The sequence below is a fragment of the Leucopleurus acutus genome (assembly GCF_964270905.1).
Source record: "Leucopleurus acutus genome assembly, chromosome: 4".
NCBI lineage: Eukaryota > Metazoa > Chordata > Mammalia > Artiodactyla > Delphinidae > Leucopleurus > Leucopleurus acutus.
In genome coordinates this window covers 135782203-136070560 of record NC_139146.1, presented here as the reverse complement: position 1 = coordinate 136070560, position 288358 = coordinate 135782203, and the positions used below count along the sequence as shown (strand labels likewise).

At 41.2% G+C, this 288358-nt stretch overlaps 1 protein-coding gene and 1 pseudogene across 2 annotated transcripts; one reads left to right on the top strand and one right to left on the bottom strand.

The window, feature by feature from the left end:
• Positions 1-45601: 45601 nt before the first annotated feature.
• RNF150 (ring finger protein 150) lies at positions 45602-281602 on the bottom strand (the record flags this gene model as incomplete). Its single annotated transcript, XM_082838513.1, has 7 exons — positions 45602-45720; positions 87484-87694; positions 93134-93230; positions 116137-116219; positions 117629-117700; positions 128530-128780; positions 281107-281602. The coding sequence occupies 7 exons, from the start codon at positions 281600-281602 to the stop codon at positions 45602-45604; spliced, it is 1329 nt and encodes a 442-aa protein (XP_082694639.1).
• Positions 137736-140052, top strand: LOC309961346 (ATP-dependent RNA helicase DDX50-like; annotated as a pseudogene). The gene is made up of 2 exons: positions 137736-137831; positions 137943-140052. The product of its transcript is annotated as an ATP-dependent RNA helicase DDX50-like (transcript).
• Positions 281603-288358: the final 6756 nt, after the last annotated feature.

The following is a 288358-nucleotide window of genomic DNA, read 5'->3' as shown; positions in this document are numbered from 1 at the left end:
TCAAGGATAAGCTACCAGGGACTTCCCTGGTGGTGCAGTGGTTAAGAATTCGCCTGCCAATGCAGGGGACACGGGTTCGAGCCCTGGTCCACGAAGATCCCACATGCCGCGGAGCAACTAAGCCTGTGAGCCACAACTACTGAGCCCGCACGCCACAACTACTGAAGCCCGCGCGCCTAGAGCCTGTGCTCCACAACAAGAGAAGCCATTGCAATGAGAAGCCCGTGCACTGCAAGGAAGAGTATTCCCCACTAGCCGCAACTAGAGAAAGCCCACGCGCATCAGTGAAGACCCAACGCAGCCCCAAAACAAATAAATAAATTAAAAAAAAAAAGTGACTATAAAAAAAAAAAAGGGATAAGCTACAAGATGGGCATCTCTACCAACCAGACCAGCAAAACAGAGACTGCAGAGTGTAACACCAATGACAAAATCCAAACTTCCATGTGGGACAACATTCTTCAACCACAAACCCTAAGTACCTCCAGGAAATATTGTAGGACATTTAAAGAAGTGTATAGTAAACACTTGGTAAGTGTTAACCATGTTACAGGCACTGTGTTAAACACTTTATAAACATTATCTCATTTAATCCTCTCAAGATCCTGTGTGGGTAGGTTCTGTTACTACCGTTATTTATAAAGAAGATGGACCTGGGAGACGGTAAGTAACTTACCCAAGTGACAGAGCAAGGACTTGAACTCATGGTGTGATCCCTTCCCACCTCTCTGATTTTATACCCTTACCAGGTGGGCCCTCTCTCGCTCTCTTTTTCAGAGCCCAGGTGGTCTCTTGGTCACCGCACTGAACTTCTGGCTCTTGCTCCTAAAGCCAAGTACACTCTCTTCTAAGGCCTGAGCACATGCTGGTCCCTCGGCCTAGACTCATCTTCCCTCAGATAACACGTGGATTTCTCCCTCCCTTCACCCAGGTCTCAGTTCAAATATCAGCTTTTCGATAAGGTCTTCTTTAATTCTCCTATCTATAATGGCATCCCCAACACTTGCCAATTTTCTTTTTTTTTTTTTTGCGGTACGCAGTCCTCTCACGGTTGTGGCCTCTCCCGTTGCGGAGCACAGGCTCCGGACGCGCAGGCTCAGCGGCCATGGCTCACGGGCCCAGCCGCTCCGCGGCATGTGGGATCTTCCCGGACCGGGGCACGAACCCGTGTCCCCTGCATCGGCAGGCGGACTCTCAACCACTGCGCCACCAGGGAAGCCCTTAGAGATAATTTTTTCAGCCAGGACTTCTGCCCCCAACTCCACCCTGTGACTGGCAACTTAATATCTCCACTTGGCTGTCAGTCAGCTTCCTCAAACTCCCTGAGGTTCTACCCCAAAGGGAGCTCAGATCCCTCAGATCCTGCCTTACCCCAATGTGCTGTTCCTGCATTCTTCCTCATTTCAGTTAATGGCAACCCTATTCTTCTGATCCCTTGAAGAAAAACCTTAGAGTCACTTTTCACGTCTTTCCTTTTCTCACACTTCCTACCCAAACTGTCAGCAAATCCTACTCTCTACCTGCAGCAGATATCCTGGCTTCAACCACTTCTCACAGCCTCTACCCCTGCCTCCTGTCCTACTCACCTTTGCTTCTCACCTGGATTATTGCAAGAATCTCTTAACTGATCTCCTTGCTTCTGGCCCAAGTCTCTTTGTTCCCCCACAGAGCAGCCAAAGTGATCCTCTTAAAATATTAGTCAGATCACATCACTTGTCTGCTCAAAACCCACCAATAGGCTTCTATCTCACTTCGTAAGAGCCAGAGCCCTCCCAGTGGGCCAGTATCTCTGCACTGTCTGTGCTTACCTTTCTGACCTCCTAGATAACTGGAATAAGTAACTGCAATATCTGTTGGAAGAATGAATGAATTCACAGCAAGATCTGCTCAGTCATCTGTTTGTTATCTGTCTTTCTCCACCTGAATGTAAACACCATGAATGTAGAGACTTGCACGTAGTAGGTACCCAATAAATATTGATAAGATGAATGAACGTCTGACTATCTGAACTCAGACTATCTGACTATGAAGACATCCGCTTACCCCACTGTACACCACATCGTAGAACAGCTGAACTTCAGGGCTCTCTGGTTTTATGATACACTCCGAACCTTCCCCGCATCATCATTTTTCATTTCTCCCCAGCCATTTGACACTATATTACCCTGCTTTCCTCTCTTAAAAGAGATTTCACGGTGTTAAGTTTTCCTTCTATGCTAATGGTTACCAAACTCAGAATTTCAGGTTCCAGACCTGAATTTTCAAACAGCTGCTGTGATGAAACGTGGTCCTTGAGAACAAAGTAAAAAAACTCTTGCCATGTTCCAGCACACAGTGTGCACCCAATCAAGGTTAGTTCCCGTTCCTTTCTTAGGACACAGAAAAGGTGCACATCGGTTCCACTTTACGCTGGGGTGCAGATGCGGGAGGCGGGGGACCAGGAGTGGGGTGGCTCTTCGGCCAGCAGAACATCTCCATTTTATTTTATGCCTGCCCTGTAGGCTTCGCCTCACTTGCATCAACCTGCAGAATGTGGAAGTGAAAAATCTGTCTCTGGCCACCCTGCCCCTGCTTAGGCACTCCTACTTCCTTCCTCTTCGCTGTAAGATTAGGTGCTCTTCCTCCCTGGACAGGAGGCACACGCACGTCTTTTGGGCATGTTCTTGAGTGTTTCAGCAGAAGCAGACTTCCAGCCACCTCCCGCTAGCTCCGTGATGCAAGTCACATCACTTTTTTCCTTTTGGTAAAAATCAGTTCCTCATCTGTAGAATGGGTACACTATTCACTCTATGTTGTGAGGTTCAAATTATATAATAGGATGCAGTAGTACTTTAAAGATATTAGGCATATACACTTTTTATTTATATTGAAATAAAAGTATTCTATGAGAAAACAGAAAAGTGGTTGCCAGGGGTTGGGAGGGGGGGAAATAGGGAGAAGTTGGTAAAAGGGTACAAACCTTCAGCTATCAGGTGAATAAGGTCTCAGACTGTCATATAAAGCATGGTGACTATAGTTGATAAGACTGTATTGTATAATTGAAATTTGCTAAGGAGGCAGAACTTAAATGCTCTCACCAAAGGGGAAAAAGAAAAGAAAAGAAAAAAGACAAATATGTGAGGTGATGGATATGTTAGTTAACTAGATGGAGGTATTCTTTCATAACATATATATATATATATCAAATCACCACAATGTACACTTGGACTAACAATTTTATATGTCAGTTATACCTCAATAAAGCTGAAATTTAAAACGTAATAAAATAAGAAAGTGTAGCCCTTATAGTCTATGAAATTCTTCTATAGTGTGTAAACTAGTCTTACCTCAGAAACACAAGTACCGGCACAGTTGTTAAGAATCGGCCTGCCAATGCAGGGGACACAGGTTCGAACCCTGGTCCGGGAAGATCCCACATGCTGCAGAGCAACTAAACCCGTGAGCCACAACTACTGAGCCCCCGTGCCACAACTACTGAAGCCTGCATGCCTAGAGCCCGTGCTCTGCAAGAAAGAGAAGCCACCGCAATGAGAAGCCCCTGCACCACAATGAAGAGTAGCCCCCGCTCGCTGCAACTAGAGAAAGCCCACGCGCAACAAAGACACAATGCAGCCAAAAATAAATAAATAAAATTTTAAAAAAAAGAAAGAAAGAAACTATGAGATTAAAAAAAAGAAACACAAGTATATGCCTCTTGGAGTAAAAAGTTGCATTGCTTCCTCCACCTTGAGCCCTCCAAAGAGCATTTACTGTAATTCGAGACTTTCCCCCCCAATATTTCTAGGACCTTTATAGAGAAAGAGGAAAGAGTAGAATTTTTTCCAATTTGAGGCCTGTTCTGAATTTTCTTCTCACAGCTCCATCTTGCTTCCATTAATTTTTAAAAGTTTTGTGGTTGTTACCAGTAAGACATAATAAAATATTTTTAAAAGATATAAAGAAAAAAAACACCATGCATTAGTTTCCTACGGCTGCTGTAACAAATCATCACGAACTTGGTGCCTGAACATGTCACACGTTTAGTGTGGTAGTTCTCATAGTTCTGGAGGCCAGAAGTTCAGTATCAGTTTCTCTGGGCTAAAGTGAAGGTACCACAGGGCTGTGCTCCCTCTGGAGTCTCTAGGGGAGAGAATGTTTCCTTGCCTTTTGCAGTTTTTGGTGGCTGCTGGCATTTCTTGGTCCATGGCCTCTTCCTTGTTCTTCAAAGCCAGCAATTGAACATCTTCAAATCTTGCTTTTGTCATCATCACATCTAGTTTCTCTTCGCTGTCAAATCTTCCTCTGCCTCCCTCTCAGAACGACACTTGTGATTGCATTTACAGCCCACCTGAATGTTCCAGGATAATCTCTCCATCACAAGATATTAAATTTAATCACATCTACAAAACCCCCTTCCTCTATAAGATAATATTCACAGAATACAGGGATTATGACCTGGATTATCTTTGGGGTCATTATTCGGCCTACCACAGAAAGGATGCCTTTTTTTTTTTTTAAGTCCAGAACTTTTAAATCAACTAGAAAACTTTTGTAAATCAACTATACTTCAATTTTTTTAAAAAGTTCAAAAAATTTTGTGCTAAATAATAATAGTAATAGTAATACTTATATAGTGCATTCTATGTGCTGGACATGTTTTAAGTGTGTGTGTGTGTATGTAACCATTTTTTTCTCACCTTAAAGATTTTTGACTCAGTTCTTTTTTTTTTTGGCTGCGTTGGGTCTTTGTTGCTGCATGCAGGCTTTTCTCTAGTTGCAGCGATCGGGGGTTAATAACAAAGTCCGTGTGCTACAACTACTGAGCTTGTGCTCTAGAGCCCAAGAGCCACAACTACTGAAGCCCGCGTACCTAGGCCCACGCTCTGCAACAAGAGAAGCCATGGCAATGAGAAGCCCACGCACTGCAACAGAGTAGCCCCAGCTCGTCGCAGTGCAAGAGACCCTTTGGCCCACCTACATCATCCACTTAATTTTCTACTAGTAAAAGAATTTAGTTATTCCAGTAATAGCAGTGAAATATTATTAGAGCAACTGAGAGGGAAGGGAGAGGTGGAAGGATTGTCTGTCCATTTGTGTTTACAATAGAAGTAGAATCATTTAAACTTGAAACGCCCTGTCTACCTACCTTAAAGTATATTTACAGGGAAGTTATAAGCCAAAAAAAAAGTTGATGCAACTGTTTAACAAACCTCAGTTAATTAGATAACCAACAATAAACTATGTGGATAGCAATGAAGCTAAACTAATGGGACTTGGTAGCTACATGAACGAAAAAGTGTCATAATAGAAAATACAGCCATCTCAGAATAACACTGATGATAAGATGTGCTTCCTGAAAGCATCAGGAATTCCAACCCACACTTATGGGGGTGCATGAGCAAGAGGAAATTTGATACGTTAACAAGTATTATGTAGCAAGCAGTCTACTGAATTACAGTCCTTAGTACACTGTAGACTATGCTAATTTTCACTACGAACACTGATTTTATGAATACTTGGAGACTTACTGTAACTAGGAAGTCTTGATAATAATGATGATGAAAACACATTTTTGAGCCCTTACTATGTGGCAAGCACTGTGCTAAATACCACAGTGCATTAATAGGAATTATGAATCTGAAGCACAGCGAAGTTAAGTAACTTACTTCAAGTTACACAGCTGAAAAATAGTGGAACTGGTAAAGGAACGCAGGCAGCCCTTATGGATAAAAATGAAAGGCTATGCAACAATTTGGAACAATCTTTGAGAATCGTCGTTTTGGATATTTAGACCACTGCTTCTTCCAGAGTTGATATTAAAACCATAAGCACTTTTTCTGACCTCTACTCAAGCGACTTTAGAATTGGATTATAATTACTCATTTACTCATAGATTTCCTCCATTCAATTGTCAGCTCCTGGAGATCAGAGAACTCATCTTGTTCTTTTTGTTTTCTAAGGCCCTTGCAAAAGGTCTCGCACCGAGGAATGGCTCAATACATGTCACACTCTTCCTTTAATTGTTTCACATAGCAGAGCTGACCACTATGTTTTACTTCTCTGCTGATCACAACATTTTATTTTAGTAAATATGTATTCAACCCTCTAGCCACGTGTCACCCTCAGGCATGGTGATAGAGTGCTGGTAAACTTACACACGATGCCTGCCCTCAACAAGTTTGCATCTAGTGGGGGAGACAGACGCTGAAGGAGCCATTAATATGATACAGTGATAAGAAAAGTAGGAATGCCATCTAAGCGTACAGTAAAGGGGCGGATTCTAAAGAAAGGTCAAGAGAGACTTGGGAACTGTTTATGGTTGAACGCTGAAAGCTGAGTGGTGGTGAAGTCAGATGGAAGAGGGATGGAGTGGTGGAGAGGTTGGAGAGTGTCCTAGGTGGGAGACAGTGTGTTGAAGGTGCACACATAAGAAGCACAAAACTAATACAACTTCATCAAGTTCTTCAGCTTCAGCACAAGAGGGAGAAAGGCCACGGAGAGGCTGGGGGATTAGGGAAGGGCCAGCTTTGAGAGGGACATGTGTTAAGAGTAGGACTTTGTCCCAAGGCACTAGGAAAGCACTGGGGGGTATTAAACAAGGTTAGCGTCTTGATAGGATTTACATTCAAAATGATTTCACTTGCTGCCGTGCAGAGAATGGCTTGTAAGAAGCAAAATGGAAGGCAGGGAGACCAGTTAGAAGTTATCGCAGAGGTCCAGGTGGTCCAGGTGATGGAGCATGGTGATGGCAGGGATGGAGAGGAGCTTCAGAAGCAAATGCCTAGGCAGCCGAGAAGGTCAACCAAGCTCCTAATTAAAGCATTAGAGCAAGACTTTCTCCAACTGCCTCATTATTCTTACTTTCTGTGATCTTTGAGAGAAAAGAGTATTGGCTTAGTATTCTTCGGATTCTAAACGTCATCCTTAAGGTCAAGGGAGCAGCTTCATCTCCACAGTGAAGATGAACTGTCAGCTGTGGGTTGGGGGGTGACTGAGGGCTGAACATGGTAGTTTTCAACCAGAGCCGTGCATCCAAATCACCTGTAGAGCCCAGGGTCCCATCCCAGGTCTACTGACTCACACTCTCTAGGTTTTTTTTTTTTTAATGAAGTATAGTTGACTCACATTATATTCGTTTCAGAGGTGCTTTAGATACCCTTTGATTAAGAATTTTGTGTCTAGGGTGGTTAGTACTGAGGGTCTGAACAGGGCTTTTCAGAGAGTACTGATGTGGGAATTAACAAGAAAGTATAATTTCCAGGACTCGGCAACCAATTGCATGCGACACACAAAAAAGGGGGGCTCCATCGGTAAAGATACTTGCAATCGCCCTGCAGGCCCACTGCAACCCGGGCAGTGCTTTTATGAGGGCTGGATAAAGCCACCCCTCTGGGCACCAGGCTGGCTTGCAGCCCCCATAGGACAGGTTCTCCTGTCCAGTCAACAGTCGTATGTGGCAGTCCTGATTTCCCACCTGGAGACTGGAGACCTCGGTGGCATAGAAGGCGGGCTGGTGAGCAAAGAGGCTGGGAGGTTCAGTCTGGGTCATGGTGTGCCTGAGTGGTAGTAGAATAGCCACCTACCTGCAGGTATAGCTGGGAAGTGAAGATGGGGGCTACTGCCTATTTAAGACCAAAGATGATGCTGAGAGCTGTCAGCATAGTGCAAAGGCCAAAGGCCAGACATTGATATTGTAAGGTGGGATCTTAAACTGCACCGCGAAACAGAGGAAAGCTTCAAGTGAGCTTTATTAGGGAGCGCTCCCGGGCGAGGTTCACTGGTCCGAGAGAAAGGGGCCAGAGAAGTCGCACCCGGGCAAGTTGGGCAAGATTTTATAGGGGAAGAAGGGAAAGGGGTGTGGTGAATCTGGGAGGGCGCAGGGTATTCCTTATTTGGTGGTCTTTTCGGGTATCCTGGGGGACCGTTGGTCCCGCCCCTGGAAAGGCGGGAAGGCTGGGCTGGGTTCAAAGTCCCCAGGTCAGTTCCTGGAACTGGGTGGTCCGGAATGTCTCCAGGGCAGTTTCTGGAACTGGGTGGTCTGGAATGTCTCCAGGGCAGTTTCTGGAACTGGGTGGTCCGGAGAATTTCAGTCTGATGCAACCTGTGAATCTGACTGTGTTCCCCTGCCTCGGGCCAGTTGGCCTTACAGATATTGGCAAAGGGAAGATTGTAGATAGAAACAGGGTTCCCTATTACTTAAGTGTAACTGGTGGCAGCTAAATGCACTGGGAATAAACAATCACTTGGGTAGTAACCAATAATAGAACAGAATTTCCTCCCCCAAACTTAAAAGTTAATTTCCTGAAACTTAGCCTAAAAATGATATAGAAAGAAATTCTATGGTTGGGTAACTTAAAGGCCTTAGGGGAAAAATAGGACAGAGGAACTGACCTTGTAGGAAATTACAAATGTCACGTTTTCTAAACTCAAACAATGGAGGGCACACTTACTAAACAGTCCACTGCTGACATTAAACGTGGGCACAGGACAATTAATTGCCTGTGGAACCTCCTGCTTGCTAGACATTTTTAAGGATTTCTCCCCCACTTCATGGAGATGCTCATAAATTCATTTTGCATTATTGCAGATACTGTTTACTGGCATTTTAAGATATATTTGCTTTTTCCCTTTGTTTAGTTTCCTGCTCAGGTGTCCAGTCCCTGCTGACTGGGAGTCGTTTTCCCCCTGCTTCCTGGAATAACTCGGATGTTTGTGAAGGAACATTTGCATAACTGAGGAGGTTATTTCTCAAACTCCTCTACTTAGTCACAGGGTCATAAACAATTCATTAGAAGAGCATTGCCACGGGTTCTGTTCAGTTCCTCTTAGAGGTTTCAGTTCTTTTCCTCTGCAGATAACAGCTAATAACAATCAACACTTGTTGATCAGTTCCCTGTGCCGAGTGCCGGGCTTGGTGTTTTATATACACTGTGCTGTGTACCCTTAACAGTAACATGGTGAGGTGGCTAGTATTATTATTTTTTTAATGTGTTGAAGTATAGTAGAGTTGATTTACAATGTTCTGTGAATTTCTGCTGCACAGGAAAGTGGCTCTTCTCCTCACATTCGAACCCAACCCATTGTTCAAGGCACAGCTCTGTGCCGACTCTTCTAAGAAAGCGGCCTCTGCGGCCCCGGGCCAGGGGCTTCTCCCCTACTTTCTCTACACTCCTGTGGGACTTGGCGTCTCTCCCACATCACACACCCTCGTAACTTGTCTTAGACCCATCGCTTCAGGTGGTGAGCCTCGTCCTTGAGAAGACTTGAGTGAACAGGTTCCTTGCACTGTGTTCTCCATGGGCAGGTCCAGGCCAGTGCTGGGCCCAAAACTGGTTCTTGGAAATGACTTGTTGACTTAGGAGGGTGCCTTTCCTCTCCCGTCACACCTCCGTGCCTCGGTTATGAGGAGCCATTCGGAGGTAGGACACCAGGCTAGCTCAGCAGACCTTGTGTAAGCTTTCAATTAGGTCCCTCCATGGCGATTTTCTTTTGTTTTGTTTTTTTGGTGGTGTTTTTGGTTTGTTTTCTTTTTCTTATTTTACCCTCTGTTATGTTTCTTTTTAAATTTTTTCTTTATTTTTTCTTCTGAGATTTAATGCTATATTAAATTAAAAAACATAGATTATCATAATTGTTGGATTTTGTTAAGAATTTCACCTTTATCTTACAAAGCATCCTCCATTTTTTTTTTCCTATTTTAATGGGGTTTTATTTGCCCTAAACTGAACATGAATGATGTTTTTCTAAACCTCATAACCAGAAGGGGAACGTTTGGAACAGGGCAAGATGGGTGATTAGTCAGCGTTTTACAGAGAAACAGAACTAACAGGATATGTTTTTATATATCTCTATCTATATATGAGAGAGGGAGAGAGAGAGAGATTGATTTTGAGGAATTGGCTCCCACAGTTCTGGAGGCTTGGGAAGACCAAAATCTGCAGAGGAGGCTGGCAGGTTGGAATCTCAGGGAAGAGTTGCAGTCCAAGTTCAAAGGCAGTCTGCTAGCAGAATTCCTTCTTGCTCTGGGGAGATCAGTCTTTGTTCTATTAAGGCCTTCAAATGATTGGATGAGGCCCACTGACACAGATAATCTGCTTTGTTCAGACTCCATGGATTTAAATGTTAATCTCAGCAAACAAACAAAAAAACAGCCTCGCAGGAATATCCAAATAACGTTTGACCAAATATCTGGGCACCACGTGGCCCAACCAAATTGACACCTAAAATGAACCGTCACAATGGGAGAAAGAGAGGAGAGGTATGACGTTTCCTTTCAAACAGGGAGCTTCACCCACCCCCTGCTGGATTGAGTAACAAATAGAAGCTTTAGTGAACAGGCTTCTTAGAAATATTTTCTTATGAGACTAGGAAACAAATAAACTGAGCTCTCTAAATGGGAGAAGGTCAAAAGGAAGAGATGCCGTTCAGATCCAGGCTGCTGATTTTTACAGGGAGATGAACAGATGGGAAGACTTCCTGGTGAGAACATAAGGCACCTCTCTTTGGGGAGCTGGAGACAGCTTTTGGAGGAACCTCAGAGCCTCAGCCTGACTCGAGGCTCTTTCCAGACACCAGTGACCCCAGACCCAGCTAGTGGCCTCTTCTGCAGCCTGCATCTGCCCCTAGCAGTCCCCTTAGAGAAGCAGGCTTTGGGCCGAGAGTGCCTCGCGCCCTGCAGAGCCCCAGCTGTCTCACCCCTGCCACTGAGAGGCAGTCCTGGTTTCCCCTCCTCCGCCCAAGCAGATCCTCCTCTGACGCATCGCTGCTAGTGGTTTTAATAAATACTTGGACTTGCTTGTGTGCATCAAACAGTATAGCTCTAACATAGCTGTAGTTCAAAATCAGGTATCCCTTAATTGTTGAAAATGATGTCTCCTAGGGGGGAAAGTGGTGGGGAGGGGGGGTGGGGTAGGATGAATTGGGAGAGTGGGATTGACATATATACACTAATATGTATAAAATAGAGAACTAATAAGAGCCTGCTGTATAAAAAAATAAAAAAAATAAAATTCAAAAAAAAATCTTCTAACTATGCTGTCTATAAAGTAAATAACATTTTTTTCTGGTTTACTTCCATCACAAACACTTAGAGGTGTTCCTGAGAGAATAAACCAATCTGATTAGTAAAGAAAACCTAAGGCCTGTGAAATTCTTTGGAAAGGAATGCAATGTGACAACTATAAATTCCTTGGTTGAGAACACGTAAGAATTTAAAAACTGATATTTTATATAAAACTATGTAAAAATAGTTCAACAATATATATATATTTTTGTGCAGTACGCGGGCCTCTCACTGTCGTGGCCTCTCCCGTTGCGGAGCACAGGCTCCCGACGCGCAGGCTCAGCGGCCATGGCTCACGGGCCCAGCTGCTCCACGGCATGTGGGATCCTCCCGGACCGGGGCACGAACCCGTGTCCCCTGCATCGGCAGGCGGACTCTCAACCACTCCACCACCAGGGGAGCCCCAACAATAAAATTTAACAAGCATTCCCCTCTGCTCCTTTGGTTTATGAGCCTCTTGTGTCCATCTATGTCTCTGACTGCAATTTGTCAGTTCCTTTAACTCTTTTTTTTTTCCCATATAACCATCAATGATTTTATTTATTTATTTGGAGGGGGGTTGCACCACTTGAGGGTTCTTAGTTCCCAGACCAGGGATCAAACCTGTGTCCCTGCAGTGGAAGTGCAGAGGCCTAACCACTGGACGGCCAGGGAATTTCCACAATTCCTTTAACTCTTATTTTTCTATATTCTTCCACCAAAATTTTTCCGTAGTCCCCCCAATTTTACCATTCATTCTTTCCTTTTCTTACTCTACTCTTTTCAGGCGACCTTATTCATTCTCATACATTTTCTGCACCCAGACTCACGTTTTGAATTGAATTCCAGCTTAAAATTTCCAAGTGCCTGTCAGACATCTGCATCTGAACGTCCCACAGCTGGCCCTAACACAACATGCCTAAACTTGAGCTTGTTATCTGACCTGTCAATCTGCTCCTTCTACTGTATTATTGACTTCAGTTAAGAATATTACCATCCAGGGGCTTCCCTGGTGGCCCAGTGGTTGAGAATCTGCCTGCTAATGCAGGGGACATGGGTTCGAGCCCTCGTCTGGGAGGATCCCACATGCCGCGGAGCGGCTGGGCCCGTGAGCCACAACTACTGAGCCTGCACGTCTGGAGCCTGTGCTCCACAACGGGAGAGGCCGCGATAGTGAGAGGCCCGCGCACCGCGATGAAGAGTGGCCCCCGCTCACCACCACTAGAGAAAGCCTTGCACAGAAACGAAGACCCAACACAGCCAAAAATAAATAAATAAATAAACTCCTACCCCCAACATCTTCTTAAAAAAAAAAAAAAAAAAGAATATTCCCATCCATGCTAGACTTCAAGCTGGAAAGTCTGGACTTATGTTTACTCATCCCTACCCTTTGCTCTCTTCCTAACCCCCTCCTTAGAGTCTGTTACGAAAGTCTACCATTTCTAACTTTGCAGTATCTTTTGAATTCCTTCCTTTTTGTTTTCTTTTATTCCTTTTCTGTCTTTTCTATCACTTTTCCCCTATCTAAAAAAATCATCTCAGACAGTATCATGTTATTAGTTCTAGTCTTTAACCAACTGCTTTCTTTTTTTTTTTTCATTGCTGCGTGGGCTTTCTCTAGTTGCGGCGAGCGGGGGCTACTCTTCATTGCGGTGTGCAGGCTTCTCACTGCGGTGGCTTCTCTTGTTGTGGAGCATGAGCTCTAGGCACACGGGCTTCAGTAGTTGTGGCACGTGGGCTCAGTAGTTGTAGCGCGAGGGCTTAGTTGCTCCGCGGCATGTGGGATCTTCCCAGACCAGGGCTCAAACCCGTGTCCCCTGCATTGGCAGGCGAATTCTTAACCACTGCACCACCTAGTAAGTCCAAACCAACTGCTTTCTAAAATACACAGCTGAACTTGCTACTTCCTTTAACGTTTTTTTTTTTTTAATGGCTTTCCATGGCCATGAGGGGACTGTGTAGATTGGCAAGAGATTTCATAGTCATTGCACTCTGGCTAGTCCTTTGCAGTTTATCTCCTATATTACCTATTATGCAACCCACAGTCTGACCGTTTGCCTATTTGGCATTTTCCCAAAGTTCTTTATATAGTCTTATCTCTATGTCTTTGTTCATGCTGCTCCCTCTACCTGTAACATACAGAAAACCTGTAAGTGCCGTAAGGAATAAGGAAACAGGAGTGATCGCCATTGTCTGGTATCATCAGCAGAACATTTCCTTGAAGAGATGGATCTGCATTGGGGGATAATGTGGCATTTAATGTTGGATGTTCATGGTGGGGAGAGATACAGAAGATACTACATATCAGGGGGAGTTTGAAAATCTATTCTTTACCATTCTGTTTTGGATCTTTTAACTTTGGGCCAACTCCTTTATCTCACAGAACCTCAGTTTCACCTACTAAAACGGGGGAACAGAGAGCACCATTTCAGCTAAGAATAATAATACCCCTCTAGGATAGATACTGTGTTAGGCTCTCTGAAGGCTGATGCTAAATGGAAAACAACAGAGCACAAAATCGAATAAGACCCTTGTCCCTACCACTGAGGAGATTCGTTATCCAAAACAACAGCTAAAACAACAGCACTCCTGAAGCTGTGAAACCTACCAGCCTTCACTCTTAAAACACCAACCCTCCCCTTAGGTCACCCCGAAAAGTCTGCCTTTTCTGATTTCTCTTCCCCTTCAACACCATTTTGGTGTTCACTTGAACTTGATGGTCCTCCTTTGAAAATACTAGAGGCAGCCTCATGATTTCATTTGCCGCATTCAGACACTTAACAACTACCTTTTCTCTTGTTGGATGACAGATTGTGCATATTCCTCCAGGAATCTGTTGTCTTAAAAAAACCCACTTGACTTCCATGTCATCTTAAGGTGAAAAGCTCATAGGATTGGTGTGGGTAAAAGATCTTGAAACCATGGCGCCTGGTTACCGATGATCTGTGGACATCGGCAAGCTAACTCCTCCCTTTGCTATTTTTGGAGCAAAGACTCACTGTCAGTTCAGTAACACAGGATAACTGCTTAAGGGCCAACCACAGGCACAGGGCAGAGCAGAGTTTCCTACCAGTTGGGTGGTTACCAAGAATAATTCAGGACACTTGCTAAGCAAGGCCAGGCGTCATCTTCCTACACACTTCATTTCAGTATCAGCTGTTTCAGTTTCTAACACACAAAAGCAGGGGCAATGTATGGAAAGAGCACACTTGTTTGCCAGTTAGAGCACTTTTTGTTTTTCTGACCGTGGTTGGCTCAGTTCCCCTAATTTGATTCCGTTTGTGCAGACCATGCTTCACAGTGAGTAGGGGGCCCTGACCTTGCAGGCCCCCGACATGGCTCTGGCTCCATGGCGGGACCTGGCCTCATCTTCACCCCGAAGCTGCCATCCACTTGTTAAAAGGCGCAGTCCCCTCACAGGAAGCTAGTGCTATGGAGAGCCACATTTAGATGTAGGAAGCAGGGGTCCCAGGACCCTTTTAACACTTGCCTTATATTAATAATGTCTTTACATTTGTATCTGAAATATATGTTAAAAAGCACTTTTGAGTTGTGAAACCTGTTTGATCTCCATAAGAATCATGTTAACAGCAAGGATTATTATTTCCAGAGTCCACAAATGGAGAAACATGGTTGGCTGAATCTGCAGATGTGGAAGCAGCAGACACAGAGGGCAGACTGTACTTATAATTTACTTATTCTCTTCACTCTTCACTGTCTGTCTCCCCTCTGCTTAAATCTAAATTCCACAGGGTGGGGATCTTCGTTTTCTTCTCTGCTGTGTCCCCAAAGCCTAGACTAATGCCTGGCACAGAGGTGGCGCTCAATAAATATTTGTTGAATGAATGAACTGAGCCCCTTCAGTTCCAGGCTTCCTTTTTAGGCTCCACTTCGTAGTTTGGGAAAATTTTCATGAAGGAACAGAGATGCAGAGAAAAGCAGTGATGCTCTTAGCTGTGACTATTGGTTCTCCCAAAGGGAATTAGGTTTAATTTGTTCCTAGGGCTAAGAAATGAGATGTGATTAGTAAATGGAAAATTGGTCAGTGATGGACGTGTGGCCATCATTTTCTCCTCCTCATTCTTTCTTCCATGTAGTCAGTCCCACAGCTGCCTGGTTTTCACTCTGTCTTCTCGAGTCTTTGCAGGCTGAGCAGGCCGGGTAATGAGAGCCTGGGGTTGCCTGGTGATTTGGATTGAGTTGTGTCTAATTAGAACAGAATCAGCAGCCCTTACCCTTTATCCCCCAAAGAATGAGGAGATGCTGGGAAGCAACAATTGCATTCCCCAAGCAGTTCAGAAAGTTTAAGGCTGCTGTTTCTTTCCAGGCCTTGCAGATAATAGGAAGTGGTTACGGGAAGTGAAGTTACTCTGGCTGACCTCACCTTTTCGGTTTAAATTTGTTCTCACTTGTCTTATTCACTTCATGCTCAATGGCTTTGAATTAAGCATAATTCTTTAGCTAAGCCCTTACCATTTTAATGGGTGGGGAGCCTGTTACAAAAGCTTTACTTCATGATTGAACTAAGTTCACACACAAACACATCCAGAGGTTGATGGAAAAACAAAAAACAAACCAAAAAGCAGATCTCTGCTTCTCTCCTGTGGCAGCTTTAGTCTACACAGAGTCCACTTCAGAAGGAAGTAAAGAATCATTCACTTTTGTTTCCCTATCTTCTCTCCTCTCTGTCTACCCTCAAAGTCTCACTTCTGCTTCTTCCTCTCTGGCCTGGGTGGCCATTCTTTTTTTTTTTTTTTTTTCCAATTCATCTGGTTTTCCCTTGGAAGTAGTGTCCGGTTGTTATCAAACCAAATTGGTTTGCCCAACGTGCAACAAACCAAAATGCTGAGACGCTGAGATTTGCAGCAGAGAAAGGGTTTATTCACAAGGCTGCCAAGAGAGGAGATGGTGGAACAAATCTCAGATCCACCTCCTCGAAGGTGAGGGGCTTGAGATATTTATGGAATAAAGAAGCAGGGTGGTCTTAAGCATGGGGAAACGTAGGGGGAAATTGAGGCAATTGGTGTGCTATGCAGGTGTATCTGAATTATGTGCTTCTTTGTGGGATGGATGTTCATAAATGGGGGTGCTTAGCATGATCTGAGGGTGGAGTTTTTGAACCTCCGACATCAAAAGGTCATTCGTTGGACACCTGAGCAGGTCCAGTTTTATGGTCAGTGGTCCCAACCAGTGTTAACCAACTCCAGCTCACTAGATACAGCTGACTCCAAGATCCTGGAAAACAACCTGGGCAAACATCTTATTATTTAGGCTATGAGAAGCTTGGAGGGTATGCAATTTGCAACAAAATAATGAAAGTGAGCTTGGTCAGTGAAGGCAGACTACAAGCAGAGGGTTTTTTTTTTTAATATAAATTTATTTATTTATTTATTTTTGGCTGAGTTGGGTCCTTGTTGCTGTGCGCGGGCTTCTCATTGGGTTGGCTTCTCTTGTTGTGGAGCATGGGCTCTAGGCACGCGAGCTTCAGTAGCTGTGGCTCATGGGCTCCAGAGCACAGGCTCAGTAGTTGTGGCACTCGGGCTTAGGTGCTCCTTGGCATGTGAGATCTTCCCGGACCAGGGCTCGAACCCATGTCCCCTGCATTGGCAGGCAGATTCTTAACCACTGCACCACCAGGGAAGCCCGCAGAGGGGTTTTTAACAAGCTGTAAGACAAGCTCAAGAATTTGTGTTAGTAATGAGTTCACCCTATGGGGCATGGTTTCAAAGTCACAAGCAGATAATAAAGGAATGAAGAGAAAGGATCTTTGAGGTCCAGATTTGCTCCTGGTAAGACTCACCACATGGTAGCAGAACACTATGTGTATCTTTTTTCTTTGCCTTATCAAGAATTCCCTTCTTTTATATATATGTGTGTATGTATGTGTGTGTGTGTGTATATATATATATATTAGAATGAGGCAGGACCCAGAAATGAGGCAGACATATATCCTCTCACAAGAAGAGGGTGAAAGGGGAGAAAATCCCTCCTGCCATATAAATCTGAATGAAATTAATTCTTTAATTCTAGTGGGTAAGAGCTTTCTTTAGGTAGCTAGAAGTGCTTGGAAAAGACAAAGTCATGTTTTGGAAGATAAATTGCCAAGTGGGGGAAAAAAAACAGGCTAAAAATAAAATGTGATGACAAAAATTAAAAATTATCATGAATAGAAAATATCTTTGTCATTCTGATGGGCAAAAAAGTGAAATTTTATTATTGTTTTAAACCGCATTTCTTGGAGGCTGAGCATTTTTCCACGTTTGCTAATCTGTTGCATTTCTTCTCTTGTGTCATGTCTGATAAGTTTTAAAGGAGGCATTTGAAACCACCTAAGGACATCTTAAGAGGAATGTTTCAATAAATCTTAGTATATAATTAACAATTGCATTTTATGTGGCCATTACTGATTTTTTGTTGGTTTTGTTGTCCTTTTAGGGCTGTAGGTGTACAGAATTTAGAGGTCTATATGCCTCAGTTAACAGCAATCTATACTCATTCGTCCATGTAAGGCATTTTCTTTATTTTATTTAATCTTATTATTTCCCCCTTCATCTCTGTATTAGTTTCCTGTGGCTACTATAACAAATTAGCACAAATTTAATGGCCTAAAACAGTAGAGATTTATTCTCACAGTTCTGGAGGCCAGAAGTCCAAAATCACTATCATTAGGTTGAAATTAAGGCATCATCAGAGCCACATTCTCTCCAGAAGCTTTAAGAGAGCCTCTTCCAGTTTCTGGTGGCTATCGGCCTTCCTTAGCTTATGGCCACATCACTCTGTTCTTCAAGGGCAGCATCTTCGAACCTCTCTCTGCTCTATCTTTGTATTACCTCCTCTTTTGTGTGTGTCAAATCTCCCTCTGCCATAGAAAAACTTTGTTTCTTTTTTTTTTAATTTATTTTTAATTTATATTTATTTTTGGCTGTGTTGGGTCTTCGTTGCTGCGCACGGGCTTCTCTAGTTGTGGCGAGCGGGGGCTATTCTAGTGTGGCGAGCGGGGGCTACTCTTTGTTGCGGTGTGCGGGCTTCTCATTGTGGTGGCTTCTCTTGTTGTGGAGCACGGGCTCTAGGTGCGTGGGTTTCAGCAGTTGTGGCACACGGGCTCAGTAGTTGTGGCTCGTGGGCTCTAGGGCACAGGTTCAGTAGTTGTGGCGCATGGGCTTAGTTGCTCCACAGCATATGGGATCCTCCCGGACCAGGGCTCGAACCCGTGTCCCCTGCATTGGCAGGCGGATTTTTAACCACTGCACCAGCAGGGAAGTTCCTCTGTTTCTTATTTTCCCTGCTCTGAGAGAATCTGCAAGAAGCAGCACATTTTTTCGTTTTAATGGCTAAAGCAGGTTTTTGCTTTTTCTTTAATTGTAGTATAGTTAATTTACAATGTTGTGTTAGTTTCAAGTGTACAGCCAAGTGATTCAGTTAAACACACACACATAAATATATTCTTTTTCAGATTCTTTTCCATTATAGGTTATTACAAGATACTGAGTATAGTTTCCAGTGCTAAACAGTAGGTCCTGTTGTTTATCTATTTTATATGTAATAGTATGTAGATGTTAACCCCAAACTCCTAATTTATCTCCCCACCCCCTCCTGATATCCCCTTTGGTAACCATAAGATTGTTTTCTACGTCTGTGAGTCTATTTCTGTTTTGTAAATAAGTTCGTTTTTATCATTTTTTAAGATTCCACATACAAGTGATATCATATGATACTTGTCTTTCTCTGTCTGACTTATTTCACTTAGTATGATAGTTTCTAAGTTCATCCATGTTGCTGCACATGGCATTATTTCATTCTTTTTCATGGCTGAGTAATACTCCAGTGTGTGTGTGTGTGTGTGTGTGTGTGTGTGTGTGTGTGTGTGTGTATCACATCTTCTTTATCCATTCCTCTGTCCATGTATATTTAGGTTGCTGCAGCACGTTTTTTGCACCCTGCAAAGCTGGCTGGGGGTAAGAAATAAATTAGCAGTATGGCAACAATTTAGTTTCAAGAAGAACTTAGGTCCTCCTCCTGCCAGAAAAATGTGGAGTCGATACAGAGTTCTCTCTGTGTGTAGCACTGCCTTCTAAAATTGGGGAAAATCACTGAAAAGACATCAACATGTGATGAATGAGAAGCTGACCAAAAGAGGTCATCTGCATTAAAAGAAGAGCTTGTGCCTTTTGAAATCTTGAAACCTGGCCTGGTTGAGCAGTAGCTGCCCTCTCCTAATCCAGTTGACTTCTCCCATTTCACCATTTGGGGTAGCTGGCATTCCCTGATGTCTTGGGAATATGGCCAGTCTTGGTCTGGTTCCATCCTACTGAAGATTCTCTGCAAGCAAGTTCTGGAAAACTTCAATTTCCTTATTCTAGTAAACAGTTTACTATCTGTGCTTTGATGTGTATATGAGACAATCCCTGTGTCAGTTGAACAGAGTTTGTGGGAAGGACAAGAGCTTGAAAAGCTTGACATTGACCTGTGTTCAGAAAATAACAAATCTAGGAAGAAGAGATTGCTTTCCACTTTGATGAAAGTCATCACATCTGCCTCTAAGCATCTCTACCTCAGCTTAGAAAACTGTCACAATCTCTAAAAGTACATTTATCCTGACCTAAGACCTGAGACCTGGAGCAGGTTAAGGGGTATATAGAGTCCAATCATAGATGTTAACTCTCAGTAAGAATTGCCTAGAATAGCCGATTCTTATCAATATGAATAGCCTAGACAGACAAGAAGAGTATGAACATAATTCAGAATAAAATCAGGTGGAGAATGGAGTGAGTAGTAGAATCCAGGCAAGAGGTCAAGAGGCAGAAAAATCCAAGAGAGGCGGGAACATCCATCTACTCGAAGCAGGAGGCAGTGATAAGTATGGTAGGACTTGAATCCAAGTTCGTGGACTGCAGAGGATGAGTCCCTGTTGTGACAGTGACTATGAGAGGAGCTTGGCTCCCCAGCAGAGACATTGACAGGTTTGCCTGCCTGTCTCCAGCCCTAGATCTGGTGTCCTGCCCAAACTTTCTGGCCAATGAGCAATCCCAGCCTGCAGACGTTGTCCTCTGCTCTCTTGCCATGGGAGCTCCAGCAGGGTCTGCATTGAGGGTTACCAAGCTTAAGTCACCTATCATAGCTGTCAGTTTTTAACCTGTCATAATTAATTTATTCCCACCCCAGACACCTGCTCTGGATTCCACCCCATACTCCTGTTCTCCACCTACTCTGCTTCCCAAAGGTATTCCTTTAAGTAAGTACAAGGTTGTATTAGTTATCAACTCCGTCATAACAAATCATCCCCAAACATAGTGCCTTAAATGAATAACATTGTTTTGCTCACAAATCTGTGATCTCGCAAGGTTTGGCAAGAACAAGTCATCTTTGCTAGGCAGCTTGAAGACCGTGAGCTGGATTTGTCTGAAATCTTTGCTCACAGATGTCTGGTGCCTGGGCTGGGAAGATAAGAACAGCTGGGGCTAGGTCATCTGGGGCTCCCCAGGCATCACCCTCTCTATCTCTATTCAGTCTTTCTACACGATGGCTTCAAGATAGCCCACCTTCATACATATCAGCTCAAGGCTTCCAAGTTGCATGTCCCCAAAGAGAAATCCCAGCAGAGGCTGTATTGCCTTTTACGACTTAATCTTGGAAGTCACGTAACATCCCTTCTTAGGCATCCCACCGGTTGAAGCAATTCCAGAGGTCCCAAAGTGTCGAAGTTCACATTGTAAGTAGAACTATGGGATTGGCTATACATTGTTGTGGCCGTCTTTGGAAAATACACTCTGCTATAGGTTCATGGAACGGCCAGCATTTTAATTTTTCTTTTTTTAAATTTTAACGCATCTCTGTGAATTCCCTGGTGGTCCAGTGGTTAGGACTCTGTGCTTTCACTCCTGAAGGCCCGGGTTCAATCCCTGGTCGGGGAACTCAGATCCCGCAAGCCGTGTGGCCTGGGAAACAAACAAACACAAAAGGATCCGTATGTATACCAAAGAGTGGAACAGGTTAGAAGCAGTTACTTCTACTAAAAAAACATGCAGTAGTACTTCTACTACTAAATTTTGAAATGTAGCTTTCATAACTTGCCACCGGAGAGCAGATGGACAGGGTAGTCGGTCATTAAAGGAGGTTTTAAATGGAGGGCTCAGATGCAGCATTATAGAGGCTTGTTTCCTCAGCCCTGAATGTTCAAGAAAGGCATTGCTGAGCATTACATACCATCAGATCAGCTAGCTAGGGGCTCGTAATCAGTTTGTGAGACCCCAGGTAATTTCTCCCTCCTTCTCTTCCTTTTCCACTCATCTGGGTGGTCAACACTATCATTTGAAAGCAGAGGAAGCTAGGAAGCCACTCGTTCCTGGACTTCAAGGGCAAAGAAAGGACACTGCTACGTGTGGAGACTGCTTCACCTGGGGCATGTTACTTCATCTGAGTCTTTCCTTTGCGAGAATACTGTTTATAATATTTCTTTTTTTTCATTTTTTAAAATTGAAGTATTTCAATTGATGTACAATATTACATAAGTTACAGGTGTACAACATAGTGATTCACAACTTTTAAAAGTTATATTCCATTTATAGTTACTAAAAAATACTGGCTGTATTCCCTTTGTTGTGCAATATATCCTTGTAGCTTATTTATCTTATACATAATAGTTTGTATCTCTTAATCCCCTATTCCTATCTTGCCCCTCTTGAGAGCTGTTTCTGACCATCCTTAACATTGAAAACAGTTGTACTTCTGAGCAATTGATTAGGATTTATGTATGGACAATGTGAATTGCATAACTGACCGGGTTTCCCTTTCTTTATAGGTTAAAACTTCCTTTGTGATCTCCGCTAGCCCGTTTATGCATGTGTTTTGAACACTTTTTTTAAAAAATTGGAGTATAGTTGATTTATAATATTTCAGGTATACAGCAAAATGATTCAGTTATATATATATATATTTTTCTTCATTCAGTTATATACATATATACGCATATATATATATATATATATATACACACACACACACACATTCTTCTCAGGATTCTTTTCTATTATAGGTTATTACAAGATATTGAATATAATTCCCTGTGCTTTACAGTAGGTCCTTGTTGTTTATCTATTTTTATATAGTAGTGTGTATCTGTTAATCCCAAATTCCTAATTTATGCCCTCCTCCCACAGTGTTCAGTATACTTTAAATTTGTTTCATCCCTGACTCCATTTTTTTTAATCCTTGGAAAAACTATGAAGGAGTATTTTTTTCTCCATCCCTATTTTTCTTCTTTTTCATTTATATCGTCATTTCATTAAATATAACTTTTTCTTTCATTATAAAATAAGTCATTTACTTATTGAAAATTGAGAAATGAAAAGGCATAAAGAAAAAATGAAAACCACCCATAATTTCACTAATCATAACATTAAGATTTGGATGTGCCGGTATAAACTGTGTCATGGTATTTGTGCTTCGTATTTAGCAACATCCCATCTCTTTTCCACTTATTTTCTGATATCTTGCTGTAGTTTATGAATCTCTTTAAGTGCTCTTAAGTCCTTTCTGAAACAACACGTACTGTACATAAGTAAATGAACAAACTAACAACCATGGCTCTCCAGCCTGTTATGAGGATCAGGTGAGATAATGAAAACAGAAGTTTTATGTAAGCTGGGGGGCAGGGCACGCATAAGAGATAATCTATTCTGGTATCAGCTTGCTGCAGTATTTGGTAAAATTATGTATTCTTTATAATTAAAAATATTAGTGGTTTTAATTATATGCGAGCTTTCTGCTCCCATTCCAGCAAAAAGTAAACATTTTGGGAAACCGCCCCTTCACTGGCAATTCATTCCTTCACAGCCATCCGCCTAAATTAAGATGGTCATAGGGTAATGATTCTTATTGACCGTGGTTGCCAAGGTTACAACTGCTTATAACAGTTAAGTAAACCTACGTCTTAATCCTGCTGCTTGATGCTTCTGCGCCAATCCCCTCCTCTTGCTTTTTTGTGTTCCCTCCATCTCCTGCTGGGTGACTTTGGCAAAACGTACAAAATGTGCTCTTCCCTCTTTCTTTGCCCTGCCCTGTCTGTTGCACAACCCTCCCCCCGCTCCCTAGTCCCCTCTCTGCCACCTACACCTCTCCATCCTATGACCTAGTCCCACTGGGTCTTAACTTTCAGAAGGTAGGGATCTGATAACCACATCTCCCCCTTCCCTTCTCCCACCCTAGGTGATCCAAATGGATTTTAATAGGAAACTACTGGAAATCTAGGGTTTCAAGACTCAAAGAGCTAATCTCTAGTGAAGGAACTTCAGACACAACATTGTTTTTAGCTTGGTCACTGAGAAAAGTGTGCTGCAATCTTCACTGTTAGTGGAGTTCCATTTTTTTCTTTGTAATCCTTTTCAGTTTTTTTTCTTGTAGACCCTGTCGTTAGGAGTTGTGGCACAGCCATTTTCACTAACCAAATATTCTTTTGTCCACATTTTCCTGGCCCCCTTGCAATTCGGTAAGTTCTTGTTACAAGTTCTAACCAATGGGCTATGAGTCAGGTGATGTGTGTCACTTCTGGGATGAAGCATTTTCGAGTTGGTACGTGACCCCTCCCTACCAGCAATTCTTTGCTGGAGATTGAAGGTGTGTTGTAGAAAGAGGAGCTACAAAGAGCCTCCATCAGCTGGAGTGATTGATGGAGCAGAGGGCCTCACAAACTCACATTGGACATGTAATATGAATGAGAGGTAAACTTCTGTTGTGTTGAGCCATTGAAATTTTAGTGTCGTTTGTCAACGTATACTAGCCTATCCTGACTGAAATGAGGGTATACAAGTTCATATCTTCTAATTTCTGTTGCTTCTTTCTCATATGAAATGTTCCACTTTTTTTTTAATAGTCTTCATACAAATTTCTATCTTTTATGGTATTAGTATATCATTTTCTTTCAGTAATCGTTGCCTGATAAATCTTTTGCTTCTCTTGGTTATCAGCCTTTCTGTATTAAATTTGTATATCTCTTGTAAATAGCATAGCACTGGATTTGAGGATCTTCGCCTTTTATTTGTGTTTATTGTGACTATTGATATATGGATTTATTTTTGCTATCCTATTTACCATGTTCTCTTTGTTTCTAATTTTTCTGTTTTCTGCCTTCCATTGAGCCAAGTTTTCTTGTTGAATTGTTTTTTCTGTATCAGTGTTAAAGTCATGCAATTTTCATTCTATTCTTCTAGGCGTTATCCTTGAATTATTAATGCATATATCAACTTTCTTTTCCCCTAATAATTCTACATTTAAACAATAAGAACCCTCTCTCAAAGGGTTCTTTGAAAAAGAAAAAAAAAAGAGTATCCTGTTTTGATTTTAATTTGTGTTTCCTTAATGATTAATAATGTTGAACATCTTTTCATGTGCTTATTTGCCATCTATGTACTTTCTTCAGCAAAATGTCTCTTCATGCCTTTTGCCCATGTTTAATCGGAATGTTTGTTTCTTTATTGTTGAGTTTTGAGAGTTGTTGATCTATACTAATCCTTTGTTGGATACATGGTTTGCAAGTATTTTCTCCCACTCTGCAGTTTGTCTTTTCATCCTTTTATAGGGTCTTCTATAAAACAAAAGTTTTTAATTTTGATGAAGTCCAATTTATCAATTTTTTTCTCTTATGGATCATGATTTTAGTATAAAGTCTATAATTCTTTCCCTTGTTACCCTTTAGACTCTGATTAAACACATGCAACATTCTTTATGTCTCTTACTTTACTTCTTTATCAGCAATCTTTTTGTCACACCATCCTTTGTTGTGGATAGTTATTTAAATTTTTCCAGTTTATGTATCTGTCTAACCTGGTGTTAAAAGTATTTGTTGAATTTCAAATTTTAGTTGTGTTATTTCTTTTCTTTTTTTTTTTTTTTTTTTTGCGGTACATGGGCATCTCACTGTTGTGGCGTCTCCCGTTGCAGAGCACAGGCTCTGGACGCGCAGGCTCAGCGGCCATGCCTCACGGGCCCAGCCACTCCGCGGCACGTGGGATCCTCCCGGACCAGGGTACGAACCCGTGGCCCCTGCATCGGCAGGCGGACTCTCAACCACTGCGCCACCAGGGAAGCCCTATTTCTTTTGTTTTTAAATAAATAAATAAATTAGTTAATTTGGCCGTGTTGGGTCTTAGTTGAGGCACACGGACTCTCTAGTTGTGGCACATGGGCTCAAGAGCATGGGCTCCTTAGTTGCGGTGTGTGGGCTTAGTTGCCCTGTGGCATGTGGGATCTCAGTTCCCCAACCAGGGATCGAACCCATGTCCCCTGCATTGGATGGCAGATTCTTAACCACTGGACCACCAGGGAAACCCTAATTTTGGTTATTTTATTTATTTCTAAAAGTTACATTTGATTCTTTTGAAAATCTGTCTTATACTTTAACTATAAAACCATAAATCTGTTTACAGTTTCTCTTTCTCTTCAGAGACTAATTTTTAAACAAAAATTTAAACATAGTTACTTAATATATAATTACATTATATACTAGATTATATAATTCCAAGATTTGAAGCCTTTGCAATTCTGTTCCTGTAGTCTATAGTTTCCACTGGATATCACTTATGGCATTTATTTTTATTATGCATCTGGTTATCTTTTTTTTTTCATAAATTTTTTTTTTTTTTTAGATGTTGGGGGTAGGAGTTTATTAATTAATTTATTTATTTTTGCAGTGTTGGATCTTTGTTTCTGTGCGAGGGCTTTCTCTAGTTGTGGCGAGCGGGGGCCACTCTTCATCGCGGTGCACAGGGCCTCTCACTATTGCGGCCTCTCTTGTTGTGGAGCACAGGCTCCAGACGCGCAGGCTCAGTAGTTGTGGCTCACGGGCCCAGTTGCACCGCGGTATGTGGGATCCTTCCAGACCAGGGCTCGAACTCGTGTCCCCTGCACTAGCAGGCAGACTCTCAACCACTGCACCACCAGGGAAGCCCCATCTGGTTATCTTTGACTTAATCTTGGATTTGAAAAATTTATTGGATAAATTATCAGAGGCCTAACAGGAAATTGGCTTTTCTCAGAAAGGATTTACATTTGATTCTGCCAGACACTTGAAGGTACTACCAGTTTAAGACAACTCCAGACCAAATTCAAGACTTGAAATTTACGGGAAGATAAAGCAGACACAGCAGAGTTTAACCAGGAGGCAGGCAACTCTGTGCCAGGACTGGTCTATGTGGGGTATAGCCCTTTGCAGCCTAGATGATTACAGGGTGAATCTCCTATTAGACTTCCTATTTTATGTGGTCTTTGGGGGGGCTTTGACTTCTCTCTTCTACTCTCTAGAAGGTCACGAAAATGAAAATCCAATACTTTTATGGTGAATAACTACTCCCAGATCAAAAGAAGCTTCTGTCTTTCTTTGTACCTCTGGGATCCTGATTTCCCTTCATTGCAGGCCTGGTAATTCCTTACTATCTTGTCAGTCCTTTGATTCTTTTAAGATGTATGATATACATATAATCTATATTTATTTATATTTTATCCCGTTTTATTTATTTATTTATATGGCTGTGCTGCACTGCTCTCGGGATCTTAGTTCCCCGACCAGGGATTGAACCTGGGCCCTCAGCAGTGAAAGCACGGAGTCCTAAACACTGGACCACCAGCAAATTCCCTACTTTATCCCATTTTAAAAATAAGTTTTTACCAGGAGCATTGGTCTGAATAACTTAACTCAGCATTTCAGAAAATGGGATGGGTTTTATTAAGAGTGTATATGTCATAGAACCTACACATTGTGGGCAAAGATACTCTCTTTTATTATTTGTCTCTCTGGCTTCACTTCCTCTGAGGCCAGCAGGAATGGGTTTTTATCTCATCAGAAGTAGTAAATTCTGAAATCCAAGTGCTGTTTTTCTGAGACTGTGTGTGTGGTATAGGATAAATGAATAATTAATAGATATTGTCATTCTATCATTGCTTGTGTCCTTGAGATTCAGGACTCTCATTATAGAATAAAAAATATGCATACAGATGTAATAGAGAAGTCGTTAAAAGCTTTGTAGTACAAAACTTGGAATGGAAGTGTCGATATAAACTCAGGAGGTATTTTTTTTCTTTTTCTTTTAAAAATTGTGTATAACTCTGAAGAGGCATAGGAACAATAACCAAGCCAGTAGCAATGAGGATTATTAGTGTCCAATGACATATTATTTCTTAGAGCTGTGACAAATTCCATCTTTGGGGCAGGAAATGTACAAGATGATTCTGGAACATTTCGTTATACCAGAGAGTGGGAAAGCTCTCGAAGACTAGTGATATCATCGAAGAAGGACTTAGGAGTCAACTCAAAGAGACTCCCAGTGGCCAAAGATAGGACAACTTGAGCTTCTCACAGCTAAAGGAGTATCCTCATTGGTGTAGAGGATACTTTGCAGCTTAGCAGAGTCCTACACAGGGCATGGCTTTCCCTGGCATCCCTTATACAATAGATTTCTCTCTCTTTGGGACCTTGCTTTGCTAGGGGGACGCTGAGTTGAGTCTGGAGCTGAGTTTTCCAGGTCCCTGGTTTAATAATAATACCCTGCCTCACCTGAATTAATACTTCATGTCCTCTTCATCAACACTGGCATCCTGGGAGATATTTCTCTAGAAAATATGCCCCTCTGATGACCCGTCTCAAATATGACAAAATTTTTGCTTTATGTCGTCTAATCTCTTATTCTTTTCTATTATTTTCTCCCATATTTTGCAGCTAACGTTGAAGTGCTTTGCTTACATTACATTCACCCAATCTCCCAAATAGCCTGATATATAATACTCAAACATTACTAATTCTAATTCCTGGGTAAAATGTTTTTTTTTTTTTCTTGGATGAAAAGAGTAAAACAGGTAGTTGGGAGCTGGACAGCTGGCAGGTACCTTGTCGATCCTTCAGACATTTATTGCACAAATACATATAGAAGACCTGTTCTGAGCCAGGTCCTGTGCTGGGCACTGAGATACACGGAGAATAAAACCATGAACCTTAATCTTAAGGAAAGTGCAATCTAGAGAGGAAAATCAATACCAATCTAACAATCACATAAGTGAATTATTAATGCTGAACACTGTTCAGTGCTATGTTTAGCACACTCGGTTGACCTGTCGTTAGAGCTATGAAGGCAAAGTACAAGGTGCAATGTAAGCATTTAACAGGGCTACCTGACCTAGGAGTGAGAGAAGCTTCCTCCAAGGGAAAGCGGCTGAGCTGAGATCCAAAGGATGAATGGACGTGAACTAGAAGAAGGGGGGTGGGTGGGGCTGGAGCCCCTGGCATGAGTGGAGAGAGGTATGAGATAATTCTGGAGGTGTCAGGGCCAGATCATGCAGGATTTAGGAGGTCATGCTAAGGATTATGTACTGTACTTGGACTTAATAGAAATGGGAGGGCATTAAAGGATTTTAAGTGTGTGTGTGTGTGTGTGTGTGTGTAGGGGCTGCTCTTGCAACTATGTTTAAGGTAAAGAATTAAATGCATGAGCTATCTTGTGAAATGCTATATGGAATAAGATGATTTGTGGCCAATCACTGAAAAGATGCTACTCTAAGAACTTTCCTTCCACATGACTTTTCAGGAACACAGGTCTGGCTGGGGAGAAGGCATTTCTGTTTGTTTGGTTTTTTTTTAAGGGTATACTTTTATTTACTTTTTAAAATTAATTAATTAATTAATTTTTGGCTGCGTTGGGTCTTTGTTGCCGCGTGCGGGCTTTCTCTAGTTGTGGTGAGCAGGGGCTACTCTTCGTTGCAGTGCACAGGCTTGTCATTGCGGTGGCTTCTCTTGTTGCAGAGCACGGGCTCTAGGCGTGCCGGCTTCAGTAGTTGTGGCTCACGGGCTCTAGAGTGCAGGCTCAGTAGTTGTGGCGCACGGGCTTTGTTGCTCCGTGGCATGTGGGATATTCCTAGACCAGGGCTCGAGCCCGTGTCTCCTGCATTGGCAGAATTCTTAACCACTGTGCCACCAGGGAAGTCCAAGACATTTCTAGTTCTGTCATTTCTAACCTGCTTTTCAACGGCGGATATATGGTTTCAGTAATACATAGGCCTAAGGGTTCTGTTTTCTAGTTTAGTCCAATACACTTTCTTCCTTCTCTGAAACACTCACTACCTCGACCATGTTGGTTGGTGGTATCTAGTTCCCCATTCCGACTGTACAAGTGTTACTGGAGAAGATTTCTGAATAGTTATTCTTTCTCAAAGTTACCCTGCAAACTCTGTTACAAGCAGAATCCACACACCGCTATTCTCCATCCCCAGGTCTCCTTTTCCATTCGATGGTCAACAGAGCCCCCTACTGGGAGAAACAGCTCAACGACATAAATGCCAACACAAAGGGCAAGTGTCTCTAACGTTTGTTGCATTTGTGTGTGTGGTTTACTATTCAGTGTTAAATGTAATTACTGTGACCAGCTGAGAAAACTACTCATTACACTTGTAATCACTCTAAAATATAATTACAAATGATTAGCTTCTCATTCCGTGCATTTTCCAATGACTCTGGATTGAAGAGTCTTTGTAACAATTAATACAAATCACAGATTTATAGTCTGGAAAAATCTGGAATTGATGTTGAGCAATAATTTGGTCCAGTCTCCTGCTTCAAGAACATCTAACCTCTTCAGGATACTGAGTTCTCTCTTCTATTCCAAAAATTTCCGGAGAAGGACACACCACAATAGCATCAAAAACCAATTTCTGTGTTTCTAGCAATCCACTGGGTTCATATATTTGATAAAAATATCTCTTTTAAAATAAACTTATTTTAGAATAGTTTTAGACTTACAGAAAAGTTATACAGATAGTTCCTGTTTTCCCTCACCTAGTTTTCCCTGTTAAGATCTGACATCACCCTGGTACATTTGTCACAATTAAGAGTCAACACCAGTATATTACTATGGACTAAACTCCAGCCTGTTTTCGGATTTCACTAGTTTTTCCCTAATGCCCTTTTTTGTCCCAGGATCCCATCCCGGATACTACATTACATTTCATTGTCTTGTCTTCTTAGGCGTCTCTGATCTCTGAGAGTTTTTGTGATTTACTTTTTGATGATCTTGACAGTTTTGATAGTATCGGTCATTGATTCGGAAGAAAGGTTTTGGGAGGAAGATCACAATGGTAAAGTAACACTTTTATTACATCATACACAGGGACTCACTAGCAACATGACATCACTGTTGAGGGTAGTTTTGATCTCCTGGCTGAGGTAGTGTCAGATTTCTCCACTGAAAAACAAAGACACTTTGCTGTTGTCGTTTTAAATTTAAAACTCTTCCCTCTTATTTTACAGAGCTAGAGAAACTTGTCAGCTTTCCCTTCAGAAGAGAACAGCTTTTAGGAGCCAGAAAGACTTGGGTATATGAGCAGTCTGCCACTTACTACCTGTGTGATCTTGGACACGTTACTTCCTAAGCTTCACTATTAGAATTTGTAAAATGGGCATAATGACGGCACTTTCCTCACTTGCTGGGTGATGGTGAGGACCAAATGACACGATGCAATAAAATCACTCACTGAAGACCTGGCGCACAAACATGCAACTCACTCTGAAACTCAAGTCCTCGCCGTAATTACTGATGTTAACGTGATAGCAGCGATCATATTAACATTATGTATTTCTCTAAAGTCACTGTGGAGTTTGTTTTTCATTGTCAGTAGCAGCAATTTCTCAGCATGCAATGCTTTGCATTAGCAATGCCGGCCTGGACTTGGGGCCTTTGGGCTCATAGGCTTGCTCTGTGGGAACAGCGGCCCCTGGTGGTGAGACGCGTGGTACTCCTCCTCTGGGCCTTTCCCTATGGTGACGCCCTTACAGACCAGTCACGAGCTGACTGTTCCCTGTGTGCCCCCTGGGCCCTGAGGATACATTGCTGAGCCAACAACAGATACAGAGTGGCTGTGGCCTTGCTAGTCAGGTGAAGATTGTTCTGATACAGAGAAAGAGGCGATGCAGGCAGTGTAAGACCATACTGGGCCCTGCGGGTAAAGTATGTGGATAGCCTTGATTACTCCTCCCCTCTGCAAGTCATGTAGTCCCAAGTGATAAAACATTTTCTGGATGAAATTCAGTCTCCTCCAAATCCATCATCCTACGATCAAAGCAGCCCAACTGAGTAATGATTTCACCTGTCCTCCTCTTCCCACTTTATTTTTGGAGGCTCTGCTGTTGGGCCCTGAAACAACTAGGATGGTGGTTTTCAAACTTTAGGGCCCATTAGAATCACCCAGAGGGCCCTTTACACACACATTTGGTATGCTTTTCCTGATACTTCCTATCTTGTCAATCTTTCTGAGTCTGACTTTGGACTCTGCCTCACTGTGGCTTGAGTGCTCGTGGGTTTTGAGATTTTTGATTATGAGTTCATATTCCTTTGAAACTTGGTTTGTAAGGGTTTATTTGCAGCCTGGGTTTAAGAGTATTCCTCCAGGGAGGATATGAGTTTGATTCTACCAAACATTTAGGGCAACTGTCAGTCTGGGCCCAATTTATTTTATTTTAATTTTATTATTATTTTAAAATTGAAGTATAGTTGATTTACAATATTGTGTTAGTTTCAGGTGTACACATAGTGATTCCGTATTTTTGCAGATTATATTCCACTATGGGTTATTACAAGATAATGGGTATAATTCCCTGTGCTATACAATACACCCTTGTTGCTTATCTATTTTACATATAGTAGTTTGTATCTAGTATCTATTTTATGTATAACAGTTTATAGTAGTAGTTTGCTTGTTAATCCCATACTCCTAATTTGTCCCTCCTTGCCTTCCCTCCCCCCTTTGGTAACCAAGAGTTTGTTTTCTACATTTGTGAGTCTGTTTCTGTTTGGTATATACATTTATTTATATATATATCCAGAAAAAATGAAAACACTAATTTGAAAAGATACATGTATTGCAATGTTCATAGCAGCACTATTTACAATAGCCAAGACATGGAAACAACCCAAGTGTCTATCAACAGATAAATGGATAAAGAAAATGTGATATATATATATATATACACATACATACATACATACAATGGAATATTACTCAGCCATAAAAAAGAATGAAATATTGCCATTTGCAGCAATGTGGACAGGCCTAGAGAATATTATGCTTAGTGAAAGAAGTCAGACAGAAGACAAATATCACTTATATTTGTAATCTAAAAAATAATATAAATGAATTATATACAAAACAGAAACAGTCTGGGCCCACTGTAAATCTGTGCCTTAGGTATTCAGATCACACGGGTGGCTGGATTCTGGTCCAGAGTGCATGAGAAGGGTTGTCCGTGGTTAGGGCATCTGGGATGAGAAGTGGGGTGGGGGGAAGGGTACTTTAGCGTTTCCCTCTTTATCTAGAACCAAGGCTACCACTGATAAACATCTGTCCTTACTCCTTCCAGCAGACGTGTGTTTTCTAGTTTATCTACTGAGGTTTTCCTAGTTTATTCGCAACTGTGGGTGCTGCTTTGGGGCTGGGGTCTCTGATTCTGACCCTGGACTTTGTCCCTGTCCCCTGCAGAAGCACAAACCCTTCCTGTGGCCTAATTTTGTGCAGCCCTTGAGCTAAGGACAGTTTTTACATTTTAAAAGGGTTGTTAAAAACAACGACAACAATGAAAGAAAGTGACAGAAATCATATATGGCTCACAAAGTGTAAAATATTTACCTGGCCTTTGACAGAAAAGATTTGTGGATCCCTAGACCTTCAGCGATCGGCATATACACCCAGGGAAAACTCCACGAATGGTGTTCATTTTCCCCTCTGGATAGGTAGTACTTTCTTATCGCTTCTGGCTTCCAAGAAATTTTCTTACTTTCCCACCAATTTAGCTACTCATCTTAAAGAAGATTTAAAAATATTTTGTCCAATGTTTTTAAATGTTCTACAGTTTGGGGGTTTTCTCTGGACATCTGGTTCCCCATAATATATGAAAAAGAATTCCACCCCTATAACCTTCTGTCAAGTAAGTCTCAGTGTCATAGCAGGCGCTAGAAGAAGGGCAGGCTGTTGACAGTGAGCCAGCTTTGGAAAGCACAACATCATAACTCATTTTATTTTGAAGGAGTGAGCACAGAGACGAATAACTCACATTGGGATCTTAAGGCAAGGAGCTTTCTCGCACGGCTAAAATTAGACAGTGTGCACTGGGACCCACCTTGTGGATGGTGTGTATGTGTTCACGCGTGTCCCTGCTTGGAGACCGTGGTCGCATCCATCCTATTTCTGTTTCCAGATTAGAATTGTTCCTGTTCAGGGAGTGTTTCCTGACTATACAACAATCTTCCTATCAATCTAATAAAATCCAACTTTCAGCTTTTCTAGCTTTCCGTTCCGGAGATTTTTGAGCTGTCTGGAGATGCTTCCATTTATGGAGGCAGTGCAGTGCAGCCCCAGGATCTCTGGCAAGGGGGTCGGGAAACCCAAGTTCCAGCCCTAACTCTGGCCCTGAATAATGTCCTCCCTTTTCTCCTCTTCCTCGTTTCAAATACAGAGAATAAAAGAGAGAGGAAAAAGAAAGTGATACGAGGCAAATGGACCACTTCTAACTTTATCTTTTGGGAGGCACTGTGTGTTATTAGATGGACACAGGGGTTTTGCTGGTTCAACATCAGGTCTGGACCCAATCTTATTCCCAGGTCTAACTCTACTGCGTTCTTACATTCTGTAATGAACTTCCCTGCACTCATATTTATTTATAGATTTGAAGTTATTCCAAAGCTCTGAATTATTATTATTTTTCTTCGAGATTTGAGACCCTTGGCTCCCATTAGCTCTACAATACCAACGACAGCTGTGTTGTGTATACAGCTCTCATAGCAACCAAGGACTATGCCCGCCAATGAAAACTGGCTCTGGTTTCTCCCCTGACTATTTAGTAAATGATCCTTAAGAACAAAGGAGGCAGGAACTTTAGAAGGAGGCACAGAGAGGGAGCCTAGCTTTGGGGGAGACGCGTCATGACTATGATCAGACCTCTGGATGGTCCCATGGGGACAGGGCAGGAGCGTCTTCCACAACAGAAAGGTCTGAGGGCTTTGGGGAGTTTGATTGTTACCTTCTAGGGTGCCAGCACATACAGGTTCCCCCCAGCTGGAGACTTTGGTGGCATCCTACCTGTGCCGTGCCTCGATGAAGGGAGAGCTAAGCACGGGGAGCAGAGGGCTCCCTTGGTCTTTGATGGAGCAGCCAAAAGCTCACTGTCCCTTGTTCTTACAGCCAAGAACAGAGTCACCGTGAGATCTGAGGGAGACCCTACCAATGAGTGGGATGAAATAACGTGCAAACTAATTTCTGTTGTTGGATCACAGAGGATGATGGAGTCATTGTTCTAAAACATCTCAGAAATAATGAAACCTCTCTCAGTCACTGAATTTCTCAGCAGTTGGTACCCTCACTCTTCTGTGTATAATAATTATCACAGAGCAGGAATAACCCACCTCCTCCCCCATCAGCCCCTTTTCCCCAATCTGGTACAATGTATCATTCAACCAAGGCAAGGAGATGAGCGGGGTACTGACATTGGTTTAGAAGGGATTGTGAGATTTACAAAAGAACATTTTTGTTCTCTTTGAATAGTGGTTTAGCTCCTATTACCCCAAACATAGGCATTAATAGACTAAGAATTGGGTGCTCAAGCTGGCCCAGCTGTCTTATTACATACAAAGTGCTGGGCAGTTTTACATTTTCCATTCTCAAAAGGACGGGTATGCTGCATGGCTTCTCAAAAGCCCAGGAAGTAGAGTGTCTAGGAGGGCAGGGCCTCCACTCCTGAATGAATGGTAAAGAAGCAATGCGGTCCGCCTGTTCCCTGCCGCACATGTGACTCTGAGGGCCCCTGGTGACCTGTCTCCCGGGCCATCTCTGCTCCAGGGGAAGCAGGCACCAGGCTGGCGGTGCAGGGTGTGCACGCAGACTTTTTCCTGTAAAAGTTGGAGCAGGGACAATGGTCTGAAGTGGGAAACAAGGTCCAGCAGCTTTGTTCTAGCTTGAAAACTTCCATGTTCCATGCAAGCGGTCTCGTCCAGTGTAGTGTTGAAAAATATGAAAGAGGGAGGATTCTGTCATCACTCAGCTTCAGGAAAAGTGGTGACTTAGTGGACCTGCTTGGAAGTTTTTTAATAGCTGGTATGTATTGTACAAAGCCTTATTCTAGCTGAGTTGACCTTGGGACTCTGCAGCTGAAGTTTCTAACATATCCTGGAATGTGTCCCACTGAACACATTTCCCAGTTTGGGAGTCCCTGCTCTGGAGGAGGGATTGTGGAGGAAGGAGTCAAGAGGGATGGTTTCTAGATCCTGGTAATAGCTTCCTACCCCAGATGGCAGCATCACTGGTGACAACAGTTGTCTGGGCAGATAAAAGTTGAGACCATGGAAGCATAAACAAAATTTAAAGGCCTCGTAATGTGGCACAATCATTATCGTTACCAATGATCCCCTTAGAATATCTTCTGACCTAGGAATTAAGCATGGACTGGCCTGGGGGCCAAGCCCATGTGATGCTTTGCAGCCATCCACATTCCTCACCTGGGCAGGAAGAAGCTCTGGGAGGCCAGGGCACTCAACATGGCTTGGCTTTTACCAGCACATAGTGTGCCATCCACAGCCCCTGGAGGTGTGCCCGGCCAGGGGGCAGGCTTCGTTCATAGGCCAAAGTGCACTTGGCATGCCCCATCCTGCCTGCTAGCACCTTGGATGGGCGAGACCCAGAGGCTCTAAGCCGCACCAGGACCTGCCAGTTTGAAGTGGGTAATAATAATGAATAGGGGCACCTGTCCTCTTTTTCATCTTCCTTTCCTACCTTCCCAGGTTGGCATTTCCCATCTTTTTAATTTTTGTAGCATTTTCTTGCTAATGTGAAGGAATTGCTATTTAAAATCCTTTAGAGGTAGACATGTAAATATAAAGAAGGACCTGGCTGCCCCAGCCCATCTGGTGGGCTCCACGGAGTAACCCTCCTTAGGGTGACCTGCCCACGATGGCTCAGATCAAGGGCTCAGTTCCTACCCAAGAGCACTTCAAGTGAATTCAGCAGCCATTCTTCTGCTGAGTTGCTCAAAATCTTTTAATTACTTCACTCAGGGGGACAGACCTAAGCAGAGGTCTTGGTACCTGTCATTTGACTTACCTGAGAGAAATAAAGAAGTTATTAAAAATCTCTCGCTCTTTTAACATAATCATGATTTGACGATAAATACCGATTTTTTTTTTTTTTTGGCTGTACCGTGCAGCATGCAGGATCTTAGTTCCCTGGCCAGGGATCGAACCTGTGCCCCCTGCAGTGGAAGCGCAGAGTCTTAACCCCTGGACCACCAGGTAAGTCCCTAAATATCAATGTTTTATAATCCACAGTGCCATCTCTAGAACTCCAGATGAGGCAACACAGTTAGGAAATATGGATGACACAAACACATACATCTGGTTCCAATTTATTAAAAAACAAAACCAAACGAAATTCTGCAATGAAATTTCCTGGAATTCACAATCCTTTTCAAATCTTCATAGTTGCATTTTTTTTTGAACCAGTACATAAGAACACGATTGCACTTATTTACACGATAGTCTTCTATCTAACAAAAATAGCCATGTTGTATGATTGAATGTTTCCAATTATTATCCTTAATATTTCATCACTAGCCCACATGAGACAAACAGCTTATGCTTTCCAAGCACAAAGAGAATACAATAAAGCAAGATAAAAGTCATGTCTCCTAATAGAAGACAAATCCCTTTAAAGACAGTTTTTTAAAACTTCCGTGTATTTCAAGAGATATATAAAGTGCTTTAGAAGGAGTAAGGTAGGTGCCTGAGGTGGGGAAGAGGGAAAGAGAAAGAGATTTATACAGAAAACAAAACAAAAACTAATAACTACACTGCCTTAACTAATCATTTAAATACGCCTGTGACTTTGTATAGAAGATGATGTTTGGGTAAAGCAGCTACATAATTCACTACTAAATTTTTCTAGCAATTAAGAGCTAACCAAAGTCCAAATAAAAAGTTACTCATGCAAATGCCATGAGGAATAACTTCGGTGATTTTGAGTCATGTGGCAAAAAAATCAAGGAAGCTCAGTCTCATCTGAATGTGGAGGGGATGGGTCAGGGATCATTATGTGTGGGAGCTGCAGGCTGGCCAGAAAGACCTCGAGGGGATGCTAAGTAAAATTCTACCGGTGACATCATCCGTTTTACAACGAAAGCACATAATTTGTGTTCAGGAGTGGAAAAAAGAAATCCACTGGATTTTTTTTTTGTTGCTAGTAGGGAGGGACTAGAGATTGATTGATGATGCCACGTCTGGACTATTTCTGAATGGAAGATTCATTCTTTGTAGGAGACATTATTTTTCCCCCCAGTGGAAATAATAATATGCTCTATACAAAGAGGTTTAAATAAGTTGTTGTTTTTTTTTTTTTCACATTAGTGAGCTGGCTATTGCTGGTCATGATCTGCAGTCCACAAAGTCAGTGTCACATATATACTGCTTGGGAGGCTCCCCTGGAAACTAGAATAATCCTACTCCCAGCTCATGAACATTTGAAAGAACAACACCCATTAGTTTTTCAGGAAATGAATGGAATGTAACTTTTCACAAGTACAAAATTACTTCATTTTCTAAATATAAGGGACATCCCACTATAAAAATAACAACCCTCCCTTCCCTCCCCCAACCCTACATCTCTTTCTAATTATAAAATGGTACAACCATTTCAGATTACTAATGTGAAAGCAGGAAGTAAATATATTATTATGTACATGTACAAAACACGTGAGTATTTCACACCATTTACATTCATATGAAAGAAGTCTGTTTATTGATCTTCCTTTGCAATCTGACAAGAAAAAAGTTGAGATAACGTTACAAAACAATTAGGCCCTTGCCTTATAACTCTGCACAAACATTCCAGCCAGAGGCATCTTCTTTGCAAACAGAGCAAACAATACTCTTTCAACATTCTGCAGAAGGAAGGGGCTGCTGACAGATCTTCCATGGGATCCTCCTCCAACTTTTCAGAGTTTGTGACATTCCTTCCTCTTTTGACAAATGTGGACCAAATTCTCAACTACTGAGGAAACTGTACGATGAAAGGCAAATCACTACTAGTTGTTGAGGAAATGGTGACCCTAGTCAAATTAGCTGGCTGAAAGAATAATGGTGAGAATTCCAGCAGAGGGCACCCTGCCCCTTTGCAATAACATCCCACTTAACACTAAGTACCATAGACGCCAACACAAACACAGGCTGAAAAGTCCTTTTGTTAATAGTCCTTCTTCCATTGCTCCACTATTACTACAGGCAACAGTTTGGTATTTTCTTCAAAAGAGCAGGATATGCTGTAATTAATGAGCTCTTATACATGAAAATTCTTTGGCTATTTAAAATCTTCACATTCTCAAAGAGAACAATATTCTGAGTTCAATAAAGCGCTCGACTTGTCTGAAACTTTTGAGGGAAAAGGGGACTAGACTTTCAAGATGGTGCGGTACTAAGGCCATGGTACATTTTGTTATATTTCTGGATTTAGTAAGGTCAATCACAAGCCTGCAAGAGAAAACCCCGTCTCACGGTTTCATTCGACCAAGCAAACCACCTTCCCTTTTATTTATGAGCACATTGTGAGAAAATTAAACTCGTCACTGGAAGAAACATGTGTCCATTTGGATGGTGATTGGTCTTTGGTTTATAGAGTACACATGGTCCCCACGTTTTTCCTGCTTCTCCAAGCCCTTCACTTCAGTAAGGATGACAAGACCACAGACATTCTGTCAAGCAATGACTTTAGGTAACTCAGGTTGAGCTACCTTCTCCACAGATTTTTCTCCCTCACTCTGTTCAGACCGGCAGAACCTCTGAAGAGATGTATATTCTTGCCTTATCATTATCCTTAACAAATATTTATCAGGTGGCCAGAGAGAGAATAGCTCGGTAGTAAGTACAAATGTTAACAGTAGCACAAGGATGAGGAGGTCTTTGATCATGGAGGTTCCTGAAGAAGCCACTTGATCATGAAGCATGCAAGGCAGGCAACATTCAGAGTATGTAAAGAGAGATGTAAATGACCTCAGCAGCTTCTCTGTAGAATGAGCATGTTTTGCAATTACAGGGCTTGATAATTAAGGGTCTACGTCCAGGATCTGGAATCACTGCTTGAGTTTTGGGATGGTTAATTTAGTGCCATCGAAAGGCTCAAAGGGGAGAGCACGGCTACTGATCTATTGACCTATGGGTTTTTATAAATTATCGTTCCTATTACAAAGGTCCTGGAGTTGTGAGATGGGGAGGGGATCAGGGAAAGGGAAGAGGTAAGTGATGAGAAACTCACACCTGCTTCTCAGAATTAATTTATTTTTCAGGTAATCCCAACCTTCTTTGCAATCAGGAGAGCGTTAAACTCCTTAAGATGTACACATTCCCCCAAACAGGTCATCTCTAAAGCTAGGGGATGCTCGTGGATTCGGGAAGAGCATCCACGTTCATACCCTTCCATCCTCTTTTCTGACTACCTGCGGGTAAGTATCCCCACCACCTTTTAATTGCCATCATCAAATGTACTTTTCAGTCCCGGCCATGCAAATAGCACAGAGGAGGGACTTCTGTGACTGCGGGGCACTCACTGCACAAAAATCTGTGTGTCTGTCACTTTAGGGGAATGGGTTTTTTTTTTTTTTTGGCCTCTTTTTCAGTCTTAAGGAAGAAGTGGCCTCTCAGATCACTTACAAAGAGCAAACTCTCGTGCCAAGACGCTAAGAAGCAGGAGTGGACATCAGATACGGTACAGCCCACATGTTTTTCCAAGAAGTCCTAACCCTGTGGTGGGAGGGCCTGTGGTGAACTCAGAAGGTCACAAATGCTAGAGGTGGAAGATAAGAGATTAGACAGCATTCTGGAATTGTTACCTTGCCATTATTTACCTCAGAGACTTTTCTGGCAAGGAACCCTTTAAAAAAAAAAAAGGCAATAGCTAGATTTGTGATAAAATTAGTGATATGAGAAGTGAAAATGAGGCAAACCCCATTACAGAAGAAGTTAATTTGCCTTTGTAGTCAACTGGTTTTCCTCATCAGAAGTGAAAAGATAGATACTGCCACACATTAAAAATCGCCAACAGGAACAATGATAATCAAAATAGTGACAACCCTATAGATCCAGAGCCGCTAAGGTGTTTTTTTTTTGTCCTGAAAGATGGGAAAAGGATGTGTGTGTGGGTGTGTGTACAAAGAAAGAGACAGGCAGTCAGAGAGATCCAGAGATAGAGAGAGACACACCCAGACAAAAAAGGGCAAGAAATCTAAGTGGGAGTCTATTAAAAAAACGCTACCAGAAGTGGACTTAGGGGCTCTATCTAGTATCACGGGGTGGGGGCTGGGTCCTCCCCCCCTCAGAGGCTGTGACTCTATCTCAGGTTTTCTGAAAGGGTTTTGATTTAATGAGGTTTCTTTGTTTTTGGTCAAGGTGATGCATTCAGTGGACAATTAAATGCCATTTATTTTTTATGCTCTGCAAGAATTTTCATCTAAACGTGATGAACATGATGCGAATTAAAGAGTCCCAAGATAGGCTATCTGTCATCATTTTTGGTTCTGAAAGGATGGCAGCTTCAGGGATGTCAGCGCACTAACTCTACTAGCCACTGGGTACCATGGTTTGATATGACCAAACCCAGACCCAGGAACATCCAGGATGTTTCCATCGGAATGAGGAAAATGCTCAAAACAAAACAAAACAAACAAAAACCTCTTTGGACAAAGGTTTGACACCATGGTCGTGATCATTACTAAGTGATGTCAGAAAAGATAGGTGCCTTTGCTACTTCTAACTTTCTACCTTCTCCAAACTCTCCACCACTCTCTGCCTAGATGATGGAGTTGACATTTTAGGAGTGACCAAACCCTAGAGATGAAATCAATATTCCTATGCTCTATTCGTGATCAGGGCTCAGCTCTTCCCAAAGGGACTGGCCACATAGGACGTAGCAATTCCTAGGGGGGACTCTCAGTTATTCTGAGGGAATGGAGATGCTCCTTTTCTTGCCCACAGCCTTGGGGTCTAAGGGGAATGCTTACTTCCAAGTTGAGATATGGCTTCTGAGTTGCAGGTGGTCATAATTCACCAACTTGGCACCAGACGGTCACAAGCCCCAAAGACTTCTTCTCTATTGAGAAGGCTACACACAAAGTGTTGTATTTGGAGTCAATATGTCCCTTCCCATTTTTTCCTCCCAAATCCAGGCATTTTAGCTATAGTGGTGGGACTGCAGGGTCCTGGGACCAGGAAAAGACCTTCTGCCAATCAGGAAGAAGGCGGACCGGGGGTTGAGGTAAAGTTGGATGGCTAGAGTCTGGATTTCTCTTTGGATCCTGAGTGCCACACATCAGTCCAAGGGCGGAAGTGAAGGATAAAATTTTGTCTCAGCACCAAATCAACATGCTTTGTGTGACTTTTTAAAAAACAACTGGTCAAGGAAGCAACAGAAAACGGTCATGGACATCAGTGGTGTGGTTAGAAAGATGCAGCAAAAATTTCAAAAAGGATGGTCCGCATATTTACTCATTAGAAAACAAATGGATCTCTGGGCCTCTCAGTAGGTGGCCTGGGTGGAGTCCAGTTCTTTCTGGAGGTAATTAGGTCTTAACCTTTTTACTCTGTGAGGGTCAGGGAATCTTGTGAGAATGTTGGAGAAGCTCTAGCCCTGCGCTGTCCAAGGTAGCCACGAGCCATGTGATGTGGCTGACAGCTGGAGAAATGGCCAGTCCGAACGGAGAGGTGTGTGAGTGTAAAGCATACGCTGCCCTTAGAAGATTTAGTACGGAAAAAGAACGTCAGGTATTTCGTGAGTACTTTTTACACTAATTACGTGTCAAAACAATAATATTGGCTTAAAGAAGGATATTATTAAAATTACTTTTACCTGTTTCCTTTTGCTTTTTAAAAATGTGGCCAGTAGAAAATTACATGTGGGACGTGTACTGTATTTCTGTTGAACAGTGCTGGTCTAGACACTAAAGAAAAATACACATCAAGTCTTCATACACCTCTAGAAGGTTCCCACACCCTTTGATACTCTTTGAGCTACCAGGGCCCCAGGTCAGAGTTTCTTCTTCGTTGGGGAGGAGGTGAAGCAGGCTGTGGAGGAAGGATTGTTTCCATTTTTTTTTTTTGAACACGTCCCACGCCAGTTAACCTTTTTTGTTGTTGTTTGTTTAAAACTACCAAAGCCATAAGAAAATTCTTCAGAAACAAACCTTCGGTAAAGGAGAAACTTCTAGGCTTAGCGAGTTTGCAGCAGAACCTCCTTGGGGTCAGGTCCACAGGCCTCAGATTGGCCGGCTGGGCCCCTCATCCCCTATGCAGCATCTTAAAGGGGCTCCTGGGCCACAGTGCACATAAGCACCCAATTCCTGATCTACCTGGTCGCTGGCAGGAAGCAAGAACACCCATCAATCCAAAAGGCATGTTCTCTCTGGGCATGGAATACAACTTATATTTCCTTTGCTGTTGAATTGTCCTTCTAATTCCCCTTGACTTAATACCAAAATTTGTTTTGGGCAAAGCTGACTGAAGGAGAGGTCGGCGGTGCAGGCCTTCGCTGACCAGGAAAAAGAAATACCTGGAGACGAAGAATTCCACACTGAGAACGAGGGTTTGAAAGTATCCAGAGACTGCAAACTCTGTGACTAAGTGTGGTTTTTGTTTTTATTTTGTTTGGCTGCGTTGGGTCATCGTTGCTGCGCGCGGGCTTTTCTCTAGTTGCGGCGAGCAGGGGCTACTCTTCGTTGTGGTGCATGGGCTTCTCACTGCAGTGGCTTCTCTTGTTGCGGAGCATGGGCTCTAGGTGCGCGGGCTTCAGTAGTTGTGGCACACGGGCTTCGGTAGTTGTGATTCGCAGGCTCTAGCGCACAGGCTCAGTAGTTGTGGTGCACGGGCCTAGTTGCTCTGCGGCACGTGGGATCTTCTTGGACCAGGGCTCAAACCCGTGTCCGCTGCATTGGCAGGCGGATTCTTAACCACTGAGCCACCAGGGAAGCCCTAAGTGTGGTTTTTAAAACAAGGCAAAACAAAACAACTCCTACTTGCACTTGAAATTCAGTCATTTAGATAGTCTCAGCCACGCAAGAGTGCCAAATCCCAAAAGCTGTTATATGTTACATGTCAAGTAACAGTGCCTCCCCAAGGTAGAAAGTCTGCTATATGTCATAGCTGTCTGTCAAAAATGGATCCCCCAGGGCTTCCCTGGTGGCGCAGTGGTTGAGAGTCCGCCTGCTGATGCAGGGGACGTGGGTTCGTGCCCCGGTCCGGGAAGATCCCACATGCCGCGGAGCGGCTGGGCCCGTGAGCCATGGCCGCTGAGCCTGCGCGTCTGGAGCCTGTGCTCCTCAATGGGAGAGGCCACAACAGTGAGAGGCCCGCAGAAAACAAAAACAAAAAGCATCCCCCGGCAAAATGCTCATTAGTGGTCCTAAGACCAGAAAGAGGCTTGGGCATCATCTTGTTAATCTCATTCACTTACAGATGGAGAAGCCGAGGCCCAGCACGCACGCTGCTCGTCTATGCCTCCTGACTCCTGGTTTGGCACTGCCTTCATGTCTCCCTGCCTGGAGACCCTGGATTTCATCACTGCAAGTGTTGGACTCCTAGAGAGAGGTGACATTTGTGAAGGTGGTGATCCTTTTCCTTGCTTTGCTGCCTACTTAGAAAGCGTCAAATAGGAAATTGTTCAAGGTGGTGAAAAAAGAGCAGCCAGGGGTCTCCCTTGACACATACACCGTGTTCCAGCAGGCAGCAAGCTCTTACAGCAGAACGAAACTCTGTTTTTGCATGAGTATGCATGTAGCGAGAAGAAGGGCCTCATCACATACATAAATAACTCAGTGAGAGAAGCTTTCTCTCCCAGGTAACCCACGCAGCAGCATGGCCTTTTGCGGATGTCGAGGTGGTCCAGAGAAGCTATTCACACTGCCTTAGTCATCCCTGCACCTGGAGAGTCTCAATGTATTACAAAACAGTGAAAAAAATAGCACACCTCTGTCAAAAAAAGAATGAAAACGAACAGTTTAAAAACACCGGTGGGGGGGCTTCCCTGGTGGTGCAGTGGTTGAGAGTCCGCCTGCCGATGCAGGGGCCACGGGTTCGTGCCCCGGTACGGGAAGATCCCACATGCCGCGGAGCGTCTGGGCCCGTGAGCCATGGCCGCTGAGCCTGAGCGTCCGGAGCCTGTGCTCCGCAGCGGGAGAGGCCACAACAGTGAGAGGCCGGTGTACCGCAAACAAACAAACAAACAAAAACACCGGTGGATTTTTAGAATTCACTTTGATACCTCGTTTCCTTTCCCTCTTTGTCTCTCTCAGTCAGGAGAAACTTGACATCAACAATTCCCATGCTGTACTTTTTAGATCAAATGGTTTATCAAATCACACCTCCCTCCTCACTTGGTATCTAGACGCAGTCAGGGGAGCCCTGGGAAGCAATTTCTTAAGGATTTACCTAAATCCTCCCTCGAGGTCTGGCGAGGTTGAACAGAAGCATATTGGAATTAAGGTAAGACCTAGATGCTACTGCAGCCCCCACTGTGTTGGATCCAAAGATGACTGGATCTTTTCTAAAGCTTCCATCTCCTGCAGAACGCATTTGTGGAGGTAACAAAAGACTGCTGTAGCCTTGGGGAAACAGACATTTTGCTTTCGGGAAGAGTATATGGTATCTGGTTTGAAAACTAGGCTTGCAGTCCCAGTGACGGACAAGCCCTACAGCCACAGAGAATGGCGCTAATGCCCTAGTGGGGACTTGTGGGTTCAGAATTTCAGCCAAAGACTGTTAAGAATCAGATGGATTGAAATGCCTCCCTAGAGCTTCCTTCTCAAGTCACGTGGGTCCTCAACAGAGCCTGGCAAGTGGAAGCCAGCGTGTGGAGCTAAAAAAAATGAGCAGTGGCCTCAGCAGATTCAGAGCTTGGTGTTGGGGTCTCTGGCAGCTGGCATTTCCAAGATCCACTTAAAAGAATTCAGATTCTAAACGAGAGCTGGCCTTAGACTGTTTCAAGGTGCTGAGGCACTTCCTAAAGCCATGCACACTTCATGCTGAGAGGTCAAGGCCATTAATCTCAGAGATGGAATACAAACTGGTCATAGCAGGAACTGAGGCTTCTAGACAGAACTCTGTACAAAAGCTGGAGTGAATCAAAGGAAAAACAAAAGAGTGAACTTAAACTACACACAGTCCTTAAAAAGAAAGCGCCAAAGAAATCAACAACATTCCCCAAATAGGAAAACAAGAAACTGAAATGAAACGAAGAAGCCCTAAAAGTGTCTTTTCAGTCTGTTTGAGGAACTTCGGAAGTGTGTGCCTACAAGGACATGGGAGAGAAAATCAGCTTTCGACGTCAAAGGTGCCGAGGCCATGAGCTGTTGTAGAGACGGAGAAACTGCGTCCTGATGAACGTGACTTTGGGTATTGCTTTTCAGTACCATTCTTGTGTGGAGTGCCCTGGAGTTGCCAAGGTGGTCTGGAGGTGCATGTGCCTGGTCCAGTCTTGGGGCACTCCTCCCTTCCTTCCCCTTGGGTCCTATCATCCCTTTTTTCTATATTCGCCATTTCAAGATTTCACCTCTTCGCAGTCTTGGTCGGTGGAAAGTTCTACGTCAGACAGTCCAACCTCCATTGCCATGATCAGCGAGATGTCAGAATCACTGCTTATAGCTGGTTCCTGCTCACCTGGTGGGGGGAAACAGAGTTCACAGTGAACACTGAGCTATGTCTTCAGATGCTGATTATTTCAATACAATTGCCTTTAATAACATTTCATTGAAGCCCAAGAGAAGGTGTTAGGCTACTTCGTAAAAAAAAAAGAAAAAAAGTCTAGTTAGAGACTTTTCTCACACTACATCCCCAAATAAACTCTAAATGGGTCAAGAAGTTAAATGTAAACAAAAGAAACTAATGAAGCCAGAGGAAAATATATCTTATAAGTATATATCTAAGTAGGAAGAAAATGTATCTAACATCTCTAAGTAAGGCAAGAAGTGCTACATGGAAAAGCAATTGAGCAATTCACAGATGAAAAGATTGATAAATGTATATAAAATGCTAAAAATATTTAAAACATGACAAAAAATATTTAAAACATGAAACATAAGATCAAAGGTATATGTCACACTGGGAATACCTGCAAAATTTTCACAGAGGATTGTATTCATGTTTTTGTTTTTTGAACTTTATTTTATTATTTTTTTTATACAGCAGGTTCTTATTAGTTATCCATTTTATACATATTAGTGTATATATGTCAATCCCAATCTCCCAATTCATCACACCACCATTCCCCCCCCCACCCCGCGCCACTTTCCCCCCTTGGTGTCCGTACGTTTGTTCTCTATATCTGTGTCTCAGTTTCTGCCCTGCAAACCAGTTCATCTGTACCATTTTTCTAGCTCCACATATATGCGTTAATATATGATATTTGTTTCTCTCTTTCTGACTTACTTCACTCTGCATGCTAGTCTCTAGATCCGTCCATGTCTCTACAAATGACCCAATTTTGTTCTTTTTTATGGCTGAGTAATATTACACTGTATATACGTACCACATCTTCTTTATCCATTCGTCTGTCGATGGGAATTTAGGTTGCTTCCATGACCTGGCTATTGTAAATAGTGCTGCAATGAACATTGGGGTGCATATGTCTTTTTGAATTATGGTTTTCTCTGGGTATATGACCAGTAGTGGGATTGCTGGGTCATATGGTAATTCTATTTTTAGTTTTTTAAGGAACCTCCATACTGTTCTGCATAGTGGCTGTATCAATTTACATTCCCACCAACAGTGCAAGAGGGTTCCCTTTTCTCCACACCCTCTCCAGCATTTGTTGTTTGTAGATTTTCAGATGATGCCCATTCTAACTGGTATGAGGTGATACCTCACTGTAGTTTTGATTTGCATTCCTCTAATAATTAGTGATGTTGAGCAGCTTTTCCTGTGCTTCTTGGCCATCTGTATGTCTTCTTTGCAGAAATGTCTGTTTAGGTCTTCTGCCCATTTTTGGATTGGGTTGTTTGTTTTTTTAATATTGAGCTGCATGAGCTGTTTATATATTTTGGAGGTTAATCCTTTGTCTGTTGATTCATTTGCAAATATTTTCTCCCATTTTGAGGGTTGTCTTTTTGTCTTGTTTATGGTTTCCTTTGCTGTGCAAAAGCTTTTAAGTTTCATTAGGTCCCATTTGTTTATTTTTATTTCCATTACTCCAGGAGGTGGATGAAAAAAGATCTTGCTATGATTTATGTCAAAGAGTGTTCTTCCTAAGTCTTTCTCTAAGAGTTTTATAGTGTCCGGTCTTACATTTAGGTCTCTAATCCATTTTGAGTTTATTTTTGTGTATGGTGTTAGGGAGTGTTCTAATTTCATTCTTTTACATGTAGCTGTCCAGTTTCCCCAGCACCACTTATTGAAGAGACTGTCTTTTCTCCATTGTATATCCTTGCCTCCTTTGTCATAGATGAGTTGACCATAGGTGTGTGGGTTTACCTCTGGGCTTTCTATCTTGTTCCATTGATCTATATTTTTCTGTTTGTGCCAGTACCATATTGTCTTGATTACTGTGGCTTTGTAATATAGTCTGAAGTCAGGGAGTCTGATTCCTCCAGCTCCGTTTTTTTCCCTCAAGACTGCTTTGGCTATTCGGGGTCTTTTGTGTCAGCATACAAACTTTAAGATTTTTTGTTCTAGTTCCTTAAAAAATGCCATTGGTAATTTGATAGGGATTGCTTTGAATCTGTAGATTGATTTGGGTAGTGTAGTCATTTTCACAATATTGATTCTTCCAGTCCAAGAACATGGTATATCTCTCCATATGTTGATATCATCTTTAATTTCTTTCATCAGAGTCTTATAGTTTTCTGCATACAGGTCTTTTGTCTCCCTCGGTAGGTTTATTCCTAGGTATTTTATTCTTTTTGTTGCAATGGTATATGGGAGTGTCTCCTTAATTTCTCTTTCAGATTTTTCATCATTAGTGTATAGGAATGCAAGAGATTTCTGTGCATTAACTTTGTATCCTGCAACTTGACCAAATTCATTGATTAGCTCTAGTAGTTTTCTGGTGGCATCTTTAGGATTCTTTACGTATAGTATCATGTCATCTGCAAACAGTGACAGCTTTACTTCTTCTTTTCCAATTTGTATTCCTTTTATTTCTTTTTCTTCTCTGATTGCCGTGGCTAGGACTTCCAAAACTATGTTGAATAATAGTGGTGAGAGTGGACATCTTTGTCTTGTTCCTGATCTTAGAGGAAATGCTTTCAGTTTTTCACCATTGAGAATGATGTTGGCTGTGGGTTTGTCATATATGGCCATTATTATGCTGAGGTAGGCTCTCTCTATGCCCACTTTCTGGAGAGGTTTTGTCATAAATGGGTGTTGAATTTTGTCAAAAGCTTTTTCTGCATCTATTGAGATGATCATATGGTTTTTATTCTTCAATTTGTTAATATGGTGTATCACGTTGACTGATTTGCATATATTGAAGAATCCTTGCATCGCTGGGATAAATCCCACTTGATCATGGTGTATGATCATTTTAATGTGTTGCTGGATTCTGTTTGCTACGATTTTGTTGAGGAGTTTTGCATCTTTATTCATCAGTGATATTGGTCTATAATTTTCTTTTTTTGTAGTATCTTTGTCTGGTTTTGGTATCAGGGTGACAGTGGCCTCATAGAATGAGTTTGGGAGTGTTCCTTCGTCTGCAATTTTTTGGAAGAGTTTGAGAAAGATGGGTGTTAGCTCTTCTCTAAATGTTTGATAGAATTCACCTGTGAAGCCATCTGGTCCTGGAATTTTGTTTGCTGGAAGATTTTAATCACAGTTTCAATTTCATCACTTGTGATTGGTCTGTTCCTATTTTCTGTTTCTTCCTGGTTCAGTCTTGGAAGGTTATACCTTTCTAAGAGTTTGTCCATTTCTTCCAGGTTGTCCATTTTATTGGCATAAAGTTGCTTGTAGTAGTCTCTTAGGATGCTTTGTATTTCTGCGGAGTCTGTTGTAACTTCTCCTTTTTCATTTCTAATTTTAATGATTTGAATCCTCTCCCTCTTTTTCTTGATGAGTCTGGCTAATGGTTTATCAATTTTGTTTATCTCCTCAAAGAACCAACTTTTATTTTTATTGATCTTTGCTATTGTTTTCTTTGTTTCTATTTCATTTATTTCTACTCTGATCATAATGGTTTCTTTCCTTCTACTAACTTTGGGTTTTGTTTATTCTTTTTTCTCTAGTTCCTTTATATATGAGGTTAGATTGTTTATTTGAGATTTTTCTTGTTTCTTGAGGTAGGATTGTATTGCTATAAACTTCCCTCTTAGAACTACTTTTGCTGCATCTCATAGCTTTTGGATCGTCATGATTTTGTCGTCATTTGTCTCTAGGTATTTTTTGATTTCCTCTTTGATTTCTTCAGTGATCTCTTGGTTATTTAGTAATGTATTGTTTAGCCTCCATGTTTTTGTGTTTTTTATGTTGTTTTCCCCTGTAATTGATTTCTAATCTCATAGTGTTGTGGTCAGAAAAGCTTCTTGATATGATTTCAGTTTTCTTAAATTTACTGAGGCTTGACTTGTGACCCAAGATGTGATCTATCCTGGAGAATGTTCCATGAGCACTTGAGAAGAAAGTGTAATCTGCTGTTTTTGGATGGAATGTCCTATAAATATCAATTAAATGTCTCTGCTCTATTGTGTTATTTAAAGCTTGTGTTTCCTTATTAATTTTCTGTTTGGATGATCTGTTCATTGGTGTAAGTGAGGTGTTAAAGTCCCCCACTATTATTGTGTTACTGTCGATTTCCTATTTTATAGCTGTTAGCAGTTGACTTATGTATTGAGGTGCTCCTATGTTGGGTGCATATATATTTATAATTGTTATATCTTCTTCTTGGATTGATCCCTTGATCATTATGTAGTGTCCTTCCTTGTCTCTTACAACTTTCTTTATTTTAAAGTCTATTTTATCTGAAATGAGTATTGCTACTCCAGCTTTCTTTTGATTTCCATTTGCATGGAATATCTTTTTCCATCCCCTCACTTTCAGTCTGAATGTGTCCTTAGGTCTGAAGTGGGTCTCTTGTAGACAGCATATATATGGGTCTTGTTTTTGTATCCATTCAGCAAGCATGTGTCTTTTGGTTGGAGCATTTAATCCATTCACGTTTAAGGTAATTATTGATATGTATGTTCCTATGACCATTTTCTTAACTGTTTTGGGTTTGTTTTTTTAGGTCTTTTCTTCTCTTGTGTTTCCCACTTAGAGAAGTTTCTTTAGCATTTGTTGTAGAGCTGGTTTGGTGGTGCTTAATTCTCTTAGCTTTTGCTTGTCTGTAAAGCTTTTGATTTCTCCATTGAATCTGAATGAGATCCTTGCTGGGTAGAGTAATCTTGGTTACTTTTATCACTTTAAATAAGTCATGCCACTGCCTCCTGGCTTATAGAGTTTCTGTTGAGAAATCAGCTGTTAACCTCATGGGAGTTACCTTGTATGTTATTTTTCATTTTTCCCTTACTGCTTTCAATAATTTTTCTTTGTCTTTAATTTTTGCCAATTTGATTACTATGTGTCTTGGCGTGTTTCTCCTTGGGTTTATCCTGTATGGGACTCTCTGCGCTTCCTGGACTTGGGTGGCTATTTCCTTTCCCATGTTAGGTAAGGTTTTTACTATAATCTCTTCAAATATTTTCTTGGGTCCTTTCTCTCTCTCTTCTCCTTCTGGGACCCCTATAATGCAAATGTTGTTGCGTTTAATGTTGTCCCAGACATCTCTTAGGCTGTCTTCATTTCTTTTCATTCTTTTTTCTTTATTCTGTTCTGCAGCAGTGAATTCCACCATTCTGTCTTCCAGGTCACTTATCCATCCTTCTGCCTCAGTTATTCTGCTATTGATTCCTTCTAGTATATTTTTCATTTCAGTTATTGTATTGCTCATCTGTTTGTTTGTTCTTTAATTCTTCTAGGTCTTCGTTAAAACATTTCTTGCATCTTCTCGATCTTTGCCTCCATTCTTTTTCTGAGGTCCTGGATCATCTTCACTATCATTATTCTGAATTCTTTTTCTGGAAGGTTGCCTATCTCCACTTCATTTAGTTGTTTTTCTGGGGTTTTATCTTGTTCCTTCATCTGGTACATAGCCCTCTGCCTTTTCATCTTGTCTATCTTTCTGTGAATGTGGTTTTTGTTCCACAGGCTGCAGGATTGTAGTTCTTGTTGCTTCTGCTGTCTGCCCTCTGGTGGATGAGGCTATCTAAGAGGCTTGTGCAAGTTTCTTGATGGGAGGGACTGGTGGTGGGTAGAGCTGACTGTTGCTCTGGTAGGCAGAGCTCAGTAAAACTTTAATCTGCTTGTTTGCTGATGGGTGGGGCTGAGTTCCCTCCGTGTTGGTTGTTTGGCCTGAGGCGACCCCACACTGGAGCCTGCCTGGGCTCTTTGGTGGGGCTAATGGCGGACTCTGGGAGGGCTCATGACAAGGAGTACTTCCCAGAACTTCTGCGGCCAGTGTCCTGTCCTCATGGTGAGACACAGCCACCCCCTGCCTCTGCAGGAGACCCTGTAACACTAGCAGGTAGGTCTGGTTCAGTCTCCTATGGGGGTCACTGCTCCTTCCCCTGGCTCCTGATGCGCACACCACTTTGCGTGTGCCCTCCCAGAGTGGAGTCTCTGTTTCTCCAGTCCTGTCAAAGTCCTGTAGTCAAATCCCGCTAACCTTCAAAGTCTGATTCTTTAGGAATTCCACCTCCCGTTGCCGGACCCCCAGGTTGGGAAGCCTGACGTGGGGCTCAGAGCCTTCACTCCAGTGGGTGGACTTCTGTGGTATAAGTGTTCTCCAGTTTGTGAGTCACCCACCCAGCAGTTATGGGATTTGATTTTATTGTGATTGCACCCCTCCTACCATCACACTGTGGCTTCTCCTTTGTCTTTGGATGTGGGGTATCTTTTTGGGTGCATTCCAGTGTCTTCCTGTCGATGATTGTTCAGCAGTTGGTTGTGATTCCAGTGCTCTTGCAAGAGGGAGTGAGAGCACGTCCTCTTACTCCGCCATCTTGAACCAATCTTTGAGGACTGTATTCTTAACAGAGAGCTTTTAAATAAATAAGAAAAACTAAGATTCCAACAGAAAAATTGGTAAAGGTTACTGTTATACAGTTCACAAAAAATGTAATATAAATGGACAATAAATATCAGGTAAAAAGAAGCTATTCTTATTTTTTATGAAATCTTCACTCTTTAAAAAAGAGTGTATTACAGTTAAGGGTACATTGAGGTAGGTATTTTGATCAACTGCACTCACAACTGTGAAATTTTCACTCAGTAATTTCATTTCCAGAATGCATTATAGAGAAATTATCAGAGATGCAAAACTATTCATTTAAGCATTATTTATAGCAGTAAAGCATGGCAAGAAGCCCAACAATAAATAATATCTCAGTAAACTATATTTCTTCTAAAGGACAATCTTCTGGTTATAATCACTAAAGTGATGTTTCCAGAGAGTTTGTAGTGCAGTGAAATCGACCGAGAAAGTTAAGTAGAAGCAAGAAAACCAAAAATGTTAATAAGAGTTGTCTCAAGTTTTAGTGTTTATAATTATTTTCTTTTCTTTAAAAAAATTTAGTTTTACTCCTAGCCATTCTTCAATGAACAGATATCATTCATTCACTCAAGACATAATTATTGAGTCCCTCCTATGTGCTAAGGCTTATGCTAACTGTAGGGATATAGGTGAGAGCGAGGCCGTTCCAGACCTCAAGGAGCTTACTGTCCAGTAGACAGGCAGACCATTTACTTGTCAATTACCACCGAACAGGACAAGCACTTTGCTGGAAGATGTACCGGTTTTATAGGAGCAGGTAATGGGGCTACATAACCATTTAGTGAATCAAAGAAGGCTTCCCACAGGCTGCGATATCTAAACTGAGTCCTATAGGATAACTTGTATTTTAGCCAGATGAATGAGAAAGATGAATCTTTTAAGCACTAGCAATAGCATGCACAGATGGCTGTAGGTGATAGGGAGCCTTGTGCAGACGGACATCAGACTGTATTTAAATATGACTGGGATGCAGAGGCAAGCTAGGGAGTATGAACAGGGAGGCTGGGGAGCTCAGCTGCCTAGAAGGCAGCTTTAAAACCAGAAGATCTTGTATGGTCCATTACCCTGCAGAAGAAGTACGCAATTAAAAGACCAACAAAACATTTAAGTGCTAAAGAATGCGGATGGTTATAATACACTTTTGCTCTCATAATCATTGATATAATTTATTTCATGTTGAAGTGCAGTTAAGAAAAATATATGAGTTTCATGAAGGGTAGTGAATTCTTCAGATGTTTAAAAGGAGACAAACAGAGAACTAACAAAGAGTTATGGTCTTAGAATCAGTTTTAGAGAAATGAGGTATTCCACAGGGATATACCTAAAGACTGAGATCTAAAATGTTTCCCAGACCCAAAAGTGCATGAGGTTCGTAGAAATGTAGACAGATCAATGGGTAGAATAAAACTTTGGAAGCAGATCTTGGAAGATAGAAGTACAGTATTTAGTCTTTGAAAATGGTGACATTCAACAAAAATTCAATAAAACTAGTCATTTAGAAAAAGGTGAAACTGGATTCCTGCCTCATACTGTATACATTCTAGGCTGGCTAAATATCTGTATCTTTATCTATGTCTGTATCCACATCCATATCTCTATCTGTATCTATACCTGTATGTATAGCCCATCTTTATTTTGTGTGTGTGGTACTTCCTTCCCATTTATCCTCCTCTCCAGAGCCATCTGGTACCTTCCATCCCTGACCTTTGGGGAATTCTTTGATGCAGACTAGGATGGCCCTCCCCTTCCTGCTTCGCACTTGTTTTCTCTGCAGGGCTGTGGCTTGCTGTTGTGTAGGCTGCACTCAGCACCACCTGGAGGAAGCTTTCACTCTGGAGGCTGAGTGAGCAGTGGGCACTGAATTTCAGCTGGATACAACCTGCATAGCCAGGGAAATGACCTCGCTCTGATTTTTAGGTCCACTAGGTCAATGACCCCTTATTTTTTTCCCAGTTGCCCAAATTTTGCCTTTGTCTCTTTTTTTTTTTTTTTGCGGTACACGGACCTCTCACTGTTGTGGCCTCTCCCATTGCGAAGCACAGGCTCCGGACGCGCAGGCCCAGCGGCCGTGGATCACGGGCCCAGCCGCTCCGCAGCATGCGGGATCCTCCCGGACCGGGGCACGAACCCGTGTCCCCTGCATCGGCAGGCGGACTCTCAACCACTGCGCCACCAGGGAAGCCCGCCTTTGTCTCTTTTTACATTTTCCCTGTCCATGTTGGTCTATGCCTTACAAACATCCCTTTGCTATAGTTTTTGTGAGGTTTTAGGAGTGGCTGGAAGTAATTTCATGTGTTCAATCCACTCTTTTTACTCAGTGCTCTCTGTAAGCATCACTTTTGCAATGAGAAAATTATATACTGAAAATTATATTTATGAGATCTGGGATCCTATCTTACTTTAGGAGATGGTATTCTAGTCTCGGCTATAAGTAACTACACATGTTACTTGGTATAAGTCACTTTCTCCTTTAGGACTAGAGTTTAAATGTCTATAAAATGAGAGTTTGTTCTAGATATCTTAGAGTCCTTTCCAGTTGTTACAGTTTATTCATGTATATGCTGATGCCAATCTAGCACAGTTCCTCATACATGGCAGGTGCTCAATAAATAATTATTTAATAGAATTCCCGGTGAGAAAGAGTTGTGTTTCTTTTGTCATAACCCTTCAACATGTTGCTTTCTATTAAAATTTTTTTTCCCTTAATCAAAAAGAAGGTTTGCTAGTGTATATTTAGTACAAGTATGTACTAAATGGGAGAAATCACTACTCTGAGGTGTAAAGAAACCTGAAATATTCTTATTCCTGGAGATAAAAAATGAGGGCCAAAGATATGGAAGCAACCTAAGTGTCCATCGACAGCTGAATGGATAAAGAAGATGTGATATATATACACATATACGTACAATGGAATACTACTCAGCTATAAAAAAGAATGAAATTTTGCCACTTGCAACAACATGGATAGACTGGGAGGGTGTTATGCTAAGTGAAATAAGTCAGACAGAGAAAGACAAATACTGTATGATATCACTTATATGCGAAATCTAAAAAATACAACAAAACTAGTGAATACAACAAAAAAGGAAGCAGACTCACAGAGAGAACAAACTAGTGGTTACCAGTGGGGGGAGGGGGAGGGTCATGATGTGGGGGGAGTGGGAGGCACAAACTACTGGGTGTAAGACAGGCTACAAGGATGTATTGTACAACACAAGGGAATATGGCCAATATTTTGTAATACCTGTAAATGGAGTGTAACCTTTAAAAATTATATAAAAAATTTTAAAAATGAGGGCTGTACTGTAGAGATATATTCTCTCCCTTCCCTTCCCCCTTCACCTGCCCCTCTTTCTCCTTCTCCTTCTTCTTGTTCTTGTTCTTTTGGGCAATAGTCCATGAACCAATTTAGTTCACAAGAAGCCAAAAATGACAGCTCACAAGTAAACTATAAGTCAACGGAAGAGCTCACCATGGAGTGATCTTATAGCTTTCATATGGAGCTAGTACAAAAGGAAGCACAGATGAGAGTTGACTTGTGTAGAGATAGCTTACTCTACCTGCAGCTTTTCACCTACACTCCTATCTTCTCAGCCACCAGCCTCAGCAGATTTCAAGGATTCATTCTCAGCGTGGTGTTTTCTAAATCGGAATGTGTGAATTGAAAAAGAAAAGGGCTGTGGGGACTGCTATAACTATGGGCTGTTGAATTCATGGGGCTATTTTGGAAATTGTCCTGCACTGCTCTAGGCAAAGATGAATTCAAACCAATAAAAATAGAGATTTTCCAAAAATGGTGCAATTTTCATGATGTGACATTGCATCAACCACAATATCTAATCATTTTCCATGCCAAAACTTAAAAAAATGATCTGAAGACATCTGAAGTTATTCTTTACTCTGTCCTGTGTTTTTAATTGAACTTGGTTTGCTCCATATATATATATTTTTTAGAAGATGCTGGGCGTAGGAGTTTATTAATTAATTTATTTTTGCTGTGCTGCGTCTTTCGTTTCTGTGAGAGGGCTTTCTTTAGTTGTGGCAAGTGGGGGCCACTCTTCATCGCCGTGCGCGGGCCTCTCACTATCGTGGCCTCTCCTGTTGCGGAGCACAGGCTCCAGATGTGCAGGCTCAGTAGTTGTGGCTCACGGGCCTAGCTGCTCCATGGTGTGTGGGATCTTCCCAGACCAGGGCTCGAACCCATGTCCCCTGCATTAGCAGGCAGATTCTCAACCACTGCACCACCAGGGAAGCCCTGCTTCATAATTTTTAAAAGCAGGGTTTTATCCTTTAATCAAGGCAGATGTTTTACTTTGAGGCCAAAATAATACAAATAAAAATGTTGACACTAAAACATTTAGAAGGTTCTCTGTAGGCGGTACTAACTGAGGAGTGTAAAGTAACAATTAACAATAATATAAATGTTCACCGAATTTTATCTTCTTCCCTGAAAAAGCTAATATAAAATGAATGCAAAAATAACATTGGCCTTTACTGAATTCTCACAATAACCCTTTGATGTGGGTATTATTATTCCTATTTCATAAACAAAAAAAAAGCCTTAGTCCCTTTGACACAGTAGTATAATACCTACTTGACACATTTTCCTCTCTTGGTTTCATGCATTGTAAGGACATTGAGAGAATTTAAACAGGGAGTAATATGATCTGCTTAATATTTTAAAGGAGCACTCTTGCTGTTAAGTGAAGAATGGATTGGTAGGTCAAGGGTGGAGATAATCCAGAAGAAACCACGGCAGCAAAACAGATGAAACATGGTGGTGGCTTGTTGTAATAGGAATGGAGGTAAGAGGACAAATTGAAGTGATAGTTTATTTTTTACTACTTTTTTATTTTTATACAACTTTAAAGGTTACTTTCCATTTACAGTTATTACAAAATAATGGCTATATTCCCTGTGTTGTGCAATACATCCTTGAGCCTATCTTATACCCAGCAGTTTGTGCCTCGATCCCCCACCCCTAAATTGCCCTTTAACCCCATCCCCACTGGTAAGCACTACTTTGTTCTCTATGAGTCTGCTTCTTTTACGTTTTATTGACTTCAGCATAGAGAAGGTATTTTGGTGGATTTAAAGACTGATCCCAAGTATCTAATGCTCCGTCTTGAATCTCTTTATCAATGTTAAAAAGCACCTGATTAGATGGTGAGCAGAAAACACTGTTTTAAATGGAGCTTTGTGACCGATTTTGTTGATCCATAACTACTGCTGTCACATATTTCCACATTTAATTCTAAGTAAAATCCATCAGTAGGCTAACTGTGGATAACCCAAAAATTCTTAGTGGCGGGATTTGTTTTTATTAATTCCATTTAGTCCATAAGTGATTAATATCTTTGGTTTATTCCTTTCCTCTTTAATACATAAAGTGTTACCTAAAGAGTCACAGGTTTCCCTTTGTGAAATGGACATTGCAGTTGTAGTTCTGCTGGGGGTTTGATATAACTGTCTATAACGGTGGGGCTGGATGACTTCAAGTTCCTTCCAACCTGAGATCTGGCCTGTCCTGTCTTGGGCATATCGGGCCTATCTTACTTCGCTGGCTCAGGGCCACCCATTGTCAACATTCCCATTTCAGGATCCCACCGCACTCTTTCAGAAGTAGGAGGCACTTGGTAAATGTTTGTAGCAGTGAAATTGAATTGAAGTCCCTCTGTGGACACATAGGGTGTCAAGTTTTATATTTTATTAACTAATAACAATATTAGTGCTTATTGTTAGTAATATGCCAGGGACTATGCTAAGTACTTTAAATAGATTGAATATTCACAATTAACCTATGACATAGGAAGAATTATTATTTCTATTTGCAGGTGATAAAAACTAAGGCTCGGAAAGGTACATGGCAGTAAGAGTTGGATCCAGAATTTACACCAAGGCCTGTCTGACACCAGCGTCCACAAACTGGACCATATCTGTACTTCAGAGTTGAGATTCTTAGCCTGAGGATTAGTGTGGACTTCTGGGGGAGTCCAGGTACTCAAAATTACATACACACTCCTGTGGTTATGTGCATTTATGCATTTTTCTGGTGAGAGGGTTTACTGTTACCAGATTCTTACAGAAACCACAAAAGGCTGAGAAGCATTCACTTAAGAGGTTTTCCATCCTGGGTAAGTTGAAGAACACATTGCTGCCTGCAACAAGAGTGGCTTGGCTTTCTATAAAAAAAATGCATCTTTTGGTTTACATTTCACTGACCATGTGTTTTACTAACTTGACAGGACACTTGTCATATGAAGTCACCGCTTCCCTACTTAATTGTTTCTATATGATGGTTATTCACAGCTAAAGCAGACAATTATCCATCCCAGAATGAGGTTTGCTATTTACTCTCCTGCCTGACTTATGAAAGGAGGCATAGAGCCGTAGCAGGCTGGAATAAGTCCCGTTCTGTTAGGAATGAACAAGCATTGCCCTCAGAGTAAGTGTTCTCTGTGTCGAGAGAAAATAAGGGAGGGATGAACATAGTCCCCCAGGTGTCCTGATTCTCCAGTAGGCTTGATGTTCACACGCTGGGAACTGTTCTGCATCACATGAAAGCTTATTTTTCCCCATGTACTTGAAAAATACGTTTTCAAGGAAAAAAAGCATCCTTCTCCGTTGCTACTGATGCTTATCTTTTTGAAAATAGGACATTTCCGATCACCCTGTATTATACAAAAGCACCACAGGGGAGACATACAACCAGACTGGCTGCCTTATAATATCGCTGTCTTTTCATTTCTTTTCAGAATGAAGGTTTTTTAGGGTTGGAGCACTGCTTATATACTCCCTGTCGTAATCTAAGCGGGAAAGTTAGTTTGATTTCAAACGCAGAGTGTTTCCAATAAGGAAAGGTATTCCTTTCACATGTGTTCCTTGCTTTTCTCTCTTTTGCTTAACAAGAATTTCTGGGGAGATAAACTTCCAGTTTCGTTTAAATTTTCCCTCTTATGAGTGGCTTCTGCTGTGAGAATGGTAGGCCTTTGTGTCACTTGCTTCAGAGGCTGTGCAATCATAATAGCTGGAGTGCAGGACTGCTTCCTATATTCCAGGCGTTGTTCTAAGCAATTACATGTTACGTATGTCATCCTTACAAGGATGCTCTGGAGTAGGTGGATGATTACCCCAATGACTGCTTCCCATTTTGCAGGTGAAGTCAACTTGTCCACGGTCAAAAACACAGAAAGAGGCAGAAATGGAATCCTGACCCAACAGCCAGTGCTGTTGACAGCTATGCTGTTCTGCAATGGCACAGCTGCTAGATTTCTATTTGCTGCTAGGTTGTTCCTAAAGACAATGCTTGGTCACCTTAGAGAACCAAGCATTCCAGGCTTACAATATAAATTCATCCACTTGGCCAAGTGACTCCTAGAATTGTTCAGATATAACTGGCACTTTTGCCCTTTTAAATGCTTCATAATTATAGACATGGCGAGCTCAAATCAGGAAAATTCTTTTTCCCCTGGGGACGTTTAAAGCATTGTTCTTATTCTGACTTGGTAAAGGAGAACTCCCTGGAAATCTGGATATTAAATAAGATCATAAGTTAGGATTTCACTCTCTGCTTTTATCTCTTCATCATCAGTTTTCTTTCCCTGTGACGCTTCACCCAGCAGGAGAAAGATTTTCTCCAACTGCTCAAACTCCTTATGATTTCATTAACAATTCTTTCATTGAGTAATTCCTTACTAAGAGCAAAAAGAAGGGATAATGTGATTTTTTGCATTAGTTTTACATTAGTTTTTGCAGGAAAGAAGGCAAAATCTAGTGAACATTTTATGTTGTTAATAGCTATTTTACAATTCCTAATTAGTACTACCCACGTAAAACCTTAAGCATTAAGCATAGTATCTGGTATATGGAAGGCTCTTGATAAATGTGAATATGACTGGAATGAAAAAAGAATAAAAAAGGGAATGCTACCAGATGGATTTAGAGAGATAGGCAGATACCATGCAGATATCCATTTCTGCAATTGTATAAAATTATCTATAGACTTCATTTATTCATTCATCAACTTATTTACCACTTATTTATTCAATAGGAATTTATTGAACATTTATTAGGTACACAGCACCATCGATGACCTTTGGAGGAAAAAAAAGATAAACTAAACACAGTCTCTGCTTTTAAACTGAATCTGATCTAGTAAAAGAAATCAGACTTGTGTCTACATAAGCTTAATAAAGGATGATATATGCTAAAAGAGAGGTATAAATAAAATGCAAACGAAACAGAAAGGTGAGGCAAATTTCACCTCCAACTGGGTAACCCAGAGGGTTCATGAAGTAGGTTACATGTAAACCAGCGGTGAGATCTGCTTAGCACTGGAAGTATGGAGATGAGGGGAGATGGCATTTCTTCCAGGAGAACCAGCTTGACTAGTTATCATCAGAGCACTTTACAAGGCAGGTGGATGTTTTGATCTGGCTGTAGCTTCGGATATGGAGAACCACAGCAAAGTGCCAGATCTGCTCCATAGGTACTGCGCCCCCTTTCTGCCCTCTGTGCTCTCGTTTCATAGGGAGCTAGAAGGCTGGGAACTGCATTTCCCAGACTCCTTTGCCAGCTGGCTTTCTCCTAGGTCCTGCCGAGGAGATTGGAAGGTGGGAGGAAGAGGGAGGCTTTTATGCTCTGGTTCAGGCAGGTCCCTGTGGGGTCCAGAAGTGGTGACAGTGCTTTCAGTAGAATCAGGAGACGAGGATCCTGATCACCTACTCAGTGCTGGCGGTCTCCCCAGGAGAAGCAAGACAGCTCCGGCAACATCAGAATGGTGGAAGCGTGCTCAGGAGCTCTGGGTAACACCCTCTTGCTCCTCCAGTCTTCCAAACTGTTTTTTTTTTCTTTTTTTTACATCTTTATTGGAGTATAATTGCTTTACAATGGTGTGTTAGTTTCTGCTTTATAACAAAGTGAATCAGTTATACATATACATATGTTCCCACATCTCTTCCCTCTTGCGTCTCCCTCCCACCCTCCCTATCCCACCCCCCTAGGTGGTCACAAAGCACCGAGCTGATCTCCCTGTGCTATGCGGCTGCTTCCTACTAGCTAGCTATTTTACGCCAAACTGTTTTTTTAAGTCAACTTTATTGAATCATAGTTTTGATGAGCTTTGAGGGACGTAATGCATGGATGTACTCTTGCAACCACCTTTACTATCCTGATGGTGTTTATTTGAAATGTTAAACACTTCTATTTCCCCCCAAAGCTTTTTCATGTCCTTTTATAGTCATTCCCTCCCCCTGTCCCTGGACCCAGCTAACACCTGATCTGCTTTTCTTTTTATAACTCTTATCAGTGTTTTTCAACATTGGTATAATTGATATTCAGGGCTGGAGAATTCTTCCTCGTAGGGGGGATGTCCTGGGAATTGCAGGATGATTCGTAGTATTCTTGGTCTCTATCCACTGAATGCCAATAGTGCTACCCCCTCCCCAGCTATGACAATCAGAAAGTCTCCAGACGTTGCCAAATGCCCCCCGGAGGGGCAAAATCACCCCCAGTGGAGAATTACGGCTCTAGATTAAGATGAATTTTCTATAATTTTATACACACGCAGTTTTACAGTATGTACTCTTCTGTGTCTGGTTCCCTTCACTCAGTATACTCATTGTGAAATCTATCCATGATGGTGCCTATCTCAATAGTTCACTCCTGTTTATTGCTGAACAGTGATCCACCATGTGTATACATCACATTTTGCTTATCCATTCATAAACTGATGAACATTTGAGTTATTTCCAGTTATTGGCTAATGTAAATAAAGCTGCTATGAACATTTGTGTGCAAGTCTTTTTGAGGGCATACATTTTCATTTCTCTTGGGTAAATACCTAGAAGTGCACTGCTGGGTCCATATGGTGGGTATATGTAACTATATAAGAAACAGTCAATTTTTTTTTTTTTCTGGTGGCAAAAAACCACAGCACATTAAATTCACTCTCAAAACAACTTCCAAGTATACAGTACAATATTGTTGACCACATGCACATTGTTGTGCCACAGATGCCCAGGACACCACCATCCTGCATGATTCCTGCAAGATAAGGGTCCAACTTCTTTCTTTTGCATATGGATTTCCAGTTTTCCCAACACCATTTGTCAAGAAGACTATCCTTCCCCATTGTGTGGTCTTGGCACCCTTGTCACAGAGCATTTGACCATATATGTGAGGGTTTATTTCTGGGCTCGCTATTCTGTTTCATTGGTCTATGTGTCTTTGTGCCATTTCTACCCTCTTCTGATTATGGTAGCTTTGTAATATACTTTGAAATCAGGAAGTGTGAGATCTCTAACTTTGTTGTTCTTTCTCAGGATTGTTTTGGCTATTCAGGGTCTTCTGAGATTCCATATGAAGTTTAGGATTTTTTCTTTTTTTTTACTTCTGCAAAAAATGCCATTGGGATTTTGATAGGGATTGCATTGAATCTATAGATTGCTCTGGGTAGTAGGAACATTTAACAATATTAAGTCTTCCAATCCACAAATAGGGGATGGCTTTCTATTTATTTGTGTCTTTTAAATTTCTTTCAGCAATGTTTTGTCGTTTTTAGTGTACAAGTCTTCCGTCTCCTCAGTTAAGTTTACTCCTAAATACTTTATTCTTTTTGATGTTATTGTAAATGAGATTGTTTTCTTAATCTCCTTTTAAGGTTATTCACTGTTAGTCTTTGGAAAATCAACTGGTTTTTGTGTGTTCTGTCAAATGCTTTTTCTGCATCAATTGAGATGATATTATTTTCATCCTTTGTTCTACTAAAGTGGTGTATCACATGCTGAGATCTTTGACCCGTTTTGAGTTAATTTTATTTTTCATTATTCTTATTATTTTTTTAATTTATTTTTAAATTTATTTTTGGCTGCGTTGAGTCTTCGTTGCTGGGTGTGGGCTTTCTCTAGTTGCGGCGAGCAGGGGTTACACTTTCTTGTGGTGCGCGGGCTTCTCACTGCAGTGGCTTCTCTTGTTGCAGAGCACGGGCTCTAGGCAAGTGGGATTCAGTAGTTGTGCCATTTGGGCTCAGTGGCTGTGGCCCATGGGCTCTGGAGCGCAGGCTCAGTAATTGTGGCACATGGGCTTAGTTGCTCCGCGGCATGTGGGATCTTCCCAGACCAGGGATTGAACCCGTGTCCCCTGCACTGGCAGGCAGATTCTTAACCATTGTGCCACCAGGGAAGTTCCTCGAGTTAATTTTATGTATGGTGCAAGATAAAGGCTAGTGTTTATGTTCTCCTGATATCTTTGTAATCAATTTCTTGCATTACATTCCCCTATTTTGAAACACTTAGAGAGATTTCCACTTTCCTGACTGGTCTCACTGTCAGGCATGGGGTTGGAGAGGTAGGCTGTACTAAAATAGAAGAGTGATTTGAATTCCAGGCTGAAATGTCATGACCTTAATGTACCTGGATTATATTATGTTTGTGCATAAAAAGTACTTGCTTAAATGAACTGGTGAAAATAAACAAGTTCAGTTTCCTTATCAGGAAAATAGTGATAATAATATTTTTGTAGCTGTAACGAGACCTGGTGTGTCTGTATGTACACACACCCCCATAGTGCTTCACTTCACAGTGCGTTTGGCACACGGTGTGCCAGATAACAGGGAGCTATTATTGTATTTAGTACATTTACTGAGAACTGCTTTATTTCTATCCCATTAAGCCTCTTGCCTTCCTTCTTTGTCTATCAAGGTCCTGATGGACAAAGGGTGTCCTTTCTTTCCCTGGCCACTACCTCACTGTTTCTGTAATGTTCTATTTCTTCAGTGGGATTCGATGTAGGTTGATGCATCAACATTTCATAAAGAGCTCATTTGCCATGTGACAGCCTTATCCCTCCTGCCGGTACAAGTGTCGCCCTGTTACAAGATAGTCCAACATAAGAGCAAGAAGAAACTAGAGAACAGGCTCTGATGGAAACCCAAGGTCTAGTTTAAAGTTCAAGCTGCAGAACATAGCAAAGTAGGGGATCCTTTACATCACTCCGGAAGGGGCTGGGGAGGGGAGGACAGAAACAGGAACACGGTTTCTTACACATACGTTTTTTAAAAGAAAGAAGCATTTTCAACAGTGAAACTGCTGAAATACAAGTCCTCAAGAAGAGCTTAAGCAAATTATAAGGTAAACAAACAGCTCAGCACTGAACTAGAGACACAACACTGCCATGAGCACACTGGAGTCCTGTATGCAGGCATCATTTTACATCAACCTGTTCTACTACCACAATCGATACAAGGTTTTTAACATAATTATTGTTTCTGACCATTCTGACCACCTACTTCCCCATAAAACACATGGAGAAGCCTGTTTAAAAAACGTCGACTGCAAGTCATTTGTTTAGAAGAACCCCAGACTGCTTCCAACGCCTCCAATAAATACTGCATAATTCACTTCTGGCTGGTTTGAGAACAGGTCACCACCTGGTGTTTTGGGGCGGGAGGGGGTGGGTTCAAAGTGGTGGCACTAATAAGCCCTCGAGAACTGCCAGACCCACTCTTAGCTAAAGAAAAGCAGCCTGATGTTTTGACCCAGAGCATGAGCAGGTATCGCAACAATAACTTACTGTGATTCACCTAGACGGATGTGTTTATATGCCTTCCTGGAAAACCTAATGGATTCTATCTGCAGCTTCTAATAGCAAAAGCCATGGGCCACTCATGCATGCTATCTAATCATAACCTAACCCATTCGTCTGGCTCACAGGATGCAATTTCTAGCTCTTTGTGTTTAGAACAAAACTCAGAATTTTAATCAATATTTGGCCATGCAATGGGAATCCCTTGGTATGAGTTTAGGGTGAGAATAAAAGGAGATGCAAATGAGGTAAGCTGTTCAACAAGGGTCGTAAAAGGGCAGAGGGAATAAGGGGGGACATTAAGCTGCCCGGGCATTGATATGGCAGGGGGCAACGAAGGTGGGAGGTGTGGGTGGGTACCAGTGCTGGTAGAAGATGGTAGGTTTGGGTCGGAAATACTCAACACACTTTTTCACAGCTCTTATTATTTTATCACCACCACCGTCCTCATCCATTACGTTTGCTTTTAGTTTATAATGTCTGTCCCACCTTTGAGTGTGTCTTACCGCAGGCTGCCTGAATCTCAGAAAAGTAAGCCGCTCTCTCAGGGTCTCCTGAAGAGCCAGGCAGTGGCCGACCTGGGACTTGAGCACAGCTCTCCCATTCCCGCTCTGGTGGTTTTTATGGTGCTCCACGAAGCCCTAGGGGTCTGCAGTGGGGGGAATCGGGGAGGCTGGATGATGAGGGCGATGATGATGAAGTTGACGATAGAAACTAGAACAAGGACAGCTGAAGCAGTTCTTCCCAAACCCATCTACCCCCCACCACTCCCCTAGCAGTGTAGCGATATTCAAAGGCAGATGACTAATTAATAGTGCAATGAATCTTCACTGAAATCATTTGTTAAACCCTCTCATTTACTTCATTAATCTGATCTTCATTGCCTTTGCTCCTGTGATCTCTATTTTCTGGAAAGCCAAAACAAAACAAAACAAAACTCTGGTAGCTATAATTAACTTCACCAAAGACATCTTCTTAAGGTGATCCAACGAGTGAGGGGGAAGTACCTGAACTTCACGAGATTCTGTGCTGGGCACTTTTCACTTATTTGCTCAAAAAAACCAAAGAGTTTAAACGTACATCTTCACTGCATCTGAAATGGACACCCATATTGAACTGTACACACAAAAGGGTTTGGCTACTAAAAACCCAAATAAAAAAGAAGGGTGTGGCCAAGTTCGGCCCTCCCCACAATGGCAGTTTGCATCCTAACTCGGTCTCTAGTAAGTGGGGGAGGGACTCTGGGTGACCCTCCTCCTGGCCCCTGAGGGTTTCTTCCCACTGCGGAGGGGTGCAGCCACAGGTTGGTGGGTTCTGTTGCCCACCACAATCCCCCCTTTCTCTGAAGAGCACCTGTAATCCAGAATACTCCTGATACCTGATTAACAGCACTGCCTTACATCGTTATTTAAATAAGTATCCATCCATTGATGATTTTCTCTTACCTAGAGCAGACTGTTAGCTCTAAGAGGGCAGACACTTGTTTTGCATAGATACTACCAAACTTCCATCCTCCACGCTATGCAAATAAAAGAAACATAATGGTTCTCACCTAAATGTATCGAATAAATGAATGGGAAGATCTGAAGAAATCATGTTTTCTTAAAAATAATTTCATTTTTATTTTATTTATATTTATTTATTTATTTTGGCTGCACAGCTTGTGGGATCTTAGTTCCCCGACCAGGGATCAAACCCACACCCTCGTTAGTGAAAGCGCAGCGTCCTAACCAGGGAATTCCCTCATGTTGGTTTTTTAAAGGCTAAAAACATTGGGGAGGGAGATTCCTACTCTTCTGATTTCAATGCTGCGTGGAATACATTCCACTAAGGCATCAGGCGAGCCCATAGAATAGGCTAAGGAAAACAAGATCTTGACCTCACAGCAAGTAAACCAAGGGATTCGTTTGTTAATATGGACCAGGAATCTTATTCTTGTTCTCCCCAACTCTTCCACCTTAGTCGGTATTTTCTGGTTTCTTATTTCTCTTTAATGGTTTCGAATTATACTCAGCACCTCCCTGAGAAGAAAGGCCCCCTCTGTAGATTCTGTCCCCGTGGCTGGCATAGGTAGGGGTGTGGCCAAGCCGGCTGTTTTGCCAGCAGCTTGTTAACCTTGAAAATGAGAGCTGAAAAGGTACCATTTATAGTTGGACGATTGTGACTGGGTAAACGTATTTACCATAAACACAGAATCAGGAAAATGAAAACCCAGCAGTGTTCTAGTATGAAGGATGAAACAGCTAAGACAGGGGTATTTCATTCTAATCTTTTTGCGGTACGCGGGCCTCTCACTGCTGTGGCCTCTCCCCTTGCGGAGCACAGGCTCCGGACGCGCAGGCTCAGCGGCCATGGCTCACGGGCCCAGCCGCTCCGCGGCATGTGGGATCTTCCCATGCCGGGGCACGAACCCATGTCCCCTGCATCAGCAGGCGGACTCTCAACCACTGAGCCACCAGGGAAGCCCCATCCTAATATTCTTAAATATGTATTCAAAGGCCAAATGCCCTGAACAAGCTTGTCGGGAGTTTCTGGAATTTAACATGGGGGTTAATGTCTTAGTATTTCCCCGCACCAGCCTGACAGGGATCATTCCTTCCTCTCTTTTGTAAACTAATGAAAGCTATACAAATCCCTTATGCAGACAAAGCCTTTAGCAGATCTGGCAAATGAGACCTATTTTTATAAAAGAGCACTTGGCAAAGTAACTGCTACTTTGTACACATCTGTTTTACATCTGTTAGAATAGAAATTTCTTCAGAGGAGGGGCAATTTTATCCTAGCTCAAAATAAGCATTAATAAATATTACACTAAATGGCTAACATCATTGGCAAATGGTTTCATTTAATTAATAAAACAGACTTTGAGATGAACCTCTGGTGAGGTCTTCTAGATAGTTTAAAAGTATTTTACAATGTCTCTTCCCCCTAGTTATTCGTAATATGTTTTGTGATTCTGCACAATAGAAAGTCATTTCAACATGTGGCCCATGTAGATTCTGAATTTTGAGTGTTTAAAAGAATCATGCTGCTGCTTTTTGGAATGATTATTGATGTTTATAATATATCTCCCCCGACTTTTTTTTTTACTCCATGGTTGATTTACGTATTTGTCTGGGACAGAGCTCCTGCCTAACTCCCTTTGATTGCTACAGGCTGCGTTTATCATTTTGCTAATGTTTCCCAGTAGCACATGACCAATGAACATTTTGAACTTGTATTTTTAAAGACTCTGCAGCCACAAGAATAGCCCACATCCCAAATAGGAGGTGCTCTATTGCTGGAAAGATCTTGCCATGTTCATTTTTTTTCCCTGCTTGCAAATATTTTATATTACTTTGCCAGAAGAAGAGCTGCCTGAGATTATTTCTAAACTCTCCTGTAATGTGGGGTGCTTTATCAAGAAAGTTAACATTTTACAATTATAAGGTAAATAAACAGCTCAGCGCTAAACTAGAGGCACAACACTGCCATGAGCACATTGGAGTCCCGTATGCAGGCATCAGTTTACATCAACCTGTTCTACTACCACAATCGTTTTAAGGTTTTTAACATAGTTATTGTTTCTGACCATTCTGACCACCTACTTCCCCATAAAACACATGGTACAGAGTGGTTAAAAAATTCATAAATCCCCAAACCTCATGTAACACACTCATCTGATGCTGAGCTAAGTCTCCATGGATACCAAGGGAGCATCTTCAATTCCAGGGAGGTCCCAGGGAGAGCAGACTCCCACCCCTGGGATCTGCAAGCCTGGCAAAAAGCAGAAAGGGTCCTTTGTTGATATTGTTCCTTAACCCACTAAGTCCCAGGCTTCCTTTGGTTTCTTCCACTCCCCCTAAGAAAAAATCTTCTGTAGAGGGACCAGGGGATGTGGACAGAGTGAGAGCTGGTTGGGATTTCTGAGACTCTTTGAGCATTTTCCCCTCAAAACATCGTTGACTGTAATTCCAGTATCGGGGTGGACACATTTTTCCTTTTTACAGCTGCATTTTTAGGGTCAGGGCTTCTCTAGGAGGAAGGATGCATATGTAGTCACTGAGAGATCCCTGGAGGTGGAAGATGAGCAGATCGTAAGTACAGACATGCAGCGCCGTAACGGCAAAGCCCCACCAATATGTCTCGGAGGATAAAAACTAAGAAATTAGCTATATACATTATGAGGATTAAGTCGCGGTTCCATACATTCCATAATTGTCATTGTTCATCAAGACAGAAAAATAAAAGCAAAGAAAGATAGAGTTCCTACCATTATTACCTCCTTCCAAGTGTTAAGCTCCCCAAATATATTTTTGACACTGTATCTTTGGTGGAAATTAATGCCACTCAGCAGCTACCAACTAATTAGAACAATTTTGCAGATCTTAGCTGCCAAGAACCCAAAGGAACTATAAACTGTAACCTTGTTGCCTTATCCTTTTCCATTTAGCAGTAATTTTATGACACTAAAGACCTCTTTCTTCAGTAAAATTACATATCTGAGAAACCCAATTGTGATTCTTTTCAGATTCATCTTTTGCTCTATTGGATCAAGGACTTGCTTTAGTATCTCAAATTGTTAAAGCATTTTCTCTACAGAAAACAATTCCTTTTACCAGTAGGCGATTCTTATGCTCATAATGTAAATGAATGCCCCCATCACAGCCTGTAGGTCACACATCAGGTACACAATGTTTCATGAGCAAAGGAGCAATTATTATAACAACAAAAAGACAATGGCCTCTGCCACCTAATAGCAATGTTGGCTGCTAGGATTAAACCTCCATCAAGATCACAAACAAGGCAGGACTGAAAAAAAAATGTACTTGTATTTTCTACGGAGTTTCTTTTGGCCTTGGGATCAATGTGACAGGGGCCAGTGGTCATCTTTATCACAGGCAGGGACAGACAGCGTGGGATCTATGAAGAAGGATCCAACCGAGGACCAATCACACAAAACCGCACTATTACGGTCAGTTGGGAAATTCACAAAGCTGAGTCAACAAGAAAGAGGGGAAGTGAGTTGGGTTGAAGAGAATGTTCCAACTCCAGTGCCCCTGAATGAAACTAATATCAGGGTAGATACAGACCACATTTAAATGGACTGTAGGGATACGACAACACTTCAGATGTGTGAGTCGTCCAAGTTCTGTCCTGCTTGGGCGGGCATTCTGGGATAGAGGCACATGTTTTCAAACTCTGGTTTTAGGAAGAATTGCGTAGGAAGCCTGGTGAGAATGACAGTTCTCAGCTCACCCCTGGAAATTGTCATTTAGCAGATCTGGGGTGGGGCCTGGGGTCTGCATTGTAATTATTATAGCCCAGGTAGGGGATCAGACCACACTTGAGAAGCTTCATTGTGCGGGAAGGAGCCTGGGCTTTGTAGAGGGATAAGAGCTCTCACGCCAGCCTGCCATCTACTCCACGTAAGACTTTTGATGAGGTTCCCGCACCGCTCTCCACTTCAGTTTCCTATATGTAAAGGAGTGATAGTAATTGTAAAGGTTAAATAAAATATGTAAAGGGAGTACTCTGCAAGATCCTTGGCCCATGGTATATGCTTAATAGTGTCTGAGTTCCCTCTGCCTCTTCCTCTGCCCCACAGATAATGAGAAAGAACGTTTTTCGAATGCTTTTAATGAACCAGAGGCTTTTCTAAGGCATTTTCATTACATCTAATCCCATGAGGTAGGTGTTCTTATTACTCCATTTTATGGGTGAGAAATAGAGACCAGAGAGGTTGAGCGACTGGCCCACGGTTACCCAGGCAGCAGGTGTCAGGGCCAGCCTTGACGTAGCTCTACTGCTGAGACCTTACGTTATTTTCAGGGGTATAAATTAGGGACGGGAAATTTCAAAGCCTCTCTCTGCTGTCTCATGAAGACCCACCCTTCACTTCCCAGCAGCTTTACCATCTGGCCATGTTCCTGATGCCTCGCCAGCTGAAGATGACACGCTCAGCGTGGACACAGGCACACACAATTGTGATTTAGCTGTCAAGTGTGTCGTTCTATTGTAGGGCACAGGTGCTGGGAATCACTGTACCTCAAACTAGGAACTGGCTTATTTGTAGGGGTGCGTTTCCTTTTCCCAGATATTAGACAGCCTTTAGAAACAAAAACCTATATAAATTTGGGGAGCTGTTCCCTTTCTGACGAGCTAAGTTGGAACCATGGTTTCATTTCCAGGAGGAATAAACTGAGTCATTTCCAGAAACTCCCATTACCTCTGCTGAGACATAGTTAACTACTGTGACACAAAGCTGCTGGTACTGAGTTGGATATATGTGCACATGTATGCCATCTAAACACAGAGACGTGTACGTGTGTGTAACCACTGTTTAGGCACTCTGCATGCTACATCTGATATGCAGGTATGAACGTGTGTATACGTGTGTGAGTGTGTGTAGAGGTAGGTGCAGGCGTGTTCTTGGCATACATACGTACCTACACGCTCATGTGTCTACACATGACACGTGTGTGTCCATGCATACGAGTGCTTATTTATTCCACTGCACACATTTGCTTCATCTCCATAACAGAGAAGATGTACGCCTCTGAATCCGTTGTGTTCCTGCTTAACCTTTGACTTCCAGATCCAATTTTCTAATTAACTCCCCATTTAAATAACAGTTGCGGTACTATTCTGGTATTATTTTTTTCTGAAAAACTTCATTCCACGGTTCCTGCTGCACAGCAGGAGTTTAAGGGCAGCCAATGCTTTCTTGTGCTGACAGCTCTGATAAAGGCATAAGTATTTAGATAAATGAATGATTGGTTTGACAAAAAAAGAAACTCGATGGCACTTGAGTCTATAAATCTACGAATCATTCCTCTCTGCTGGGAACATCAGTTACCAGTGAGAGTTTTAACTGTGTACATGGTTGCTTAAGAGACACACACGGTGGCCCTGCGCATGACTTTACCCATAGGTATTATTTTAATGAGACCTAACAGGACAGCTCAAAACAGTGATTGTCCCTGAGAAATCACTGCGTATGAAGGAAGTGTTTTTGCCCTGAGACTGTCCCTAAATTTGGGGTTGTAGAGCTGTGGTGACTGCAGAGCACATGCCTTGTCTTGGCGCTGCCCCAACTCAGGTCCAGCCGATTGCCGCCATCAGAGAATAAGGCCCAGAATGGCTGTTTCTTCCAACGTTTTCAAGTTGGAAATTCAGATCTGTATGGAAAACTCTGCCATATTTAAATGTTGGCTACTCACTGAACATTATCAGAAATTCTCAGGGCTAAACCCAGCCCATCTGCAGGCAGAAGGAGTCACGTGTGACATCGCTTTGCCCTCTCTGCCTAGAAAAATTTCCGGGAATCCCTGGAGATCTATTTCCTAGTGGATTGAGATGATGAGCGAAGGCCCTGAGGATTGGTGGTGGTGGTGTGTATATGGGCGTGCATGCATACCGTGTGAGCGCATGTGCACATATGTGTGTATATGTATGTGTGCATATGAGCGCGCAGGGAACCTGGCTTGATTCTCACCCTGGCATCCTGGTGCGTGCTCCACAGAAAGCCTCTGGAGCGAGGCGGAGGAACAGCTCCCCACCATCCTGGCATGCTGACTTATCCAGACCTAACTGATCACCACACCTGTGTCCTGGATGGAGCCGGCCAGGAGAGTTTGGCTCAACCACTGAACCGCAATATATTTTCTTTTCTTCAGAAGTTTCCCTGCAAATTTTTCCCCCAAATGGAGGAAGTGCGGTAACGACCACCCCCGCTGAAGCCGATGAGTTAGCTACTTCTGTATTTTAAAAGATCTCCTACTGGACTTTCTTGGCGGCGGGTGTGAGACACATGTGCTGAAAACTTGGAGGCTTATATCAAAGGATACTTCCAATATATATTTTTAAATTTAATTTAATTTATTTTTTTATACAGCAGGTTCTTATTAGTTATCCATTTTATACATATTAGTGTATATGTGTCAATCCCAATCTATACTCGTGCTTCTCTTCATGATCGAATGCATCTTTTGCCTTTTACTTTGAATATTTTTGCTCTGAGTCGTTCCCTGAGGTTTGACTTATGAACACAAAAAGAACATCAAGACTTGGCAAATCTGAAATTACTAGTTTATCCACAGATCATTCATCTGTTGGTCTGTATGCTCAAAGCACTCTCTAAGATTAGTGGGAGGGCTGCTGTCTGTTGAATATAACCAATACAGAGCCATGCATAGAAAGACATAATTATGGCTTTCTAGGAACTGACACTAATCGGTTGTTGATTGACTGATGGGCTGCCTAGTGATTATGCTGATAACTTGAGAGGTTCCTCTGTAAATGGTATTATAAGGACAGTCATTATTTTATTTGAGATCATGGTAATAAAGATTGCCGTTTATAACTCAGTAGTCCTCAAGTGATCAATTAGTGGAAAAGATAAATAACTAAAAGCGAGCATGCAGTTCTGGCTCAGGAAGTAAAGTAATCCTGGTAATTGAAGAAGAACAAGGTCATGTCAGCTTTCATCTCCGCGGGCAAATGATTAAGGATACAACCTAGAGCTATCGGGCCTTGGAATCCATCTGAGAAAGGTTTATAGATATTGTTATCAAGACATTTCCATGGAGCTAATAGGTACTTGTGATGTGTCCATCCAATGTGTGTTCTCATGCAGAGATGGTGTGCAAGGTGGGGAGAGAGCTAACATTTATGATTGATTGAGTGCCAGGCTCTGAGTCAGTCTACACATTGATTCATTTCATGCTTGCAATAAACCTGCAAGGTCGATTTTATTTGGACAATTTGTTTTTTTGGCCATGCCGTGCAGCATGTGGTATCTTAGTTCCCCAACCAGCAGAAGTGGAATCTTAACCACCGGACTGCCAGGGAAGTCCCTGGACAATTTTAAAGTTGAGGAAATTGAGGCCCAGGGATGTTATTCATTGAGCACAGCTACTCCGTCAGTGGCCAGCCAGGATTTGGGCCCAGATCTGCCCGATGCCAAAGACAACTTGGTTTCCCCAAGTCTAGATTTCCTCTCAGGAGGGTCATCTTCACTCATCACGGGTTAATATAAAGTAGGAAGAGGAGTGCCGATGGTGTAAAACAAAAAATGAAGAGCTTCATTTGAGCTGCAGTGGCTTCTGGGCACTTGGTTTGGTGACGTTCCCAGGACATTTGCAGAAATGGATGTACAGTCAGGCAGTAGAACCTTTCCCCATCATATCTCCCTTTGCTGCAATTTCTGTCACTTCGTCTCTCTATGCTGCTTTTAATCCCTCATTTGGGCTGTGTAGTCCCATATCAATAATGATAAATAATAAATCATCAACCCATTTCTACAAGGCATTAGTCTCCCTCCTTCCTTCTGATGGGGGACCAGTTCAGCATTTGTGCTCCCGTCACAAGGGGCAAGGGTCACAGTGTTGTCCCAGAGGAACTGGCTACAGGCAGGCCCGTCTGCTGGTGCCTTGGTCCAGCTTGAGTGTCCTGGGGAGAACATATACCTATTCTTTTCATTAGCAGACCAAACACAGACACATATTGGAACACAGTCTCTTCTACTTCGAACTACTGCTGTTGTTGGTTTCCTTTAAAATTCAGCCGATCCATTCATTTATTCTACTAATGTTACTGAGTCTAACTGTAGCCATAACCTGTGCTGTGCTTCAGAACATGAAAGTGAAAAGCCACAGTCCAAACCCTTTAAGGACCTACAAGTTCAGTGGGGTGACAGATGCTTTCTCAGGAAATAATAAGAGAGAGAACTGTTTGAAAGGAGATAATTCTAGAAGGATCACCAGTTCTGCTCAGAGTAGCAGAGAAGGCATCTCAGAGAATACCACAGAGGAGATGTGCCTGAAGGATGTGAAAGACTTGGCAGAAGAAGGGAGAAGAGTTGGGGGCTGTGTCTGGAACCACTAGTGGTTTAGAAATGCTTCCCTACAAAGCTTGCCAGCTGGGCGTGGCAAAAAATCATGGAGAGAGATGCAGAGGCCAAACGCTTAATGATTTGTTTAGATTAGCCAGCTTGAGATTTTAACCCATAGGGGATAAAAATGCTTTGAGCAAAACAGCAACAGGACTTCTACAGATGATTATCTAGGCAGCAGGATGAGGACAGACTGGAGGACGGTAAGACTAGAAACAGGGAGAGTGAAATGGCGGCCATGGCGAAAACCAAGGTCAGGGCTTCCCTGGTGGCGCAGTGGTTGAGAATCTGCCTGCCAATGCAGGGGACGCGGGTTCGAGCCCTGGTCTGGGAAGATCCCATGTGCCGCGGAGCAACTGGGCCCGTGAGCCACAATTACTGAGCCTGCGCTCCGCAACAAGAGAGGCCGCGACAGTGAGAGGCCCGCGCGCCGCGATGAAGAGTGGCCTCCGCTCGCCGCAACTAGAGAAAGCCCTCGCACAGAAACGAAGACCCAACACAGCCAGAAAAACAACAACAACAAAAAAAAACCAAGGTCAGAGGTGCTAAGGTCTTGTATTATAGCCATGCAGAGGGAAATGGCACATGGAGAAAGATTTAAAAGGCAGAATGAACATGGGTTGGTGATTATTTGACTATGAAAGGCAATAGAGTGAAAAGAATAGAGATAACCCCAAGTTTGTTAGCTTGAACACTGGAGAATGACTTCACTATAAAAACTAAGTCACTAATTTATCAAATAAACCTATGAACTGATATACTGAAAATATAACACAAATGTAGCATGCAAAAAGGAAATGCTCTTACAAGTTTGGTACCAAACATCTTCTGAAGCCAAGTATGCCATGCGAGGCCGTAGTTCTTCACCATAGTAAAAAGACATTTTGGGGGAGGGATGTTAATGCAAAGTGTGTGTTAAATAAGTAGATTAATTCTTCAGTGGCATGTAAATTGACTCTTTTTGTTTTTCCTTATTTTTAAACTTAATTTTTAAATCAAATTAATTTTTTGCCATTTTTTATTTCACAGCAAGAACATAGTTTAACAACAAATGCTACTGTATCTTTCAATATGGGGATTTTCACTGTGCTCTATTTTTTAATTTACTTTTATTTTTTAAATTTTTTTTTGCGGTACGCGGGCCTCTCACTGTTGTGGCCTCTCCCGCTGCAGAGCACAGGCTCCGGACGCGCAGGCTCAGCGGCCATAGCTCACGGGCCCAGCCGCTCCGCGGCATGTGGGATCTTCCCGGACCGGGGCACGAACCCGCGTCCCCTGCATCGGCAGGCGGACTCTCAACCACTGCGCCACCAGGGAAGCCCTGTGCTCTATTTTTTAATTTCCAAGAGCTCTTTCTCATTCTCAGAAAATTGCTATCATCTGTTTCTTTTCCATGGATGCAATATTATCACGTTTCCATCAGAATACAAATGGTAGTTTATAGAATTCTGTGATCTGAATTATCTTGTTTCCTTGGAGTTTACTTTTATCTGTTATGTTCTTTCTTTCTCTTAGATTTTGTGGCTTCTTGCAGTTCTCTAGCCGTCTTTGCCCTCCATTCATATTTGCAATGAGACATTATGGTTAAGCGTGCATGCCTACGTTGGCTTGCGAACTAGGGAAGGGACCTCACCTCAGTAAGGGCCTGAGGCAACTACAGGTGGCTCAGGATGGGGGAGCTAAACGCTCTTTACACAGTCTTTCACCTGATCTTTTGAGCACCACCGCATGCTACAGCCTTCCTACGTATCTGGTGCCCTATACTCTGAGCTAGCTGCAAAACTGCTAGCTTCTCATTGGCTCCAAACTAAGAAGGCACTCAGATTTCGGCTTTCCCCACTTCACTAAATGAACTTCCACTCATTTGTCTTCCAAAATTTGTTGACATATTGTCTGCTGTAATCTCTTCTCTATTCTTAGTGTCCATGTAGGTTTATACCTTTCATGAACCCTTTGGTGGGGCTTTGTGGGGTAGCAGAGATAAACCTGTGGGCTCAATCTGCCATGTATAGCCAGAATCTTGAGCAGATTCTAGATGATTCGTTTACCAAGAAGCCCAGTCCTGATGCCCTTGATTTAAAAATCATTCTCATACGGGCATGCTTTGATTCAATTTCTGACTCTGTACTATTAACTTGGAACAAGTGAGCTTTCCTGGCATTTCTTTACAGGGAACCAGTTTAAACTCGTGGTGGAATACTGGAAAGACAATTCGGCTGGGGCAAGAACTTGATTTAGCCCCTCTGCTTCAGTTTTTCCTTTTGGGATAGATGTTACTGTTTGTTTCTACTGTGCAGGAATGTTAGGAAGACAGAACAAGATATTATGGGTGAAGTACGCTTTGAGATCTTAGGAAGAATGATCAATCAATGAAAAAAAAATTAAGAAGCAATATAAACATGCAAAAAAAAAAAACCCTACGTGTAGATTTGGGACTAAATATCAAACTGTGTATTCACAACCATATGAATACATAAACACAGACACATAAGCACCTATACACCACTATCTACTGAAGAAATACAATGTTTTTTTCTAAGTATTGCTTGCCAATTGTCTAGGTTCAATATTAAAACAGAATAAAAGAGAGTTGCTCTGCATAATCTTTTGGTTTACATGACACATTTCTTCCTTGATGGCATCAATAATAACCATTATTGTTAAAATCAACATTAAAGGCTGTATATGTGTGTGCGTGCGTGTGTGTGTGTGTGTGTGTGTGTATTTGGATTTCAGATGTATTTTATTTTGTGTCATTTGAAAAATACTAGTCAGGACTCGCTAGATTCATTCAATGACCCACAGTTTGAAAAACAACTGATCTAGGGCGTGTTATTTTACCTTTGGAATCTATTTGCTTATCTATAAAATGCGGATGACAATCTCATGAGGTTATTAATATGGTCAAATAAGACACTCTATGTAGAGTACATATATGGTGCTGAGCACAAAGTTTGCACTCAATGAATGGTAACTGTTATTCGTACTGTTTTTAAGAACAAAGAAAATGAATAGGTCTGAGTCTGGGCATAGCCAGCATCTAGGCAGCCCAGGTAAGTACTGCTTAAGAGCCTTCTGGGAGTAGGAGGCTGTGATAGTCTGAGAACAGGGTCCACTGCACATGGGAATCCTAGGAGGATTCCGGGCTAGAGTTGTGCTGTTCCTCCAGCCAGCTACACCCTCTTGTCTTCTTTCCCATTCATTTTAGTTGAAGATGTACATAAAATCTGATCTGTAAGATAAGAGACTGGGCAGATGCTGCAGTCTCATAGCGACCCTCTAGAGTCTCAGAGGACACGGCAGTGGGGAGAGAGCCGAGGACACAGCTCCTTGCTAGGGTGGCTTCGTGGTGCTGGAAGGAGAGGGGTATCAGGAAGGACTTTAAGTGAGGATGCAAGGTCTTAAGTGACCTTTCCTGGTGAGACTTGGAAGGACACCAAGAGAGGGAGTGTAATTATGGAACTGGAAAGGATCTTAGAAATCAACTGCTGGTACAAGTGTCTCATTCGATAACTGATGAAATGAAAGTACAGAGAGGGTGAGTGACTTGCCCGAGGTCACACAGCTAACTGGAGGCCAAATCACACCTAAGGCGTCACTTTTTGTTTCTGGCTAGTTGTGTTTCCAGTACATCATCTTACCTCATGTAGCCCCAGTGATGTTCTGATAGTTACACTTTTTTTTTTTTTATTCTGAACTACTGAATTTCATTTCTGAAATATTTTGACTTATGGAACCCTGACTCTCTGAATTTTCAGAGCCAATTCTTATGTCAGCCAAAGGACATTTTCAGCTGTTCCCTGCTATCTTAATCTCCAAATGATGGACCTTCCCCCGCCTCTTCACCCCATGTGCTGTTCCAACACTGAAAAAGGGCTGCCCTGCCAGTTATGTTTCTTGCCATCAGCTGCCACCTCCCTGCTGAGATCCACGCTCAGGGTGTCAATATGTGGTAAAATGCAGGTCTGCTCAACAGCCCTTTCCCTAGCCCACTTTTGGAATGCTTACCAAAAGCGAGACAGCACTGGGAAGAATCAATCAAACTGGAGATGGTGCTATCAGTGCGTAACTCAGGACATCTGAGACAATCTCCCACAATGGATGGATTTTGTCTGCTTGGCCGGGCCACTTCATTTCAGGAGGACAAGTTTCTTCTGAGTGGACGGCGTGGTGTCACGCCCAGGATGAGTGCTCCCAGTGGCAATATATCTGTGGTCTAAACGGATGAGCTCTCTCACAGGCAGTCCGTGCATCTGCAGATCCTCAACACTCCCTTGTCAAAGGCACCAGACACACAGGCCAGGGAAACCCGGGGAGTCTGGCCCCGAGTGAGCTTTCTGAGGTCGCTGTGTGCTTTTAATTGAGGAGGAATGTTACCGCAAAAAAATCCAGTGGCTTGTGGATGGACTGATTGCCATCTGGGACAGTTGACGGTGAAGGCAAGTGCTTATCACAAAGATCTTTGCTCTTCAGAACAGCTGTTCCTCTCCTGAAGCCATCGTCGAGCTGGTGAGCTGGAAGGCTCAGAAACAAGGCGGGTATGTGACTGCAAGGACCTGGCACATCACGAGCTATGGAACAGTATCGCCATCTGCAAATGCTTCACTTTGTATGGAAGTAATTCACCGTGGCTGAAATATGTCCCGAAGGACGAACGACAGTGGGATCTGAAATCTTAGCTGGTTGGCCGATTCTGTTGTCTGCCACAATGGAAGAGGCTCACAGATCAAAGCAATAATCTTTCCAGGGCTAATGTGAATCTTATGGGCACCAAGGGAGATCATTCTTGTTGCGAGTTCCATCCAGCATATTTATCCAAAGGGGAGCTACTTTGCCAGTTCAGGCTTTGATGCAAGTCAAAAAAGCAGATGTGGCTACTCACTCTTGTCCTTTCTTATATACGCTGGGATGCTTTCTGTAGAGGTGTTGATTTCTGGATGCACCGGTATATTTTGCAGTCACGTTAAAACCCGGAGACTGCTGCTTTGCAAATGTAAAGGAACATTTGGAACAGAAATGGGATGCTCATGCCAACCCTCCCTTTTTCTCTCAGTTGCTTTGACCCAGAGGTTCACACTCAGGTTCCCTGGAAAAGCCCTGAATACACACACACACTCTCTCTCGTGTTCATATTCAGCTTGCGACTGGAGCAAGCCTAGTGGCATGTAAAACCTTTGAATATAGATACGCTGAATGCTTCCTCAATGGCTCCCTAACTAATAAACACAGAACGTAAAAAAGAAAAGAACGGATGTCGTTTCTGGCCTAATTTTAAGAGACTGTGTTTTTAGGAATGAAGACTCGCCAGAGATGTTCCTACTGAGTTCCTCAAAGAAGAGAAAGCGGGTCACTCCAGACACTGCCAGACACAAGTCTCTGAATGAACTCTTTGGAAGTTTTTTCCGTAATTAGTGTCTAGTCTGTGTCCCTGGAGAGCTCCGGGTGACCGCAGTGAATGACTTCTTGCTGAAAATGACTTTTCCTTTTTTGTGTGTGTGCTGGGCTGCAGTTTCAGCTCTGCTTTAACAATTACTTTTGCCTCATGAGTGCATTTTGAAGAGTGCAAGCATATATATATTTTTTTTCCCAAAAAGGTTGACTTGTCTCTAGGGTCTCTGAAAAGGGACCGTAGTTTAGTCGCCATATCAGCTAGGAAGGTGTCCTCTGGTGAAGCCCATCAAGACATTCATGAACTAATTCTTTTGCATTCATGGGACTCTTCCTGCCTCAGTTTCTACTCAAGAGCTATGGGCAGCAAAGAAGTATGAGATGGCCTCTCCCATCTCCCCCCAACCCTGTGCCCGACACCCCACTGATGGGTAGAGCGGATGTGAAGGGTACCTGTTCTATGATTCTGGACCCCATCACCCAGTTAATGACAATAACAAGGGGAGAGAGGGAGAGGAAGGTGGGGAAACTGGAAAGGAGCTTGTCTGTGGGGAGAGTATTGTCACGCTGAATCCCATTCCTCTAGAAGAAGGGGTGGGGAAGGGCTATCTCCCAGACCCAAGCCCAGCGAGGGGTTCCTGCAAGGGAAACCCCTCTCCCTCCATCACCAAGGAGATTCTGAACTATGCCTCCTGCAGGTGGGACTCAGAGAGAGCCGACTCAGGCCTTAGAAAAGCTAACGCAGGCTGTGGACTCAGGTCTCCCGCCTGCCTGGAGTCTGAAGGGAGGAGGCCGATGGCCTGCGTGGGGTCAGAGGCTGGAAACGGCTGCTGTACCGGAGACGGGTGTCAGGGCAGGTGATGTGTGAGGGTCCCAGAGGTGGCCACGTGGGGAGCAAGCAGTACCGGGCTCAACTTGGGCCCTATCCAAAAAGACCTCCTGGAGCGGTGAGAGCACCTCGGCAGATAGCGCGAAGGCTGCAGGAGGCCTCGTGGGTAAGCAACGGAGGCCCACCTGTCCTGAGTGATGGGGATTACAAGAGAGAAGGGCTCGGCAGAGAAAAAAAAAATCCTTTTGTCGGTGTTTGGAACCTAAAGGGACTCTTGGAACTGTCCGTTACCTAAGAGTGAGCAGAAAAGTCCTGCTGGAATTGTCATCCCCAGGCAGGGGGCTGTTACACCCACGCCAGACGGTTCAGGCAGAGCAGCAAAAAGCAAGATGCATTTTACACACATCACAAATCATGTTGGCTCAACACATTAAATACACGATACTCCCCGAAAGGTTCAGAGTGGATAGGAAGTTTCCCAGAGGAAACCTACACCACGTTTCAATTCAACTGGCCGAGTCTGAGCCTATTAGCCTACATAACAATTCATGGGTACTGCTTCCTTCTGCGACGTCTGAAGACCGGGTCTCCTGGCCAAACACATGATACCATGTGCTCCTCAGAACGTATTGGGGCAGATCTGGGAGGCCTTGACTCTGTCCATCTCCTCCCTTTCTAGCTTCTAGTTCCCTCCACCCTCCACCCCACGGGCTGACTGCTGGTTCCTTCCAGTTTGAGGTGGAAGGAGCGGCAAGGGGGTAACAATCTAGACACAGCACTAGAGGACTTGTGTGGTGACTCAATAAAGGAAACAGATGGTGGGGTCAGTGACTTTCCTTGGAAGACAAAGGGAAGGTTTCAGACCCTCTTGAGAAGGTGCGGAGTGGCGTGGGATGTTTTAGGGAAGGAGTGATAGAGTCTTCTCCTTTTGTGTCTTTCTCTAGCTCCTGTCTGGAGTTTCCAAACACACCGGGCTGTTTGTTCAGCTGTGTTTTCCTTTGGTCCTAAGAAACTTCTTTCCCTGCTGAAGCCAATCCAACCAGCTGCAGCCTGGGCTTGGGGAGTCAGCAGGCAGAGTATGGTTTTGGTGCAACTGGGTGGGCAGATGAAGCTGGGTGAGTGACATCAGGGCATGCATACAAATGACCCCTTGCACCAACGTGGAGGAGAAGCACTGTGATTTGGGGCTGCCGTGTGAGGTTATAAAAGCTGAAATGTCAGAAACGTTAAAGATATGCATACAAGAACGTCTTTCTCCCAAATGTCAGACTGCCTACCAGTTTGCATTTCCTTTTCTTTGTAAACGTTTTTCTTTTCTTGGGAGCTGAAGATGATCGCTTAATGCCAGATTTTTCCATCTTTACTCTAAGGGCAATCTGTTCTATGCTGTTTCCCCTTGAGTGCTGAAATGACTTTTACGCGCATTTGATCGACTATACAGCAAGACTGTTTGCCAGGAAAGGAAGAACGGAGGTAGGGATGAGAATGCAAGCTGAAACTAAGCACATTTTTGGCCTTTCAGAGATTTAGAAAAATGGAGGAAAAGAGGAAAAAAATGAAATGAGAACTGTGTGCGTTTTCTCCCCTTTTGCATCTTCTGAGCATAGCTATGCATGGCGTCGTAGAGCCAGCTAGCTGCTCCTTCGAATTCCAGCTCCACCTGTCACTAGCTTATGACCTCAGGTCAGTTACTTTTAATCTCTCAGTGCTGTTGTTTCTGCATCAGGAAAATGAAGTTAAAAATAACATTTACCTCATAGGGTTGTCGTGAGCTAATACATGTAAACAACATAAAAGGGTGCCTGGTACAGAGTTGGTGTTATGTATTTGTTACCTACTGTTGCTTCTTCATTTTCTAGTAATTTCCTGGATCTGCAGAGATGTGAGGTAGGAAAGGATAAGGTAGAAAAACGTCAGGTCCAACCTCCAGTGGGTTATTTGTGATTTGTAGCAATATCGTATCCCAACTATACTTCTTTCGCCATCTGCATTTTTTTCTATAGCATTAGAGAAATGGTTACAATAACACTGATAAGAACTTGAATCTTTTCGCTCATTTATTCATGCATCCGGGTTTGTTCATTTATTAATTATTTATTTGAGTTAGGGCACTAGGCAGTGTACAAACCTGTACAGAGGAAAGAATTTTCCCCTTAAGTAATCTACAGCCATTTAGTTAGTGGTATAAACCACTAACATCTAATCAGAATGACTGTGCTTGGAATATTCTGTGAAATCCCAATAAATAAAACTAATCAGAAATAAAATATCATATGATATCACTTTTATGTGGAATCTAGAAAAAACGACACAAATGAACTTATTTACAAAACAGAAACAGACTCACAGACATAGAAAACAAACTTATGGTTACAGAGGGGAAGCGGGGGAGGGATAAACTGGGAATTTGGGATTAACATATACACACTACTATATATAAAACAGACAAACAACGAGGACCTACTAGAAAGCACAGGGAACTATATTCAATACCTTGTAATAACCTATAATGGAAAAGAATCTGAAGAATATATATATGTATATATATATGTTTATACATATATAAAAAACTGAATCACTTTGCCGTACACCTGAGACATTGTAAATCAACTATACTTCATTAAAAATGAAATAAATGGTCTAGGAAGAGTATTTTGTGAGAAAAATTCAGTTTCTGTACTAAGAGACTGATGTCTTTAGCCATACTCATATACAGTTTCAGTCTTCAAACTATAGATGTGGTCTCACACCTCGTCTCTTCATCTTTACCAAGACCTTCCTTTGAAATTACCTGGCATTTTTCCTTCTGTTGTGAACAGAAGCTCCCTGTTGAAGCTTAGATCAAACACTTTTATCTCAAGTCATTCCGTAAACATCTGCTAAATGCCTGCTATGAACCTAAACACTCTGAGTCTATTTTAGCCAAAACTGTCTGGGATTATGAATTATATGGATACAGACTTTAATTTCCTATTTCACTTTTGGTTGTGTTTTAACCCATAAACTGTGCCTTTTCATTTGTCATCTGGGCTTTACTAAGATGGATGAAGTACATAGCCACTTTTCAAAATAAGGAATCGAACAGAAAATCAAACAATCATTTCATTGCAAGAAATAAAGTAGGATCCATTTGTGATCTGGTTCTTTTTATGGGCTCAAAAAAGGCTCATGCCTTAAATGTTTTTGAACCGCTAGCAAAATTTTATGAGGCCTTCCAATATACTTCACTTAGACCACTAATGGTGATATGCCTGATGGTAACTGCTCACAATTTTCATATGGTGAAAATCAAAAGTTTATCATGGTAACGATTAAATGACCTTTAAGTTTTTTTTTTTTTTTTTTTTAAGGTTCTTATATCCCTAAATTACTAGGATTCTAAATCTGTGTTCTCTAATATGGTAGCCACTGGCCACACGTGCTTCTGAGTACTTGAAACGGGGCTAGTCTAAACTGAGATGTGATCTAAGAATAAAATACACACCAGGTTTTGAAGAGTTACTATAAAAAAAGAATAAAATATTTTGGATATATTGGGTTAAATAAAAATATTATTGGGCTTCCCTGGTGGCGCAGTGGTTGAGAGTCCGCCTGCCGATGCAGGGGACACGGGTTCGTGCCCCGGTCTGGGAAGATTCCACATGCCACGGAGCAGCTAGGCCTGTGAGCCATGGCCGCTGGGCCTGCGCGACCAGAGCCTGTGCTCTGCAACGGGAGAGGCCACAACAGTGAGAGGCCCGCGTACCACAAAAAAAAAAAAATCATTAAAATGAACTTTACCAACTTATTATTTTTATGTTACTGTGGCTATTGAGAATTTGAAATTACTTTTGTGGCTTGCATTATATTAATACTAGACAGTACCACTCTAGACCTTCAAAACAAATGGATCAAAATCTCTCTTTAAGGACTTTTTAATGTTTATGGCCAATGTTTCAATACTGAGGTCCTTATGCCTCTAAAAGTCAAGTTAAAACTCATACCTACCAAAAACTAATAAACCCTACATGGGTGGATATTTATCACCAAGTTCCTCTCGAAATTACCCTCTGTCGAGGTCCTGTGAAAGTTCTATGGTTACAAGACTGAATGTTCATCCCCATGGTTACTGTCCCAACTATATCAAAAGATTATCAGCAAAGGAGGCAAGAATATACAATGGAGAAAAGACAGCCTCTTCAATAAGTGGTGCTGGGAAAACTGGACAGCTACATGTAAAAGAAGGAAATTAGAACACTCCCTAATACCATGCACAAAAATGAACTCAAAATGGATTAAAGACCTAAATGTAAGTCCAGACACTATAAAACTCTTAGAGGAAAACATAGGCAGAACACTCTATGACATAAATCACAGCAAGATCCTTTTTGACCCACCTCCTAGAGAAGTGGAAATAAAAACAAAAATAAACAAATGGGACCTAATGAAACTTAAAAGCTTTTGCACAGCAAAGGAAAACATAAACAAGACGAAAAGACAACCCTCAGAATGGGAAAAAATATTTGCAAATGAAGCAGACAAAGGATTAATCTCCAAAATTTACAAGCAGCTCATGCAGCTCAATATCAAAAAACAACCCACCCAATCCAAAAATGGGCAGAAGACCTAAGCAGACATTTCTCCAAAGAAGACATACAGATTGCCAACAAACACATGAAAGGATGCTCAACATCACTAATCATTAGAGAAATGCAAATCAAAACTACAATGAGGTATCACCTCACACCAGTCAGAACGGCCATCATCAAAAAATCTACGAACAATAAATGCTGGAGAGGTTGTGGAGAAAAGGGAACCCTCTTGCACTGTTGTGGGAATATAAATTGATACAGCCACTATGGAGAACAATATGGAGGTTCCTTAAAAAACTAAAAATAGAACTACCATACGACCCAGCAATCCCACTACTGGGCATATACCCCGAGGAAACCATAATTCAAAAAGAGTCATGTACCAAAATGTTCATTGCAGCTCTATTTACAGTAGCCAGGACATGGAAGCAACCTAAGTGTCCATCGACAGATGAATGGATAAAGAAGATGTGGCACATATATACAATGGAATATTACTCAGCCATAAAAAGAAACGAAATTGAGTTATCTGTAGTGAGGTGGATGGACCTAGAGTCTGTCATACAGAGTGAAGTAAGTCAGAAAGAGAAAAACAAATACCGTATGCTAACACATATATATGGAATCTAAAAAAAAAAAAAGAAAAAACGGTTCTGAAGAACCCAGGGGCAGGACAGGAATAAAGACGCAGATGTAGAGAATGGACTTGAGGACATGGGGAGGGGGAAGGGTAAGCTGGGACGGAGTGAGAGAGTAACACTGACATATATACACTACCAAATGTAAAACAGATAGCTAGTGAGAAGCAGCCGCATAGCACAGGGAGATCAGCTCGGTGCTTTGTGACCACCTAGAGGGGTGGGATAGGGAGGGTGGGAGACAGACGCAAGAGGGAGGGGATATGGGGACATATGTATACATAAAGCTGATTCATTTTGTTATAAAGCAGAAAGTATCACACCATTGTAAAGCAATTATACACCAATAAAAATAAATTTTTTAAAAAAAGATTATCAGCAAATACACCAAAATGTTAAGAGTGATTATTTCTGGGTAGTGGGGTACTGCGTGACTTTTGCATTCTTTTTTTATTCTCTTCTTCATTTCTGAGTCTTTCAATGACGAGGACTGTTATGTTTCTTCATCAGAAAAATGCGTCTTTAAATTTCAGTGTGAATGATTTTCTGAACTGCATAAACATCACGAATATGTAAAAAAGAGACCAACTTAAAAGGGAATATCCCAACATGCTTTCATCTGCTCTGCTCCATTTCCAAATATTCTATAGTGAATAGGTTACTTCCATCAAGGGAAAAAACACACCTCCTTTAAAACCTGAAATATTCATCCACCTGTTTAACCTTAAACCTAAGTTAATTTGCATGCTGATTTTTTTAGAACTCCTTTTATCTCTGCTGTATTAGACGGTAGAGTAAATAGGTTTGAGCTTCAACCGTATGCTAACATAGCTATTTAAATATTTTTATAACTACCCTCAACCAGAACAGCATTTAGCTTGAGTCTATGCAAGAGATGCGGAAGAAACCCTCAAGATATTTTAATACCTCACTATGCGTAGGGGTTTAGGTTGTACTGCAAGGATGCCCATCTAAAGGGGTTCCACTTGCATCTGAGTCCTGCAGCAACGGGTTTGGGGGAGAACCCTCCTGCATGCTGTCCAGACCAGCTCAGAATGCCACCTGCACACTCGGGAGGGCTCAAGCCTATGTACACACACACACACACACGCACATGAGTGAGTGGGTTGTGCCCTATCCAGTGGGCAGTGGCTCTTCTCACCTGCCTTCCACTTTCAGAGGCCAGCACCACCACCTGGCCTGGTTTCTGGGTACCATGGGGGGTGTGCAGTGCTGTGGCACCGGCGTGTGTAGGTGGGTGACACACACAGCTAGCACTGTTGTCTGCCCTGCTGGCTCTGGAGTAAGCTGGGCTTCTCAAGGCCCATCAGATATGATTGTTTAGCCTAGCAACGTTCTAGTCATTTAATTTTTCTTTCTTCTTGAGGAAAAGGGCCTTTTTCCAATTCCCGCGAGGCAACAGCCTTTTGGAATACGGCACTGGCATGTGGCACAGAACTTACTGTTGGTGGTGAAGATGATTTCTCCCTCCTGCGGGGTGGGATCTGTATCCTGGACCACCTGCAAGGCTCCCACGGTCCGGACAGCAGGGTCCAAAGTGACTGAGCTTTCATTTACGGTTGTGTCGCTTGCGCCGGTGATCTGGTTGGTTGACGGACCTCCCAGAGATCCCTCGAAGTCAGTGGGCAAGTCGTCCATGCAGTCGGCATTGGGCTGACAGGAGCAGAAAAGGACCTATCTTAGTGTACATCATCAAGTTAGAGATGAGATGTCTACAGCCTAAATATTTTGTCCTGAGGGAAAACCAAGTTCTTTACTGTTTTCTTCCTGAACCACTTTATTTAAAGACATTCCACATATAGTTCCTGTAATTAACATGAAAACATCTTCCAAAATTTTCTTTCCAAAGGTTCCGTTTAGATCTACAGACAAGGTTTTAATTCCAGGGGTAGCAGTAGCCATACATTAATATAATTACATAGGGAGAATAATATGATACTTATTTATAATGACAGCTCTTCCTTATCTATAGTGTTTACTTCTTGTATAGGAAGTAGCTGACAGCCTGATAATTAGCCCCAAAGACCCATGTGTTCTTTACAAATAGACTGATGGCATGAGAGGGGAGACAGAATCTGACTCGTGAATTGTGCATCAGAGATACACACATATACATAAACAAACGCACACACAAACACAAGAGCACAGGGTGAGGTGCTGTTAAACATGAGCCCAGAAACCACCTGCAGAGCAAAGCCCTATTTACATAACATTCAATTGATCGTACATTTGTCAAATCTTCTAAGTTAAAATCTTAGAATCATAAAACTAGGGTGAGACCATCTACTTTAATTACCCACTCACTACAGGACTCTCCCTCCCAATATTCCTCACAGCTCCACTTGCAAAACGTAGAGACCGGGGTCTCTTGTGCCTCGCCAGGCAGCCTGTGTCGGCCAGCTTCTCTTAGCGGGCAGCGGGGCAGTTTGACTCTTTGGTCTCAGTTCTGCTGGCTGAAGTGGTGTTGAATATATTGATATCTCTTCCACAAACAGCTTGTAAAAAATGATTTTCAGTTGTTCTGCCTCTGACCAAACTCATAAAAGTGATTTTTTAAAGGTGGTGGAGGAGAGAGACGGTCTTGAGAAGCACTAAGAATGGCTGTTAACCACACGTTTTGCTCCACGCTGGAGAGTGACATTGCCTTGAGCGACGACAATGACACGGTTTTGCACCCCGTCCAAGGATGCAGATCAGGGTGGGCAGGCTTGGGTGAGGAGAATCCTAGGTTGACGCTGTTTGAATTAACACCACAATGACTAGATTGTGTGCAAAGTTCATTGAAAGAGAAAATCTACCACTCACGGGCTCATGGGGAGCACAAGGCAAGAGATCCAAACTGCTGGGCTCTTGTCCTGGATTTCCATTCTCAAGCCAGGTCTCCCAAGCCCCGCACCTGTGTTTCCAACAGTCAGCTGGAAATCTCCATCATCCCACAAAAACCTCAGGTTCAGCTCATTCCCTTTCCCCCACATTCTCTTTGTGTTCTGCCGGCTTCATCTCTATTGGCAGTGGGCCAATTCCTTGAAATTGGAGTTGTTGAAAGTCAACCCATTGAATGACTGATCCTCCAAGTTTACTGACTGAGATTAGTGGACATGAGCGGGTATGTTCTGAACGTTTCTTACCCCATTACCAATTCCCAATCTCCCTCTAGTTTCTTCCCCGGTATACTTCATTCTCCACTTTTTCACCAGAGCACTCTTTCTTTTTTTTAAAAAAAAGCACAGGTATGATTCTTTTTCTTTTCTTCCTCCTAAAGAATAAATTACAAGCTCCTTAGTATAGCAAAACAGGCACCGTACAGTCTGACCCAAGCCTTCTTTTCTGGCCCTACCTTCAGCCTTTGGAAACACACAGAATAAACCATATATTCCCCATTTCAGCACCTTAGCATATGCTGCTCTTCCACTTGGGATGACAGTTGCCCAAATCATCATCCCCTTCCCCTCTCTCATCCCAAGGTCTCAAACTAACCCTGGTGAACTCCTAATCATCCCTCAATTCCCAGGCCAAATGTCTCTTTTCTAAGCAGTGCTCCCTCCCAGTAGTCATCTTTGATACTGTAACTCTTTTCACACTTCTCCCCCTGTTACAGTCATTTGTTACTGTGTTAGTCTCACTCTACTAGTCCGCAAGCTTTTTTTTTAAATTCCGGTTTTACTGAGCTATAATTGGCATGGCATATTGTATTAGCTTAAGTTGTACAACATGATGATTTGATACGTGTGTATGTTGCAAAACCATCATCATAATAAGTTTAGTTAACATCCATCACCTCACATGATGACAAAATTTTTATTCTTGTGATGAGAACTTTTAAGATCTACTCTCTTAGCAACTTTCAAATATACAATACAGTGTTGTGTATTGTATTAGAGTCACCGTGCGGTGCATTACGTCCCCGGGACTTACTTATTTTGTAACTGGAAGTTTGTACCCTCTGACCCCCTCACCCATTTCACCCTCCCCACCTCCTGCCCCTGGCAACCACAGATCTCTTCTCTGTTTCTTTTCCACGTAGGTTCCACATACAAGTGAGACACTTAAAGTGAAGCAACTACACTATACTGACCTTGAGTTCCAAGCCCTCACATAGTGCCTGACAATTATTAAGTGCTCAGTAAATGCTGATTTGGAAATTTTATCTAAGTCTCAGTTTACTGCTCTGAAAACTTGGGAATGTTAGTATCTGCCCAGATCTGAGATCAGTGAAGGGAAGATTTGAGAAAATACTTTAAAAAATTCAATTTCTGGGCAAAGGTAAAGTACACCTTTGAAGGGCAGCAGAGTATGTCACTGCCCAAATTTGCTATGTTGGCATAAAAATTGTTTTTAGCTGAAACAATTGAGAATTGGGTAAAGAAATGCTCTCTGCCTTCCCCCTATTTGCCTAAAAGCAAGACATAAATTTGTAAGGGGGTCCCCCTCTCTGTACCAGAAAGAGAAGAACATTCTTATCACCAGCGACTGGGAGTTGACGCAACAAACCTAACTGACATGCCCTTATCTGCCATTGGTTTCCCCCATATATTTACCTCCCCACAATTTGCTGTCCTAGAAACTCAAAGTCCTTTCCCTCTGTCTTGTCACTTCTCTAAAAATTTATTGCTCTTTTTTGAAGATGCTATAGAAGCCGAAGTTCTAACCACCCTTCTGAGTCACTCATTGCCAAGTGCTCCTATGTGCACACACGATGCGTGTGTTCATAAACTTCTGTTTGATTTTCTCTTGTTAATCTGTCTTTTACAAGCCTAATTTATAGGGCCCGGCTGGAGAACCGAGGACGGCAGAAGAAAAAATAACTTCTTTCCCTCCACTATACTATGTAAAGACGCAGATTCAAATTGTGTGCGGGTATCAGGGAGGAAAAGAGCTTCAAGTGAGGATCCTGTGCTGGTTGTTCTTTCAGCCATAAGCATCTGGATGTGACCACAGATGCAAGAACAACTGACACAGTTTTCACAATGTTGACTTTGCTTGGTGATCGTGTTCTTGTGTTTTCTCTCTTTTCTCTTTTTATAACATTATTGTATTAGTTTTGATGCAGGGTGTTCGCTTTTACTTTGTGGGCTAGCAGGAATAGTGTTATGTCTCTAACAGAGGTGAGTAGAGGAAAAGAGAAAGCGAATTAGCTCAGTGAGACTTGTTACTGAGAGAACGAATGAATAATTAGGCTTAGATACAACATTTAACAGACCCACCTTACAGAACCTCACAGTTTATATCCACTCGAAATGGTTCACCAAATAGAATGATATTTTGAATAGAAACCCAATTTATATACCTCTAAGAGAAATTACAGTCATAACGTTTAGTAAGAGATGTCAAATACCATCTGTAAGTGAACAGCATATAGGTTTTCAAATTCAGGTTAGCAGGGAGAACTCAAATAAACCAGATGCGAAATAGTTAGGGACTAGTGAATACACCAGCTGCACGGGATTTTCTATTCGTTTACAATCATCTCATTTATACCAGGATAACAGTGATAGGACACGGTGTGTGCTGGGATAAGAAAGGCCCGTGTTATATGGTACCTTATAGGAGCACTCAATGATGTGATCTGTCATCCTGCAAAGACACCCCCTAGACCTGACTGGAGAGAAAGGAGGATGAAGCACTTGAACGTAGATAAGGGGATTGAAAACGCTCTGACAGTAAAGGACCTGCTCCTGTCAGGTTCAGTCTTTTATTTCTCTTGGCAAAATATAATGGCAGAAGGTACCACTGTAATAGGAACCAGTTAGAGCCAGAAATGTGGAACATGCCAACAGCGAGTTTAATTTTCTAAGTCCCTAGTATCTGATAGAGATGTTGGGTTTTTACTCATGTTTCATGTTCACTGTCAGTGATTTTCACCTTGAATGCATTATGCCCTCACAACTCTGGCCTGAAAATGTAATGCATTGCCTTTCAAACTCTAGCTCAAAGCTACAGTCACACAGATTGATTTGTGTTTGGTGTATCGACTGTTAAAAAAAAAAAAAAAAAATCAGCATACAGCCGGCAGGGAGGCAGGGGAGGCAGGGTAGAAAATTCAGCCAATCCACGACCTTGTGGCGCTTCAGGTGTGTGCCCTCAAACAGAGTCACTCTGGTCTTCCCGGGATAATTAGCCCTCTGGCATTAAAGGAAGCCTTTGATATCTGATCTGATCCTTTCTTCTTCTTGGGACTTTTAAAATTCTGTTTATTCTCTGCCATTAGTAGTGAGGAATGACAAGAGGAGGAGACAGCAAAGCGGAGGGGGAAGGGGGAGGCCGGTCTCTGTGTGCTGTTTGTCTAGCTTCCTGTAGACGGGGCCAGGTTGTTCTCACATCTCTGCGCAGCCCTCGGGTCTGGTGGCCTGGCTTGCTTCCTGCCCTCACCACAGCAGACGGCGCCTCAGCAGCTCGTGGCCTTCACTCGATATGGTCCCTGGAAAGTCTTTCCCTGGAGCATCAAGCCAGCCAGCTGGGGGCATTCTCTTTGCACAGGGGGAATGACTAAGTTTGATAAAACGTATAACTGAGGGCGCCAGCTTGAGGGTAGCGCTAGAATTCAGTGGTTCTGGCTTTGGCTTCCTCGTCCCTCAAGCTCGCCATGGAGATCTGAGCTCAGCAGAGGGCCCTGAGCCAGATTCCCAGTGACTGGCCTCCCCTCCCATCGTTGGGAAGAGCTTGTTTCCTCCGGAAGCTAGGAGATGGTGGGGCAACATCAGAAAGTGTGGCGTGCGGGTCTGCTTGATAACAGAGCAGGTAAGTGACACAAGAGTGTCATCAGTGTACAACTGGCCCAAGAGGCCTCTGTGGGTGTCCCACCTGCTCTCACCCACTGCAGCCCGGAAGAGGAGCCTATGAGCTGCTCAGGCAGCATCTCAACTCACAGACAAATACAATGGACATGCTGAGAGGGTCACGATGTTCTCAGATTGAGAAAAAGTGAGAGGAGAAATATATCCAGACATGGGAGCGCTCTTAGGGCCTCATCAGGTGACGCCACTGCTATGGGATTGAGGGGACACAGAAAATCCAGGGATGCTGTTTTCTCCCTGCTTTGTGGGAAAGGCAGAAAGACAGACATGACGATGCTGTAGGCTGTGCTGTGCTTACCGGGATCCCTAGGGCTTTAAGAATGTTCATCTTGCACATGGGACAGGTGCGATGGTCTAGGAGCCAGGGGTCAACACAGGACTTGTGGAAAAGATGCCTGCAATGAGAACCATACATCTTAGCGCGGCGGTAACTGCGGAGAGCACCTAGTCCACTCCAGCCCAGAGACTTGTTCAAGGTCACTCACTGCTCGGTGGCAGAGACAAGACTTGGACCTCCATCTCCGAACACCTGGGCCAGTAATGCTTCCTGTTACACCCTGCGGTGATACAGTCAACATCTGTCTGGCTCCCAGGAGGGTCCTCTATGATTTCCAGCTGAGTCTTCCAAGTTTGAGAAAATGCAGAGAATGTAGAAACAGAGAAATTTCTCTGTTTTTAGACAGGAAGAATCTTGAATGGAAAGAAGGCAAGTGGGGAAATTTGCACAGACCTTGCAGAATAACCTGAGAGTTGCCACTTTTAAATCAATCCAAAATTTCTTTTCCTACAGTCAGAAGCAAACTGCAAAATAAAGCCTCATTTCTGTAGATACTCAGGGTCTCACACAAAAGGGCAGAAGAGCTCCGGCAAGCATTTCACAGCACAAGTGATGTTTTAAGTTGCTGTGGCTGGTGGCTCTCACATCAGAAGCCGGAGGGACAGGTACCGTAAGCTTTACTGTTTGTACAGCTGATGCGCTCGACTCCATCGCCAGCCTCACGCGCCAGCCCTCCGGAGCCTTCCTCTGAGTGACAGGATAAGGGGGGCATTTAGTAGGTGCGGGGGTGGGGAGTCCTGACTAAACTTCCTCTCAACGTGGCTCACAAGAGCCCACTCAGAGATCTCAGGGGCTGCTCGAATCAGAAGCTTGTCTTCTCACGCACACGACTCCAGAACACGGGCAGAAGCAGTCAGAATTTCCTGCCTGGGGCAAGAAGAGAGAGAACCATCTGTCAAGTATGAGGGCATCCTTAGGACACGCCATCCATGCTGCACTATTCCCGGAACGCTTGCACGCTCTTCCCTGACTCTCATTTTTATTGTGCTAACAGTTCTACCAGCTGTCTTTGCATTAGAAGGCTTGAGGCTCCGATGCGTACAAAGGACCCCTCAAATCAGAGAAGAGCTCAAGAAGTGTCACTTCTGAAACTGACATGGAGAAGAACCCATGTCCCAAGGATAGCATTAGCTGTGTACAGGACACGATCGCATTGGGGATTAGGAGACGCAGAGGAGCAACCTGGATGTGTCGTGTGTTTCCAGGTCATTATTTCCAATGCCTTACAGATTGACCGCTTACAAGTAAATATATCACATCCATTCATTCCCTTAGCCTTGCATCCACGCAACAAGGAATACCTGCCGAGAACTGTGCTCCTCACTGGGAATCAGCACGATAGGGATCTGGCTCCTTCTCTTTGGGGGTATAATCGGAGAGGCAGACACTAATAAAACAGAAAGAAACTGCTTCACGACAACAGCGCTAATGACACATTAGCAGAACATGGAGTTGGTAGGGGGCTTGTGGCTGGGAGATGCATCCTAGTTTGGGTACATAGAGAAAGTTTCCCTGACGAGGTGCCGAAGCTCAGACCCTGGAGGGCTACACAGACATTGTCCACAGAAGGGGAGGAGAGGAAGAAGAGTCCTCTAGGCAGAATGACTGGCTTGTACAAAAGTCCTAACCTGGGCACAGGAAGAAGGTCAGTCCCAGTGCAGCAGCAGCAGGAGGGAGGGGCTGATGCGGGGTCAAGTGTCCCCCTGCACCCCTACCCCCAAGCAATAATCGACCTCCCTGTGTTCAGGCTCTACGTTCAGAAAACAGGTGCCTAATCTAAATTTTCTCACTCACTGGTGTTCCTTCTGGGGAAAAGTCAGTCAGACATTCAGGTCCCTTTGACCATTCCTGGGAGGCAGGCTCTGTTGTGTTTCCTGCACATGTACTGGAAGTCAGAAAGACAGCAGGGCCAATCATTAGCTGTTTTAGCCTAAATAAGTCACTTAGCATTCCCACGTCTCCTCTGCCTCATGTGTAAGATGAAGATACATCTATTCCTGCAGAGGAGGCTTTCCTGAGTCTCCCACACACAGAAGCTGGTACCTACTCTTATCCCCTGAGTGACTTCTTTGTCTGCACTGGTCATTCTTACATCTCCTCTGTGATGGTTAGTTTCATGTGGCAACTTGGCTAGACTATAGTACCAGTTCTACCACTAATTTAGGGTAGTCTGCAGATGTGATTCATATCTACAGTCTGTTGACTTTAAATAAAGGAGATTATTCTAATCATCTGGGTGGGCCTGACCCAATCAGTTGAAGAGCCTTAACAGCAAAACTGGCTTCCCTGAGGAAGAAAAAACTCCGCCTCAAGATGGCAGCATCAGCCCCTGCTCAGCGTTTCCAGCCTGTAGACCTGCCCTACAGATTTCAGGCTTGCCAGCCCCTATCATCACATAAGCTAATTCCTTAAGAATATATAGTGGGATACAATGGCTGTCTGGAGAACTCTGACCGGTACACCCTCCAACGAGAATATAAGCTCTATGAGAGCAAAATCTTCATTTACTTAATTCATTGTTAGATCCCCAGCAACTAGACTAGATCTTGGCACACAGAGGATGCTCCAGAAATATTTGCTACATGAATGGATATTTCTCAAAAGGCCTGGCACTCCTCACTGCCTGCACATGGCTATCAAGTCCCACGAACTCATTCTTCCTAAGTCTCTTCTAACTTCATTGCCTATTTTCTTTTTGCCACACCGCTCCCTCATTCATGATCTCATTAACTCTTTTTCTGTATTGTTGTACTAACGTCTAAACTGCCCTCCATGCCACCAATCTTTCCCTGTTCTTTTCATCCCACTCATCCTTGCCAGATTTATCTTCCTCCAGAAAAGTGCTAGTTACGTCACCCCCTTGTTCCATTCTGTTCTTCACGAGGAGCTGGGCACCAAGATGAATAAGACAAGGTCCTTTCCTTTAAGGCAGAATCACAGTGCTTCAGTGGTTCCCTGGGAACTACAACAGAAAAGGCCATTGAAGAGCCACCCTTCTGGATCCATCGTTTTCTGGCTGTGGGATCTTAGGCAAGGATTAGCTCTCCAAGACTTCATCCCTCATCTGTGAAATTTTGTCTTATAGGTGTGGAGTTTGCCAGTGATTGAGTCTGTGTGTGTGTGTGTGTGTGTGTGTGTGTGTGTGTGTGTGTGTGTGTGTGTGTGTGTATGAGAGAGAGGGAATAAATACTGTCCGTGAAGCTGAAACTATAAGTCCTGATCATCCTTAATTGTAAGCTATCATTCATCTTATTAATATCACTATTATATCTTGTTCGTAGATATTAGGTTATCATTCTGATTTCCACCCTAAACTTTCTAATGCTGAAAGCAAGTAACAGTAAATTAAAAACAAAAATCAAAGGGAGAACTAAGGACAACAAAAACAGTGCTAAAATGATACACAGGGTGATCATGTTGGCTATTAAATAACATTCAATTATTCCTAATACCATATTTCTTGTGTTGACCAAATAGGAAGACTACTTCCTTATAATTGGGATTGCAAACAATTTTTTCCCTCCCATATGGAAAGAAAAATAAAAGTCACTAGACTAAATAAATAAAGGAACAGGGAAAGAATCTGGAGCTTAGTGAAATGCACCAACAGTTCAACAAACACCTCTAGGGCAATGTCTCTCTCACTCATTCTATTTGTATGATTCGCAGCAGGGCACTGTCCCTTCCCATGTTTTAACAAAGGCTGCATGAGAAACTACATACAGAGGAACGCGGGCTTCTCACTGCTGTGGCCTCTCCCATGGCAGAGCACAGGCTCCAGACGTGAGGGCTCAGTGGCCATGGCTCACAGGCCCAGCCGCTCCGCGGCATGTGGGATCGTCCCAGACCGGGGCACGAACCCCTGTCCCCTGCATCGGCAGGCGGACTCTCAACCACTGTGCCACCGGGGAAGCCCGGGAAGCATACTTTTTACAAAGAGTTCTTCAAACCCCTGACAAAAGATGATGCCAACAACTGCATCATAATGCTGAGATGATCATGAATAATATAATAATTTCCCATTTGGGGGGCAGGAATGACAAACCCCTGTTAAACTTGTTTCCACATCTTTTGATTCTTATTTATTTATTTATTTTTAAATTAAATTTTTTTTTTTATTGAAGTATAGTTGATTTACAACGTTGTGTTAGTTTCAGGTGTACAGCAAAGTGAATCATTTATACATATACATATACCCATTCTTTTTTTAGACTCTTTTTCCCACATAGGTCATCACAGAGTATTGAGTAGAGTTCCCTGTGCTATACAGTAGGTCCTTATTAGTTATCTATTTTATATATAGTAGTGTGTATATATCAATCCCACTCTCCCAATTTATCCCTTTCCTCCTTCCCCCCGGTAAACATAAGTTTGTTTTCTACATCTGTGACTCTACTTCTGTTTTGTAAATAAGTTCATTGGTATCTATTTTTTAGATTCCACATATAAGCGAATCATTCTTGCTTTCTATTGTCCTTTCACCTATATGTGTGACTCCCCCCTCAATTGAATGACAGGTTTTCCCCACTGGGAGGCAGAAGGGGACGGTTCTGGCCTTTCTATCTCATTTACTTTTGCAGGCTTTCTTAGACCCTGCTACCCTCCCGCGGAGATTAGGATCCCGGGGCTTTCCTTCTGGTGCCAGTGCAAGCTGTTTCATTCCCCTCGATGAAACAGTGCTCAGAGAACATGAGTCGCTCAGGGACCAAAGAATCCCATTCTCCTAGGCAACATGTTTAGATAAGATCTATCCAGTGCTTCTATGGGGAGTCAAAATGTTTCTTCAGAGCTTCTGAATCTTATTTGCAAAGTTGTCAATGATCTAAGAGTCAGTGTTTAATTAATAAACAGCATGCAATTAATAAACAATATCTACTGGTTATCAAATGCCTGCTATGTACCAAGCACGTTACATACATTATTCATTCACGACAGCCCTATGAGGTAGAAATTATTATTCCCATTTTATGGAGGAGGAAGCTGAAGCTGGTTAAAGTAAATTAAATTATCCAAAGAGCTAGGAAGCTGCAGAGCTGGGACTCAAACCCAGTCCTACTGTCAGTGCTTGTACCCAAATCTACACTCCACGCCCTTCCTTCCCACACTGAACTGTTGTGAGCAAGACAGGGGGAGTCGTGGTAACTTTGTTATTTATTTATTTATTTATTTATTTATTTATGGCTGCATTGGGTCTTCGTTGTGGCTCACGGGCTCTAGAGCGCAGGCTCAGTAGTTGTGGCGCATGGGCTTAGTTGCTCCATGGCATGTGGGATCTTCCTGGACCAGGGCTCGAACCCGTGTCCCCTGCATTGGCAGGCGGAGTCTCAACCACTGCGCCACCAGGGAAGCACCCCCATGTATTTTTGTGCTCCAGCTTCGAGGGGGCAGTACCTTAGTTACAGAGGTTGGGAATTGAGCAAAACCAGAGGAAAAGTCACCTGCCTTAAGTGTATTCATTTGGCCACAGAAGGAAAAGCTGTCAAATATTGGCCTCATCAGGCCTACCCTTAGCCATCAGTCTGCTTGCTTTATTTGGGGAGACGGTAACACTGGCCTCGAAATGCTTTGTCCTCCCCCACTCTCCACTGCCCAATAAATCTGGTAAATGTCTGTTGGAAGCTCCATTACCTTTGCACAAATTTTCAAATCTCTATCATGAAGTATCACAGAAAGAAATACCCACTTTTCTTCAAGGCTCTTTCCAACCTGGTCTGGTTTCTCTTTCCTGCCTTAGCTTTTTATTATTTTTTCTTTTTTTTGAGGTACGCGGGCCTCTCACTGTTGTGGCCTCTCCCGTGGCGGAGCACAGGCTCTGGACGCACAGGCTCAATGGCCATGGCTCATGGGCCCAGCTGCTCCGCGGCATGTGGGATCTTCCCGGACCGGGGCACAAACCTGCGTCCCCTGCGTCGGCAGGCGGACTCTCAACCACAGCGCCACCAGAGAAGCCCCCTGCCTTAGCTTTCTAAAATACAAATATGATATCACTCCCCACATATGAAATGCTTCAGCTGCTTCCCACTGCCTACAACATAAAGTCACAGCACACAAAGAAGGCTCACCCAATCTGGTCCTTGTCACATCTTCTGCTCCACCCCCAAGTTTACTTCACATTCTCACCATAACTCTGGAGTGTCCTTCTCAATTAAAAAAATTTTTTTTTGGTGTGGCAAATCTTGCTCATAATTCAAGTCACAGCTCAGATGTCCCTTCTCTTCCCTGAACATCCCACCTCTTTTCTCCAAACTGCCAAGGAGAGTCTGTTTCTTTTCTTTTTCTTCCTATTTTGTTTTCTCACATATGTTGCAGCAGCTGAGTATGTGCTCTGCTTTCAGGGTCTGAAGACCCCTCCTTAGTTCTGTGATCTTTGGCAAGTAATCTAAGTTACCTGTGGCTCAGTTTTCCCTTCTATGTTTTATGACAATGTCCTTCAACTGACAACCCTCTGAAGTAATAGTCTGTGATAATCCAACAGAGGGTTTTTATCACAGGTAAAGGACAAAGGACACAAAGAAGAACAAATGGAGCCCAAAGTTAGTAGAAGGAGAGAAATAACAAGATTAGAGCAGAAATAAATGAAATAGATGCTAAAAAGACAACAGAGAAGGTGAATGAAACTAAGAGCTGGTTCTTTGAAAAGATAAACTAAATTTACAAGTCCTTAGCTAGACTCACAAAGAAAAAAAAGAGAGAGGACCCAAATAAATGAAATCAGAAATGCAAGAGGAGATGTTATCATTGATAACCACAAAAGTACAAATGACCATAAGAGACTATTACAAACAATTATATGCCAACAAGTTGGACAACCTAGAAGAAATGGATAAATTTCTAGAAACATACAATCTACCAAGACTAAGTCATGATGAAATGGAAAATCTGAACAGACTAATTACTAGTAAGGAGATTGAATCAGTAATCAAAAACCTTCAACAAGTAAAAATTCAGGACCAGATACGTTCACTGGTGCATTCTACCAAACATTCAAAGAAGAATTAATACCAATTCTTCTCAAATCCTTCCAAAAGATAAAAGCGGAGGGAACTCTTCCAAACTCATTTTATAAGGCCAGCATTACCCTGATACCCAAACTAGACAAGGACCTCACAAGAAAAGAAAATACCGGCCAGTATCCCTGATAAACATAGGTGCAAAAATCCTCAACAAAATATTAGCAAAGTGAATTCAACAATACATTATAGAGATCACACATCATGATCAAGTGGGATTTATTCCAGGGATGCAAGTATGTCTCAACATCCACAATTACACCATATTAACACAATGAAGGATAAAAGTCAAATAATCGTGTCAATAGATGCAGAAAAAGCATTTGACAAAATTCAACATTTATGATAAAAACTCTCAACAAAGCAGGTATGGGGGTAAAGTATCTCAACATAATGAAGGCCAGATATGACAAACTCATAGCTAATACCATATTCAATGCTGAAAAGCTGAAAGGACGTCCACTTTAGCCACTTTTATTCAACATAGTATTGGAAGTACTAACCAGAGCACTTAGACAAGAAAAAGAAATAAAAGGCCTCCAAATTGGAAAGGAAGAAGTAAAACTGTCACTATTTGCAGATGACATATTATATATAGAAAACCCTAAAGACTCCTTCAAAAAACTGTTAGAATACATGAATTCAGTAAAGTTGTAGGATACAAAATCAATACTGAAAAATCTGTTGCATTCCTATACATGAATAACAAACTATTAGAGAAATTAAGAAAACAATCCCATTTACAACTGCATTAAAGAGAATAAAATACCTAGGAATAAATTTAACCAAGGAGGTGAAAGACTGCATACTGAAAACTATAAAACATTACTGAAAGAAACTGAAGAAGGCACAAATACATAGAGCGATAGTCCATGCTCATGGATTGGAAGAATCAGTATTGTTCAAATGTCCATACTACCCAGAGCAATTTACAGATTCAATGCAATCCCTATCAAAACTCCAATGGCATTTTTCAAAGAAATGGAACAAATAATCCTAAAATTTGTATGAAACCACCAACCCTCCCCTCCCAAATAGCCAAAGAAACCTTGAGAGAGAAGAACAAGGCTGGAGGCATCACATGCCCTGATTTCAAATGATATTACAAAGCTATAGTAATTAGAACAGTATGGATAAAGAAATTGTGGTATATATACACAATGAAATATTATTCAGCCATAAAAAAGGATGAAATCTTGCCATTTGTGACAACATGAATGGATCTTGAGGACATCACGTTAAGTGGATAAGTCAGACAGGGAAAGACAAGTACCGTATGAGCTCTCTTATATGTGAAATCTAAAAACGAAGAAACAAACATACATGAGCTCATAGATACAGAGAACAGATTGGTGGTTGCCAGAGGTGTGGGATGAGGAGTGGGAGAAATGGGTGAAGGGGGTACAAAGGTAAAAAGAAAAAGAAAGAAAAGAAAGAAAGGGACAAAGGTTTGTTACTGCTTAGCTAATGTCATTCCAATGAATTGATAACCATTGATTGTTGATCTTAAGTCCAGACAACTTAAAAATTATTTTGTCTGTTCTAATACATTTTCAATAATAGACAATTATACTGTTGGTAAAAAATATTTCTTGCTAATTTTTTTGCCCAAACTCATTTCAAGACTTCGGATAAATGTGTCAAAACACTTGTAAAAATATTTACTAACTAAAATCAGAAAAATGGAAATTACAGAACATCACTAGTGTTCATAATTGGCATTTATTTTTAAATTCGATAATTGCTCATGTTGGCAATGGTGTAAACAGTCTCATATACTTTTGGTGGGAATGTAAATTGATCTGGTTAGGCAATATGGCAGAGTGGAATCAATTTTGAAATGCATAACTCTTTTGATCCAGTTAAAGAAAAAGATTTCACTTTAGATTTATGTCTTCAAAGTGAGAATAAATTTAGGTTGTTAAGGAAAAAAATGACCAAAATAATTACCTGGCAAATAAGAAGCTAAAGTGTCATTAATTAATTAACAGTAATTTAGCTCCTGTTCTTTGCAAGCGAGTTTTCTATGGTAGAGGTTACCCTGGAAGCACTTTCCTTAACTTTTATGGACTCTAAATTATGAAAGAATTCTGCTTTCTTCTGGGGGCCTAATGAGGACATTATGGGGTTGGTGAGCCCATGCTCTGTCCAGACTGTCTGGCAGACATCACACTGGGCCATTCCTTCCATGCAAATCTCATTTCGAGAATATCGATTTATGGATCTGGGCACAGGCATTACTCGGTTAGAATGACCAAAATGGCATTGGTGATGACACTTACAGAATGTCAATGGAGCCCAGACAGTGTCATGAATATTGCTTAGGAGAAATGTACTTCATTCCTACCCAGAGGAAGGAAATCTAAAGTGCTCTCATTGATTTTCTTAAGTAGGATTTCACTCCACCCTTGCTTCTAAAATCAGGTCAATTCAATGAGAACTTTGAAAAACACATGGACCTGAGCCAGACTTTCCCTCATTCTTTGTGATCATGAACTTCTCACCATCAAGTTACTTCCTTCCATGGTGTCTCATCTTCCTACGTCTCCTATACAGAAAGCCCTTGCAGGGGTGGCCGTGCAGTGGTCATGCAGCGTTGGGAGGTCAGTTAAGCAGACACCAGCCTCTCCCTACCAGAAACTCTGCCCAACCAGCCCAGTGCCTCTCTGTAGGGCTGACTCTGCTATTGGGTTTGGTCTGAAATGTTTGGACCAATTTTGAGAATCTGCATTTATCCCCGATGCTCCCTATTTAGGTTATGTAAACATCATTTTTTTAAAAAGGAGAAAGAGGAAAAGGAAAGGGAAAAAAAGAGCTGTCACACAGAACCAGTTGTAACCATATCATGGCTGTTGTTATAAATACAATTGCTTTGTTTTGGCAAGCTAATCTGCTTCGCTAGCAGTTTTACCTGATGAAGGGGAAAATAAAAGAATGCAATAAAGTAAATGACGGCTCACTTCAGTAGCACAAACACCGCCCTTCTGTGAAAAAGGCTGGTCTGCTTTCAGGCCCAGGATAACAAGATTGGAATCACTGTGGAGAAAGCAAATTCCTTAAAGCTGGGCTAGAGTTGATCTGGATTCCCTGGGGTTCTTAGACGTTGGCTTAGAGTGAGATAGGCGTTTCTGAGGCAGACTTTTAGCCAAAACTAGAGCCCCAGAGAGTTGAGTGTATGGCAGAGGACCCTCACGGGGCAGGGGAAGGGTGGGGCTAAGGTGTCAATAGCCTAGCAGTGGTACCAGGACCTTGGAAAGAGTACTGGTCTAGAAGTCAGAGACCTCTCTGTGCTTTGGACCCTATGAGTTAAGGTTTTCTTTTAGTTAAATAAAGATGTGTTAATGGTCCCTGCCCTAACTCTATTATAAGCTACCGTGAGATGCAAATTAGACAGTATATGTAAAAGAGCTTTGTAAACAGTAGAATGCTTTTCAAAGTATCATGATAAATGGCCAGTTATTTCAGCCATTTGTCCATAGTATTGGGTTTAAGTAGCATTAAAGAAAAACCAACAAAACTTAAAGAACTAAGAAGCTGCATCAGATCCTCTTGCTATGGAACACAGTTTCTTTTTTAGCAACTGGAAGAAATGGATCCTTTCGGAATGCAAGTTCCGAGGGAACTGCAGAATTGTCTTCTTATAGAGTGTCTCATTCCTTTGGGTTCTGGCAGAGGGAAGCTCTGTGCTTAAAACTTGACCCTGGTCTAATTATATTGTTTGGCCGGGGTAGCAGAGCTGGTTGGCATGTGTCCCAAGTGTCTAGTTGATGAATATAAATGGGGATCAGGACATCTGAAGTCAGAATGCCACATTTAACAAGGTTATTAGAGTTCAAGACATCTTTCTGAAGGCAGCATTTGCTCTGTTGAAAATATAACAGAAAATAACACATCAGACATTTATCAATGCTGCCACATCTCCTTTCATGTTTCCTTCCTTTAATCCCCTAGATGGAGTGATAGCTAATTTTTGGCAGTTCATACACAAAACTCCAAAGTAATCAAAGAAAAATGATTAGAATGAACCATCAACAAACTCTGAACTTAAATTTTATATAATTTTGACTAATGTACAAATTGAACTTTTTTCTTTAAGTCCACAATGTAGTTTCTTTGGTACTGTAAAATTTTCTTTCATTACTTTAAACGCATATACTGTATCTTAAGAAAGCTGGATGATTTCTAAGTAGGTATACATTTATGTACACACTACCCAGATGAAGATATACATTGTTTCCATCACCCCAGAGAGCTCTCTCCTGCTCCTGTCCAGACGATATCCACTCCCTGCCACGAATCCGTCATTAGGGCTTCTGTCACCAAAGATTAGCTTTGCCTGTGATTGAATTTCACATAAATGGAATCATAAAGTATCTATTCTTTTTGCCTGGCTTCTTTGGTTCAACATAATTTTTTCAGATTCATCTGTGCTTTCATGTACATCGATCGCTGGTCTTTTTATTGCTGAGTAGATTTCCAGTGTATGACTGTACCCCAACTGATTTACAGATTTTTCTGTTGTTAGACCTTGGGGTTATTTTTTGGCTATTACGAATAAATGTGCTATGATGACCATTCTTGTACAAGTCTTTCTGTGAATGTATGCATTCATTTCTCTTGGGTGTATATCCAAGAGTGAAACTGCTAGGTTAGAGGATAGTATATGTTTAACTTCAGTAGAAACTGACAAATTTCCAAAGCAGTTGTGCCACTTTAAACTCCCACCACACTATATAACTTTTTTTTTTTTTCTTCCCGATACGCAGGCCTCTCACTGCCGTGGCCTCTCCCGCTGCGGAGCACAGGCTCCGGACGCGCAGGCTCAGCGGCCATGGCTCACGGGCGCAGCCGCTCCACGGCATGTGGGATCTTCCCGGACCGGGGCACGAACCCGCGTCCCCTGCATCGGCAGGCGGACTCTCAACCACTGCACCACCAGGGAAGCCCCATACTATATAACTTTTAATCTGGCAGAGTATGTAAAATTATGTTCCTGAAAAAATGAGTTTTTAAAATAACAGTTTTCGTGAATAATGACTATTGAGTGGGATGCCTATACCAACATAAATTTCAGAGAAATTTGAAAAATGCAGTTAATTGCTCAGTTGTTTTATTATTATTATTATTTTGGGGGGGGGGTAAAGAAAGATGAAAGAAGAGGAGATAAAAATAAAGATAAAAATTCATAAATTTAATAACTTTTTTCTATTAATCCAAAAGCATCATAAAACCCAAAAATATTTAAATGAGAAAAAACACTATTTACCAAAACATGAAAACAAAATGTTAAAAATAGTTAATACCACATTATATCAGTTCTATGCCGTATCATTTTCCTCCCCCATTTTAACATCTCTGAAATCAGGAAGCATCTTACTATCGATGACGATTTACATTTACAGTAGATATGCCAACTAAAAATTGTTGCTTGCCATCTGGTTCTGAAAGAATGAAGTCACTAGCTACGTGCTGACTTTCAACACACCCTGAAAGGAGTTTGGGGTGGAGACCAGGAATGAGGCACTCTGTGCTCTGGGAAAAACTGGCAGAACAGGCCTTCAGACAGTTAGATATTTTCAGGAGAAGATTTTATGAGCCCAATTCCCTGCATCTTCTCATATATAGAAAAGCACTAAAATCATTAATGGAGACATCTGCTCCTCGTGGCTAGCAGCCACCTTCTCGCGACCAGCAGCAACCTTCTTCCAAAATGTGTGCTTGATTACACGTATCCCCCTTCACCAAAATCACATATATTCTAACCTCCCCCTTCCACTTCTTCGGAACAGTTCCCTAGAGGTATCTGAGGCTGTCTCCCGGGCTATAGCCCTCATTAAGCCCCAAATAAAACTGAACTCACAACTCCCACTTGGTGAAAAATTTTCATTGACAGATGCGATATGTGAAGAGCTTAGGTTAGTCAAGAATAATATCTCAGAGAAATCAAAGACATGGGAATTAAAGCTAAGTGCTACCTTTGTATTTGGCTACTAGATGAGAAAGATGGTTAAAAATGGCACTACTTCTTGGTCCCAAAAAAACACTAATGCAGGCACATCCTGCTAGTATGGGGTGTAAATCATTACCACCTTTCAGGAAAGCAGTTAGACAAAACTTATCGAGATCCTTTGGAAAGCACTTTTGACCCAGGAAGTTCACTTTTAGGAACATATCCTAAGCGATAAACACAGAAAAAAAACAAACAAACAATTGAGACCATGATTTTATAATGATGAAAACTGGATGCAATTTAAATGCTGTACGATAAGGGGGACAGTTAAAGAAACTCCAGTAACGGACCATTATGCAACCACTAAAATATTTTAAGATAATTTCTAAAGTTACTGGAAAATGCTTACTTTTTAATATTAGATGAGAAAGTAGAATAAAAATTATATTAGTGGCCTGACTCTACAATGTTTAACAACATACATGGGATGCTTATATATATACATACATCATAAAAATTAAATATACTAATATTAATAATGATTATTTCTGGGTGGTGAGATTATTATTCTTCCTTACTTCTTTATACTTTTCACCATTTTCAAAATTTCTTACAATTAGTCATGAAACATTCATAGTTATTTAAAAAATATAAAACGGCAGAGAAAAGAATGACCGATAATCTAATTTGCGTAACATGGGCATGAAAGAGTAAGTCAAATCTTATGAAAATCAGCCAGTGTTCACCATTTTTTTAAAAAAAGTTACTTGGAGAAAAATCTGTTCCTAATCAAGCATATGTAACAGGCACAACAGGGTAAAGTTAGGACAGACCATTTCTGCCCGGCTAGAAAGCATCCCTTTGTTTTCCACTTCGCAAGTTATAAGGCTCAGAGTCGGAATCCTGATCACATTAGACTGTTTTGTAAATTGTTTTTACCCGTAAAGAGGTTGGAATCTTCTGTTCACACAGACATTCAGTTCATATGACTCATCTTAAAATTAGATGGGTCCTGGGGTTAGAAACCTTCAGGGGCTAGTGTCTTTTATTGGGCTTTCCATAAAACTCGTGATTTTTGAAGTTTTCAAATATGAAAATGATATTCATTTCTACATCAGGTTATAATTCTTCTTTATGTTATGTTCTTTATTATGATCATGTTGTGTCTGGTAGGGAGAGTGAATGAGAGCCCCTAAGTTCACAGATGAATATCAGAGTCCAACTGTGATGTTGCCTTCAGTTGTCATTGAAGGATCCAAGACCTGGATCCCACATCAAAGTTTCAGGAGAAGCAGGGGAGGCTATGAACTGCCCCGGTGGGTTTGGTTGGAAGCATCCAATGGGAACAAGGAAACTCTCTGGGACACAGTGAATAAGCAGAGAGAGAGGCCCATCTGATGCAAGCCACTGGTGGTAGGGCACTTGTCTTGTAGGCACGGTGCTCTCACCTATACTAGCTCCGTAAATCTTACTAATTTGATCTTAAGGAGGCTGGTCCTTGGCAGGCAAGTCACTCTGGAAGGCTTAGGGTTCGTGTTTGTTCAGAAAGCTTTACAAATGGATCTCTCTTCTGTTTGCCATGTACCTTTTTACTAGATCTCTCTCAGAGCCGCTTCTCTTGTAGAGGAAAATGTCACCTGTCCTTACCGACAGGAGTTAACGGATTGTTAATGGATCCATGGTTGATGGATCTGAGGGGTCAGTAAGTAGGTCCATGTTAAAAGTATACATACATCAGTCACATCAAATGAGAAAGGAAAGTAGCTGGTTATTTGGGTAGATGAACAAAGACGATGTATAAGCCTCTTGTCAACTGTAGATACGTGGTATGTAACAGACCTCCACTGAATTCATTGAATTAGACCAAATCTAGGCTTTGACTTTTCAACAGCCTTCAAAAAATTCCTTTTCCAAATCTCCAGGCCTATCCCTTTTAGTATCTCTCTAACTGGAATGTCATTTGAAATTCCTTTGCAAATTAGGGTATGTATTGCCCCGATTTGCACATACAAGCTTTCTTTGTCCTTCTCTATTAATTTGTTCTGTACTTTAACAGTAACTGTTTATTCTGTTTTCTCTTTTCAGTCTGGCATATTATTGTGTTAAATCTCCATTTCATCTCTTTCAACACCAGTGCGGTTAGTCATGTTCTGATCTTTGTAAAAATGTAGACTCAAGTTTCAAAGAAGAAAGAAAAAAGAAACAGTATGATATATTCTATGTCCTGAATTACTAAAGAGATCTCTTACACAGATACAATTGAAATTTAGCCTCATTTCTAAAACAGAGAGATGAGAAAGAGGAAAGGTAGCATAGCATTTACACATAGGATCCAACAATTGTCTATCTAAAATGGAACTCTGACTAAATGACCCAGTTATGGGGTTGTTTTGGGATGAATAACTCAGAAGAAAGTTTTAAAAAGATAAGCCAAAGCTGGTCTTCAAGTTTTTTTCTTTTTTTTCTTTTTGCCTGAGAAAGAAAATCTGTTTCAGTGTTTGAAATCTGTTTCTTCTGTTACAGTTTTTGAATAACAGTGTGCTAACCACTGGATTTTTTCTATTGTTTAGAATCCGAATGGAGAGATATGAGAATGTTTTAATTGCAAACAAATATAGATGTATCTATCAGTCACCATCTGACGGGGCAGCTATTTTCAAGTAATCCAAATGGCTGACTCATGCTAGGTTTACCTCCAGAATATCTCCTGACTAGATCCTTCTCCCTATGTGCCCAATGCCAGCACTCCAAGTCAGGCTGCCAGCATTTCTTGTCTTGACTTTGCCACAGTCTCCTAACTGGTCCCCTTGACTCCATTCACATCACTTTAAGCCTTTAAGCCACGTTCCACACGTGCCAGTGTGCTGTGTATAGAGCACAAGCTGAACCCGTCAGCTGGTCTCCCAGGACTTGGCTATATAACCTCAGCTCCTCAGCTGGGCATTCAGGTGCTAATGATCTGATCCTACCTCTCTACCATTATCTTGACACGTGCATTATATTCTGACAGTTTCAGGTTACCACTAGTTATCTTTGCTTGGAATATTCTTCTTAGATCTGACTGACTGGAAAACTCCTTCGGTACTACTTTCTGGAAAGTAACTAGGCAATTTGAATTTGTAGCCTTAGAAACAAAGAAATGATCCAAAATGTAACTAAGGTCTACACACACAGAGCTAATTTATCACAGCCCTATTTATAATAGCAAAAAAAAGTATGTGGGTATGGAAGGGGGGAACCACATAAATGTCCAAAAAGAGTCAAATAAATTATGACTTAGGGGATATTATACACCAATTAAAAATGATACTGTGAAAGTTTTAAACACATGGAAAATGTTTATTCTAGAAAGGACTTACGGTGACCTTAAGAGATGCAGATATCAAAAAAGATGCCATAAAAGCAAAAGAAGAAAGGAAAATAAGAAGAGAGACATAAAACAGAGTCAGGGATGAAGCTAAAAAAATCCCTTTTGGCTATGGGATGGGCTCCAGATTTGGCTGTTGGCTTTCTATCAACAAACATAGAAAAACAAAAATCTGCAAAATAGCACAGTTTCATATCCGCAATATAAAAACATTCTTTTGCTCAGGAGAAACGCAGGTATTCCATGTGTGAACTGCTCTGGTGAGTCCTCACGATGAAATCAGAGTAGAAAATCCTAATGAGAGCCACAATGGCAAGTTTCCTAAGATTGCTTCTTACAGTAATTCCTGATAAAATCAGTGGCAATTGCACCAGGCAGCTCAATTCTCTTGTAAGGAGCGAATATGAAATAGTGCACGTTCTTAATTTTCTGGGAATCTACCTTGTTACAGAAACACATTTTAGAGAAACAGAAGGACTGAAGTATATTTCAATTAATCTTCATAAAGAAACAGTTTTTTTAGTCATACTTCTGATACACTTAATGAGTTTAAATTTGTGCTCGCTAAAAAAGTACCCGGAGGGTTTCCCTGGTGGCGCAGTGGTTGGGAGTCCGCCTGCCGATGCAGGGGACACGGGTTCGTGCCCCGGTCCAGGAGGATCCCATGCGCCGCGGAGCGGCTGGGCCCTTGAGCCATGGCCGCTGAGCCTGCGCGTCCGGAGCCCGTGCTCCGCAGCGGGAGAGGCCACAGCAGTGAGAGGCCCGCGTATCGCCAAAAATAAAAAATAAAAAAACATAAAAAAGTACCCGGAGTCCAGCCAATCTAGCTGGATAATTAAAAATAGACTTATCAGAATGAATGACTAAGGGGCAGGAGTAGAAACAGGGAGATCAGTGAGAAGGCTACTTCAGAAAGCCAGGAAAGAATGGATGGTGGTAATGATGTTAGGAATAGTAATAGGATAGTAACAGTTGTAATAATAATGGTAAGAGTCACATCATATTAGTATTGTAATAATAGCAATAATAATAATACCAGATATATACAGAATTATCATTCACTATCAGGTTTCGAATTGAATACGTAAAAATCAATTTTTAGCTAGCTAACTTAAATTAGATTCTTGAATCAAAACTAAGTTCCTGCACTGACATTTTCTTCTGTTAATAAAAAATCAAGCCTAAATTAAAACACACACACACACACACACACACACACACACACACACACACACGCGCACGCACGCACAACTCCAGGCTGGGGGAATGGAGAGTTATTGTTTAATGTTTAATGTTTAAACAGAGTTTAATGTTATAACATTAAACAGAGTTTAATGTTATTGTTTAATGGCTACAGAGTTTCAGTCTGGAGATGAATGTCCTCATGGTGGCACAATAATCTGAATATACTTTATGCCACTGAAATATAAAAACAGTTTAAACGATCAACTTTATGCTATATATATTTACCACGCCCCCCCCGCCCCCCCGCCTTCCAGAATGCTCTACCAGGTAAGCTTGCTCAGGACAAAACTGAATCCTGTTGTGAAGAGGGCGGAGCCCAACAAGCCATGGACCTGCAGAGCTGCTCACTGACCTGGACTCCCGGCTCCGAAATACGCACCAAGTCCTGATTAAAAGGGCAGCCAGTGTCCACAGCACTTGCCTCCTATGGTTTCCCCCCAAGAAGCACTATTTACAAAACGTAACTACAGGAGCTAATTTGTAATCATGAGAATTTTGTATAGGAACTGGTGGAAAGTTGGAGGCACGGCTACCAAAGACAATGACTTGAGCACTAGAGGATTTTATCTGTAATCCAACTGTGACAATAACAAGCCAGCAGGACATGCTGCCTCCATGGGGCCATTAGTACCCAGCCGAACTCTGTCGTCTGTCAGAAACTGCTTTTCTGTCTCTCTAGGGGGCTGGGGATGATGCAATTTGAATAGCTCATCGATGGGTTACTATGGAATGAGCTAAGGCGAGTTAAGACACATTCCAGTTTTACCCCAGAGGACAATTCTGACTGGCCCATGAAAAGACCCCGATTCTTTATGCGGGCCTCTCACTGTCGTGGCCTCTCCCGTTGCAGAGCACAGGCTCCGGACGTGCAGGCTCAGCGGCCGTGGCTCACGGGCCCAGCCGCTCCGCGGCATGTGGGATCTTCCCGGACCAGGGCACGAACCCGTGTCTCCTGCATCGGCAGGCGGACTCTCAACCACTGCGCCACCAGGGAAGCCCTGTGGAGCCTTTCTTAACTTCCCTGTGCCTGGTATTAGTTCCTCCAAAATTTTAATTCATTTTGCTATTACTGCTGCATATATGTCACTCTGTATTGTGATGACTTATTTGAATTCCTATCTCTCCCTCACTAGCCTGATTTCCCTTACAGCAGGGAACATGCCATTTATCTTTTCATTTCTGGTACTTCACACTATTCCTGGTATACAGTTGCTACAAAAGAAATGTTTGTTGTTTTGAATAAAGCATTTAGTTACTAAAAAGGTTATGGCAAGGGCCTGCTTGTTGCCAAGGAGCTTTCATACTTTTTCCTAAATTGTGGGGAGAGTTTGCAAACAAAGGAAAAGACAGTAGTAGAAACTAATATCTTCCCAAATTAGCGATAAGGCTTTAGTAATAAATTAGAGATAGGAAAGAATTGTATAGGCATGTAGAGAAAGGACGTATACATTGCTTTGTTTTTAAAAATTGACAAACATGTAGAGAAAGGATGCATACACTGCTTTGTTTTTAAAAAATGACAAACAAGGACGTTTGCTCTGCCCAAGGGGATCACGCTCTTTCTGAGATACGGCGTTTGCAACTGGGTAAATAGTTTGAGATGAATAACCATTGAAGGACAGTGGGGACACCGTAGGGTCAAAGCCGAAGAAGAACGAGAGAGCCCAACTTCTTCTCTGGACAAGAGAAGACAACAGAACTTCAATAAGATATCTTTTGTGGCTAAAAATCATAATCGCAAGTACAGATCCTAGTCACACAAAACAGCCCTAGAATGCAGTCGTTGTATGTTTTGGCATAGGTATGCTACGGCAAAACCACAGCTCCTTGGAAAATATCTGGTGTATTAGGATCAAATCCAAACCACCAAAGTTAGACCTGAGATGTTTTGTGTGCTGTTGTGGTCCCTCCCTCACATGAAACGTGGGTGCGCAGGCTCACCCAATGGGGAAGCTTGCCTCCAAGGGCTAGAGAAGGACCCTGACAAAGAAAGAACAATGGGGGAGAAACGGCACATGAATATGTGCACAGTTTAACTTTATTCATCACCATGACTACAAATAAAGAGGAAGAATCACTTATTAATTCATCCTAATTTGTGCAAGTGTCTTCAAAAGGGAAGAATGATTTTGAAAAAGTCATGGTACGAGACTGGGTGATTTGGAAAGACACCCTAAACGGCAACCATAGAGAAGAGAGGCACCCAGCATGTCAGGAGTTAGGAGGCCACCGAAAAGAGTGTGAGAGAAGAAAGACAATACGCTGGAACATTGTTTGAAACAGTTTTTACTCCAAGGAGATGCAAAGAATTCTGTGGATGAGTCAGCCTGGAAATAATTGGTAAGAGAGACTATAAAGTTCATAGGAGCAAAGGCTTAATAATACCCCAGAGGAAATTATCTAGCAAAAAAGCAAATGCCAGTGCATTTGTTTGATAACATCCATTAGTGCCAACTGTCTGGCAGAAACCAGCAACAGGCATAAATATCTTGATTTTTAAAAGCCACATGGAAAAACTGGAGAATCTTCAAAGAGTAGGCCTGTGTGTCTAGTTTAAGATCAAACAGCAACTACAACCTGAGTTTGGTAATGCTTGATGTATCTGTTATTTAAAGCAGGGCCCACAGGAAGGAAATAAAAGCAGATGTACAGTGAGGAACTTGAAGCAAAAAGAATCAAGAAATGAGCTGAGAAGCAAATGATGATGTAAAAAGGAGGAGCCTAAGGCCAAACTAAATTGGCCTAGGGCAAGTGTTAGCATAAATAAGATTAAACTTCCTAAAGTTTTTCTTTTTGGTGACAAGTACTAAAGTGCTACTTTTGTCTTTGTTAAAATTTCTAAAACATATACTATAAAAGCAGATCTGGAATAATATACCATGACAATTTAAATACTGCTAAAGCAATGTAATTTGTCATAATTAAAAACTGAAATCAGCTAAATGGTCCGTAACAGGGGCCTAGTAAATTACATTGTGGTACATCTGTGACTTAGATATTATGCAACCTCCAGCAATTATATGCAGTAGCATGAAATATACTCATGAAAGAGCTCTAACTGAACAAGCTATTTTATACAGTATGAATGATGGAGCTAAAGTAAGCCTATATATAGTTTTTTTTTCTTTTACTGGAGTAAAATTGCTTTACAATGTTGTGTTAGTTTCTGCTGTACAACGAAGTGAATCAGCTCTATGTATACATATATCCCCTCCCTCTTGGACCTCCCTCCCACCACCCCCCATCCTACCCATCTAGGTCGTCACAGAGCACCGAGCTGCACTCCCTGTGCTACACAGCAGGTTCCCTTAGCTAACTATTTTACACATGGTAGTGTATTTAGGTCAAACCTAATCTCCCAATTCGTTCCACCCTCCCCTTCCCCACACTGTGTCCACATATCTGTTCTCTACATCTATGTCTCTATTCCCGCCCTACAAATAGGTTCATCTGTACCATTTTTCTAGATTCCACATATATGTGTTATTGTACAATATTTGTTTTTCTCTTTCTGGCTTACTTCACTCTGTATGACAGACTCTAGGTCCATCCACATCTCTACAAATACCCCAATTTCATTCCTTTTTAGGGCTGAGTAATATTCCATTGTATATCTGTGCCACATCTTCTTTATCCCTTCACCTATCGTTGGACACTTAGGCTGTTTCCATGTCCTGGCTATTGTAAATAGTGCTGCAATGAACATTGGGGTACATGTGTCCTTTTGAATTATGGTTTTCTCAGGGTATATGCCCAGTAGTGGGATTGCTGAATCATATGGTAGCTCTAATTTTAGTGGTTTTTTTGTAATTACTTTTGTAAAGTTCTTTGGATTCTCAAGGAAAAGATGTTATTTACCTTTTATTTTAGCTTTGGATATTTTTTATTAGTAGGAGACTCACAGGGCTCTAAGCCAGCTCCAAAGAAAAGGAGAATCAAGACTTTCCTTGTGCATAGGTATGAGGCTTCATAAAACTCTTAATAAAATGCTGCAGAGAGGAAAGATGCTAGCGGGAGAGGCTGTCTGTAGTTCACATACTGCCATCCTTGGCCAGCATTTCTAGAAGTCACCAAGCAAATACCAAGTATAATGTCTAGAGAGAGAATTTATCTATAGTACCCTCACATGAAGGATGCTGCTAAGTCTTTATGTGGCCCAATTTATGATTTGTTCTTAGAGACAGTCAACCATCTATAAACTAAGGAAAGGGAATCCCACCTGAAGGCTTCAGCTGGGGCCACCAGAGTGCACTTTCCTCAGGCTGGTTTTCCTACTGATCAATTTGCCTGAGAGCATTTCAAGCACAGTCCACTCCCCTTGGAGTGTCTGCATCTATTTGAGTATCTTGTTCCTTTTTGTCACTTTGAGATTATTAAACTAAGTCCTCTAAGGCATATCCTATTTCTTTTGTGTTTCTAATAAACAGTTCTTAACATCACATTGTTTTATGACTGAATGGATTGTTTTATATCTTGGTGGTGACTGTGTTCTACTTTATTTCCTTAAATACTGTTAGAATTTTTAAAGCCAGTATTTCTAAGTGAAGGCTCTTTGTTTAAGGCAATATTTAATTTTTATTTTTAGGACACCTGCACAGATGCAAAAACACTAAAAAAGCTTTAGGCACCTTTAACATATCTTATTTTATTGAAATATTTAAATTTATTTCATGTTAATAAATGTAATATTTATTTTAATGTTATAAAATGTAATTTTAATATTTACATTAATAAATGTAAATATATTTTAATGTATAAAAAGAATCTAGACACCTTAACGGTGAATTTCACTTGTGAGAGAGGCATTAGGGTTCTAAGAGAATCACCAGTTGGCAGTTTTTCCAACTACACATGCTGGCATCCGCCCCTAGATTCTAGAAGTTTGGGGGTGATGGTCACATTCTCTTCTTGTCAATAAAAAATAAGGGGGAATGAAATCTGCCTTTGGCTTCCTAGTCCCTCCTGACTGTATTCTGGTTTGCTGATCCCTTCATGATCATTCAGAAAACATTTTTAAGAGTTTATTATTTTAATTAAAATAGCACGTGTAAAAGCGAGTATGATTCTGAATATCATAGATGTGTTGTTAAAAAAAACTTGAACTTGGAGCTACATCCTCAAACTGTGTACATGAGATCCTAGGTCATAGCAGTAGTCTCCTCCCTTTGGTGAGAAGAGGATCGGAAAAATATTTCTGATGTCACAAGAGAAAATGTTTTCAAGGAGAAAGGTTATACAAAAAGAATGAGCTTGTCGGTGGTTTCTTATTCGAATACGGCACCATTGGGGCAGACTGACCTTGCAGGGCTAGGCCGAGCAGGTCGGAGCCAGTGAGGCTAGCAGACACTCTCCACACACGCCCCAGTCAAAAGCAGGCAGCCTAGTCACTCACCGGCAGGGCAAGATCCGGACCACATCGTTGGGCTTGTACCCTTCAATACAAACTGCACAGTTGTCAAAATCAGGCTCGGTTTCCTGCAACAGAGACAGCACAGGTGAGCCTGCTTTCCCACCTTCAACTCCGGTAAACACACAAATAACAAGCCAAAGGAGAGCTTGCCTGGAGCAAGGCTTTCAACTCTCTCGGCGCCAGTTTTCTTAATCCATAATTTATTGTACACTGGTTTAGTTTCTATTCCTTCCAACCTCCACTTTCTGTTTCCGGGTTCCACTGCAAAAGCTTTTGTGAGGGAACAGTTTTTTAACGTACCATTACTAATAATGCTACTTATTATAATCGGAGGGGACATAGCAAAGTCTCGAGGATGAGAAATACTATTCATGGAGAATTGTCAAAATGATATTTAATCTACCCATTCCTCGGGAATCTAATGTATACAACTCGTAAAGAGTGGTTCCAGCTTTCTTTTCAAGTACATAAATCTCTTTCAACACCCCATAATACATTACTTATGTAATAGTCCTTGTTTTTTATTATCCTGTTTGAGGATAAAAAAGTAATGAAAAAATATACTTTAAATTTAGTGATACTTTTAAATGAATTTTAGCCTATTAAGCTCAACGGTATTTTTATATAGTTGAAAAACTGCAGCACGTAATTAGCGAGACTGATCAATTATTCATACTGGAGACAATACCGTATACAAGTAGAGTTGGGAACCTCTTACGATGCCCCAAGGAGCCCCAAACCCATGTACTGCAATTCACTGCTCTAAAATTTCTCCTGGGGGAAAAATTCTCCTGGGGAGAACAGAGGCCTTGAGAGGCTTGTGGGCCTAGACTGGCCTACTTTGCGGTCCTTCCTTAAGATATGCTTCTGCTTTTGGTTTTATGTCATCATTCTACAGCTAGAGAGACTGTTGCCTTGACGTTGGGGTTCTAGAAACTCAATTTCAGAGGGACTAAATATGTTTCTTGCATTTGCTGCAGACTCAAGTGGAGGACATCACTCAGCACATAACAATCTTCCTTGCAAGGATTCATGGAAAAACTTTCTCAAGCTGTAATACCAGCAACGGCCATTTTGTTTTTATCTTGCGGGACACTGGAATAAGGTAATTAGATTTGTTTGAATATTGTTTCCCTCTTTGCATTGGTTTGCTGGAGATCCCCAACTTAAATTTTGGGACCCATTTCTGCTATATGTTTCAGGTAATGCGTGCGTATACTGATTTCATCCTGGTTGCGTCTACTTTTCCTATACCTACTTTTCAATTCTTCCTCCAACTACTTTGTTGTCCTACAGTATGCATTTTATAAACTGCTTTAAATTATGCTAAATAATGATGGGTATAATAACAGATGTTCACAGGAGAACTATTAGTATGTATTTCCCTTTCTCATCTTCTTTTCCACACTGGCTGCTAGGAAACTCGGACACTTCTCTGTATAGCTCCTTGCCAAAAAAGAAAAGAGGCTGTTACCTTGTCACCCTTCTTGATGGTCCTGACCTGGAGCTTGCTGATTGCTTTCTTTGCTGCATCTCCCAGTCGGCGCTGAAAAACCAAAAGGTGCTTGTTAGTAATAAAGACTTGTAATTCTTAACTTTGTGTCTGATAGCATTCAGTAAACCAGGGCAGCTGTGTCTGAAATCATGCACAAGTAGAAGGCATGTTAATGAAGATGGCTGGAAGAGACGGGGCAGTGATACCTGTGCAAAGGGACTTGACTCATCAGTCTACTAAAGAGCTCTGTCATCGAGAGAAGCTCTTCATGCCTGAGGTTAAGCAAGTGGAATACGACATGGAAGGATCCTGCCCCACGGTGACTCCAGCGCAGGTCACATCCATGCAGATTAGCAAAACAAACAAACAGTTCCCTAATTTGTCACTCTACCCACTCAATTTGTGACATGGAGATAGCCAATTTGGAGTAGTTGGAATAATCTCTATCTCTTGTTCACAGGGTATATTGTTTGTGTATTCCTTTCAATTTGGAATTTTTAAGCAATTTCCTTTGCTTATCTAGACCCAACTTAGGTTTATATTTGGTCTGTACTATCCCACCACCTTGTTACATGCCAATTTCACCTCTTTTTTTTTTTTTTTTTTTTTGCAGTATGTGGGCCTCTCACTGTTGTGGCCTCTCCCGTTGCGGAGCACAGGCTCCGGACGCGCAGGCTCAGCGGCCATGGCTCACGGGCCCAGTCGCTGTGTGGCATGTGGGATCCTCCCGGACCGGGGCACGAACCCGTGTCCCCTGCATTGGCAGGCGGACTCCCAACCACTGCGCCACCAGGGAAGCCCTTCACCTCTTTTGTGTGTGTTTAAGTGTGAGTGTGCACATAGGAAAATACATAAACCATACATATTCAGTTTAGCAAATAGTTATAGAGCAAACTCCTGGGTAACCATCGTCACCCACGTTAAGAAATAATATATGATGCACTTCTTTTTTTAATAGAGCAAGTTAGTATCCTAATGCACCCTACAATAATACAACAATAGGGTCATGAGGAAGAATGGGGGAGGAAGAGGGTGGGGAGAGAATTACGTTTTAATCTGTCGAGGAAAAAAATGGTTTGCTTGTGCGCTTATGAGTTTTCCACATACTGTAATCTTCTCAGGTATGTGTATTTCTAGTCTGTAACAGAAGTGTATTTGCAGCAGTGAAACATATTTGAAGGACTAAGATAAATAGGCAAACATTTAAAAAGGATCATCATCTGCTTTCACTAATTTTGTTTCTTTTGGAAATAAAACTCTAGCTTCTTTCTTTTCTTTAAAGTAGTGAGCATATACTAATGAAGAGTTCATTTAGCCTAAGTACCGTGCTAAAGCTTTGTAAGCTATATCACTATTATCTTTACAACAGCTCTATGAGAAAAATACTATTTTATAGAATGGAGACTTAAAGAGCTTAAGTAAATTGTCTAATATCATAGAGTTAGTGACAGGTCAGTCAGAATCTGAGTAAAAATTAAGTCTGAATTTAAAACCAAAGCTAAATTACCCCTCTCATTTTTTTCACCAATTACCCAGTCCACCGACCAGGCAGTCGGCCAATCACCAAACACCTACCCAGTCAGCCAGCAGCTAGCCAGCCAGCCAACCTACTAATCAGCTAGCTAACCAACCAACATCTAGCCAGCCAGCCAGCCAACCAGCCATTCAGTCAACCAGCCAAGCAACTAACCAATCAGCTGACCAACCAATCAAAAGCTATTAAGTACCTGTGATACGGCATGTCCCTAAGCACACCCCAATTAGAGTAAATAGGTAGAAGAGGACATGCTTCCCTTGTTAATTCATTTTGCTCTTTGATATTCTGTCCTTAGTTTCTAAAATAATTATTGGCATTTTTAACAGAAAAGTAAGCCTTGGTTGTTTCCTAAAAGGAGAAAGAAATCCATTCCTATAAAGAAATCCATGAGTACTGAGCAAACTAAGGTGGTGGGAAAAACAGGAAGAGGCTATAATGATAAATACCAAGGGGGAACATACAGTGAGAGGAAAAGAAAAGAACTGAGATGAAACTAAACAGGATGCAACTCTCTTTCCTTTCCTCTTCCTCTAGCTGGTGCCTAACCATCCTTTGGTCTTAACTCAAGCTACTTCCTCAGGAAGCTCCTCCCTCTTCTTCCAGGAGAGAGGACCCCTGGAGGCCAGATCCTCACAGCTCCTTGTACCTTCGCTTCATGGCACTGTCACAACATTTGCAAGTTGATGTTTATTTTGATGATCAACTCCCGTTCTACTTCGCTCAAGTGAGCTCCCTTAGTGCACAATTGGGTTTATTTTTGCTTCCCCTTGTGTCCCCAGCACCTAGAATAAAGCTGCCTTCAATCAGTGACCCGTGATCATTCCACACGTATCTCGGATCACTTATTTTGTTCCAGGCCTAGCTCTGGGTTTTGAAACAATGGTAGTGAAAAAATACATACACTTTCCTGCTCTCTGCAGCTTACTATCTAATGGAAACTCCATAAAGGGTTGATAAGTGAATAAAACCTTAAATCCAGAGATTTTTTAAAAGCATGAAATACAACCTGAGAAATTCAGCCAGTTAATGGGAAAATTTATGGAAAACTATAAGTAATACATGTGATAAGGTAAGCAAAGCTTACCTATACCTCTTTTTTTTTTTTTTTTTTTTTTTTTTGCGGTACGCGGGCCTCTCACTGTTGTGGCCTCTCCCGTTGCGGAGCAACAGGCTCTGGACGCGCAGGCTCAGCGGCCATGGCTCACGGGCCCAGCCGCTCCGCGGCATGTGGGATTTTCCCGTACCGGGGCACGAACCCGTGCCCCCTGCATCGGCAGGCGGACTCTCAACCACTGCGCCACCAGGGAAGCCCACCTATACCTCTTTTGAGGAGGAAAAGGATTGTGTTTTGGTAGGGATTAATGAAGGATATGAAAATCTTCCCTGTCAGGGGAAAAAGAGATGATCTAGATACATGGAAAATATGGAAAAACCAGCTTCTGAGATATAGATGATAACTATGGGATCAGGGAAAAGCACTGTAAAGTTTAAAAAAATGCTATGACCATTTGCATGTAGCCAAATTTTGTCAATATAGGCATGTCTCTATTTCTTCTTGAGTGACATGAAAATCAGAAATACTGACTTTTGAATAAAGATGATTGTCCCACTTTCAACTATTTTCACACTAGTATTATTGGATTTCCAAAATGCAAACTAATGACAGAAGCCCATAAACATTCTTAATAAAATGGCCCAAATAAGGAAGTTGTTGCTCTTGTAGTTGGTCTCTTCTGTCTTTGGGATTTTAACTGCACCGACTATAAATGAGAGGGAAAGCTACAGACCTTGCTCAAACCAAGTCTTGTAGGTAGTTGAGCAGAGAATCTAGGGACTGGAGCAGAAGATCATCACAAAACAGACTCTTTCCTAGAAATGGAGAGTGATGTGATGCTAATGGAAGACTTAGGGACCACCTCAGGTAGATGGAGGGACCACCTTGGGCAGATAGGGACCTCCTCAGGTTTGTACAGACCTGTTGTTTCAGGCAGGGATTCCTATCCCTTCTCCAGGATGCTCCTATAGATGTTCTCTAACCCAACCAGATCCAAATCATATTATACTTTTCACTGAAAATTGTCAGGAGTTGAGCCATCTTGGTAATTAGATTTACTCATCAATTTGATTGAAACAGGTATAAGAAAATATTTACCAAGGTTACTGGTTCCTTGACAACAATGAAGGTAAACAGCTTTATGGAAAATAAACACACAGCCATTTATTAGAAGAATAAAGTCTGACATAAACACCAACAAGGATAGTAAACAATGACAGACCCCAACCCAAGATGTATAATTTAGTTATCTCCTAAATACTTAAGAAACTGAGAAAAATAAGACATTTCCCTCTAGTTCCCCTCTGTGTTATAAACAGAAATGCAGTCAAGGTGAGAAAAAACTAGGACTAAGGATGCCAAAACACAGCATCCAAATCGAGTTTATGGGGCTTCCCTGGTGGCACAGTGGTTGAGAGTCTGCCTGCCGATGCAGGGGATACAGGTTCGTGCCGCGGTCTGGGAAGATCCCACATGCCGCGGAGCGGCTGGGCCCGTGAGCCATGGCTGCTGAGCCTGCGCTCCGCAACGGGAGAGGCCACAACAGTGAGAGGCCCGCATACAGCAAAAAAAAAAAAAAAAAAAAAAAAAAAAAAAATCGAGTTTATGTTCTTCTTATTTCATTTGGTTGAATAATTCTGTATCATCTTTGCCTCTTTTTTTTCCCGACAGCTATATTTTCTAATCATGATTACTGTCATCATCAACACGACCAAGTGGAAAATAACTAAGCGTCCTTATGTTCTAGGTGAAGAGAGGCCATTATAGACATAAACAGAGTTGGTCCCAGTCATCTGGATGCTCATGTGGCCACAAGTGACTCAGCCACTTCCCGCACTTGCTCTAATACATAATAATGATTCTCCTGGGCCTGCTTGATGGGACAGAAACCATTGCACAGCAAGTCCAATCAATTTCTATGATGCAAATCACCCCTCCATCCACTTAGAAATATGGATAAAAGAATTAGACTCCTTTGGTGGCCATGGTGACTCCACAGCGTAAGGACTTAAAGCTGTTTGTGCACACAGGGCATGAGGTAAAACCATCAGGATTATTTTGGAGGGGGGAGGAGGTGTTGTAGAGGAGAAGGCAATGGCTTGGGAGGAAGAAAATCCAGCTTTTAGTCCTCTTTCTGGCACTCACTGACTGTGTGACTTTGGCCAAGTCACTTAAATATTCTGGACCTTAGTTTCTTTTATTAGTAACCTTAGGTATGTAAAGTCACGTCATTTCCAGCTTTACCAGCTCATCATTGTCATCCGCTCAGAACAGAACTGGGAGGCAAAGATCCTTTGAGACCTGAATTATCGAAACACAGTAAATCAACGGCTAATGACCTCCCTGAATACTTGCTCTCTATCCCCTGAGGACAGCGCAGCATCAATCAGGGACCACTTTGGTTCTCGCTCTTTAGTAGACAGAAGCATCTCCACTTACAGACCCTTCCTGGATGCGGCATGCGGGACCTCTGTTCCCCGACCAGGGATCAAACCCATATCCCCTGCATTGGGAGCACACAGTCTTAACCACTGGACCACCAGGGAAGTCCCCATTCCCACTTTATGTGTGAGGAAATCTAGGCACAGAAAGGTGAAGACCCACATAAGATCACACCACTAGAAACTGCCAGAGTAAAGATGTGGATCCAGACCTGACTCCAAAGCTGTGTGTTTAACTAGTGCCTTGCACTGGCACTATCTTGGTATAGTTGCTTTAGGAAACATGGCACTCCGGCCAAATCTCCTTCTCCACTTTAAACTGTGGCCCATATTCTCCATGTCATCATCTACCTCGCTGTGAGGTTACTAACATAAAGAACACCTAGCAAATCTTACTCTGTGAGAAACTGCATTGAAATGATCTGAAAAGGCTAATGATTGTGTAAGATGACGGTGACTTTCCTCTAAGTGTGATCTCCACCAAGCCAAGCAGAGACTGAGGTATGCTTCTGGCTAATTCAAGTTCAGTCTCTCTATCACACACCTGAAAGGTTAGATACTTCACCAATGTAACATGAATGCCTTTGATATTCCATTTCAGACCGTGAGCCTCCATCTAACCTGAGAGTTACTCTTTCTGAAGGGCCAATAGTGCTTCAATAAAAATAAATGACTTCAGTTCACCTAACGGTTAGTACAGCTATAGCTTATGCAGCTGTAACTTTCCGCTGAATGGAACGAAGCACTGCCCATCAAAAGAAAAATATTTTTCTAAGGGAAATTATATAGTCTTATTCCACTCATAAAAGGGCTAAAGTATGGTGTCTATTTTGATCAAGAAACAGTGCTAACTTTCAGCATGATCCAAATTCACTGCGTAACCTGAAGGTAACATCCTGTAATCAAGGAAGGGAGCAGAGTAGACACTTAAACCCCATCCACCTCTAATTTGCTTTTCACATACATCACAGAGTATGCATAGGTCAGGACAGAAATGCAATCTCTATCTACCGGCACAAAGCGAACTAGCAATTGAAATAGTTACTCAACCAAGTCAAGCCTAAAATTTCATCCTTACCTCAATTTCCCAATGATTGCTTGGGTTATCTATAGACTCAAAAAGATAGGGGTACCCTTTCTATTGATCATTGTTGGATCAGCTGGAAAGTGTCTTTGCAATAACTGATTTATATCTGTATGGTTTCTTCAAACGTAACCCTTAGGAACCAGTGGAACTGAACATATTTGTTCTATATCTAGTTTCACTGCCTTGTGTCTAACTGGTAATAACTGTCCGCTTAAATTCCAGAATATTCAGTAAAAGTGGCACAGTTGGAATTGTATGTAATCGTTATGGAATCTATATGATAGTAATAATGACACCCTTCATTGAGAGCTTTGCAAGTGATTGATCATGTACAGGGACTTTAAAATAGAAGATACATTAAGCCATTTAATCCTCACTATAACTATAAAAAGTAGGTATATTCCCATTTAGTTTAGAAAACTACAGCATAAAGTATCTTGTCCACTTGTGGTAAGTGGTGGAAACCGACTACTAGGTAGCCACCAAAAATCATGTTTCAAAGATTATTTAATGATGGGGGAAATGCTCACCATTTAATAAAAAAAGAGAACACAAACTTACATGTCTTACATGTGTGTCTGTATCTCATGCATACATAGACACATATACGATGACATTTTACTGAATATATATATATATATATATATATATATATATATATATATATATGGGGTTAAAAGTCTGAAAGGTAATGTACTCAACTGTTAACAATTCAGTAAGGTGATGAGTGATTTTGTCTTCTCTTTTAGTATTTTTCTATGATTGTCAAAATTTTTTAGAATAAACATGCATCATTTTGAGAGTCAGAAAAAAGCAATAAAAATGTTTAAAAAAATTGTTCCAGAAGCTATAGAAAATTCAAACAGACAAATTTCCATAAAATAAATAAAAAGTCCAAGAGCTGTCCTCCTAAAACAACTTAGAATTTATTGGCTTACAAAAAGTTCTATAATACTTCAAGGATCAGCGAATTCCAGGGCTGTTTAAAATGCTCTAGAACTGGGCTGTCCGATGGGGCTTTCTATGATGATGAAAGTGTCCTATCTATGCTGTATCTATTCTAGTAGCCACTAGAAATGTAGCTAGTATGACTGAGGAGCAGAATTTTACATTTTATTTTATTACAATTGATTTAAATTTAAATAGTCACGCATGGCTAGTGACTACCATGTTGGACACTACAACTCTGGACTATAGAAAATGGAGGAAAATTTGCAAATTCTTCTTATAAAACCAGTATAGCCCTTACCTAAACATGATAAAAATGTAAACTATGGACAAATTTCACATGTGAATATCAAGGTAAAAAATAAATAATGTACCACATAAGATATGATCAAAACAGTCTAGCACACATTAGAGGATTAGCATGTACTGGAAATTCAGGATGGTTCAATATTAGGAAATCCATTAATTTAAACCACTCCTATTAATAGATCAAAAGAGAAAACCCAGACTACAGCTCTTGCAAAGGCATTTGTTAAAATTAAAAGTACATTCTTGATTAAAACTCTGAATAAAACAGGGCTATGTTGACATTTATACAACATGTTAAATATATGTCTTAACCTAGAAGACTGCATGGGGAAATAACAAAATTGAGAAGTGATAAAAACGATCCATTAAACTCAGAATGTTCCCATTAAATACTGAATGAAGAGTAATATGTTCACTATTACTACTATTACTTTAGTTGATTCTGGAGGCACAAGTCAGTGAAGTTAGATAATAGAGAAAAAAAGGAGTTTTAAAATTTGAAAGAAGTAAATTATCATTGATTGCATATTATTAGTATAATCATGATAAACTGATACAAACAATCACAAGTACCACAGTGTAGTGGTTAAGAGCATACACTCTGAAGCCTTGCTGTTGGTTCAGCTGCTGTCTCTATTACTAACAGGCTGTGTGACCTTGGGCAACTTATTTAACCTCTGTTTCCTTCTCTGTAAGATGAAGAAAACAGAATTATCTGCTATAAGCCTATTAAGTAGGTTAAGTATGTAAATATATAGAGAGCTCTTACAACATGCCTGCATTTAATATATACTATATAATATCACTATTATTAAGGTAATAATAATAATTTAAAATGATAATAAATTATAAAATACATAAATTACTAAATTATAATAATGTACAAAATAAACATAAAAAATCAAAAGACTTCCCATATGAAAAAGGGGATTTCATTTATAATTGCAACACAATGACCTAGGAATAAACATAAGAAGAATGTGCAAGATTAAATGAGGATAGTTTGAATGCTATTAGGGAATAAAAAGAATAACTGAATAAAGGGAAAACATATACTACACTTTGATAGGAAGATTCAACATCAGTAAGTTATAAACTCCTTCTAAATTATTCTATAAATTAAAAACCTAGCTAAAAGTGATTCTAAAATCATGTAAAGATAAACACGAAAAAAGTGAAAGAGCAATGAAAGAAGATTAGCATGAACAGATATGAGACATTATGGTGCTAAAACATTCAAAACAGTATGATATTGGAATGTGAATAGACAGATTAAAGCTACATTTTATAGAGCATAGAAATAGAACCGAATACATATGGGGCTTTAATATATGCTAGATGGGGAGGGTTCTGCATACGAGAAGGAAAAGATTAATTATTCAATAAATACCAGTTACAAAAACTGGTGGGCAATCTGAAACAAAACTTACGTTGGCTCTGTACTTGATTCCTTACACTGAAATAAGTTCTCTGTAGATTAAAGTTTAATCATAAAAGTGAAATTAAAAAAGCAGTGGATGAAACCATGAGATACTGTTTTTCTATAGTCTTGGGCTATCTAAGATCTTATTACATAAAACTCAGGAGCTATAAAAATTGATAAATTCAGTTATGTAATACCCCCAAATTTCTGCATGGTAAAAAGCTCCAAAGATAAATCAAAGACAATAACAACTTGGGAGAAAAAAAATGGAATCTGTAGGATTCCCCAAAAAAGGGTTAACTGCTCTGACCAGTAAAGAGCTTATACACATCAGTACGATGTGACCAAAAGTTCAATTGAAAAGTGGTCTAATAATGTAAGCAGATACTTCATAGAAAAAAAAAAAATCACCTTTTTCTATTTTATGTTATTTGTGATAAGAAAAATGTGATACCATTTTTAACTTATTAAATTGCATACAACAAAAAAGCTGTAATATTCATTTGGTGAGGATATGCGTAAATAGTGGTTGTCATTAGTATATTGTTGTATATGTTAGTGTAAGCAGTATTAATACTCTACTGCACGAATGTCATTTATATTAGTATAAACAGTATTACTATATTGTTGGTTAATGTATAAATTGCTTCAACCTTTCTGGCAGACAATTTGGCAGTATCTATTATAGTTTAAAGTACACGTACTATTGCCCTAGCTATAAAACTTCCAGAATTTACCATACAGATATACTCACAAATGTGTTGTGTTATGTGTACATGTTTGTGTGTGTGTGTGTGTTTTGTTTTGTTTTTTGGTAAGAGAAAACATGTCCATTAATAGGAGCTGGTTAAATAATTGCGGCATATGCAGAAAATAAAGCATTATATAGCATACCTCGTTTTATTGCCCTTCACAGACACTGTGTATTTTACAAATTGAAGGTTTGTGGCAACCCTGCATTGAGCAAATCTATCGGCACCATTTTTTCTGGTAGCATTTGCTCTTTGTGTCTCTGTGTCACATTTTGGTAATTCTCACAATACTTCAAACTTTTTCATTATTACTATATTTGTCATGGTGATCTGTGATCAGTGATCTCTGATGTTACTATTGCAACAAGATTACGATGAGTTGAAGGTTCAGATGATGGTTAACGTTTTTTAGCAATATTTTAAAATTAAGGTACATACATTGTTTTTTTAAGACATAATGTTATTGCACACTTAATAGACTATAGTATAGGGTAAACATAACTTTTATGTGCACTGGGAAACCAAAAAATTCCTGTTGACTCGCTTTATTGAGATATTTGCTTTATTGCAGTGGTCTGGAATGAAACCTGCCATATCTCCAAGGTCTGCCTGTACAGTTATTAGAAATGAGAAGGCAGCTTGGATTGAGTGTTGATAAGAATTAATCTCCAAGATGAAGTGAGCAATACAGGTACAGAGTTAAGTGTGCTATCATTTGTTTAAAAACACACATATACACACACACACACACACGTTTGTAAGCATATAAAATATCCCTGGAAGGGAAGATATTCCAAGGAGAAGAACTGCTTAATTGAGGGACAAACATGTGAAAGCAATTACTTTTCACCGTATACCATTTTGTACCTTTTTCATTTTATACTATGTGTAGGCACTGTCTGTTCCAAAATTAGTTGTTTTTTAAAATACCTTTTATTTTTTGTCTCCTTCTGTTCACAAGGAGGACATCCTGGCTCTTTCCACATTATGTTGATACAATTAGCATAATCTCAGCTCCCTTCCTCTTTCTCCCTTTATTTTGTTCTTAAATAAGTAAATAATTGTCCCCCAAATGAGCCATAGGAACGTGGGACAAAGCACTTCCATGTTACAGAACAATGTTAGCAAAACATCAAAATATGTGTACCTGGAAAAGACCTGAAAAACTATACAGTAAATGTTAACAGTGTTTATCCTGAGTGGGGGCATCATAGGTAATTTTGGTTTTGGTCTTGGTATTTTCTGTGATTTCCAAAGTTTACACAATAATATGTCTTATTCTGGTAATCATTTTTAAGTTTTTTCTTTTTTTAACTTTCTGCTACTCACCTGGTTCCTGTCCCTGGCATTTGCATATCGAAACCTCTGGATATAATAGAAGACCAGCCAGGCGAGGGAAATGATCATCAAGACGATGAAGGAGATGGAGACAAACACAACCGAGGTGCGGCTCACGTATTTCTGCAAGTTCCGGGTTCCGATGGTGATGTACATCATCACGGTGATGTTTCTCTCCAGCAGGCTTACTATCTCCTTCCCTTTGGGCTCAGGAATCATTATTGCCACGATGTCTTCTACACCTGTTGTGAGAGGGACAACAGGGTAAGGGGATGAGAGAAAGAGAAAATCACAGTGAAATGTCTGGACAAAGGAATGGGCACCAAATAATGACACTTCTTTCAATGATTCTATGCCAGCTCGAACAGCCAAGTCTAATTCTCAGATCTAATAGCCCGAAATGGAGTTGAATGTTCTCTTTCTTCAGCTACCTTGGGGTGCTGCTATCTTGTGTGAGAAAAGAACCTAAAACAAACTCGTGATTTTGGTACCAGCGAGGTCATGATGGTGCTACTTTCTAGCCCCCTATGGTGGTGTTGACCCTGGTCTAGTAAAGGGTAGACCCTTCCCGACCGGCCTAGGTTACAGTTCTATGTTGCATTTCACAGATCCCCCCGAGGAGGGGAAAAAGCACTTTGTACCCCATGGCAAAGGATAAAATGCCCAGTTTTATGTCATCTGTCTCTGAGTTCTCTCTTTCCCATGGACACTAGGGGTACTCAATTACAGATTTCTACTAATCACTCCCAAGGCAGTTTTCTCCTACAGTGAGTACCAAAAGCAACCCCAAAGTGTATTAAAACATAGTTGATTTACAACATTATATTAGTTTCAGGCATACAGCACCGTGATTCCGCATTTTTATAGATTATTCTCTATTATGAGTTATTACAAGATAATGACTATAATTCCCTGTGCTATACTATACGTCCTTGTTGCTTATCTATTGTGTACATAGTAAGTAGTTTGTATCTGTTAATCTCATACCCCTAATTTGCCTCTGCCGCCTTCTGTCTCCCCTTTGGTAACCACAAGTTTGTTTCCTATATCTGTTTCTGCCAAAGGAGTCTTCTTAACAAGCTCTAATACGACCTGCCAACATAAAATAATGGTCTCAGAACTATCTTCTGCTTATTTTATCTAACTCAATATAAACAGTTTGTGTATTCTCAGGCCAAGCAAAGGGAGGACAGAGGCTGTATGGATCGTTCCAGGATGGTTTTACCTCCGCTCTCTAATACTCTCACCGCAGAGTGTCTTACTGGACACTTTGAAGCAGAAGTGGTACCTTTCTTCAGTCTGAGTTATCTGGGTCACTGTCCCTGTTCTTCATGACACTCTGAGGCACAGTCTCTTGGTGGGGAGTTCAGGGGCCTCTGTAAGGGGTCTTTAGTAAGGATTTGATATTAGCTCCAAATGAGCCTACTCGACATGCCGCTGTGGCTGACGCACAGATTAGAACATCAGTTTCACTAGGATAGTTCTCAGGGATCACCCCAATTCAAACCCATGCCTGCAACGTTCTTTATGGGTCCCACTTCGACATGGAAATATCCTATTACTTGGGGTTACTACAAATTAAAGTGCAAATTTACAATTAGGGTATAGATTCTGGACAAAAGTAAACACCACTTCAGCTGCTTAATGCTGGCCTTATTCACGTGCTGAGGTCAGTCAGCGAGACGGAACGACCAGATTATATCTGTTCAGGGTGTCGCAAGTCTCTTAGAAGTTATTTAGGGCTTTCACTTGACCCTGATTCTATGCAGTTTTTCCATCCTAAATTCTTTGATGGTATTTCACTTAGGCTGAATGAATACTTTTAAAAGCTAACTAGATACAATGGTGTCTGTGTATGAGGCAACAATTATATGATTTTTTAAATTCCTAAAACCTTTGCACTGGCTCAACTGTAAAATCACAAAACTACACAGTGTTTAGATTTGGCTGTTATTTCTGGGAATTACTGAAACTGATGGCTTAGATTTCAACTTTGCAGAATTTACCGACAATTCTGATGCTTGTTCTCTCATCATGTTTACTTCAGCTAATGGTTGCATGTGGTCTGAGGTTTCGTGAGGAATTAAAGCTGCTGGAAGGTTTTGTCTCTACAGAAATACGATCCTCTTTGCATACTGGACTAATCTGGTCTGATGAAGCTCATCCCAGTGCTGTAGGCACTTTGTAGATATTTAATCAGTGACAGAATCCTAAGTTTTCATTTTATTTTTTTATTTATATTTTTTATGCGTGTCTATTCAAGGCTCCAGAATGAGACCTTTTTTTTTTTTTTTTTTTTGAGGATGAGATCTTCAGGTTATTTATATCAGACTCTGTATGCTCAGACTTGGACAAGTTTTATACTTTTTAGTAGTCAACTTATCAATGTATTCCTCTATGGCATAGTTTTGATACTCTGCTTAGGAAGCTCTTCTCCACCAAAGATGATAGAAATACTCATCTAAAATTGCTTATCGAAACCTTAAATGTAGTTTTATTTTTCCATTTAAATCTTGAACAATCTGAATGTGATTCAATAACAACACATTTATTGAGCTCCTATAATGTGCTGGGCAGAAAGGAGACAGATAGGATGCAATTTATTTTTCCTCTAAATTCTCAGACATATATTGTTGTCTACTTTTGGATTTATTTTTTTTTTATTGTAAGATGAGTCTATCTTTCGCTGACCAATACCAGGCTCTTTGGGTTGTGGAGCTGTTAACATATTTACTATTTGGTAGCCTAACCCTTTCTTCACCAATTTCCACCCCTCCTGGCAAAACAATGCTCCTGTTATCTCCTTAATTATATTAAGAGACCATAGAGAGTAACAGTGAAGAATTGCGCTCTGGAACTGGACAGCTTTTTCAAACTTCAGCTCAGCATGTTTAAAATAGGCAACCAGAAATGCAAATGAAAACTACAATGAGGTATCGCCTCACACCAGTTAGAATGGCCATCATCAGAAAATCTACAAACAACAAATGCTGGAGAGGGTGTGGAGAAAAGGGAACCCTCTTGCCCTGTTGGTGGGAATGTAACTTGATACAGACACTGTGGAGAACAGTATGGAGGTTCCTTAAAAAACTAAAAATAGAATTAACATATGACCCAGCAATCCCACTACAGGGCATATACCCAGAGAAAACCATAATTCAAAAAGACAGGGCTTCCCTGGTGGCGCAGTGGTTGACAGTTTGCCTGACGATGCAAGGGACATGGGTTCGTGCCCCGGTCTGGGAAGATCCCACATGCCGCGAAGCGGCTAGGCCCGTGAGCCATGGCCGCTGAGCCTGGGCATCCGGAACCTGTGCTCCGCAATGGGAGAGGCCACAACAGTGAGAGGCCTGCGTACCACCAAAAAAAAAAAAAAAAAAAAGACACATGCACCCCAATGTTCACAGCAGTACTATTTACAATAGCCAGGTCATGGAAGCAACCTAAATGTCCATCGACAGATGAATGGATAAAGAAGATGTGGTATCTACAGACAATGGAATATTACTCAGCCATAAAAAGGAATGAAATTGGGTCATTTGTAGAGACGTGGATGGATCTAGAGACTGTCATACAGAGTGAAGTCAGAAAGAGAAAAACAAATATCGTATATTAACACATATATGTGGAACCTAAAAAAATGGTACAGATGAACTGGTTTGCAGGGCAGAAATAGAGACACAGATGTAGGGAACAAACATATGGACACCAAGGGGGGAAAATTGGGGGGGGTGGGGCGGTGGGATGAATTGGGAGATTGAGATTGACATGTATACTCTGATGTGTATAAAATGGATAACTAGTAAGAACCTGCTGTATAAAAAAATAAATAAAATTCTAAAATTCAAAAGAAAAAAATAGGCAACCAAATTTTGGATATCCACAAAATTTTAAATTACCCATCACCCATTTATCAGGACATGAGAAAACATTTTCTCTTCCTATAAAGTATAATTAGCTACTTTAACGCATTTATTTTAAACTTAAGTGCTTAGTTACACTACCTGTGTTGTTCATCCCACTGTTGTACTTTCATGATATATGACATCCACTTGAAAAGACAGTGAAAATGGAAATGGGGCGGTTCTTTTCATCTGGACCTCAACCGTATTCATCTTCAATATTCATAATGAATTTCTAGGGCTGACGATGATAAAAAATAGATGGGATTCTGGGATATTTCTCCATGCACTTTAGGCTATTACTGTGCGTGATAAAAGAGATACTGAGGGTATCCACTTATCCCAATAGAAATAGTCATTAAGAATTTAGGTATTTAGGGTGTCCAAAAATGGTACAAAGTGGACTTGATTAATTATCTGAGCAGTCTGATCAATGCACAAAATCCAGGACCAAAAGCTGCTATAGGATCTAATCTGTTCAAATAAGACATGTGCACCAATGTGAGTTTTCAGACAATTCCCGGATCTTTGCTTCATTTTGAAGATGCAGCTAGCGTCCCAGAGAAGCCAGCAGATTCTCCCCAGGTAGGTTGTAGTGTAATTGCTCTGAGGGTGTACATGAGGAGGGAGCGAGGGGAGAAATGGGGGTGATAGGGGAGAGTGCGCTGAAAGCCCAGCTGAGAGATGTCCTCAGAGTTCAGTGGTGCCTTAAGCGTCTAATCCATGACACACAGGAGGCTCTGAGGCTCGGGGAAGAGAAGTTAACAAAAAGCATATTTTGTATAGGTAAAATCTACAAAGAGGTCCTGCTCTTTGGGCAATTCTGTGTATACTCTGACTCCTCGTCGCCGTAATACAGAGTGTCTCTTTTTGCAAAATGAAGTCCGCCTACCATCTAGTTTCCTCCCAAAGGCACTTTCTACTTCTGAGTGATCGCTGCTGTGTAATTATCGTGTATCCCGGAAAAACTCTTCAGCCCTGCGAGAGAACGTGTGACCAGGACACACAGGACCCTGCAGCCAGTAGTTTTAGTGCTTCCTTTTCCCGGGAGAGGGCTCAGTTGCCATCATCTAATTTGCTACATGCAGATAAGTAAGGAATCAAAACAAAAGTTCAAAAAGCCAAAGAATGTTGAATAACCAGGAAATTCTTTACTTATGAATTCAAAACCAGGTTGCTTAAACACTGTGTTAATAGAATGTTTAGAAAACTAGCAAAGGGCTAGATATTTTACAGAGCTGGTGGCCCCATGCCTTCCTGTGCATCTTGGAGGGTGATAAGATCCCTCCTAGGTTCATGTGAGCAAAAATCCTTTTCCAATTCTCTGCATCCTCTCTCCCCTAATCCTTACTTTAGTTCCACGGATGGCCCTTTAGAATTTAGTCAACACTAAGCGAAACCTGCAGTTTCCATTTGTAGATATTTTTTATTTATACACTTAATATCTACTTTTTTTTTAAAAGAGTCAGTGATTATTATGTATTCTCAAGTGAGACAATGTATGTGAAATGACTTACAAAGCCTGCAAAGTACCATAGAACTGTAAAGTATTATCACTTTCTGCATTAAATTAAAAATTATTTTTAACAAACACAGATGCAAAAATAAAGCACTCACAAATAGACTCCAACCATATAGTAAAAACTCTTCACGACCCAGGGGATTTATCCTAGGAAGGTGAGGGTGATTTAACATTAGAAAGTGTGTTAATGATTAGGAAGCTCAGTAAAGGATGTACAAGAAGGTTTTGTTTTACAACTTTTCTGTAAGTCTAAAAACATGTCCAAAAAAGTTTAAAACTTATTTATAGGTTTTTTACACTTATTGTTTGGTAATGCTTAAGAGTCTAATTAGAGGTTATTTGGTCTACCTCTCTGGATGCATCTTAACTGAGACAACCAAGTGAGGAGGTGTATTTAGGAGGAGAGTGCCTTGTGTTTGGGTTATCTTGACTCTGGAGAGCCACATGGCAAACCAACCACAGAGGAAGAGAGGCGGGCAGAGAAATCTTCCCCAAAGAGGAGATGAGTTGTGTGTCAAATGGGATAGGGAGGGTGGGAGGGAGGGAGAGGCAAGAGGGAGGAGCTATGGGGATATATGTATATGTATAACTGATTCACTTTGTTATAAAGCAGAAACTAACACACCATTGTAAATACTCCAATAAAGATGTTAAAAAAAAAAAAAAAAAGAGTCCAGGGCTTAGAATGCAGAGAGGTGGCTGCCTTGGGCTATTCCTGGCAGAGAATCATAAATTCAAATCCTACAGGTGCCAGGCCAGGAATCTAAATATAAGCCCGGTGAAAAGACAATAGGAAATGAGATGATTTGAGAAGAAAATAACACACATCCATCTAAAGGTTGGTTTGTTTGTTTTTTTTAACTGGAAAGCACCTGGAGTTAGTCTTTGGGCCACTCGTTTTCAATCCATTATAGGTTCAAGAGTTTAAGAGGGAAGAGTAAAAGGATTTTGAGGTGTCTGTCTAGCCCAGCATCAGATGGAAAAGTAGACCAGACTTTATGACAGAAGCCCTATGGAGTACAGAGCTAATGTTCAATGAACTTTGGAAATAAGACCATAGGCCTAGAATATTTTCAAATACAGTTTTTCTGTGTAAATGAAAGTTTGCATGCAGGGAGAAAGGAGGGTAGCAACTATCAGACTGCCGGTGAATGTCTCACCCCAAACCTTAACACATCACTGTGTGTGCTATATTTTATGTATAAGCACATCCCACAATTCTCTCCATTCCACAGCTTTCCAGGAATTATTCCTGGACCAACAGGGGAGGGAGCCTCAAAAGTAAATAAGTTTCAAAATGGTAAAATATTCATTTGAGAAGTGGTTTGAGCACCTGGTGTGAAAACAGGAAGAGTAACAACAGTAAAGAGGTCAAATACTTTCTTTTTTTTTTTTGCGGTATGCGGGCCTCTCACTGTTGTGGTCTCTCCCGTCGCGGAGCACAGGCTCCGGACGCGCAGGCTCAGCGGCCATGGCTCACGGGCCCAGCCGCTTCGCGGCATGTGGGATCATCCCGGACCGGGGCACGAACCCGTGTCCCCTGCATCGGCAGGCGGACTCTCAACCACTGCGCCACCAGGGAAGCCCTCAAATACATTTTTGACAAGAGAATCAGATATGTACATTGAAAATAAGGGCATTACTGTAAACAAGGTACATTATACATCTGAAAAAAGATTTAGATAAACATTTAGAACACTGTGTCTTTCCTTCATTACATCAGTAAAACAAAATTTGATATTTAGTATCTACCAAAGATTCCAGGTTTGTTCCAGAGAATGAAACATTAAAATTCCATTTTTGGGGGGAATTTAAAAAAATGTGTTAATGCGTTTCAGTACATTAACAAATTAAAGGAATACAACATATGATTATCTGGTGTAGCTAGCTGTCCTCCAATATCTGCTCTCTTGCACTTCTATGATATTAGTGTCTCAGATGGGCACGGGCTGTTGAGTGAAAAGCATTAATCATCAGTAGCCTCCCTTGCAGCTGGATATATGCGATGAATATTTGGCCATTGAGATATTGAGTGGAGATGACATTTGCTACTCCAAGGTCTTGTCCATAAAAGGGCTGAGTATGTGCATCCCAGATCCTCTCTCCTTTTCTCTGACTTAACATGGAGAGATGTAGAGCAGCCAGCTTCTTAGAAACCTAAGCCATATGTTGGGAATGGTACCCATTCTGATCCTTATTAAGAGAAATATATGGAAACTTACTTAATATGATATAAAGTATCTTCCAGAAATAGTACATTAAATGGAAGAAACATTAGAAGTTTTCAATTCAAATCATGAACAAGACAAGGATGAGTCCATATTTAAAGTAGAAGTAATATTTGGTGCAAAGAAACATAGGAATTAAAGTGGTAAATCTTGGAAAGGAAGAGTACAAACTGTCATTATTTGACGGATCACATGACCATCTGAAAAAGCCAAGATAACTCAGCTATTAAAATTAGGAGAATGTTCAGTAAAATATAAGATTCAAGATCAACATACAAAAATTAGGAGGTTCCTATACACCAGTAATACCTAACGAGAATATGTAATGGAAAAAGTGATCTATACATATAGCAGCAGAAGTCATAAAATATCTAAGGATAAACCTAATAAATACTAGCCTTATGTGAAGAAAACTATACAATAAGGTTTCTTTGTAAGACATCAAAAATTTCTGAAGAAGCAGATTTTATTTCAGCCAAAGTGTTATTCAGTATTACGTAGTTAGTTTCCAAACATATGTGATTTTTAAAGTTATCCATTTGCAATCATTATTATTTTGCTATTGTTGCATTATGGTCAAAGGAACACAGTCTCTTGATATTGATCCTTAATCATCTAATATATTTTTGGGGGGTAAATGTTCCATTTGCATTCAGAAACAGTGTATTTGAAAACATTATTTGCTGTGTATACATATCTCATTGATTAAGCTTATTAATTATATTTAGATCTTCTGTATCTGTTCATTTTCACCTGCTTGATTGTCTCAAAGGGGAGTGTCAAAATGTGTCATACAACTGTTGCTCTATATGTTTTCTCTCTGAAATTCTGTCAGTTGCTGCTGTACTTTGAGTTTGTGTAGTTAACTGCATGTGTGTTCATGACGGTTATATCCACTCACACTATTGCTGCTGTAGAGAGGTCTGATGCCATCATGATTCTTGTTGTTTGGAAGTGATCTGCTCTTCCTCTTTGTAACCTTTTGGAGTTACATTTGAGAATAATCTTTGATATTCTTAAATGTCACTAGGTCTATTTATGAGTATTCACCCATTAGTTTGGTAGTACGTGAACACTTTCAATTCAAGCTGTTTCATTCTTTCTTTGATTCTAAAACATTTATCTTCATACTTTATTGAAATATTTCCTCCTATATTTTTTCTCTCCTGTGATTCCTATTATCCTGTTGGTGGTACTTATTTTTCTGGTCACCATATTTTTTTAATACTTTCCCCCTTTCATTTAAAAAAATTTTATTTTGAAATAATTATAAACTAATAAGTGGCAAAAATAATACACAGAGGTCCCATGCACCCATCTCCCAGCCCCCTCCTCCAATGGTGGCATCTTACATATTATAGTGCATTATCAAAACAAGAAATTGATTGGCACAATACAATCAACTAGATTATAGGACTTAGACATCATTAGTTTTGGCAAAACTACACCTAAAATGTCTTCGTATAAGACTCTGTGACAGGTGGCTGCCCGTAGGTGGTTGTGGCCGCCGTGCCCAGAGGGAGGCGGCGGCAGCGGTGGCGGCGAATGATGCCTGGGAAACTCCTCTGGGGGGACATTTTGGAGCTGGAGGCACCTGTGGAGGAGACCGAGAGCCAGAGGAAAGAGAGGCAAAAGAACTCTGTGGATGTTGGAATTCGGATACGGGGTTATGGACCTGTACTTCCCTTATAAGGCTGTTATGAAGATTTAAACAAGATAAGCTGAAAACATATTACACAATGCTGGAGTGACAGAAGGAAGTCAAGGCACCATTATGACTCAGATGGGAAATCAGAAACAACAGAAAATGGTGTTGCAGATGACCGGGATGCTCCCAAACCCAAACGAGCTAAAATGAAAGAGAGGCTAAATGGTGACACCGAGGAAGGATGTAATCGACTTTCAGATGAATTTTCTAAATCTCGTAAGTCAAGAAGAAAAGACCTATCAAATGGAGATATTGATGAATATGAAAAACAATCAAAGCAAGTGTCATCCTTAGATAGCTCTACTCATAAATCAAGTGATAATCAACTAGAAGAGACCCTAACACGTGAACCGAAAGAAGGAGCATTCTCCAGTTTCCTTATTTCTGAAGAGACTATAAAGCTTCTGAAAGGTCGAGGGCTAACATATCTCTTTCCTATTCTAGTTAAGACTTTTGGTTCTGTATATGAAGGAAAAGATTTAATTGCTCAAGCGCTGACAGGAACAGGAAAGACATTCTCTTTTGCCATCCCCTTGATTGAAAGACTCCAAAGACATCAAGAGACAATTTAAAAAAGCCGCTCACCAAAGGTACTTGTATTGGCTCCTACAAGGGAACTGGCAAACCAAGTAGCCAAAGACTTCAAATATATAAGTAGGAAACTCAGTGTGGCGTGTTTTTATGGTGGAACATCATATCAAAGCCAAATTAATCATATTCAAAATGGTATTGACATCTTGGTTGGGACCCCTGGTCGTATCAAAGATCACCTGCAGAGCGGCTGATGAGATCTTTCTAAACTGCGCCACGGTGTGCTTGATGAAGTGGATCAAATGTCAGATTTAGGTTTTGCTGAACAAGTTGAAGATATTATCCACGGATCCTACAAAACTGATTCTGGACAATCCTCAGACTTTACTTTTTACTGCAACTTGCCCACAGCGGGTATACAAAGTTGCAAAAAAATACATGAAATCCAGATACGAACAGGTTGACCTTGTCGGGAAAATGACTCAAAAGGCTGCAACTACTGTGGAACATCTGACCACCCAGTGCCATTAATCTCAGAGGCCAGCAGTTATTGGAGATGTCCTTCAAGTCTACAGTGGGTCTAAAGGGAGGGCTATTATCTTCTGTGAGACCAAAAACAATGCAACTGAAATGGCCATGAATCCACACATAAAAGAGAATGCCCAGTGTTTACATGGCAACATCACACAGTCACAAAGAGAAATTACACTGAAAGGCTTCAGAGAGGGTAGTTTTAAAGTTTTGGTGGCAACCAATGTGGCTGCCCGTGGTTTGGACATTCCTGAGGTTGACCTGGTGATTCAGACTTCACCTCCACAGGATGTTGAGTCCTATATTCATCGCTCTGGACGCACAGGTAGAGCTCGCCAGACAGGGGTTTGCATATATTTTTATCAACCAAGAGAAAGATATGTGGAACATATGTCAATTAATATGTCAATTAAGATACGTGGAACAAAAAGCAGGAATTACTTTTAAACGTGTAGAGGTTCCTTCTACAATGGATTTAGTTAAATCTAAAAGCATGGATGCCATCAGGTCTCTGGCTTCCATTTCTTACGCTGCTGTTGATTTTTTCCGACCATCAGCCCAGAGACTGATAGAAGAAAAAGGGGCAGTGGATGCACTGCCTGCAGCATTAGCCCACATCTCTGGCGCACCAAGTTTTGAACCACGTTCTTTAATCACCTCTGATAAGGGGTTTGTGACCATGACTCTGGAAAGCCCAGAAGAAATACAGGATGTTAGCTGTGCTTGGAAAGAACTTAACAGAAAGCTGAGTAGTAGTGCTGTGTCCCAAACTACCAGAATGTGCCTCCTAAAAGGAAGTATGGGCATTTGCTTGGATGTTCCCACACTGAGTCAGAAAGGTTACAGGAAGAGTGGCATGATTCAGACTGAATACTCTCAGTGCCAGCCAAGTTGCCTGAAACTGAAGAATATTATGATGGAAACACATCTTCTAATTCCAGACAGAGGAGCTGCTGGTCAAGTGGCCGGTGTGGCCGGCCAGGTAGACAGAGTCCACAGGGGAGTCGGTCAGGAAGTCGACAAGATGGTAGAAGACTAAGTGGGAACAGAAATCGATCAAGAAGCAGGGGCCACAAACGGAGTTTTGACTGAGATAGTTGATCTACCAGTGTGAGCTTGCCTATTTCTGCCTAACCATGTACATTATCCACCAAAAAATTAGGTCATCATAGTTGAGGTCTGTTTCCGCTATTTGCAAAGAAGTTGGTTGTATTTTTTTTTAAGTATTTCACGAGAATGGTTGTAAACAAATCTACTTATACCTTTGAATAAAAAAACCTTTTATTGTCTCTTTAAAAAAAAACAACTCTATTTTATCACACACAGAGAGTCATATAACTACTACCCACAATTAAAATATTGAAATATTCCATCACCATAAAGGAATTCCCTCTCCCTCTCTTTCCCCTTCTCTAACCCCTGATGTCTCCATCTCTTTAATTTTGTCTTTTCTAGAATGTTATATAAATGGAATCATACCTTTTGAGATTGGCTTTTTTTCACTCAGGATAATGTCCTTAACATCCATCTAGGTTGTAAGGTTGCATGTATGAGTAATTCATTCCCTCTCATTGTTGAGTAGTATTCTATGGTATGGAATATGGTACATCAGAGTTTAACTGTTCACCCATTGATGGACATAAGGGTTATTTCCAGTTTTGGGCTATTAAAAAACTTCTATGAACATTAGTGTACAAGTTTTTGTAGCAATACAAGTTTTCCTTTTTCTGGGATGAATGCCAAGAAGGAATACAATTGTTAGGTTGTATGATAACTGCATACTTGGTTTTAAAAAGAAATTACCAAACTGTTTTCCAGAGCGGCTGTATTATTTTCCATTCCCATCAGCAATATATGAGTGATCCAGTTCCTCAGCATCCTTGTCAGCATTTGGAATGCTCACTGTTTTTAATTTTAGCCATCATAATAGATATAGAGTGATATTTCATTGTGTCTTTTGTCCATTCTGGCGGACACATGGAAGAGTTTCTCAAGCTGATCTTCCAGCTCATGAATCTGTCTTTAGCTGTATCCATTCTGTATTTTACCTCATTTATTGTGTTCTTTAATATTTAAACTATTGTATTTTTCATACTGAATGTTTCCCATTGGTTCTTCTCATTTTTTTTAGACAACATTTAGCTCCTGCTGCATAGAATCTTCCCTTAATATTTGTGGTCCATCTTTTCAATCACTCTTTCTCAGCTGGTATCTACTCATTCTGTACCTTCTTTAATAATGGTGATACTCCTCAGTTGTCTTGTGAGCTCATGTGTCCCTCGTGGAATCAGCTACTCTGCCTGGTCATGTTTTCTGGGGAATAACCAAGGCAGGGGCCCTACTTTTGTTCTTCCAGAAGATTAAGAAGAAATATGAATAAGCTCAGATGGCCCCAAGCACCACAGAAGAGCCAGCGACTCCTCCCATTCAGGCAGGCCCTTCAAGATCACGGATTGCTTAACCTACTGTCACCTGGCCCCATCCCCAACCTGAGGCGCTATGGAAGTTTAGGCCTCCTAAGTCATGAGTTACCTCCCAGATCCTTATAGCTACACTGCTCTGTCCATCATCTAGTCCAACCCAACTTCCTACCCATGTCCTGCTTCTCAAACCCTTCCCCTATGACTTTCGGAAATTTAAGTCTCGGAAATTTAAATCAAATTCTCTAGTAGCTTCCATCTCTTCTGGGAATGATGCTTTCACTCCCTTGATCCTCCACCTTTTTGCTTTGATTGAGCTGGCTGCCCTATGAGGACACTACTTTCTCTGAACTGTGATCAAGGGGCAAGTCTTTTTTTTAACATTTTTATTAAACCCACATACCTCAGGGCCAGAAGATGGATGGGTGTCCATACTCCATCTTGCTACTTCCCAACCTTTACTCCTAACCTCATCCTATTCACCTTCAAAAACCACTTATCTTTTGAGATTCTCTCCACCTGGATGGATAACTCTCTCTCCCCTCTCTTGGCCTCATCTGCCAACCTCCTGTTCATCTCTTTTATCATCCTCTTTAGCTCCCCTAGCTTCTAATAGTCATCCTCCTTGGACTGGAAATTTATTTTATTTTTTTCATGTACAGTGTTTTTAAAATGGTGGCAAAATACACATAACATAAAATTTGCCATCTTAACCATTGTGAGTATACGGTTCAGCGGCATTAAGTACATTCACATTGTCGTGCAACCCATCCATCTCCAGGATTCTTTTCATCTTGCAGAACGGAAGCTGTGTACCCATTATACAATATTCTCCCCTCCTCTGAGGCCCTGGCATCCATGATTCTACTTCCTGTCTCTATGAATCTGACTACTACAGATACCTCATATAACTAGAATCATAGAGCATTTGTCTTTTTGTGACCGGCTACCTTCATTCAACATGAAGTCCTCAAGGTTCATTCATGTCGCAGCATGTGTTATATTTTCCTTCTGCTACATTAATGAATACTATTCCATTGTACGTACTTAACTATATTTTACTGATCTATTCACCCATCAATGGACACTTGGGTTGCTTCTACGTTTTGGCTACTCTGAATAATGCTGCTATGAACATGAGTGTACAAATATCTGTTCATGGACTGGAATTTTAGTATTCACAAGGATAATCCACCCAAAACTCCGGCCTGTTGGCTGTTTTTTCCCCTCTTCTCCATTGACCCTCCTTTTCCTCCAGTCCTTCTTAGCCACACATTCCCACTGTCTTCCTCTGGCCCTTGTCACTCCTAGAAATTGCACCACCTCTGATCTCAAAGATGTCACTTTCTTACTACCCATCATCCCCCTCCTGGCTTCACTTCTGTCCTCACCTAGCCTAGATCATATGGTCCATAATTATAAGAACTCCTCTAAAAATACAGCTAGCTCCCTTGCTCTTCCATTTCTCCATAGAATGTGGCCTACAAAATTTTCTTTTCCTATGCCTCCACTTCATCATGGGAACACGGTTAAGAGAAAAATCTCACAAGCCAGCTGTTTTCACTTTGAATTTACGATCTCTTTCCTCGAATGAACCCCTTCCCCTCTCCTTCCCCTTCCCTAGCCCCTGATGTCCACTTATCTGTTCTCCATCTCTATAATTCTGTCATTTCTAGAATGTTATATAAATGGAATCATGCAGTATGCAATCCTTTGAGATTGGCCTTTGGCTTTTTTTCACTCAGCATAATGTAGAACACCTGTTCTACTCTGTTCTGGACCCGCTTTCCCTTTGTCCAAGTGATGACCTCATTCATATCTTTATATCTCTCCTCAAACCTCCTGTACACCCCTTCCCACCCACATTCTCTATTAGCTATCTTACTGCAGGAGTCACTGAGAAAAAATACCCATCAGAGGGAAATATCTTGTCTTATTATTAAATGAGGTAATTCACAGTGAAGAACTTAGCACAGAGCCTGCCATATAAAAACCACAATACAGATGTTAAGTTTTATTGATATTATTATTGTCTTACCACTGCCAGATGTATCCTGAAACCCATGTACTACTATACTTGTTGGGGATGGGAACGATGTTGTCTGGGACACAGTCTTAGTCTGGACAATAAAAATAGTTTTCAGGGGATAAAAACAAATTCACAGTAAGATGACTTTAGGAGTGTAGAAATGGATCATTCAGGAACCAAAGTGATAAACTTTAGTGCAAACCAACTGACATTTTTTCGCCAGAAGACCTCTAAGTTCAAAATATTAAAGATTCATCTGAGTTGTTGGGTAAAAACTGGTCATCTGTGCTCCCTCAATGCTTTGCTTACAACTTGAAATATGTCAAACTCCGGGTGTTACTAAAGTGCACTTTATTTTTTTAAATGAAGCCAAAATCATAATTTATTACTTAATATATGTCAGCCATATGGACTAAGTACTTTTACTTTTTTGAATGAAAGATTCTTTTTTATTATTATTTATTTTTAATGAATTTTTAAATTTTATTTATTTTTGGCTGCGTTGGGTCTTCGTTGCTGTGCACAGGCTTTCTCTAGTTGTGGCGAGCAGGGGCTACTCTTCGTTGCAGTGCGTAGGCTTCTCATTGTGGTGGCTTCTCTTGCTGTGGAACACGGGCTCAAGGCATGCGGGCTTCAGTAGTTGTGGCACGCGGGCTCAGTAGTTGTGGCTCACGGGCTCTAGAGCGCAGGCTCAGTAGTTGTGGCGGATGGGACCTGTTGCTCCGTGGCATGTTCCTGGACCAGAGCTCGAACCCACGTCCCCTGAACTGGCAGGCAGATTCCTAACCACTGCACCACCAGGGAAGCCCCTGAATGAGTCTTTAATTCTACAGTGCTTACAATTTTTGAAAGTTTCACACACGATTCCATACAATCTTATATTAACCTTTTTCCCCCTACCCCTGTATTGCCCCTCCCCCTTTCCTCTCCCCATGGGTAGCCCTGCCGATGCAGGGGACACGGGTTCGTGCCCCGGTCCGGGAAGATCCCACATGCTGCGGAGCGGCTGGGCCCGTGAGCCATGGCCGCTGAGCCTGCGCGTCCGGAGCCTGTGGTCCGCAACGGGAGAGGCCACAACAGTGAGAGGCCTGCGTACCGCAAAAAAAAAAAAAAAAAAAAAAAAAAAAAAAAAAAAAATTTTAAAGGAGATGCTCACAATAGCTAACTTTATTTTCCTTGGAAAAGCTCTAGTAACTTAATTAACTCACTGGAAAAGCTCTAGTAACTTGGAAAAGCTCTAGTAACTTAATTAACTCACTGATGTTGGTTCCTCAGCTACACTTGAGATGATCGACGACTCAGGCTTTTAAAAAAATTTATATTTTTTCCTAATTTACAAGTGTGCAGAATTTTCTATGAATTTGTGATAACTGTAGGGGGAGTGATGAATATAAAATAACGTATTTTATTTATAGCCTGACCTGTAAGCATTTTCTTAGAACATATTCAGTAATCAGAATCATAAATAACTTACTTCTAGTTTTTGTGAGAATTCTGAATGGTTAAAAATGATACAGAGTCCAGGCTGACATAAGAGAAATCACAGAATACTAAATTGACTTTTACAATAATTCAGTTTTTATTGGAGCAAATAATCATGCGTAGAGAAACTTCTGCTTACATATAAAATGTTTTAAGTTCTAATTTTAGTTTGTACAAAAACCAACATACATGTAAGTCTCATTAAGGAGCAGAATAATGGAATTGCAGGATAGGAGATTACAAGAGATTAAAACTCCCCAGCATTTTCTCTTCCTAGTAATCTAATAAATGAAATTAAATAGCAGATTCATTTACAATAACTTCTAGCTTGGTGACCCTGGAAGATTTACTAAATCTTTAAGCTTCAGGTTCATTATCTCCAAAACTCTAATAGTAAGTGTACCTAATCCAAAGGGTTGAGTGAGGATTAAATGAGATAATGCATATAAAGAACCCAGAGCAGAGTAAGTAGTCAATAAATATTAATAGTTATTATATCATGTATTTCATCTATCAAATAATTATTTAAAACATTCCAGACAGTGTAAAACTTGCATTTAGACCAGAGGAGGTAGGTAGGGGTGGGAAGGAGCATACCAACCTTGGCTTTCACTGGGACCCAGAAACAAAGGATGAGCTTCTGGACAACCTAGAGCACCTGAATACTACAGGGACAGCTCGAAACAGCTTGGGGCCACAAGGCTCATGCTGAGCAAATTCAACGTGGCCTCACGTTGGTCAATGAAAGGAAACTCTGTAGCATTTAAATCAAAAATTAATCTTCAGGGCTTCCCTGGTGGCTCAATGGCTGAGAATCTGCCTGCCAATGCAGGGGACACGGGTTCGAGCCCTGGTCTGGGAAGATCCCATATGCCGCGGAGCAACTGGGCCCGTGAGCCACAACTACTGAGCCTGCGCGTCTGGAGCCTGTGCTCCACAACAAGAGAGACCGCGATAGCGAGAGGCCCGCGCACTGCGATGAGAGTGGCCCCCGCTCGCCGCAACGAGAAAGCCCTCGCACAGAAACGAAGACCCAACACAGTCATAAATAAATAAATAAATATATCTTAAAAAAAAAAATTAATCTTCAAAGGAAAAGTGAACATAACTGGGCCAGCAATTAATGGTCCATCTCATGTTGCTCTCTTAAGGTAGTGAAAAATAAAAATTGGATAATTTTTAGTTTGAAACAGTCACATAATCAACACAAACATGGATTTGTGTTTTGTTCTGCTTTGAACTACTGGGAAAAATCACATCAATTATTCCCCACTGGACTATTTTTAACATTGCATGGCCAGAACTTATAATTACAATTTAAAAACAATCATATTATCTTGGATCTAGTGAACTTTTAGATATTTATTTTATGTACCATTGCATAGAATAGAGAAATATACATGAATCGTATCTTTTCATAACTTTTCTTATTTGTTTGGTAGAAATGGCCCAGAATTCTCAATTCATTGCATAATTATTAAATGCCTCATTACTTTCCTTGATTCATCTCTAGTTTCTTTTTAGTATTCTCCAAAGTTGTTTTCAGTAGTCTTTGAAAACTAGAAGTGAAAATTCCCTTTATTAAAAGTTCAGATTGGAAAATCCCTTTCTTAAGAGAAATTATTTGTTTTGGTTTCTAGAAGCTGGGAGTCCCCACATAGTTTTCCCTGTGGTAAAATGACATGGATTAGGAATTCAACAAATAATTAAGGTCAGTTAAAAGACCAACTGTTAATATATTGAGAAAACATAGCAAAAATGACAGAACTTGATGATATACCATGGTGGATAGTAAACGGCTTCTCAGAGCCCAAACTCCAAAATGGAAAACACTGCATATCCTTTGGCTGGACCCATAAATTCTAGCAACTGGTTGTGATAGACATTGTTATGAGATGCTTTTAGACTAACGGGTAAGTGAATCAAGTTTATACGGCTCCTTGGTCTTTATGCCTCTATCAGTAGATCTCAGGACAGGGAGAAGTGGGTCCATTTTATCAGGATCTCAGGTCTAGGAAGGAGAGAAGGTTGGAAAACTGAGTACGCATTTTGAAAAAGCTTCACAGATCTGAAATATACCTCTCTTGTCCTTTGTTCAATACATTCTACACTGTAAGTCAAAGAGTGTCTGCAGCAGATGGTGTCCATTACCCACCCATACCCCCTAGCACATACCATTTTAGTATACACTGTCCTGAATTTCAGTTGCTAGCACCTGGATTTCTTTGAGTAAACGGCTTTCCTTGACCACTAGACTCAGGACTGTGTGTGGGTAAGGAGGAATTACCACCACTGGAGAGGAGTCTTGAACTAGTGACTGAGGAAGCTGGTGCGTAAATACCTCAGCTCCCTCCTCCCTGTGCTGGTAGAACTTTGTGGTACATTTCCCAGCCATTTCCCAGAGCTCCCCAGTGGGATTAAATTTCAGTGGCTCATGGTGGTAACCTGCTTAATAACACACACTTTATTGGCTTCTTTCCTTCCCTGCCACATTTCTCCATTCCCCAACTGGTGTTTCCTGGAATCGCCTCTCAAATAAATGGCTTGTACTTGAAGCCTTGCCTTAGGTCTGCTTCTGGGTAAACCCAAACTGTGCCAAAAGTACTACTCTTCTTCTTTCCTTTCTTTATAGTTCTCTGATATCCTAAATACTTGCTCTACTGGCTTACTTTAGTGACATACACTGCTTCATAAATATCACTCTTCAAGAGGTTTACACACAGAACAAAAAAGCAAAAACATGAACTCTTCCCCTCTTCCCCACCTATTTTTTAACTAAAAAAAAATATCATTTAGCAGAAGTAGCTCTTTCATACTTTCTCATGCCCACTTGTCCTCATATAGCTGCAGTCACATATAGCTACTGAAAACTACCATTCAAACCACCTATCTGAAGGGACAGTCAACCATCCTTCTCTCCCATCTCTACCCTTAAGGGAGAAGGATATTCTTTGGATATTGAGCATCCACTGAAATCACTGAACACGTCAGTCATTCTATAACGCCTGCTGTCCAACATGGTAGCCACTAGCCACATGCTGTCCTTGAGTACTTGAAATGTAGCGAGCATGGCTGAGGTATTGAATTTTTAATGTTAGTTAATTTAAATTTTAATTTAAAATCATTACTCAGCTCAATTACTGGAAAACTTCTAAGTATGTCTGAGACAACTTGTGTAGGAGAATCTACTTTTTTCAAGTGTAAGTTTTATAAAATCTAAATACAGATCAAGTATGTCTGATGAAAATGTAGCGTCCAAATTGAGATGTGCTGAAGTGTAGAGTACGCACTGGAATTTGAAGACCAGCACGAAAAATATCATTAGAAATTATTAATATTTGACAATACTGAGATACTTTAACCCTGATAAGATACTGAAATGATAAAATTTTTGCTAATTGGGTTACATTAAATATATTAAATTTAATTTCTCCTGTTTCTCTTTCCTTTCTTTTTTTTTAAATGTGGCTACTGGAAATTTAAATTACATATGTGGCTCACATTATTTTTCTGTTGCATAGCGCTGCTCAGTCACCTTACCCACAACTTATATTTGCTAGCCTAGTGGGTAAAATCATGGCTATATAAAAAGATTAAGACAAAGAAATAACACTCTCTTTTCTTAAGGGGTTGACATTTCAAAAGGAATGTCACAAGTTCGGTAGTAATACTGAAGCCAAACTTAAGAGCAAAATAAAAAGAAAAGGCATATAAAACTTCCTCATGGAAAGTAGCTGTTTTCTTACCTGAATAGATTACTGATATTAAAGTTAATTACAGAAAGTGATTTAAGGAACAATGTTATCCTCTTTAAAAGCCTACAAAGCTTGCTCTGCCTGAACATTGAAGTAAGTGCTCTGCCGATGTCAGCTTTCTAGACTTGAATGGGATAAAATAATCAGGCAATAAGGTCCTAGAAGAGGCCTTATCATCCACCCTGACATCTTCTCCTTCACTTTACAGATGAGGGAAATATGGACTAACCAGGTTAGGTGACTTTTTAAAGGTTAGAAATGATTTTGTAAATAAGTTCATTTGTTCCCTTTTTTAGATTCCACATATGAGCGATATCATCTGTCTTTCTGACTTACTTGGCTCAGTATGACAATCTCTAGGTCCATCCATGTTGCTGCAAATGGCGTTATTTTGTTCTTTTTATGGCTGAGTAATATTCCATCGTATATATATCCCACATCTTTATCCATTCTTCTGTTGCTGGACATTTAGGTTGCTTCCATGCCCTGGCTATTGTAAACAGTGCTGCAATGAACATTGGGGTTCATGTATCTTTTCGAATTATGGTTTTCTCTGAATATATGTGTAAGAGTGGGATTGCTGGGGCATATTGTAGCTCTATTTTTAGTTTTTTAAGGAACCTCCATACTGTTCTCCATAGTGGCTGTACCAATTTACATTCCCACCAACAGTGTAGGAGGGCTCCCTTTTCTCCACACCCTCTCAGCATTTATTGTTTGTAGATTTTTTGATGTTGGCCATTCTGACTGGTGTGAGGTGATGCCTCATTGTGGTTATCAGGGGCTAAGTGGGGAAGGGATAAACTGGGAGATTGGGATTGACACATACACACTGCTACATATAAAATAGATACTAATAAGAACCTACTGCATAGCACAGGGAATTCTACTCAGTACTCTGTAATGACCTATATGGGAAAAGAATCTAAAAAAAGAGTGGATATATGTATATGTATAACTGATTCACTTTGCTGTACACCTGAAACACAACGTTGTAAATCAACTAGACTCCAATAAAAATTTAAAAAAAGAAATGATTTTGTTCTTTCTCAAAGGAGACGGAAAACATTCATTCTCAAATATAATTTATGTTCCTATTAGTAAAACGCTTTGTGTCATTGCAAAGCTCATACATTTAAACTGGTGGTTCTCAGATGGACCAACTCTTCTTGATATTTCCTTCCATATTTCCAAATATGTTTATACTAACATTTCTTGGATTATTAATTTTGAACATTTTCTATTAACATCCTGTCATCGTAGATGACTTAACTCATATTCACTCTACCATCCCTACATCACCACCTAAGCCCTCATTGGATGAATCAATGATATTCAATGCAAATACTGTTCACTGTAGAGCCAGGTAGTATATTACAATTACACACCTTTTCTTCATTTTTCCTGAAGTTAATAATTGCATCATTCTTCCATTTGCCTGTTTTTCCATATTTCCATTGTTCCCTCCACCCCCAATGCTACTATCTCTGCACGTGCTTACAAATAACATTTCCTATAATCCTCAAACACATTAGTTCCACTTGTCTTTTATATGGGAACAATTCCCTCATGGAACCCTCTGTCCTCCTGTTCCAATATGACCTGAATTCTTTGAAGCTCAATATACAGCAATTAGTAGGGGCTTATCTTACACGGCAATATAATAATGGAAAAATTTTACTTGACTTTTCACTTTTAAAGTCAACTGTAAAACTGTCTCTGATTTGCATTTTGCAGACATATATTAAATAACAGCAAAACAGTACCACGACCATCACAAACAACCCAGCACCCCACACACTGAAAACGCTGATTGCTAGTTCTCATGAATACGTACAATGGAAAAGACAGCCCTTATTTTAAGCATTTTGGTTGCCCCTCCAGCAAAGGCTATCACAAGCCATAGAGGTTTAACCCCATTGCTGCCCAGACCCTGGCTGCTTCCAAAGTGGCCCTAAGGTCTGGAGCGCACAGGTGCTGGTGTCAGTGAGGTTTCCAGGGTTACCAAGTACGTATCACATCACTTTTGGAAAATAGCATCAAGAGGCTTTTAAGCTAAGGTAATGTGGATCCAGTTGGAATTTCAAGACAGGCTTTATTATCGTGGTGGCTGGTGGTGGCATCTGGTTCCTGATTAGCTAATCTCATCCACAGAAAGTCCACGGAGGAGATTCCTGATGTGGGCAGAGCTATGGAGAACTCTTGTGGAACCACAGAGCTCTACTTCAGGGAGCCACCCAGAGACCACCTGCCAAGTCCAAACTCCATATTTTGCAAAAGAGAAAACTGAGGCCTAGGAAGCTTACCCAAGACAAAAAGGAAGCCGGTGGCAGCTTCTAAGTAGGCTTTAAAAACATTCAGAAAGATGAAAGTAACTGACTGGTAACAGATAAATTATGATCTTACAGATGGATGTTGTCACTTTGTATAAGCTAAGCTTCCTGGAAGAAGCAAATCATTTAAATATTCATATCAATAATTCTAACTCTTGGGGCTTCCCTGGTGGCACAGTGGTTGAGAATCTGCCTGCTAGTGCAGGGGACATGGGTTCGAGCCCTGGTCTGGGAGGATCCCACATGCCGCGGAGCGGCTGGGCCCGTGAGCCACAACTGCTGAGCCTGCGCGTCTGGAGCCTGTGCTCCGCGGCAGGAGAGGCCGCGATGGTGAGAGGCCCGCGCACCGCGATGAAGAGTGGCCCCCACTTGCCACAACTAGAGAAAGCCCTCGCGCAGAAACGAAGACCCAACACAGCAAAAATAAATAAATAAATAAAAATAAAAATAAATTAATAAACTCCTACCCCCAACATCTTAAAAAAAAAAAATCTAACTCTTGGGCATTTACCCTGTAATATTAACAACTAACTGTGTAAACTGAAGCATCGAATCACAATCTTTTCTCCTTGTTGTTTTTTTTCCTAACCACATGGAACACAAATCTTGAGGACTTATTAATTATTTATCATCTGGCTTTGGAGGCAACAGCAGAAGCAAGTTATAAGTGAGTGCTGACAGGCTGATTCTGGAAAGACCCAGCCAGTCATAGGTTACCAACCAGAGAAATTAAGAGCCTTTCACTTCTTGTTCAGAGAGAGCTTTGCCAAAATCCTTAGACACGGGAGCACATTCACTGACTTACTTGTACAAAGAGACAGTGGCCAGTAACCAAAAAAGAAAAAAAAAAAAAAATCAATAACAAATGAACAAAATGTAAAAGAATGGTTTTTCCTTTCTTCTGGATCTGTTTTTTATTTGAATTTTCCAAATTATAGCTAGGTTCTTCTAGACAACCCTGCTAATGCATGGCAATTCTGGCATTTCTATTCACTGGCTGACACATGCCCAAAGACTGCACTGTAAACATCAAGGAACCAAAGGCTTCTTCAGACACCCATCCCAGGCTCTCCATGTGATGCCTCCGCAGACAATGCAGAGTGTTCATTATCTGGAGCTAAACGTTTCCCTTTGCTTATTCTAGAAATTGCTACTTGCTTTCTCTTTTGTAGACATCTCTGAAGTGAAACAAAACGATAGCTTTCGTCACTCCACTAACAACTTTCCTTTGGAAAATCTTTGGCAAATATTAGTTTCTGAAGCCTCCAAGCCACTCTAACGTTACAACCATAAAACTTCGTTTCCTCACGAGAAAACACCACTCTGAAAGTCAAGACTTCAACCTTAAATAAGATTCTAACTAAAGCAAAAGATAGTTACATATGTGAGTTGCTGGCAACCGATAAAGCATCTTTCAAAATCTGAAACAAATAAATATATTCTAAGTGAAATTTAAGAACGATAAGTCATAAGGGAATAATATTAACTAAAGGATAAATTTAGAGAGCAAAGAAAAGTGTGTTTGATTTTTTTCCCCAGTGTAATGATAGAATAATTACACCAAATGTGGAAAGACTGGAATCATGTTAATCATCTTCAGAGAGTCCAAATCTTAATGGAGTCAATTCAAGAACTAAAATTCTTAAAATAATGCAAAATGTCTTCTGTGGAGAGAGAGAAGGGAGAAGGGGCAAAATATGTGTATGGGATTAAGAGACACAAACTACTATGTACAAAATAAGTAAGCAATAAAGATATATTGTACAGCACAGGGAAATATAGTCATTATTTTGTAATAACTTTAAACGGAGCATAATCTATAAAAACATGGAATCACTGTGCTGTACACCTACAACTACTATAATATTGTAAAATCAAGTATGGTTCAATAAAAAATTTAAAAAGACATGACAAAGATGTTGATTGGAGAAAACTTTTTAAAGGTTAAAAACTGGAAGCAACTGAAATGCTTAACGACAAAAGGATGGATAAATCATTTGTGGAATATCCATATCATGAAATACAAAGAGTAACAAAAATGTATGAACTACAGCTTTTTTCAACAAAAGGTGAATTTCACAAACAAAATATAGAAGGTGATACTGCTTTTTAGGGGGCTGGTACTGTTACTTTTTCCAGTTTTATTCGAGTATAATTAACATAAAAATTGTATATATTTAAAAAAATCAGAATCAAAATGTCTTCTGAAAATATATACAATATAGTAAACTTGGCTTCTTCCCAGGAGGAAGGGATTTTACTGATAATATGAAAAATTCTTCAAGTTCTTAGATTTCTTGCCACAAACGAATGTGCATAAAATAAATAAGCAATAAGGATATTGTACAGCACAGAGAAATATAGCCACTGATTTGTAATAACTTTAAGTGAAGTATAATCTATAAAAACAGTGAATCACTATATTGTGCACCTGAAATGAATATAATATTGTAACTCAACTATACTTTGATTAAAAATAAATAAATTAATAAAATTAAATTGATCCATTCTACTTAAAAAAAAAAAAGAATGTGTGGTAATGATTCCAGCTTGAGTTCTCTTTATTTAAAATTTTAGTATACTTGGGTGCATTTTAATGTACCTTTTTCTCATCCTCAGAATTTCCATCTGCATGCACAGGAATTGTCAGACAAACTTGCTAGGGATCAGGAGATAAAGAGTTAACAAGGGATTGGGAAGAGAAGAGGAAGATAAAGCAGAAGGGTGAGCAGTAGAGCTGTATCTCTGGGGCAGGCTTGAGGGAGGAAAAGGAGGCTGCAGCATGGTCAGCTGGCCTGGGCCTTGCACCTGCGCTGTAGCAGGAGAGGGGTTCACGGTCTGTTCCAGAGCAGCCCAGGGAAGACCATGGTAGGCTCCACCTTTAACTGGGTGAGGGAAGCTTTCCTGGGCATGACAAGGCTCTCTGACCCTGGTCCTCCCTGGTGGGGTGGAGGCACTCAGAAACACCTACTTCAAAGGGTGAGCTGGGCATATTAACTAGCAATCCTCCCCCACCACTTCCCCAGGGGCAACTCTGGAAGTTGGTGTCAGTGCTACACGGAGAGGGCTCTGCTCCTTGTTGGGGAAAAGAGCTGGGATTCCATGCGCTGTGTCCTCCCACACAGGACTGGAGGGATGACCTTTGGAACAGAGAAGCAGGTGACCAGGAACAGTGGGATCCACAGTCCTCCCCAGGATCCATGAGAGGAAGAGAGGATGGAGAAGTGACACCCTCGGGAGTGACGCATCTTCCCTACAGGTGTCAAAATCCATCTTGGTGGGTATATTCGTTTCCTATTGCTGCTGTGACACATTACCACAAACTTGGTGGCCTAAAACAATACTAATTCATTAACTTACAGTTTTAGACATCAGAAGTCTGAAATGGGTGTCACTGGGCTAACGTCAAGGTGTCCGCAGGGCTGGGCTCCTTCTGGAGGCTCTAGGGGAGAACCTGTTTCCTTGGCTTTTAGCTCCTAGAGGCTGCTTGAATTCCCTGGCTTGTGGTCACATCATCCCAACCTTTGTTTTCCTTATCACATCTCTTCCTCTTTCTCTGATCCTCATGCCTCCCTTTTATAAGATCCTTATAATTACACTGAATAAGCCAGGATAATTTCCCTATCTCGAGATCCTTAACTCAATTACATCTGCATAGTCCCTTGTGCCATATAAGACAACACAGTCACAGGTTCTGGAGACTAGGATGTGGACCTCTTTGGGGGGAGGGGGCACCATGCTGCCTACCATAGTGAAGGTGGCAGTGGGACATAGTTTTGGAGTAGGCCTCCCAGGGCCATGCAGTGGGAGCCAGAACTTCCTTGATCATAGTGAGTGCCCCTGGTTTTCCTAGGTGTTTATGTGGCCTGGAGAAATAAGGTCGTTTATGATTTCTCTAAGGTCTTTATCCTGCTTGAATAGACTGACTTCAACCAGGCACTGATTTCAATAAATGTTAAAGCCATTATTTCTGAGTTGAGAAGGATAATTATTCCCTGTCTCCTTTCTCTCCTCTCTCTCCCTAATAGCTCCTACCACCCCCCTTCCCCAAACCCAAATCCCAGCACACTGGCAAGCATGCAGCCATGAACAAGAACCTGGGGAGAGATCTGTAAGGAAGGCAGTGACAATCACTCATCGTAAAACACTGGCCGGGAGGAATGACAGACCTGGCATGAAAAAATGAAAAAATGTTGCCTGCGTGGGTGGTGTTGGCATAACAGTGGTAATTTGCCTCCTAGGGTCTAAATATAGCTGCCGCCAGCATCTGAGAATAAAAGAGCTTCCTAAATAATTACCCACTCCACCTCAGCTCCCTCTAGACCTCCGCAAGCCACATGGAGACACGCATGCCTCTAGTTCCTCCAAGAGAATGGCTCGTGGAAAGCTTCAATACGAGAGCCAGCGGATTAACCACGTTTGGAGTGGAAATCCCAGGTCTCGCCTGCTTCCAGGCAGCCCAGCCAAATCCGGAAAGATTTTAAAGAGGGCAAAGTGTTGAAAGCTGCAGCCAGATTAACATCCCTCACCGCCCCCCCCCACCAACCCCCCCAAGAGGAGTTACCAAGACAAAGGCCCGGAGGATCTGACGGGAGAGGCTACTCTAGAACCCAGCTGATCTGCGCACGGATCAGACCAAGGGCGCAAGCGGGAGGCAAGAAGAAGACTCGTCTGCAGGTTTACTTATCATGAATACCGGTACTGGCTGTGGAGCTCACGCTCACACACTTAACCCACTGCCTCTGTAACCAGCCCTCCCGAAGCCAAGCCAGAGGCTAATACCGAACCGTGAGTGACGTCATTGTGGTGCTGGCCACACTACAAAAACCACATTTAAAAGGCATCAAGACCAAAGCAAGGCCTGCCAGCGAGGAAATCCAGGCTCTGCAAAAACGAGAAAAGGTATTCCCTGAAGACTGGCAGCCCTGAAGGGCAAAACGATCCATTTGCTAGGTTCCCTGCAGTAGAGCGCAGGGTACATTTCCACTCAAGGCTGTCACCCACCTGGTTTTCACCTGGATCAGCTGGATGCAAGGTTATGTTCAATCTACAGCTCTTTACTGAGCGCTCAGCACTACTAAATGTAAAAGAAAGCGTGAGCCAGTGGAGAGGAAACATGATTCGGACTCGTTAACACTGGTTTAAATTCTGCCTTTGCCATTTCATAGCTGTGTGACTTGGGCGCTTAATCTCACTGTGTCTCAGATTCTTCACCTCCGTGATGAAATAATAATAACAATAAGAATTATTCTATATTAATTATATATTATACTTATACATTATTAACAGTTTATGTAAATATGAGAATGTTTTATCATTATTATTGCTATGGCTACTTCAAAACATTGATGAAACAATAAAATATGAATGCAAAAGTTCTTTTTTATCCTATTAACTGTTATAAAAATTATATACTACTATTATAGAAGCAAAGTAAATGTTGGTTTTTCATTATGGAATCTAGTTAGGGAAATAATATACACACAAGAAATATTTAAAGAGGAAAACTGTATTTAGCAAAGCGTTAGAGAGTCATATCTATAGGGAATTAGATTTCCTGATTCCATGTACAGAAGGTTCATCGTGTGGAATGAATCAAGAATGAAAGTGAGAAAACCGTCATCAAGGAGAACTTCATGGAAGAGAAGAGTTTGAGCTGGGGATCACGAGGCAGAAAGGACCTGGGAGAACATTCCAGGATATGAGATTTGTGAGCCAATGCAAACAGATAGTGCAAAGCAAATCTGTGTAGTTTCTCTGCTTCCATCAAACTCTGTCACATTTCAGACCCACTTAAAACCCTCTTCTACAAACCATGATGGGGAGAAATATGGTCATCTCCAGCAAATCATAAACTGTACATACCTTGTGACACAGCAGTTCCACTTTCAAAAACTTATCCTACAGATGTACGTGTATGTACATATGTGAATATTTATAAAGATGTTCACTGCAGCCCAGTTTATATATTTGAGAGAGAGAATTAAAAATCTAGAAATATAATCTAAGAGGTCATCAATAGGAGGAGACTGGTTAGAAAACTGTGGTATATCCACAATGAAGTATTTCACAGATTTTATAAAATGCAAAGTATATAAATGTATCAGATCCACATGCACTGCTGTTGAATAATTGTCATAATTTATTGTTAAGTGAAAAAAGGAAAGTCTAGAACCGTGAGTACAATATGCTGCCATTTGTGTAAAAAGAAAAACCACGTACAGATTGCTTGTCAATGCACAGACCACCTGTATAAAAGTAAAGAATTCACTATTAACAGATGAGGGCAGAGGAGCGAGAGAGACATACTTTTCACTATATGCCCTTTGAATTCCATACCCTACTATGTATCACCTGTTCAAATATTACTGTCAAAGTATGGTTTAGGGGCCCAGTGCTGTCGAAACTCCAGATAAATTTGTACTCTGACTTGACTTTAGGAAGCCCAGATAATCAATGCTCCCTAAAGAGCCTCTATTCGAAATCCAGGTAGATATCAGGGCAAAATAAATTTATCCAACATAGAGTCCAATCCAGTTCCCTGCGGACTCTAGTTAAAAGGCCCAATTCAGATGTTAAGGCCCTCACCCCCAAAGTGACTGTATTTGGAAACAGAGCTTTGAAGGAGGTAATTCAGGTTACCCAGGGTCATAAGGGTGGGGCCCTGATCCTATAGGACTGCTGTCCTTATAGGAAGAGACGCCAGAGCTTTCTCTCTCTCTCTCTCCACCTTGTGAGGACATTGCAAAAAGGCGGCCATCTACCAGCCAGGGAGAGAGTTCTCACCAGAAACCAACCCTCCTGGCATCTTGATCTTGGACTCCCAGCCTCCAGAACCGTAAAAAAAATAAAATTCAGTTGTTTAAGCCACTTAGCCTGTACTATTTTGATATGGTGGCCTCAGCTGACTAAGACAGGGACCATCATGGACTCTCGGGGTTGGGGCTGGCACTCAGGTCTTTAAGCCAGTGCTCACATCCTCCAGCCAGGGGCGAGCTGAGCTGGCCTGCTCGCTGCAATGCCTGGCCTGCTCGCTGCAATGCCTGGCCTGCTCGCTGCAATGCCTGGCCCGCAGAGGAGCACCTCTGAAACACGATAGTGCGGTGCTAGGTAACAGTGAAAGAATGCGTGCAGTAGCCCAGGGTCCCGGTTTCTGGACTCCACCTCCTCCTCCGCCTGCACTGTGACCTTGAACTATCAGCTTCTGCAGGATTCGTCTAAAGAATCTCTAAGTTCCTTGCAACCCGTGGGTTCCAAGATCTGTGACACACAGCAAAAACATGCCGCTGCCAAGTTCGCTTCCAAAAATAGTGCAGTTTCATATTTGTGAAAGACAAACAGCAGCCCGTAACCTAGGAGTTCCCAATCAGTGAGGGCAGATCTACTCTAGATGGCAAAGCCTCTCAAAGCTGACTGCAGCTGCTGAGGCTGCAGACCCAGAATCTACCCCCCACCCCGCCCTGAGTTTTGCGGGCATTCTCAAGGTAGGGAAGGCAGAACACGTTCTACTCTGAGAATTCACTACTCTGGAAATCCACCTTTCAGAAACCCTGACACTCCAAAAAAGGGCAGCGAAGAGGTCATTCCACCTCACAAACAGAAAAGACTCTGACAATTCCTGTTGTTATCGAAGTGTGAGAGGTGGTATTGACTGAAACTCACAGGGCCCGGGTATCATTCATACCAAATAAGGAATAGACTCTGTTGATGGGCTGATCCCACACTTGAAAGAGAAAGACACCAAAATACTCTTGTGGTCGAAACATATACCATAGTGAAACGGTAATATTGGAAAGTCTAACTGAAGTGCTGATAGCTTTTTTTTTTTTTTCAGTTTAAGGTTTTAATTCTTATTATCAAGGGTATACATGATGTAGCAATACCTAGGAATGGATATCCTTATGGTCTGGACGTGGAATAACTGCTTTAATGACAGGGAGGTTAGGGGAATGGCGATGTTGTTTGTTACAGACACTCAGGCATGTGGTTTCAAGAGAAAATATAACTCAGGATTGCAGGCAACAATTTCAGATTATTGAACTCATCCTGAACTCTGGAAAGAAACCATTTCCATTATATTCATTCCTAGCAAAGCTGAAGAAAGAGCTTTATCAGATCAGGAGTTGAAATGGACTTGAAAACTGGTTTTGGAAGGCAGGTAAGCCTCTTCAAGGAAACCAGTATAGAGAAATTCTGTCTCCAAATCTCTCCTAGCAGATAGTCCTGAATTTATTCACTTAAGGAGTTAAGTGAATAAATTCACTTAAGTAGTCTAAATTTTATTCACTTAAGTAGTTCAAAAACTAGAAGGATAAGCTATTTAAGCACAAATTTCAAAAATACATTCTTGATTCCTCGGGTCAGTATATATAAGGAAGAATCCTGGTTATAGTTTTTAATCCTGGAAAATCTTTAGAATTCTGGATGCAAGAGAGGTTTACCCCTTGAATCGTTATTACAAACTGTTAAGTACGCAAGATATATTGGTTTATCAACAAATATATCCAATTTTGAGCAATATCAAATTGCCAGGCAGGTATTAGACTAATAACTTGCAGAATATTAAAAGTAAATGCAATTAAATTTTCATGCACAAATCAAAGGATGTTCAAAGTATATCAACTTCAGGATAAATACAACTGCCAACGTTGATTCAAAATTTTTGACTTTGCTCTTGGCACACACGTAGGTCAAGACAAAGGTAATGGGATTTGTTAAAAATCTGCTGCCTCACAACTCAAATGAGATGTTGCCTAAAATGTTATATTTCAACATGGATTTTGTTTGGGAGGCTTCACAAATGTTAAACCCTCGAGATAGTCATCCTTATTCAAAACTTATTTCAACTTGCTACAATTACAAATGGCACTGAATATAAATAAGTATAACAAGATGGAAGCTTCTCGGTTGAGTTTTGCAAGTCTTATGGCATAATAACTACCAGAATGACTCATTCAGGACTAATTTATCCGTGGCCTTTTGAAAATTGCCACACAGAAAAGGAATTAAATAAATGAGTCTGACTTTACTTATAATTGAATAATTATGTTGGGAAAATGTTTGAGATGCACAGACTTAAGATATAGGCTAGAAAATTTCCATTTGATCAGGTTTACGGAACATCAAGACATGTTAGTCCCACTATGTCTCTGGTTGTACAAATGTAACATATCTTTAAAAGTTTAATCAGAAATCCTTCAAAGTGAATTGAACTCTGTGTTATTCCACCAAAGCCTATCTCTCGGAGTATCTTCCTCTGCCTCTTCTCTAAAGATATTATTCTATTTATACTTCTCTCTTTCACCATCTTGTCTTTCTCCTATTTCCCCAATTCTTGCTCATTCTTGTTAATACTTCCTCTTCGTTTGTCTTCTCTACTCCTTTTTCTCCTGTTTTTTCAGTTTCAATGATTATTCAATAGAGATTTCTGTTTTCTATTCTTAATTGTAAAAGAAGATGGAAGGAGTAGTTTATATAGTTTCCTAGGAGGATTAAAGATAAAACCAATTTTTTTTTTGCGGTACGCGGGCCTCTTACTGTTGTGGCCTCTTCCATTGCGGAGCACAGGCTCTGGACGCGCAGGCTCAGTGGCCATGGCTCACGGGCCCAGCCGCTCCGCGGCATGTGGGATCTTCCCGGACCGGGGCACGAACCCGTGTCCCCTGCATCGGCAGGCGGACTCTCAACCACTGCGCCACCAGGGAAGCCCCAAACCAAATTTAATGATGGCTTTTTTTTTTTTTTTTTTAGTTTCCTTTTTATAATCTTTCAATTTGTTTTCTGTTCTTTACAGAACTTATTTTCCTAATTTTGGTTTAAAACAATATCCAAAATAACTCAATAGATTTTTGTATTAGATGTAAGCAAAAGAGTAAATACTTATTTAATGAAGGAGAGTTACAGGAATGAGAGTACTCTTTTTTTTAATTAGAAAAGACTTCCTTGAATAATCAGGATGTTTTAAAGGCATGGTCCAAAATTCTAAAGATAGTATCAGTAACTGAAATCTATTTAAAGTTTGTTCAATGATTTAAACGTGCTTATTGTCAGAAAGAATTTTAAGCAGTTTACATACAATAAAAACTCACCTCATTTTTATTTAAATTCACTCACTTGAACTTTTGCTTTCATACGAATGAATAACATTTGTGAAATAATGGATCTGATGTGGTTGATACATGTGTGTGTATATGTATATCTGCACTACTGATCCATGCATCACCTGAAATCATTTCATGGTGTAAGTTCCTACTTCAGTTTGGGGATTACCTCAGGTCTGCTTAGAAAGAGCTAATAATTTTATTACAGATTATTATACAGTCAAAGCAGCAGTAATTGAAGAGTTACAATTTTGAGTATTAGTAATGCTTTTCACCAGAGTGTTTCTTGAACTTTGTATTGTGAAAGTCGCATGCACAACACAGCCTTTATTGTGTTTGATTAAGGACAGGTTGTCTGACTCCTATCATAGTTCTGTCAACAGCCTCTCATTCTAAGAACAGATCTATGATGTCAGCCCTTAATCCAGCTCCCTCCCCACCTCCTTCCTCTCCTCACTATCTTCAACTACGCCACACTGAATGATTAAGAGCTTGGGTCAAGATGATGTGCTTACATAAACACCCACTATTTCTGTCTTAGGGAAATGCTTCCCCTGTGAGTTACTCAGTAGGTTTCTCAGCTCAGAGAATGCCTCTCCTCCCTGGGCTTGCAGTGAAAATAATACTGCTTAGCTTAATCCCACTGACCTTTTAAGGAGGAGCATGCATGCACCAAGTGACATAACTAAGATTCGAACAGGGCTGGCAGCTTAGAACGAAGCCAGATGTGGTCCAGAGTAAAGAACTGCAGAGGGAAGGCCGGGCAAAGAGACCTGGGTTCCTGGGAGCGGTCCTTCCCTACCCGGCCACATTTTCTCAATGAGGAGGTCAGCTTTCATCATTTCCAAGGTCTCTTCCGGTTGTGACGTTTAAGCTCTTCAAGGAGCGCTCTCTCAATTCCAAAAGGGAAAAAACGTTCCCTGTACTATTCACCACTGTACGCCTAATGTCTGCAACACCGCCTGACACGTAGTAGGTGCTTAATAGCTCTTTGCAGTAAGAATGAACTAACCTGCCCACCTCCCCACCCCCCGGACTCTAAAGTGACTGCCATTAATTTAGGAGACTCAGATTCTCTTTCTGCCCTGGTAGAGCTCTATCTCTTGAGCAGACACAAAATTACTTATTACTTATTGGGCCAAGTATGAGAGGTAAAAATAAACAGTTAGGAAAGGACTGAATTTTGAGAAGAGAAAGGGCCATGGGAATATTTTTAGGGAGTAAACACACCGTACAAAACGGTACTGCAATGGGTGCTAGCTTCAAGAGTAATTCACCCCATAGAAAAGGACACGTACCGCGTGGTATAACTCTCTCAGGAGACTCTGCAGAGGGAGCTAGGCAGTGGTCCTCACCCCGCCACACACATATATTGATACTGGACTGAACTATCAATACAACCTTTGCAAACCACCGGGACAAACTTTGCTGAAGTCTGCTGAGGGGACTGATGGCGTAGGGAGTGAGAGAAAGGCTTGTCCTCCCTTATTCCCTCACCTTCGCCATTGCTTTTCTCTACTTCAGTAACATTTGCCACATTCCAATCCCCTACATCCACGCAATCCCCAGTGCGCACGCACTCCCTGCCTGGTCTCACCACAACCCCTGAAATCCCAGGGAAGGGGAAGAAGGTCATGGGTGCATCTGCTGACCACAGGCTTTGCAAAACAGAGGTACTGCAAAGATTGCATTTTCTTCTGTTCTGCGGAGTCCTGGTGAGGACCAAAGGGGATGGAAGTAGAAGGGCAGTTCAACCACTAGAGCCTTTGGGAAGAAGGGGAGCAGCCCTATAAGATTCTCTGTGCGATCATACACCCTCCACAACTGAGGATGTTCGCCCCACTTTTGGCCAGCACTCTATTTCCATTCTGTTTCCCTTCCAGGTCTTTCCTCGTTCTCACCTTTCTTCTTCCCCAGCCCAGCTTTGAGTGAGCCCTTGATTTAGGCCATCAGAATACCAGTAGCTGCTTAAATCTCTGAATAGCTTGCAGATAGGGGAGGCCCACCAAGGTCAGGGCAGGTAGGGAGGTTCTTAAAGGGAGTGGAAAGAATGGGGCTGTGTACCAGAAACCAATTAGGATTCTGAATTCAGTTTCTCAAACTCGTTATACCTACAGTGGTTCTGTACTGTTTTCAGGCCATTCCTTGCACAGCATGCAATGAACATCTATGAGCATTTACAATGTGCCATGCTAAGCTCTGAGGCTATAGCGATGGGAACACAAAAAAATACACGTTCCCTACTTTCGTGGGGTTAAAGTTTAGTGGAAGAGACAGATGTTAATTTTTAAAAATCTCTAGCCACAAATGTTCAATTACAAACTGAGGTTACTTTCGAGAAGAAAAAGAATGAGATTCTCTGGGAATGTTCTACAAAGGAGTCTGATATAGGGGTAGGAGTCAGGACAGGCTTTCTGGAGGACTGACATTACAGTTGAACTCTGAATAATGAGTAGGAAATTTCTCAGCACACGTCGGGGCGGGAGAAGAAAAATGAGGAGGTGGGAAATTATAACCTCCTTGAGCTTTTTTATTTTTATAAATTTATTTTTTTATTTTTGGCTGCGTTGGGTCTTTGTTGCTGTGCACGGGCTTTCTCTAGTTGTGGCTTCTCTTGTTGTGGAGCATGGGCTCTAGGCACACGGGCTTCAGTAGTTGTGGCTCACAGGCTCTAGAGCGAGCGCAGGCTCAGTAGTTGTGGTGCACGGGCTTAGTTGCTCCGCAGTATGTGGGATCTTCCCAGACCAGGTCTTGAACCCGTGTCCCCTGCATTGGCAGGCGGATTCTTAAACACTATGCCACCAGGGAAGCCCCCCTCCTTGAACTTTAAAGTCTAGTCTTTAATTTCCTACATTATTTTATGTATATATGGCTAGTAGAATCATGTCTGAAAATTTTCTAAAGGACAGTTGTTTGTGAGAATACTCATCAGGTAAGAGGTTACAGACTCAGGTGAGTACGGAGACAGGATTCTAATTAGTGGCTCTTGTGTCATCAATTCTATGTCTTGTAATCACCCTGTTTTTGTATTTTGAAACTACTTAATTGTCCTTGCTGGATTATTTTTTTGAGAAGTTGTCTTTAAGACACATGGACTTCAAAAGTGTTTGCCTTTGTAATATCACAGTTAATCCTGGTTGTCACAAGAAATTGCTCTCTACCTCGTATTTTAGAGAAGAGCTTCAAAATTCTACTCTCTACTCTTCTTCCCTCCAGGCCTGAATGAATCCATAAATCAGCGACTACAGCAGATGACTTCCTTCTTTAAAAAAAAATAAAAGCTCAAGTGAGGGGGTTTTGTTCCAACAAACAGCACAAGCGAAGGCCCTGTGGCAACAAATGGCACAGAATGTTCAAAGAGCATTGGAGAGAAATGGATAGGTGAGGAGGTATAATCTACAGGGCTTGTAGGGACATGAGCGCAGAGGGAGGGGTTGGTGCCAAGAATGACCCCGAGATTTCTGATCTACACACCTGTACAGCTGGGGGATCCAGCCATTCTTTGAGTTGGGGACACATGGAAGAAGTCCAAGATCAAGCATTGAGAATTCCACATTTAGTGCTGAGCATAAGAGAAGGAGCCTGTAAAGAGTCAGGGAAGAAGCACCCAGAGACAGGAGGGGAACCAGGTATGACCAACGCTGCAACCACACCCGGTAAGAGAGGAAGTATTTTTTCAGGAACTAGAATCCTAGGATCAGTAGGCTTCTTTAAAATGGTATGAAGGGACTTCCCTGGTGGCACAGTGGTTAAGAATCCACCTGCCAATGCAGGGGACACAGCTTCGAGACCTGGTCTGGGAAGATCCCACGTGCCACAGAGCAACTAAGCCCGCGAGCCACAACTACTGAAGCCCGCACATCTAGAGCCTGTGCTCCGCAGCAAAGAGAAGCCACCACAATGAGAAGCCCACGCACCACAACGAAGAGTAGCCCCTGCTCGCTACAACTAGAGAAAGCCTGCGTGCAGCAATGAAGACCCAACGCAGCCAAAGACAAAATAAAATAAAATAAATAAATTTATTTAAAAAATGTATGAGGCTCTAAGCACTGTGCAAAATACTTTTATTGGAAAATTTATCCTGAATTGCAGGTGAAGCCTGTGAGAAAAGTGGCTACACCAAAATGGGTGTTAACCAACCCACCTTACCTCTTAAGTGTTGGAACACAACCCATTGGTAACTTGAGTACATCATGTAGTATGATAGAGGGACACATTTTACTTTAGTTATACCTTAAATATTTTAAGTGAATGGAATTTTTAAAAATAGCACTTTATTGCTGTAATTTGCTGTAATTTTAAGAACTAGGATGAAATGAGAAATGAGACATATGTACATTTCTCCATTCTTTGTACGTTTCTCTTTTGTCTCTGAATGACCAGTTTAGCACTAGTTCTATAGTTTCCTATAAACTAATTAAACCCTGCCTTCTGTGAGGCAGCAGAAAGAACTGACCAAGAGGACCCTTGGTAAAGTGTAGTCTGGCAACCAGGAGCTGTAGAAGGGAACACTTCTAAAACCAGAGACAAGTGTCAAGTCCCTTTATATTTAATCTTCTCAGTAAAACATGATTGAACTGGACATGGTTGATAAGACAAAAGATGCTTGCTCGTTCTAGCTGACGTTTGGAAATTTGAGGCTGTGTCTCTACTAACATCCTTATCAGCTTCCCAGGGACAGGGAGGTACATTGATAAAGCACAAGCTCTGGATTCCCAGCTGTGATGTTCATTCACACCCCACAGTCTTTTTAAAATAGCATGTTATTCCTAAATATCAAGAAGTACTTTAGAGACTAATAAATCTTTTTTTTTTGCAGTTCTTAACCTATATATGTAGGTTTCAGAATAACTCTTGAGAGTGTAAAACATGGAAGAACCAACCAGATTTAGTTATTTCTTCCTTTAAAGCAAAATGCATATATACTTGAGTTTATACTGTACTGAGAATACACCTGGTCTAACATATAGACATTTGCAAGAAGACTACAGATGTCTGAGAAAGTTAATTCTCAGTGGGAAACAAAGAGTTCTGTGTATGAGGCTAGCTCCTAATAGGCATTCCGAAGTTTCCAACATTTGCTGGTTACTCATTATACTGCCTTTTGATTTTTAAAATAAAATACATATTCATTTCCAAAGGTTAGAAAAGAACTGAGGCACTAATCAATCCCCACCTCTGCTGCTATAGTCTATCCCCTGAATAGCCCATTGATTTATACCTACACACCCAAAATACAGAAGAGCTGGAAGGCAACCTGGGCTCATCCTTGTTTCAACATAACAGAGACATACGTACTGAACATTAAGCTGACCTACACGTGGGAAGGGGGTAGTGGCAGTGACGGTCTTCTGTAAGGGCTCTCTGAAAATACTCCTGGAAAGTGAAAGACCACTAGCAGAGATTTGGGGGACTTAGGTTCACGTCTTGGTTCTGCCCTTATTAAACATGTGACTTTGGCCTACTGAGTAGATGTCTCTGAAATGCACCTTCTTCCTCTCTAGCATACGGTGAGTGAACTGCACACGGAGCCTTTAAAATTCCTGCTAGATCTATAATCATATTTCTCTTATGTTTCAGTTGATTTGGGGCACCCTGAGCGCTCCCAATCTTCTTGGGTACTTGAAAGGCAGTCTCCTGTGTTCTTCGTGTATTTAAATTTGCTTCTTTTTAAAAATGAAACTGGATGTTGAATTAGAATTCCCCAGTATTGCACCAAAATAAAGATCTAAAGGTTTTATCTGACCAAAAGCAGATTCAAAAGTTGATCTGGTTTCCACTCCTTGGTGTGAGTAACAGGATGAATAGAAGTGGACTTTCTGTTTACAAACCTCTATTTACATCTGGAGCTTAGAAAGAATGTGAGCTAAAACTCCCGCAGGAATGTGAGGACACCATTTCCATTTAGCTGCCAGAGGACTGGCTTCACAGGTAGTAGGTTTGGTACAAACTCAGCCTTGGCTAATTCCAAACCCCATCTTCTTTCTATTGTATCACTTTGCCTCCAGGAAAGCCAGTTAAAGACTGGAAATTCCTTGAATTATTAATGAGAAAAAGGCATTCTATTACCTACATATCCCCATTTCTTAACACAAAGCCTTGCTTTGTGTTGATAGTAGGTGCTCAATGATTAATATGGGAAGACTGGGGGGTAAAAAATTTCCACTCTTAAAGTCCTGGCGTAGAGAACAAACGTATGGACACCAAGGGGGGAAAGCAGGGTGGTGGGGTGGTGGTGGTATGAATTGGGAGATTGGGATTGACATGTATACACTAATATGTATAAAATAGATAACTAATAAGAAACTGCTGCCTAAAAAAATAAAATAAAATTCAAAAAAAAAACACTCCTGGGCTTATGTCATTTAACTTGTGTACTGGGTCAATTACAGCTCTTCTTTTATTAATAGAGGTCTTTGTATATGTGGACCAAAATGACTAATTTTGGTATTTAGAATGTTTGACGTTCTGATTCTGGGTTATTTCAGTTGCAGAGCCTTCAGGATTTTTGTGGTGTGTGCGTGTGTGCGCACACACGCACGCAGATGCGCATGTGTACGCACACATCTGGCTGATCCCAGTGAGATATATAATCACCAGCTCCGTTCCTACCTCCAAACAGTAGGCGTCCCCGCAAGAGGGACTCTTCAAGTTTTTGTGAGCACAAGTATATTTTCAATTGACCAAGGGAAGTGAGTGAAGGCTTTAAGTGAAGTAAAAAACCTTGAGCAAGAAAGCCTGTGAATAACAATAGGGAGACGTGCAGCTCCAATTCACAACACAAATTCCAGCAAGCGCTTAGCAATCGTGGCTGGATTCCAGGTGCACTCTACACCCTGGGCAGGCACTCCTATTAAAAGATATATATACTCTCTCTGTAGCTATCTGCTTTGGCGATTCAGATCCTCAGATTAGTACAGAATTAAAAGAAGTGAATTGCATATATATTTGAAAACTTTATTAGCATCATTTCAATTTTTTTTGATAATTTGTTATCCTCCTTCATATGGTGTCTAAGTCATTTGCTAATTTTTAATCGGGTTGGCTGTCTTTTCCTTACTGATTGGTAGGATTTTTTTGGATTTTTGGTAGGATTTTTGGTAGGATTTTTCCTTACTGATTGGTAGGATTTTTTTTCCTTACTGATTGGTAGGATTTATTCTAAATGTTTTTTTTTTGCATATATGTAATGCAATGTCTTCTACTGTGTGGTTATCTTTTCACTCTCTTAATGGTGCCTTTCAATGAATACACATTCTTAATATAATTAAGTCCAGTTTATCCATCTTTTTATGGTTAGTGCTTTTTATTTCCTATTTAGGGAATCTTTGTTTATCCCACTGTTAAGAAAATATTCACTTATGCTTTTTTCTAAAAGGAGGAAATTGTTTTAGCTATCACTCTTTTTTTTTTTTTTTTTTGCGGTACATGGGCCTCTCACTGTTGTGGCCTCTCCCGTTGCGGAGCACAGGCTCCAGACGCGCAGGCTCAGCGGCCATGGCTCACGGGCCCAGCCGCTCTGCGGCATGTGGGATCTTCCCGGACCGGGGCACAAACCCGCGGCCCCTGCATTGACAGGCGGACCCTCAACCACTGCGCCACCAGGGAAGCCCTAGCTATCACTCTTAAATTGTTTTAGCTATCACACTTAGATCTGCTATCTATCTTAATTTTTTCAATAGCATGAAGTAGGGTTCAAAGAGCCTTTTCTTTCACATAGTTCTAATTGATCTAGGACCATTTATTTAAAAGACCTTCATTTCTTCTCTACAGTGCAAAGGAGACTGTTTAAATTAAGTGATCCTATATATTTTGGTCTGATTCTGGACCTCCTTTGCTATGCCACTGTCTGACTTGTCTATCCCTGCACCAATACCACACTGTCTTATTTACTGTGACTTTATTACAAGTCTGATATCTGCTACTATAAGTTCTCCTACTGCACTCATCTTCTTCAGCATTGCCTTGGGTATCTCTAATCCCTCTGCGTTTTCATATAAATTTAACATCAGTGTGTCAATTTACAGACACATATATACACATGCACGGCCTGCTTTGGGTTTTAATTGGGTTTTACGCTCTCTATAGACCCATTTTGAGAGAATTATCATAATTAATCAGAGAAGTGAAAATCACAATAGGATACCACTCCATAGCCAGCAAAATGGCTGAAATTTATAAAAGAAAAAAACCCCCAATAATGCCAAATACTGTCAAGGGTGTGGAGCAACTGGAACTCTCTTACGTGGTTCGTGTGATACAAATTGATCCAATCACTTGGAAAAATATTTGACAATCCCTGCCAAAACTAAACATATGTTTGTACTTCACTCAGTGATTTCACTCCAACCCTTCATGCTGTTCCATGTCCGCTACACCCTTCCTTCTATTATGTGTGAAATACCTTTCTCTCTACAGTGTGTGGTTTATAGCACAAGTTCTAGAGTCAGACTGCTTGCCTTCATATTCCAGCTCCACCTTCCTGGCTGTGTGACTCTGGGTGAGTTACTTAACTTCCTGTATCTCATGTGGACAACATGGTTAGAGTATTTGCACATTGTTTATTATTTTCATCTCCAAGTTGGGGGAGGGAGTGCATAATACTTACCCATAGGACTGCTGTGAATGGAGGACTAAATGATATAATCCCCATAGGAACAGTGCCTAGCCACTAGTAAGGGTTCAATAAATGTTAGCTATTATTATTATTTTCTACCAGTTGTAAACCTATTATTTTTCAATGCTTATCTAGTTCAAATTGCACCTCATCCATGAAATCTTTTTTCAGACAAAGAGGAAGGAAATATTAATTCTGACATTTAGTCCCTCTTCCTCTCTCCTTACACTTTGAATCTTCTTTTTTTCATTCTCACATTTGCCTTTGATTGTGAATTGTTATGTTGGCATTTGCCCCTCCAGACTGAGAGCACCCTGAAGGTGGAAGTCTCTGCTCACCCGAGTGTCTCTCTAGACCTCTGCCTGGTGCTCTACACTTAACTGTCCAATAGATGTTTGTTACATTGCATCAAATTGAATCAAGGAAGGGAGATTTCTAGGTACCTTTGAGTAATAATGTTACCGGACGTGTTTGCTTTCCAAGAAGTTTGTCATTTGGAATTTCCTGTAAACAAATGGTTGCGCTCAACGGACAGTTTCTTAGTGATCTAAGAGCGTGACAATGAGCAATTGTGCTAAGGTCCAGGAAAGTGGCTTGAACACTGGCATGAAAACACTGGTTGTGGTAAAATCTGCCTCTATTATGAAAATGTAAAGTTGGTGGAAATTTCTCCAAATATGATCTCAAAAGCAGTAAGTGCCTTACAAGATACTGTAAGGATACTTGCATTTTTAAAAGAGAACTGGATTTTTCATCAACTGGGTTCAGTCTTGACTTTGTGGCTAGAAAGCGTTGGGTTTTTAGTCGTAGAGTTTTCATTTACTCAGGTTGACTCTAAAGGTCAATCTGTGCTAAAGACTTTAATTTATTTCACATTGAGTCTTATTTACAAAAATCTCTGAAGTGCTTCAGGGAAAGAGGTTATAGTTCTCAGGCCACCGACTGCAGGTTCCCGGGCAGGAGTACACATAGGGACCTCATACCACATGTGTGAATATGTACTAGGTGTACATTAAGGTAATGAACTGCTAACCCAAATACGTTCTATCCTCCCACCTTCATAAGACCTGGAAGCCATGATCAAATTTAGAATCCCTGAGCTGCTCACAGCTCCACAATGGGACATGGTGGCACAGGGCTTCCCTCTGTTCCAGCCCCTCCTGTCCCTGATCTTGGGGGGCTTTCTGAGCAGATGTGGACAGCCCAGTCCATATGTCCAAGTTCCAGCCACACTTGCCACAAAGAGCTGGCCTTTGGGCCCAGGGGACTGCACAGAGACAGCACCGTCTGCCTTCCAGAAGATGGACTTAGGGCAAAGGGCGGCAGGCGCCCTGGAAGAGGGAGTTCGGGGGTCTGGGAACTCTAGTGTGACACTGGGGGGAAGGAAAGCTCTGTGTTTCACTCCCTTGCATTGTGGGGAGGGTTTGGCTTGAAGAAGACCCAGACAAGGTTTTCTAAGCTGTCGGCCATGTTGCTTGGGTCTAAGAACAGCACTGAAGTTACTTAAATAATATGCATAATGATAACATATCTCAGGGTATTCTTAGCCCTTTATTTATAGGCCCTCCTGTCATTCCTAATCGCCAGGATTATAACAGTAAACAAAATTCCGGTGTCACTCTTTTCTCCCCAACAATGAAAAGCCTTCAACTTTAAAAACTTTGTCATAAACTGAAATATAAGTAGTTACCAGAAAGCAAGCAATTCTACTTGAGCTTTGCTCCCACCATAAGTTTGAAAGCCATGGACTTCGTGCCATTTCTACAGCACTCGAACTAATTCAAAAGAAAGAGAGAAAACTCCGTGAGATTTTCTGTAAAAGTGTGTCATAATGGGCCATCACAGCCAATTGGAGGATGGGTTGTTATTGGTAAAGGCTCATTAGAAACCCTCTTCCCTGGTAATTTGAATTGAGGGGTCTAACTCCATTCCAGTTTCTGCTTCTCAGGGGAGGTCTACCCTCCTCTCAGAAACACAGACGTTAGAACTTCAGATTTACTTGCTGACTCATTCTGAGAAAAACAAAAGCTGTCATATATTATCCTAGACACCTCCTTGTCCAGACAGCATGCCTGAATGACACAAAAGTAAGCTTCTAAGTCAAGTAGATTTGATTCCCATTTTAGCTCTATTTTATCACCGTGTGACATGAACGTGGGTAACACCACAAAGTCCACACTTCGTGAGGATTAAATGAAACCATTTACCTGGCACAGTGCTAGGACATTCAACGAACGTTCTTTTTTTTTTTTTTTCCAGTACGCGGGCCTCTCACTGTTGTGGCCTCTCCCGTTGTGGAGCACAGGCTCCGGACGCGCAGGCTCAGCGGCCATGGCTCACGGGCCCCGCCGCTCCGCGGCATGTGGGATCTTCCCGGACCGGGGCACGAACCCGTGTCCCCTGCATCGGCAGGTGGACTCTCAACCACTGCGCCACCAGGGAAGCCCCCTCAACGAACGTTCTTTATCTTCTCCTTTCTTCTCTATTTCTCTCCACTGTATTCAAGCCAAATTTTTAAATCATCACAAAAGTAGACCCACGATGACAAATTAGAACATAAATGAATTTCGTTCACTCAATGATTATAAATTCTGTATTAGAACATAAAATCAAAGTCAGATTCACATGCACAAAAATCTCCTTAGAGTGAAAGGAATTTTGGAAGCTTATCAAGCGAGGTACCTGGTGGTTCTGAAGAACAAAGAACGTGCTTGATACTACATCGAGCTCCAGGACTTCTCATTCTAAGGTTGTAGCTGCACTCCGGTTAACCTCTTTTGTTGAAAGAGGTTACAGCTACTCTTTTTAGAAGTTACTTTTTCCTTAATCACTGCCAATCATATTAAAGTTATTGCAAAATAAAGGATCTTTTCTTTCAAAAAGCCACAATTCACATCATAACATGTGGCCCTACAAAGGGCTAGGAAAACTCCCAAGGCAGCTGCTTCTCCGGGAGATGTGCCGGAAAGCTGCCTACAAACAAGCTCAGAGGGCCACCTGTCCTGGGGGGCCACGACGGGGTGCCGTTGCTGACGCTGACCTGGCTGGGTTGCTGCAGGAACCTGGCAGAAGCCACAGGAATTCACTTTCCCTGACCTGAAATGTAATTGTTGGTTATTCACAGATAAACAAATGGGCTTTCCTTCCCTCTCTCCTTTTGCTTTGCAATATTACGGTATTTTGAGTTTGTGTGCGTGTGTGTGCCACCTCGGCAAAATGCAAATATTCATATGAAAAATGGAAAATATGGATTCATATATGTGTGTGTTGTTTCTTTTTATATGTAAAAGATGCTCTCACTTCTTCACTAAAAATAAAAAACAACTCAAAGCTACTTGTGACAGACACACCGATGTTATATTTAAAGGAAATTGTGTGGGGACATGTCAATTTCTGGTGTTTTTGTCCGCAAACAACTCATGGCGATGTCTGATTGAGGCACTACTCCCCATGAAGCCGCAGGATGGAAGCTTCAGGAAAAATAATTGTCTTTTAAGAGATAAAGTAGTTCTTGCCATTAGGAGTATGCTACAGTCACATTTAAAACAGTTCTAAGAAGGTATGAAAAATATCACAATGTCACCAGAGTTTCTGGGTTCTTTTTCATTCGCTGTGAATTCTGAAGAGTCTAAGCTACCTCTGAGCCGTAGCAGCTACTGGCAATCCACAGAGCTGTCAATCACACACATACAGAAGGAAACAACCAGTACAAGAGAGAACCGGATGGGCCTTCCAGTTGGGAGAAAAGCTTATATTTTCCCAGTAAATTTAAGGACGTTAAGAAGTGAGAGCTTCTGGGCTTCCCTGGTGGTGCAGTGGTTAAGAATCTGCCTGCCAATGCAGGGGATTCGAGCCCTGGTCCGGAAGATCCCACATGCCACGGAGCAACTAAGCCCGTGTGCCACAACTACTGAAGCTAGCGTGCCTAGAGCCCGTGCTCCACAAGAGACGCCACCGCAATGAGAAGCCCACGCACCGCAACGAAGAGTAGCCCCCGCTCACTGCAACTAGAGAAAGCCCGCGCGCAGCAACGAAGACCCAACGCAGCCAAAAAAAAAAATTAAAAAAAAATAAAAAAGAAGTGAGAGCTTCTGATGATGTAAATGCTCTGGTGAGCTAAACAACAACAACAAAAAAAACATTTAAGAAAAAGATATCATTTCAGAAGGAGAAAATGATGCTTCAAACACAAACCTGGTGAAAATGGTTTCTAGAAGCAAGAATGATATGGTAGAAAGAAGAGGAATCTACAACACTCGCTTCATCTCTGCCCTTCTTCCTCCTAAAGACATCCCTTGTGAATGCCCCTTGCTCATCGCCTTCTTGCTCTCTTAGCCCAGCCCCTCCCTGCCGAGCCTGGCTCCCCCTCCTTCCAGGGACACGCTCGGCTGGTGCCCCTCAGACTGCCCTGTTGCTCCCGCTTTCCTTCTACTAGTCCTTGCAAGTCCACTTTATGACTCTTGTAAAACCTGCTTCTGCACCTCCTGCTTTCTTGGGGGACTTGATCAAACTCCCTGCTTTGACACTTGATGTCATTTGAACTCCCTTGACCTCCCTTGACTCTAGGCTATGCAAGGTCCTTAGATTTAAAATTTTAATTTGATTTGGAGGAATGCTTAAGCGCTTGGTCTCTGATGATGGACTTTTGGGATTTGAGTCTTAGCTCCAACATGTTCATGAGCTGTGTAACATTAGGCAAGTTACTTAACTTCTCTGTGCCTCCGTTTCCTCATTGTAACAGGGAGAATAACATCACCTAACTCAAAGGACTGTTGTGAGGAATAAATGAGTTAATAAATATGAAGTACTAGAACGGCACCAGCCAGAGAGTAAACACTGAACAGTTATTAGCTATTTTCTTGGCATCAACAGGATCTTCAAATATGAGGCGTTTTGTCCACCATCTTCTGCCTCTAAACTTTTGCTGGCTGGTCCAGCCCCTGATATCTTACCATCTCCACCACCACAGGGGGGTCTTGTGCCCTTGACCCCCATCTTCAATTGCCAATATACTGCCCAGAAGCTGGAGAGGTAAGGATGGGAAGGGAGATGATATTTTTAAAAATTTTATTGAAGTATAGTTGATTTACAATGTTGTGTTAATTTCTGCTGTCCAGCAAAGTGACTCAGTTATGCATATGTATACTTATGCATACATATATATACTTTTATATTCTTTTCCATCATGGTTTATCACAGGATATTGAATATAGTTGCCTGTGCTATACAGTAGGACCTTGTTGTTTATCCATTCTATATGTAACAGTTTGTATCTGCTAATCCCAGACTCTCAGTGGAAAGGGAGGTGATATTAATGGGGTGCCTGTCACGTGCCCAAACTGAACTAGGTACATTCATACTCCTCACCTCATGTGATTTCCGTAAGAATCCTACGAACCCAAGTGCAACCACTGGCCCTTCTCTGAACTTTGACTGAAAACCAATCACCTGTAAAAAGACATCTTTGAGATAATTAGGGAAATTAGAGTAGAAATTTTCCAGAGTACAGTGTCAGAAGCTACTAAGGAATGTTTTTTAATTTTCTTAAGTTAACGATAACGGCACGGTGGTTGCATGAGTCTTAAAATGCACTTAGCAGCCAGAGCTCCATACTGGAGTAATGACATGATGGCTGGGATGGGCTATAAAATATTCCACCCCACAAAAGTACACTGTGGACAGATGATTCAATATCGGTACCATTTTGATAATTTTTGAAGCTGTGTGATGGGAACATATAGTACTATTCTTTCGATATTTGTAGTATGTTTGAAAACTTTGATAAGTGTTTTTCTAGCATTTAAATTTTTTGAGGTTTTTTAAAATTGACATATAGTTGATTTGCCGTACTGTGTTAGTTTCAGGTGTACAGCAAAGTGATTCGGTTATATATATGTATATATATATATTTATATATATTCAATACCTTGTAATTATTACAAGGTATTGAATACAGTTCCCTGTGCCATACAGTAGGTCTTTGTTGTTTATTTTATATATGGTAGTGTGCATCCGTTAATCCCATACTCCCAATTTATCCCTTCCCCACTCGGCGTTCCCCTTTGGTGACCATAAGTTTGTTTTCTATGTCTATGAGTCTGCTTCCGTTTTGTAAATAAGTGCATTTGTACTATTTTTTAGATTCCACATGTAAGTGATATCATATAATATTTGTCTTTCTCTGTCTGAATTACATCACTTAGTATGATGATCTCTAGGTCCATCCCTGTTGCTACAAATGGCATTATTTCATTCTCTTTCATGGCTAAGTTTTTAAATGCAGGTATCTCATTTACAAATGAGGAAACTGAGGCCCTGAGAGGTTGAGCAACTTGCCTAAGGTCACAGAGCTGGTATTCAAAGTTCTCTTGAGTTAATGCCAATTTCTTTCCTAAGAGTGGCTCTTCTTCTAAGCTTTCTTTGCCATCCATCTTTTTACATCAGAATTTCCATATCAACAAGCACCTGCTCTTTCTTCACTCTAGTCTCTGAGCGACTTTTCCTTTTTCCAATGCAACCTCTCCCCAGTCCTCAGCCTAGAGAGAAACACCTGAATTCTTAACTTCTACTCTTCTTACCTCCAGCACTGTTGACGTGACCTCTCCACCTTCTTTCAGGGTCTTGCCATTACAAAACCACCTCTGGCAATGCTCTCATCCCTTCAGCCCATTACCTTCTGCTTCCCTGACAATATCCCTGGTACCTGCTGTTTGCCCAGCTCTTGACAATGTTGCCTGTCCCCACCACTGAAAACAACAGGTTTCTCAAAGGTAAAAACACACCTAATTTCCAAACCTTCTGGAGACTTCTCAGTTTTCATCCTGCTTCGTTAATATCTCTGCGGCTGGCTGACCATCTATTTCCGCATGAAACTCTCTTCGTGGTGCCTCTAGGCTGTGTGGGTTCTCCTCCCCAGCTCTGACAGCTCCCCTGAATCTCTTCCTGTACCCAGTACCCTGCTCCAGATTCTACTTGGAGCCCAGATCTGTTCCCTTTGACAAGCTCCTCCACCTTCAAGGCCTCAACATCGCCTTGAGGTGACTCTCGCATCTCTACCCCACTTCCAGTTTCTTCCTGAAGCTCACAAAATCTCACGGGGGAAAGAAATCTTCAGAAATCATCTAATTGATCTCCTTATCCCATGTGTAGGATACAAAGGAAAAGAGTCAACACATGCAGACACACTTTGTAAAGTGTCATAAGAATGTCAAGTGTAATATGACCCGGTCCTGCTTTCCAATTACTTGCTGGATGTCTCCACATGATTGTTTTTCAAGTCCCCTGGACTTCAGACGTCCCGAGAATTTATCATCTTTCTCAGAAATCAGCTTCTTTTCCTAACATTCTTACTCCTGTGAGGAGCATTTTTATTGCTATTATTTTTGTTACAGGCTTAAGATCTTGGGGTCATCTTAGACCTTTTTTTATCTTTGGCCTTTTCTTTTTTTCAACTAAAGAATTTATTTTTCAGGGCTTCCCAGGTGGCGCAGTGGTTGACAGTCCGCCTGCCGATGCAGGGGACGTGGGTTCGTGCCCTGGTCCGGGAGGATCCCACATGCCGCGGAGCGGCTGGGCCCGTGAGCCATGGCCGCTGAGCCTGCGCGTCCGGAGCCTGTGCTCCGCACCGGGAGAGGCCACAACAGCGAGAGGCCCGCGTACCGCAAAAAAAAAAAAAATTTTTTTTTCAGAGCAGTTTTAAGTTCACAGCAAATCACAGCAGTATGTACAGAGTGTTCACACATCCTTCTGTCCACCCCATCCAACCTCCTCCACCACCAGCATCCCTCATCATCCTCATCATAGTGGTACGTTTGTTACGATCGATCGATGAACTTACACTGAAACATCATTATCACTCAAAGTCCACGGTTTACATCAGGATTCACTCTTTGTGTTACACATTCTATGGGTTTTGACATACGTATAATGACATGCAGCGACCATGACAGTATCATAAAGATACTAAAAATCCTTTGTGCTCACCTATTCATCCCTCCCTCCCCCAAACCCTTGGCAACCTCTGATCTTTTTACTGTCTCCATAGTTCTGTCTTTTCCAGAATGTCATATCGTTGGAATCATACAGTCTGTAGCCCTTTCGGATTGACTTCCTTCACTTAGTACTATGCATTTAAGATTCCCCCGTGCCTTTTCCTGGCTTGGTAGTTCATTTCCTGTTAGCGCTGAATCATACTGCACTGTCTGGATTACCACAGCTGATTTGTCCATTCACTGACTGAAGGACGTCATGGTTGCTTCCAAGCTTTATTATGAATGAAGCTGCTATAAACATGTGTGCCGGTTTTAGACTCTTTGTTTTACTCCCCTGTAAACCTCCAATAATAAATCCAATATAATAATAAATACACAATAGCCAAGACGTGGAAGCAACCTAAGTGTCCATCAACAGAGGAGTGGATAAAGAAGATGGGGCACATACATGCAATGGAATATTACTCAGCCATAAAAAAGAATGAAATAATGTCATCTGCGGCAACATGGATGGACCTAGAGGTTATCACACTAAGTGAAGTAAGTCAGACAGAGAAACACAAATATTATATGATATCACTTACAGCTGGAATCTAAAAAATAGTATGACTGAGCTTATTTACAAAACAAATAGACTCACAGACATAGAAAACAAACTTAGGGTTACCAAAGGGGAACGGGGGAGAGGGATAAACTAGGAGTTTGGGATTAACATATATACACTACTATATATAAAATAGATAAACAACAAGGTCCTACTGAACAGCACAGGGAACTATATTCAAAACCTTGTAATAAGCTACTATGGAAAAGAATCTGAAAAAGAATTTGTATATATGTATAACGGAATAACTCTGCTGTACACCTGAAACTAACACAATGTACAATAAGTCAATGATACTTCAATTAAAAAATAATAAATAACCCTGAATAATAAACCTCCAAGAATAAAACACTGTATACTGCTTAGGGTTTGCAAACACATAAAATATACCATTTTGTTTGATGCAGATATTATACTTTCCTAACTACCAACACAAGATGGGGGGCAGAGGAGAAGTACTCCTCCAAGGTCACACAGCATGAAGGTGAAAGTACATGAACTTGACCGCAGGCTTTTCTCCTTTAAAGTTAAGTCTAGTCCCTCTAAGTTGCCAAGTCCTAATATTCTGCATCTTGAGTCCCTCCTTTCCTTTTCATATCCGCTGTCACCGGTGGGGTTCAGAAAGGACCTCTTCATCCTCAGCAGGGACCCTCATAATGCTCTCCGATCAGGTTACACTTCTGGTCCACCAGAACCCCTCTCCACTTCACCACCTTGACCACATTATCCAGTGTCTTAATATACTGTACCATCTCCTCCCTGCTTGTGAGACTTTGGGGTCTCTTCACCGCCTGCTGAATAAAGTCCAAACGTCTCACCGTGGTGCTCTCACAGGCACCCAGGCTGGAGCCCTGTGCCTCCCTCTGGCCCCTGTACAGTTTCTATACCTTAACAGGCATAGCAACATCCCTGGCCTTATGTGCCTTCCTCTAAGTATTTGCCACTCAAGTAAGCCCTCTGCCTTGCACACCCTCCCTGTCACCTTCTCCGGCTGGTTTCAGCACATGACTTCCAGAGACAGGCAGCACAGAGAGAAGAGCGGCCAGGAAGGGTTCGCAGCTGTCGACTGCCTGCCAGTGTAATCACAAAAAGGATTGGCAGTGAAAATGAAACAAGTCACTTTCCCAGCATTCTGCAGTTGTATTCACATATACATTTTTTTAAAAAGGGAAAATAAAATCGCCACCAAAACTACTGACCGCGTATTTTTGGACTGAAAGAAATAAAAGTGGGAAGGGCAGTAACTTCACTGAATTGTGGCACAGGACTTTTTCCTGGGGGTTGTCCCGGTTCTGTGACACTGCTGGGTTTTTTTTCCTATTTATCTGTAGAGTTACCAAAAAAATCCTTTGAAAGCAACCTGACAGCAAAGAAATGTATATCTAAAAAAAGGAATTTTACCCAAAGAACGTTAGAAGAAATGCACCGCAATAAATAAAATGAGTTCAGGATTTCCTGAAATGTAATTTCTGGTTCTGTACAGACCACATCAACATGTTAATCTTGTTTACCAAAAGACTCAAACTCTTGGATCTCAGAATGTAAATAAAATCAACGGTCTAGACTGAAAAGATTCATGTCAAATGTAAAATACCTTATAATCATCAAGAAAATAATTTTAGGTATTTGTGGCTGGTGCCTCTTTAGTTCTGTGTAATTGATTTACAATTCTTGTCTCTAGGCATGAAAAGGGATTTTTTCAAGTATCACTGTCAGGCTTGGTAGGAGTCTTTGAAAGACTATATTTAGTTCTTATTAGATGAAGAAAATCAACAATCAGATCGTTTTCATTTTAGTGGGAATTTTACTGTAAATAACTCTCAGAATGAGACACAGTGTTTTAAAGAGATTTCTCAAGTGAGCTGTGCTCGGGATTAGAAATGTGTGCTAAATTTTCATCATCATTACCATCACCTCTCCCAATCCACCCCCCACCCCCACCCCCGGCAAACTCCCCAGCATATGTTTAGGAACTCAACTGAGATATAAGTACATGCCATCTGGAAATGCATATGAAAACCTTTCCATATTTCCAAGTCTGGTAAGAGCAATACCTCTTTCATGTGTCTTTAATACTAACCAATTCCAATGGGTTTCTGAACAGCAGGTATTTAAAGTACAGAAGGTCCCAGCAGCGAGATTATTTCCTTGGTCCTTTGATAAACCCTCCCAAGGTAATAGAGAAGAGAGCTTTAAATGCATAAACTGACTAGTTTAGCAGTTTATGGTTAGACTCTAAATTCAGCTTGTAAGCCAAAATTAGCCTGGCAGACTCCTCGAATCACCCATAAATTACGATATAGACATTGGCTTGTATACACTGCACTACCTGCTTGGTGACTTTATCACGTCCTTTAACTTTTTGAGAGTCACTGCTTCTCTAGATGCCCCAGCAGTCAGCTGCTTCATCCACAAAGCAGTCTCTTCCCAGTTCCTTGGCCACTGGAGATTTTTTTTGGCATGTCGCTTTGTTTTCATTTTATTTTGTTTTATTGGTCAATGGCAAGAAAAGTCCTCAAACTCTTTCATACAGACATTTTGTGGGTTTGTCTAACTGTGTTGACTGCTCCGTGGCCTCTGGGACCTTGGCTGACTCTATTCAGTGAGAATATTGAGAGAGATTTTTCTCATCTCCCCACTCCTCCACTTCCCTTTAAGAAAGAGTTTCATGTGGGTAACTTATATGCACATGTGATGCAATTCCATGTTCTAAGGTAAAGCCACTGTAAAAGGCAGTGTGTGTTGGGCAAGGGCTTTAGGTTAAGGAGCAAATGGGCTGGAATCCAGCCTCATCTCTGTGATCCAAGCCTTGTGCCCATGGAGGCGGGGGCCTGATCATGGAGTCCTTCGAATTTTCCCAGAGGCAACTTCCCAAGTGCCCTGGCTCTAGAAAATACCCTTCCTTTGTTTGTCTTGTTTGTAATACCTCTTTCTACTGCCCAGGGGACCAAGAGTTTGTGGGCAACAGGAGAACAGGGCAAACTCTATAAACCACGGCCAACCATATAGTTCCTACCTAACTACTCAGCTCAGCTGGCTAATTAGAGTCATTTCATGATGTGGTTTTTTTTTTTCCCCCCAGAAGCTCTTTATGATCTAAGCTGTTTCCTTTGATTAAATTATCAAATAAGATCCATGCAGGTTTGAGGAGTAGATCCTGGCTAGACTGGACCCTTCATGCTGGCCATGAAAATAAACACTGTGGTTAAGCTGCATTGAACAGATAAGACATCCTTTTTTTTTTTTGGCTGCATACTCCAGCAAAGCATAGCAACCTGCCCACAAACATTACTGAGTAGCATCGGCAATCTAAAGGGTCAAGAGGTAATGGAAGAAGAGAGGCACAGTCACAAAACCTGGCTCTCTACTTGACTTCTGGGACTATTCTTTCCTCTGGCTAATAACGGAGGTAACTGGGCAATTCCTTGCCTGCAAACTGGAACACTAAACATATGGGTGAAGCCAGGGAGACATCTGATAAAAGTTACAGATAATTCCACTTCAAAGATAACTGTGCTTCCCATTTCCAAATGCTTTAATCAATTGGTCCATATGCCTGTCTCCCCAACATAGGCCCTTGGGGGAACAGATATGTCCTATTGTTACAGGTAAAGGCCCAACACGTGGGAATCAGGCCATCAGTAACACCCCATGCCAAAGGCCATCTGTCTCTGGTGCCCCACACCCACACCCCATGCACGGGAGAAACGGTGAACGAAATAGACTTTTCTGGCAGTTGGATTCAAAAGGGAAAACATGAGACTTAGCTGAGCCACACAGCTTGCTAACTGCTCTTGCAACCAGTGAACAGAGGAGAGTTTGCACTGGAACTCATGCTGCATTCCTGATCTGAGCAGAACGCTGGGACAGCAGCTGCAGTGACTGACAACAGCTGGAGGCCCAGCAAATGTCCTAAGGCATTGGTGCCAATTTAAGAGAACAAGGGTGACAAGAAAGAAAGGTCTCTTCTGGGGACAGCCAGCTGGTACCCAATTTGGAACCAAGGCTCATGATCTCCTGGCAACGGGGTTTATCCTACAGGCTGGTGGAACAATAGCTCTCTAGACCTTGGATCTTTTCAATTATGATCCTCTTTCATGATTTCTCTACCCCTCCCCTTAGAAAAAAGAACATATGGATTTTGTTGGAGGGGCTATTATGCAATATATAGAGTGACAAAGGCAAAGCACCCTTAAGAATGTCACATGGCTGTGTAGATGGGAATGGGAGCAAGGTGGTGCCTTTGTAAACTTTTTGTTCGGTCGTCTGACGTTGACAGTTACGGTTCATCTTTCATCCTAAAGGCAAAATACTATTCCACGACCAAGCAAGTTTTAAAATCCTGGTATGGAATAAATACTTTGGACGTATGGTGTTTTCTACATCCCAGCGCCCTCTTTTCCATTCTGTACACACAACTGATGAATGAGAGCTGATTCAGGGAAGCAGATTAGCTAAAATGTCAGAGAAGAAAACAATATCAAGTTGAGAAAGTTTTTATTGCATTCTTGAGATTCCTTAAGTGCTTTACATGATATATTATGCCCAAACTTCTACATCACCAAAACAAAGCATGACAAAAATGTGGAAGACCATCACCAAAGACTGTACGTTGTTCTACTTAAGTGATTGTCAAAAGCATTTATCTAAACTCATTTCCCTCAACTACTTTCCATCTAAATTTGCCACCTGGAGAGAACTAAATTCTATCCTCTCACCTTGTACTTTCCTGGGATGTAGGAATCTGATCCACAGTAAATGCAGTATGGGAAGTGTTTGTAGATATTGTGGGACCCATCATGCAGCAGGTTTGGGAATAAGGAGAGATAATGTGAGTATACTAAGTATTTTCTTTTGTTCAATCCATATTTATTGTGTACCTACAATATACTCTAGAGCTGGCCAAGAGAAACAGGGGAGTCAAATAAAATGTAGCTGCATTAAAAAATGTGACATTTAATTTAATATGTTTTACCCAATATATCCAAAATATTATTTCAATAGATTATCAATGTAAACATTTTATTTATTTACTCTTTTTTATACCGAGTCCTCAAAATCTAGCTTGTATTGTACACTTTCAGCTTGTCTCTGTTCACCATCCACATTTCAAGCGCTCCACAGCCGTAAAGAGCTAGTGGCTAACAAGTTGGACAGCATCTCCCTAGACAAACCACACAATAACAAACCACCTCTGCGCCTTCCTGCCTGGCTTACTCGTTTGCTTGTTCTTTCTGCCAGCAAGTTCTCATACTTTGTCCATACATCAGACTTAACATGCATCAGACCTCAGTTTATGCCAATGTGGCAGAATAGTTAGCTGTATCTCTTATGAAATCCTAAGAAACGCTTGCTAAAACATAACAGCTACTCTTTGAAACACATAGCTAGTATTGTAAGACCATAAGGAAAATTTCCAGAACCCAAAAGGAGACAGGGTGGAGGTGGTGGTACCTGAACTGCCAATGGGTTGGTCCTAGGCAACTGAAAAGTTTGGCTTTTACGTAACAAAAAAAGAGGCTTGGCAGAGATGCTCAAGACATGAGTTGGAGTTGAGATTCATCTCTAGCAATAGGACTAGAGAATGGTATTCCTACAGTAAAACACTGAATCTGGCAAAAAATTCTCCCTTAATCATAGGAGAAGACAAGAAGGATAAATAGGGAAAAGAATGTCCTCTTGAAAGTCAAATCTATGCTTGTTGAGAACAAACTAGTGGTTACCAGTGGGGAGAGGGAAGGTACGATGGGCAAGAGAGAGGTAGAGGATTAACATACAAACTACTATGTATAAAATAAATAAGCTACAAGGATATACTGTACAGTACTGGGAACACAGCCAATATTTTATAATAACTATAAATGGAATATAATCTACAAAAACTATGAATCACTATGTTGTACACCTGAAACTAATATAATATTGTAAATCAACTATATCTCAATAAAAAATGAATATAGAAAACAATGTTTTCTGGCTAACTTGTATAGAAACTTCTAGGGATATAGATAAAACTGCCAAATGCTTAACTTATGGAATTTAAATTAATTTAGAAGCACATACAGATTTAAAATAACATTAATAAATCATGATAATTTTGGAAAAAAATTCATATCTACGGGTCTCTCCCCACTTAGGCTTAGGGTTCAAATTTAAACTAACGTGTATGATCCAGTAAAACCCAGAAACGCAACTGGGTGCAGAAGTAAGCACAAAATATCTCATTGGGGGGTGGGGGTGGGTACACCCTTATCCCAGGGCACACCATCAAAGATGAGTTCACAATTATAAATTATAAACCAAATGAGAAAACAGTACATCTGGGGCAAGAGTTAGCTGACAGAACACATAGCAGGATTAGACTTCCTCAAGAAATTCTCATAAAAGAAAATCAAAAGAGAGCTTGTAAAATAAACACACTCAACATATTAAAGTCATAAAAGAAGGCAGCAAAAACATGAGAAAAGAACAAAGATCATGAAAAAAACCCAGGCAGATTAAGACAAATAACCAAATTGTACTTGAAATGATAGTCATTCAATTAAAAAAAAAACCCTCAATAATTGGGTTAAATAATTACTTAGACCCAGTTTGAAGAGAATGTTAGTAAACTGGAAGAAAATGATCTATAATCTCATAACTAGATAAACTATCATTTAAGAATTATGTTGAATTCAGGGCATTTTTAGGCAAAGGTTTAGAGTTTACCACTAAAACATCCTGTTAAAAATAGTACGAAAACAGGGCTTCCCTGGTGGCGCAGTAGTTGAGAGTCCACCTGCCGATGCAGGGGACACGGGTTCATGCCCCGGTCCGGGAAGATCCCACATGCCGCGGAGTAGCTAGGCCTGTGAGCCATGGCCGCTGACCCTGTGCCTCCGGAGCCTGTGCTCCGCAACGGGAGAGGCCACAACAGTGAGAGGTCCGCGTACCGCAAAAAAAAAAAAAAAAAAAAGTACGAAAACATATTGTTTAGGAAGAAGAAAACTGAACCCAGAAGAAAAAAAAAGATAAGAGAAGGAATGATGAAAAAAGAAATTGGTAAAAATGGGTTTATATATAAACAAACATCAACTGTTTAAAACAGGTATAATAATAATTATGACAATTTATTTGATAATATAAGAAAAAACAGACCTAAAGAAACAAGAATAGGGGATGGAAATGACTGGAGTTAAAATGTTCCAAGTTTCTTCTGAGAACAGGATGCTTATTAGCTTTATAAGTCATATATGCATTAAAATTTTTAAGAGCAAAATAAAAAAACCTGAAATACTTTTTAAAAAATAAATTTATTTATTTACATTTATTTTTGGCTGCGTTGGGTCTTCATTGCTGTGTGCGGGCTTTCTCTAGTTGTGGTGAGCGGGGGCCGCTCTTCGTTGTGGTGTGTGGGCCTCTCATTGTGGTGGCTTCTCTCATTGCAGAGCACGGGCTCCAGGCGCATGGGCCTCAGTAGTTGTGGCACACAGGCTTAGTTGTTCTGTGGCATGTTGGATCTTCCCGGACCAGGGCTTGAACCCGTGCCCTCTGCATTGTCAGGCGGACTCCCAACCACTGTGCCACCAGGGGAGTCCCTGAAATACTTTTTTATCTTTAAAATATGTAGAGAAGAAAGAGTGGACAAAGTAAACCCAATCGTAACATTATGTGTCAGGCACCGTACTAGACCCTGCAATCCCTAGAATGAACAGACCAATCATCAAGGAAAAAAACATATAGTTGATGAATAAGAAACATAGGCAAATATTTATGATACATGGAGAAAAGACACAAAGTGAGAGTATGCTGGAAGGAATGATTTATTCTGCATAGAACGTTCAGGGAAGAATCAACAAGGAATCCTAGAGCAGCAAAGAAATATACGAGACACATGTCAAGTGCACAACAGTTCCATGTGATTAGTGGTGACACACTGGACCACACGGGTCGAGAGCAGTAGCTTCCAACTTGATGTTCTGTGTATCAGTGCCCAGGGACATTTAGGTGGGGTATGTGATATATTTTCTGCATTCAGTTGCGTTTTGTAAATCCTAGGATGAACAAAATTAAACAAGTGTCTAAGCTGCAGAGCTTCTCAAAGTTTTCAGTACATACATACTCCCAAGAGGGGATGCAGTATATAATCCTTCACAAATGTATTTGCCCATGTACTACTTTTTGTCTACCCCACACCCCATAATGCCTCCCAGAAAAATCTGCTGTGGAATATCAGTGTGAGGAACTCTGGTTTCAGTCATAGGGAAAACTCTAAGGACTTGGCAAGATGGATAGTTGGAAACACAGGCAAACATCAGATCGGAATCTTATCTGTTAGGCTAAGAAGTTTGGGTCTCGCAATAATAAGGAGTATGAAGCCCTGAAGACATCTGAGCAGGAGCGTGAGACGTAATGGCTCTGGGTCTCAAAGGTGGCCGATAAAGCTATGATGCACTATGGCTGCCGCTCCCTAGGCCAGATGTGGGGAGTCCTTACAGTGACTTTCTAGGGTCAGGGTTGGATGCTTTCCCCTAGTTAAACACAGACAAGGTTAACTTCTCTCTTATCAGCTAATCATGCAATCATTCCTCCTTAGTGGGCGACCCAACTGAGACGAGAGGAAAACAAAATTCCCAAATTGAGGGACCCAGGTCATGGAGAGGTTTCCCCCTGATTCTGAAACAGTTTGGTTCGAAAGGAATTAGAGCATGCTCATAAGTCATGATAAATGACAAAATCCTCTGGAATACATGATGTACAATTGAGGATAAGGGCCCTAAGTGTCCTACAGACAATGACTTTACTTTTTCTGAAAAATGTCTTTTATTTTTTGAATAGGTCATATATTCACATTGTTCAAATTACACACACACACGTGCACACATACTGTTATATATGGAAATGCCTCAGTTCTACTCTTCTTCTACGTAGCTCCCATCACTTTTACATCAGAGGCTGGGTAGCTAGTGTCTAAACCTGCTTCTTCTTCATCTTTGCACACAGACTACAATTCCCAGCATCCCTTGTGACTGGATACGGCCATGTGATTAAGTCCTGGTCAGGAGAATACGAGTCACTTCCTTGCCTGGTCCACAACAAACTCCCACATTCATCCTCCCTTTCTTTTCCCAACTGCTGGCTGAATGTCGACACCTAGAGCAACCTTGGAAGCCATGTAATTAGGAAGGTGAGGTCTCTATCAGCCTTGGTCCCTGAATGACTGAATGGAGCAGAGTACTCTGCCCTGCCCCCGTTGTTTGGACTGTATGGATATATTCCCATTGCTTTAACCAGTGTCTCATTCATGGACACTAGACTAGACACACTTTTTTTAATCTTCCCTGCACTAACATTCTTAAAGATCATTAGATAGTTAATGAGCTTAGAATATTGTTTGGTCCACTCCTGCTTGATCAAGATGTACATCTAGTGCAGTCAATCTGACAGGAACACAAAGCTAGAATAGAACAGATGATGGTGACAAGGCTGAGAATACTTTGCTACTGATAGACACCCTGTTGAAATCTCACTTTGCATACTGAGTACACAGTGTTGGGACCAGCTGGAACCTCAAAGCCCCTCTGTGGAATTAATCATATTACTGCGTAGAGCACTGACAATTGCTCCATTCAAATGTCACTGATGTCATGTGAAAAAAAGCCTGATGGGTTCACATTTGGCATTCATTAAGAGGTAGTGGCTGGAATTAGTTAGAATCCTTGATGATTAATCTGTGATATGCATGGCTACAAATGGTGCTCGGCCACTCAGCCAGATGTTTTTTATGGATCCTTCTGAAGGACTGGGGCATGTCTCAGAAACCATTTGCTTAGTCATTTAACTAGATTGCTTGCTTTTGCCAATAGCCTGACAGTTTAAAAAAGAATAAAAGCCTGTTCCCCACTGGAAGTTTCTGGAATTTTGCCATTATCATTACAGACAGCGCTCTTAGGAAATTCCAGTTTTATGGCTCTTTGGATAAATGGAGTGTGAATTTTACTGTCAGGAGAAAGCACTAAAGAACAAAGTAATAAAAGAGAGCAATAATGCAGTACGGTGCTCTTTAATATCCTTCTTCAAAATTAAATATCGATTATGATTTTGCAACTTATTTTCAAGCAAGAACTGTTGAGTATTTGAGCCTCTGGACCTTAGGGTTGGTGCTGGGATTATGGTGAAAATGAATGCTTCTTAAATTGAAAACACTATAAAATTCCCAAAGGTAATCTTGACACTTCACTTTATTTCATGTTTTTTAACAGTGAAAGTATCATTTCAAATAAAAAATGCTTGCCAGTAGAGCTCATACCCTAAAAGGTAACCAATTATTTATTGGACTTTCTTTGATACAATGACATTAATTTAGGAAAGATTCAGAAATCAGCAATCGAAAATAACATTAAGATTTACCAAAACCGATATCATTTATTGATATTAAAATAGGCCATAATCATTAACGATTACTTGCTTTTTCCACAAGTAATTAGGAAGCATTTGAGTCTAAGAATGGGTGGCCTAGATATTTTCATAGCTATTCTTGCAGTCACCCAAGAGCTAGCTGCATTTTAATGGAGAAGCTGACTATATATAACTTGTGAACACATTGATATCCCCTTAGACAAAAGGTTCTTCAGAAACCACAGAATGCACATAGTTCCTTGAAAAAAAAAGGCAAACATTTTCCCTGGATTCTATCCTGGTTACCTAGTATGTCATTTCCTTGATGATTTATAGAAACAAGCTCTATCCCCTTGCAATTCCAAGTATCTTCCAGATCGTCTCTACTGTTATAGCTTATATTCTCTCAAATACCATTGGAGAGGCTATACAATACACACCAGACATCCTCCTTCACAGACTCAGGGTCAGGCATACAAGACATATGGCAAAACAGCCTCTCTGCACCTCCTTCTTCAGCTCTTGTTCAATTTATGAAAAGCTTTAAATCAGAGTATCCTTTAACTCTTTTCACATTAGTAGTTACAACAAGGAAGATGCTAAGTTCTTCTTTTTCATGTATAGTAGTTTGTATATGTTACTCCCATACTCCTAATTTATCCTTGCCCCTCCCCTTTCCCCTTTGGTAACCATAAGTTTGTTTTCTGTGTCTGTGAGTCTGTTTCTGTTTTGTACAATATATAGATTCATTTGTATCATTTTTTTTCAGATTCCACACATAAGTGCTATCATACAATATTTGTCTGACTTCACTTAGTATGATAATCTCTAGGTCCATCCATGTTGCTTCAAATGGCAATATTTCATTCTTAATAAGTTTTTTAAATTAAAATTTTAGTGTACAGAAAAGTTGCAAAACATTGCTCTTACTGTTGTTACTGGTTTTATGGAAGTTGGATAACCTTAACACAACATAGAACTGGACTTCACAGTTAGTACTTATTTGGGCAGGAAAAATTACTGGTCATACATCAGCAGATCAGTGAAAGATAATTCCTTCACAAATAATGGCATCAAATGTTAAAGCTAGTCCTATCAATCAATGGAGTGAAAAGGCAAACTACAGAATGGCAGAAAATATTTGCAAATCAAATATCAGATGAGTTAATAGCCAGAATATATAAAGAACTACAATAACAAAAAACCACTGAAAAACGGACAAAGAACTTGAATAGACATTCCTCCAAGGATGATATAGAAATGTCCAACAAACATATGAAAAGATGCTCAACTTTACTAATCACTAGAGAAATGCAAATCAAAACCACATTTTCACCTCACATCCACTAGGATGGCAACTATCAACAAAACAAAACAGAAAATAACAAGTGTTGGTGAGGATGTGGAGAAATTGGAATTCTTGTGCACCAACGATGGGAATGGAAAATGGTGCAGCCACTTTGGAAAACAGTATGGCAGATCCTCAAAAATTAAAAATAGAACTATCATATGATCCAACAATCCCAATTCTGGGTATATACTCCAAAGAATTGAAAGCAGGATCTTGATGAGATATTTGCACACCCATGACAATAGCAGTATTATTCACAACAGCCAAGAGGTGGAAGAAACCCAAGTGTCCATTGATGGATGAATGAATACATACAATGTGGTGTATACACACACACACACACACACAGACACACACTCACACTCATACATACAATGGAATACTATTCAGTCTTGAAGAAAAAGGAAATCCTGTCACATGCTACAACATGGATGAACCTTGATGACATTATGCTAAGTTGAATAAGGCAGTCACAAAAAGACAAATACTGCATGATTCCACTTGTATGAGGTATCTAAAATCAAATTCATAGGAACAGAAAGCAGAATGGTGGTTTGTAGGAGCGGGGGCAGCGGGGAGGGGAAAATAAGAGTTATGATTTAATGGGTACAGAATTACAGTTTTGCAAGACGAAAAAGTTCTAGAGATCAGTTGCCCAACAATGTAGATATACTTAATGTTACTCAATTGTACACTTAAAAATTGTTCAGTTGGTAAAATTTGTTATGTGTTTTTTTACAATTAAAAACTTAAAAAAAATTATAAACAAAACAACAGAAAGCACAGTCCTTTTGGCAAGTCTAGGAAACCACAGTTATGAAAAGTCCCTTAGAACCCTATGGCTCCCAAAGGCAGGGTTAGTTGCTCTTCATCTGATCAAAGCAACTTTAAGGTAATGAAAGTTATCTTTTACTTTCAACACCTCTCCACAATTTAACTCAAAAAGCCATAGCTCCAATATGTTTTAATAACTCTGAGGTTGTCAGGCACTTTTCCTTCTAAAGCTGAGTGAACAATAAAGGGACAAAACTGAAATCTGCTGAGAGTAGAACTTAAATGTTCTCACCAAGAAACAGATGAATGAATAAATGGGTGAATAAGTTAGTAAGGTGATGGATGTTCATTAGCTAGAGGGGAAGAATCCTTTCACAATGTATATCAAATCACCAAGATGTACACTTTAAATAGCTTACTATTTTATATGTCAATTATACCTCAATGGAGCTAAAAGTTTAAAAGAAAAAAGAGACATAACTGAAAATGTTTACTTCAAATTAGATGTCTGCTCCGGCTCCGGGGAATGGAGGACCTGGCCCTGGCCCATCTTACGAGTCCTCTTAGTGTGAGCCAGAGGAGAGGTCCTGCTCCAAAGCAGAGGTCCTTTCTGCTGCTGCTAACTGTTCACCTTCACAGCCTTCAAGGTCAGAAACACCCGAGTCCTCAATACAGTTTACTCTAAGAAGAATGCCCTGGAATGCTTAGTAGATGAACAGAGATGAGGACACACAGAAGTTAATTATGCATTTAATATCAAGGCGGAAAAGTGCATGTATTCCTAAGCCCCAAGTGGTAAGAGAAATCTAAATCCCATAAAATGGCACTGTTGCTTCAGGAGATGATACTAGTTATCAGAACATGGCATAACAAGGCAGTGACCCTCATTAATGACTCTCCTCAAGGCTACATCCCCGCACTGATTCATCAGAGTCTGAGTCCAAGTACATGCGATACTCATAATGGAAGTATGGATGGCATTCGGTGGTATGCAACTGAACCCTTGAGTCAAAAAGAAAAGATAATAGATATGATGAATAAATAAATATTATATAGAAATAAGTATTAAATATAAACAGAAACAAATTTATATATAAATTTAATTTAAAATTAAATGTAAATTAGATATAAAATATTAAAACAACGAAAGCAATGTATTTTGGTATGTACTAAGAAAATAATTTTCAAGATATTTTAACAGTGTCACCTCATTTAACAAGGCTTCTTCTGTGTCTCTTACATGCAAAACATTGTACTAAGCCGTGGGCCAGGCCTGGGGGAACAAGCAAAGCTAACTAACAGAACACAATAGGGCAGTTAAAGGAAGAGCTTCATCACTGGGTTGTGTGTAATGATGTCTTAAAAGATAAAAGGTTTAGAAAAAATGAGAATTGAGAGGTGGGTGAAAAGCTGGGAGGGCATTTAGGACAAAGAGAGTAACATAAACAAAGCTGTAAAAGTATCATTGCTGTACTTTATAAGTTTCTGGCATATAACAGGTGCTTGAAAAGATCTATTGAATGAATGAACAAAGATGAAGCTAGAAAAGACAGTGGAGGGGCCAGATCACGACTGCCCTTGACTGCTGGGTTTAGTATTTGATGTCTCGGTGTGTGGTGAAAAACATGTAACATAAAATTTACTATCTTAACCATTTTTAAGTGTACAATTCAGCAGTGTTAAATACATTCACACTTTTGTGTTAAAATCTCTAGAAGTTTTCCAGTGTGCAAAACAGAAACTGTACCATTGAACAACAACTCCTCAGTGAGTACTTGGATTTTGTTCTGTTGGCAATATTATATCTCTGAAAGTTTTTGAGACAGACTCTTGCATTTTGGGAAGTAACCTGTAAGTAAGGCTAAAGGTGTGTTAGAGAATCAACTGGTTCCATGAAGGGAAAACCATTAGGTGGTTAGTGAATCTCTATAGTGAACTGGCCATTTTTATATTCCTGTTTTGTTAAGGAAAATCCCAAGTGCAGCATTTTTGTTAGAATTGTTGAGATATACATTTTTCTGAAAAATATTTTAAAATTTAATTTTTATTTTATATTATAGTTGATTTACAATGTTGTGTTAGTTTCAGGTGTACAGTAAAGTGATTCAGTTATACATATACATATATCTATATCCATTCTTCATCTGAAAAATATTCATAATGCTCATGTCACATTTAATTTTTCAAAAAAGAAATTATTCAAAAGAATATCCTAATATTAAACAGCACAGCACAAAATAAACATATTCTTAATTATATCTATCTATCTATCTCACCTAAAAGGCCCTTAGTGTAAAAGTGCTACATGTCATGGACAGCTGATTTGAGTGTATTTCCAACAAGCACTCCACCAGCCTCACTCCCAGCCTTTCACGCTCCCATGCTTTTGGCCTCGACCCAGTATTTAGCACAGATGAATCAGCACCTCATTTATTTCCTGCATACAATTCTTTTATATGACATAAGAAGAAATGCTATATAGCAGGGGTTGTAGAAGAAATTATATACTGGCCGGTTGTCCTTATTTACTCCCATGGAAACAGTATTCTATTTTTTAATTTTTTTTTTATTTTTGGCTGAGTTGAGTCTTTGTTGCTGCGCGCGAGCTTTCTCTAGTTGTGGCGAGCGGGGGCTACTCTTCGTTGCAGTGCGCGGGCTTCTCATTGAGGTGGTTTCTCTTGTTGCAGAGCACAGGCTCTAGGTGCGCGGGCTTCAGTAGTTGTGGTGTGCAGGCTCAGTAGTTGTGGTGCACGGGCTTAGTTGTTCTGTGGCACGTGGGATCTTCCTGAACCAGGGCTCAAACCCATGTCCCCTTGCATTGGCAGGCGGATTCTTAACTGCTGCGCCACGAGGGAAGCCCCTATTTTTTTTTTAAGTGATATTCCACTCAAGGTTTTTTGTTTTTTGGGTGTTTTTCTTTTTTGTAAATAAGATCACTTCTACTCATCATCTTCCTACTAAATCATCCCTTAGCTTTTTAGAAAGCATAAAAGCTAGTGCCCTAAATGTAGTGCAGATCACTCAAACAGCCAGTATAAATTAAACTACCCTACTTTAAGTCAATGCTTCATCACTTATAAAGACTAAGAGACCAAGAAGAGTGTTTACAGGGAAAATTTTAATGTGTGGATAAGCTAATAACAAGAGAAATCAATTTCATTAAGAGAATTTGGAAGAAGACAGAAAACATAAACAGTCTGATGAGAATAACAGATCTGCATTTTCCTCTGAAGGAAATGAAATAGTTCAAGGTTTGGAATTTCCAAATTACTTTCAAGGCGTTTAGTCCCAGTTTCCCAATAAAATAATATAATTTATTTTCTTTCTTCATCATGTAAACAGAAGCCTGAACCATTTTTGCAATAGACTGTTAGATCAAAAAAGCATTTTTCCCAAGATAGAAAGTTAAGGAGCTCAAGGCCAAGGACTAAATTACTTCCAGCTGTAAAAGTTGATTTCATTTTTCCTGGGAAAGCTGGTATCAGCGGAATTCAATGCCATTTGAGTAGCGTCTAAGAAAGGACTCATCAATGGAAGATTAACAATGCAAATGCTAGTGGGCCCCCTGGACACATAGAGAATTAACCATAGTCTTAAAAAAATTTAAGTTCCCACCTAGATATATCTATGCTAGAGGGATTTACCTTTCAAAACAGCCAACACGCAAACAAGCATATACACTAACAAGCTGAAATATAAATAACTGTTTATTTGCTAAGTTAAAGTACTTATAGTTTATAGAATTTAAATTCTATTTGTAACACATGCAGAGAAGGGACACTCTATTTTGGACCCCTACCCTGAGAAATCTGGGATGTCGCATTAGTCCCCCTGATGCTTCAGGTGAAGAGAATGTTTGTCTGATTTTCAGGTCCCAGAATAAAATTCCCAAAGAGGGAGGATGAAGACTTCTCTCCATCTCTGGGAAACACACTGGAGACAGTTGGGGTGTGTGCTATACACTGGGATATTCCTTAGAACATGACATTTGGTGGCATCAGTTAAATATCTTCCACCTTGTCCAGAGGACTTAGTCCAAGAAATCAAGGCTGAAAAATTGACAGAGCCGGCAGCTTCTTTGGGTGCTAAAGTCTGAATGTTCGTGTTCCAAAATCCACACACTGGAATACTAACGCCCAGCGTGATGGTGTTAGGAGGTGGGGCCTCTGGGCAGGGTGGAGCCTCATGAAGGGGATTTGTGCTCTTATAAAAGAGACCCCACAGAGCCCCCCAGCCCCTGCTACCAACTGAGGATACAAGAAGTCTGCGACCCAGAAGAGGGCCCTCATCCTATCACGCTGGCACCCTGATCTAGGACTTCCAGCCTCCAGAGCTGAGAGAACTAAATGTCTGTTGTTTATAAATTACCCACTCTGTGGTATTTTGTTATAGGAGCCCGAATGGATTGACATTTGGGGACCTAATAACAGCTGTCCAAAGAATCTCTTTCACATTTGATGGCAGTAAGAGCATAGAAATGACTTAAAACAGTACGAGATTGGCAAGAGGAATCTGGAGAAGCACTGACAATGGCCACAGAAGCAGAAAGAATGAACAGGAATGGGGGCCACCTTTTCCTACTGCGGGCTGAGGGCCTCAAGTGAGGCCCCCAAAACCAGAGGAGGGAGAAGATGACCAGTAGCAAGACATGGGCAATAGCCAAGCCCTTGGGGAGAAGGGAGGAGGCTCTGGGGGGTGGCTTGAAGGTCTTATGTGGATGACAGATTCAGAGTTCAGGAAGTTGAGCCCCCATAATTGGTACCCAAGCCCACCCAACATACTGTCTACCCTTAGGAAGGATGCAAAATCCCAAGATGCATCTGTGCAGTGGGTAGGAAAAAAATGTGGGAATAACAGTTTCAGAAAACAAAGTAGAGGTGCTTGGAAAAACTCCCTGCACTTCTGCTTGTGGTTTGCGAACACGTATTGGAGGAAGATATCCCTCAAGAATCTCTTTAGTGAAAAGCAGGTGAAATCCAAACAAGAGAAGCAAGAGATATGAAGCAAGAGATAACCTAAGACCAGTTTCAATGGTTAAAGTTAGTGGGTGATTCGCTCAGCAGGGGAGAAAGGGAGAGTAAGTGCAAACAAAGGACGACAGAGGAACTGCACGCAGAAATAATACCCTCACTCAAACCCACGATACAAAAAAATTATACTTCTCACATAAGTACAGAGCTGCACCTGGCCCAAAGTCCTCAGATGCCAATATTCTGTAAAATACAATTCGAAACCTCTGACCAGGAGAATTTTTCAAACATATTTCCTTTGTGGGCTGTTTCAGCATAAAAAAAAGTTCCATGGATTACTTTTGCTTGCCACTGGGAAGAAAAATGAAGAAAAAGAAAACCACCACAGAATTAATGGAAAGTACATCACTACTTCTGAGGAGATGCCGATAAGATGATATTTGCTTTAAATCAATTATGTAAGAAAATAGAAAAGAACTGAATAAAGCTTTCAAATGTATAGATTATATTATATAGATGAATTATAGTATATTATATAGATGAGTACAATAAGTAATATATGACATTAAAGCCTTGGACCATCTGCAGAGCTACCATGAACTATATCTCAAGAAGTAAGTCTCTGATGAGTGCACTTCATTCTTAGGAAATGACAGGCCCCACAGAAAATATAAGATCTAACTTATTTTCAAAGAATGTTTCATGAAGGTATATCTTGATAACTAAAGAATTATGTATATAATTGTAGGTCTCAACGGGGCTCATACTAGAAAGATATCTACTTTCTCTATGAAAAGTCAATGATTCAAGAATATTAAATCATCAGTAAAAATTAAGCAGGTATTTATTGGACATGTTCTGGCAGCTGACATTTGCAGTTCACCTTCCTATAATAAAGTGAGGAAAAAATCAATAAAACCCAACAACCTCCAGTGAATCAGAGAAATTCAATTTACTTAACAGCATCTTGAAGGAAACATTGTGCATTTGGAGACTGTCAGTCTCACTGCCATAAACTGTTGAGCTTCATTTTATCTAAAGAATTAGATTGTTCAAGACAAAGAAAATTTTAAATTAACCAGATTAAACAAAGGGCAATTCAACACCTCCAGGTCTCTCTACTTCGACATCAAATGCCCCTGACATTATTATGAAAGAACAAACTATTCCAAAATTCTGAGGCATTTCAAAAACTGGGTACTTTCTCAAAGTTCAGCTAGTTTCCCGAGTTGGTTTTCTTCCCTTGAGGCTCTTTCTATGCAAGAATGAGATGAGTCTGAAAAAATGCAATTTGGCCCCATGACTGCATTCTTGATTTTTCACTATGTCCTAAAGCAAACAAATCCTAAAAGCTCTAGGACGGCAAAAGATACCAGCAATTGCTACCAGTAACTACAAAACAGAAAACCCAATACCAGAAGATGTAAACCGAAAAATAAAAATCAGAGGCAACTGGTAATTTCTATTGAAGGTAGTGATTCTCATCTCCTGCGCAGATGTTCAACCTCCTTTTCTGATATTCATATATTCACTCTCTTTCCCTCCATCCTTCACTCCCTCCCTTCCTCTGTGTGTGCTCGGGGCTGGTAGGGATGGCGGTGTCTGTCCTTCTTTCTTTACATCCACATCAAAGGCACATCAGAGGCACACACATAAAGCACTCTCAGGAAAGTTTTTGAAGTCGTTGAACCTTGTCTTCAGCAAACTCTTCTGGGTAAACTGAAAGGAGAGGTAAACATTTCCGGGAAGATTTTGGTAGACTTCTATGACAATCTTTTCTCAGACCGAAATTGCGTTTCAGTGATCAAGTCATTTGGGGGAAATGCTTTGACTTTTTATTGGAAAATACAATCTGAGTATCAGTATGTAAAAAAACATTCAAATATATAAATAATTCCTTTGTGGGTAGTGACCCTGCAAATAAATAACACAGACCCATTTGGAAAGGAAAACTAGAAATCTTCCCAAGATCTAGGTAGGTAACTAGCAAAGAAGAGAGCGCAGGTTTTAAGACACACAAAACCTGGTGTGTTTGTGAAGGAGAGGGGCAAGCCACACAGAGAACTCACTTCTGAGTCTCTCTGATAAAGGCAAGATGTCAGTCCACACCTAAATGACAGCAGAGAAGTGTTTCTAGAAGTTTACTATTAACATGGCAATGGGTCACTTTTTTATGCAAGAATTCATTAAGTATTCATCACTCCTACAAATAGCTAAGCAAAAATATTTGTTCCAGAATGCTCAGTAATATTAGAAAGAGGAGGGCCGATTCTAGGCATTCTCTGTCAAATTCACATGATACATGAAGTTTAACATCCTGTGTACAGAAGTTCTGCACAGGGAGACTAAACGTATATAAACACTTTCTTCTTATCAATACATTCTTGGCATCTGAGTCCAGGTTTGGACGTCTATTCTCTTGTACTGTTAACCAGACTAGCTATGGGTGTTCATGCAGAATTAGATTATTTTAGGAGGGTAGAAAATTGAAGGTTGGAATAAGGGGGAGGGAAGCTACATTGATAGGAATGGCCGAACATTGGTGGGGTGGCTCAGTCACCAGCCAGTTTCTGACTCCAAGGAACACAGTGGTTTGATTGGTAATCATTCCTTTCTGTATTATGAAAGAGAGTCAAAAGAGGTCATCCTCCAAGTGAAAGTATGTGCAGAAGTGAAAATACTACTCAAGATTCATGGACCACAACCTTGATTTCAGACCCGTAAAATAATCTCCCCATCCTCAATACACATGCAACAGTGTTAAGGTTACCTGGAAGGATCAGAGAGACTCCAAAACAACCAAAACTTGAGAAGCACTTAGGTTCTTTACATTATCTCATTTAAGCCTCATAACATCCTTGTGCGGCATGTAGTAGTTTTGAAGTCAATATATTCTATTGATATCGATCAAGATTTCCTTCTCTTCTTTATGTAAATTAAACACACATATGCAAAGAAACCCTACATATTTCCAAAGGATGCATGCATAATTAAGACGATAGAGCAAACATATCATAGAGGATGGCTTTCGGAAGGGGGAAGGAGTACACATAACATATAATGTTAGCAAAATGCTTTATTAATGATTATGAAATTCATCCCAATAGAATTCCCATTTTACAGATAAGAAAACCAGTAGCTTTGAGAGGTTAAGAAACTTGTACAAAGGCATTTGGCTAAAAAGTGTTGGTTCCAGGAATGCAAGCCATTTTCTGACTCATTAAGCTTTACTTAAACTCCTAACACTGATGTACTGGACTAGAATTCAACACTGTTAAATCAAAAAAGGAGACTTCACAGAAACATCTTGTCAAATGGAAGGTCACACCAGCCGTTTCACTCACCAATGTGTGCATGCCAGACAAACTGGATGAGCACTTCAGAATCATTTCCTTCAATACAACAAACCCTAAATTAAGTTCAGTGAACCCTTACTAGGGCCTGACTCCATTCAAATCACTCTGCTTTGGATTCTGGGTTCTAAACATTTCTAAGTCAATGATTTGCCTAATTTCAAGCAATTATGCTGATGTAGTAACCTATGAAGTGTACAGACCCATTATTTTAATCACTTTTATTTTATTTTATTTTTTTTTGCGGTACGCAGGCCTCTCACTGTTGTGGCCTCTCCCGTTGCGGAGCACAGGCTCCGGACGTGCAGGCTCAGCGGCCATGGCTCACAGGCCCAGCCGCTCCGTGGCATGTGGGATCTTCCCGGACCGGGGCACGAACCCATGTCCCCTGCATCGGCAAGCGGATTCTCAACCACTGCGCCACCAGGGAAGCCCTATAATCACTTTTAGATAAATAATCCCAATAAAGGATTCTCCTAGTCCTCAAGTATAAATATCTTTAGAATATATTCTATAGGAAATTGAAATTCAGATACACCATATTTCTTGGTCAAGGTCTCCACGTGGAAGGTTGAGTTGAAATAGATTACAAATGTAAAGGAAAAATGATTTAATAGGAAAGCCAAAGAGAAAGGTTAGGAGATATTTAGGAGATGGATAGGAATTGGAACATTTTAAAATTACAAAAATGCTGGCATTAATTATGATCCTAAGATGGGATTCAGTACAACAGGCAAAAGGTTATCAAATACCAGCTTGTTCTGATTGATAGCTGATAAAGTTTTTTCTCTCTTTCTTATAACTTTGGATGGGGGCTGGGGAGAGCTATATGTCTACAAAGGTTTCAAATGTTGTCTCCTACCTAAACAGATACTAACACTCCTCTTTAAATAGAAGGCATTCTTTTCTGTTACTCACATTTATGGCTGGTCTAGAGTCTATTCTTTGGTTTCCAAAGTTTGGGACAAGTTATATAAACTTGTTATTGAAGCATTCTAGGAAATACACAACCACAAGTCTGGGAGGAAGCTGCAGAGTAGACTTTGCTTTCGTAAAACTGTACTTTACTGACACCCACCAGGGCCAAAATTGAAGTTCCCACTTGATGAGTCATTGGTTCCATATCTTTGGAAGCATGGCGTATGAAGAATTCTTTTCAAACCGCTGACTGCTTCCCCAGCTTCTGAACATCTGTGTTGCTCTGTTCCCATGACCACTTTTATTTTGTATTTTGCCAGCTGAAGATTAATTCAAATCAAAAGGCAATTCATCATGCTCAGTTTTCTCCACATTTATTTCATTGGTAAGGGAATTACTGCCAGACAGTACAGTCATGCGGCCTCATAATTCCTGGGCCTAGGTAAGAGGAGGTATGTTTGTTATTCCTCACAAACAGATGTAAGGAAAAAAGGAGACATCTTGTTTGTTTCACCTGGTTTTCAGTACATTGTAGGATCCTATCATTCTCTTTGCCTTTTAAATCCTAACTTTTGCCCTAGTCACCAATTTTAAAAAATGGCCTCTCCTTACCCCGCAACTAAAAGAGCACCAAAAAACACTCAAACTCAGTTTTAAAGTCCAGTTCAGAGTTTCTCAGGCTCATGGGAGCACAGTGTGTGTGTGTTTGTGTGTGTGTGCACGCGCGCGTGTGCGTTAATATTTCACAGCTTGCCTACATCTGAAAAAAATTCAAAAAACATAAATGGGTTGGCTTTCTAAAGTCGCTAGTTTTTAGCTATGTTAAAATGCTGTGACAGTATTCTGAACATGTCAAATGCCTTCAACATTTCCTGCTGAAGGAATTTTGACCTCTTCCTGCACTCCCACAGCTCTCCACTGTCAACAGGGTTTTTATTTGCAGCAGAGAAAGGCAGAGGCTGGCCCTGATCTGGGCTGGTAACTCTGAGCACATTCCCAGAACTGATCAAAGATAGACGCACACAAAGATGGAGACTCATGGGATAAACTTTTCATCATAAATAAATAAATCCAAGTAAAATATCAATGGACATTGGTTATAAATCATTTTACCCTGGGGAAAAAAAAAAAAAGAAAATGGGAGCCAAATAAAGATTTTTTTTAAATGCCCAAATGCCCCCAAAACAAAAAAATCATGTCGAATTAAGTTAAAAATAGACACCAGAAACTTCTTTATACAATTGACTTTGTTCTTGCATCATATGCACAAGAATATCTTCCAGGGATCACAGTCAGAGACAAGTAAGGCTACAGACAGACTGTCCCTGAAAAGGGCCTCATCAATCTTTGTTTGGTAAAGGTACCCTGACTCTTTCCATCTCTCCTTCTGTTAAAATTGTATATTGATTTTTCATCGATGAATTGAATGTATCCTATATTTCCACAGGATGTCATTTTTTCTCTTGTCACTCAAAGGTGGTCAAAGCTGTCACTTTTGTAACGCAGAATTACCCAGGAAGCCCCCTACCAGCAATTAACCAGAAGAGAAGCAAATAGAACAATAAGAGGATGATGCCTGAGATACACAAGGTATCACAGAGAGGACCAGGAAAAAACCCAAACCAAGGAGATGTGACCCACTTTCTGTAGGGTCTTTAAAGAACAAGATCCACTCTGCACCCTACGTTCACTTTCATGGGCTCATTAATCCATGTCATATAAAGCTGTATCTTATACTCCATGGAAAACCAAGTCTTAAACGGAACCAGTGAAATCTACTTACTGTAATACACCATCACTTGGCTGAGAATGTGAGGAAGGAGTGGCAGGGTAATTCACAGCAATTGCTACCCAGGAAGCTAAAAGAAGCTGCTGGAGATACAATGAAATGCAAGGTCTCCAATCAGCTATGTTCTGATGGAATGTTACAGATATAATATTTCATATTCATGGACCACTGGGGAACAGAGCCCACAAGAAGACCCATCTTGGCATGCAGCCATCCAGATGGGTCAGAACTGTGTGTGAGTGACAAAGAACTGGCTGTTGTAATTTTGTGAAGATGAAGAAGAAAGTATCTTTGATACATACAGCTTTGTGGAAGCTACCTAGCTATAACGAGATGACGAAAATCAACATAATTCTTCTCTCATCTCTCACTCTCTCTTCTGATAAAATCTAAGAACCTGGGTAGAAGTAACAGACTTCCAAAATAAAAGAAGCAGTCAGCCCTGATATTCAGCCACAGGCAGCACCAGCCCAACTGTTCATGGTCGGCACCTATTTTGAGAGACAGGTATTATGAGATATTGTCAATAACAGTTGTGCCTCAACTAAGGGACGACAAAACCTTAGAAGTATGAAGCAAAGGGGAGAATAGGAGAAGCTAGGTATTTCAAGGGTTTATATTTTGCTAATGGTGAAAGAGGAAGTATAGTCTATCATTAAGTTCTAGAGATAACAATTGAAAAGTGTAGCCGACAAAATCAAGGATAAGGACGTTAGTTTAAAAAAATCTTAAGAAATAGATCTAGAGAGAAAAAAAGAAGTGGCACATTTGAGAGGAAAATGGTAAAAATAAGAGCTGTCAGGACAACAGAATTAAGGGATAAAAAGGTTACTGGAAGAGAAAAAAATTTATGAAGGTTTTAACAAGTAAAGGGTTAATTTCAAGTAAAATAAAAAAATATTAAGAAATGTTTTTTAAATTAAGACATTAAAAAATTTTTAAAATAAGACCACCATCAAAACCCCAATGGATAAGTGGGTCAGAGATTCAAAAATTTAATGAAAGAGGAAATAAAGTAAAAAAAAAAAACAAACAACTCCCCACACAACCATTGCTAATGACTAAAGAAATACAAATGAATGGAATTATACCAGCGAATATTTCAGCAAAACTTTTTTAAGGGGTCTTCAGGGATGGCGCGTAGAAAATAAGTAAACTCATTCATTGCTGATGACATTATAAATAGCACTTATCTGGAGAGATATTTGCCAATGAGAAGACAGTAAATATGTTCAGTGACGCCCCAGTTGTTATTTATCTACGGATAAATCTACGGATAAATTTTTTAAAATGTGTATGACACACTGAAAACTAACTGTAAACAACTTCAAAGCTTGTAAATGGGGGAAAGCCATGTATATTACAGTATAATTGATATAACTGAATATTATGCTGTCACTAAGAGGATAAATCAGATTTTTTAAAATGTGGAGATTTACAAAATCATTAAAAGTAGAAATATATATGCAAAATATACATATATGTATGCATACATCTACTGAAGTTGTATAGAAATTACTTAAACTTTCTTTCCCTTCCAGTTTTATTGAGATATAATTAACATATAGCACTGCATAAGTTTCAGGTGTGCAGCATAATGATTTGACTTACATACATCATGAAATGACGACCACAATAAATTTAGAAAACATCCATCCTCTCATCTAGATACAAAATAAAAGTAAAACGAAAAAAATTTTTCCCCATGATGAGAACTCTCAGGATTTACTCTTAACAACTTTCATGTACAACATAACAGCAACGTTGCTTATATTTACCATGTTGTACATTATAATGCTAGTACTTATTTAACTTATAACTAACTGGAAGTTTGACTCTTTTGACCACCTTCATCCAATCCCCCCTCTCCCCACCTTCCACCTCTGGTAACCACAAATTTGATCTCTTTTTCTATGAGTTTGTCTGCTTTGAAGTGTAACTGACCTACAACACTATGTTAGTTCCTGGTGCACAACACAGTGATTTGACATTTCTATACATTAAAAAATGATCACCATGATAGGTCTAGTTACCATCTGTCACCATACAAAGATACTATGTTATTATTGACTGTATTCCCCACAATGTACATTTCATACCTGTGACTATTTTGTAACTGGAAGTTTGTACCTCTGAACCTCCCTCATCTATTTCTCTTATACCCCCTCCTCCTCCCCTCTAGTAACTACTTATTTATTCTCTGTATCTATGACTCTGTTTCTGTTTTGTTTTGTTTGTTCATTTGTTTTTTAGATTACACATATAAGTTAAATCATATGGTATTTGTCTTTCTCTGTCTAACTTATTTCACATAGCATAATACCTTCTGAGTCCATCCATGTCGTCGCAAATGGCAAGAGTTCATTATTTTTTATGGCTGAGTAATATTCCATTGTGTGTATACACACGTACATATACACATATACATATTTATATATACACATACATATATACACACACATATATGTATATATACACACATACATATATACACACACACATATGTCTATATACACACATACATACACACACACACACACACACACTATATCTTCTTTATCCTTTCATCTTTTGATGGTCATTTAGGTTGTTTCCATATCTTGGCTATCATAAATAATGATGCAGTGAAGATAAGGATGACTATCTTTCTGAATTAGTGTTTTCCTTTTCTTCAGATAAATACCCAGAAGTAGGACTGCTGGAGCCTACGGTAGTTCTAGTTTTAATTTTTTGAGGAACTTCCATAGTGTTTTCCATAGTGGCTGCACCAATTTACATTTCCACCAACAGTGCATGAGGGTTCCCTTTTCTTCACAACTTCGCCATCAGTTGTCTTTTGTTGTCTTTTTTTTTTTTTTTTTTTTTTTGCGGTACGCGGGCCTCTCACTGTTGTGGCCTCTCCCGTTGCGGAGCAGAGGCTCCGGACGCGCAGGCTCAGTGGCCATGGCTCACGGGCCCAGCCGCTCCGCGGCATGTGGGATCTTCCCAGAACGGGGCACGAACCCGTGTCCCCTGCATCGGCAGGCGGACTCTCAACCACTGCGCCACCAAGGAAGCCCTTGTTGTCTTTTTGTTAACAGCTATTCCGACAGGTGTGAGGTGATATTTCACTGTGGTTTTGATTTGCATTGCCCTGATGATTAGTGATGTTGAGCATCTTTTCATGTGTCTGTTGGTCATCTATAGGTCTGCTTTGGAAAAATGACTATTCAGGACGTCTGCCCGTTTTTAATCCAGTTGTTTTTTTGATGTTGTTAACCCCTTATCAGATATATTGTTTGCAAATCTCTTCTCCCATTCAGTAGGCAGCCTTTTCATTTTACTGATAGTTTCCTTTGCTGTGCAAAAGCTTTTTAGTTTGATGTAGTCCCATTTGCTCATTTTTGTTTTTGTTTACCTTGCCCAAGGAGACAGATGCAAAAAAATATTGCCAAGACGGATGTCAAAGAATGTACCACCTATGTTTTCTTCTATGGTTTCAGGTCTTACATTTAAGTCTTTAAGCCATTTTGAGTTTATTTTTGTATAAAGTGTGAGAAAGTTACCAAAACTACTTTTAAATTTATAAATATTATGCTGCCATTAAAAAGATATATATACACATATATATGTATATATAAAGAAATATGGAGAAGTATTTACAAAAATATTAAAAGTCAAAAGATACATACATACACGCATAATATAGTGCAATTATATATACTTATTTTTGTAAGTTTGAAACAGAAGGGAGCACAAAGAAATGAAACTAGTTGTGGCATCTGGAATGTTTATTATGGGTAAATATTTTTATAATTACAATTCAATTTTCCCCTCTTTTTTATTATATAGGTAGATTTAAGAGAACCCAGAGAAAAGCATTTTCCAGTCGACATATTCTAGACTGTAAGATATCCCAGAAGAAATTATGAGTTTTTAGACCTAGACTGCACAGAAAGGGAGTTATGAAAGATCACTGATATTTGACTTGTATAAGAATCCCTCTCAGTGAGAAAATATTCAAGACAAAACTCAGCCCTTAAAATTTTCCTTTCTCTCTAGAAATATGTGACTCTAAAACTGATGAGTGTAATAGTCGATGGTGGTATATCTGATGTCTCTGCAGAGAGAGAATTCTTCTCACTGGCAATGAGCAAACTTATGTGTGTAATAATTACATACAAACATAGACACACATAAATACACACACATGCACTACACATTCACACACACACTCAGTGAATGGCAACCTTTTAAGGTAAATAGGCATTGTTAGATAATAGAGTGTATATTCGGGAGAGCTTTCCTGAAAGTGTCAGAGCTCCATGTCATGCCTCTCCCTGCCCTAGCCACTGGCTTAGGGCTTTGACCTTGCTGTTCTTCCCGTCTAGAACACTATTTTCCTCACATATTCACACGGCCCAGCCAGAAGTTGTATGAAAAATATTAAACAACTGGCATACTTTTGGGAAACAACCAATTAGTCCAAACATCTGGCCAAGCAGAAGGATGCTGGGTGTAAAATCTGTGAAGCTATACAGGCGCCTCCCCACTGGATGCCAGCCTCCGTGCCCTCACTCCCTTCAGATCTGGGCTCAAATATCATCTCTTGGAGAGGTATTCCCTGAGAGCCCTATGTAAAGGAGCATCCCAGTCATTATCTTGTGACCCTACCTTCCTTTTCTTTCCAATAGCATTTATCATTACCTGCCCATGTATATTATGTATTTCTCTGTCAAACTGTCTATTGTCTGTATTTCTCCTATTATGTAAGTTACAAGAGGGCAGGGGCCTTGCCTGCTCTTCTCAAGGTTTCCTGTGACCTCCACTTGCTAAATCCAATGGTCAATTCTTACTTCTCATCTTCAAGTTCTCATGAGCAGTTGACCACCCTTTCTTCTTTGAACCCCTTCCCCCCTAAGCTCTAGAACACCAAGAGTGCTTAATTTGCTGCTTCTCAATCACCCTCTCATCTCCCTGACCTCTAAGACTGGTTGGAGCACCCCTGGGCTCAGTCCTTGGTGTTCTTAGCAAGAACCACAGCTTTAAATAACACCTATATGCTGATGACTCGCAAATTTCTACCTTCAGCCTGAGTTCTAGACTCATCTATCCAACTGCTTGCTTGTCATCTCCTCTGGATGTCGAACAGGCATGGCAAACTTGTCTCAAATGCAACTCCTTGCTTACCACCCCCAAAAACATGTGCTTCTTAAATCCTCCCTAGCTCAGTTAATATTCATTTTTCTGGTCAGACCAAAAACCTTAATCTCATCTTTGATACTACTCTTTCTCCCCCATGCTCCACATCTGGTCTGTTAACAAAATGTGTTGATTCTTCCTTCAAACGATATCCAGAATCTTATCTCTTCGCATCACCTCCATTTCCACCATTCTGGCCTGAGCTGGCATTATATCTTCTGTGTATTATTGCAAAAGCCTCTTAAATGATCTCCCTGCTTCTCTCCTTGTTCTTTTCAATTTGTAACAGCACCAGAGCCAGGATGCTTTTGTTGAAACATTTAAGTCAGATCATGTCATTCCTTTACTCAAAACCATCCCAGGGCTTCCATGTCACCTTGATGTCATTAGTCTAAAGGCTCATCTTGTCCTGGCTCCTTGCTATCTCTCTGACCTCACCTGTCACTGCTTCACCAACCACACTGGGCTCCCCTCTGTGCCTCAGACAACTCAGACATGCTGCTGCCTCAGGGCCTTTGCACTTCGTTCTTCTGCCTGGAATGCTATTCTCCAGATACTCACCTGGATGGCTTCTTCATATTACTCAAAGTCACTTCCTTAGTGAAGTCTTACCCAGCCCGTCTACCTAAATTTAAACTTTTCTAGACTATATCACTTATGTAATATTTACTTTGATTCCATTTCCAGTACGCCTAGTTTAAAGCATTTTAATGGGATTGACGAGGCTTGAGGAGAATGCACAGGCCAGATCACAAGAGCCCTGGTGAGCCAAGCAAAGCTTTGACCTTTCCTGGAAGGTGGTGAGGAGCCAGCAAAGGCTGTTAAGCAGAGATGTGATACCATCATAGTTGTGTTTAAAAGTCATTATTTTGGTAGTGCTGATTTTTGAAACGAAGCAAGGGAATATCAACCTCTGGCATAAAAAGGAGACCAACAGAATTTTATTGGAGATTTCATGCAACACTAAAATCTTTCTTAGTCAAATAGCTTCCATTTCTATTCATTACTCTATGACAACCTTATACTTTAGTGGTTATGTTCACCGAATCCATTTCACAGGAACTGACGAACTTCAAATTCTTCAACCACTTGGGACTTCACATTAACTTTTCCCCGTAATACTCAAAGTTACAAATATTAAACAATCAGAAACCCCTAAATAAAGCAAGATTTCACATTAACAGGAAAACCTTTAAATATTAAGAAGTATGATAAAATTCTAAGTGACGTGAGCCCACCTGTGGCATGCTGGGAGGGAGCCTATTTCCCCTCTAAAGGAACAGATTCTATTCAACTCCAGCAAATCGTTGCCAGACTCCTCTCTTTTCCAAAGAAAAGCCAAACTTCAGATGTTTATGCGAAATCTCCCAAGTTTTGAAATATTGACATGAAATCAAACCTTCCCACAATCGCATTCAACTCTAGCTGTGGCAATTTTTGCCATCTGATTTGGGAGCCTGTGATACCCTTTCAGTCATTTACTTACTTGCTAGCCATTCTATGCCTCAGTTTCCTTAACTGTAAAACTTGGATAATACCACCACCACCTAATAAGATTGCAGTTAGGAATAAACTAAATCATAAATGCAAAGTGTTTCGTCTAGTGCATGTTCTATAGCAAGTCCTCAAAAAAGTGACTATTCTCATGATCGGTTTTCCACTGAAAAGAAACACTTGGCATCTGCCCACCTAGAAATCACCAAAGCTTCTGGGTCAGTTGAGAACATATCCTGATACACACTCAGTGTAGATCACTCTTCTGAGGGCTGTGCAAATAGGCAAGGAAAATAAGCAGGGTACCTGCCTTTGCCAATAAAACTAGAATGAAGAAGCAGAGTAAATGAGCATTAGGTCAGCTTAAGGACATGCACCAAAATTCATGAAATGGATATTAGCAAAACAATATGTAAAGCTGAGAATCTGAAGACAAGGGGGCAATGTGAGTTGGTGGAGTATAAGGCAGGGCTGGGTGTGGGATGAGTCCATACTGAGTAGCTTCCTTAGGAAAATGAATGTTTAGGCAGGTTTCAAAACAGGACAAGAGATGATATTTAAATTGGTGGATATAATGGAAAAGAAAAGTGATGAGGAAGTGAAGGAAGATTTCATGGAAGTCATACAAGTGTGTCAGCGTGCATATGAGAAAGGCTTCCCTGGCTGGAGCAGAGCTCTGGAAAGGGAAGAAGGGTCTTCGGCATTTGGCTATGAGGGGTAGGCATGAGAAGAGATTAAATCTGTCAACAGTGATAAAAATGAAAAAGAAAATGAGATAAATGACCCAGTCTCCTTTCCTCTGCTAAAGCTGCCTCTTCAAAATGCTCTCTCCCTCCAAAGGGAGCTGTGTTGAAAATGTGGTCCCTGTAAGAGCACATCGAAAGCCCTCTCTCCCCAGGCAGTGGGAAAACTCTGCAAGCACCTGGTCTGTGAGACAACTGAGATGTCCTATATTTATCTACACTTTTTTCCTTCACTCCTTTTTTAAAAATCGCACATCTGCCGTAAAAACCACATAATGACATTTAAGGGAAATATCTCAAGTGAATAAAATTACCTTATTTCCCAAAGCTAACATAATTCTTTTCACTTTTATACTTTCCTGTCTCATTTCTGTCTGTTACGTCTACAGATTTGTCAAGTCATAATCATTGTGTATATTCAATTCCATCGTCTATTTTGTTCATTTGCCACGTAACCGTGTCCCCCAAGTTTCTACATTATGACTTATGTCTGCACACTAGTTCATCAAGTTGATGCCCCCCTAATTTGCTAAAATATCAGGCATTTAAATACTGTCTGTTCTTTTCTGTCAAAGAAAATGCTATGATACCCATTGTTTTGCAGAGTTTTGTGCTTTTAAAAATTTCTGTGGGACAATTTCCTCAAGATAAATTCAAAGGAGTGGGATGACTGGGCCAAATGGTATGAGCACTTTAATTTCCCTTTAATTCACCTATATTAAAATGAGTACGGTGGTTGAGAGTCCGCCTGCCGATGCAGGGGACATGGGTTCGTGTCCCGGTCCGGGAAGATCCCACATGCCGCGGAGCGGCTGGGCCCGTGAGCCATGGCCGCTGAGCCTGCGCGTCTGGAGACTGTGCTCCGCAACGGGAGAGGCCACAACAGTGAGAGGCCCACGTACCGCAAAAAAAAAAGAAAAAAAGAAAGTATGGATGGATTGTAACTGGCAACTTGGAATGCACAACCAAAGACACTTAGCCTGGAGTGTGATTTATAGCAGCTCACAGTTCAGTTCTCAAAATGCTCCACGACCTCAAAAGGGTCTGAACACACTAGATATTGGCCATTTAATAGAGTACAATCGAATGTCAGGACATTCCTTTTTTCCTCCCTAACTCCCCCCTACAAAGTTAATGTCCTGCTAGTAAAGACATAAGTAGCCACCTTCTCTCTTCGGATAAATTGCTCACAGATATAATAGTGTGTCTGCAAGCCTTGAAATCTAATAAAGAAGAATTAGCTGCTACTGAGAAAGATGAGTGAGGCCTAGCTGTGAACTGTATTAGGCACTAATATAATAAAAGGATGAGGTGAATGCACACATCAAATTGAAGCTACAAATCAAACACAGTACCAGAGAAACTGTGATAACGAAGAATAAAGTCGAGGTTAGAGAACCTGCGACATTTTATACAACACTATTACTTTAAAATACACGTGAGAAAGAAACGTCGAGGTTATTATTATTGAAGAGCACAATGAAAGTGAAACAACTTTGACCACAGCTTTTAGTTGAGCAGTTGGTAATAAAAAATGCTTTGGAAGGAGTAGTGGTAGGTTGTAATAAAGATGGAGGGCCTTGGGAAAAATGCCTAAATCTAGCTTCATGCAGGCAAGGTGAGATGAAGATTGGTTAGTTTTTTGGTTAATCTCATCAGGATGAAAGAATCAGCTCTGGAAGTTCTCTAATTTCACTTGACCGGCTGGGGTAATACAACACTATTTATTGCCAGGTGCCCAATGCCATTGGTGGGTGCTGGGCACACTGAGATCACGCCTCTATAGTGACAACGTGCAGATCACAGAATGAGAGCATGACACGCTCTGCTTCTCTTGGCCACCCACTCCATGGACTGGTTAGAAAGTAGTCTCTTTAGATATACAGCAATCCCCAAGGAATGTTCAACTTAATGGTGCCCTGCATTTGCCAGTTTATAGGCAGGGCGGCAGCCTCTCTCCATCTGGTCCTCTGGCAACACAATCAGCTCTGGTTCAGGGCACTGGTTTCTTGGTTTCATCTCAAATTACTTTCAAGGGACATTATATGTCAAAGGCGACGTGACGCTGTATGATTCCACTTGCAAGAGAGTGGTAGCTTAGATGTTCTGAAGGGCCTTCTCAAATACTAAACAATCAGCACGAAAAAGCTGTATTGCATCTCTGAACTCATAGGACGTAAGAGAAACTTCTCAGGTGAAAATAAAAGATACACCAGGGCTTGAAAAAGTGGTATTTTCCTGACAGCAAATGCTATTGTCAGGGCTACAGTGGGAGACTAGGATGTGAGGCAGGACCAAGGTGGCAGAGGAGAGCCAGAGAGCCCTTGATTAAGCCTGAGATGCTGGGCAAGGGCTAAAGTGGCCCTAAGTCAGCAAGTCCTGATGACAAACACAAAGAGTCTCTGGAGAAAAGTAACCTCGACTTAGACCTTCTAGTTTTTCACAGTTAACATCAACCAAATCTGAATTCCACCATGAGTAAGAGTCAGCAGAAATAACAAATAACAGAGTTAGACAACAAGTACTTCATATATTTGAATTAAAAATAACTATACAATGCTTAAAAAATTTTTTAAAAAATTGAATCCCCCAAATAAGCAAGCAATAGGAGATAAAAAATGATTAGGGGATTGAAAAATGGAACTGTTTGGAAAGAAAATTAAGTATTGAAATAAAAATACTTTGCTGATGGTTTCATCTTGAATATACGAGAAAAAATACTCATCACCACTTACCATCTGAGTCCAATGTATCCTTTCATTGCTTATATTTTTGTCATTTTAATAAACTGTAGAAGAGTAAAGTGATAAAAGGATTCAATGTATCCATTGGAGAGCTCCAAGAGAGAGTGAGTTTTATTCTATGAAAAATTAGTAAGATTTCCCTTTGTTTTTCAAAAGAACTCTAAGGAATAATGAGAGTCATAAGCTATTAATACTTACAAATAGTTCAAACTCCTCATAAAAGAAATTCAAATATTAAAATTGGGTACAATGTGCCCTGAGGATTAAATAACCATTTAAATGCAGCTGAAGACAGGATAAGTAAACAGAATAATGGATCAGAAGAAATTACTCAGAATGCAGCACAGAGACCTGGAGATAGAAAATACGCAAAAGAAGTTAGGAGATGTGGAGGACAAACAATAAGATGGTCTAATGTGTATCTAATGAGAGCTTCAAAAAGAGAAACTAAATAGAAAAGAGGCAATATTTGAAGGTATAATGTCTGAGGATTTTCCAAAAGTGATTAAAAAATCCAGAGATACAGGAAGCACACTTTCAAAAATACGATTCAAGAATTCATACTTCAAAAAATGCTTTACTCATACACCCCGTGCACAGAGGCACATTTTAAAGAAAACATGGTGCATCTTACGTCAGCATTTACTAAATGCCTGAGTCAGGAACCGCTCTAGGCACTAATTTGCCAGAACAGTTTATTATAATTAAGGTGTTCCTCTCTTTACACAATGGAATTGTCGATCCCAAATTTTGCGTAACTTTTTTTCCTGAATCATATTTTAAAGGTAATGTAGTATATTGCTATTTTAAAATATCCTATTACATAGCCCTTGATAAAGAGGGGAATCTTTCTATAAAACAACTATTAAGAAATTGTGATTTTCCACACACTACATTTTCTAGAAACAAGATGTAAACACATATCTGTGAAAGCAGCTATTTTTACAGTTGTTGTTAACATAAACTTCAAAATAACACCTAAACACCTGCCCAGGCCCTTAAAATAGAAGGCTGTGGGCTGGTGAGAGAAACATGGCTGAATAGTCAGCACTGACAATCTCCCAAGGTCTTTTTGTACTTGAAAGAGTCTTAGGCTGCCCCTCAGCTCCTTTCTCCTCAGCCTGAGGCCTTTGCAGCACATTTTAAAAACATGCAACAGAGGGAGGAACAAACAACCTTGGCATTCCTCTCTTCCCCTGCACCTAATCCTCAACTCCTCCCTTAGCAGCCAAAGATATGAAGGAGGAAGACAAGGCTCTTCTTCTCAGCTCTCACCCCCTCATATCAGAGATCCCAGGTCTCAGGAAGGGGGTAGAAAACCAGGGCCCATTAAGACTTCTTGGCCTTCCTTCCCTTCCCTACTCCTCATATATCTTTGCATCCCTTTGAAGATCACAGAACACAGGGCCCAGAATTTGACAAAAGAAGAAAATCTACCTATATAAAAGGTATAACTGGATTTTTAAAAAAATTATGCAGGATTCACAACAGTGTAAATTGCTTCAAAAGGAAGGATTGAGCTAAACCTCGACTATCCAAATACTAGCTGTGGGCTCTTGGTAAGTTATTATTTAATCTCTCTGTGTCTCAGTTCCCTTATCTATAAAATGGAAATAAAAACAGTACCCATCTCATAGAGATTTTGTGAAGTGTAAATTAGTACACCATTAGGGTCCACTGTATCCAAATTTAGCTTCTGACTTTGTTTTTTTTTTTTATATATATATATATATTTTTTTTTTGATGTTGGAGGTAGGAGTTTTTATTTATTAATTTATTTATTTTTGCTTTGTTGGGTCTTCGTTTCTGTGCGAGGGCTTTCTCTAGCTGCGGCAAGCAGGGGCCACTCTTCATCGCGGTGTGCGGGCCTCTCACTATCGCGGCCTCTCTTGTTGCGGAGCACAGGCTCCGGACGCGCAGGCTCAGTACTTGTGGCTCACGGGCCCAGCTGCTCCGCGGCATGTGGGATCCTCCCAGACCGGGGCTCGAACCCGTGTCCCCTGCATTAGCAGGCGGACTCTCAACCACTGCGCCACCAGGGAAGCCCTCTGACTTTGTTTTGAAACAGTAAGTACTTAGAACTTACATATTCCAGTGCCTGGAATATGATAGGCATTCAATAAATGTTAATTTGTACTTTTAAAAAATTATATGTTATATCTCAATCATGTTTTACATAATTAAAATTATATGTATGGTTTTGTATTACATATAACTTTAAAGTAGTTTAGATAAAGTTTGGAAGGATATAACCAAAAAGGCTCATAGTGGTTATCTCTGATTAAGGTTAGGGGTTGATTCCTTCTTTCCCATTTTACTTACGTGAATTGATTCTATTTGTCTGCAATTAATTAGCAATACACTTATAAAAAGAATATACCTGGTTTATCTTCAGATTGTATAAATCTTTTGCCTCTTACTTATAAAAAGAAAAAAATTTCATTAAAAACCACTAGTTGAATAATTAAAACAGCTATCATTTTAGTTTGGTTTCCCCAAATATAAAGATGTTGAAAAATATTATGTTTCCTTACGTGACTAAACTACCTTAGCTTTTATAAATAGCCCAGTATTCTGAAATATCCTTTTAAAAATTACTTTTTTGAAAAACATTATTCTTACAAAAAGACAGTAAAATTTCTTTAGCCAACATGTGTTTGCTCATATCAATGCAAGACTTTCCAAAATCCTTATTGGCTCTAGAGAAAATGTAATTGAACAATATTCCTTAAGTTTCAATACATTTGATGGTGTTGCTGTTATACTCTTTATCAGAACATCACCAAAAAATTTTTTGTTTGCCAACGTGAAATTTGTAGTTTAATTCCATACAGGAAAGAAACAAACATATCACAACCACTGATGTAGGTGTCAAAATTAAGCAGGGATGAAGGGAATACATTGTCCAATTGGAGGCTCTCAGAGCCAAAGTGGGTTATTTAATTTGAAAATAATACGGGATTAGGTATCTCAACGATTCAGATTCTCCAGTTGGGTATTTCTAGCCACCCAGACATGACGATGGTGATAGAAGCAACTAATTATAGTTGCTAATCAAGAGTAACAAGGGAGGGGCTTCCCTGGTGGCGCAGTGGTTGAGAGTCTGCCTGCCAATGCAGGGGACACGGGTTTGTGCCCTGGTCCGGGAGGATCCCACATGCCGCGGAGCGGCTGGGCCCGTGAGCCATGGCCACTGAGCCTGACGCATCTGGAGCCTGTGCTCCGCAATGGGAGAGGCCACAACAGGTAGAAGCCCGCGTACCGCAAAAAAAAAAAAAAAAAAAAGAGTAACAAGGGAACAGATGACTGAAAACAGATCACTGAAAAGTCATTCTATTTGGTTTTAGAATGAAGTTGTGATTCGTTTTGCAAATTTGCTCTCATTATTCTGGGAGTAAGCAGTTCAGTCATGTGCAGAGAAATTGAAAGACACTAGTCAGTATTCAATTTCTTTTTTTAAAACCATAAAGCAAATAGTTCACACTAAGGTAATTAAGAGCACAATGCTTTTATTTGCTTTCTCTGGATGAGCTTTGACGTTGGAAAAGAACCCAGAGAAACAGTCTGCTGATGAATACATCTCTGGTTCTTTAAAACACAGTAAGTGCCCATACAAGCCTGCTGAACAGTCACTGAGCTACTGCAGGCCTCCACCCCACCCTTCCCATGCACCCTTTCCTGTTGACCCACCCCACTGCCTCCCAGGGGACTTGCCTGTGTCCTGATAACCGCTCACCCCTACTACACGCATCAGCAGCCCCTTCGACAGAGCCCAACTATTCTGGTATCTGCCCTCCTCTTGGACCTGGCAAGAGTCCAACACCCCTCTCTGGGCATCCTGCCCACCAACAGGACCAAAATCCTTTTCCTCCGAAAGTGGTGAGTGTGCAGACTCAACTTCACTGTGTAGGACATGATAACTCCAAGTGATTTCTCCTAATTAAACCCAACATCACTTATCCTTTGATACAACTGAAATAATTAACTGTAAGCAACAACAGGAAGGCCCTATGGCAGTGATTCCATGAACTACCAGATGAAACAAACCTGTGCACAAAATCAAAGGTACATCGCATCAATAAATTGTGTACACACAATTTGTGTTCTGATCTTGATACGTCAAATAGATGCATTCTTATCAAGATGACTGAACATCTATTTTTCTATATATAGAAGATGTGGTCCTATTGGAAACCTTTGATAACAGGTTTCTTATTATAAAATTACTACATATTCATCGTTTGAGAAATATATAAAGGAGGAAGAAAAGGAGAAAGGGGAGAGAAGTAGAGGGAAGAGGAGAGGGAGGAAAACTCTTAATCTCACCATCCAGGGATAATAGCGTGAATATTTTGGTGGTTTTTTAAAATTGACACTATTATATACCTTCTGATTTTTAGTCTGCCTTTTCCCACAAGATAGGTTGCAAACGTATTTCGGTCAGTACATAATCCTTACAAAGCTTTGAGAGTAACAGGAGACAACATTTGCCCCCATCCTGGATCGAGTGTTCTGCTCTCCCCACTTTAAACCCAGCATCTTCCTCTGGCTACAAAGTCTGCTCTGCAGGCCCCGTTCCTTCTCGGCAGCTCCCTTTCTTACCGAGGCCACCAGCAAACCAGCCAGGGGGCCGTACATTTAGCTAAATAACTTATTCCTTAGTCTCCTCACTTGTATTCTATGACCCTCTGATCTTTTTTGGATACAGACTTCAATGATTTGGGTTTTGTATCATTTCCACAAAGTCTAAATATACTAGGTTAAAAAAGCTGACTGATCAATCAGCAAATGGAGAGTTCTCTTGCTGATTTTTCAACCCTAGTCACATTTTTTAAAATTGTTTTTTGAATTTTTTTTATTTTTTATACAGCAGGTTCTTATTAGTTACCTATTTTATACATATTAGTGTATATGTGTCAATCCCAATCTCCCAATTCATCCCACCACCAACCCCCCCCCCACCTTCCCCCCTTGGTGTCCATACGTTTGTTCTCTACATCTGTGTCTCTATTTCTGCCTTGCAAACAGGTTCATCTGTACCATTTTTCTAGATTCCTCATATATGCGTTAATATACGATATTTGTTTTTCTCTTTCTGACTTACTTCACTCTGTAGGACAGTCTCTAGATCCATCCACGTCTCAACAAATGACTCAATTTCGTTCCTTTTTATGGCTGAGTAATAATCCATTGTATATATGTACCACACCTTCTTTATCCATTCGTCTGTCAATGGACATTTAGGTTGCTTCCATGACCTGGCTATTGTAAATCATGCTGCAACGAACACTGGGGTGCATGAGTCTTTGAATTATGGTTTTCTCTGGGTATATGCCCAGTAGTGGGATTTCTGGGTCATATGGTAATTCTATTTTCAGTTTTTTAAGGAACCTCCATACTGTTCTCCATAGTGGCTGTATCAACTTACATTCCCACCAACAGTGCAACAGGGTTCCCTTTTCTCCACACCCTCTCCAGCATTTGTTGTTTGTAGATTTTCTGATGATGCCCATTCTAACTGGTGTGAGGTCATACCTCACTGTAGTTTTGATTTGCATTTCTCTAATAATTAGTGACGTTGAGCAGCTTTTCATGTGCTTCTTGGCCATCTGTATGTCTTCTTTGGAGAAACGTCTATTCAGGTTTTCTGTCTATTTTTTGATTGGGTTGTTTGTTTTTTTAATATTGAGGTGCATGAGCTGTTTCTATATTTTGGAGATTAATCTTTTGTCTGTTGATTCGTTTGCAAATATTTTCTCCCATTCTGAGGGTTGTCTTTTCATCCTGTTTATGGTTTCCTTTGCTGTGCAAAAGCTTTTAAGTTTCATTAGGTCCCATTTGTTTATTTTTGTTCTCTTGCTGATTTGTTTTCAACCACAGAGTCATATTTTTTTAATTTAACAAAATGTGTGCTTTCATCAGAAGATTAAAGGTTTTATCCCAGTGCCCAATTTCCTGTATTTCTGTGTAGAATTCATTCTAGTTGCAGTTTCCATACATTTTGCAGTAACTTTTTCCTAATGTTGTAAAAGTTTCTGTTGAATATCATCAACTCTTTATTAAGATTTTAGGTTGAAATTTTAGCTTTACCTGTATAAGCAAAGTAAGATGAAAAGCTGAGGTAATTTACCTGGAAATCTGAGATTTAAAGAATCTGGCTATTTTGGGAAAGTTCACAAGTTAATAAAACTTCATCTTTTATCTATAAAGTCACACCTTAGAATAAAATACATAACTTTAACATCTTTAGTGTTCATATTTTTGGTTTCTAATATTCTCAGCTGATTCTTTTAGTTTTCAAAGAAGAAAAGTATTTGATGAAATTTAAAATTCACAACAAAACTTCCTTAATATTACAAAACTCTGAATATATGCTTTGCTATGCAAAGAAGTAGTTCTATCTTCAATTGAGTTATTTGACAGTTAGTTGACAAAAGAAGTAATCTAGACTTATAAAATTTTATTGAAGCTTTCACTGTATCATATATTATTTCTAAATAGCTTATATTTCAATTCCAATAATTCTACATCTTATTGAAAACACATTCATCTTCATGACTGAGAAAGCTGGCCATAAAACTCTATTATATAAAGTTTATTTTAGCTTAGGAGATTCTATGGATTACTATAGCTAATTGTCCATAATATGCTTACTATGAATAACTGTCAAATACGTGATAGATAAATCTAAAAATAAACATAGATATCAAGAGTAAAATATAAGTACCAGGGGTGTGGGGTTGTTGGCCTTACATTTGTGTTATCTACTAATGTAAATTATATCAAGATATAAGAAATCCAAAGGAAAATAATGATGCTTCATATCGACTCTCATATGCTGCTACAGCATGGGTAGCTGTAAGATCACATAAGGTCCTACAGAGATATGCTGGACTAAATTTCCATCTTTTATGACTGCGTGGAGGCTTCACTACTCTTTCTATGCCATTTCAGAAAATAAATTTGGGGCTAGTGAGCTATCTGCTCACACCTTGGGTACAAATAAAATACACTCTTAGAGGATGCTTGGCAAAAGGAACTCACTAACACTAAATATTTCCTAGGTTTATATGGTAGCAAAAGAAATGATTCTTTACAATAATCATACCAGGGGCATGCACTATTTTAAGCCCAGTACGGTCCACAATAAACAAAATGCAGTACGTGTGTTCTAAAAGATGGGAGACATAAACACAATACACAATAGTGAGAAGATGCCATTGAACTCACTGTAAAAGAAATCTGACTTATCTTAGAGAAAATTAGTTACAGTATAGCGAAGAAAAATGTCAATAAATTCTTATCATTGCTTCAGAGAACTCTGGCAAATGTAGGCTTACTTTGCCTGGAGAGCACAGTGGCCACCACACGTGAAAATTTAAGAAATAAAAGATTCATAAAAATATAACACAAAGTATTTTATCATACTTTAAATGAGTCATTGGCAAATCTGCTTATTATAGAATATTCCACCTACTCCTGAAAGGATCTGAATTAAGCAGGCTGTACTTCAACTGATATAAATAAACCAAATTTCAAAAGTAAAGGCGATGCCTCCCCGAAGTATATAGAGGTTTTAATTTATTGAAGCATTTAAGAAAAGAGAATCCATCAGATAATTATGAGCTGCAAAACTGTTATAAGCACACAAAATACTTTTCTCAAATCACCTGTAGCTATCTTTTGATTTCTTAAAATTTGAAGATTTGGGAGACGGATTTATATACTAGAGTAGAAAAATAAGCTTTTTAAAAGTGAAAAAGGAAAATGAAATATATTATGCCCAAGGTAAAGTGAGATATGAAAGGGAAGTAAGAAAAACTATAGTAAAAATCTATTTTTTAAAGGCATGGAATAATGAGTTTTCCTTTTGAGTTTTTATGTAAAATTGTTATTGTTTTAAGTTTCTTCATATTATAAAAGAAATACACAGACACAGACACACATACACACACATGGTATACATGCGTATAAAACACTTGGGGTGCAAAATCACTCGTAATATTATGCTTAGAAGCAGAACCTTTGAACGACATGGCATCCAGCCAGCTGACCTTGAGCCTATGCATTCTTTAGATAGTTGAGATTCTACTGTGTAAGCAATTTTGTATTTTTTTTTTTACAGATAATGTTATATTTGTTGTTTTAAAAAAATATTTGTAAAGAATTTTAATGACTCACTCATTCATAAATTTAAACATATAGACATTGCATTAAATGAGTCATTAGCAAATTAGTTTATTTATAGTATATTCCACCTGCTCACAAAAGGATCTGAATCAAATAGATCCTACCTCAATTGATAGAAACCAAATTTTAAAACTGAAGAAACTGCCTCCTAAAAGGACATGGATTTTAAATTCTACTCATGCATACAAGGTTTACTTAATCCTCTTCCTTTCTGTCCTTACAGTTATGTACGTGTGTCAGAGTTTTTATTTTTTAATAAGTAAATGCAGGCAAGTATCTGTGTACATAAAGCAAAGTTATTTCCTTATGATAGAGTCTCAAAAGTTAAATTTGTAAGGTAAGTAATATGAATCATTTTTAAAGTTCTTAATAAAAATATGCAAATTGCTTTTCTGAAAGATTGTGCCACCTTACATTTCCACCAGTCACAGGTGAAAAGTGATGGTTTGGAGCTGACATTGTTTTTAGTTCTTTAAGAAGGACCTGACAAAACTAGGGCTATCAGTAAAAACAAACTGATTATTTAGAACATGCTATAGACAAGCTATTATGCTAGACTCCAGAGACACAAAAATAAATATAATATTCTTTCCTTCGCAGATTTTACAGACTATGACAGTTTAGAATGTGCATGCGTCCCTGTGTGTGCACATGCAACTGTTTGTGACGGCTGGGGCGTCTGTAATGACAAAAATTGAATAACCAATAGTCAAGCTCTTTATTTTAGTTGAAGGCTTTGGCTTTAGCCTTTCTTGCTCTCTGAACTGTAAGAACTATTTATAAACGAAGACATGACAAAAAGTCCAAAGCAACTGATTGGCGGCTCCACAAGTTTAATCAAAGTTAAAACACTGACTCCCTTGATTAAACCAAACAACTTCATCATTTCTTTTTATTCTTCCTTTTTACTTTTTAAGCTCTACGTAATAATCATAAAACACGCAGCGAACGTTTGCTGTGCATCAGATGCTATTCTAAGCACTTAGCATAGTTTAATTTACTGCTGGCAACACCCTTATGAGTTAAGAACTACCAATTCCCTCATTTTACATCCAAGAAAACCACTGAGTTAGTAAGTGGCAGAGGTGCGATTTAAATCTTTGTGGGCCAAATAAAGAAATGCACACTAGGTCTGCCTACTACAAAGTAGGCGCTCGGAAAATCTTAACCATCACTGGCTATGTATGTTTCTGTTTTGACCGACAGGTTGTGAATACCGTGAGGTCAAGGGTCATGTCTAGAATATCTGGAATGTGGCTTTCCTCCATTAAAAAACTAATTAGTTACATTTCCATTATGATCACGTTAAAAAAACCAATGACACAAAATAAAAGACAAAACCAAAAAGTCATAATGTGGAGGTGGGAGTGGGGAGTAGATAGTCTCACTCAAGGATTATTGGTTGAAGTAAAGACAAGGCAGAGGATTTGACACTGCGATGTGGCTTTATAAGCTACAGGTTTAACAGCCTGACAGTTCTTAAATAAGTTCTCTGTACATCACAGGGCTCACTGTTTCCTGATCAACCTGCTTCTCTAGTTTCAGCTATGAACACTTGCACTTGGGTTACTGTGGCGGCCACAGGCTTGGGATCAGTGTGTGAGAGGCAGAGGCAAGAAAGGAAACTGCCAGAGAGAAATATACAACATAATGGAATTCCTTGAAACAGGAGAATAAATACTATTTAAAAATACTGAAACAGAAACAGTTCCTAGAATGAAGTATAGGAAAAAAACCCTTGCTGTTGGTAACATACTTCAAGTTTTCTATACCAGTGGTTGTTAGGTAACCATTAAGAGATGCCCCCTAATGAAAGGCGAACTTTAAAGGGCAATGGATTAGCGTGTATACGCTCTAAGAAGAAATTCATTATAATTCACTCTAAAGATAAACTAGATAATAATAATTTAATAATATTTAATAATATTTCTCAAGAGGTCAAACACTGGAAAAACTGGCCTTGATATCCTTAAGACAACTGGGCTATGAGGCCAACGTTCACTCCAATTGTCTATCAAACTCCAGGTCCTTCAACACGTATGTCCTCCATCTAAATACACAAAGTCATGCAACTTATTCAATACACAGGATCTCCCAAATAGAGATGGTGTACAGCTAGCATATCCATCTCTATCTGGATGTCGAAATTGGCTGCAATCCAATATCTTTATACAGTAACTTCAGAAAAGACTTGATTTCCTGAAGCTGCTCTACCTTGCAGGCATTCTCTCTGCACGGGTAGTTTCATCTTCCTAATCTTTTCATTGTGATTAACTTCTAAGCCTTCTAAATGTTATTTGATTCATCCGATCCAAGCACGTTCGATTTGGAAAGGAATGAATCAGCATGAACTTCCTCCTCCTATTGTTAAATTATTTCTCCTTATGACCCTTCTCCTCTGGATACAGAAATATTAGAGCAAGGTGCAACTGTTAAAGGCTATCATTTGTTTAGTGTGTGTGTAAAAATATTGATCCATTCCTCAGTAATCTGAGGACTCCACAAATTACACTTTACATTTCGGAAGCGGATATCTCCGTGATCTGCAAGGTCGGCTGATTCTTTGCAGCAATATCAATGTTTCCTTTCCATGGAGAAGGTGTCAAAAGGGACCCTCAAACTGTGAACAAGTGAGCCAAGAGCAATTCAGACACTGAAGCCTAATCTAAAAATAGATACCGATGCCACCTTTATGGAACTTTTTAGTTTACACTTCCAAAATGTCTTAGACACAAATACAAATAACATCTTGATACTAAAGCGGTTATCCCTGTCAAGAACTCACATTACATTTTTTTATTTTAAATCAAGCATATATGTTCTAAAGCTTTCTAAAGCAAAGGATTAGAGCACCTTAGTTAGCATTGTGCTAGGACAGGTTGTGAAACTAAATGGTCTCTGTAATATGAATTCTACCTGAATACTTCTACAAATTTTTGCAAAGCAGATCTTTCCCCAAAACACTAAAGACATACAAAACCACAAAACATAAATAATGTAGAATACTTGGTTGACTACTGTAAATTAGTGTAAAGTTGAATTATTAACACTGAATACCCACTACATACAACATGTTTTTAAATAACTTCAGATTAATTACTTGCAAATAGATCATCTTTCCTAATTCAGTTTTCTCACGTCATTGCTTTAATAACATAAAATAATACATTGTTAGAATACTAATTGCTTATTATTTGTAAAAGAATGTGTAATAGAGTGATTGAAGTTGTCAATCTTTTTTTGTAGAAGTTTGAAGTCATCCTTAAGCTATTAGCATTCTAAGCCAGATTTTTTTTCAGAGAGAAAACAGGTCAGTCCTATCAGAAGTGCCACAAATAGATCAGCTTTACTGCAGCTCCAGTAGAATCCAAATAGATCAGCTTTATTGCAGCTCTTGCAATGAGCTGACAGGTTATTTACTGGATTCATCAAAAGACTGTGGCTGGCTATGTTTATATGGTAAAAATAATCTGACTAACATGCAAGAACCAGAAGCATCTAGACTAAGCATTTAGTGCCTGTCTAGACATGGTCAAAACCAGAGACGGGGTACATGTTGATTAAATTCAGGGCATGTTATTTCCCTGCTGTTGAGGAAAAACATTCTTTGATCTTAATGATCTAGATTGGTTTTCATGATCAATCAATATCACCACATAATTATTTGGTGATTTACCAAATAACCTGATTATAAATTACTAAAAGGTGGTCTTTTGAAACTTTCACTTTTGATTCATGTTTTCAAGTGCAGAGAGAATAATTTCTCATAAAGGCTTTTTATACTAAGATGGAAAACATCTCAAAAAGCCCAGAGAAAAAGCCAAATAAAAGAATTTTACAATCATCTAGGGATACAGGTAAAAATTAAGGATCTCTATGGCAAAATTCATATATAAGACACTTTTCTACCACTGGGATAGGGTCAAGAGACATTCTTCTAAATGAGCTAAACTGGCTTCTATCACTTGATTTTTTTATATAACAACTTTTAGCACTGAGATCTAACAAACAAAAAAGTATTTCCCAGGTTTTTACCGGTGAATTTTGTCTTTTAAAAAATGGAATAAGAAAACTGGGTAGTGGGATATGGTCAATAATACTGTAATAACTTTTCATGGGGATAGGGGTTACTAAACTTAACGCAGTGATCATTTCATAACGTATGCAAATGTCAACTCACGATGTAGTACCCCTGAAACTAACATTATACTGTATGTCACCTATATTTCAATTTAAAAAAAGAAAACTGTGTAGCATTTCCAGTTAAATTCTGAAGAGTTGAAGACTTTGAATACTTTTGCATTATTGACAAGAAAAAATGGAAAAGAAAAGGGAAGGAAAAAAATAATGGAAGACAGTGAGAGAGGAAGTAAGAGGGGAGAGAAGGAAATTTCTTGCTGGAAAAAGCAGGCAATATTTGGCCTAGAGTTGAATTAATTTAAAATATGGTTCAAATCTAAACATGCGGATTCTGAGTGTGATAACATTCTCTATGAAAATACAGCACTCTATGCCTCTTGAAAAGACAAGTGATAGGAGGCACAGGAATAGTTTTATGGGTAACAGAGTCACCTACACACTTTTAGGAAGTACAGACATTTTAATGGAAAGACATCAGGATGGGAGCCTTGTTCTTTCAGAATAAAGGCCATTCGCCACTACTGAAATCTTGACAGCACTGCATCTGTACAGTCCCAAAGACCGAAAGCTATAGTGTCAGGGTTGACACTCTCTGGGTAACACTTAGTTGTTATTTTTTATGGGAGAAGAAAAATCAGGTATCAATACAAATGGGAGATTCTACCATACTTTCAAGCAACTTCTAGGGCAGTGCTATTCAAATTTCACTGTGCCTCTGAACTGCCTAGGGGTCTTGTTAAAATGCAGATTCTGATTCAATAGGTCTGGGGCCTGAGACTGCATGACACGGCCGCAGAAAATGCAGATTCTGATTCAACAGGTCTGGGGCCTGAGACTGCATGACACGGCCGCTTCTGCGGCATGAACACACTGGGAGCAGAAAGAGTCTAGGGCCTTAGCACTGAGGACCCTTAACATCCACAACCATGCAACAGTGTCACAGGAACTGTTGCCACGGGTAGAGCGCTTTAGATGTTGAAAGGGACAGATACATGTGCTTTATATTATGAAAGGATGAAATTTTTTGCTACCCACTGACCACTTCTGGAAAACAGAAACTGCGTATCACAAACCTCGATTGTGGCTGAGGGTCTCTTCAGAGTCATTTCACGTTGCCATTCGTTAGCAGAGATAGTACAGAATGATGGAGATGCCAAAGTCTGCTTCTCTAGTGTTTCGTAGTTCGGGCATGTGTGTTTTCAGTGGGACAAAAAGGAAAGAGTCACATGTCACATGCGTAATTAAGATTTATCTTTATTAAGTTGCTTTCATTGAACATTCTGTGTAACGTCAAGTGATATAACATCTGTATCCCACCAAGCAGTGTATAAAAAAGGCAATCACAAATACAACTGCACTTAAAATAGTTTTTGTATAAACATTTGAAAACCCTAAATTATAAAACAGACAGATATGAGAAGTGCCCATTTACCATCCCTGCCCCAAGCTAACATCAATTCTCAATCTGATTTTTACTCAGTGCATCACCATGACCCATGAGCAAGACAGCATCATAACCAGTTTGCCTCCTTCTTGCTGAATCATCTCTAAGAGTCACAGCCCCAAAGCAAAGAGAGCTTCAATACTTGAAAACAATGAATTTACATAGTTTCGAATCATTCCACCTCCTACACTGGAAACTTCTCCCTGATGCTTCATATTTGTCAGTGTCTTCCATGTTGCCTGATAGGTAAGCCAGCATCCCAGAGGACAGCCCACAATGATTCCATTATCTGTGATGCCTCAGGCATCAGGACATTGTATTGGTCACGCTGCCTGCTCAGCAGTGATGTTATTCACAGGGGCTGTGGCAGAGCTACGGACGTGGGACCCAACAGAAGAGGAAGAAGAAGCACCTGAAGTGGAAACAGCCTTGAATAGGGAGGGAAAGGGCCCCTCCAAGGCTGCAGCTTGTCTCTTTCAGCTTCCTGGGAAGAGCCACGGAAGGCGGCAGTGACCGTCCCAGAGACAACGAACACAAGGGGGCACTCTTGAGACCTGATGGGGCGGCACCACCTGTGCTCTCCTCCTTACCTCTGCTCTGATCCAAAACAAACATCTTAGGCAGTCCTCATTCCCAAGGCAAAATGTCAGAAGACCAACCCTTACCTGCCCTCTGAGACCCTTGTGCCTCAGTTTCTTAATTTTTATAACACAGCAATAATCCCCACTCCCCACCCCCCCACTCCCAGATCATGGGGGATGCAGAATAAAATGAGGTAACATGAATAAAAAGACGCAGGAAGGAGAAAGGACTATGTTATTCATCATTATCATTTCTCACAATACTTCTGTTTCTTAAATGTATCACCTGCATTGCTACATGGATTCTTTTTTTAAAAATATTTATTTGGCTGTGCTGGGTCTCAGTCCTGGTATGTGGGAACTTTAGTTGCTGCGTGTGGGATCTAGTTCCCCGACCAGGGATTGAACTGGGCCCCTTGCACTGGGAGCGCGGAGCCTTAGCCACTGGACCACCAGGGAAGCCCCGCTACATGGATTCAAGGGGCCAACGGACGCGTGGTGCTCAGTGCAAAAGCCTGGGGGAAAATGGCAGCGAAGTCTAGATTTTAAATTTAAATTCCACGTAATTCTTGTTGTTTGTCTGACCAGCCAGGCCTGGTGCACATCTCTACGACTCGAGCTCCGTGGAAGACCGGAGTTGCAGGTAGAATAGTAGTTTTGGCAAAGACACGATGGATGAATAGGACTGTCCAGGCTAAGAGAGGGTGAGGGAGGGGTTCTGGGAAAGAACTAGAGGCTGGGTGAGGCCTGACAGAGTGTTCAGCTCAGGCGGCTGCAGGAGCTGGGCAGAGTGAGGATCTGGAAGCGGACGACTGTTCCTGGGACCCTCTCCATCCTGCACTTCTGCAGCAAGTAGAAGAATCTGGTAGTTTGAAGGCAGTGAAGGAAGACATACCCAATACATAGGGACCACGGTATAATGCAGTGTGATTCCTGATCTTGAACTTGGAGAATACATTATTTTAAAAATAATCCCCAGTGAATACAATCTGTTAGGAAGTGGCTGATGTTAAGCAACATCCTTCCAGCAGAGAACTGGGTTTTGGCACCATGCAAATCCCAGTCACAATGGCTGGCACGCAAGTCGGGCCTAGCTGGCTGTGTGGCACGACCGCAGACTGTTGACAAGAGAGGGCAGGTGTGTCCAGCAACCAGAAAAACGGGAATCCTGACAGTCAGGATGTGAAGTATAATTGCTTTACAATGGTGTGTTAGTTTCTGCTTTATAACAAAGTGAATCAGCTATACATATACATATGTTCCCACATCTCTTCCCTCTTGCTTCTCCCTCCCACCTTCCCTATCCCACCCCTCTAGGAGGTCACAAAGCACCGAGCCGATCTCCCTGTGCTATGCAGCTGCTTCCCACTAGCTATCTATTTTACATTTGGTAGTGTATATATGTCCATGCCACTCTCTCACTTCGTCCTAGCTTACCCTTCCCCCTCTCCGTATCCTCAAGTCCATGCTCTAGTAGGTCTGTGTCTTTATTCCCGTCTTACCCCTAGGTTCTTCATGACCTTTTCTTTTTTCTTAGATTCCATTATATACGTGTTAGCATACGGTATTTGTTTTTCTTTTTCTGACTTACTTCACTCTGTATGACAGATTCTAGGTCCATCCACCTCACTACAAATATCTCAATTTCGTTTCTTTTTATGGCTGAGTAATATTCCATTGTATATATGTGCCACATCTTCTTTATCCATTCATCTGATGATGGACACTTAGGTTGCTTCCATGTCCTGGCTATTGTAAATAGAGCTGCAGTGAACATTGTGACACATGACTCTCTTTGAATTTTGTTTTTCTCAGAGTATATGCCCAGTAGTGGGATTGCTGGGTTGCAGGGTAGTTCTATTTTTAGTTTTTTAAGGAACCTCCATACTGTTCTCCATAGTGGCTGTATCAATTTACACTCCCACCAACAGTGCAAGAGTGCTCGCTTTTCTCCACACCCTCTCCAGCATTTATGGTTTCTAGATTTTTTGATGATGGGGCTAGATGCCTCTATCAGTCGGGGTCATGTTTGAAAAACAGAAACCACTCTAAGTATTTCAAACAAAGGAAACTGGTTCGCCAGGCAAAGATGAAAAGCAAACAGGGGAGTTTGAGACAACCTAGAGATTAACCTCCACAGGAAATTCTACCACTCCTGGGACTGGAGGAATCAAAAGAAAGAGTGTGTTACTAAAGCCCAGAGGCTGGGGCTGGCCTGTGAGTTCTAGAACCAAAGGTAAGGTTGCCCAGTGGAGCAGAGCCATGAAACGGGCTAAACACTCTGGGGATGCCACCCAAGGCAGAACGAGAGAGAGAAATATCCAGGCTTCTCCTGCCTCTGCTTCTATCAGTGCTTCCCATTGCCATACCTTCCCACAAACCAGCTGGCAGGGGAACACGGAATGCTCCCTGGGACACAGGGAAGGGCAAGGGATGCTGACCGGCAGATGATGGAGACTAAGACTTTAGCTCATAGGGTTATCCAGTTAGTTAACCCCTTGCACTGATCTTACACACAGCAGACAACCTGCCAAATACCATCTGTTTAGTGAACAGAGACTATTCACCAACCAGCAAATTAAGTATTCCATTTCCCCTGGCGGCTAAATTTCTGACTGTAAATTAACAAACTGGAACTCTTCCAGCTGAAACATCGTCTCCCATGAGTTTTGTTATTGCAATTCAATCTCTCTGAATGAGAAGTCAAGATCTTGGTCCTAAAAATGGAATCTAGACCAAAGGTGCCCAATTAAGGGTAGCCCTGGTTCCAGGGTTGACTCTACAGTAAGGATGGGCAGACTTCTTCTGGAGAGTCAGAAGGTAAATATTTTAGGCTTCATGGGCCACATAATCTGTTGCGTACTCAGTAGACTGCTCAACTCTGCACGATAGGGAGAAAGCAGCTCTCAGCAATGCCTACACAAATGTGCTGTGACTGTGTCCCAATAAAACTTTACAAAAAAGGGTGGTGGGACGGATTTGGCTCTCAGGCTGGGACAGTCTGCTGACCCCTGGTCCAGACCAATGTCAACCAAGTAAAGGAAGCCCATCTTGAAGTAACTCTCAAAATGAAGCAATAAGTAGCTAAAAATTTGAGGGTATGGCTGATATCCATTGCTATTTACTAATTGGAATTATACCCTTTAATCTCAATCTAATAAAAGGTTCAAATTTTTACTACATTTTCCCCTGAACTCCTTTATATTACAGATCACTCAGAAAACCTCTTTAGTTTTATTGTGTCTCAGAACCATTTTTATATTCATATGACTTTTGACTTACTGCTTTTCTATACAATTTGAGTTGCATCTAATTAAAATAGGACTTTAAAGAATTTTCCATTCTGCTTTTCAAAATATTTTCATTCTTAGTACTTAAACAATCTGCTGTCATTCCTTTCTTTTTTTTTCCTTATGTGAAGTTTGGTGGGAAAATATCTAGCATAAGAACATTTTCTTTCAAAATACATTCTTCTAGATATGTTTGAAAACTGGTGATACTATCTACTCAGCTGTTTTCATAAAAATGTATAAGAATATACATTCTTAATCCATTAAAAGATTACATATCTTTTATAAAATTGCAAATAGGAACTACTTTTTAAAGATTTCTTTGAAGTTTTCTAAAATTGCACAACATAAGCTGACATGCATAGGTTAAATTATTTCCAGTCCTTTCTAGACTTTGCAAACTTTGCTCGAATGCCTTTTGCTGTTTGCCATTTGCTCCAAATTCATTTCTCTCTCTACCAGTCTTTAGTTAGGCCTACTTCCCATTTCTATATGAAAAATGCTTTTTTAAAAAAATAAAAATTGTACCAGTGATACAGTGATTCAGTTTTCCTTTGCATTTTCTCTTAAGATAGAATGCTTGCTGTCTCCTCTTTGACCTAGAGCACAAGATGAGGCCACAGATTCTAAAACACAAGCTAATCTGATTTGACTTAATCCATCACTCAGGGTTTGCCTCCTTATCTTCACAGTATGTGTTTTTCTGTCAAGGTTTCAAACTGGCCTTCCATTCTTCATGTGTTCTTCCTCTTGCAAAATTTATGAGCACCTTTACATGGGTGGACACTGACTCTCTGTTCCTGACTTGTTTACACATCAACTTTGAAACTTTTCTTTTGTCAAACTGGTATTGTCTGTCTGGCCCTCTTGAGATCTTTACTTCCAAGTCTCTGATGAAAAAGAAAAACACATTGCCCATAAAGCACTAACATCATTCCCCAAAAGATTTCATATGATAAACGCTACACAAAATTCTTGACAATTTTGCTTATGTTTAGATATTTAATACATGGTAGTGAGTGTCACTTCCTTCCCTCGGTCAAAAAGATCCCATGTGGAGGAGGAGAGCTAATTCTATCAACACGCCAGTCACCTGAGGTCAGCGGAATTGCTATTTTTGCCTCCCAAATCCCAAAATGTAGGTCTAAGGAGTATAGTGCGTGGCTAGAAGCCTGGGGCCCTGGAAAAGTTGCCTGGCTGAGGGCTGTGTGCTCTTTAGCTGCACCTGTTACACTTCCTTCTGACTATATTAGGACAGAGGAGGCAAAAAAGGGGATGGAAATCAATGAGTTATGCCCATTCAAAACAAGAGGGGCTCAAGAGAGATGAAAACATAGGTCCACACAACAACCTGTACACGAACGCTTATAGCAGCCTTATTTACCATCACCCCAACCCAGATGTCCTCAGTGGTGAATGAACACACACACTGTGGCACATGCACAGACAAAACTGCTACCCGGGAGCCAACTACTGATACACGCAACGACAGAAATGAATCTCAAATGCTTTATGTTCAGTAGCAGAAGCCAGGTACAAAAGGCCACAGACTGTATGATCCCATCCGTACAGCATCCTGTGGTCGGAAAAGATACTTGATACAATTTCAATTTTCTTAAATTTACCAAGGCTTGATTTGTGACCCAAGATATGATCTATCCTGGAGAATGTTCCATGAGCACTTGAGAAGAAAGAGTATTCTGTTGGTTTTGGATGGAATGTCCTATAAATATCAATTAAGTCCATCTTGTTTAATGTATCATTGAAACCTTGCGTTTCCTTATGTATTTTCATTTTGGATGATCTGTCCATGGGTGAAAGTGGGGGTGTTAAAGTCCCCTACTATGATTGTGTTACTGTCGATTTCCCCTTTTATGGCTGTTAGCATCTGCCTTATGTATTGAGGTGCTCTTATGTTGGGTGCATAAATATTTATAATTGTTATATCTTCTTCTTGGATTGATCCCTTGATCATTATGTAGTGTCCTTCTTTGTGTCTTGTCATAGTCTTTATTTTAAAGTCTATTTTGTCTGACATGAGAATTGCTACTCCAGCTTTCTTTTGGTTTCCATTTGCATGGAATATCTTTTTCCATCCCCTCACTTTCAGTCTGTATGTGTCCCTAGGTCTGAAGTGGATCTCTTGTAGACAGCATATATACGGGTCTTGTTTTTGTACCCATCCAGCCAGTCTATGTCCTGGAAAAGGCAAAACTATAGGGAAGGAGAACGCCACTGTGGTTGTCAGGTGATGGAGGTGGGGGAAGGATCTGACTACGTAGTGGCAGCACGAGAGTATTCTGGGAGGTGATGGAACGCTTCTGTATCTTGATTTTGGTGGTGGTACATGACTCTTGTCAAAACTCATAGGATTGTAAAAAAAAAAAAAAAAGTGAATTTTACTTACTACATGCAATTAAAAAAATAAATGTCAAAAACTTCTTTTAAAAATCAAACCAAGAGAGGGGAGAGCCTACTGGCTGCAGAAGCAAGAACAGAGGCCCTGAAGATTATATTCTGCCACTGTTGTTTAATTACCAACTTGGGGAAGATTCCCATCTTCTTTTCCTGAAGTTTCCCCTCCCTGGTGAAGCGTGACCAGCCAGGCTGGTGTTCTCACCACGTGTCAGGATCCGTGCTTGCAGACGTTCTGCTTACCCTGGCCTTGAGCCCTGTTGCAGACAGACCAGCCATCCATCCTCTGTGGCTAGAGACCTGGCCAGGGCTGGGCTCTGCTTGGGGCTTTGTCCTGCTCGCTTCTCTGACCACTGAGGTTAAGTTGTTTCTCTAATCTAAATGATGGAGGCTTTGATTTTTCTTGCAGCAGCTTTAAAACAAAACAAACAAAAACCCAGCAGCTGTTGCCTGCGTCAGTCTCTGAGATTTCAGTCAGGGAAAAATGAATCTTTTTTTTCTTGAAACCTAAGTGTCCCAAGGGAAGCACAACAGTCTGCTCTCAATTTTTTATAAAGTGTAATCATGCTCTGAAACTGAGAAGGCCACACAAATGGCATAAATCGATTTTCTGAGAATTTATCCTGTTCCAAAATGAAACCCAATGCTAGTGAAGGATACCTGTACTTGACGATTCCCTGGGGCCAGCGGGTAAATGGTGAAGCCTGACAGGGTTGTCCTCAGCCAACATGGACTTCAATTAATGAAGGGAACAGGCATCTATTTTCTCCCCTCTGAAATCTCAGAAGTTAAAATCTCAGAAGGCCTTGTGGGATTTTGAAAAGGTATATTTGGAGGGGAGGGCCTCCATTTTATAAACTTTGCTGCTTTGCAAGGGAAATGATTTCACTGTGTCCCATGTTTAACTATTACTAGGCTTGCTTTCAAAAGCAGAGGGGATGGTGTCTATACACAGTTTTAAAAGGAGTTTAAGATTAAAGATCGGTTCTAAAAACTCTCTTCCATTTCAAATGCACAATATCTCTGCACAATTCACAGTGATGGCATAGGGTTAGACAGTGCTATTTAAGGCAGAGTTATCTTGTTTCATCATCTCTATCAGTTCTGTCAGGTTCTAATAGAGACAATTTGTTAATAGATGTGCCTAATTCCCTGTAAAACATGATAAAGGGTATTTAGTTGCTGTGATGCATTCTTAGTGTGAAGACTGTTTGGAGAGGTTGACTCGGCTAAAAATGTTGGTTTTCTGCTCTCCCCAGTCCCCAGCTACTTGCATTCAACACACCCTATCCTGTTTTCAATGATCTTAAAATTAAGCCTTGCTTTTAACAAGGCTTAATTTTGGAAAAACATTAGGCCAGTAAAACTCCTAAGAAAGTCAAACGGCTGCGTTGATCTTTTTCCTTTCTTATTTTCACGCTTTGAGGAGCTTATATAGTGATCAGCTGCTAGAGTGAGACCCCCTCAGCCCAAATTTCAGTTCCACCACTTAACAGTCATGTGAGCTTGGGCAAGTTACTTAACCTCTCCGAGCTTCAATCTCCTCATCTGAAAAAAAGGAATGGTCAATACGAGTACTTATCATGCAGGATCACTGTTTTTTAAAAAAAGGTAAAATATAAAAAGTGCTTAGAACAGTGCCTGTCACATAGTAAGTTCTACAAAAGTATAAGTAGTTGTCATTGTTGTTATTAGGTGAATATCTGCTGAACAACACATACAGTAGTGGAAAGAGAATGATTTGGGGGGGGGGGTGAGACAGACATGACCTTAAATTCTACCATGTATTACCTGCATGTCCTCTGAGCCTCAGTTTCCTCATCTGTAAATGGGGCTAATAATGCCTATATAACCAGGACTGTTATATACAGATTTAATGCCTAGCATTTAGCTAGCATCCTGCTGCTGTATGGTAGTAATCAGAACTGTAGGCTCTGGAACCAGAAAGCCTGTGAGACTCTGGGGAAACTGCTAACCTCCCTGAGGTTCGGTTCCCTTTTAAGGAAATGGCCATACACGTAGTACTGAGTTCATAAAATTGATGCGATGATTATATGAAATAAGACCCATAAAGCATAGTCAGGCCTCAGTACACATTGTTTAAAATTATAAGACAGTCATAGTTGCTCCTCTCAGAGAGCCAGCATATATTATACAGGAAACTGGAAAAAAATATTTCTAGTTTTAAAAGATATATTTGGGTAACTTTTTAAACAAAAAGAAAAAATGAAAGAGGACTTCTCCCTTGGAAAACACCTCTTCCCAGTGAAGCCAGATGAGTGGGCTGTAACAGGAAGATTAACCTACAGTGGCACATTAAATCTCTCCAAAATCTGTCATGAAATCCCACTGCCTCTTCTTTCAGAAATCTCTGAAATCTGTCCTCTCCCCTCTTCCTCTACTGCTAAATTCTCCCCTAGATTACATGAAACAAAACATCTAGTTCATCAACAAATTTGAAATCACCTGTCTGGATGTGGGCTACTTTGCTATCTTCACCCCATCCAGGACTAGCTGCGATTATCGATTTACATTTCCCTTTCTCATTGTCAAAATGGGTCACTATGACTGCTTAAAACACGTCTTTTAATTTCTTAATTAGCATCATTTGATATTCCTTACTCATCTCAAATATGTCCTCTTTTCACAAACATCTCCCAGGAAAAGTTCTATTCCGTGAAATATCAACTACTTATCTGAAATCGTATCTTTTTCCCCCTTTTCTTCCGCTAAATAAATGATATTTGTGAGAGAAAGGGCAAGGCAACGACATATCAGCTGGTACAATCTAAGCTTAGCTCTGTGAAGCGCTCTAGAATTAGTCCTGCAGACAGGCTGACAGGGATGGCAGAGACAGGGATACAGGGCTGCGCATGCCCCGCAGGGGAAGGAAAAGGTACAGGGAGGCTGGGACAGGAAGTCCCCAGGAATCTCTCAGAGGGCAGGGGTGCTGCCAGGGGTGGAACAGTTCCCAGGCTCTGGGTGAGAAGTCTGATGACCAAATGGGATCTGCTCATCTGACTGTGGATCTAGTGACCTCCATGGGGATAGCCACAACCACACTGAACTTGAGCTTGTCACCGTCAAGCAGCAGCAGGATTTCTAAAATCCCACCCTTGGGTACGTGGCCGTCCCGAGTCACAGCACTCCCAGCACAGCCCTAAGTCAACAGCCGTCCAGATCACCTGCTGCTTTGTCTACAGCCTTCATGGCTGTCAGCCCCGAGGGCACACACACCGTCAAGTGCAAGCAACCATTACTGCCGGAACAGATTTAACGCTCGAAGTCTAGAAAAGCAGGTCGGGCTAAGGACATGCCAGCATTTGGGGAATTCCACTTTATTTTATGAACAGCTCTATCAGTCATTAAAATACATGTCATGTAGATGTTAGCTGAGCTGTTATTTTGAGCTGGGTAAATTTTCTCTGCTTTCTTCCTGTGTCTTCTCTGAGCTCCCTTCTTAACTTCATCTGCCAAGCAACTCACTCTAAGCAAGGACATCGCAGAAGAGGGCTTCTTACGGCTATTGATAGAGAGCAGGAAATAAAGGAGACAACGGAAACGCACGCTGCCCCCAATGGAAGCACCTGAAGACCTTTTGCTCCAACTGCACAGAGATGAAAAACCAGCATTGTCAACCAAATCTTAGCACGGGAGGGCTTTTGTGTGTTCCATACTTAGCAACTTTAGATTTATGAGATTTTCCTACTAAAGGAGTTGAATTTTTATCTTCCAAAATTTATTGGGAAAGAACCACCCGAATACCACCTAAAAGCACCATGTAGAAAAATAAGCAAAGACAAAATAGAGGTCTGTGGGGTTCAGGACTTTTTAGAACAAAGGAAGAACTGAATTCTTCTTCTCTGTGTGTGTGTGTGTGTGTGTGTGTGTGTGTGTGTGTGTGTGTGTATGAGAGAGAGGGAGAGAGGGAGGGAGGGAGGGAGATAGAGAGAGAGAATATGTATGTTCTTATATTTAGAGAGAATAGATTGATAGTGTTTTCTAAAACTGATTATTCCTTTAGAGATGGGCAATTTTCATTCCTTTAGAGACAGGCAATTTTCATGTGAGTTTTAAAGAACCACTTAAACTGATTTCTTCACTAGTATTCGCATATGGTCCCACTGTATATCAGTGGAATTGAAAACCTTTGTTTTCTTTCAGATTTTGGAGAATTCTGCTTAATTTTCAAAACCGTCAACTGTTCCACTCACGCCCCAGGGTTCTCCGAACTTTATGGTCACTCTGCATTCACTACTGTTTCACCGTCAATGTATGATTATGTGTTTGTACCAAAGAAACTGAATGCTGTTTGCTTCTCAAAAGCACACTTCAACTTGGCCGCATCAGTTAAGTGCTCAGTCTTAACACGTGGGCCGGAGAGACCACTGAAGCACGATAATTTTACCTCCAAGTCCCTCTTCTGTTCTGAACGCTTCAGAAAAAAGGAACTAAAATAATCTAGAGCCTTACACATATTATTGACTATATTCCCTGAAGGTTTTTTTTTTTTAAGCCTAAAATCAGTGTGCCTAATAATTGAGGGATTAAACAGTGCTTCCGAAATCACTGTGGCACCTCTGTCTACATTATGGGCCACGTTTTCTGGAAACAACATAACCTTGAAACCAGTGCCCTGGGTAATGGAGGGATTCAGTTCAATTACTGTTCAACAGTCATAGGCACCATTACTGGTTTTTCTAGCATTTTCTGATTGTTCTGGTGTTCATGTCCTGAGATGATTTGGGGGCAGTTTTCCTTGTGCTCCTGACCCTGACTTCCTACCTTCCTTGCCTCTGCCTTTCTAACTCAGTGCAGGAGGGAAAAAAATGAGCCTAATCAAGTGGGGTGTCTGCAAAGTCAAGAAAGAGGATAAATTTAGTTTTAAGTAGTATGTTAGGTACATTTGCAAATATCACATTCAGTATGGTTTTCTTCAAAAACAGGTGAAGGATCTCTACATTAAAGCAATGGGTACAACAGTGAGTCAAAAAAATACAGCAATACACCATTTTTCTTGTACAATCTTTTAGACCCTCTCTTGACACTCATCATGTGCTCTAAAAATAAGTTTCCCCTATGTTTTCTGACTCTTAAGACACTCAGTAAAAGGCATACTCCTAATGAACTGTCAGAATGGTTCATGAAGGATGGTGAATCCAATAAAGGTACTACACGATTCCCCCTTATGCCATAAGGTGATTTCTCAACAACTCAAAAAAAGCAGAAAGAAATAACCAATTCTTTTGAATTTGTATAACTAGGAAATAAGATCCTTAGGTATTGACTTTTTACCATAAGTAGGAAAAAGATCACCAATAACCATACTCAGAAAAACCAATCAGGGCTTCCCTGGTGGCGCAGTGGTTGAGAGTCCGCCTGCCGATGCAGGGGACACGGGTTCGTGCCCCGGTCTGGGAGGATCCCACGTGCCGCGGAGAGGCTGGGCCTGTGAGCCATGGCCGCTGAGCCTGCGCGTCTGGAGCCTGTGCTCCGCAGCGGGAGAGGCCACAGCAGTGAGAGGCCCGCGTACCACAAAAAACAAAAAAAAAACCCACACAAAAAAAACAATCAAATGACTTGCTGAAAATGCCTTGTGCTCAAGGTCACAGTCTTGATCCTAAATTTTTTTTCTTGCCTACCTCCTCTTCCTTTTCTACTCTGGCTTAGAACTATCAACAGGTTTGATTTACAGGTTGGGAGTGTTGCTTTTAGTGAGGAATTTTGGTCCTGCCTTGTCTGAAAGTTACAAAGCTGAAGTTACAAGAGGTGCTGAACCAAACTGAGACACAGCATCATAAAAGACATGTGAGTGTATAAAGGGCCCAGTGAGGACCCTGATCCATAGGAAAGCTATGTCTCGGGAAGAGGGCTCTGTTACGCATTTCCATTCGCCCCTTCTATTGTGCCCAAAGGCATAGAGACCCTGAGAATGGACACAAATTCTGTTTGGAGAGTGTGGAGTCCCTTCCGCCTGTGTGACAGAATGTGTACACACAATTCACGTGTATATGCACCAAGTGGCATAGTACAAATCCCTCACATGACTGATATCTTTCTAGGCACGTATGAAAGCTACAAAGACAATCGACCAAAGCTTTACGATATGCATAAATGAAGACTGAGCAAAGATTAAAGATATGCTCTTTGGAAGTGTAGTGAGAAATCAAGTTAACAGATTTTATATAAGTCCCCCATCCCCACCTCTGCACACAATACCTAATTTCTATCTCTTACTAAGTAACATAGTGTGGTATGGATCAGACTACCCCCAATTTGAATTATGTTTAAATTTATGCAGAAGGCATAGTCAAATAGAACGCACCCAATTCATTCCTAGGCCTGAATCAGAAACACATGACAAACAATGACAGACAGCTCAGCATTCCTTAATGTTGACCATTTTAACGATTTCAGCTTAGCAAATAATTGCTCCTATGACTGGAAGTACTATCACTTTCTCCTAAAGAGTTGGAAAGAATATTATCATTCCTCAGAGTTTGGAGTAATGCTGTATATGCTGAAATATCTGTTCAAACGATGCATCTGAGAGACAAAGAATATCCAGATACAACTTTTCTCCAGGAAACAGAACCAAATAAAGAGTTTCATCCTTTAAAAGAGGGAACTTGCAGAAAACATAAAGCTAAAGACCAGGGATATGGCATTTTGAAAATAATCCTGGTGTCTATTTTAACTATAATTCTCTTAAATTTGCCAACTACAGAGACAAAATGGACCTTAAAAATAACAGAGAAGCACTTTCACTTTTCCCACCAAGTCGATTCGTGGCAGCCTGAAGGTTGAGTTGGCACTAAAGGATGTTTAGGCTTCTGATCAATAGAGAAGACAGTCGTGGACAATTCTAGTATAGACGTAGAATGAACTAGAGTAGATTCAGGAATAAGCCCAAAGAACACAGAGGTGAAAAGACTGACTGAAATAAAGATGAATTTTGGCAGAACGTGGCTGGACAATGTGGCAGACCATATTTCACAAATACACCATTGCAATATCTCCCATCCCATACATTCTCCTCACAATGTGACCCTGACACTCTTCCCATGGAGAGGGGGGTCGTCTACGGCCCTTTTCCTTGAACCTAGCTAGGCAGGCCTTTGTGACTCTCTCCACCAACAAAGTATTATAGAAGCTCTGCAACTTTCAAGTCTAGATCATGAAGACGCCTTGCTCTCGTGATATCCGCTCTTGAGGCCTGCCTGCCACCATACTACATGGAATTCCAAACTAGTCCGTGGACAGACTACATGCAGAAGCCGTATGTATTACAGGTGCTCCGTTTGACACCCCAGGTAAGGTCTCCACAGTGAGCCAGAATCAACCACCAGACACGTGAGTAAAGATGCTGCCAGTCTCCCCCAGCCATCAAGTCACCCCAACTTCTAAGTCTCTTCAGCTGACAGCCCAGACACTGGGGATCAGAGATAAGTCATTGCCTCTGTGCTCTGGCTGAATTTGTGACCCATAGAATCTGTGAGCATAAAAATGCTTGTTTGATGCCACCCAAGTGCTGGGACAGTTGGTTAAACAGGAAAAGTATCAATAACTGGAATGGATACCTATTGTGAGGCAAGTATTAGAACTCACGTGACCAGACTGAGAGGTGTAATGGGAAATCACGGGAGATTTTCAAGCAGAGTGATTTTGTAATTAAGAGTTTAAGACAGTAGAGAGGATAAGTTAGTAAGAAGAAAAAATCATTAAAGAAATCCTAACATTGGCCTGGTTTGATTTCAGTAGAAGAGAATGAAAGAGAAAGAGGGAAGATACATTTAGTATAGAAGAGTCAAGTGAGTTTTTGTTTGTTTGTTTGTTTTTGTTTTCTGGCCACAATGCGTGGCTTGCGGGACCTTAGTTCCTGACCAGGGATTGAACACGGGCCCCTCAGCAGTGAGAGTGCAGAGTCCTAACCACTGGACCGCCAGGGAATTCCTAAGTGAGTTTTGATGCTAACGGAGTTTGAAAGATAAAGGAGTGAGGGGACCCTCCCAGGGGCCATTCACAAGCAGGACAAACAGAAAGGACAGCCAGTTACCAGGAGGTGGGAGAAGACAGATAGCTTGTGTTACAGACTCAAAAAATCGGATGCAATCTAGAGCACCCAGGAGGACAGTCTCGTTAAGCAGCTTGAAAGAAAAGAGCTAAAACCTAAGGGAAAAGATGGGTTAAGCTCTATACATCATCTGTATAAAGGGGGTAGAGTAAAGTACAAAACGGAATTGCTCTGTGAAAAGAATTATAAGAAACAAAAGAGAGCCAACATTCCAGATTCACAGGGCATCTATAAGTTGCCAGGCATAAAAAAAACCATCAAAGAAAAATCTGTACACACTATGTCACTTTTCATTCACAATCCCAGCATCTGCCTCTTTCCACAATTCCTTGACTACCTCCAATTCAGTGCTCCCATTCATACCCCACCCTCCATCTCAGGCCTCCCCTTCTTCACTGTCCTCCTTTCCCTCATCATGCAAATCCTTTGCCCATCATACTTCATACTCTTTTTAATTTCCTCCTTGCTACGGACTGCACTGTGTCCCCCTAAAATTCATATGTGAAGCTCTAACACCCAACTGTATTTGGATCTCCTATCTAGAGCCTATGAGGAGGTGATACAGGTTAAATGAGGTCCTAAGGGTGGGGCCCTAATCTGATAGGACCAGTGTCCTTATCAGAAGAGGCAGAGGTGCCAGAGCTCTTTCTCCACCATGTGAGGACAGAGCAAGGAGGCAGCTGTCTGTAAGCCAACAGAAGGGGGCTTAGAGTGAAACCCACCTTGCCAGCACCTTCATCTTGGATTTTCTAGCCTCCAGAACAGTGAGAAATAAATTTCTGTTGTTTAAGCTACCCAGTATATGTTATTATGGCTATAATGGTCTGGTTATAGCAGCCTGAGCTGACTGATACACTCCCTGATCCAAATATGCCTTTTATATCTATCTCCAACTAGGCTTTGTCCAGGCCAGTATGAAAGACCGTCCTAAAATGGCTAACATGGAGGGATACCCTGATGGTCACCAAGAAATTTAAATTAACAATGGAAATATTTACAGTAAGAAATGATCCATTATTTTTTGTTAAAATGCTACTTGGTAAATTCTTCAAGTCTGTTTACATTTTATTTTAGTTATGTAAATTTAATTTACACAAAAAAGTACTTACAGAAGTTATTTGGGTAGAGGTACATAAGTAACATATTTGCAAAGAACAGAGAAAAACTGAAGTATAAATGGGGATATGTGGAATTGAGCTTGTGCTAAGTGGAGAAACAGGATATGCACTGGGCACCTGGGAGTATGACCCAGGGTTCCTGAAGGGAAGGTTGGCTTCTAACAGCATTTGCTCTTTTGACTCCTCTTGGCAAGATGAACATTGGCAACAAAACTAAAAATGTAAACCTTAGGGAAACAACAGACCAATACCAGCTAGCCATGGTCAATACATCCAGGGACATGAACCAGAACCAGGGGACTCAGAGCTAGAAGGGGCCTTGGAAGTCATATAATCCAGTCTACAGATGAAGTAGTTTAGGTGAGAATCTCTCAGGACCTTTTAAACCCTCCCTTCCTCTTACGATATTCTACAGCACGCCTGCTAAAGTTAGGGTGAGGGAGAAACCTTTTCCCTTATGACTCTCCAGATTTTCATTCATTCATGCACTCGTTCGTTCGTGCATTCATTCAACCAAGACCTGAGAAGCACCAGGGGCCAGGTTTTTGTAACTAGTTTGCATAAAAGATGAATCAATCACAGTTCATACTGACATGAAACCCATTATATGGTAGGAAACGTTGACATTATAAAATGCAACCAGCATAAAATCGGCAAAATAACAAAGATAGCCATAACTCCACATTTTTTAAAAATTTTGAAGTAATCTGAATCTTTACTGAATTCTCTCTGATAGGTATCAGGGAGGCAACCATACTATTAAACCCCCAAAACGTTAAAAAATCCTATTTTGACCTTCTAGTGGGTTGAATAGTGGCTCCTACGAAGAAGATAGGTCCAAGTCATATCCCCTGGAACTTGAGAATGTGACTTTATTTGGAAAAAGGTCTTTGCAGATGTAATTAAAGATCATCTTGAGATGCAAGTATCCTTATAAGAGAAAGGCAGAGAGATCATTGGGACTTATACATATAGGGGAGAAGGCCATGTGAAAACAGAGGCAAAGACTAGGACCAGGTCAAAGAGTGCCTGGAACTACCAGAAGCTGGAAGGGCAAGGAAGGCGTCTCCCCTAGAGCTTTCCAAGGGAACATGGCCCTGCTGACACCTTGATTTCAGTCTTCTGGCCTCCATAACTCAGAGAGAATACATTTCTGTTGTTTTAAGCCACCCAGTATGGTAGTTTGTTGTGACAGTCCTAGGAAACTAATACTACCTCCTTCTCTTCAAAGGCCCATTACTCATTACAACTATTTGCCACAAAACTCTTTTTCTTCCCCAAACTCCAGCCCACCTGGGTCTCATCACTTCTCCCCAGCTCCGTCCCACTCTTCCAAATATGTTTTCTCCAGTAGGTCTGTGCTCTCTATAAACTTAGTAAATATGTCACATTTTCGATACCCTTCCAGTTAATTTTGCTTGATCTACTTATTTTTCATGAAGATATGGTGAAATCTCCTATAAGTGTAGACTTCTGAAGGTTTTATAGTGAGGCCACTAGGTTTTCTTTATTTAGAATCTATAGTGTAGGTATACCACAAATTCATGATTGTAATGTCTTCTTAGTTAATTGTTCCTGTTAGTAATAAACAGTATTTCTCTTTATCCCTATCCATGCTTTTACCTTAATTCCTATTTTATTCAATATTACTATCATTGTTAAGGTCAGCTTGCTTTCAGTTAGTAGGGGTGTGTGTGTGGGGGTGTGTGTGTGGGGGTGTGTGTGTGTGTGCGTGTGTGTGTGTATGTGTGTGTGTGTACACACGCAAAAGCAGTATATTAGCATCAAACTAATGAGTACTGTAGACGAACTCTACACAAATATGCTTACCAGCTTAGCAAGGTATACTTCTCAGTTTAGCAAGTAAAAGTGTATACTTAAACGAACTACTAAGTCAGATGTATACAGTGTATAGTAGTACTTAGTCAATGGCAATGCGCTCCTTTTGATGTCCCACTGAAACACAGAATAACTCCTGCAGGTATTAAAGAGAGATACCTATAGTGGGTGGTCACAGCTGACACCGTTCTCTATCCTAAAGTGTAGAAATATACTACCACCGTGTATTTGAAATAAAACTGCCACTCCCTTGTTACAACTGCACTAAGTCAACAGCCCAACTGAACAGGGCACGACTAAGGAGTCTGTGCTTTGGAAAACTTTACTCCCTTTTCTCTTTATTGCATATTTTTTCTACTGCCTCTTTTTTTTACCTCTACCTTTCCCTCTCCCTATTTTTCTACTCTTTCCTTTATCTTATTCTAAGAGGCTAATAATCTCTTTCTACCCTAAAAAATCAATTTCTTCTTTCCATCTCCCTTTCTTTTCCCCATCCCTTTTAACTATCAACACCACAAAATCACATCTGCTTTGAAATTTTAGTTGTACAGTAGCTAATAAATGATTTAAAAATCATCCAAGCTTTTATATATTTCTTTTAAAAAAAAAGCACCGTGCACTATTTTTTCTTCCATATATCCCTTAATTTCTTATTGTGGGTCAGGGATCTTCCCTAGAGAAAAAGTTCCTCATCCCACACTTACTAGTTGGACTACAAGAATGTTTCTGTAATAATGGCAGTTACATCTTTTATGACAGCTGCTTCACAGACCTTTTTGTTTTTTTAATCAACAAGAAAACGTAGATGCTTACAGGAATAATTCTGAATTCTTCAGGCTGGTATCCAAAGCTTCCCCCAGTGAATCTCAGCAGTAGTGGGCAGCGCACTTCCCTGTGGGGAACAGTGTGGTTTAAGAGAAGGAGGATGGGCTCGGAGGCCCATCAGAGCAGGTTTGAAAATCAGCTTTGCTACTTACTAGCTGGGTAACTGTGGGCAAATTATTTAAACTTTCGGAGCCTCCATATACTCATACATAAACTGCGACATCAAAAACCACTTTTCAGGGGATTGTTAAGGATCAACATGTTAATGTCTGTAAAGTGGCTGACACACAGGAGGCATTCACCGCATATTAGCTGTTCCTGCCATCTGTGCCCTGGCATACACGCTGTGCCCTGCAACTCATCTGAACAAGCTTCATTTCTGCTTCTCATTCCGTGAGAGGAAAAGGGAGGAACGGACAAAAGTATCACGTTATCAGAATGATTACAATTTAGGGAGGCTTAATGCCAACCTGAAGGAGAAACTTGACTGGAAAGAATCTGAACGGTATGACTAATTCTTATTAGAATGGTAGTCTCACAAACTAAAAGAATGTTCTTTCTTGCCTTATAATTACTGATAAAAACCTTAGGAGGAGCTGCATTAAAAAAAAAAGTGAAGGAAAGGAAAGCAATTCAATAGGAAATTCAACTGCATCTTCGTTGTTTTAGCTGGGCACATGGCCACTGTGAATAGAGTCAGCATGTTTCAGCCTTCTTTGAAGCTTGATACGGACCTAAGTCAAGTGTCGGTGACAATGTTAACGGGTGACTTCTGAGTGGTCCCAGAAGGCAGTCTGAGCAGCCCTAGAATATGTATTAAAAGATGGTGAAGCTACAATATTAAGAAAAGCCTGGGTCCCTAAAGATCATGGAGCTGCTGAAATCACCCTGGAGAATACTTCATTGCCATGAGAGGGAAGCTTCTACCTGGATTAAGTCCTGTTATTTTGGATTTTCTGCTATTTGCAGCTGTACCTAATCTTAAAAGACTAATAGCTAATAAGATGGATAAGTGAATCAGAAGAAAAAAAGGCATCAAAAATTTTTAAGGTAGTATAGTAAGCTATAGTAATCACAACAGTATGGTAGTGGCGGAAAAACAGATTTATAGATCAATGGAAGAGTACTGAAAGCCCAGAAATAAACCCACACACATATGGACAATTTATGACAAAGGAGCAAAACACATACAATAAAGATAGGATAATCTCTTCAATAAATGGTGCTAGGAAAACCGGACAGTGACATACAAAAAAATGAAACTAGACCACTGTCTCACACCATATACAAAAATCAACTCAAAATGGATTAAAGACTTGAATGTAAGACCTGAAATCATAAAACTCCTAGAAGGAAACACAGGCAGTATACTCTTTGACATTGGACTTAGCAATATCTTTCTGGCTATGTCTCCTCAGACAAGGGAAACGAAAGCAAAAATACACAAATGGGACTACATCAAACTAAAAAGCTTTTGTACAGCAAAGAAACAGTTAAATTCTCCAGTTTTAGATCCTCCACCTTCCTTTTGCTTTAAGTTCTCATTTAATGACTTTGCTTCTTCTTGAATCAGGTTAAGAGTCTATAGGTATGCCTTTCTTATAGCAATCCTACACTCACATAAAAGCTGCATATTCAATATGAAATAAAAAGGTATTTCACAAAAAGTGCAAGGTTTTCACTCCTCTGGGCATAGCTTCAGCGATGGCTTCACAAATTTCCTTTTCTTTCTTCTCCTTTTTTTGTAAGCAGTGGTCCTTACGCTGGATTCATTTCTCTTGAGATGGCAGGCAACCACAGCTGCAGACCTCAATCTGCACGCATCAAGCAATTCAACTTTTTCTTGTAATGTCATGACTTCTCTCTGCTTCTTGGCAGCACTCCCAGCACCACTACTGGCACTACATATGGGTCCCATGGTATTATTAAAGTTTATGGTATTGCATTAAACATGATGAAAAATACACAAGAACCAGGGGAGAGAAATTTTTACCGTGATACACAATTTACTGGAGATGATTCGTGTCACACGGCATTTTAAGCAGATACACACAACACTTGAGCTCATCTCAATAGCAAAAGGAGGTGGCTATGAAATTATTACAGTAGTATAATATGTACTACACTTAATTTTATGTAGTTATGGTTTAATACTGCATCTTTATCTTTGTTTACATTTCTCTTCACTGAATGGTGCCATGTATGTCTGTAATTGTACGTATTTAAGTTTTTCTTTTCTTTTTTTTCAACAAATTTATTTATTTATGTATTTATTTATGGCTGCGTTGGGTCTTCGTTGCTGCACACGGGCTTTCTCTAGTTGCGGCGAGTAGGGGCTACTCTTCCTCGCGTGTGCGGGCTTCTCATTGCGGTGGCTTCTCTTATTGCGGAGCAGAGGCTCTAGGCGCGCGGGCTTCAGTAGTTGTGGCTCACGGGCTTAGATGTTCCACGGCATGTGGGATCTTCCCAGACCAGGGCTAGAACCCATGTCACCTGCATTGGCAGGCAGATTCTTAACCACTGTGCCACCAGGGAAGTCTCAAGTTTTGATAAATTTTAACTTTTTATACATCTGTGCAAATTTTATGGTAGTAAGTGATATAGACTAGTATCTATATATATTTTATGTACTCATGATATTCCTAAGTGTTTAATTTTTTTAATATTTCTAGGCTATATAGTTCATCTGTGAGTTTTTTCAAATTGTCCTTAGTCTCTAAATTTTTTCCAATGTATTTACTGAAAAAATTTGCATATGAGTGGACCTGTGCAGTTCAAACCCATGTTGTTCAAGGGTCAACTGTGTTTCCTTCCCTCTACTGATTTGGGGTTTCATTTGTTCTTCTTTTTCTAGTTCCATTAGAGTGTTTATTTGAAATTTTTCTTATTTCTTGAGGTAAGCTTGTATCGCTCTAAACATCCCTCTTAGTACCCCTTTTGCTGCATCCCATAGATTTGGGTGTGTCATATTTTCATTTTCATTTGTCTTCAGGTATTTTTTGGTTTCTCCTCTGACTTCTTTGTTGACCCAATAGTTGTTCAGTAGCATGTTGTTCAGTTTCCACATATTTATTTTAGCTTTCTTCTTGTAGTTGGTTTCTAGTTTCATACCATTGTGATCAGAAAAGATGCTTGATATGATTTCAATCTTCTTAAGTTTACTGAGACTTGTTTCATGTCCCAACATATGGTCTGTCCTTGAGAATGTTCCATGCGTACTTAAGAATGCGTATTCTGAACTTGGATGGAATGCTCTTTATAAATCTATCAGGTTCATCTGGTCTAATGTTTCACTTAAGGCTGCTGTTTCCATGTTGACTTTCTGTCTGGATGTTCTATCCATTAATGTAAGTAGGGTGTTAAGTCCCCTACTATTATTGTGTTGCTGTCAATTTCTCCCTTTAGGTTTGTTAATAATTGCTTGATATATTTTGGCACTCCTACGTTAGGTACATATATATTGATAACTTATGTCTTCTTGATGAGTTGTCACCTTTATCATTACACGATGTCCATATTTGTCTCTTCTTACCTTTTTTGCCTTGAAGTCTATTTTGTCTCATATGAGTATGGTTACACCAGGTTTTTTGGGGGGAGGGCTGCCAGTGGCTTGGAGTATCTTCTTCCATCCCTTCACTTTGAGCCTAGGTTTGTCTTTAGAGCTGAGGTGAATCTCCTGGGGACAGCATATAGCTGGGTCTTGTGGTTTAATCCATCCAGCCACTCTATTGTTTGAGTGGTGAATACAGTCCATTTACATTTAGGGTGATTACTGATAAATGAGGATTTAGTTCTGCCATTTTAACTTTTGTTTTCTGGTTTCTCTACGTCTCCATTGTTCCTTTTTCCTTGTGTTTCTGCCTGCCGTTTTAGTTTGGTGGTTTTCTATTATGTTTCTCTCAGTTCCCTCTTTTTTATGTTTTGTGTCTCTGCCCTAGATTTATGTTTTGTGGTTACCATGAGATTTGTAGAAAATGGCTCAAATAAAATAGCCCTTTTTCTGCTGGTGGCATCTTATCTTCACTTATCTACACAGGTTCCATCCTTTACCTCCTCCCCTTTCATGTTTTTGTTGTTTCAAATTATCCTTTTTCATGCTGTGAGTTTGTTACCAATTGAAGTAGCTATAGTTATTTTTACTGCTTTTTTCCCCTTTAACCTTTATTCTATAACAAAGTGTTTAAAAACCTATTCTGATACAGCATTGTAATTTTCTGATTCTATCTATCACCTTACTTAAAGTTTTGTGTACTTCTGCCTTTTTGTTTCTGGTAAAAGAGCTCCTTTCGACATTTCTTGTAAGGCAGGTCTAGGGTTGATGAAATCTCAGCTACTGTTTGGGAAAGAAAAGGCATCACATTTTAGCTAGCAAACAAAGGGGCTGATCTAACCAAATAAAATTTCATGGTTTACAGGAAAAAAATTATTTCTACATTTATTGACATATAAAACTAATCACATAAGAATAGGATAGGGAAGCAAATCCTAGTGGCACACTTAGAAAGCAATTTTAGACCCCATGTACAAGACATAGTAATACTGCAGCTCAAAGAGCCAATGTGTCCTTCAGTTACATAATAAAAACATAATACATAGATGCTGGGTTCATACACTCAGATGGCTACAGATGTGTAGGTGAAGGACGCCAGTTAGGAAGAGACAATGAACTGGGAACACATACCCTGTCCTTAGCCAGAGCCACTGCTCTGCTCCTGGCAATGGTTGCTTTTTAGGAATGAGGGCCCAGGGTTACCAGAGTTCCCAATTTTTCCAGAGAAGTTGGAAATGTGGATTTCTATGTGACATCTCCATTTTTTCTAAACACTGGTTATTTAATATAAAATTTTAAAATAAAACTACATTTGTCCAAAAAGAGCTATAACCTCATGGGAGGCCTGCCTGTTTTCAGGCAACCTTTTCAGATGACAGGAGAGGACAGTCCTACTCTATCCAACTTAGGTGAGCCCACACCTGGTATAGTGTGTTTTCCTGGGCACTAACGTTAAGGAGAAACAGCAAGAAGGAAGAGTGGTGAAACAGTGAGGGAAATGGAGGTCTGGCTTCTGGAGCCAGTGAGACCAGGGTTAGAAGCCCAACTCCACTTCTTACTAGAAATGCAGTGTCAAGCAACTTCCTTGGCCTCTGCAGGCTCAGTGTTTCTCACCTGTAAAATGGGGGAGCATCCTAATACCTACCCCAATTGGACAAACGTGAGGAGTAAATGAGCTAATGTCTTCCAAGAGCTAAGCCCATGTATCACACATTTTAAACTAAACAAGAAATGAGAAAACACGAACATTTGTTTTATAAGGAACTGTGGGAACTTGAGATTTTCCCTCAGATTAGAAAAAGATCAAATGGCAACACAGTACTTGTCGTCAACTGTTTGACTATGGGGGGTGGCTTAGCCAGCCTTATTTATGAGGTTACAAGGGCAGGACTGGAAAGAAATAATGGGTGAATGTTAAAGGAAGGTGCATTTGGATCCGGTCAAAGAAACAATCAGAAGTTAAGCAGACTCTGATGTCTCCAAAGACAACATGGTAGTTTCCTTTCACTGGAGAAAATTAAACCTAAATTAGACAGCTGCTGGGCAGATACAGCAGGAGGGAGTTCAAATGTTGAACTAGGGCAGGTGTATGAATTAGATAAACTAGATGACCCACAGGTACCTTCCAACCCCAAGATTTCTGTGATGTACTTATACTGCAGCAAATACATTCAATTTCTCAGACGTCCTTTATAGGACTGATTCATAGGGAAGAAGCTACCAACATACAAAGGAACTACAAGCAAAATATGCCTGAAAGGAATCGCCACCAAGAGTTCCACTGATGGTGCCAACACACACACATAACATATAGTATTCAAGGCCAACATACCTGACTGCAATCTCAGTAGGTATACTGACTTAAGTCAAGGCTATTGTGATCATAAAAGCTCCCAGATCCAATATTTTATTTTGGCTGGCATCAAGGAAAAGGGAAACAAGGGTGACATCTTAAGGAAATCTGTATTCATTGCCTTTTTCTTTAAAGCACTTGATATCAGGTACCTAAAATGTTTATTCTTAACATCATTAAAAACAATGCCATACATTTACGGATACTAGATTTATCACATTCAAAGATACATTATCTTACTCTTTTTCTTGTAACACGTCACAAGGCGGGTCAAGCAGAGATTTCCATTTTACAGACCCCAAAACTGGGCCCTGGAGGGGATAAAGTGAATAAGTAGCAATGCAGAGTCTTCGAATTCCAAATTCCATCTTCTTACCATTGTGCCATAGTGTATTTTTGTTTGTTTGTTTGTTTTGGGTTTTTTTTTCACGGTACGTGGGCCTCTCACTGTTGTGGCCTCTCCCGTTGCGGAGCACAGGCTCCGGACGCGCAGGCTCAGCGGCCATGGCTCATGGGCCGCTCCGCGGCATGTGGGATCCTCCCGGACCGGGGCACGAATCCGTGTCCCGTGCATCGGCAGGCGGACTCTCAACCACTGCACCCCCAGGGAAGCCCCATAGTGTATTTTTAAAGGCCAAAATAACTTTTTTTCTTTTGGGGAAGAGTATAAGCATACATATTATGCATAGGTAAATGGAAAAGGTCTGGTTTATCCATTCCTGTCCTACATGTGTAAAGAAAGTAAGTCTAGTACAAACCCCTGAATATATTGGTTAAAATATTAAAAACATCTCTCGTAAAAGAAATGAGTTGGAAAAAAAGTCAGGCCAGACACAGTAAGAAGGCACGACTGCACAGAGATGAACTAGCACTGAAGGGCTGTTGCCCCGAGTGCATCTCCCACCCCTGGTGGCCCTGAACCAGGGTTTATAAACCACACCTGCGGGGGAAGGAAGACAAGGCCTGGGGGCTAGCAGAATGGGAGGATGACAAGGAAGACTCCTGTGTAAAGCTGGAACCCCTGAAGGGCAGCCCTGAAGAGGATGAACCAGAAAGAGAGAAAAAGAAAAAAAAAAAACCTGCCTGGTAGGAGAGTTTCTGTTTAAGCCTTGAAGCTGAATGTGATAAAGAAAAAGAAAATCTCCCTTGGGTTATTTCTCACCCCAAACACACATCTACACTGGTAGGACCTGAATTCGCCCTCCTGGGTAACCCATAACACCTTACTCTCCAAACTGTTTTAAAGTGGCCTTAGCACTGAGCTTTCAGTAGAAGAAAACCCACAGTCTTTTAGAAGGAGAACTCTATAAACACATGCCTCAAACAAAACAATACAAAGAAACCCACCTTTCATGGAAAAACCTTTAAGGAATATAAACTCACAATCAAATTCGCTAACACATGAAAACAGAAGCCTCCAGGACGTAGAAAAAAACAAAGTACAGAAGCAGACATGCAAAGCCTGCAGGTATTAACAGCGTATAAAATTAATGGGTTTATTATTTTTAAGGGAGTAAAAGAAGAGACTGAAAAGATGACGAAAGGTCAAGAGACTATCCAAATTGACTAAACAGATTTGAAGGAAAACAGAAAGAGAACTTGCAGAAACGAAAACTGTAACTGGAAATCCATGCCCAGGCTCAGCAGATTACAGACACAGCTAAAAGAGACAGTGAGAGAGGAAGCAGAGCTGAAATATCACACAGAATGCAGAGAAGAGAAAATATAAACAGAGGTTCAGAGACATGCAAGATAAAATAAAAATACTCAACATTCGCTTACTTGGAAGGTCAGAAGCACAAAGAAAGATGAGTAGAGGGGCACTATTCTAAGTAAATAACTAAGGATTTCCTAGATGATGAGCTCCATGCCCACACACCTCACAGTGAACCTGAAGGACACCTGATACACAGGGAAGATGCTGAGAGTATCCAGAGGGAAAAGACATAATCCTACAAAGCAGTGACTCAGAACTACGTGCTGATTTCTCAACAGAAACAATGGAAGCTAAAAGACAACAGAATATTATCCTTGAAATGCCAGGAGAAAGTACGACTATGGCCAGAGGTTGGCAAACTTTCTGTAAAGTGCCAAATCGTAAATTCATTAGGTTTTGCAAGCCTGTCTGTCACATACTCTTTTTTGTTGTTGTTCTGTTCTTTATTCCCACTTTAAAAATGTAAAAACTACGCCTAGCACGGGGCTGTACGAAAACAGACCCCGTGTCAGACTTGGCCCCAGTGGCCTCAGTTTGCCAAGCCTGAGAAGAGCTGACAAAGTTTTCTGTCAGGAAGGAAATAAAGACATTTTAATAAATTCATATATTAATTTTAATAAAGACATTGCCCACTGACTCTCATTAAGAAAACTTTAAAACGATATACTTTAGGAAGATGTCAAATGACGCCAAAACGTCTGAGATGCAAGAAGAAACATAAGCCAAGTATTAGCAAAACTCTGTGAAAATCCAAATAGACATTATACATGTTTTTTATTATACAGAAAACATGTGCAGTAAAAAGAGTACAGAGTTAAATACTAGACAATGGGCTTCAGAGTCTGCAGATGACTTAGAATACTGGAAAGAGTGCCATTCTTGCTCGATGATGAAGAAAAAAAACAACAACCAGAAAAAACTAGAGTTGTAACTTTTCTTGACCCTATCAGACAGCTGAGGACACAGGGAACCCAAGGATGATGAATTCCAAGGAGGAAGGGGAAGCACAAACTGGCTCACGTGGCAGGGCGGCCACACAGCAGGGGTAAGATGACATCAGCTACCATTTTAAGAAATTGCTGGGGCTTCCCTGGTGGCGCAGTGGTTGAGAGTCCGCCTGCCCATGAAGGGGACACGGGTTCGTGCCCCGGTCCGGGAAGATCCCACGTGCCGCGGAGCGGCTGGGCCCGAGCCATGTCCGCTGAGCCTGCGCGTCCGGAGCCTGTGCTCCGCAATGGGAGAGGCCACAGCAGTGAGAGGCCCGTGTACCACAAAAAAAAAAAAAAGAAATTGCTGGAAGCCATGTGGGAGCCAGACGACATGTTTTTTATTATATAGATAATGGAACAACTGGGAGCCCCAAACACAGAGGGGTTTGCAGTCAGTAGGAAGCTCATGCTCAGGAGCCTCCACTGAGTTCTCCCGGGAAAGACCAGGGGCAGGGAAGGGGGCCAAAGAGGGCCCCCCTTAGTATAGGCGTGGGGGGAGGGAGCAGCCACTTTGCCCAGGAAGGCCCAAAACACACTCCTCGTCCATACCCTTCTGTCATATGGAGCAAACTGAACTAAAACGAAAGGAGAAGAGCCCTAATTGTCAACAAAGGAATGGATAAAAATGGATAAATAAATCATGGCATACTCGTACGACGGAATATCCTACATGCTTTACTCCGTAAAATGAGAAAAACAAAATGGATGAATCCCAAAAGCCTAATTCTAAGGGAAAAACCAGATACAAAATGATTCTATGTATGTAAAACTAACCTGTTTTATAAAGTTGTATAAAATTTGTACGTAAAGTTTCTCTACAGTAAGGTGATAGATACATATACGTTTTTATACAGTGTGCAAAACAAGCAAAATAAAAAAATGTGTGTGTATATACTTTTAGGGCTGCATAAACAACAAAGCAATGGGAGAATTTAAGAACTTCAGAAAGTGGCTGCCTCTGGGCCACAGTCCTGAATCCACCATGCAATACTGGAGGGGCGCCCAGGGACTCCTAAAGTGCTATTTATGAATAATCTAGTTAATATACTGACTGCTGGGAATATGTTTTATTTGCAGTTATCATTATTCTTTAACTTTACATATATGTTACATGCACCCTTAGGCATGCATGATATATTTTGTAATTAAAATGGAAGTCCTGTGCAGATGTGCATGTCACAGTTAACAGTAGATCCCCCTGTGATGCGGAGGGTGAAGGGGAGGGTTAATAGCCACGTTTACTTCTTGCTCAATGTGCTTCTGTTTCTGGGTTTGTTTGGGCTTTTTTGGTACCACAAGGAGTAGTGTGCATTTATACTTCTTTTTTTAAAACACGAAAGATAATTTTTAGCTACTAAAACAATGAATTATGTTCATTTTCGGAAGAGTCCTTTCTGCTACATAGTAAGACTACCTCAAAAGGATGAACGTGAGGTTTATACAACTTTCATTTTTCAAAGCTACAAAAAGACATGTAATCGTTAAAAAAATAAAGATACCGTATTTAATGATACTTTGAAGCCTTCTTTGCCATATTTGTTCCCTTTAGAAAAGACGGTATTTAAGTTTACTGTGATCAAATAATCTTTTTATTTTCATTCTGGACAAGGTAACATGGTGATTATAAGGCTGCGTATTCTTTTACACAGACAAGAGATCTTGAAGTTCTGAACAGCCAAGTGGAGAAAGTACTTTGAATGCTTGGCTGAAATTCCAAGAAACTCCAAGAATCAGTGTTGTATTTCTTTTTTCCCTAAATGACTTCCAAATTCCTTTGATTAACAATGGCCAATAACCAGAGTGAGAAGGTCTTTATGTGGGAGTTAATACTCTCTAATGCTCTTTCCCAGGTCGAGAAATCTTTTGGGCTTCTTTTAAATGCAGCTAGGTCCTCAGCCACTAGAAAACGTGATGCAATTAGACTCTCTTTCATGTGGTTTTCCCAGAGACAAGCAGCCTGAATATTAAAGCATTATTTACCATAGCAGACCACAATCTGCAGAACTGTGTTGTTTGGGAATCTTACTTCTCCCCAGATAGAGCGTGAGTGCCATAAAACAAGGGACCTGTGTGCGCATCCTAGCATTGCCAGAGCCTAGTTCAGTGCCAGGAGCACCCGAGGTACTGATAAACGGTTTGCTCAGTGCATTTGTTTGCTTTGCAGCTAAGAAAACGAACTTCTTTCAGCCGACCATCCATGTATTTCACAGACCTTTATTTAGCCCCAATTCTGAGCCAATATGATAGCAGATATTGAGACTACAAGTATAATTAACATACTTTTACGCCTTTAGAAGGTTAAGTCTACACCAAAGTGTAGTTTGGAATTGTAACTATCAGCAACAACATGGATAAAACTCACAATGTTGATTGAAAGATTCTAGACACAAAGGAGTCCATTCTGTATGATTCTGTTTCTATCAAGTCAAAACAGGCAAAACTCATCTATGGAATTTGAAGTTGGGACAGTCGTTACCCTGCAGGAGTTCAGTGACTGGAAGGAGGCTGGAAGGGAGCTGGTGGGGTCAGTGAGTGGGTTGTTTTTTTCCCCTTAATCGTCACGTGATCACTTTTAGAAAATCCATCAAGCAGTACATTTATGCTTTGGGATATGCATGTTACACTTTAAGTTTACTTTTCAAAAGAATAACACTTTAAAAAAGCGTGTGGCTCGTCTAAGTGGATTTCTCTACTGTTCATACAGCCCAGCATTCTCAACACTTTGCCAGTCTCTGTCTAACCTCCTGCAGAAAGTCCCCACAGAGCCCCAAACCTGAATGAATGTTTCCTTCCTCGGAACTGCCACAGCATCTTACTAATGCATCTCCCTTACTCTCCTCAACTCTAAGTATTGTGTTAAAATGTGAAACAATCTTTAACTCACACCACCTATCAGTGCTTTGGATGTATTAGGTTCTCAAAATTTCTTAAGCCCATAAACATGTAACATTCTATTCTAGGAACTGCTCCATTTGGCCTCTTCCCATGCTTCTGGGTGCTCTTGAATCCGTCCTTTAATTCAGCACAACATATACTGCACAATCTGTGGGGACCCCCCAAATGTGATGTTAATAAGCCTGAAACCATTTCTACTGATGGCTTGGACACACTAAAAGGAAAACAGCATTGTTCTTTCGCTCTCATAATCAATGTAAAAAACTCAAAACAAAAATAAACATTGCCAGTAATTTACTATACACGTGTCTTACAGCTTGACCTTGACTCTTCAAACACCACACATCTTCCTGTCTGCACACATTATTCTCGCTGAAGTTCATCACATTCTGGAATGTGTGCTTTGGCCTAATGGCTACAGGCAGAAAGAATGGAGCTGACTTTGCTTAACCAACTCCCTATCTATGGACATCTGGGCCATTTCAAAATGTTCACTTTTAAAAACAATGAAGGGCTTCCCTGGTGGTGCAGTGGTGAAGAATCCGCCTGCCAATGCAGGGGACACGGGTTCGAGCCCTGGTTCGGGAAGATCCCACATGTCGCGGAGCAGCTAAGCCCATGCGCCACAACTACTGAGCCTGTGTTCTAGAACCCACGAGCCACAACTACTGAGTCCGAGTGCCTAGAGCCTGTGCTCCGCAACAAGAGAAGCCACCGCGATGAGAAGCCCGTGCACCGCAACGAAGAGTAGCCCCCGCTCGCCGCAACTAGAGAAAGCCTGTGTGCAGCAACGAAGACCCAACGCAGCCATAAATAAAATAAATAAATTTTTAGACAAAGATAAAAACAATATGGCTTCCCTGGTGGCTCAGTGGTTGAGAGTCCACCTGCTGATGCAGGGCACACGGGTTCGTGCCCCGGTCCGGGAAGATCCCACATGCCACGGAGCGGCTGGGCCCGTGAGCCATGGCTGCTGAGCCTGCGCGTCCAGAGCCTGTGCTCCGCAACGGGAGAGGCCACAGCAGTGAGAGGCCCGCGTACCGCAAAAAAAAAAAAAAAAAAAAAAAAACAACGAACATCTTTATTAAGAATTGTCCATTCACGATAACTATGTAAGGGTAAATGCCTAAGAGGTTTATTTTCCAGGTTAAAAGTATACAGGCTGTAAAGGATTTTCTAGAATGCACACGGTCAGATGTAAAGGCTGCAATAATGTATATTACAGTAGCAAATCCCACGTTTCATCGATGCACTGTTTTCACCTTTTAACATCTCTGAAATCGCGTCCCTTAAGGTTAAGGAAGTACCAACATTGAACCTAGCAGAAATTCAGCGGCTTAGAAAAAAACATTCCAGAGGAATAAGCAGAGTTCTTTTACGAAAGGCTGCATCCTCAGAGCTCTTGAAGGCACAGATAATAAGGGTATGAAAAACACGGGTGTCGATGCCCTAAGTTGAAAAGGGATTCAGGAGTGTTGCACTTTTATATTAACGGAGGGCAGTTTGATCTGTGTTTTCCTTCTCATTTCAAAAGGACTGGGTTGACTTGAAAGTCAAGGTTAGAAACCTCCAAAAGCTTTATTGGACTTATGACCCACTCCCTTCAGTCAACACAGACTGGCCCTAGAAGCATGTCAAATTATATGTTGTTTTTTCTCTAACAATCACAAGGATGGAGTTCTTTTAGCATGACCTTAAAAACATCTATTCTGCAATGGCCTAACTCTCATAGGAGTTTCTTTTCCTGAAATGTAGCCTTTTGGGGATTCCTCCCCTTCCTCCTATCCCCATCCTATTAGGTTTCCTCCTCTTTATACAGTTATACTGAAAATTAATCCTAAGATTTATTATTTATAGTTTTAAAATAACTTTGTATGATGATCACACTTACTACTGATGGTATAAAAGGGTGAAAAAATACTACTTTCCGAAGAGCTGGCACCGGAATTACTCTAAAGATGGGAAATGTCTTTGCTTGGGGCAGGAGGTGAAAGAACTCAAGAGCAGATCATCCACTGCTTCCAAAGCTCCAGGGAAGAGATGAAACCGCCTTGCAACAAACTAGGAGAGAAATGCACTGTTGGAGAGCAGCCGCTTTAGAAGAAAGGAGGGGAGGGGTGGAGAGGAGCCAGGGGAAAACTGAAGACAGAGAAACTCCCGGTGAGTGGTGGTCAGGTTCTTGCCCAGCCACTGTGGGAACTGTACTGCGACCGTGTGTCTTACACCAAAAATAAGGGGATGGGGCTCCTGAAAACTCTGTGGAGAAACCACGTGAGAAAGTGGGAGGGCTAGTAAGGATTATTTTGACTTCTGAGGCAGTATCTATTTCAGGGGAGCAGATGGAAAAATCAGGGATCAAAGATGCAGGTGTGAACATAGGGTGATACCAGGGGATGACTGACGGGATGGCAAAGAGCAGGGTGTGTCACTCATGTGTACATCACCAAAGTTAAAAAAATCTTTCAAGAACAAAATAGCTAAAAGGCAATATTGAACTATACAGTATGTGATGTGATCCCTCAGATTTTCAGGAAAATCCTGTGCACTAAAACAAGAGCGTGATGGTGTGTGTAGTGGGGGTGAGGGATATGTTTAGTAGCGTCTTTGTCTTGGGGAGGAGGGGGGGGAGGGAGGGGGGAGGGAGAGAGAAAGTCGGACACCTGATTAGGTTTGGATCACCCTGGTGGAAAACAGAGACATCGGCAAAGATCTCATGACAACCATGAAAATATAAGCTCCCTGGAAAGCTCAAAATATCCCAGAGAAGGATTTAATCTTCCTTGGGGAGATTACTATTTCCTAGGAGTCCCCAGTTGCTATCCAGATTTTACTTCTCTACGCAAATACAGTTTGCATTACTCCATAGTGTGCTAATTATGTTCTAGTCTTTATATTTATGAACACCTTCTTCTCTTTTGGAAGAACAAGGTGAGGGATTTTCATCTCAAATGGGAGATGAAGTTCTGGAATGGATTCTGGAATCTCTTCGCTAATGAAAAGGAGTAATATTTTTTTCTTCTGCAACACCCAAAGTGACAGTCACAAATAGTGTATATCTACTATTAAGTAACGACCTGCCCGTTGCAAACTGATCCAATACAACACACGGTCAACACAGGCACATGATTTTACTACACCTGATCCGTTTTTGTTTTTATTTTTCTCTGCGTTGGGTCTTCGTTGCTGCACGTGGGCTTTCTCTAGTTGCGTTGCGTGGGCTTCTCATTGCGGTGGCTTCTCTTCTTGTGGAGCACGGGGCTCTTGGCGCAGGCTTTAGTAGCTGTGGCCCGTGGGCTCTAGAGCGCAGGCTCAGTAGCTGTGGCTCGCGGCCTCTAGAGCGCAGGCTCAGTAGTTGTGGTGCACGGGCTCCGCGGCATGTGGGGTCTTCCCAGACCAGGGCTCAAATCCGTGTCCCCTGCATTGGCAGGTGGATTCTTAACCACTGCGCCACCAGGGAAGCCCCCTGATCCGTTTTTGACATTTTTTTCAGTCTCAGCTGGTAACCTGGGAGTCATCTGATTGAGGGTACCGCACCAGTATGCATGCAAGGAACATTGATTTATTCACGATAGGCTTTCAAGTATATCCACAAAACGTGTCTAAACAAAACCACACTGCAGTCTTTTCTTCAAGCCATTTCTCTACCCATACGGTTAACTATAACAATAACGCTTAACGAGGAGAAAAAACTAATGGTTAGGATTTCACTGCTTAGTGGACCCTTCTCAAAAAACCTAGAATGGCCAAAAGACACAGAATGTAAGAAACCAGAAGGAAAAGCAGTAACTCATACATCAGATACCTGCTCCCTGATCCTTTCTGCTCCTAAATGCCATGAACATTCCAGCTTTCAGCAAGATACTCAGCCACGCAGCCACCATCTACCTTCCCAAACAGAAGCAGGGAGCCGTTGGAGGCTTGCTGTTTTCCTAGTCAGGGAGAAGTGATGTCAACACTGACCCCATCGCTGGGAAATTCCTACCTAAGTGGTAGTGTTTACAGACATGATCCAGAAACTGCTCTACAGCGGGCCTGAGTCTCGGGCTCGGCTGGACATCAACCCAGGGGATGCGACAACAGATAAACCTGTGGATAATTCATGAGGAAGGGCCTTTTAACTTCCGAATCTACCAAGCCACAGTGGAGAAATTTATCTCAGACCATGTGATGAACTGTACACTGTTCACTAAGCAGTGGTCTTACGCAAATAGAATAATAAAGGTAGAAATAAAAACTGTGGGTAATTAGAATGTGGTTCTGGTGTTACAGAAGTGCCTCCTTACAAGGTATTACTTGAAAACACAGCCTGGAGAGAGACCAGGGGTCCTGATTTCCCGTCCACAAGCTCTTCCTTCTTGTCCCCCGATTCTCTGTCATAGGCTCATTCACTTCCATTTTCTCAGACACTTTCAGCATGAAGACACCAATGACATAATCTTCATCCCATCATCCTTTATGGTTTGGAGATGAAAGCACAGAGCCTTTCTCCTGGACTCCAGGCTCCAGCGATGGTACTCCTGTTGCTCTAGAGATTCTGGATCCCATTTGCTCACTCACAAGAGAGAAAATTGCTGGAGACCCTTCTCCAGCATGAACACACAGCCCTCTGCCCCTGATGAAAACCGTAAACACCTCTGCACAATTGAGAGAGAGTGTTAGAGAGATTCCTGTCTCAGTTCAGGAAAGACGAGCCTCCGAGTTGGGAAGACTCTCCTTTACCTAGAAGCCCTCCTGTGCGAGCTTCTGTTACCAAACCTCCTGGCGGCAGTGGGTATCAGTCTGCTCTGGGACTGTCGGGTACAGGGGACATTACACAGGTTCATAAGGCTGGACATCGCAGGCATTTTTATGATGTAGAGGAAAAACCATGGTGAACCACTGGGATATTATCTAAGACTGTGGCTTTTAAATCCACGGTGCCCTTTCACACGCACACATGGCTACGTAATAAAACACAAGTTTTGCAAAATAATAGCTACCCAAACTACGTGCAGTGACGTGTAATAGTTTCCCCTTCTGTTTCACTTTTAAGAGTGCTATACAACCTCCTAAATTTATTTTTAAACTGGAACTAGAAAAAGAATATAAAAGGTTAATGAGGCAAGTGGAAATATAATTAAATTGATCTATTTATAGAAAAGCTCAGAAACACTGATGTGGATGTTTTAGATATCAAGTTCTTTTCCCTTAGGTGCTAGAATGATTCCCTTTATAGAAAATTCCAAAGGTCTGTGGACATTCGTTTAATTTTTATTAAAGGATAAGGCAGTAAGATTGCAGGCAGAAAAAGTCGTGTTTTACTTCAGTTCTGAATAAACCTGTAATAATTTAACAAGGTTACACTGCAATAGGGAAGTACCTGATGGAGACAGTGTGTTTGTTCTGATCAGGGATTGTAAAGGGAAGCAAGAGGTGATGAGGCTGAGGGGCATGGGAGGGAGTGAAGGTCAAGGTTTCTCGGTCTGTGCACATCACCTAATTGGCTCACTTCTGAATCCAGTGGAGAATGCTGGCAGCTGCTGCCGGGAGCACAAAGAGAACAGAGACTCCCGCGATTCAGGTCAGAGGTCACCAATAAACATCCAAATAAGGATCTGCTCATCCTTATTACACGGGCTGCAAGCATAACCCCAAAAGCCATCTTTCCGACTGCCACACCAACACCATCACCCGGCCAAGCTCTCAGGGCAGAAACCTTTGTCTTCTGTCTGTTTTGAATCATCTCCAACAAAGCTACTGGCAGCCAGAGCTGAGTAGCCACTCGGGCAGCAGAAGAGCTATGAAATGTTTCCATTCTTAAAGAGGGGGGGAAAGAGTTAATTAAAAGATTGTGAGGTTCCAATGACTAGATTTTGCCTTTAGATCTCTTTATCCATTAAGAATGGTAATGTTCAAGCTTGGGCAAAAACATTGCTTCCCCCGCTCTGAAGCCTTCAACAGATGATAGTCCACACAATAACAACAATAATTTGATGATTCTATTCAATGTCCCAAATCCAAATTGGTTGCACACACAAGAGGAGCCCAAATTGTCAACCTCTTCACGCGCACAAAAAAAAAAAAAAAAAAGTAATTGTTGCTTAAGTGCCAGTATTTGCAATGGCATGAACAATCATTCAAATGATGAAGATTCTAAAGCATGAGTCTGTGAGTCTGGAAAGGATATCTAAGTTGAAATCATCCCAGTAAGACCAAAATACAAACCTAGGCACTGCCAGCACTATCATAGTGATCTATTTTCTCTCTCTCTTTCTTTCACACACACACACACACACACACACACACACACACACACATACACACACACCCCTACACTTCTTTACTCCAGACATTATTTATCCCCATCATGATTTGGAATCCAAATACTAATATGATGACTATGCACTGCCCTCATTTTTATAATCCCAACCCTGTACGCCTACTGTTTAGAAGTTAAAGTCTTCTGAATTCTATATATTCTAGACAATCCAACCATTAACAAATTTCTTTCCGGAGACTGAAGTTCCAGGATTAGAAATGGCAGTACCAAATTCACACCCATACGCAGGAAAAGGCTTCCGGTAATGGTTTTGTAAATTAAAGGATTTCTTCAGATTGGCCAATTTACCTAAAGTTATCATTTGCCCTTGAGTGAATCTAGAGCAAACTCCCAAATTAAGGCCCAGCATGTTAACTGGATGGGATTTTTGACATCATCAGGTCCAAGTGCATCATCACACATCAAATCCCATAGCCTCAGCCTCTTGACCTCTTGGCAACAAGTGGCATCATGTACCTCTTGACAGAAATTCTCTCATTCCTAGGTTTCCATAGTTTTATTTTGGCTTTCTTCTAACCAAAAAGCTCCTTTCCACTACCAGCCCCCAAATGCTGCCCTCCCACCCTCACCCTCTGTTCTGTAGTCTCACATTACACCTCCTCCGGTGTTGGTTCCATCCACCCTCACAGCTTCAACCCTCAGGGCTATATTAGTGGCGCTAATATCTATGTGTCCAGCCTTGATGATCTCAAACACAACATGCCCAACACTGAATCCACGCTTTCCTTCCAAACCTCTTCTGTTTCTTGTATTCTTTTTCATAATGTCGTTCATCATTCACCCATCCAAAACTGTCATTTCTGAGTCCATCCTCAGTCAGACATCAATTTCTCAAAATTGTTTCTGAAATCTCTAGACTATTGCTATCAGCTTCATAATTACATTCTCTAAAGCCAATGTCTCCTATATACATTCCTCATCAGAGTTAGGATGATGATTTTCTCAAAGAGAGCTCTGACAATATTTGCTTAAAAACCTTTCATGGTTTCCTATCACCTACAGGAAAATGTCCGACTACCTAGTATCCTTCCCATCTCAAACTATAATATTTTTTGGTCTCGTCTCACCATACAATCCATCTGCTTGTCACTCAACCCCACTCACCTTCTCTCAACAATCAAATAAATGTTTTCCTCTGCTTACAGTGTTCCCATCTTCTACTTTTCTCACAACTCTGATTACTTTAAAATGTCACCTCCTCTAAAAAGCCTTCTTCAAATCTCCAGGTCCACTTAATCATTCCTGGGTGTTCCTATAGCACTTTGTTCACACTAATAATATCACACATGGACTATACCCTTCTTGTCTGCTAGATGGTAACCTGTTTTAGGAAAAAAAAAAAAAAGGTACCTTGCTCTTTGTATAGCCAGGATTTAGTACACCTGTGCATAGTAGGTGCTCAATTAACAACTGCTAAGTAAATATGTAAACACAGTGAAAAACACTCTTGAATTAAGAGAAGATGTGAATTTCAGTCCTACCTTGGCTAGGACTCAAACTTCGAGCTTCATCTGTAGGCTGAGATAATAGACTCTTTTCCATCTATGAAGTACTATTACAAGAATAAATGAAATCAAGTTGAGGGAAGCACTATTTCTCTGTATTTCAAATACAGAGAAATATATTAAGTATAATCCAAGAGTATAATCTTTTAATGTCTATCCTTTCACCTAGATATATCAAAGGTTAAGAGACTCTATAGCCAATGTCTAAACTGGGGATGAATATAAGTAATGAAAAATAGGTACTTTACATATCTTAGCATTTAGTGTTCCTAGAAATCAAGGGTGACTTCAATTTAATATCATTATGCTGTACAGATCACATTAAGTATTAGCATGTAGAAGCACTCACTATGTTACAGAAAAGAAAAGCATAGGCTTTTGATTAAAATAGGTGTGAATCCTAGCACCATGTATTACTTTGCTTTCTTATTAGCATCATAAAATTATAAAATGCTAATTATAAAATGCCTTTTATAGCACTTCTTATATGTATAAGTACTTTACATATATTATCCCATTAATTCTCTCAAGAGCCCCATGAAATAGGTCCTATTATTCCCATTTTTACATACAAGAAAACTGAAACAGGGAGGTTGGTTAACTTGTCCCACGTAGCAAAGCTATTATGAGGCAGAGCTGGGATGTGAGTCTGGGTGGTCTGGTTTTAGTCTGGCTCTAACCACTAACCCATGCGGCCAATCTAAATAATGACGTGACAGGCTAGTACAATGCCTGACCCACGGTGAATTCTTGACAAACACTGGTTTCCTTTTGCACTTAATGATGCTTGGGTGACGATGATACATGCAAGTGGTCCTGAGGTCCATCATTTCCTGACTACACACCCACGCCATATGGTCTCCGTGAAATGGAGATCTCACCTGTATGGTATACTACCCTCCTTCTCATCTAAGCAGAATTTCCAAGAAAACTAGAAAAAAAAAATCAAACCATTTTAGCTAGCTATTAATTCATCCATTCAAACGGGAGCTAGATAGATCTATTTTTTCTTTTGTCGAATCATTAAAATGTCATTACACAGGGCCAAGGGCAAAGGTAGAGAGCTCCAGTTTTGTTCTTTCAGGCCCTCTGGTTGTCTTTTGAGAAATCCTAGCGCATCAATGCTGCTGTCTATTACAATCAGCGTGGTTCGCACTGTGTAAACCTGCTCCAGCTCTCCCTCCTCTCTGATAATCTTGGAAGCTCTCCTCTCACGGGGATGTTGCTGCAGTTCCCTCTTTAGCCTATCATTCAGGGAGGAACAGTGTGAAACACTCTCTCCAAATATAGCTCCCATCTCTGCAGTGCTGTTGGCTGGCGCCGGCTTCAGACCTGAAAAGTACATTTGCTTACAACTACTGGGGTAGACAGACTTCTTCATAGTTCCTCCAACTGGGTTAATTCTTACATACGTATCTTTGTTGGTACCAGCATGCTTTTTCATTGTTTTCTTAAAAATTTTTTTCTAGTTTAATATTGTTTTCTATTTCAATAAATACCATGTGTCTCCACTGTCAGCTACACAGGGGTTCTTGAATTACGTACTGGTGCATTATCAATATTTAATAGTCATATTTAATAATGATGTCTTTGGCATTTACCATGTGCCAGGTTCTATACTATATGCTTTACATGCATTCTCATAAGATTCTCAATAAATTTATAGCAACAGGACAACAAAGAATTATTGGGCAGAAAATGCCCATAGTGCCACGATTGAGAATTCTGATCCAGAGGGAGTGGTCCTTCAGTCTTTCACAGATAACTTTCCTCCCAACCATATATATCACCTGCTGTGTGGGTCTCCAGTAAGGCCATAAACTCTTGGGGCTTTGTGTTTTTCACTGATAAAATAACTAACTCATACGTTTTAATCCATAAAATAAAATAATTAAACTTGATGATCTCTAAAATCTTTCAGAAAAAGTCCGTTTTTGTTTTGTGGTTAATTAAAAAAAATAATATCTGGGTAATTTTGATAATCCAGAGAGAAAAAATTATAAATCCATTGGTCTACAGGCAGACATAAGTTCACGTTACAAGGGTCTTCTGGGCCAGCTTACCTGGGGAGATTTGCGCAGATGGTAAAACAGTGTATGTACGTTAGGAAAAATATTTTAAGGAATACTGACTACTAAGAATCGTACAAGTGAAAATACTAGGATTTATGTTAAAATAAGTAACTAAAGGACACACTAAAAATAGACGAATTACCAAGCACAAAGAATCACAAACGCAATTAAAGAAAATCTTATTTAAAATCAAGGGGGTAGCAATTTAATGAGCAGTCAAAACCGCTCTGGGATTCTGTGAATCAGGCAACATCCAAGCCCAATTAAAATTCTAAACTATATACTATATGTACATGTATACACGCACGTTTTTAAAATTCCCATAGTGACAGTAACAGGGTTATCCTTTTATTTTGACCTTAAAATATCTTTCAGGTAAATGGGATTTATATTGGTTTGCAAATATTCATAGTAATTACAAATTTAGGAAAAATCACAGTAGGATACATGTAAAGGAAGTGATTTATTTATAGAACTCAAAGTCACATTTAGGGGTAGAAATTTGCATAGACCCATTTACTTCAATAGAATTAGCAGATAGGAACCTGACTCAATTCTCTAAGAACATCAGCGTTTTTAACTAATGGGAATTAGTCAGTCTGAGAACTATTAACTATCTTTAAGCCAAAATATTCAGAAAAGGACTCAATATAACCAAAGACATTACCATATCCACAGAGCACAAGGTTTGACTTGTGAATTAAATCTACAGCAGTTTGTACCTTATACGTCCCTAAGAAATATTTCTCATGCAATGAAAGAATTGCATTGCTGCAAATATACAATTTAGTAACAATGGTAAACAATAAGTTACCTAATATTTATGGGAAACAATGTTTTCAGACAGATTATCTTTAAAGGAGTTTCTTTTTCTTCCCCCCTCATAAAAAAATACATTGAAACGTAAAAATTAGTAGAGAGTCAAAGAAATCCTACACGCCTCCTAATATAGTTGAAAGTGATATAGATCTGGATTAAAATATCGGCTTTGCTTTTGTCCATCTGTGACTCTGGGCAGGTTCCCAACTCAGAGGATGTATAAAAGGAGTGAAATACGAAAGACACCTAATGCAGTGCTTAGAGCCTTGTGTGTTCAGAACGAGTGCTGATTCTCCTCGTTCTAACATTTATTCAATCCAGCAAAGATTTGCTGAGTTGCTCTAATGAACAAGGTGATAAATTTTAACATATGGGCCTGGAACCAGAAGAGGTGACTTGCAGAAAGGATGTCCTGGCTTATTCAAAAAGAGAATTTTCCTCAGTGGTCTCCTATGGAAGGAGAAGACAGGGCGTGGGAGACACCGAGTTCAGTGGCTACTTAGAACAGCCACGTGACCCTCACACAGTGGCCGCTGAAGGCTCCCCAGCTAGCGTCCAGCCATCTCACTTGAAGCTCTTTTGTCGAAGCTCCACAGGCCCCGGTCCCCGGGGAACTAGTGTCAGGACTGCTGTCTGGCCCTAAGCTCATGAACACCAAGGCATGGTCTGACGTTGCCCATCACTGAGCTGCTAGACACCAAGGCACTGGCAGGTGGAAAGGGTCAGGTCATATTCACTGCATTTGAATCCTTCTGCCCCGTGACCTTGACAACTTAGGTTTTAGATGATCTCGGGTTTTTCTCATACCTTGGGTTTTTCTCAGCCGGCAGCGTGTTAAATAATGGCCAACACTATGCGCTTATAGATGGCTTGCTACTTGGTGTGGAGATAATCTTACTGAAACTGGCTGCTGGCTCCAGAAGGTCAGTGCGTCTGCTTCACCAGAAATGCCCACTCCTCTGAAAAGATGGGAGGAATCTGGGCTGAGAGTCACCCAGAAGCATAGGACAGTGGGATGAATGCTCGGTGACAGTGACCACCCCCTCCCCCGCCCCAGTCAGTCAACCTAAGTGACAAACACATCTTTTTTAGCAACATGGTGGTTACCAAAGAGGCCACGCAAGGTAATGGCCTGTTTCGGGATTGTTGCTCCTTTAAGGAATATGTCCCATCTCAGTTACCAAAAATCAATCAAGGGCCAAAGTGTGAGCTGTTTTTCTGTTTTCTTACTTAAATTGTTCTGGTGGTGAAAGTGATAAACTGCAAACAGGAAACACAGAAGAATATACTTGCATGAGTCAATGAACTGCAATTATTTTAACACGCCAGTGACAGCATGTGCTGTTCCAGTATCTTAACCTACTCATAAATTTCATTTTAATGCCAAAAATATCACTTATTCTGGAATGCACAAACTGTGCTGTAGTAATTATGTGCCACCTTTTCAAAGACTAAATACAAAAATAGCAAGCAAGCTCATGGTTATGCTCCGGTTCAAAATGAGTTCTCATTAGCTTCACTAAAGAAAATGGCTTGTTCTCTTCTTACCTACGATGTAATGTATTTTTCACACTCTAAGTTAATGAAACACAAAAGTCTTTTTATGAGTAAGACACTAAGATTTACTTAATATAGTACCTCAATAGAGAAGAACATTGATTAGTTTCAGACAGCAGTAAGCCAAATTATGACTCATTTAGTTTTACCAAAGAGAGTAAGACTTTCTAATTTTAAAGGATCGGGTTTTAATTAGGTGAATGGCTTTTCAAGATAGTCCCGGAGGTCAAGAAGATAGAAGAGACTAATGACTTTTTAATCTGCAGACTTTGGATTGTAATAAAGCATCACTTCATGACTTTTCTGAGCATGGCCCTGTTTGAGAGGAACACTGACCTCTCCTGCACAGGTCTAGTGTTTGCAAGATGAGCCTCAGAGATGCTGATCTGTTCCTTGAAACATTTGGTCTAAACTCCAGGTACCTCTCACCAAGTGAATGGCATCCAGATGGTCATGATTAAGCAGAACGATTAGCTAACATGACCACAGAGGGAGAGTCATTCAAGACACTGGTGCTAGTGCCCAGTGTAACCGGCTGGGTGTGGACAGCGTCTTCCCTCAGGAAGCTCACAGTCTAGCAGGAAGGACAGCTAGGTAAGAAATTAATCTCAGTGAAGTGGAATCCATTTCATATAATAAATGCATTTAGGAAAGGAAGAAAGAACAAAGTAATGATACAGTAGATGTACTTTCCATAGAAATAAGCTCAAACTGATAAGGATAATATCACCTAATTGCTTCAAACTCTCTATGCATGTAGTTTATCAGGGCTAAAAAGTAAAGGCATGCAAGTATATAAGAGATTAAATTCATTCCAGAGCAAACATCAACTGCTATTAACAAACAACTATTGTAACCAATGCCTCTTATTCTGACTTCACAGAAAACTTGACCTTTCTGTTACAGTTCTCTCATTGCCCAAAAGGTCACAATTTGGCATATCTCACTGGTCATTTGCTATTTACAGAGACAGATTCATTTTAAACTATACAGGTAAGGTTTACGATCAACCTCTAAGATTTCCTTCTAAAGTAACACTTGGGTCCCCTTGGAGTATCAGGTCTACCAGATGCCCATCTCCCTAAAAACATCAGGCAGCACTATGTATGTCCAGCTACTTCTTTCAGATTTCTTTCTGTGTTTGATAACAGCTAACTCCAAAGGACATTTCTGTTCTATAATCTGTAAAAAGTCCCCTTGCAGAACCTCCAAAGCAAAACTCCTCAGAACAGAGAAGCACTTGCTTGTAGGTCTTGGGGAGTAGGCAACTAGGTCTCAGAAACACTGGCAGGAGAACAGGAAAAGATCTCAGGATATAATGACTCTCAAGGGTCAAGTGTGGGTTAGAAAGTAGATGAATCCCTCAGCACAGGCCCAGCAAGAATCACTCTGCTGTGCATAGGAGAAGAAATGAAGTTTGTAAGCCCTCAAATTAAATCTTGCCTTCAACATAAGGCAAATAAAAAGTATGGAATATAAAGTCATTACTCCATCCCTCGAGTGAGTGATGCGCCTGACAACTGCGGATGGGTTCATATTCTATCATTCACTAATCCATTCATACTTCCAATAGATATTTACCGAGTGCCAGGCTCTCAGAATACAGCTGTTGACAAGACAAGAACCCTGTCCTTGTGGAGCTTACATTTTCACAGGGGTGACAGACAGTAAACAAGTAAATTAATGAAAGATGTAATATAACAATTTCAAGTAGTGATAGTATGAAGAAAAATAAGGGAGGGTGAGGGAAGAGAGGATAAGTAGCAGATGAAGTTTTTAACGCGGCCACGGAAAACTCTGACGAAGGGGCGACGGAGCAGAGTCAGCAACGCTATGGAGGGGTGAGCCAGGTGAGTATCTGAGGGAAATCTGCAAAAATTGAGGGTGGTGCCTGGTAACTCTCCCTGTTCACAAAAGTAATAAAACCTCATGATTTTATAATTACCTTTTGTTGGAAGATATTTTCCTCAGGGTACAGGAGGCATAGAAGCAAGCTGAATTTTCAAAATGAGTTGGTTAAATAAAGGAGAAATAGATAAATGTCTCCCAGATAGTCTTGTTTGGGAGTCATCCTCACATATTTCAGATGCATAAAGAGATATGGGCTGTGTGAATAATAATTCTATCCAAAAAGTTGGGGGGGAAGAGGGTTCCAAAGGGCCTGAGATAGCAGCAAGTTTGGTGTATTTGAGGACCAGCAAGGAGAAAAGAGGGTCTGTAGGAGGGTGAGAGGAAGTATGGTTGGAAAAGAGGTGGACAGAATACAGGGGCCAAATCAGGTCACACCCTGGGGGCTACAGCAAGAACTCTGACTTGGTCCAAAGTATGATGAGAAGCCCCTGGAAGATGTAAGCAGAGGAGTGATGTCCTTTGGTTTTCTTTTTTTTTTTTTTTTAAGTGTTTTCTATCTGCTGTACGGGGAACAGATTGCAGGGGCAGGAATGGGAGCTGGACAGCGGCTGGAGGTGATAGCAGCAGTCCAGGCAGAGATGATGATGGCCGGGACTCAGTGGGTGATAATAAAGCTGGTGAGATGTAGTCCGATTCTGAATATGTTTCTTCTGACAATAATGAGAGTGAACATATATTCGATGCTCCGAGCTGCCCCTTTGCTGCATCGTGTAGTGTAAGAGCTCATGACAGCCGTGATAGGGACCCGTGAGGCTCATTTCACAGGTGGAGGCTTAGGTGAATCACATGGTTCCCGAGCTCCCGGGCCCTCTCTGCCCAGCCCGAGCCCAGTTTTCGCAGCTCCTATACCACTGTGCTCACGTTCTGGAATGGTGGAATCTCACTCTTACCAACTCAGTGACGTCAAACTTCTATCTGGAGCCCCACGTTGCTTTCTGTTTCCCTGGCAATCAACCCAAAGGACAATTGGGTGCCACAATCACCTTTTTCACCACCACCCTTTACTGCCCCCCAAACTGGGTAATGCCAACGTTGATGAGCAAAATGGGGTCCTCCCTACTTGGGAAAAATACCATGGTACTGCTACCTCTTCTGCGAGAGTCCTACAATCAAGATAACGAGCATTTAGCCTCTCAGTGAAAATTCCAGCCAGCAATTCAATGTAATTAAAGTGTCCAGGCATTTCTGACTCATTATTGTGCTCTTTGACGGGTTTACAGAATGTGTACTTTCCTCCACTTGCTGTGTTTGCCATTTGTTTGTCTTCGTGCTGGTCTCCAAAATTTGGCAATTATTAGTGAGTCAGTAATTCATGTCTTGAGGTAATACTTAACTGCACCTACTATCAGCTTTCATCGTTACAATGAACACATTTTAAACGTCTTTCTTTTCATGGAGGATTTTGATATCGTCAAAGGAAAAAGTACTCTTTCTTAAATAACTGAAGAACCAGGGGATAGAAGAACCAGAGGAAGACTCTGGATTCACCCAGCGTGGTGGCCGTCAATCCCGGCAGCACCTCAGAATCATCTGGAGGCTGCCCTCCCACCACCAGACAAATCAGAATCTCTGCAGGTGGGACCTGGGAGTCTGTAATTTTTAAACTCCCCAGATGACGCTCACGCGCGACCAGGATGGAGAAGCACTGATCTAAGCCAAGTTCCCCTCCAGGAGCCCCCTGCTCATCATGTTGAAATGAAAGAAAACCAAATGAAAGAGACCAGAGAGGGGAAGTGACTTGCCAACGGTAAAGCCAATTTGAGGCAGAACCGCAACTGAAACCCAAGTTTCCTAATTCCCTGTTCAATTTGCACTGAACATCCCCAAGACACAGAAGAATCGAGGGGAACAGTGGGGGTTTCACCAACTGCAATCCTGATGATTCTATCATTGAGGCTTTTTTCCTCTTTTGATTCTCCACCTTCTGTGCCAAAGCTGTGCCTGGACCCTGCAATGGCACTGTCAGCTGACAGATACTCTTTCTCCTTCAAAGGACGGCCATACTAGGGAGTGAGCGTATCACTGAAGACATCACTAAATGGGCTTAAAAAACAAGACAAAACGAAACAAAACGACCCTGCTCTATAGCTACACATGAATAGCTTTTGACTTACTAGTGCCATATTCAGGAACTTGATCTAAGAAAGTAATCACGGAGATGCACCGATTTTTAGGCACATACAGACATTTACAGCAGCGCTGTTTATATGTAGGGGGAAAGTAGAAACATCACAGAAACGTTGAGGAAGTTTCAACATGCGCCTTTAAATTTTAAAAAGCTACAAAAACCTATGCAATATATTCCCAGTTTGGTAAAAGTAAATATGTAACCACAGAATGAGAAAAACACTAGAGTTTAGTGGGTGAGTGGTTGAGTTATTGAGGTTGTCTTCCTCCCGTTTTAAATGTCCCCTACTTTCAAAATTTTCTATAAGGCATATGTCTTTCATTTTAAAATATATGCTCACATATACACATATGTATTAAAGTTACGGGACAATAAACATATGCACAGAATTGTATTTGGTTACAAAATTTTTGGATACCCTGTAACTTCTGCTTGTTACTGGTATGTCTTTTTTCTCCTGAGTTGAAGGGCATGAACAAGGCTCCCACTTCATGTCATATTCTACACAATGACTCAATTATTTTAACAGGAGACTCAAATTAGAATCTCCCTGACCTCATTTATATAAGTCAAAAGCTAAGAGAAAAAATGTTAGTGTCATGAAATATTTTTTTCATGAAATTAGAGACTAACATGTTAACGTAGTCCATCTTTCCAGTCTTATTTAACAGATCTTAAGATTTACTGAGCGCTTTCCATTTCCACCAAGGACTATTCTAGTCTTTGGGAACTTTACCATGAACAAAAACTGTCTAAAAGCCTTGCTTCTTGTAGCCCTTACATTCTGGTCGGAGGACACATGCTAAGCGTAAGTAAAATGAAGCAGGGAGAGGGGCAGGGTGTGCTGGGGATGGGAAGGGGGAGGTATGCTGCTATCCAAATAGAGTAACTAGGAGTGCCTTAGTGATGCGGTCACGGAGAAGTGACCTTAGAGAGGCACAGTCCTTCGTATCTGGGAGAAAGAACATTCCAGGCCCCTTGGTAAATAAAGGAGAAAACCCCTTGATAAGTAAAGGGGAAAACATCTTTTCTCTTCCGCTATTCTTTGGGTCATTTGGAACTACATGTAGGTGTAGTCAGTTCATGGTTACAGAATGGCCAGGTGAACATCTTCTGTAGAAAATCGGGACCAGGGAAAATAAATACTTATGGGTAAAAAAAGGCATTTGTATAGGTTCACTGACAATACCTCTGAAAAACCTCATGTGTTTGCCTTTTCAATAGTGCTTACATGGACTGTGTGTGTAAAAAACCATTTATGATGGAGAGATAAGAGGCTGCACTGGTTAATAAGAAAGAAAACGTTTCCTGGATCTTACCTAATATATGAGCTCTTTATATATCTTTGCCTGGAAAGAACATGAATAAGCCGTACATTTAGTGAAAAATACTTTCTTTTTTCAAATCTATAGCATGAAATATATGTCCATACACTGAATATAGAAAAGCCTGACAATCTGATACGTAAGCTTTAGTTTTATGACAAATGATGCTTATTTCTACCGAAACAGATTTTCTAAATACCGCTATTTCATGGAATAGACGAGATTTTTTAAAAAACATGATACTTGTAGAAACCAATTTATAACCAATGCTTTTGAAGCAGTAAAAGAACATTTTCCCCTCATCTAGAAAAATAAAAGAACTAGATCTAATACTAGTCATTAATATTTTTACTTCAATCTATAAAGCACACTTATCCCACCACAAGTTAAACTGCCAAGTGATGAACCCCTCAAAGTTTAAAATAAAAGATGATAGTATACCTATAGCCAAGGTTTCAATTTAATAGAACCACCATAATTGCAGCTTCGTAGAAGAACAATAACACAGCACAAGGCAGCCTTATTTCTCTGGATTTTGTATCACCACAAAATCCTCCAGATCTGAGATAAAATGAATGTCGAATCCTATTCAGGTTAACTCAAATTTAGCATCTCTCAATTCACATGATCAAATACACAGAATTTCAGCATCACTTCAGTCACTCAGTAATAAGTGAAGGTCCTCCTTTGAGTATATACAAAATGAAGTATCTCTTCTGGGGATAAACTGAAGACTTTCAGGGGCTATCAAAATATTAAGTTCTTTATATACCAAGTTTCATGTCCAAAAATGCAACAATAAAGGTCAAGGTCTTCCTTTTAAAAAGTTGAGACTGGTTTCTAAACAAATGAATATTGCATTGGAAACATAATCAGTCCTTTCTAAAAAACTAAAAGAATAAGTTATAGAGTCCTGGGTTCTTTTAGAATCTTTCCTGATTTCATGGTCATAAAATTCCTTCCTTTTTGAGAAGCCAAGGGATTTTTAAGAACAGAGGCATCAGGAGAGATGAGGATGAGATTCTTACTAAAGATTAGAAGATAAAGGTAGGATTCCTTCCAAATCCCCAGATACGTATTTCTATGAGCTGAAATGAGTAAACAAACCATACAGTATCTTTTTTTTTTTTTTTTCCGGCTGCGTTAGCTGCGCGCAGGCTTTCTCTAGTTGCAGCGAGCGGGGGCTACTCTGTTGAGGTGCGCGGGCTTCTCATTGCGGTGGCTTCTCTTGCTGTGGTGCACGGGCTCTAGGCGTGCAGGCTCAGTAGTTGTGGCTCAAGGGCTTCGTTGCTCTGCGGCATGTGGGATCTTCCCGGGCCAGGGCTTGAACCCGTGTCCCCTGCATTGGCAGGCGGATTCTTAACCACTGCGCCACCAGGGAAGTCCCCAGACCATACTGACTTACATTGTCCATAATGTTATTTAACACTGATGTTGAATTATGGCTTTTAATGACAAGAGTCTAGAGTTCTTGGCTATTAGATATCTGCCTGCCGGTAGACAGCCATGTGAGGAGGTACAGTTTAGCACCAAATAAATAAACAAATACTAAGTGAGGCGGGTGATATTGCTTTGGCCTGGGAGATTAAGACCAAGCATAAATAAGTTTTCTATATGTATCTTAAGAGGGAAACGGAACGGAAACCAAGGCTGTTGCTAAGAAATGTTTCTTAAATATCTAAACGATAGAGAATCACAAGCTCTCAGGCTTGGGAAGACCCTTCCGTCATCACCCATCAGAACTCTGGGCATAAATCCTGTGATCAGTTTCCACCTGAATGCAAGAGAAAGCTTCACCTCCCAAGAAAACCTCTTCCATCTCTCAACAGTTCTAACTTTATGAGTTTTTCTCCCTTTACTAAAGCAAGTCTGCTTTCTATAACTTCTCCTCACTAACCCTAGTTTGACTCCATAAAGCTGAGGTTCCAAATACATAAGCCTCAGGGTTGAGGCCAGGGGCACATAGGAGCAGAGCTGGCCGACAGCCAGGCCATAAGTAGTGATGGGGCTTTGGGCCAGGTAATGGGCACACTGTTCACCTAAACCGCCAGCCACTGCTCTGCAGGGACATGGGCCCCTGTCATCAGATTTTCTCATCAGAAGCCAGAAATTTGTATTTCAGTAAAAATATCCTGGGTTTTGAATATATAAGGAATAAACTGTGGAGTTCAGGCAGCTCTTAGAGCTCAACTAATTCACACCTTTCATTTTATAAGTAAGAAACTGAGGTCCAGAATAGAAAGTGATGGACCGAAGCCAAATGGTTAATCAGAGGTCAGTCTGGAGGAGAGCAGCCCCAAACACAAGGTCCCATCTCTCCTGTCGCAAAAATGCAGTCTGCAAGGCTTGTTTTTTCAGCTTAAACATGGTTTGTCTTAAAGAAGAAAGGAGATTAACAGAGAAAAGCGAGCTACCTCTTCCAGTTATGAAGGAAGAAAAAGGCCCTTCAACCAAAGTGCATTTGGGTGATAGATGTGCTAAAGTATTCGGAAATGGGCATCAGCTTTAGATCACTTCCTGTCTCCATTATGAAGTCATTACTGTCACAGCTAGTCTGTATAGTATCCTCTCAAGTTGAGAAAGTATACGGGGCAGCAGCTACAAGCAGAGACTCAGGAGACACTGCTCAGGTTTGCAAGCCTGGCTCCATCACTTACTACCGGCATGACCAAGTCACTTCCCCTGTCTAAGCCTCAGTTTCCTGGACAGCGCCAACCACAGTACCTACCGCTCAGTGTTATCGTGAGAATTAAATGACCTAATACACAAAGTGCTTACAACACGCCTGACGCAGAGTAGGCACCACACAGGCAGAGGGCTACCTTCTGCTGAAGAGAGGTGAACATATTACTTAAAGGAAAATGTAAAACAAAACTGCACAAAAATACTCTAGAAAATATGAGTCCTGAAAAAAAAAATTCTAGCAGCTAGTTCCTTTACAGAGGTTAAGGCAAAGGTGGACTTCATCCGTTAAAGTCAATGTAGCGTGAACTCACGAATTAAAATCTTAGCACCCACTTACACAGGAAAGAGCCTCAGTACATCTACGTGTTCTCCTCAAACCTTGGAGAAGGTCCTAGAATACATGAGATATACTCCATCTTGGGTTCCTCCTCGCCAAAGGCTGAGCTTATTTTCTGAATAGTTACTGCAACCATCTCCTCCCTCACTCCATCTCTAAGTTACTATTAGGAATCCAGTCTCTCAAAAGTTCTTCCTAGATGTTTAGTTTCCTCCTTTCCCTTTAACTATGTACTAGTGAAAGATGAGAAGATAGCACACCACACTCTTCAAAAAAGGAAAAAAAAAAATGCATCATTTCTTCAACATCACAACTCAGACACTTAACCACCTCCAAACACTTACTGATCTACCATGTTTATCATATAAATATATGTAATCCATATATAGATACATCTCATATTGCTCTGATGAGATTTCAGTTTAACCCAAGAGAACGCACAAATGCCACAGGAGAATCCTCAAATATTCACCAGCCATCAGAGGGAGCTGGGACACCCTGTCTCGAATCACAGAAACCACAAAGAGAAACTGGCACGATGGCTCTGGTGTCTGAAGCAGGAGAGGGTCAATACAGAGCTCTTTCCTAAGGCTGCCAGAGCCTCGGTGACCCCCGGGGTCTGGTGATCCATGCAGGAGCTCCTGTGTGTCACTGTGCACAATGCCTATGAGAATTAGCATGTATTGACGGCTAGGCGCCAGCTACGGACGCAAGCACTGTACGTGTGTGAACGCATTTAATTCTCATACCAAACATCTCACAAATGAGGAAACTGAGGTCCTGAGAGGCTAACCTGCTCAAAGATCCACAGTGAGGAAGTAGCAGAAGCAGGACACAAACTCATCGGGCTGGCGAGAGGCTAAACGGCTAACTTACCACTTCCCAAAACTGCCTCTAGAAATGGCTGCTATCACTTCCCTCACGGTTCACAGGCATCTGACCAGCTCCAAGGAGATGGTTTAGATCTGGATGCTTTTTTTTTTTTTTTTTTTTTTTTTGTGGTACGCGGGCCTCTCACTGTTGTGGCCTCTCCCGTTGCGGAGCACAGGCTCCGGACGCGCAGGCTCAGCGGCCATGGCTCACGGGCCCAGCCGCTCCACGGCATGTGGGATCCTCCCGGACCGGGGCAGGAACCAGTGTCCCCTGCATCGGCAGGCGGGCTCTCAACCACTGCGCCACCAGGGAAGCCCGGGTCTGGCTGCTTTTACCTGTACCTGGAAGTGTACTTCTGGGGCTCTCAGGTGGAGGCTGGATTTCTACATAGCTTTTTACTCAAGCCCTCTGGTTGCTCTTTCACAAAACCAACCTGGGAAGAAGTTCTCTAAAGCACGAAAGATGCAGTTCCTCACATCCTTTTTGGAGGGGACATATAAAGTCTCTGGTCCATGGGCTTTATTTTTCCTTCATAATTGGAAGAGGTAGATCTCTTTTCTCTATTAATCTCCTTTCTTCTTTAAGACAAAACGTGTTTGAGCTGAAAAAACAACGGCGAGCAAGGGAAAAAGGAGAAAAAGGAAAAGCAGAGGAAGAATTAATATTATGTTAAAAAGTAACTGTTAGTCCTCGGAAACGCAAACAGAAACGCCAATGAAGACACCACTTCACAACCACTGGGAAGGCCAAAATCAAAGATAGATAACAACAAGTGTTGATGAGGATGTAGAGAAATGTTCCACCTACTCAATGTTCCTCCTACACTGCTGGTGGAACTGTGAAATGGTGTGTTTCTTTGGAAATCAATCATGCAGTTCCTCAAAAGGTTAAGCCATACAGTTGCCGTATGACCCAGACTTTTCAGAAATGTCACGCCTGGCTGTGTACCCAAAAGAAATGTCCACACACGGACTTGTACATGAATGTTCACAGAAGCATTATGCATAATAACCAAAAAGTGGAAAGAACCTAAGTGTCCATTAATTGATGAATTTTGAAAATGCGGTATAAACATAGAAGGAAATATTATTGGGTAACAAAAAGGAATGTAGTACTGAGACATGCTTACAGCATTGACAGACCTTGAAAACATTATGCTGGTGAAAGAGGCCAGTCACAGAAGAACACAGATTACTTGATTCCATCCATATGAAATGTCCAGAATAGGCAAACAGAGACAGAAAGGAGATTAGTGGTTAACTAGGGCTGGTATATTGGAGAGTAATGAAGAGTAACTATTAATGGCCACAGGGTTTCTTACTGGAATCAGTGGTGAGGGTCCTCAACTCTGTTGGCAGAGGAAAAGCCATTAAACTGTGTACTTTAAATGAGTGAACTGTATGTTATGTGAACTCTCTCTCAATGGGCTCATATTTTTAGAGAGATTTAAAAGAAATGGTTACAAACTAAAGCTACTAGTCTATCCCAGGATAATCTGTGTCTTTGTGAATGAGAAACCATAATTGCCGAAGTGTCAGAAACCCAAAATCATAAGCAGGAAAGGAAAAATCAGAAAGAAAGGCTCTATGGAAAGGGGAAGGGGAAATGATTTCTATTTAACTGAATTTCAAGATAGTGGGTGTGTTGGGGTCACATCACCGCAAATGCATAGATATTACACAGTGGGGTGCATAACACTAAATTCAGACTTTCTCCTCACCCGAAAGCTATCAGTGCTGAAAATAAAGGATCTAGAGGAGAGGTGAGATTTTTTAAAAATGCAAAGGCTAATGTTCACTTTTTGGAGACTGAAGTAAAAAGTTCACAAGTGTAAGGATCCTGTTATATTGCATCCCATGTTCACAGAATAAGAATATTTGATTAGCATCTAAAATGTACACCATTTCCTAAGATAAATTTGAGTCACAATTCTAAATTCAACTAGAAAAAGTAAAGCCTTCACATTCTAGAGCTAAGTGTAACATACTGACAGCCAGATCAGCGCGGGCACTGGTTCACATTCAGGTAGAAAGAGTTAAAAGTTCGCCAAGCCACCCTGTCATGGACCTCCTTATAATGAGACTTTAGCAGAAATCAATGCAATCTATGACTAAAGTGAATCCAGTCTCCTAAAGTGGCAATACACCAAATGATAATATGGAAGCCTCAAGGCTATTAGCAGATACGTTAACACATTTTTGCAAACAGAACAGTTAGTAGAGAATTTCCTTGACTTTTTTTTAGCCTAACTTTCAAATTATCACCAAGCCCTTTATTTATTCTCACTACATCTTAATCAAGCATCATTTGTGTGGCAAATCAGCTTATGGCTTCCTTTAAAAACAGGCGAACCATTAACTGACCCAATGTGTTGGCAGTTCTTTTTAGACAGGAATAAATGATGCCTCTTAACTTTGTGCTCCAAGCTGCAGAGTTTGATTTCACGCATATGCAAAAAGAAACATTTAAAGGATCCTGCAAAGTCAGCTAACAATCTTCTGCGAGTTTAAAGAACAACAATTAACAAAAACCCTCCTTCACACTCCCCCCACGGAGGTTTATATATTAAATATGCTTTTAAAGATACTTTACATGACTTAAAACGCTCTTTCCATAGTCCTCCAAATCCTTGACTGTCATAAAGTTTAAGTAGTGCTCTTATGACTCAAGGTCAGAGTACAGTCTTTTCACTTACAAAACTGTTGAGCTCAAGAAAGTATACCAAATGTTCCTCAGTGCTCTATCCTAACTTTTCCAAGAAGTTAACTGTCCCTTCCTCTTTTTCATGAATTAGTACACTGCATTATCTTTGGCCCCTGTGTTAGAAGCACTGACCTTTCCCCACTCCACCTGTTTGCATTAGGGTTAACAAGTTCCTTGTCTGAAACAGCTGGTGTTGACTACCAAAGGCAAACCCACTGTACATTTCCCTAATAGGTGACATGAGCTCTGGGAATGAAAACTTGTCCCCAGAGAATGCACCACCCCCCAGGCCAAAGCCTGGTACTCCATTTCAGTAGCATTAACTGTTTATTTTCTTTAAAAGCCAGATTTTGGTAATGTTTTGATTCGGTGACTCCAGTCAGAAAATGCATCTGTCACTTCCACTCCCTCCTTCTCCTTCCGGATGCCACAGCCTCAAACCCAGCAACCCCTCTGGGGAAGGAGGGCAAGGTTCTCCGGACGCACAGAAACAAGTAACCCTGGACTCAAGGAGGCAAGGCTGCTAAAACGAGCTGCTTTTGCTGACAAGCCTGGGGAGGACTTTGTTGTTCCTACCACGGAAGCACTGTTATGTCAGGCATACAGGGAAAGAGCGAGTTTTAGGACAGTCATGGACTTCTCATCCCGGCACCCTGCAATCACTACGAAAAGCTTATTCTTTCTACCCTGAAATCTTCTCGCCATAAAGAAAACCTTCATCATATTTAACCTCCCAAGCGGGCAAAGGATAATGCAACACTGTAAAAGCAGGCATATCTTTACGGCCACCATGCTTTTGGTGGCTTTTTGAGGATTGTTACTCTTTACCATCGTGCCCGCCTGTCAGCTCCTCCGGATGACAGCTTGGCAGAGCACAGCATTTTCGGTATTATTTATGACTCGCGTCAACCCAGCGGGCGGCGCGGGGCGGGGTCGGAGGAGCGGTACTCAATCTCCCACGAAGAGCTGAAACCCGACTTGAGCAAGTCGGCAGTGACGAGCGCCAGGACCAGTAACCCTACCCGCCTCCTGATACACAAACGCCGGCCTCAGGAGTATACCTGATGCACACACCCAAGTGAAGAGCTGAGTTATCAGATCTCCCGGTTCCAAACAGGTGCGGGGCCGCTCACTAGCCGAGAACAACATCCGAACCCTACCCCCCACCCCCCACCTACCAGATCCTCCTCGGAAAAGTTAGCCCCCCTCGGCCAACCTTCGTCCGAGTGGCGCGATGCTAATTGGAATGCATTCTCTGGTGCCCCCAATGCTGTTAGTCCTCTCTTCTTTGTAAACCCCACGAAGTGACGCAGAGCAAAACTTAGTAGGTCCGAGGAACAGAGACGCGTCTTTCGCAAAGCACGGACTTCGCAGGAAGGCGCTAGGAGGCAGGCGCTGGATCCTTCTCGGCGCCTCCATCCTCCTCTGGCTCCCCTCCCCCGCCCCGCGCCCGCCGGGGCCGCTTACCTGCGTGGGACATGGTGATGGTCTCGTTGTTGTTGGAGCCCACGTTGAAGATGACCACGGCGGAGGCGTTCTGCAGGAACGCGTTCCGGATCTTATCCCTGTACGTGCAGTTGCCCTTGGGGATGAGGGCTATCCAGTTCTTGCCGTGCGCCGGGGAGGCGAACTTGGTGTTGGGGTCGCAGGCCAGGCGGTCGTGGGCCGAGCTGGCCATGACCACCTCCCCGCGGGCGTCCTGCTTGGGCGAGTGCTCCCCGTAGCGCCCGCACTCGGTCTTCTCGGTGTGCAGCTCGGCGGTGGTGCCGCCGCCGCCGCCCCCCGCCGCCCCGGCCCCGGGGTCCGGCGCGGGCTCGGCGTAGGTGATGTTCACGAAGGCGGTGTACCATTCTTCCTTCTCGGCCACGGTGAAGTCCAGGCAGAGCAGATGCACGAAACAAAAGGAAAGCAGCCATGTTGAGAGAGCCAGGCTGCGGCACGCTTGGATGAGAGACATTGCCATCTTTATCCGCCGGGGCCCCCTCCCCGCCCCCGGCGCGCTCCCCCCGCGCCGTCCCTCCTCCCCAGCCCCGGCCAACGCCGGGCCGGCCGCTTGTCCTTCTTCTCCTCCTCCTGCTCCTGCTCACTCCCGGGCCCGAGGGGCCGCGGCCGGGACGCGCAGCCGCCGCGGGGACCGGCTTCCGAGCGAGCGGGTGGCGCCGGCCCCTTCCCTTTTCAGCCGAAGCACGGCGGTTGCATCTCGCTTCGCGGGCGCCGGCGGGCCGCGGGCGGAGGGGGCGCTCCGGGCTTGCGGCGGAGTCCGGCTGCCGAGCGTCCTGCTCCTTCGCCCGGCTTCTCCTTCTCTCATAGGGGTGGCAGGGGGCCCGGGAGCGTGCGGGGTGGCGGCCCGGCGCCCTGCAGCCCCGGCGGGGGCGGGCGCGGCTGCTCCGAGCCCGGGGTGTCGGCGAGGAGTCCCGGCTGCCGTCGCCGAGCGCTGGGGCGTGCGGGTCCGGCTGGAGGCGCGGCGGCCGCCCCTGCTGTGCGCCGGGTCCCTCAGGCTGCGCCCGGCACACACTTGCCACGGGAGGGGCCGGCTCGGGGGTAGCGGGAGCAAGCCGGCAGAGAAGAGTACGCGGTCCGTGTGTGTGTGTGTGTGTGTGTCTGTCTGTATATGTTTGTGTGTGTGTCTAATGTGTGCGTGCAAGGAGGAGCTTAATGTGATGTCAAAGATTCTAGGCTTCTCTTGCCACGCTCCCTCGGTCTCTCTATGGGCAGCAGCGACCCCTGCCGGGTTTCAAATTCAACCTAATCTGCGACTTGGTCCAGGTGGAGGCAAAAGGGGAAGCGACCCCTCGACCTATGAAGAGAGGAACAACTTCCTGCGTCTCAAATGTAGAGAAATGTGTGTATCTCTCATAAACAGCTTTCCCTAATTACCCATCCTAGGGCCAACTGGTAAGGTTAGTTGGTAGCTGAGTCCTCCGAACACAATGCCTGGAATATCTAGGGCAGTGACTATCAAATTTAAATGTACATCACCGTCACTGTCACCAGTGTGTGTGTGTGTGTGTGTGTGTGTGTGTGTGAAAACTCAGACTGATGGGCCCTGCTGCAGAGTTTCTCATTCCGTACATGTGAGGTGGGCTCCAGAATATGCTTTTCTAACAAGTTCCCAGGTCATGCTGATGCTGCACTGTATTAGAATGAGTATAGAAATGGGCTTCTTTCTTACCCTCTGGCAGCAAACATGTGGCATTTGTTTTCCTCTAGAATGAGTGTTTTCTAACTCTGTAAGAAAAGAAATTGGGTGAGCTATTTCTTCACTGTGTTTATTCTGGTTGTCATGACTGGTAACGGAGGACTTAGAGCATCAATAGAGCCTCAATAGGCAAGGCAGGTTTTTTGGGTTATTATTGTTTATAGGATATTCTCCAGTTGTGCATAGAGCTTACAACTAGTTAGTGGAGAGTACGGCCCCTCTAGAGTCGTGTTCTTAAAACTTTGACACAGCACACTTCCTTACCAGTTAAATGTTTGAGTGGTTATCTTTTCACACCAGCAGTTTCTCTGGCTTGAGATAGCACGTCTCAAAAGCAATTTGTGTGATGGTTCTTAATCACCCACCTTGTACTTCCCAACTGGCAATCTTTCAGAGAACTCAGGACCCATTCTTGATGAATACAAAAGTCCACCTTTTCCCCAGGACCTTAGTTAGCATGTTTACAGAAATCTGTTAATGGCTGTCCACCAGTACAACTGCTGTTTTTCCAGAAGCAGTAGGAACAGCTGGTGGCTGTTAGGGGAGAGCAAAGAATCCCAGCTATACCCAAATTAGAAGCAGGCAGAAAAAGAACTACTTAGAAGCATTTGTCTCTATGGTATTGGATGTGCTGGGTTTCTGTATTTCCCTAACTTATTCATTTTAGAAAATAGGCTTCTAGGCAATTGGGACAGTGCTTTTTATAGTGCCTAATGCCAAAAAGGCAAAAGTGAAGAATGCCTGGCTGCTGGTTCCTGAACCACCAGAGATCTGAGTCCTTTGCCTAAAACCCCCCAGCGAGGTTTTGTACAGATGTCTCACAAACCAAAGTGGTTCCCCATATCTCTCTGTCTCTTAGCAGTTTTTCTCCAGCCACAAAACTTAGTGAATCTGTGTCATTAAGAATGCACAACTACCCCTGTCGTTTTCTTCCCTTAGAGGAAAAGTTAGAGGCTGAGGAGATGGCAGGATCAAGGAGGTAGCATCCTGGCTGAGAGATTGATTAATTACAGGGACATTGGGCAAATAAGTAAAATATTAAATATAATGGGAGCCAGGTTTCTTAGTGTGGGAGAAGGAATTTACGAATATGGAAGGAAAGAAAGCTATAAATGTTAAACTCAGGTTCTGCTGCTGGCCACTAAAAAGCCAATACCCGAGAGACAGGTGTTGGTTGGAAAGGAGAGGTTGCTTTATTCAGGAGGTCAGCTGGGGAGAAGGCAGACTCGTGTCCAAAAACCAATTCCAAAGATTCTGCTTGACCATGAAAAGTTTTAAAGGGAGAATCATTTGGGGAAGGGGTCAGGGTCTTCATTATCTTCCCCTGTGTGCAGACTTTTTTTCTGATTGGTTGGTGGTGAGGTAACAGAGCTGGTGGGCGGAGTTCCAGCAATATTGCGCTCAGCCTGAAGTTCATCCTCCACCTGGGTAGGGGCCTTAGTTCCTGCAGAGGAACTCAAAGATACTGTTATATACATTCCTTGAGGAGGAATCAGGACCCTGCCCCGTTGCTGCACTGCTGTTTCTTGACCGCGCCTCCTTTGTTTCTTTCTCCTTCCCTGATAAGCAACTATTTGAATCTGTCCTTTGGAACCCAGGGAAGGTCGAGGAGGCTGAATGAAGCCTATTTACTAAACAAAAACCGGGGGGACACGGAAAGGATTTGTACCCAGGAGGGCCCTACAGGATCCTGTTCAGCTTCATAAAGAACCCTGAGGTGTTGGATTGGATTCAAAATGAGTGTGAAATCATTATATATATATATATATATATATATATATACATATACACCATAGCTATTTTCATTCAGAGGCCAGAGCAATGGACACATCAAGTGGCCAGAAGATCTTGGTTTCTAAGTACCATCCTCCATGAAGTGGAACCAGGGCTGATTCTAGTACTTGGGCTGGGAAAGTACAAAGTAAGCTTGGAAACTTTTATAGGAAGTGCTCAAAGCATGATGGGAACATGCTAAAAGGACACATGAGCCAGCAGGAAGGAGCTCCCACTGGCCAAATCTGGGACAATTTGAGTATCAAAATAAATTGTGATAGTAACTGATTACAACCTATTGGATAAGACAGGAATCCATGAATCCATGCCAATATAAATGAATAGATAAATAATGATGGAATAAATAAATAAATGGAAAGAAAAGGGAGAGCTCTTCCTTATGGAATAATGCCAACTAATAAGATTGATGGAAATAGTAAGTCACCATTTGGCAATGTTGGTTGATTCTTTTTGTGTGTGTGTGTGTGGTACGCGGGCCTCTCACTGCTGTGGCCTCTCCCGTTGCGGAGCACAGGCTCTGGACGCGCAGGCTCAGCGGCCATGACTCACGGGCCCAGCCGCTCTGCAGCACGTGGGATCCTCCCGGACCAGGGCACGAACCCGTGTCCCCTGCATCAGCAGGCGGACTCTCAACCACTGCGCCACCAGGGAAGCCCTGTTGGTTGATTCTTGGCAGGACTCCTCAGTGGATGCCAAGGCTGGTGGGTGGCTGTTTGATGTGAAGCAGGATGTCAGCTTAGTCTTAAAGCATCTTCTGAAAAATACTTATTGATCAAGGGGGAATTTATTGGAAAGATCCTGGAAGACACCAAATTGACCAGGTGATCAAGATGGGCATCATCAGGAAGGGAACGAGTCACACATGTGCCTCCTGATGTGATGTGCTGAGTAGAGCACAGCCTCTTTTCTGTTGTGTCCTGCTCAGAATGCACAGCCTGAGTCTGAACGTGGAGAAACATTGGATGGACCCAGGGTGAGAAGCATCTTAAAAAATGACAGGCTCATATTCTTTAAAACTTTTCAGCTCACGAGAGACAGAGAAGGATAGAAAAACCAATTGATCCAAATTGAAGGAGACTTAAGAGGCATGACGACTAAATGCAAAGAACAAGTCTGGATTGACTCCTGGACCAGATAGGAAAAACAAACAGTTGGCAAAATTGAATGAGGTCTGTGGATTGGATGGTAGTGTCCTATAAACGCTGATTACCTGATTCAAATGTTTATGTTGTAGCTATGTAGAAGAATGTCCTTATGTGGGGAATATGTACGCTGAATTATTTAGTAGGATGAAGCATTCTGTCTGCATCTTGCTCTTAAATGGTTCAGAAAAGAATAATGGTAATCTCTAAGATCTTGATTTCCGCTAGCCACTATTTCAGAGGAGCTGAAGTCCAATTCATGATAAACTAAAAAGTCCATTTGGGGCGTGGGTCTTAATTTGTTTCCAGCCTTGTGTCGGTGATTCTCCTCCAGCACAATGCTCCTTCGTTCCAGTAGTGCTACTTGAACCACTGAGCTGGGTATCCAGTAGGGACTGAAACAGATACATTTCATAGAATCTACATTTTGGAGAGGGAGAAACAGACAAATTTTCAGTTGTAGATTATGCCAGCCAATAACAGTTCTATGAAGAAAAAGGCAGCAGAGTGGGATCAACTGCTCGGATGAGGTGAATTGTGAACAGAATCCTGAAGGACGTGAGGGATCCATGTATGTATTGGGGGACGGGTTGTATTAGGAAGAGAGCACCATACACACAATGGCCCCGAAGGGAGATTGTATTTGATGTGCTTGGAGAATGGCAGAGAGACTACTGAGGATGGAGAAGTGTGAGAAAGAAAGAGTGAAGGAGGTGAGATCAGAGAGATGAGAGGCCTATCGACTCTTTGGATTTTATTCTGAGTGACAGGAAAAACCTTTGGAGAGTTTGAAGCCAGGAAGTGACATAGTCTGACATGCAGACTATGCATGTTTCAAAGTGTATTCTGACTGTATTGGAGCCAGTATGGAAGCAAGAAGAACAAATAGGAGCTATAGGCATAATTCAGAAACAGAGGATGGTGACTTATGCCAAGAAGGTGGCGATGAACACGGTGAGAAGTGATTGGAGCCTTGATGTATTTTGAAGATGGAGCAGACAGTATTCTCTGGTGCATTTGAAATGGGGTGTGAAAGAAAGAGAGAATACCAGAAGAACCCTACCATTTGGAGCCTAAGCAACTGGCAGAATGGAGGGGTCGTTTTCTGAGATGAGGGAGATTGCAGGAGGAGTTGGTTGGGATAAGAATCCCGAGTTTTGAATATGTCAGGTTCAAGGTGCCTAGAGATATCCAGAGGGCAGATTCATGTAATTTGCCTCAGCATAGAATTCCAGAAGGAAGATTATTGGATCAAAGCACACGAACGGTTTTCAAGTTATTAGCACATATTTTGGCCAGATTGCTTTTCCAAAGGTTGGCCTCACTTAATACACCATGCCCCAGAGTAAAGTGAGCTCCTTCAAGTATTTGTTTTTGAAATATCACCAGAATAAAGTAGCCCCGATGAAAGATCTCTACAAAAACAAGGTCTGGGCCAACTCCTAGGTACATCCCTCAGAAACTTCAGCAAAGAGCAACACGGCAAGTAAGCAGAAAGGAAAGCAGCCAGATGGCAGTGTGACCTGGCCACATCATTGGAAACATTCTGATCATTGTCGCCCATGAACACTAAGCACATACTACCATGGTCACAATGGTAATAAATTCATATATATCCACAGGTATTCTCAATTAGTTAGTTGAAGAATTATAGCAGGGGCCTATTTTGAATAAATTTAATCCCTTATCCATACATGTTCAATAGAGGACAAATTGAAAAATGATTTAAAAGCATTTAAACTTTCTTTAGAAAAAAAAGAAGTATCACCAGAACACAGCTTCATGGGGAGTCCCCACCTGAGGGGGAACTCTCTCTACCAGCCAAGCAGCCCAGGCCAGATAGAACGAGTAGGTCTCCCCAGGTCTCTTTGGTGTGTAGAGGTATTCTTGTTTTCATAAATGGTAGAGGCAGAATTGACTTAAACGTATGCACCCTATGTGTGTCTGAGTCAGAAATAAAGAGCAGCTCCAGCAGAGAATAGCAGGGTCCCATTTCTCCAAATGCCAGCAAATGAGACTTTACGAAGCTCTCAGTCTCGACGCTGCTTTGCATTGGCATATTGCCATTCATGTGCGCCGCCTGTTCAAAGGGCATTCTACCGTAGACTTTAAAAGATGGATTAAATCATTTGAAAATACAATTCCTCCTACGTATACACATTTAATGGCTTAATAAAAGTGTTTGTTTTTTTTTTTTGCGGTACGCGGGCCTCTCACTGCTGTGGCCTCTCCCGTTGTGGAGCACAGGCTCCGGACGCGCAGGCCCAACAGCCATGGCTCATGGGCCCAGCCGCTCAGCGGCATGTGGGATCCTCCCGGACCGGGGCACGAACCTGTGTCCCCTGCATCGGCAGGCGGACTCTCAACCACTGCGCCACCAGGGAAGCCCCTGAATAAAAAGTTTAATGGGGAAAAGTTTCAATATACAAGATTTGATTCATATTGTAATTTTCATTTGATTTGATTGATTGCAATTTTTAAAAATTGATGCCCGTTCATTCTTCAGGGTAAGTTCTTTCTTCACAATAAGCTCCTGAATAACTATCCCCATGACTGAAAAGAGGGAAAACTCTTTAAAAATATT